Below are 282,158 nucleotides of genomic sequence, written 5' to 3'. Positions count from 1 at the left end.
AGTGCAAACTTGTGTTACAGTTTTGTTTTTTTTTTCTTTCTTCTTATGGTCAGGAAAATGAAGCACAGCTGAGTCTAAAGAACTGTCATAGCAAGCAGGGACCGATCAAGCTTTTTGATCGCGTGGATGCCATATCCTCCAACCATTTCAAGATCCGCCCCAGCATTTTGTCATATAGTATCTCGTCGAATCTTGATAGCAATCCTGTGAAGTACAAGAAAGCATCTTCTTTTCACAGTTGACGTTCGGAATGGAGTTTCTTGTGTAAGGAAATGTAGTTTTGTGAATTTATTTTGCTTAACTGAAGATAATATGAGCGTTGATTTAGCACTGATGCTAATCTTTTCAGCAAAGATTTTAGTGACTACAGTGATGAAAATGATACCAAGTGGGGTATCTACAGTAGAGTAAGACCCTATCCTTCTCTCCAAAGAAATATCAGTTCCTACCCTTTAAACCTTTTTTTTTTAAAGAAGATTTTATTTATTTATTTGGGAAAGAACAAGAGAGCAGGGCAACGGCAGAGGGAGAGGGAGAAGCAGGCTTCCCACTGGGCAGGGAGCCGTATGTGAGGCTGGATCCCACAAGTCTGGGATCATGACCTGAGCCGAAGGCAGATGCTTAATGATTGAAGCACTCAGGCGCCCCTGGCCTTTAAACCTTTTTATTTTTTATTTATTTTATTTAATTAAAAAAATTTTTTTTTTTTTTTTAAGATTTTATTTATTTATTTGAGAGAGAGACAGTGAGAAAGAACATGGGCGAGGAGAAGGTCAGAGGGAGAAGCAGACTCCCCATGGAGCTGGGAGCCTGATGCGGGACTCGATCCTGGGACTCCAGGATCATGACCTGAGCCGAAGGCAGTCGTCCAACCAACTGAGCCACCCAGGCGTCCCAATTTTATTTAATTTTTTAAAAGATTTTATTTATTTATTTGACAGAGACACCGTGAGAGAAGGAACACAAGCAGGGGGAGTGGGAGAGGGAGAAGCAGGCCTCCCGATGAGCAGGGAGCCTGATGTAGGGGTGGATCCCAGGACCCTGAGATCATGACCTGAACTGAAGGCAGACGCTTAAAGACTGAGCCACTCAGATGCCCCTAAACACTTTTTTTTTTAAGATTTTACTTACTTATTTGACAGAGAGACACAGTGAGAGAGGGAACACAGCAGAGGGAGTGGGAGAGGGAGATGCAGGCTTCCCACGGAGCAGGGAGCCTGATGCGGGACTTGATCCCAGGACTTTGGAATCATGGCCCAAGTCGAAGGCAGACACCCAACGACTGAGCAACCCAGGCCCCCCTACAACCTTTTTACTTTTTATTTTTTTAAGATTTTATTCATTTATTTGACAAGCAGAGATCATGAGTAGGCAGAGAGGCAGGCAGAGAGAGAGGGGGAAGCAGGCTCCCTGCTGAGCAGAGAGCCGGATGAGGGGCTGGATTCCAGGACTCTGGGATCATGACCTGAGCCGAAGGCAGAGGCTTCAACCCACTGAGCCACCCAGGCACCCCAACCCCAAACTTTTTTAAAGAGTACTTAGCTTTCCTTTTTTTTTTTTTTTTTAAAAGAGGTTGTTTTAGGATAAAGATACCAAAGGTAGCTGGGTTTATTGGACCAACCTTTCATTTTATGACATCTGTTTCTACATAAATGTGAATGGCCACCATGTAGATCCCAGCTTAAACATCACTTCCATAGCATATTGTGCTCTGAATTCCCAGGCTAGATCAGTTTTCCTTGTTACATGTTCTCATAGCATCCTGAACTTTGCCTTTCTAGCACTTTTCTGAATTTGTAATTCTCTGGGCGATAATCTCTCTTTTCTTTCTTTCTTTCTTTTTTTTTTTTTTTTAAAGATTTTATTTATTTATTTGACAGAGATCACTCGCAGGCAGAGGCAGGCAGAGAGGGAGGAGAAAGTGGCTCTCCACAGAGCAGAGAGCCTGATGTGGGGCTCAATCCCAGGACCCTGGGATCATGACGCGAGCTGGAGGCAGAGGCTTAACCCACCGAGCCACCCAGGCGCCGCAATCTCTCTTTTCTATAAACAAAGCTCCTTTAGAAGAGAAACCATATGGTTTCTGCTTTCATGGTTTTCCTAGTGCCCAGCACAGTGTCTGGCATAAGGTAGGCCCTTAGTATTTATTTGTTGGGTAAATGACTGAGTACAGCACTGGTGTCCATCTATGCCATACTTAGAGTTAATTAATTAACTAATTAATTAAAGTAGGTTCCATGCTGGCATGGAACCCAACAGAGGGCTTGAACTCACGACCCGGAGATCAAGACCTGAGCTGAGATTAAGACTGGATGTTTAAACAATTGAGCTATCCAGGCGTCCCATAAGTTGTACTTCTAAAAAGATCTTTACAAGCTAAAGAGCCTGTTCAATTTTGGGCTTCCAAATAATGGGTATTTTTAGTGGCTCACATCTTTGTAAAGACATTTTAAAATTATTGTTAGGAGGTAGCAAATTTAGCTTTCTTTCTTTCTTTCTTTCTTTTTTTTTAAAGATTTTATTTATTTATTTGAGGGAGAATGAGTGAGAGAGAGCATGAAAGAGAAGGTCAGAGGGAAAAGCAGACTCCCCAAGGAGCTGGGAGCCCGATGCGGGACTCGATCCTGGAAGTCCGGGATCATGGCCTGAGCCAAACGCAGTTGCTCAACCAACTGAGCCACCCAGGCGCCCCCAAATTTAGCTTTCTTACAACTGGGAAATTGTATAGCAAGAGACCACGAAGTAATGGAAAGTAACCAAATGACACAGATTACTTTTGATCTGTTTCTGTCAAACCACGTTACCTCCCAAATCTATGTAGTAACAAACAACTTTTTTTTTTTTAAAGATTTTATCTTAAAAAAAAAAAAAAAAGTTGTCTGTTATTTATTTGATAGAGAGAGACACAGCGAGAGAGAGAATACAAGCGGGGGAGGAGGGAGCGGAGAAGCAGACTTCCCACAGGGAAGCCCGATGTGGGGCTCCATCCCAAGACCCTGAGACCATGACCTGAGCCAAAGGCAGAGGCTTAACCCACTGAGCCACCCAGGCGCCCCAGTAACAGACAACTTTTAGAAAAATTATACTAAGAACTATTTAACATTTAAATCAAACAGACTTTTATTCCCCTCCTATCTTAAGATTCTGGGACAAAAATGTGTTGCCCAGAGATGTTATTGAAGCAATTCCTACCTTAGAGGGGAGAGGAGTAGAATTAGATGGCTTCCAAGGCCTTTTCAATTCTTAAGGTTGTAGGAATCTGTGGTCAGTAGTTTTGTAATGAAAATAAACATCTTTCTATTGGGAAGATGTCTTCACATCTTGGATTCATTGCCCTCTCAGGAATGGAGTTGAGGAGTGGGGTGTGTTGTGAAAGCCAAGTGGAACATGTTGTGATACTAGGTCTTTATGCTAGAAAAGGCTATGTACTCTTCGTGTTGCCATGAAACTGGGGCCAGAAGAAGAGTCCTATAATAACAGCTCAAATATTTTCAGAGCTGGAGTTATCCAGGAGTGCAGTGGGTTGACTTGGGAGAGAATGAGCATTCTGTGTGGGACATAATCTGTCTGTCTCTCAGAGACTGCGGGACCACCTGTTGGTGACTGAGGAATTCATGTTTTGTGTGGGAGGGTGAGCTAGAAGCCCTCCAAAGGTTTTTCCCATAGGCTGGTTTTAGATTCTGGCCTGCTGTAGAGAAGGTCATGTTCGTACCCTTCACTCCGTTTGTAATTATCACATCTCTCTGCTTTCCATTTCCAGTTTAGAAGAAGGCGTGGAAGATTAGAACTTTTTATATCAAATTTACTTTGAGAAATTTTATACTTAATTTAGTAGGACACATGTGGAGTTGAATGGAAACCTGTAGTTTTTTTCTCATTAAGGGCTGCTTAGTGTTTTCTGAAATACTGATAATTATTTTATTATTGGACTGTCACATTTTTTTTTCAAGTTTTATTTTTTTTATGGATTTTATTTATTTGACAGAGATCACAGGCAGGCAGAGAGAGAGGAGGAAGCAGGCTCCCCACTGAGCACAGAGCCCAATCCGGGGCTCGATCCCAGGACCCTGGGATCATGACCCTAGCCGAAGGCAGAGGCTTAACCCACTGAGCCACCCAGGCGACCTGGACTATCACATTTTATATACTAAAGGGAAAGCATCTTCATTTATCACTTAGAGCAGGCTAGAGAAGCTTTCATATGATACTTTGGTTCTCTTGACCTTGAGAGGATGATGATGATGAGATTTTGCAGGATAGAATGGGTGGATATGAGTAATGGTAAGAAGCTCTCAGAATATGTCTGTGAAATCCAGAAGATAGTCAGGAAATATCAGGGCATGCTTATCAGATGCAAGGTGCTTTTTCAGATGCTGGGTATAGACAAATACTCTGCCCTCAAGAAACTTGTCATTTGTGTTTGTTATTGTTGAGTTAATTTAGTGACTTCATTTATTTAAGTACTTATTGTGCTTTGGTAGAAGATTTGAGCAAGAATCAAAACAGTGTGGATTTTATCACTGACTAGTTTGGCTATATGCCTAAAGAACCTTGTTTTAAAAATAAATTTGAAGATTTTTGTAGTCTGGTGTTTCATGTCTTAGAGAACAATTTTATTTACATTTCAATGAGGTTAGTTTGTGTGGAAATATGAAATGTCCTGATTGGTTATTTAGGAGTAAACATCAAAAATAGAAATAACTAATTGGTGGGCATCCTTAATCTTCATTTTCAGGACATTTTAAATTATCTGGGAATATCAGCGATAAATTACCTTATTCTCCTAACAGTTGGCATATATTATTTATAATAGAGTACATGGTATGTCTTGTTTTAAAAAAAAATAATCCTCGGGGCGCCTGGGTGGCTCAGTTGGTTAAAGCCTCTGCCTTGGGCTCGGGTCATGATCCCAGGGTTCTGGATCGAGCCCCACATGGGGCTCTCTGTTCAGTAGGGAGCCTGCTCCCCTCCCCCCGCCTGCCTCTCTGCCTACTTGTGATCTCTGTCTGTCAAATAAATAAATAAAATCTTAAAAAAAAAAAAAAATCCTCTGGGGCACCTGGGTGGCTCAGCTAGGTGAGCGTCTCTGCCTTCAGCTCAGGCCCTGATCTCAGGGACCTGGGATCCAGTCCCAAGTCAGGCTCCTTGCTCAGCAGGGAGTCTGCCTCTTCTTTTGCCCCTGCCCCAGCTCGTGCGCTCGTGCGTGCTCTCTCTCTCTCTCAAATAAATAAATAAAATTAAAAAAAAATCCTCATTCATCAAGTGTTTATTGCAGAGCTGTTGTTTATAAGGTACTGCTGTCTGCTGTGGGTGATGTGAAGGTGAAGTAAGGTACTTCTGCCTGTAAGGGGCTTGTATTTCTGTGCCGATAATTGTACTATGAAGTAGAAAGCGTGTGCTGTGTGCGTGGTGTGCGCAGTGCCAGTATCGAGTGGAGTTAAGGAGTAAAGGTGAGGTGGAGAAGTAGTTCTCTGCCTGCAAGGAGAAGGCTCTTGGTTTGGATTTCACACAGATGATTTGCCCTGAAAGGTGGTGTACAGATCACATTTTGTATAAATTTCAAAACTCAAATCTTTGCATTTCTAATTTCAGAAATGGTTTACCTTTGTTTCTGATTGAGGTTGAGGTGGTGATTGCTCTGATTTTGTAGCATTTTTTTCAACTTTACAACTTCTCTGCCAGTTGGTAATTTGTAAATTGAGCCATGTTTTGCATTCTCGATTCTATTTTGTAATATGGATTTTTTTAAAAGTAGGGTATATTGTACTAAAAAATTCCGAATCAATCTTTGCTACACTTTTTTCTTTTAATTTTTTTTAAGATTTTATTTATTTATTTGACAGACAGAGATCACAAGTAGGCAGAGAGACGGGCAGAGAGGGAGGGAGAAGCAGGCTCCCCACTGAACAGAGAGCCCAATGCGGGGCTCGATCCCAGGACCCTGGAATCATGACCTGAGCCGAAGGCAGAGGCTTAACCCACTGAGCCACCCGGATGCCCCTTTGCTATACTTTTAACTAATTTTGTAGCACTTGGAAAATGTAGACTTTATAAGAAAGAAGAATCACTCATGAGGAACAAATTTATAAAGTTTTTACATTTTAAAAGCAAGAATAGGAATACCTTAGCATATCCTCAAGTAACCACATTACAGATGATTCCGTTGGTCGGTTCACATCCAGCCTCCCTCTGTACTGCTCTTGTCCTGCTACAGCAGAACGGGTACATGGGCTCATTCTCTTTACTTACTTTGATCTTCATTTCAGAGGCTCTATCCTGTCTTAATGTCTTATTTAATAAATATTTGAGTAGTTTTGTGTGAAAAGCAGTATACTAGACTATGGGAAATCAAAGATGTATGAGACATGATCCCTGACCTTGAGAGGATTATCATCCAACAAGGGAGAATAAGATACTCATTCAATCTATCAAGATGTATTGAGTGGCTGGTTTGTACTGTTGAGACAATCTCTGCCATCAAGGAGTTTGCAGTCCAGTGGTTAATAAATGACTTGTTCAGCTGACATTTATTGGACGTGTGGACCCAAAGACAACTAAGACAGAGTCCCTGGCCTAAAGTACCTATAATCTGATGGCGAGGACAAGTAAGTAGTGGCAAACGTGCAGATGGTGTCTGTTATTTTAGGCAGTATTTACTTATTAGTGCGTTTTTTAAAAAAAAGATTATTTATTTGACAGAAAGAGACAGCTAGAGAGGGGACACAGGCGGGGGAGTGGGAGAGGGAGAAGCAGGCCTTCTGCGGAGCAGGGAGCCTGACATGGGGCTCTATCCCAGGACTCTGGGATTGTGACTTGAGCCAAGGACAGACGCCCAGTGAGTAAGCCACCTAGGCACCCGTTATTAGTGCTTCTCAGTCTGAATAGAGTTTAGGGAATGTATCAGCCTAGATGGGAAAAAAACTCTTAACTGAATTTCAGTGTGTCCTTCTAATTATGGATCTAGGCAACACATCACAGTAGTAACCGACTTGGTGACTTTACCACCAGTGTAAGTCACAGGTGTTTGCATATCATATTGTGGTTGTTGTGGATATGTCAGATGTCACACACATCACTGCTTCCAAATTACATTAGTGGATTTGCACGAAGATCGTTATTCAGTGGGAAATAAACTTTAAAGATCCTAAATTTGGGGGTGCCTGGGTGGCTCAGTTGTTAAGGGTCTGCCTTTGGCTCACATCATGATCCTGGGATCCTGGGATCGAGCTTAGTGGGGAGTCTGCCTCTCCCTCTCCTGCTCCTCCCCCTGCTTGTGCTCTCTCTCTCTCAAATAAATAAATAAAATATTTAAAAAAAATGTTGGGAGCACCTGGGTGGCTCAGTGGGTTAAAGCCTCTGCCTTCGGCTCAGGTCGTGATCTCAGGGTCCTGGGATAGAGCCCTACATTGGGCTCTGCTCAGCAGGGAACCTGGTTCTTCCTCTCTCTCTGCCTGCCTCTCTGCTGCTTGTGATCTCTGTCAAATAAATAAATAAAATCTTAAAAAAAAAATGTTGACTATATCCTAACTTCCAAAACTCTTAGTGTGGTTTTTAAAATGTTTGTATTTTCTTTATGCATTTTCTTTCTTAATGTATTAAGATTAATGTATTTTCTTTCTTTGGGTACTACTTGTGAGGTAATGTGCTATGTTAGTATATTGTTGTCCTGCAGGACCCCTCCTAGCATGTTCTCCTCTTCCAGATTGTATCAGCACCATCTCTGTTGGACCCTCATTCCTTCCCGTCATTTCTCAGTGATTTTGGCTCCTGCGGTACTGCCACTCTCTCTAGGATACTCCTGTCTAAAATGCTGTGCTTAGTCCTTAGAACCCCTTGCACTCACTCTCAGTTCTAACCCTGGCTCAATCGAATCCTACAGCAAAAGGCAAGAAGTCCTTCTGGGCCCTCACCCACTTGGTACCTAGCCTTTGCCTCTGGCAGCTACTGCCCCAGTTTCTCAGCTGCTTAGAGCAAAGCTCCTCTAGGTGTCCCAAGTTTTCCGGACCCTCAAAGTATGGCACGCAGACTAGTGCCACCAGTGTCGCCCCCTGGGAATTTGTGGAAAGTACAGAATTAGGCCTCATTCCAGGTTTACTGACCCAAACTCTGTGTCCGGGTGCTCGCAGAAGTTGGAGAGGTGTGGTCCTTGCTGGCTTTGTTAGGTCCTTCACTGCCTCTTCGGACTGGTCCAGCAAAATCATTGTACCTTCCTGCCATCTATTTTAAGCACATAACTCAATGATTTTTAGCAAACTTACCAAGTTGCGCAACTGTTACCATAATCCAGTTTTAGAACATGAGGGATTGTTTTAAAATTTAATTTTGTTTAAGTTTCAGTTATGCTATGTGAATAAATTCTAGAGATCTGCTATACGCCATTAACTTTAGTTAATCACATGGTCCTTTGTGCTTCAGGATGTTACGACGGCAGACCTCATGTTGTGTTCTCTCAACAGAAACAAAAATGAAGGGACATAAGGAAACTTTGGGAGGTGTTGGGTGTGTCTGTTACCTTGGTTATGGTGATGGTATCATGGGTGTTTGCATAGGTCCAAACTTATCAAACGTACACATTTAATATGTGCAATTCCTTGTAGATCTATTAGTCCTCAGTAAATCTGTTAGGAAATACATTTGATGTTGTGTTTTGATTATATAAAACATCTATGTGGTTCCAACATCAAGATGATAAAACAAGGTTCTGTTCAGAGAGGTTTAGCTTGTCCTCCCTGCAAAGTTCCCTTCCTCTCCTTACAGTCATTTCATTTGTTTTTGACTCATCCTTCTGTTGCTGTAAGAGTGAGAGACATTTGAACAGAAAAGCTGAGTGAGCATACTGTGTATGGTAGTTTTCATCTTGTTTTTTTCTGCTTAATGATATATGTTGGAGATCTTACCATATTAATAAATTGAGAGTTTCCTCACTTTTTCTTTTTCTTTTTTTTTCCCCTCACTTTTTCTTATTATGGCTTTCTACTCCATGCTGTGGATATGTATCACATTTATTTAACCAAATGATTCTTTCTTTTTTTTTTTTTTAAGATTTTATTTATTTATGTGACAGAAGCAGTGAAGAGAGGGACCACAAACAGGGGGAGTGGGAGAGGGAGAAGCAAGCTTCCCGCTGAGCAGGAAGCCAGATGTGGGGCTGGATCCCAGGACCTTGGGATCATCACCTGAGCTGAAGGCAGATGCTTAATCACTGAGCTACCCAGGTGCCCTTAACCAGATGATTTATTTTTTTAAGATTTTATTTATTTATTGGGACACATAGATCACAAGTAGGCAGAGAGGCAGGCAGAGAGAGAGGGGTTCAGCAGGCTCCCTGCTAAACAGAGAGCCCGATGCGGGGCTTGATCCCAGGACTCTGAGATCATGACCTGAGCCGAAGGCAGAGGCTTAACCCACTAAGCCTCCAGGCGCCCCTAACCAGATGATTCTTTTTTTTTTTTTTAAAGATTTTATTTATTTATTTGAGAGAGAGACAGTGAGAAAGAGCATGAGCGAGGAGAAGGTCAGAGAGTGAAGCAGACTCCCCATGGAGCTGGGAGCCTGATGTGGGACTCGATCCTGGGACTCCAGGATCACGCCCTGAGCCGAAGGCAGTCGTCCAACCAACTGCGCCACCCAGGCGTCCCTAACCAGATGATTCTTAATTGTTAATCTCTTTTTATTACAAATAATGCTGCAGTAAATACCTTCATATGTATATTATTTTGCGTGGAGGCAAGTATATTTACAGAATGTATTTCCACAAGAGGTTACTGCTGGGTTAGAGGTTAATGCATATATATATGTACACATATATATTTAAATATATATAAATAAATACATATTAAAAAAATATATTTTTTTAAGATTTTTTTTTAAAGATGTTATTTATTTATCTGACAGACAGAGATCACAAGCAGGCAGAGAGAGAGGAGGAAGCAGGCTCCCTGCTGAGCAGAGAGCCGGATGCGGGGCTCGATCTCAGGACCCTGTGATCATGACCTGAGCTGAAGGCAGAGGCTTTAACCCACTGAGCCACCCAGGCACCCCCTATTTTTTAAGATTTTATTTATTTATTCGACAGAGATCACAAGTAGGGAGAGAGGCAGGCAGAGGCAGGGGCTGCAGGTGGGGGGGAAGCAGGCTCCCTGCGGAGCAGAGACCCTGATGAGGGACTCGATCCCAGGACCCCGAGATCGTGACTGGAGCCGAAGGCAGAGACTTTAACCCACTGAGCCACCCAGGTGCCCATGTATATAAATTATATATATATATACACACACACACATATACATATAATATACATATATACATATTATATATAAAATATATAATATAAAATATAAATATACATATGTGTATATATATATACACATATGTATATAAATATATATATATATTTTTTTTTGGTTAAGATTTTATTTGTTTATTTGAGCATGAGAGAGAGCGTGTGCCTGTGCAAGCCAGAGGACCTGTAGGCAGAGGGATAAGCAGGCTTCCCACCAAGTAGGGAGCGCAATGCAGGACTCTGTTCCAGGACCCCGGATCATGACCTGAGTCAAAGGCAGACGCTTAACCTACTGAGCCACTCGGGCGTCCTTGACATATATATTTTTGATAGATATCATCAACTTGTCCCCCAGAGGGAGGGGTTGTACTCTTCTTACCCACACATGAGAGTACCTGTTTCAGCACAGCCTCACCAACAGGGCGTGTTGTCAAACTTGCATTTGATCTGATAGGTGAGAAATCAGTGTTATTTTTGTTTGTTTTTCCCTTGTGAAGAGAACATCTTTGAGCATCTTTCTATATGTAAGAATAGAATGTATTTCTTTTTCTATGAACTGTTTCATATCCTTAGCCCATTTTTTGTGTTGGATTGTTAGATATTTTTGATTTTTTTTTTAAAGATTTTATTTATTTATTTGACAGAGAGAGATTACAAGTAGGCAGAGAGGCAGGCAGAGAGAGAGAGGAGGAAGCAGGCTCCCTGCTGAGCAGAGAGCCCGATGCGGGACTCGATCCCAGGACCCTGAGATCATGACCTGAGCCGAAGGCAGCGGCTTAACCCACTGAGCCACCCAGGCGCCCGATATTTTTGATTTTTTAAAAAAGGAGCTCTTTATGTTTTGGGGAGATTAGTTCTTTGCGATATGAATAAAGGATTTTTTTTTTCATTTGTCATCTGTCTTGTGACTTTGCTTAGGGGTGTTGTATGTGTTTTTGCCTGGGATAATTTTCAGTATTTTTTGTAGTTAAATTTATAAATTTTTATGGATAAATTAGAGCCATGATTTTATTATTTAGGTGTTAACTAGTTGTCATTATCCAAGAGTTAAAGAAGAGGGAAAGATTTACATTTTTAATATTTGAGAATTAGGCTTAACAAAGACTTCCTAGAAGCAAGAGGTGAACATTAAAATGTGCTGTAAAGGGAGCTGGTGGATGGTGATTGAATAGTGGTTTTACGATTTAGCGTACTTCAGATATATTATAATCTTAGGGATGTTTTGTTTTGCAAGTAACAGGAAACCGAACTCAAACTAGTTAAAACTTTAAAGGGGATGCATTGGCTTCTTGAATATTCCAGAGGTAAAGTGGGCTTCAGGCATGGTTTGATTGTGGCATCCCCTCAGTTTTGCTGATACTTGTTTGGTTCTGCTTTCCACTGAATGTCAGCCTGGCCTAAGTGGCAAAATGGAGGAGGAGGTCTAGATTCACATTTCTGTAACACATGGTCCAGAATAAGAGCCCGTATCCGGGATGCAAATGAACAGCACTTCTAGACATTTTCTCAGAAGAATAAGAAAGATTGTTTGAAGAAAGATTGTTGAAGCCCTCAGCAAACCTTTCTTTGACCTGTTGCCCCAGATTGGATTAGCAGCCCATTCCTGTGGCTTTTAGCAAGGGGAAATATATACTGATTGACCTTTAGCAAGGACATTGGATTATCTAATACCCTGATTGCGTTGGAGCCCGCTCTGGAGCTGCCGGTGAGTAGGTAGCAGACATAGCAGGCGGGAGAATAGATCTATATCAAGAGATGCAAACTACACAGAAGGTCTTGCGCTGGCTAAGGTATGAGGAATCCAGATGTAACCGTTCCCCCCCTTTTTTTTCTTAAAAAAAAAAAAAAAAGATTTTTTTTATTTATTTACCTGACCAAGAAGCGAGAGAGGGAACCAAGATCAGGGAGAGAAGGAGAGGGAAAAGCAGGCTTCCTGATGAGCAGGGAGCCTGATTTGGGGCTCAGTCCCAGGACCCCCAGGGTCGTGACCTTGAGCTGATGCTTAAGGACTGAGGCACCCAGGTGCCCTACAGTTTTTACCTTGAACTCAAGGGAAGATCACACGGTGTAGCTGGAGGAGCACTTGGTTGCGTTGTGCTCCTGCGTGGGTTAGAGACCCTCTTTCCTTTGATGTTGCTGTTTGACTACTGTTCACTTTTTCACACAGTTTGGAATTTTTTGTTTGGATCTTTCTGTCTCCCCCACTAGACTGAAATCTTGAGGGCAGAAACCATCTTATTCGTCCATATCCATCACAGTGCCTGTACATAATAAGCACATTGTGTCAATTTTAAATGAATGAATTGGTTGAGATTATAGTGCTCTGGATTTACTTGAGTAAATTAGATGATCTTTCAGAATCCCTGTCACAAGGCAGATATGGTCGTTCTTATTACCAAAGCTCACAGAGGCACGGTTGCCAACCTCTTGCTTTCGTTGAGAGACTGTTAGAAATTAGTCACAGCCTTGAATCTTATGCTGTTCTTCTGGGCTAACCTAGGAGGAGGCAGTGGCTTGGTGTCTTCATCATCTTGGTTTGGAAGCTACATCTTCCTTGTCCTATGTCCTGGACAAAATTGCTCACACTGTCCCTTCAAGTCCCTTTTACTTCTTCCTGCTTAATTATGGGAACGACACAACTCCTGACATTGCACTTTCCTTTCGTCTGGATTTTGGAATAGGTGTGCATGTGGCTAGCAAGACTGAGGGCAGTGTTAACTAAGCTAATTAAAGAATGGTGGGAATTATGCTCAGGGCTTTCTTCTACAGAGCCGCAGTGTGCGTTTCCCTGATTGCTCAGAAAGTGGGGTGCAGGTGGAGCTGGAAGGGCAGAGTCCCAACTGCTGTGCTCCAGGTGAGTACTCTGACTAGATGTAGGTCCGTTGGCCCCTCCCCCTGGGGTTCCTTTGGAGCTTCTGCCCTTTTAGACTTATCTGCTTTTCTCTCTTAATTATGGCCTTACCCTGACTTATGACCCCCTCTGGTCATTGAAGCCTTCAGTACCTGCCTCACAGCCTTCCTTCCCACTGTAGTTCTGCTGTCACCATGGGTGGTTTTATGTCCGCCGTAGGACCCTGGAGGGACCTGAGCTCCTTGGTGTCTTGGCTTCCATGTCCACCCCCAGTGACCTCCACCCCTGGCACTGACTCCCAGAGTGACGCTCTGGGTCTTAGCAGCCGTTGAATTGGCTTCAGCTCCAAAATGGCAAATTCAGATAGAAAAGTTTGTCCTTCTGCTCCAATGTGACCTAGGCTCCGACCCTTCTAATTTCTCCAGGATACTGGGTACACAGCTTCCTGCTGCCAAATCTGCAGACACCTTGCAGTCTGTGGTTTCCTTGCGCTCTGTTCAGCAGCCCTGACAGGCTGATCATTGTCTCTTCGAGGTGACTCTTTAATCCGGACTTCCGGCCTTTCTGGGCCACCCCTCTCTGTTCAGCGTTTGCTCCTCTTTGCCAGTTCCTCTCACCCCACCCCATCTGGAACCCGGCTCTGTTCCCTTTTCCTTTCTCACTCCTATTGTAAGTCACTCTGTTTTCTAAGACTGTTTGTTTATGCCTTTCCCCCTCCCCTCCCCCCATCCCCCAAGGAAAAGGTCTTTACCGCAGTAAATTAATCCAGCGGATAGTCCCTGAAAAGCGTGAGACCAGTTGGGAGGGCAGTTGAAACACACAGTGCAGGTGCTCCAGAAAGCTCCATCTCTGTCGCTGTCAGCCTCAGAACTTACTTCCTGACGGTGACTTTTGCTAGCGCCTTTTCCTGCTCCTGTTGCCTTTTGCTGTCCAGAGCATGTGTCTGTGATGGTGGACGTGGGCATCGTCAGGCTGGCGCTGCCCCCCCCCCCCCAGAGTTGTGGCCTGCTCGGGGCTTCTCGGCAGCCGCGGGGCTCCGTCACCCGCTGGGCTTCACCTTCTCATTCTTACTTTAAATGTTTCTTGAACAGACTTGCAAGAGTTGGTCAGTTAAAATGTTTCAAAGAATCAGCTACTGTTGGTTTTCTGCTTAATGTCTGTTGTAATCTTTATTTCCATTCTGGTTTTTTTTTTTTTTTAGGTTTACTGTTTTTCTAGCTTTGTGAATTGACAACATAAGTTTTCAGACCCCCCCCTCCTTTTAAAAGATTTTATTTATTTATTTGACAGAGACACAGCGAGAGAGAGAGGGAACACACGTAGGGGGAGAGGAAGAGGGAGAAGCAGTCTTCCCGCTGAGCAGGGACCCCCCCCCACACACACACAATGTGGGGCTCGATCCCAGGACTCTGGGATCATGACCTGAGCTGAAGGCAGAGGCTTAACCCATTGAGCCACCCAGGAGCCCCCAAGAGTGTGTTTTGTTTTGTTTTTTAAAGACTGCATATTTTCTGTGAGGCTCGTGATGACATATCTGTGTGTGTGTGTGTTCGGGGTTTTAATGCTGTTCACGTTGTCCATCTGCGTTATTTATCAGTTTCTGATAGGTGTGACAAGTATCTTGCTGTCATTCGGAACCTGGCAAGTGTCTATCACCTATTGCTCTGTGTTAAATTCAGAATTGTGAATCTTTGTAGATTGTTTTTTGTGTTGGCATATAAACTCTTTTTTTTTTAAAGATTTATTTATTTATTTGACAGACAGAGATCACAAGTAGGCAGAGAGGCAGGCAGAGAGGAGGAAGCAGGCTCCCTGCTGAGCAGAGAGCCCGATGTGGGGCTCAATCCCAGGACCCTGAGACCATGACCTGAGCTGAAGGCAGAGGCTTAACCCACTGAGCCACCCAGGCACCCTGTCTATTCCTTTTTTTTTTTTTTAAGATTTTACTCATTTATTTGACAGAGATCACAAGCAGCAGAGAGGCAGGCAGAGAGAGAGGAGGAAGCAGGCTCCCTGCTGAGCAGAGAGCCCGATGTGGGGCTCGATCCCAGGACCCTGAGACCATGACCTGAGCTGAAGGCAGAGGCTTAACCCACTGAGCCACCCAGGCGCCCCGCTATTCCTTATTTTCAACTTACATGTGTAGTTTTTGTTTTCAGGGTGTCTTTTTGGTTCTTTTAAGTGATTTCTTTTTATTTATTCTATTTATTTTATTGTGACGCTTCCTTTCACTCTGTCTCTCCCCTACCTGCTTTCCCTCTGTCAGGGATCTCGGTTGATTTTTTTTTTTTAAGTTTATTTTTTTTAGTAATCTCTACAATTCAACTTGGGGCTCAAACTCATGACCCCAGAGATCAAGAGTCCCATTCTCTTCCGGCTGAGCCAGTGGGGTCCCCCAGGAATCCCAGTTGATTTTATCTCTGAAGTAGATCTTCACTGCCCTCACGGGATCCCCTGGTAGCCGGCGGGTCTCTGACTGGCCCTCTGCTGTGCCCTGTAACTTACTCTCCGTGAACTTTAAAAAGTGAATCTGATGGTCCCCCCGGCCTCCACCCTTTCAGCGGTCTGAGTTGCTTTCAACGTGGAGAGCCTCGCACCCAGCCCTGCACGACCTGGCCGGGCTTACCTTCCCTCGCCGCTTTCCTTCACTGTGTCTTTCTGCCGGGCCGCCTTCATCGCACGCCTCTGACCAGACTTCCGCACCCTTCCTGCCGCCGAGTCTCGGTGCTGCTCCCTTGTCTGGAAGGTCCCGCCACTGCCCGCCCTTCACCCGTTGAATGCCTACTCCCGCACATCTTCGCCTCTCTGTCAGCTTTTGTCCGAGCCTCTTACCCCGACCCCCGGACTAGGTCAGGTCTTCTCTTCCCCTCTACTACCTCCTCTCTCTAGCACATATCCCAGTAAAAATCACGGAATTTGAATTTGAAATTTAATGTCCCTCCTCACCCCACCACCTGAACTAGATTGCCCGCTCAGGAGGGCTGAGTTTGCCCGGTTCATTGCTGAGCTCCCCGTCTGGCTCCTGGTTTTGGTGCCCTTACAGTCACTGTGAATACGCGAATGAATGGATAATACGGAAATGGCTTGTCGTTTATTGATAGTGGGCAGATTAGTATGGTGAGCATGTCATCTTGTGGTGGTTGGTATTTGGTTAAATATTTTTTTTTAAAGGTTTTATTTATTTATTATTTGAGAGAGAGACAGTGAGAGAGAACATTAGTGAGGAGAAGGTCAGAGGGAGAAGCAGACTCCCCGTGGAGCTGGGAGCCCGATGTGGGACTCGATCCCGGGACTCCAGGATCATGACCTGAGCCGAAGGCAGTCGTCCAACCAACTGAGCCACCCAGGAATCAGTTGCTGATCTTTCTCCTCTGTTTTGTGAGAGACGCATCTGCAGTAACAAGCTCCTGTGTGTACCCGGTCCCTCCCCGACTTTTTCCTCTTTCCCTCTTCTCCCACGTGTACCTTACCTTAGTGCTGGCAGCCAGTGGAGGCGTGGAAGAAAATCGACGTCTGTTCAGTCTTAAAAGTTTTCTTAGGGACATCTGGGTGGCACAGTTGGTTAAGTGGCTGGCTCTTGATTTCAGCTCAGGTTGGTATCTCAGGGTTGTGAGGGCAAGCCCCGCATAGAGCCCCAGGTCGTCGCTGTCTGTGGTCACCACCACCTGCTGGGCTCCTTACTCAGTGGGGGTCTGCTCCAGCACTCTCTGCCTCCCCTGGCTCACGTGGGTGTGTGTGCGCGTGAGTTCAAACCTCATGTTGGCTAAGGAGATTACTTAAATACATTTTATTTTATTTTATTTTTTTATTTGATAGAGAGGGATCACAAGTAGGCAGAGAGACAGAGAGAGAGAGAGGAAGAAGCGGACTCCCTGCCAAGCAGAGAGCCCGATGCGGGACTCGATCCCAGGATCCTGAGATCATGACCTGAGCCGAAGGCAGAGGCTTAACGCACTGAACCACCCAGGTGCTCTACTTAAATAAAATTTTAAAAATACATTAAAAAATAATACAACTTTTCTTTTATTACTAATAAGTTTTCCATGTAGGAATTTGTCTCATTGGTGGCATTGAAAAGGAAAGTTTTTTCCCTCTACAGTTCAAAGTAGGGTATGTTTGTGGTAGAATATTTAGAAAATTTAGAGAAGGAAAAAATCTCCTATCTGGCAGCTGTTAATATTTTGTTATTTTTTCTGCCAGCAATTTTTTGGTGCTCTGTTACATATTTTAAGCTTAATTTAGGTCTCTGCAGTGTAGATGCTCATTAAGTATTTAGAGAATGAACCCAGGTATGGATTCTTTTTCAACTTTAAAATCTCCTGTAGCTTCTTGATTTGGAATGCAGATAAGCATTGCTTTTTGTTGATGGTGTTTATAACCTATTTTACAGTATTTGAACTGTGTATGGAGGTGAGACTTTTTTTTTAAATGAACCTGTGAGGTCACTGTAGAAAGTGGCTTGGGCTAAATTGGAGTCACCAGTGACTTTTTTTCCCCCAGTGTACTTCCACACCTTCAGTAAGGCTTTTGGCTCTGTCTTAAAATATATCCGGAATCATCACTTCCCACTTCCACCAGTACCTCCCCAGTGTAAGGAAGCATCGTTCCTCACTTGGATTATTGCTAGAGTGGTTTCCAAGCGGGCTCCCTGCATCTGTCTTTTCCTCTTATAGTCTCTTCTGATGGCAGCCAGAATGCTGTTTAAAACAAGATAGGTCAGATCATGTTTTTCCATGTTTCTCATGCTTTCTCATGTCACTTAGAACAAGATCTAAATTTATTATTCGGCTATGGTGCCTTCCTTCTCCCAGCCCCCCAGTGTGATTTGCTGCCACACTCTCCCTTACTCCCTCCATTCTGTTTGGTGAAGAGGAGCCCAGTGACCCTCACGACCCTCACTGGTACTTTCCTTTGACTAGAATCCTTTCCCTGGCCAGCCGCAGAGCCAACTCCCTCACTTCTTCCCATCTCTGCCCAAAGATGACCCTGTCAAAGAGGCTTTCTGTTAGTGTACTCAGAAATGCACAAAGTCACCCTTCTGCCCTCAGTCTCTGACTCCCTTTCCTGACTGGATCATTCTTCCCAGTCCTTACCACTCTCTGATACTCGTTTAATTACTTGTTTACTCACTGTCTGCCGTCTGAAACCAAAAGAGGGGAGGGATTTACTATCTTCATTGCTGAAAGCCAGTACCTGAAACAGTGCTTGGCACATTTGGTAGAACTCAGTACATTTTGACCGAGTTGATAGTGAAAGATATTTGTTATTTCAAGTCACTCGGTTTGAAAATCTTTATTTAGGATGTAGATGTTATGACTTCTCATAGGCGTATTTATTATTATTATTTTTTATTATTTTATTTTTAAAGTAGGCTCCATGCCCATTTTGGGGCTTGAACTCACAACCCTGAAATCAAGAATCACATGTTCTACCCACCGAACCAGCCAGGTGCCCCCCAGGCATATTTTATTTTATTTTGGGGGGAGAGGTTTCCTTTTTTAATTTAAATTTGATTAACATATAATATATTATTAGTTTCAGAGGCATGTTCTATTTTTAGAATAAGTAATATATTTGCATGGTTCAAAATTCAAAGGGCCTGCAGTGAAGTCTCTTTTAGCCTGTTCCCTTAGCCACCCTCTTCCCCTCCTTAGAAGTAACCAGTGTGAAGTTCTTGTGTACATTTCCAGAGCTGGCCTATGGTTCTGTATAAAAAATCAGAGATATATTCCTCTCTCCTTTTTAAAAAAAATGCAGATTTTAGCACCTGCACGGTTTCTGCACCTTGTTTTGGTTTGAAGATTATTTTTTGTCAGTGTGTAAAGAGCATCTTTATTTTGTTAATAACTGCACAATGCTCCATTGTAAGAACGTACAATACTTCCCCCTTGGACGGATATGGAAGTTGTTTTCAGTCTTTAACTATTACAACCTGTACTGCAGTAAATGACCTTGTACATACATCGTTTTGCTGTGTTGCTGGTACATCTGGGGAGTAAATTTCTGAGTGGAATTGCTGGGTCAAAGGACATGTGCATTTATAATTTTGATAGACATAATCACATTGCTTCCACATGTTGTACGGATTAATACTTCTGGTACAACATACTATTGTTTGATCTTTACCAATCCGACGGATGAGAAAGTATGACACTGAGTTTTATGTTTCTTGTACTGGGAATTAACCATCATCTCATATACTTGAGACATTTGTATTTTTTTTCTGCTTGCCTAACATATCTTTTATTTTTTAATTTATTTTATTTTATTTATTTAGGGGCACCTGGGTGGCTCAGTGGGTTAAGCCTCTGCCTTCGGCTCAGGTCGTGATCCCAGGGTCCTGGGATTGAGCCCTGTGTTGGGCTCTCTGCTCAGTGGGGAGCCTGCTTCCTCCTCTCTCTCTCTGACTACCTCTCTGCCTACTTGTGATCTCTGTCAAATAAATAAAATCTTAAAAAAAAAAAAAGATTTTATTTGACAGAGCGGGGAGGAAAGAGAGAGAGAGAGAGAGACTGCACATATGAGCAGGGTCAGAGGAAGGGAGAGAAGCAGGCTCCCCGCTGAGCAGGGAGCCCGATGCGGGACTCCACCCCAGGACCCTGGGAACCCGACCCGAGCCAAAGGCAACCGCGTCACGGACTGAGCCACCCAGGCGCCCCTAACTTGTATCTTTGTTAATTGAAGTATAGTTTACATATGAGGCTACAATAGTTTCAGGTGTATGCATTTTCTTTTCTGTGAGTTGTCCATGACCTGTATCCATTTTTCAACTAGGATTTTGGTCCTTTTATGTAAATTAGCCCATAGTTAGTGATTGGAGTGGAAGCCTTTGGTTCCATTTGTCAGTTATGTTGTGATTTTGCTCATGGTGGTTTTTCTTAGGTAGAATTATTTTTGTTTTCATAGACAAATGTATTAGTCTGTTCTCTTACGGCTATGGGTTTGGGTCACGGTTAACCCCCCTAATTTTATTTTTAGAGATCCTCATTGTTTCCTCTTACACTTCTGAGGTTTCATTGTTGACATTTGATGTCTCTTTGATATTGCCGAAATTTATTCTGGTGTAAGATATGGAATGGGATTTCAATCACCTTTTTTTTTGTTTGTTTCTTTCCTGGAACAATCTTAGGATTTCCTGATCTCTTCTGTTCTTTATGGAAAATAATCTGTCCGTAGTTTTCTGCTGAACTTTGAATGATGTAGACCAGTGGGCCTTGATGCCCTGTATATCTTTTGTGTATTTTTCCATTATAAGTCATGGCTATCTGTATCTTAACACTGTTGGCCTAAAAGTAGTGACTGGGATATAGGCTATTCAGCGAGCATTGTTTTTGTAGACTTTTCAGCTGGTAAATAGAAATTGATCAGGTAGTAATAATATATGCAGTGATAATTAACGTGCACCGTGCTTAGGGAGCTCATTTAATAACTTTGCAATATAAGATTTTTTCTCTCATTAAGTGAATCATGTTTGAGATCTCTTTGCTCCCTTGCTGAATGCCTGGTGACACCAGAGTAATAAATAGTGGGCTCCGGTGGGCTTGATTCTTGCATCTGTTTCTTATACCTAGTAGACCCCTTCTGTGGGCCGCCTTCTTGTGGAGTGAGAGTTCTGAAGGGCTCAGTTCCCGTGAGAAAGCACGCTCTGGGGTCACCGGCTCTGCAGTCGGTGGTGGGCCTGCCCTTCTGTTCTCTTCTTCCCAGTTCCACGTCATCCAGCCTGGCCCCGCCTGCTGTCTCGTGTCCCTGCTTGCAGGTGCCGTTTTCACGTGGTTACCTTTGCCAAGAGTTGTGACGGCTCGCTTGACCCAAACCACTGACTCCAAACAGAGCCTAGTAAGAAAGTTAGCCCACGAATGCCTTCTTCAGAATCTGGCCGGTCAGGGCGCCTGGGTGGCTCAGTGGGTTAAAGCCTCTGCCTTTGGCTCGGGTCATGATCCCAGGGTCCTGGGGTGGAGCCCCGCATCGGGCTCTCTGCTCAGCGGGGAGCCTGCTTCCCTCTCTCTCTGCCTGCTTCTCTGCCTACTTGTGATCTCTCTTGTCTGTCAAATAAATAAATAAAAACCTAAGGAAAAAAAAAAAAAAAGAATCTGGCCGGTCTTGGAGTGCCTGGGTGGTACCGTCGGTTAAGTGTCCGGCTCTTGGTTTGGCTCGGGTCATGACCTCAGGGTCCTGAGAGGAGCCGTGTGTCGCACTCCGCGCTCAATGCAGAGGCTGCCTGTGATTCTCTCTCCTTCTCCCCCTCCCTCTTGTGCTCTCAGTGTCTCTCAAATAAATAAATCTTAAAAAAAAATCTGTCAGCTCTTGTGATGAGTTTCTCCCACACAGATACTCACTGGCCAAGCTGACACCTTGTCCCTGCACACTTCTTGTGTCTCTTTCTCTGGCTTGATTGTCTTTCAAGGACCATTTGCTACCTTTTTGCTTGACTATACCATGGCCTAGGCATGTCTCACAGGCACCAAAACCGCCAGGCTCCTCTGCCTTCTGTCTGCATGGTGAGCAGTGGTTCTCTTACCCGAGGCCTGCCACCAGCAGCGGCAGATCCTCTTCTCTGCTTGGGGGGATGCAGACTGGGTGGGGGGGGCGCCGGCTCAGGAATGCTGGGGCTGCAGTTTGAGAGCCACTGCTTTGTGGGATCTTTTTCAAGGCTCTCCTTGCAGTGAACACCCCGAGCACGTGCTGCCTGCTGTGTAGGGTACAGTCATAGTCACTGAGTACTGTGTCGTCACGGCTGCCGTTTATTGAGCATCTACTCTGTGGTGCACGTAACCAGGTGCTTTCGCACATGTCTCACCCTCACTCCTTTGTCAAATTGGTGGTGTTTCCCACTGAGAAGAGAGGGGAGGCTCTGAGGAGGGAGGGCCCTGCCAAGACTCCACAGCTGGGGAGTGCGCAGGGGAACTGAATGCTCCCAGCACACACGGCCTTTCATGGAAATCCTCCCAGAGTGCGTGTGACTGTGTGCTGGTTATCTGGTCGCAGAACGAATGATTGTAATACCCACATTTCTGGATATCCCTCGTTGTAGTCTTTTTTTTTTTTTTTTAAGATTTTTTTTTTTAAAGATTTTATTTATTTGACAGAGATCACAGGTAGGCAGGGAGGCAGGCAGAGAGAGAGAGGGTTAAAGCCTCTGCCTTCAGCTCAGGTCATGATCTCAGGGTCCTGGGATCGAGCCCGCGTGGCATCTCATCGGGCTCTCCGCTTAGCAGGGAGCCTGCTTCCTTCTCTCTCTCTGCCTGCCTCTTCCTACTTGTGACCTCTGTCTGTCAAATAAATAAATAAATAAAATCTTTAAAATAAAACTAAGATAAAATAAAATGCCTCTGAGGAATCCCATGCTTTTTTCCCTGTTAACTCCGTGTACCCTGGTTTGAATGCATTTAGCAAGTGTAAATTGATGTCATTTAACTTAAGCTGACAATATAATAGCTGACAATAGTGTGTGCTTACCTAAGTAGCTTGTGGCGGGCCCCTCTAACCGCTTAATCCTGTCACTCCTAGTGCTCAGACACTGCACCGGGGAGCACTACTGCATTGTCCTTACTTTCCCATTTTGTGGAAGCAGTAGTGTGGAAAGGCAAATTACTTGTCTAAGCTCACACGGCTGGGAATGTCTAAGACCCAGGGCTCCTTAGTCTGTGCTCTGAACGCCCCTCGAAGTGTAAAGTAGGTTTTCAACCAGACTTTCTCTGCAGTGTTTTACTTTACACTTTTGATAATGCTATCCTTCTCAATGTTTTTGCCGAAAACCAGCAACCTAACCTTGGGTTAGGACCTGTGTGGAGGATGGGATGGGCGTGTGAGTTCACACAGAGAAATAATTCGGGTCCTTTTAAAATGTTAAATAACTGAGCTCCTTGCCGGGGTCTCAGGGAGAAGTGTGTCCGGGCATTGGTTGGCCGCTGCCGGGCTTGGATACCAGGCCCCGGGGCCGGGCGTGGCTCTCTCTGAGCTTTGCGGGGCTCCTCCTCCTCTGCGTCCCTGAGTGTGCGGTGGGTTCTCGCTGCCCGACCTTCGCGTAGGTGGCTTGAGCTCGGAGGACTTCTGAGAACGGTGTAGTACTGGGACCTGCTGTAGACAGTCAGACGTTGGGAAGTGTTACGCTGTCGTGTGTCTCTTCAGATTTAAACACAAATTCAGTCAGTGTAGTCTGCGTGGAGGAGAGTCAGAGATCTTTCCATTCCACCCTGGAGACCGTCTTTGCTGCTCGTGGGACTGGCTGGTATTTGGAGGCTCAGCCTTTGTCAGGATCTCACGCATCAAGTTGAGCCGCTGGCGGGCATTTCTTAGCTTCCAGCATCTGGGCAGCCTCGCTTCAAACTGCTGCCCCTTCCTGCCATCCTTTTTGTATTCGCATGCATCTCTGCTAGCCAGCACTTTGTGAGTGGGCATTTGGCTCTGCCGCAGAGGGCAGACTTTCCGGAAAGCAGTCAGGAGGTTTGGAACGAGCTGTGGGTGTGGGTTTTGGCCTGAGCTTTCAGGACACAGCCAGCGTGAAAACTCGAATTAATCAAGAAGCGAGCTACTCCCTTCTCAGCCAAGAAAAGGCTGGCAGCCGTTCGAACTTACCTGTGAACTTTGTGCCAGCTTAATCAGCGTCGCTGGGTTTATGCTAAGCTGAATGAGTTTTGCAGAGTCTTTGCATTTCTCTATTATAAATACTAGATTTTCGGGTTCTGACAGCTACTTACAGGCATGAATGCCACAGGTAGAAGCATGGGAGACAGAGTGAGGGCTTTGGGCTAGGTTAGGTTACTCTGTGCTTTCCCGAGTTTCCTGGGGAATAGGACCAGAGCTCCAAGTTTAGCTCCTGTGTGAATTGGTTGTATGATTTTAGGCACCTTGCATCTTTGGTCTTAAGTTGCAGCATCTTGAGAGCAAATGTGTCTTTTTAAAAAGCTCCACTTTTAGCTCTGTCTTCCAATTCCAAGGGAATGAGACTTGGGTTATCTACCTTGTATGAGACGGTTGTACGTAGGGATGTTAGAAAATTATTCACACTAGGAAATGCTGCTGCTTCAATCCATTTCTTCGTGGATAGCTTTATATTTAACTTTTTAAGCTGCTAGTTGTACATTTTTAATTATGTACTTGATTACGTGAGGTAATGAATGATAAGTGGAGTGAAGCAGAAATGCAGTCCTTGCCAAGTGTTAACTTTTGGGTTAGGGTCGATTTCAGCGCTGGGTGTGGAGCTTCTTAATCAGTTCCAAGCTGGTTGGCCTGCTAACCTACATTTAAAATACAGCACTGTCCTCATTGACACTATGAATACAATACTGTCCCTATTGAGCCTAACAGTTTTAATTCAGGCCTCAGAGATTTTAACTTTTAAATGCTAAAGTATTTTACAGTGTTAAATATTAAATATTTTCCTTTTAAATGCTAAAAACATTTTTAAATGCTAAATATTCTGAATTCAGAAAAACAAATTTCACCGTGTTACTTTTTTAGCTCTTCTGGATTGAGGATAATTTAGGATTGAGTTTTCCTGGAATCTCTAGAAGAGCATGGGATTGATGGTGAATTGTGAATTCTCAAGTTCAATTCTTGTGAGAAAAAGATGGGGATTCAATTTGGAAATCTACATTAGAAGAAAAATTAGGTGATAAACTTGGAAGAGATTGGTTTTGCAAAGAGGACTGGGACAAATTATCTTTATTTGCCACTGTAGCAAATTAGGAACACACAGTGAGCCCTTGTAATGCTGTAGTGCTGTTTGAAGAGTGGAACAACAGAACCAGCCATGGCCTGCTTATTTGTCCTCTGAATGGTTGGCTCCTTTAAAGAATTTTCCTGTCCTTTCTCATCTCATTGAGTGACATCACTGGTGCCACAGAAACATTAATAACAGACTCCAGCGGTCCTAATTGGCGTGAAACTCATGATTTGGCTAGTTCAAATATATCCTGGTGATATATCATCCTGTTCATGCATTTACTTGATGTAACAGTAAGATTTCTTTTATGGTGAATTTTACTGTTTATAAGGCACAGATTTTTCTGTGACCTTATGCTAGGCCATGACATGCTTTTTAAGCTACTTAGAATAATTTCAAAACAGTTTTAGTGGTTTTTTGGCCTGTTTTTTTTTTTTTTTTTTTTCTTTTGAAGAAATTACACAAATAGGGGTGCCTGGGTGGCTCAGTGGGTTAAGCCTCTGCCTTCAGCTCAGGTCATGATCTCGGGGTCCTGAGATCAAACCCTGCATCAAGCCCCCACTCTCTACTCAGTGGGGAGCCTGCTTCCCCCCTCTCTCTGCCTGCCTCTCTGCCTATTTGTGATCTCTGTCAAATAAATAAGTAAATCTTTTTAAAAAAAGAGATTACACAAATAATATTTAATTATTGATGAAGAGTTAGAAATTAAGGTAGGCCAAAAAATGATCGCCTAAATACTGCCCCCAACTCTTTAATAACCACATTTAGTAGTCTGATGAATGTCTTTTCAAATTATTGTCTTTGCAAATATATACACATAATTAAATGTATATTCTAAAAGGAATCATACCTTTTAATTATGGAAAATTTCCAGCTTACAGAAGAGTTGAGAGGATGGCGTCCTGGAATTCTACACACCTGTCTCCCAGCCTTGCTGCGTACCGGCAAGTGGCCGGTCTCCTGCGGTCGATTCTGTCACCCTGACTGCATTATTTTTAAGGCAGATGCCAAACTGTATCGTCTCTATTTTTTCTATAATACATGGACTCTTCTGAGAAATAAAAACCACATTTTCACGCAAAAAATACTTACATTTGAACACTGTCTGTTCTTTGACAGATTCATAACTATTCTTTATAGTTTCTTAATTCATAGGATATTTTTATTACTTATTTTAATTTGAAATCATTATAGATTTATGGGAAGTTTCAAAATGCGCATGGATGTACCCTTTACCTGGTTTCCCTGTGGTACTGTTGTGCATGACCATAGTACAGTGTCAGAGCTGGTACCTTGGCTGTCCACAGAGCTCGTTCGAATTTTAGCAGTTTCAGATGTACTGTGTGTGTGTTCTGTACCGTTTGTCTGTACAGTCTGCAGTATGTAGATTCAACTAATCACGACCACAAATAAATGTTGTGTAGTTGGCTCACTCACATATATTTCCAAACAAGGACCACACACTGCTTTTAGTGTACATGCCTCTTAAGTCTCTCTTTTGTAAAAATTACTTTGCTGTAATTTCACACTTACAGAAAAGTGACAAGCATAGTACAAAGAACTCCTTTTATACCTGTCATCCAGACTAATTATTGCACATTTGCCCATTTGTTTTACTATTTGTATGCTCCCTTCCCCACCCCGTGTGTGCGTGTGTGCGCGCGCGTGTGTATAATATGTATCATTTGAGACTAGTTTGTAGATAGCATGCCCATTTATGCATATAAAATTCAATTCCTGTTTCCTGAGAAGAATTTTCACTTACGCAACCACAGTACATTTATCAAAATCAGAAATACAAATTGATGCATTCCACTCATCAACAGTCACCAGTTACCCTAATGCTGTCCTTTATAAGCCATTTTCCCTGGTTTGGGTCCTGTCCAAGTTCACGCATGGCAAGCTCTTCAGTCTTGTTCCGTGTAGAACTGTTCCTTGGCCTTTTCTTTGTTTCCATTATCTAGACATATTTCAGACTTCAGACCAGTTATTTTGTAGAATACCTTTCAAGTTGCGTTTGTCTGATTTTTTTTTTTTCATGATGGATTCATGGTCTGCCTTTTGGCGGAATACACGGAATTGATGTGTCCATCCCAGGGCAGCACGTCAAGAGGCGCTCAATGCTGATTTGCCTCATTATTAGTGGGCAAATTCATGTTAACCTTGATTAAAGTTGTATTTACTAAATTACTCTGTTGTAAGTTTCTATTTTTCTCTTCGTAATTGAGATGTAATTTGTGAGGGAGCACTTTGAGACTTCGTAAGTAGCCTGTTGCTTAAATCTTCAGTTTTAGCATTCATTGATGACTTTGGCTGAATCAGTTATTACTGTGTTATTGTGATGGTTGTAAATGGTGATTTAAAAACTCCACTACTCTTTCTTCCTACACTTACTTGGTGTTACTGTACTGTAAAGAAGAGCTTCCTTTTCTCCATTTCTTGATATCAGTATGAGCTCAGATTCTTTATTCCGAGAAACTTCTGTAATATTATTTTGATGTTTATTCTTTATTCCCCCAAGCAATCTCGCAGCATGGGGCTTGAACTTACAGCCCCGAGGTCAAGAGTTGCGTGCCCTACGGACTCAGCCATCCAGGCGCTCCTCATTTTCATATTATATCGTCCCATCTTTGCTGAATGGTAGCCCCTCTGCTTTGCCCCTTGAGTCTTTGATAGCTTTCTTCTCAGAGGTACAAAAAGATGTTCCAAATGTGTCTTGTTCACTTTTTGCCCCACACATGGTATCAAGTTCCAGGAGCCTGGGTGAGTTTCAAGTGGCAAATATCATTTGAGGCGTAGTGTAGATGTTAGGAGTTCCTATTGCTGTTTGGTCATTGCTTCTCTACCTTCTTACTGGACACTTAAATAAAACACAGGTGTTCATATTGGTCTTTTCTAATCAAATTGAAGATGAACAATTTTACATTTATTCCTTTTTTTGTTGTTGTTTTCATTTATTCCTCATGTGCAGAATCTCAGCTTCTAATGACTTTCATACTTCGCTTTTTTGCTTTCTTCTACAATATTCTACAGTATTCAAAACAATACACTAATATTACTAACAATATGATTACAGCGTGAATATGATTTTAAGGTTTCTTTGCAATTCTTTGTCTTCAGAATCCTGTTTTTTATTGTTTCATTTTTCCACTTAATATAGCATGTAACATCCTTCTTTGCTAGTTAGTATCTTCATTTTAGATGACTACATGATGTATTTACCTGTTTCCTTTTTGGAGCACACAAGATGTTAATAATGTTTCATTATAAACCAAGTTCAGTTGGCTGCCTTTGTACATGTGCTTGCTCATTAAAATTTCTTTTTAAGAATAGCATACAGACAGAAATGTGTTTAAGTGTAAAGCTCTATTAATTGTTGACAAAGTAGAATCAACCCCAGATTAAGGAAAGCATTCCTGGCTCCTAGAACTTCCCCATGGCCCTTTCCCCACACTCTTCAAGGGTATCCACAGTCCTCACTTCTGACATCATAGATAGTTTTCCTTATTTTTGAACTCGATAAAAATAGAATTATTTAGCGTATGCTTCTTTTATATTTGTCTTCTTTCAAGATTATTTTTCAAGGTTTGTCCATATTTGTCTCAGTGCAAATATGTCAGGAGTGGCGTTGCACGGAGAGGCTGCTGAGTTCCGTAGCTCGCTTCCTGTTCCTGATCATTTGTGTTGGGCCACTTTGGGGCTGTTAGAGATTACAACTTGAAAAGTAAGTTCTAAGGAGGTGTTCCTGGGAGCTGAATTGGTGGTTAAAGGAAGGAAGGCTTACTGTGCGTTGCGGGATTGCCTTGCGCAAGGCGGAACGGGCTTGTCCTCCTGCACTTGAGAGGTGGGGCTTGCTGCTCCACATTCCCGTGTGGCCAGTTTTACTGGTCCCCATTTTTAAACTGGCCACTGTTGCGTTCCTAGGCTTATAGCAGCTCCTGGTACATTTCAGGTGCCCAGAAAAGCTTTTTTTCTTTTTTTTTTTTTTAAACATCTGGTTGGGGGGAAAAAACCATCCTGGGTGGGTGGCTCAGTGGATTAAGCCTCTGCCTTCCGCTCAGGTCATGATATCAGGGTCTTGGGATCAAGCCCCGCATTGGGCTCTCTGCTCGGCAGGGAGCCTGCTTCCCCCTCCTTCCCTGCCTGCCTCTCTGTCTACTTGTGATCTCTGTCTGTCAAATAAGTAAATAAATCTTTTTTTTTTTAAGATTTTATTTATTTGACAGAGATCACAAGTAGGCAGAGAGGCAGCCAGAGAGGGGGTGGGGGAGGAAGCAGGCTCCCTGCTGAGCAGAGAACCCGATGTGGGGCTCGATCCTAGGATCCTGGGATCGTGACCTGAGCCGAAGGCAGAGGCTTTAACCCACTGAGCCACCCAGACGCCCCAATAAATAAAATCTTTAAAAAAAAAATCCAAAATGTTTGAGTGGCTGTTACTGAGGCGGCCTATAAAAGTTATTCCCTTAAAATTTGGAAGTAGTTGGGAGAGATGAGGTGCACAGGACAAGTGACCAATGGCTCCAGGGCCAAGCGAGTGGCTCCAGGGCCAAGCAAGTGGCTCCAGCGACGCTGGAACGGTGCGGAGGAAGAGGGCAGAGCATCTCCTGGGGTCGTATTCCGAACAGGTCAGCTCTCTGTTGCTCTTGTGCTGAGGCTGCTTTCTGCAGCTGAGCTCTGGTTGGATAAGAGATGAACTCTGAATTACCAGAGGCCAGCCAAATAGAATATTTTGGCCACGGGGTTCATCTCCCTTCTTTGCATAAGCTAAGTTTCCTGTTCTCTCATTCTTTCTTGCTTTCTGTGTGAAAACACAGTGATGTACTTGCTCCAGAATGCTGTCATTTGGTAAAGAATTACTGCTACACATCAGTGCCACTTAAGGAAATTCCTTATGTTAAAAGGATGTCCAGGTGGCTCAGTCGTTGAGCATCCAGCTCTTGCTTCCGGCTCCTGATCTCACAGTTGTGAGATCGACCCTGCATTGGGCTCCCCGCTCAGTGTGGGGTCTGCTCCCGATTCTTTTTCCCTGTGCCTCTCCCTGCTTCCGAGCACATGCGTGTGCTCTCTCGCAAATAAAGAGAATTTTTAAAAAAAGAAATTACTAAAAGGTTTCATGTGTTACGGATTCAGTAGTTCACTGTGCAGCCTGGGTTGAGTGCTTGGGAAGACTAGCCGCTCGATGTGGTTTAAAGCACAGTTCTAAGCTCAGTGAGACCTTGGGCAGGTCGCCAGCACTCCCTGGGCCTCAGGGACACGATTGCTGGGAAGTCACAGGGACTCTACCCATGAGGGGACTTAGGGTATTTCCTGCTGAGAATGGGAGCTGTTCTGCAGCCTGAATCGGAACATCTAAAACCATCTCTGTGCTGTGCCGGCAGCAGAAGCTCACGAATCCGTCCCCGCGTCGGGAGACAGTGGTCTGCGATCCTGCAGCGTGGAGGACTTGCTGCCTTGGCGCCGTCCTAGTTCACCAGTGTCAAAACACTCGTAGGTCCTAGAATTCTTCCCCGAGCCCCTTTAAGGGCGAACTTAAAAAAATTATTTTCTAAGAGTTCACAGTAAGCATTTTTTTGCAGAAATAGAAACATCTTGCCTTTTCTTCCATGTGAGATGTTAGTATGCCCTTAGGAATAGGAATGCATATTTAGTCATAGTTAACAGAGGGTTTAATAAAAAATAGGTCATTTGAATATGTCAGCATTTTGATGTGATGAGATTTGGTCTTAGAATGTGTGCAAACTGAATTTATCTAATGTTTATTCATGGCTTCTCCTTAATGAGGAAATCAGTGCTCCGTTCGCCTGCACGATGCATCGCCACAGCCCTCCGTAGTATTTCATGGGGCGGGGAGCGGCCTCGCCTGAACTTGGGGTGTTCCACTTAACAACGTGAAGAGTTGGTGAGGAGGTGGCAGCAGCTTATTAAGTTTGGCTTTTAAAAACAATCAGAGGGAAGAGGAATCAGTTTCCATAGCGAACAGTTTCTAAGTGACAGACTGTTGGGGGAGAAATGACTCGTGATTGCGGTAGAAGCCTGTTGGAGCAGGTCCGTACTGACCGTGCTGGGCCGGTCAGCTCAGCCCCCTTCCCCCACCTCAGCACCCCCCCCCCAACGCTCCAGAGAGCTCAGCTGCCCCGGCTCCCATGGAGAACAGTAAGCAGTTCCACAGGGTGTTGCTGGGAAAGTTCCCGAACATATCTTATGCCTTCTGTCACTGGGCACCTCTTCCCGTTCTGGAATGACCTGCAGGGGGGCCCCTCGCCTTCTATAGCTCGTTTGCCCGTGTTCTGTGTTCTGATGATGTCTGGCTCCGTGTGCTTCGCTGCTGCCTCCCTGCATGGAGTCCCGGCTGCTGCCGAGCACACACACACGGGAGGAGCTCTGAGCTGGCGTGGTGGGGGCTCGCTCCGGGGCCAGAGCCCCGCAGAAGCATGCTGGCGAGTGACATACCGTGATTTGTGTTCAGTGCCGGGACGGGGTCTGGCAGGCCAGTGCCAGGGCGGGCGTGTGCGAGGTGTCTGAGGAGGAGGAGGGAGTGGAAGCTACGGAAGGGAAGGCGCGATCTGGTTCTGGAAAATTATATTGAAAGGAAACCATGCCCTAAACTTGGCTTCTGCTATTGTCCATCTCCAGGGCATTTAGGGAAGAAAGAATTCTCTCTCTTTTCCTTATTTATGTCTCTTCGAAGGTGTTCATGAGTGATGAGAATTGTCAAAGCCTGTCTGTGATAAGCAGCAAATCCTTAGGTATGCACAGGGAGAAATCCCAGTTTCAAAGGGGAGAACTAACTTTCCTGAAGTGCCTTTGAAATGCCAGGCATTAATCTTGGGACTCTAGCCTGTTACTCCATTTTATTTTTATTTTTAATTTTTTAAAGATTTTATTTATTTGACAAAGAGAGGTCACAAGTAGGTATTGAGGCAGGCGGAGAGAGAGGGGGAAGCAGGCTCCCTGCTGAGCAGAGAGCCCGATGCGGGCCTCAATCCCAGGACCCTGAGAACATGACCTGAGCCGAAGGCAGCGGCTTACCCCACTGAGCCACCCAGGCACCCTAGCCTGTTACTCGCTTTTAATAAAACAGGCCTGTGAGGTAAATGCATGGGGAAGGTAGGACTGGAATCGGGGGCACACAGAGCAGGGCTGGGGTACTTGGTTCCCTCAGCAAGCGTCGGCAGCTGGAGTCACACAGTGATGGGATTTCGGCTCTGGGTGCTCCCGCGGATGTCACCTGGTCAGCTTCCTGTCATGGCAGCGTGGCGCACTGGGAGGAGCGCAGGGGCTGGCATCGAGACCCCCTGGCTCCACCACTGCTTCCTTTTGACCGCTGAGTCCGTTTTCGTGTTTATAAAATGCGAGCGGCAGACGTCCTCAGGCCCCGAGTTCACAGTGCGGCCAGAAGAACCGAGGCGCGAAGGGGCTTCGTGAGCTGTAGGGTGGCTTCGGGGACTGGCCGCAGGTGGTTTCCTTTCACAGGTGGCACCCAGGAAGGCTTCGGTTGTTCGTCAGGATTTTGGTCGGTGGAAGGATCGCATGTTTGCTTTCATGTGTGCGGGCTGTGGGGCGTCCCCGCCACGTCCAGAGTTGTTTCATGTCTGCGCCAGTATCAGTGAGGGCATTTCTACGCCAGGCCCTCTGTTAGGTGGGGATCGAGCAGTGAAGAAGGCAGAGGGTTTCTGCCCTGTTTGAAACACTGAAACTCGACAATTGATTGATGTTTTTTTCCCTACTGGGATAAGAGAATCCAAACTTGACTGATTCCTTACTACATATATATATATATATATATATATATATATTTTTTTTTTTTTTTAATTAAAGATTTTATTTATTTATTTGACAGACAGAGATCACAAGCGGGCAGAGAGGCAGGCAGAGAGAGAGCGGGAAGCAGGCTCCTTGTGGAGCAGAGAGCCCGGTGCGGGCCTCAGACCCACTGAGCCTCCCAGGTGCCCCCCTGACATATATTTTTAAAGCCGCGTCAGACTGTTTAGATACCATTCGTGCCAATTGTGCAGATACTTTGGGTGTCGCTGAAGAAGCCACGAGAGACGGCTTGTGCGGGTGCGCGGCGCAGTCAGCGCGGCCCCTTGCTGCCTGAGGGCAGGCGGGGTGGCCCGCCGAGTGGCGTCTGTGTCGGGCCTCACCGCTGCCGGACCTGAGCGCCGAGCTGCTCGCCCGCGTGTGTGCTGCGGGCGTGCGGTGTTTGGAAGTCGCTGTTCGGTGGTTCCGTCCCTCGAGCCGTTCTTTCCCCTGCGGTGGTGAGCGCTGTGGTTGACTAGCCCATGAAGGGCGCGGTCTCCGCTCTGAGCGGCGGCCTCGTTCTCGTTCGAGCCCGCGGCTCGGGAGGCCGCGGCTTCCCCCGACGCCGGCGAGCTGCGGTCCAGACCCAGACTGTGCACTCGGCCCCCGCACGCCCTGGGGACCCAAGGCCCGAGTCGGTGGAGAGTCTCCTCCCCGAAGAACCGCACCGGTCTCTGTACCGCGGCTCGGCTCCCGGTCGGACGCCAGCTGTGCCCCTTCTTGCCCAGTGCGTGGCCTCCGCGCCCTGGAAGTACTCGCCTGCGCACGTTTGGCTCCTGTTGTGGTCGTCTGAGATGGGGGCCAGAGGAATGCCGGCCGACGGAAGGGCGCCGCCCGCTCTCCGGTGGCCGCGGGTCCTGTGGCCGGGACCCGTGATGTCGCTGGCGCCGCTCCAGCCGCTTTTGACGGGTTCATTCAGGCGGTGACTCAGCGGCTCCTGATTTCTCGGTGGTTTTTAAAAGGAGCTGGACTGGCACGACATGTGGGTACAGTTGGCGCTGCAGCTGGTGAGTGTGGCGCCCCGTGACCGTCCGGGGCGAGCAGGACGGCGTGACCCCTGTGCTGCTGCGAGCAGGGTTCGTGCGGAGACGGCGCCCAGGGGCGGTATTCCAGGTGGAAGAAGGCGCGTGAGGAAAGGGAGGAGGGTGTAAGGCGCCCAGGCTGTGTGTGGACAAGCGCCTTTGGAGGGAACGTGTGAAGGCGAGGGGATGAGGAGGTCCACGTTGGGGAGCCCCGTGGGTGCGAGCTGAGGAGTTCAGCCAGTATGAGGGCCGGGCCCTGGAGGTTTTAGGTGGGACAGTGCCTAAGGCTTCATGAAGATGAGTGTGGCATCGTGTCTGGGAGGAGTTGAACGTGTGTAGAAATGGAACGCATTTTTCTGGCAAGTTCTGTGGAACTGGTTTTTGAAGTGATTTGGGGATGGGGAGGGAGAATATAAAATGTAGGGAAAATAAAGCCCACCTTTATTACTGACACTGCCCCCCCCCATCATCTCACATGCTTTTTTGCAAAAGAGGTCTCTGAGATAGTTTCCATGTCCCACCACGTGCTTCTGGGCGCTCGGGAGTGTCGGGTAGCAGGTTCCGCGAAGGGCGCCCGGCACGGGCCCCCAGGTCTCCTCTGAGTTCCGCTCAAGGCTGAGCCAGTCCGGAGGCCCGGCCGAGTGAGGAGGCCCGCCGAGCCTGGGGGCTCTCCGTGTGCTGGGTGAGGAGGAGAGCTGGAGTAAGGGGCTGCCTTTACAGACCTCTGAGCGCAGGAAAGGGAGGCGCGAAATTGTTTGTACTTGCTGATCTAGGATTTTGATAACCAGCTTGTGTCTGTGGTAGGAATTTTTTTTTAAAGATTTTTATTTATTTACTTGACAGATCACAAGTAGGCAGAGAGGCAGGCGGAGAGAGAGGGGGAAGCAGGCTCCCTGTCGAGCAGGGAGCCCGATGCAAGGCTCGATCCCAGGACCCTGAGATCATGACCCGAGCTGAAGGCAGAGGTTTAATCCACTGAGCCACCCAGGCGCCCCAAGTATGGTAGGAATTTTTAAACCATAATTTAAAATTTTTCTTCTGAGAATGAGACGCTGACAGATTATTTGTAATCAGTAACTCCTTATGCAGAAGCGAATGAGCATAATATACAATTGAATCTTACCCGAAAAAATTGGAATACTTGCAGTTTCATTTGTTCAACAGACAATACTTGTGACGGACGGGGCACTCTACTGGGGCCGAATAACCGGATGTGATCTAATTCTTAACATTGGTAAGATTTTTTAAAAATACGTTCTGCTGTAAATTCCTGCTTAAGAATTCAGTTAACTGGCAATAATTAGGGTGCAGATGCATTAAAAAAATCCCAAGTGTCTGTAACCCATCTATGCAGAATTCACCAGAAAGCTGAAACATAAAAGCTGATTTGGTGGGGTAATACAGGGGTAACTATTTTATAAAGAAGTTCTGCTCCTTAAAGGAGTTTTTATTGTAATTTTTTATTGTCATTGTAATTTTCTTATAATTGATGATAACAGACATAAAACAGTACTGTAATCATATAAGTGATTAAATACTAAATTTTGTGGAACGAATTAAGGACTCGAGAATTGAGATAAAGGAGCCAACCCAAAGGACGGTGGTTGGGAAAAGGCTTGTTGGAGGTGGGGCCTGAGCCACTGGGTAAAATTGCCCCAGCCCAACCAAGAGAGGGAGCCCGAGAGGGGGGCTGTGTGCCTGCAGCCCACTCAGGACTGCGGCGTGCAGGGCAAGCAGACGCCGGGGTGGCAGGAGCTGTAGCGTGCTGTTGCCAGGCCCTAGAGGCCGGAATCCTTTCCCGGTTCTCTTCTCCTCGGAGGATGGCTGGCAGGTGGGATCAGTGCCCCCTGCGGGGGGCTGTGAGGGGAGAGTTGGGAATGTGAAGCTGCTTGGGCGCAGCAAGAGTTCCACAGGCAGACGTCAGGCCCCGGTGTGACACAAGTCAGGAGGCTCCTGAAACATTTGACCAAAGAGATGGGATGTGACAGGGGCAGTCACAAAGGTTGTCGCCCTTCGAGCGCGTCTGCACACCCTGTGCTTTGTGGGTCCGTTCTCAGCGGGCCTCCCCACTGCCTGGCAGGAGCGCTGGGTGCGTTGTTCTCTGAGAGGAAAGGAGCATCTTGCCCAGGCCACCTGGCTACCCAGAGGAAAGGCGGGGTTTGGACCGAGGCCTGCCGGGCTCCAGAGGCTGGGTTCTTTCTCCTCCTCGCTGGGGAGCCCACGCAGAAGAGGCATGGCTGGCTCAGGCGGTCATTACTGCTACTAAAAGGTGTGTGAGCTCAGTGTCCATGTTGGCACCGCTCCACCCCAAAAGAAGAGAGGAAGAGGAGGAAGAACAAATAGGGCAGCAACACATCCATGGGAGAAGACTGAACTTGGTGATTGGCTGCAGAAGACAGAGGACAAGATGGGGCAGAGATGATGGCCCTGTTGGAAAAGAAGGCAGGCGCTGGTAACCTGGCTTTCTCGCCCTGGTCTGGGGCTCCAGAGAGCTCGGGCACAGCGGCGGAGTCCACGGGTTTCTCAGTTATGGGCACACCTCTAGCGGTCACCTTGGGCTTCACAGTAATTCCTGCTTGCTGTTGGTCGGGGCTGTGTGGCTTGGCAGCACTTGTGCCCCTACAGCGGGATTGGTGCCCCTGGGGGCTGGGCTGGGGAGTGACCTTAGCTAAGACATATTCTGAGTGTTTCCTGGGCCTTGGTTTACTCTGGTGCCTCCCGGGACACTGCTTCTCACCAGTGTTGAATGACCGGTTAAAATTTCCAGTCTGGGGGTGCCTGGATGGCTCAGTCAGTTAGGCGTCTGCCTTTGGCTCATGTCATGGTTCCTGGGTCCTGGGATCGAGTGCATCAGGGATGGAACATTCTTTGCTCAGCGGGGAGCCTGCTTCTCCCACAGCTGCTCCTGCTCTTGCGCACTTGCTCCCGTGCTCTCTGACAAATAAATAAATAAAATCTCAAAAAAAAAATGTCCAGTCTGTCTGGGCTGATACTTTTCTAAAATTGAAAAAAATATATTAATGGGAAATGAAACTGAAAAAGACATGTAGAATACAAATTCAAGTTTCTATTATTAGAGTCAATGCAAAGTTCTCCGTCTGATTGCCCTCAGAGTTTCCGAGTACCGCTCCTCCGTCTCTGTACGGACTCTTGCTGCCAACCAGCAGGCTGGCGTGGCCTGGTACAGTTTGAGAGCCCTGGTCTGGGAAGGAAGTTGTTAAGCAGATTAGTAAACAGGGTGTTTGGAGAGTATTTACACGATTTAAGAGTAAAAGTAGTCTTTCAGTTGGCATTAAAATACATGTGGTCTGTTTACAGATGACATCTTTTCCTATTAGGAGGCCAGGAGGTACAGTAACCACCCCAAGAGCTGAGCTAGTGTAGTTGCTGTAAAGGCTCTGTCAAGTTAGCTCTGCCCTAGAAGCAGTACCGGTAAAGCAGGCGCTTTGACTTCCTCCCTTGTTTCTGAGAACAACTGGATGTCCTTTGCTCACTTAATTTGTATTAGCATGTTTTCTCTGTAATTTTTGGCTTGCCTTTGAATAGATTTTTATAGTTTTATGCATAATTTTAGATCTGTTTCTCAAGGGGGAAGTTCCCTAAGCAAACTTAAAAAAAAATTCTCAAAGAGTTTTATATGCTATACAGAGATCATGTAATAATGTAATTGTTCGTATTTTAGATTGGTGTTTTGTCTCTAGTTGCCAGTGTCTTTTACTGTCTATTTTGAGCTCTTCCGACATTTGCTGATAACCTTCTTAGCTCTGAAATAATTTGCTGAGGTCCCTTAGCCTGGCTTCTTTTTCCCTGCCTCTAGGGCCCAGCCCAGAGCAGCTTCTGTCAGTGGGCCTGTCCCTGGGGGCCGGGGCGCGGTGAGGGGCAGAGGTGGCTTGCTTTGGCTCCGCAGCTCCCTCACACCTCTGCTGGCCACAGCCTTCAGCCTGCCTCAGCACTTAACTCCCTTCCCCGCTGGTCCCTTTTCGCCTTGCTGCAAAGTCAGGACTTCCCTGTGTTTTGTATCGTACTTTATATTATACTTTTCAAGCCTCTCTCACGTACATGCTCTCTTATTTCATCCTCCAGACAATCCCATGAGGTTGGTGGGACAGAGATACTCATGTCCGTTTTGACTGAGGTGAGGCTGGGGGTGTCCGCGTGGCACGCATCCCCATTCCTCTGCCCCAGGCTCTGAGTGCGAGTCCCACTCGGGTCCAGACTTCCAAATGTTCGGGTTTGGAGTTTGCTTAAAGATTCCTAGAATTTTGATGTCCCCTTTTCTACTCAGTATTTATGTTTGTCATGTGGAAAGTGAAACCGTCCTCAGCACAATATCATGGGCCTCTTTGAAAGAAAGACTCTTCAGAACCTACCTCCAGTTGGTCAGCAGAGAACAGTAGCCGCGGCTCCAGTGGTCGTGTCGCGGGACGCGCTCAGCAGCCCAGTTGTCTGCACCTGTGACTTTCTGCTAGGGCTGGAGGGCGGCGTCCTTAATTTCCGCGTCAGCCGGGCACATTAGATTGCATGGAACATTCCTCATGAAGAAGAAGAAAGTCTCGCTCTAGGGATTTATGGGGAGGCATACTGAAACACCACTTTTTGGCCCAAGTTGGAAGTCATTTGCTTCTGACGTTGGGGTGTGTGCGTGTATGTCCTTCCCTTCCCCTTTATGGTCAAACAGACCTGGGCTATACGTCCAGCCGCTTACTTAGGTAGGTATGGTGACCTTGGCTGAGTTATTTTACCTCCCTAAACTTGTTCTCTACTTGGAAGGATCGTTGTAGGGTTTAAAGGTGATGCACGCCATGCACTGAGTGTGGGCTCAGTAAGTGAAAGGGACCTCAGCACGGGTGCAGAAGAGACACTGGGCCCCAGTAAGAAGGCACCTGCTTATCATTGGCCACAGCAGTGGTTCTCAAATCTGAGTGCGCATCGGAATCACCTGGAAGGCTTGCTAGGCCCACCCCTATAGTTTCGGATTCTTTTGATCTGGGGTGGGGCTTGAGAATTTGCATTTCTGAGTTTCCAGGTGATGCTGCTGCCGCCACCGCTGGTGTGGGGACCACACTTTGAGAACCCCTGGGCTACAGGTAACTCACCAATGAGCATTTAGATGCTATGGATCAATACACAAGCCGAGTTTTTATGTGGTTAGAGGTACTCTGTTAGAAATTGCTTGGAATTGAATGTATTTTGCAAATACTGAATTTAGTATCTCAAGGATTTTTCCTCCTGAAGTCCAGGAGTTTTTGTTTAAGACATTTTAAGAACAAGTCGTGGAGGTAACAGTTATGAGCATATTACAGATAGTCTAACAGTATCAAATTGGCTGATGTATATACAAGTGCTTTTACAAGATGCTGAAAACTGGAAAAAATTTTTAAAAATACCTTTGTTTTTAAGATTGAACATCATAATGGAGTATAAAATAGAGTAACTATTAGATTTCTCATCTCAATGTGCTGTTTACCGTATGTATTTTTCTCTTTCTCCTCCAGGCTGCTGACTTGAGTAAACCAATAGATAAAAGGATTTACAAAGGAACACAGCCTACTTGTCATGACTTCAACCACCTAACAGCCACAGCAGAAAGTGTCTCTCTCCTAGTGGGCTTTTCCGCAGGCCAAGTCCAGCTTATAGATCCAATCAAAAAAGAAACTAGCAAACTATTTAATGAGGAAGTAAGTAGCACCCTGTCTTAGCTGTTAAGAATCCCTTTAAGAATTTATACGTTCTTGCCAAGGGCAGTGGGCCTTATTTTACATGTCAAGCTAAGCCCATTTTTCATTCTCTAACTGTCCTACCTAGTATTACCCGGTTAAATGTGGTGAACTAACTTGACTTATACCTGTTCTTCCTCGGGGTACCTGTTCTGGGCATTTTTTATGGAGCATGCTTAGGTGTCTGTAGCGGCTGCTTTAAAACTCTTTTATAATGGAGATGGGTGAAACTGTCACTTGATATTTATAATTTAAATAAGATACAGAATTCTAGACCTTGTTCACATCACCAGAAAATTTCATGCAGATCAAAGAACTTGATGATAATTCCGTAGGCCATCTAAGTGGTAGTTCGGGCTTTTGTGTCTATTTGACAGGTGTTTGGCTAAGGGATAGCTTTCTTTCTCTTGGAAACATTTGCTGTAAAATCACCTTTGACATATTTGAAATCCTGGCATTTAAAATTAGATAACATGATACAGTTTTTGCTAGTGACCTAGCATGTGCTCGTTTCCTGGCACCTCCAGTTCTGTTCTGGAAGGCGCCTGAGCTACGTGAGCCATGTGTGTTCAGGAACACATCAGAACTGTTCAGCGTAGCTGTTGAAGTTGCCACATAGATCATGTGGTAAAGCTGTCACGGGGGCTTGTCGGCCCCCAGAGTTGCCGCAGCACATGCGACATCCTCCCTCCTCTGTTTCAGTGCGACTTTCCCAGCAAACGGAAACGATGTGGTAGGGTTGCTGACTTAGAAGCCCTGGGTCCCGGTGTCATCTGGTGACCACGGCCCTGATGTGACAAGGGTCAGTCATGTGGGATCCCTCTCTCAGGAAGGGCAAGTGTTTTTGTGCTCTTGCCTGGTTTTGATGTCATGGACTTGGAACAGAAGAGCATTATATGTTCTGGTTCATCAGAAACAGTTTTGTTTAGGTGAGAATATTCAAGTGGACAGATTGTAGTTAAAATTGGGATTCTTCAACAGCGTTGCGGCCCGCGCCATCTCCACCGCTGGTCCCCGTCCATGGTGCTTCTGTCTGGCATTGCTGGTGGGATTTGGTGAGATCTCTTGAGCCGTCTCCTCTTCTGGTTGCATCAGGTTTGACCAGAAACAGAACTTGCCATGTGGATTGATGAAACTCTAGAAGAAAAGTATTGATCCCAGTTTCTTTTAAAAAAAGTCTGAAGCAGAAAACTTGTTTTATTTACCTAAGTCTTTTACTAATAACGTGTGGGGAAGTGATTTCCCAGTAGCCGAATGGCTTTTTTTCCTCCTGGTGGGAGCCGTGGGGGAGCAACCAGTGGTCTGAAGCTGAATGTGGAGTCATTCGGTAGGGGCATGTCATCGAGGGCGAAGCGCTGTCTGTAAACGACATCGGGAGGCTGCTCCGGCTGACGATGGCACAAGATGCCACTTGGAGAACAAGAAGGGCTTGTTCCCCCCATGACATCACAGGGGAGTCTCAGGGCCCCGAGAGCACCCGGACACGTCAGCCAGATCCGCGCCTCGCTCTGGACAGCAGCGGCATCGCGGGCCGGGAAGCAGCCTGTCACTGATTTCAGTGCGCGTTGTCTCGGGCTCATCTTCCGCTTTATTTGAGAATAAAACCGTGCGGGGTAAATGCCAGTTCGGCACTCAGCCGCTTGAGGCTGAAGTCGTTTGCCTTTCACAGTGAGGAGGGCCCTTGGCTCTGCGGACGGCGTTTGCATCAGGTTCTGGTCAGGGCGGCAGAGCAGGCGTCGCGGGGGTCCGGACTGAGAGCGCCGGGAGCGGCGCCCGGAGCCGCTGTCACTCACGCGGGCATCGCCGTGGCACGAGAGTTAGGGGCTTCGGCCGGGTCTAGATCTGCCCCAGTGTGACTGGGCAGGCGGCTGCTGCTGTCTTACAGATGAGGACATAGAGAAGGTGAGTGAATTGTCCAGGCAGGTAGTAAGTTGACGACAGAGATGGGCTCCCGGTCCCAGCCTGTGAGGCCCACCGTGAGCCGTTGCCGGGTGGCTGGGCCTGTAGTGCCGAGTGCGTTGTACGCCCTCCTCTGAAGACCACCAGAGACGCGAGTCAAAGCCAAACAGCCAGGGCCGTTTATTACGAGTTCGAACCCGGACCTCCGCGCACTCGTTGCCGGTGACGCCGAGGTGCCCGGCAGAGTAAGTGCAGGGTTTTTATGAGCAGGCACAAACAAGTTTTGGGTGGGGTACAAACCAATTTAAAAAATCATACCTGGCGTTGGTTGACTGGTGTTGGGAGCCCGCGCGCGCCATCAAGCAAGCATTCAAACGGAAGCTCAAGTCGCCAGTTAGCCCGCGCGCTGAGCAAGCACTTTTACGGAAGCAGAAGTAGCCGGTTGATAACACTTCCGGGCGCAAACAGCTGTCGGGTGGAGTCAAGTTTGTCCGGGCCTTTCAGGCCCTTGTGTTCCCAGGAGCTCCCAGCTCAGTGCCGCAGATGGAGGGGGTTCCGGGCCACGTTATCAGAGTGCTGGGACCAAGTGCCCGGGGATATGTGTTCACCGTATTCTTCAGCGTGTATCCAATATTGTAAATCTGAGATTTCCAGAAGGTGACACTTGATCGGGGTCTTGAAAGGTGCACAGGAGTTGGGGAAATGGGAGAGAGGCTCTCAGAGCTGGAGATGGGGCATGTGGAGGGGCGTTGGGTGGCCAGGCGCGACCAAGTCAGTGTGCAGGCCTCAAAGACACTGGGGTCAGAGCCGACGGAACCAGACTGTGAACGCCCTGACATACTGAGAAATTTGGATCTGATGCTGGAGGCTGTAAGGGTAGTTCTGGGCTTTTAATCAAGGGAACGAGTGTGTCAGCCATGTCCTTTAGAACGCTCGTTGGCAGTTGTGGAACGTGGATTGGAATGAAGAGAGAGTGGCAAAGGTAGCAAGGCCAGCGAGGAGGCTCGTACCTGTTCGGGAGAGCGGGCGGACGAGAGCAGTGGCCCTGTTCATCCTGGGGACAGACCGCGGGCCACCTACCTTGTGCCCACTCGGGCTGCTTCTGTCGCTACCCCTCGAGAGAGGGGCAGACGTGTCAGCAGTAGCTCCCCTCACACGCGCTTAGGGCAAATGCTGACACGTGATGCATGAGGAGGCAGAGGCCTGGGGAGGCAGGGAGAGGGACGGGGTGGTGGGGGACCTCTCTTGACACAGGTGCTGTGCTCTAGGCGGGGCTTCCAACGAGTAAGAGGCCGGCCAGGTCCAGCCTGAGATGGAGTGTTTCCCAGAAGGGAGAGCAGGTGAAGGCCAGGACTAGGAAGGAAGGGGCGATGGGAGGGTCAGGAGAGCGCAGGGAGGGCCGTGTCCCCAGGGAGGGTGGTGCAGAGGGCAGCCATGAGACGGAGCACTGTGCCCCTGAGGGGGGAGGGGGCAGGAGCACGAGGCGGTCAAGGTTGGTGTTTTTGCAAATTCCCGTGGCTGCTGCTTGGAGATGGGTAGGTTTCTGGCTGTCACTTAGCCGTTGGGGAAGACTGGGAAAGGGGCAGGTGTAGAGTGGACGGGAAGCTCGGAGTTCCAGCTGCACTCGACAAGCTTCAGAGGCCGACGAATGTTAGATTCGGGGACCCTGGAGCCCAGGGGTAAACATCCGGGAGTTTGCCGTGCAACTGGTCCTCCCATCCCGGAGATGAGACGTAAGGTCTGTTGCACTGACTGTGCTGCGGGCCTCTGCGCGGCTCGTCACGGGGCCTTTAGAGAGCCACTTTCAACTTTGCATTTATTTCCTGCCGCTTAGAGACTCAGCCCCGGGGCTCAGAACGCCCAGCCTTGAGCCTGAGGACCTCCCTGCTCTTTCCCCCCACCCCTCCTCACCTGGAAAGCGGGGGGCGGGCGGGGGAGAACGTCACCCACCCGGAAGAGAGGTGAGGAGACGTGTTGAGCCTTGGGCTGGGACAGCGAGCCCTTGGGGGCTGCTCAGCAGAGTCGGCGGCTACAGGGGAAGCAGAGGGCCCGGGGCGGGGGGGGGGGGCGGGGGGGGGGCGGTGGCGGGGAAGGGCTTCTTGGAGGGGGGAGGCAGTAAGTTTCCAGGACAACCCAGGGAGAGAATGAGTGTGTGCAGAGCAGAGGACGGGGAACACCTTATCACGTGGGTCACACGTGTGTCTTCCTCCGAGTGCTTCTCTCACGGTGTCCGTTGCACACATGTGTACACGTGCACACACTCCCCGGTACCGATTCTTCCACCGTTGTTGCCCCTCTCCGGGCTCCTGGCCCTCGAAGAGATAAACCGATGTTTGCATGGGGAGATGCTTGGATGGATGGAATTAGAGAGTCTAGAAATCCACATGATGTTAAAGATAGATGAAAATTTCTATCTGGGTGTCAAGTATATCTTTAAAAGTGATTTTTTCCCCCTCTCCATTAACTAAAAAATTTAAAAAAATTTTTTTAAATGATTGTTTATAGATATACAAAGAAGATGGGAAAAGTCCCAGTGCTCACTCCTAATTTTACCGTCTTTGTAGTTTTTATGTTTTTAATGAGGTGAGCCTGGTAGATTCACACACTCCACAGAGATCCCTCCTCCCCGGCTGGCCGGTAGACTTCGAGGGGAGCCGTGCTCCCTTCAGGCCCTGCTGCCGGGTGTCCCTGTCACACCCCAGGACTTGGCTGTTGAACCGGCTCAGTCCAGAAGGACCTTTCCAGCTTCCCCGGGAGAGTGACGCCCGTGGGTCCCCCGGTCTCTGCTCCCTCCAGTCTGTCTCAGTGGGTCCTCGGTGTGTCTGTAGCATCCTGTGTGTGCCCGTGGAGTGGCCCTTCATTCTGCAAGCTCCCCAGAAAGGAGCCTCCCCAGCCGGTCAGCATTCAGCCTCACGTGAAGGACCCCAAAGGCTGTGGAGCTTGCCCGTTGCTACTGGTGGTTATGATGCACTGAGCGGGGGAATTATAAAGGGATAGTTTCTAGATGATGAGGAACTCGGACTTGTTTTGGTAGAAATTCTCATTATTTCAGGGTTGTATCCAGAGAATATTAACTTTGGAGGATCTTCAAGTGTGTTTTGATTGCTGTAAGATCTAAGACGCACTCATCATCGGGGCTTCTTCCACTACTGACACCTCTGTCCTTGACTTTGTTTCCCGTCACGGGCTGGGAGGCCAGGGCCATCACCTGGGTGTGTCTGCATCTCCTGCTCTCTGAAGGGCCCACGGGAGCCAAGGCCGCCCTCGGCCAGCCCGAGGCTGCATCTTCTTGCTCCTTCCCGGCACCCAGTGCCCCCAGGGGCGGGGAGAGCCAGGCCCAGCTCTGCAGTCTTCTGTCCAGTTCTGGGACAAAAGAGTGCTTATGGGCGTTTTGTTAGTTTTGTTTTATTGTTGCTTTTTTTAATCAAAGGAAGGAAAGGAGCTCATAATGCTCTACTCCTTAGAGTTTTAGCCTTGATAAGACGGCATTTGATCCTCCTTTCTATGGCTTTGAAATAGTCTTTCCTCACACTTCCTGAGGGAAGCCGCTCTCTTTAAATGTGTTTACAGAAGCGGAGCCCTTAGTCCTGCGTTTTGCTTGTGGCTACATTATGGCTCCCCACCCTCCAGCGGCTGTGGTTTTTGATTTGTTTGCTTCAGTATTTTTGTTACAGATTAATATCTGCATTATAAAATGTATACCCACTGCCCCGGAAATAAATTTTTTCTGCTTGTCGCGATGTTAGTAGTAGAAAAGAATAAAAAGACAACTAAAGGGCACCTGGGTAGCTCAGTCGGTTAAGGGTCCCACTCTTGGTTTCAGCTCAGCCCATGATCTCAGGGTTGTGAGATCGAGCCCCGCGTTGGGCTCTGTGCTCAGGGTGGAGTCTGCCTGAGCTTCTCTCTCCCTGTCACTCTGCCCTTCTCCCCCCAAAAACAGAAAATAAAAAGACAACTAAGTGCTTTAGAAAATTTTGTTCTAGCAGTGACACTTTAACATGATTATAGATTTATTTTTGTTCTTGCTTCCTTTTTATTAGTTGATTGTAGCTAAATCTTGTCTCTTAATGCCGTTGGTGACGGTAGTTTTAGTGTTTGATTTGTCCTGGAGCTGTGTCAGCAAAGGGAAGGTTTCTTCGAAGTCAGGGTGGGGATCGTGCGGGGCCGCAGGTGAGGGCTGGCAGGGGGCTGGTGAGGAGTGTGTGTGGGAGCCGCTCTGTGACGTGCAGAGACGGCGAACCCCCCTCCAGGTTTGGGGTCTGGTTTTCACAAAGATGATTATAGAAATTGGCTCCAAGCATTTTGGAATTTGACTCTAATGGAAGCCCAGTGGCCAAGCCAGGGGACCTCCTAGAGCCCGTCTTAACTGCTGAACCACCTGGCCACCTCCCTACCGTCTTCCCCCTCCCTGAGCTCCTGCCCCGCTCCATCCCCCCTGCTGGTTTTCTGGAAGTGGGTTCACACTCTCCTCTGCTCCTTTCCCTCCTCCACCAGTCAGGGTCCCCTGGCTTCTCTGCATCCAGGGAGCCAGGGAGGCTCCTCCCGGAACCCCCTCCCCGGAACCCCACCGCCCCTCTCATTGGTCCCTCAGACTCACGCCCTGTGCTCTTCTAAGGAGGCCTCCCTGCTCCTGCTCTGCCTACCTCAGCCCTGCTGGGGTCACTGCCCCCTCTGACGTTCACTTCGGGGGTTAGACCGAGCCAATCTCAAAGAGTCCATCACAGGACACGGAGGGTCGTTGCCCTGCTGCAGAGCTCCTGGTCTGTGGTGGTCACTCAGCCTCAGCTCTTCCTCGCCTCGTGGGACTTTGGGGTCATGTCCTCGGATGTTCCTTCTGCCCACCTGATTTTTGTCCCGTTCCCTCTGAGTGGAGCGTCCCCCGTCCTCTTCGTCCACACTGCGCCTTCCTCGGGGATCTTAGGAGGTCACAGATCTGGCTCCCACTGTTCTCAGCCTGCTCCATGAGGACACTTGGGCATCTCCCCAGCATAATCCCACCCCCAGCCTTCCTGTGTGTGGCGGGCGCTGGAGCTGAGACTCGACTGGCCCCTTCCCCGCCGCCCCCCCCCCCCCGCAGCCTAAGCCTTCGTTAACAGCCCATCTTGCCATGCAACCAGGGTCACTTTTTGTCCACAACAATGTCACAGCCTCCTAACTGGTTCCTCCGCACCTGCCCCCCCGCCTCCCATCTTCCGTTCTGTACCTTCTCTACATTCCTCTTTCTTCTGCCGCTTCCCCTTTTAGAACTTCGCTCCCCGACCGCAGCCACGCCGCCAGTGGGAAGACAGTGTGAGCCACATGTGCAGCCTTACATTTCCTAATAGTACATTAAATAAGCAAAAAGTGGGTGAAATTAAGATTTTGTTTTCTCTATGTACCAAGGTGTTACCTCAACATATATGTAATATGAAACAATGAAGGGGATTGTTGCTGTAGTTTTTCACATCTTCAGAATCCAGTGTGTATCTTACACACGGCACATCTCACTTCGGGCACAAGTCAAGTGCTCAGAGCTGTGGGATTGGTGGCCCAGGGCTTCAGGGTCACAGCCCAGAGCTGCTTAGCCTGAGACTTGACTGTCCGGAGCCCCAGCTTGCCATCCGGGACCTCATTCCCTGCCGCCTCTTGGGTGCTCCAGCCAAACAGGTGCTGTGTGTCCCCGCATCCGCCCGGACAGCTCTGTCCCGGGCCACTCCCCGCACCCCGCACAGTCATTTCCCTGCACCCCCTTCCCTCAGAGGCCACGCTTCCACCGAGGCGGTTTTGTCACGGTGCGTCCGGATCACAGACCCACCCATACTGGAGAAGTCAAGCTTAACAGGGGCGTCCTGTTACTTAACATGAGGCTTTGAGATTCTCCACCTTTTTTACAAGATATTTTCAGTAACAGAAATACACCTTTACGGTATAGAGACTGGGCTTATGTTTACTGAATACAGTGTCCAGGTGTTTGTTTCTTAATTAGAAAGAAGGGAGTGAAATGCTTTCTTTCCTCCTCTTTTTTTTTGTTAAATCCAAACCAGATGATAACCAGAGCTGTTTAAATTCAGTGACTGTCAGCTAGCTGGCCCTAGAGTGGTGCCTCCTGCTCTGGCCTGGGGTCTGAGGCGGGCTCGTCCTGTTCCTGGGAACCAGTGTGAGTGGCCCCGGCCTTGGCTGACGTCCGTCAGGCTGTGGCGCAGAGTGGCAGCCCCGCCTCGCCCCGTCCGCCCTGCCTGCTCTGGCTCCCTTCTTTCTCTGGGATGCCCAGGGCTGGGTTTGCGCCTGCCTCAGCGCCTCGTGGCTGTGGTTCCCTCCGTGAGGTGCTCTTCCCCACGTGCCCTTGGCCTACCCGCTGCGGCTGTCCGCCCGCTCAGCTAGCCTGTGCCGCCCAACGAGGAGTCTGGCTAGGCTCTCCCGTCTGAGACCGAAGGCGCTCCGGCCTCCTCCCCGTCAGCACTGGGCCTTCTCCCCCTGGTCTGGTTTCTCCGCAGCTCTTGTCACCCTCGGATCTTACAGATCTCACCGTCTTCTCCTGCCACTTGGCCGCGAATGCCTGTCTGTCCTAATCAGTGCTGCAGCAGCGCCCGGCACGGATGCCTCTGAGAAGGGCGCGGGGAGGACGCTCGAGCAGGCAGGAGGGCGAGCCGGGAGCGCGTGGGGCTGCAGGCAGGCGTCCTGGCCTTTCCGAGCCTCCGTTTCCTGGTGGGCCACGCTCATCAGATCTGCCTTCCTGGGGGAAGCGGGTCCTCTTACCCTGGTGCGGGTATCGTGTTCTCCCCGTGGGAGGTGGTCTGGCTCTGTCTGTCCGGGTGAAAATGGAGCCGCCTGTTGCCCCAGCTGTGTGACTGGGAATCCGTCCCACGGCGCACTCGGACCCACGAGAACTGCCGTGTGTGCCCCGGAAATGGCACATTTCAAGACCGTGTTTGCCTCCGTGCGAGTGAATGCGGTGCCGCGTTAGAGAGGAACAGGGACGCGGTCTTGAGACGCGTGCGGAAGCCTTTCCGATGCAGGACGGACAGAGCGAGCAGCCGGGCGCCGCGTTGTCTGTAGCGAGAAGCAAGGAGGGCGGACGGATTCGTCCCCATGTTTGCCTTGTCCGGGGGCGAGACGTTCTGGTGACAGAAACCGGAAGCTTCATTCTGGTGACTCTGGGGACAGGTGAACTGGAATGGAGAAAAGGGATGCGAGTGAGCTCTGCACACTTCCATGTGAGTGAGAACAGATTGCCTGCTCAGAGCAGCAGCGGGCCTTGTGGGGTCCTTTCGAGATTGAAGAACACATGGGCAGGGCCGCTTGCCCGGGGCCCGGGATGCAGTCAGGCCTCCGATGGGAGGTCAGCCCTGCTGTCCCCGTGTGTGTGCCGCATGCCCCAGCCCCGTGGGAGCCCCGGGGAGCGCCCCTCGAGGTGCGGATGCTTTGCGCACGCCGGAGCGCGTGACCTGCGGGGGGCTGGGGCCTCCGCGGCTGAGCCGGCCCCGGCGCGTGGCCTGCCGGCGTCTGTGGCTGCCTGCCCTGCTGCCCCGGATTCCCAGGTGCTCGGCTCCGGGCTCAGGAGGGGGAGGCTTGGGCGTTTGGCCATAAGTTACATGCATGTATCTACTTAGGGTCGTCTCCATGCACCTGTTCAATAGGGAATGCAGTGTCTACGTCTGTGTTGTCCCAGTGATGTTTGTCGTGATGACGGTGTTGTCATTCTTTGTCTTCACGCCTCCCAGTTTTGGAACAATACCCTGTTTACTTGACGGGATTGCAGTTTTGGAGTCTAATGAAAGTATTTTTGTTGTATCTCTTTCAGTCAAAAATAAAATTTTCTCTTAAGCATTGCGCTGGAAGTTTCGATGTCCGTCCTTAAAAATTTCCACACAGGCTAGCGTGGCTGTGGTGTTCTGTTGGCAAGACCGCAGTCAGTCTGGCTGCGGACACATGTGAGGGGCAGGAACCGAGAGCCATGGTGTTGGCTGCCAGCGTGAGGTAGCTCTGGGGCCGACTGACCAGGCCACCCCCGACACGGGACAGCCATGGTGGCCTGGGTCCGGCGGGGACAGCACGGTCTGACGTGGGGGCAGCCCCCACAGGAGGAGAGCCCTGTTCTGACCTCTTAAGGAAGAAGCAGTGAAGGCCTCGGAAACCCTGCCGGAGTGGGTGCTGGGTTTTAGGTTCTTGGCATTGGCGTAGGTAGGAGGGCAAGGAGGCAGGGGATGAGGACATTGGCGTGCCCCCGTGGGGCACTTGGCTGTGTCACCTGCAGCCCGGTCCCTGTGTACTATAGGGGGCCGGCGTCTCTTCTCATCCATGCCAGGGGCCCTGCGTGCCGCACGGGGTGTCCCTTCTTCTCCCTGCCCGGGGCCTGCTATTCTGCACCTTGCGCAGTCCATCTTTGAAAAAAAACCAAGTGATTTCATGTTCTTTGCTTTTCTGTGAAGACGTAGTACGCTCAGCACAGCTGTGCAAAGCCAGGGGGTTTGGGGGTGGTGCAGGCGGGGAGGTTTACCTCGGTGCCCCAAGGCTCAGGCCCGGGGTCCCAGCCAGGAGGGGCAGTGGTCGTGTTTAACTGACCCTGAGGCACCCGGTTCCCAGGCAGCTGGCGGCAGAGAGGGTTTGGCAGGAGGCGTTTCCAGAAACTCGGGAGTGTTGGGAACTTCTGGTCGGCTTCCGGGGATGTGCTTTGGGACCCGGCCGCCTGGAGCGGGCCCCCCGGGGGGAGCCACTGTGCCAGGGAGCCCCACAGCAAGGTCTGCGAGTGGGGACGCACGCGTGTTGTGCCTTTGGGTGCTTTTTACTTTGGCCTTTTACTGTTTTGGTTTTAAAGACAAGACTCCGGTGCCTGTGAGAGGAACAGAAGTGAGCGTGGCGCGGCAGTGATTAGGCCCATCCTCCTGAGTTCACCGTCTTTTTATTTTGTTGAACACCACGAGGAAGCTTCGGAGGAACTGCTTTTCAGGATGCACGCAGGACAGCGAGTCTGAGCCGGGAAGTTTGAGGGAAGCCGGCGGGTGCGCTCCTGCCAGGGGCTGCGCGCTGGCACCCGCCCCCACCCCCGGAGCAGCCAGAGCAGCTGGAGTAGGGGGCAGGCGTAGGTGGCACGGGACTTAGGTGCTGATGAAACGCACAGAGGCCTCGGAGGGAGGGCGCTGGGGTAGGTGCCAGGAAGCACAGACTCCGGTGCTCCAGGCGTGAGAGATGGAGGTGGCCCAGCGCCTGGGGCACTGGGGCCTGCCGGGCAGGGGTAGGCTCTCAGCTGTGTGTGTTGAATGACTGACTCCCTCAGTGAAAGCCGGTGGCCTCGTACCCAAGTGCAGTTCTAGAAAGTAGCTCTTTAGGGGGCCCCAGTGCTCTTCGCTGGCTTAGCTGACCGCGGGATAGCGTGCAGTGCCTGGATGGACCCTTCCCTCCTCACCGAGAAGCAGATGAGTTTCTTGCTGGAAACGTAGACCTTTAAAGCTTCTCCATTGTGATAACTTGTTCTCCTTTGTCTTCACAGAGACTAATAGACAAGTCACGCGTAACCTGTGTCAAATGGGTTCCCGGTTCGGAAAGCCTTTTCCTAGTAGCCCACGCGAGTGGGAGCATGTACTTGTATAACGTGGAGCACACTTGTGGCACCACAGCCCCCCACTACCAGCTTCTGAAGCAGGGCGAGAGCTTCGCCGTGCACACTTGCAAGAGCAAATCCACGAGGAACCCTCTCCTTAAGTGGACCGTGGGCGAGGGGGCCCTCAACGAGTTTGCTTTCTCCCCAGATGGCAAGTTCTTGGCCTGCGTGAGCCAGGACGGGTTTCTGCGGGTGTTCAACTTTGACTCGGTGGAGTTGCACGGCACAATGCGGAGCTACTTCGGAGGCCTGCTGTGCGTGTGCTGGAGCCCGGACGGCAAGTACATCGTGACGGGCGGCGAGGACGACCTGGTGACCGTCTGGGCCTTCGGAGACTGCCGGGTGATCGCCCGAGGCCACGGGCACAAATCCTGGGTCAGTGTTGTGGCGTTCGACCCCTACACCACGAGTGTGGAAGAGAGCGACCCCATGGAGTTCAGCGGCAGTGACGAGGACTTCCAGGACCTCCTTCATTTCGGCCGCGACCGGGCCAACAGTACACAGTCGCGGCTGTCCAAACGGAACTCTGCCGAAAGCCGCCCTGTCAGCGTGACGTACCGGTTCGGCTCGGTGGGCCAGGACACGCAGCTCTGCCTCTGGGACCTCACGGAAGACATCCTTTTCCCTCACCAGCCCCTCTCGAGAGCAAGGACGCACACCAATGTCATGAACGCCACGAGCCCTCCTGCCGGCAGCACGGGGAACAGCGTCACGACGCCCGGCAGCTCCGCGCCCCCGCCCCTGCCCCGCTCCAACAGCCTCCCCCACTCCACCGTCTCCAGCGCCGGCAGCAAGAGCAGCGTGGCCGACGGCGCCGTCGCTTCCGGGGTCAGCAAATTCGCGACGCTCTCCCTGCACGACCGGAAGGACAGGCACCACGAGAAAGACCACAAGCGAAACCACAGCATGGGACACATTTCTAGCAAGAGCAGCGACAAACTGAACCTGGTTACTAAAACCAAAACGGACCCAGCTAAAACCCTGGGGACGCCCCTGTGTCCTCGGATGGAAGACGTCCCCTTGTTAGAGCCGCTCATCTGTAAAAAGATAGCGCATGAAAGACTGACTGTGTTAATTTTTCTTGAAGACTGTCTAGTCACTGCTTGTCAGGAGGGATTTATTTGCACATGGGGAAGGCCTGGTAAAGTGGTAAGTTTTAATCCTTAATGCTGCACCAGATCTAGAACTCGAATAGGTAGAGATTTTTTCCTTGCGGGAGGGGTGGGGTGTACAATGAATGTGAATGGCACTTCTTACTCTTAATGTAAATCTAAATGCATCAGAGCCATAATTTTGGATACTGCATGCCATGTAATTCTGAATCATTTGATAATTCAACTTAGAACGTTTAAAAAAAATATAATCAAACTAATTGCCAGCCAAGTCAGTCACCCTCCTGGGAGTATATAGAGTCCCAAGGTTAGCGCTCCTGTATTAGACTATTTCGACTTTAGGAAAATCATGACAGTGTGGGGAAACCATGACTTTAAAATGCTAAAATTAAAACTTCTGCTTTAACTGGAATATTTTTGCTTAACTACTCAATTAGAATGTTGTACACCTGATCAGAGTGTGTGGTCAGTATGGACGGCCATTAATTGTCATTTCTAGTCCAGTTTTTATCTTAATCATAAAATGTTTAGGAATCTATGAAATTTAACTTTAGGAACAAAGCATTCAGCAGGGTTGATTGATATTATTTTTACATTGTTCTGGCAATCCACAGAAAGAGAAGAGCCTTAATTTTTAAAACCCATTTTAGTCATTTTATGACAATTAAAATTGTTTAATAAACATCTTTTTTCAAAGAAGCAGTTTGTAGCACTTTGATTGAGGTTCGGTGCACTGACGAAAATCCCCTTGTCCCCGGAGCCTGGCCAGCTCCCGGGAGCCACGGGCTGAGGACGGGCGCCAGCAGCAGGTGTGGGGGAGGGGTGCCTCTTGCCACGTGAGCCAAGACCTTGGCCATTGGCCGCGCTTTGCTTATGTTTTTTTCCAACAAGGGAAAGGAGGTTTGGGTGCCTTCTACAATTTTCTGTGGGTTTTTTGTTGTTGCTGATGTTGTTTTTGGTCAAAAAGGCCCAACTATAGGCCCGGCACAGACTCTCTGGTCTTATTTTGTAAAGACTGACAGACACTGCCCCCCACCCCAGGTTCCAAGTGCTTCCCGAGGGGACCCCGCCCAGGGTTGGAGGCACAGGGGGCCAGTTGCCCCCTCGCATTACTGGGTGGCTGTCATGATCCCGCCCGCTCGGGCTCCGTCCTCACCGGCTTCCAGCTGGGCTGCCTCCCCCCGGCACTGTTGCGCGGCCGCCTGCGCCCCCTCTGACTGGACGCCGAGCCATGTCCACGGGGGCCAGCGGCTGCGCGGGGAGTTGCAGAGTCCAGTTTCACAGGGAAGGAGCTGGTTCTTTGGCCTATGTATTATATGTCAAGATGGTGATTATCTAATTTGTTAACTTACTTTGGTTATTCTGGTTTGTTTTCTGTTCTGCACACCTTTGTTGTTAAACGTAGAGACGCTGATCATTCACACCCGTTTGAGTAGTGGATGCGATTCAGCAAAGAGGACACGTGCTCTGGGCTTGGAGCCGGAGCTGTGTGTGCCGGAACACGGCCCGCAGCCCCCTGGGAGGCCGGACCCTACTTCCCTGGGCCTACTTAGCGCCCCGCAACCCTCAGCTCACTTTCCACCCGCCCCTTCCACGGGAGGCCTTCTGTTCCGATCGCGGGGTTCCGAGATTGCGGGGTTCCGAAGCGCGCCGGCCTTCCAGGTGTCCCCCGCTCCCCCGTTTATGCATGACGTCATGGGTGTATGTTCATGTTCTGTTTACTCTTAAGTTGTTGTGGTCCTTTGTTCCTAAATGTTAACCGGCAGCAAAGACAGCCGTGCTTGTGGACTGTTCAACTTTGGAGGCTAAACTGGGACGTCGGTTGGAAAGAATCAGAACCAGGCACCCCAGGTGCAATTTTATGTACCGACTTAGGTTTAGAAATTTCAGTTCAAATGCTTCTGAGGCCTTGAGTATGCAGTTTCAGAGTTCAGGACTGAGTGGCCCAGGCAGAGTGGCCCGTGCCAGGTAAGTAGCGTTTACGGGGAAGCTTCTTGGGACCGTTGGACTCTGAGCACAGCTCCCTGCGTTGCGGGCGGGGCAGCCGTGGTGCGCCCTGGGGCCGCGGGCTTTCTGGCCGCTTTCACCCTCTGGTGCCCTCCGCTGCCCGCTGCGACATGGGCGCTTGGGGGCACCGGCGGCCTTACCGAGGGGGAGCCAGTGGGGGCGGGAGAGGCAGGAGGAGATTATTGTTCCCTCCCAAGCAAGCTCTGAAATGTGCTGACGGAAGCCCGTGGGGTCACCACCCCCCACTCCCACCCCGGTTTTTGAAACCGTGGTCATGTCACAGTTTGGGGTTTGGGGCTTGGTCAGTGTTGTTCTTCCAGTTCCCGCTGGTGTTCGTATCCTGAACGTCTGTCCTCCTGCTCTGGGGCCCGTTGCTGGGGATGAGGTGCTGCCGAGGGCCGCGTGGACCTTCTGGCACCTCTGACAGCCGCCCCCTTTCTTCGCCAGCCTCTGAGCCGCTGTCCCGCTGTCAGGAGGACAGAAGGCAGGGTGTCCTCCGAGACCAAGCCGAAAGCAGCCTGGAGCTGCCCACAGCTTGAGGAGCAGGGGGCACTGGAGAGGCAGTCCGGGCCCCCCGGGACTGGCTTCCGACCGGGGGATGGGGGTTCCTGGTCTCAGGTACAGAAGGCCCAGGGCCAGGTGGCTTCCATGGTGACCTTGAGCACACCTGGGGAGCGCTTTTCTAGTTTTCTAGTTTCCTCACCGAACCTTGAGCTTCATGGAAACTGTTTAGTGTTCTCGCTTCAACATTATCTGAGCAAGAACAGCTTTACTCGCCTCACCCCTGGGATGAGTTAGCCGCTGGCGAGAGAGGCTGCTCCTCAGCTCCTCAGCTCCTCAGCTCCTCAGCTCCTCGGCCGCCACAGCCGTCTGCCTGCGCCCACGGAAGGCACAGCCCAGGGGGCTCTCGACCCCTGCTCCCTCCTGGCCTGCGTGCGGGACCCCAGCACTGCTCTGAGATTCTTCTCTTCCTCGGAGGCCAGGGGACTAAAGTCCCTGAGAGGGCCAGACAAGGAAGCCTTTGGAAAACTCTGCCTCCTCCTTCTTTTTTTTTTTTTTTGGTAAGATTTTATTTATTTATTAGGTGGAGATCACAAGCAGGCCTCCCGCTGAGCAGAAAGCCCAACGCAGGGCTCGATCCCAGAACCCTGGGATCATGACCTGAGCTGAAGGCAGAGGCTTTAACCCACTGAGCCACCCAGGCGCCCCGACCCTGCCTTCTTTTAAGAGCAAATGTGTGAGAGGGAGTAGACAGACTCTTGAAAAATACTCGATACCTTTGGGTTCTAAGTTCACTTAAATACTGGTAAAGAATCTTAATTTTGTCTTTTGTGCCGATTGAAACTTCTAGAGCATTTTGGGAGTGTTCTGTGAGCCATTGCCTTGGGACTGAGGATAGATACGCAGGACAGGACAGGACAGGGGAGGGGAGGAAAACAGGAGTAAGCTATTACCCGCGCTACTGCCCGAGCCGCTCCGAAGCCACTAGCAAGAGAACGTCAGGAAACTGGACCGTCTTATGGACGCGCGCATACGTCCCAGTGGGACTCTGGTGTTCCGCTGCACTGTTGCCTAACACCCAAGTCCTGGCTGGCGAGTTGCCCCAGGTCCCCCACCTGCCCCGCTTCCTGTGGTGCATCTTGCATTTCAAAGGCCCCGTCACGTGTTGAGTTGGAAATGGGGGAAGCTGCTTTGTCAGAGTCTGGACCTGCGTCGGGGCTTCCTCGCCTCCGGCCTTGGCGGGGAGGTGCTTGGTTTTTTGTTGGGGAAGGTCCAAGTTGAGGGGAAAGGCCGCAGGGCCAGGGAGGGCTGGAGAAGGAATCCTTTGGGAAACCCCGATGCGTTTGTGTGCCTGACAGTGCGAGAAAGACCTAGAAGCAGAGTCCCCCTGTCTTTTCCGGGAGAGAGACACGGAGCACAGCGTCCCTTCTGCGCCCGAGGGCTCGGCAGAGGCCAGCCAGCCGATGGCCCCGGTGGACTTCCTGGTGCTGCTGGGTGTGTCCACTGTGGGGCTTTTCTTCCTCCGCGGGGCCCCTGCACGGGGCTGTGGGCCTGATGAGTGACTGGGCGTCAGCCACCCCAGGAACACCGCAGGGACCGGGCGCCGAAGGCCGTCCTCGTCCGGCATGCCTGTCATGGTGGCTGCCGGGGACTGTCATCTGTTGAGGTCGTCAAGGGGCTCAGCTCCATGACCCCAGGCATGGCCCCTGAGTGCGGACAGCAGTCCAGAGAGCGGAGTCCCGGGCTCGTATTGAAAAGCACTTGTGTGCAGAGCCCAAGTTCAAAGCTGTGTGAGAATGCCCCCTGCCCCCCACAGTGGAGGGCAGAGTCTGCCACCCCCACCCCCAATATTAACTCTGAGTTGTTGCTGCTCCTGTTATGTGACTTGGTGTCCTCACACTGCTGCCACCCAGTTTGAGTGTAAAAGGAAGAATTTCCTGCATTTTTTACTTCTGTACGCCTGAGTTTACTAAAGACTGCTATGTTAGGTGACCTTGTATAAAATTGTACGATTATTTACCTTTAATGAAAGTCAAAGGTAAAATAATGTATTTCCTTTTTTACGTTTTCATCTAATTTCTTGATGAATAAATTCGATAAAGAGCCCTCCTAACATGAAATGTTGATAAATTAAGTTACGATATTTGTTAAAATGTTACAGTAGTTACTGAAGCTTTAATATCAGTACTGTTAATTTATCATTTTAAGAAAATCATGTTTCTGTTTCACTGTCTTGGTTTGTGGCTCTTCTCGTCACTGTCACAGCTCGAGACGCGCGCGCGCGTGTGTCTGGGAGGGAGGGCTACAGCCCTGTGTGCGCGGACGGGCACTAAGTGAGCGGGGGAAGTGTGCAAGGGCGCGGTTTGCGGCTGGCCATTCCCCAGCTGGGCTTCACACCGTCTCCATGAGCCAAAAAAGAAAACTTCTAAATGCTGTAAAATTACAGGCTTTGTTAGTGTTTATAGAGCACGTAGCCATGAATTTCTGCCTCCCGTTGCCAGCTCGGAGTTCCTTGTAATGAGACGCGCAGTTTGTGGGATCAGAGGCACTGACCGTTGCATGTGGCCCTCATCTCCCTGGCTCCTGGCCGGGCAGGGGCAGCTGGTAGCCCCGTGGCTGCACCCGGCGGAGGCCCTGTGAACCGCAGGGCTGACCCTCGGAAGGTGCCCTGGCTGCCAGCTGGCCCCGGGACCCTGCACACCCAGCGGCCACCCAGCCGGCAGGCTTCCGTGGGAGCTCTTTCCCTGGGCAGGCGGGCTGGGGCGAGAGGGTCCTTGCCCTCCTCCTGGTCTTGAACGGCGTGCGGGGCGAGCTGGCGGCTTGGTCAGTGCGGGCAGGTCCAGCGGTCTGGTCCCCTGCAGAAAGGGCTGGTGAGGCAAGGCCCATGGAGGGTGCCAAGAGTTGGCCACTCACACTGTCCTGCTCTGAAGGGTCCCTTCCCTCTCCGCAGTGCCCTGACGTCCGCGACCCTGAATGCCTCAAGGCCAGGAGCCCGGCCTAGATCTGCAAGTCCCCCGGAGGCCGTGAGAGGCCGACGTGGGGCCGAGCCCCTGGGCCGTGCTCCCACCTGACCGAGACAGCTGAGCCTGGGGCTCGGGGCTGCCAGGGCCTCAGGAAGCTCCTCCAGGGGTCGACCCCAGCATCTTCCTGACGGGGCCGGCCTCCCGAGCCTCTGCCGCCAGGCTGCCGATCGGAGGAGACGGCCTCGGCCTCCGCCCTCACACGGGCCGCCTCGGATCTCCCGGAGCAGGAGCCCTAGGGTTTTCCCGAGTGCGGAGTGGATTCTAAGCCCGTACGTGTTAGGTCAACAGCAAGTTTAAAAAGATACACACGACACTTCATCTTTTAAAAATATTTAGTTTGTGCCTTGCGAAAAGACTCTAGGCCCGTCTTCCGCGGGCGCCTGCCTGTCCAAACTCCCGAATCTGGACCAGGAGTCCCAAGAGGGTCGGAGCTCCCGGAGGTGCTCAGCCCGTCCCCCCGCTGTAGTGTCGGTGGCCTCCAGACCAGCCTCTCGTGTTGGGTAGGCCCCTCTGGAGAGGCGTTAGGGACACCCAGGAGGGTCCCCTCCCCCAGCCACTGGACGTGGGGCCCGAGGGGAAGAGCGTGGGCCTGGTCGCCAGGCCCCTTCTCAAGTGGCCCTCACACGCTTGTGCCCGAGAGCACCTTTTTCCCGGACGTCCAACAAGAGCGTCCCTTTCCCCCGGCCTTGGAGGCCGGGTTGAGGGGCCTCTGGGGAAATGTGTCACCTTTGGTGTAACCTGTCACTGGGCAGCTGGAGGCTGCCACAGGAACACGGTCCGCTGCCAGAGCGTGCAGGGGCTCTGGGGCGGGGTGGGGGCCGAGGCCCTGCTTGGCCCACGTCCCACGCCTGCTCGGGGGCTCTGGGGCCTCGGCCCCGCCGGGCACGTGGTCTGGGTCCTGTGAGCGGCGAGGCCCTGGCGGCGGGGGGCGCGCATCCACGGCTGGAAGCTCCCGGAGGAAGGCAGCCTGGTGACATCCCGCCGACTCCGGGCCATCTCTAAGGGGACATCGCTTGACGAATGATATTTGCCTCTTAGTCTCTGTGTGGCCAAGAGCTGGAGTATCTCATCCCTTACTTTTCAGGAGGTCTCTAGCGGGGATCAAACGGCCACTCTAGCGAGAACAGCAGATTAAATACCAGGTTCAGGAGTCCTCCCTCGACCTCTAACTGCTACCGGGGGGCCCGAGAGGATGGGCGCTCACGCAGTGCGCCGCCGATGCCCGCTGTCCGCTGTCCCGTGGGTCAGCGCCATGCACGCCAGCCGGGCCCGAGTCTCCTTCCTCCCGGGCCTGTTCTTTGCCCCTTCCTCCCACCAAAGTCACCAAGGAGGACGCCAACAGCAAGCCCTCCTCCGGAGCAGGCGGCCCCGGCCGCAGCTGGGCCCCGAACATCCGCGGGGCTTCCTCGCGATGGCCGTCTCAGGTCTTTGATGGGGGCCTGTGTTGCCCGTCTCTCTGTCCCCGAGTAACCTTTAAACGAAAGCACAGCTGATAGAAGCAAGGTGACCTTGACACTGAATTTTTGGTTGAACGGCAGGATTTCTCCGGGCCTCCACGGTCCATCCCGGTGAAGCCGGTTCCATCTCCAGGAAGGGAACAGGTGGGGTTGACATCCCGCTGGCCGTGCCAGGCCCGATGGGGACCGTGTCTGCTGGCTCCGGACAGCCTCTGGATGGCCCCCCTCCCCTAACGCTGACCTGCAAAGGCCTCAGGCTGCTTGTGTCCAATGATCCCTCGTGCCCTCCTTCTAGGAATGCTCCAGACCCTCACCTGCACCCTGGGGTTGTGTCCCCTCAGCAGGGCATGTTTGCTTGGTGCCAGGCTGCTGGGGGCCCACCATTCTGTCCCTTGTCCCTTTGTTCTGGCAGAGGCTCTCTCCACAGAGCTCTCGGGATCCTCCCTCCATGCCAGGCTGGCGTCCTGGGCCGTGTCCCAGTGCGGTGACCGAGGAGCGGCACCAGGGTGTGGATCCCAGTCCATACTGGTGTACAGTGTCCATAAGAAATTGTCCCCCACAGGTGACATCAGAAGGGCTAACCCCATGATCAAGACCCTTCGGTTCCCTGGGCAGGGGAGCATCTGGCAATTGATGTTTGTGGGCAGAAACCCAGGGGAAGGGCGGGTTTGAGAGGCTGCTTGTTCAGGTGACCTGGGTGATCTCTTGAACCTGGGCCTCAAGCGGACAGTAGGACAGCAGGGGGTGGCGGTTGTGGGGGGCGGAGAGGCTTCAGCCAACAGAAACTAGAGAGTGAATGAGTCTGTGTAGGAGAGTGGAACTCCCCCTAGATCCCCGAGGATGGGGTGGCATCTTGGAGTGCCCCTGCTGATGCTGTGGCCGTCGCACTCCAGATCGGAGAGGGTCGAAGGCATGGCTGGGTGGCGGGGGCCACCTGCAGCCTTGCGGCACAGGACTGGGGTGCCCCAAACCCAGATGTGCTCCACAGCGTTCCCAAGGCTTCATACGAGAAAATGACATAAAATGCTCCCTTAATAATTTGTACATTCATTACCTGTTGAAACGATAATATGGGCTATATTGGGTTAAATGTCTTAGAACTAATTTCACCTTTTCTCTTGTTAAATGTGCTCCTAGAATTTTAAAAAAATTCACATGTGGCTTTCCTTGTCCTCAAGTTGGACAAGGCTGGTCTGGGGGGTGGAACTGGGGGGCTGCTTTTCTCTGTGTGTCCCGAGTCTTTAAATAGCCGTGGGCGTCTCGGGCCATTGTCCTCTGGAGCGCTGCGCAGGGCTGGGGGTCTGTCCCCAGGCTGGGTCACCACTCCCCCTTTAGCGGGAGGAGCAGAGTCCTCCTCTCGTTTGGGGAGAAAAGGGTCCTCTTCATGTTGTAGACTTGGCACTGTTCCTGGACATCCCACAGCTCCTGGGAACCGCTGGCTGGCATCTGAGCCCCCGACACCTCTCGGAGGCAGAGCGTTCTTGGGATAAAGGCTTCTTCCCTCGGGACTGTCCCCCGGAGGTAGAGTCCGACCTTGCCGGCCTCCCTGCGGCTCCCTAGGGGCGGTGAGGAGGGACGGGTCCGCGGCTCCCCTCCCTTGGCGGCTACTGCTCCCCCTACCCCGGGGAGGCGGGGGGCCAGGGTGAGGTCCGCAGCCCCTCCAGCGGTGTAGCTGCCTGGAGGTCGTGCGTGGGAATCACAGGGGGCGCCTCACCATGAAGTCAGCCCAGGTAGTGCTCCTACTCGGGGGCAGCTCCTGGACCCGAGGGAAAGATCTGTGGATTCGGAGCAGGGGCCCCAGGGGGGACCCTCCCTTGGCTTCCTGACCGTGTCTAGATGAGCAGCCGTCAGTTGTGACAAACGAGGTGGAAGGCGTCCCGGTGGGACAGTTTCCCGGGCCCCTGCCCCCCTCCCCGCCCCCAGGGATGGGCAGAGCCAAAGGGCAGAGTCGCAGCCCCCCTCGCCTTCCGTGTCCACACAGGTCCAGGGTGTGCCAACGCAGCTGCCTTTCGTCCAAGTTCAAGGCTTGTCCCGTGTCAACAGCGAACAACGGAAGCACTTCCTAGGACAGCTTATTTGTGTTCAGAGAACTGAAAACCTGGCTTCGGGGTCATGCGCTCATAACCTTCAATTTCTTACTGAACGAACATGAGCTACACGGAGTCTCTGTCCCAGTGAGCGGGGGAAATGGAGATGCTCCTTGCTGTGTCGAGAGTTGGGGGGATCTCAGCTCAGGTCCCCACCTCTCAGTGGGGGTGACCTCCTGCACCCTGTCCCCAAACCCATCAGCCCAGGGCGAGATCCTCCTTTATCCTCGTGCTGAGCCCCATATGCCGGTGCTGAAGGCCGAGGGACACCCCCATCACCCCAACGAGAGAAAGTGAGACCACCCCCACCCCCGGCAGGAAGACACCTTTAGAAAGCTCTATACCCCACCTGTGGTGGCCTGCCTGCTGTGGGGACAAGTCGTGAGGTCAAAGGGCATCGCTGAGGTCTCCAGGAGCCCAGGCCCCGAGAGGTCGCCCGCTGCTCCCCAGGCCAGCCCTGCCCAGCGTTGGACGCCCAGCCTGGGGCCAGCTTCAGTGGCTGGGAAGGTCACACGGTGACACGGATAGGAAGAAGTAGATGAGAAACGGAGGGTTTGTTCACACACTGGCTAACAGTCCGACACATCTGTGGTCGTGGGAGCCTCTGGCGAAGGATGAGTGTGGCTTCCTTGGCTGCCCATGTTTTGCTGGATTAATGTAAACTGCTTTGTTTGCAGGGCTTACTGTCATCCCAAAACCAGGCCAGCTCTCCGGGTGGAACCGTAGTGTAGCGGCCCCCCCCGCTCGAGAACCCTCGCCCCGACGGGGCCTCACGGGAGCGACGGACGGACGGAGACGGGAGCACGGACACTCACGGAGGCGGCTGTCACCCGGAGTCACATGCGAGGACCCGCGGGCCCGTTCGGAAGGGCGCTCTCTGCCATTCACCCAAAGAAGCTGTTCCCATTTTAAAAAGGTTCTATTGGGGCTGCAGTAAAAAAATAAAGGGGATTTTCTTGCGTTTTACTCAACTGTAATTAAAATCTCATATATATATGTATCTATATAAAACTATACATATATACATAGTGTAAAATACAATAATTCTTGGACGAGAAGTCCCCTTAAATTCAATGGTTATAAATAGTACTTCACTCTGTTTTTGCACTGATGTTTCCATACGTAGGTGATCAGAGACAAGCCGGAAAGCGTTCCCGGAGAAGGCTGTTGCTTTCTGACTTAAATCTGTCATTCAGGAAGATGGATGCTGCAATCGTAGATTTTTACGAATTTTTGCACTTAAAATAGTTTAATGCTTTTAGGGAATTACTTTAAATACGGGTCTCACGGACTCACAGCCCTGCAGGGTGTGAAGATGCTCTTTTTAATCTTAACAGTGACTTAACACCGGGGCCCCCTCGCAGTCAGCTCTGTGTTCCGTGTGTAAATGCTGCGACTCTGCTGCTGGGGACATGGTTGCTTCACCAGTCATTTCCGTCATTTATGAGTGACCTTTCTAATTCACACAAAAAATTAATATTAAAAGTTTCTTGACTATACGGTTTATCTTCTGTTAAGTTGGCTCAATTTTTAATGTAACTTTCTGTTCGATTCAAGTTTGGTATGAAATGATTCATCCTCTTCCACCGCGTTCCTGGAAGCCCAAAGGAGGAGGACGAGGACTGGCTACCGGAGCGCGGCTCATCTGGAGAGTTCTGTGGCTCTTCCGCCGCCGTGAGGAGTGGGGGGCGGCCGCTGTGCAGGTGAGCCAGCGAACCCCTTTCTCCTCCCAGTCCTTGGGCGCGGTCTGTCATCGCCGCAAGCCCATGGCCACAAGACGTCATCGCGGCCTCTGGCGAGTCCAGGGTGTGCGGACCATCGGGGACGGGTGTCGGCTTGAGACTGGCTCCGGAGCAGCTCTGGGCGCGGGTCCTGCCCACACCCACCCACCAGCGGACGCCCCGGCCGCGGGAATCGCCAAGCAGAAGGCTGTCCCTTGGACCGGCTGCAGCTGCACCCGTGGAAGGCATTTTTATCCGGTGGGACTGAGCGAAACAGCTCTCGAAGTGAGCACGTTAGATCTGGGACCTATGCGCACGGCGGAGCCGGAAAACCGAGCACCCGCCTCCGAGAGCTGCCGTGTGTCCGAGGCGCTGGGAGAGGAGAGGCTGGGCCACCAACGCTTCTGCGGCTCGCGGAGCCCCTGGGTCCCCGGGACAGGCACTCTGGGGGAAGGGAACGCCGGGAAACAGACCCCCCATTATCTCAAGCGAGAGAGTCCGAATTTATCAATAACATACATTCAAAGTGACCTGCACATTCCGGATGGCCTGTGACGGTGACCAAAGTGCTGGCTTCTAGGCGTGGTCAAGGACACAGAAGACCCCACCTGCTGGGTCCAGGGACACCTGCGGGGGTCTACATACTGCTGCAGGTCAGCCAAGGCCAAGGCCAGCTGGAGTCCAGCATTCATCCTGGGATCCTCTGGGATGGGCTCCTATTACTAGAAGTGACTGGTGGAAATCTGGGCATGAGGACAATGGTCACGTGTGTTAAATTTCAGGCTCTGTTGGGTTGGACGCCCCAGCCGTGCCCCCCGCCCCCATCCCTCCTTTCACATCTCTGGAGGTGGGCGGTCCTGGCTCGGCCCCCTGCCCGGGCCCCTGGGCTCAGGCTATGGGGCGAAGCGTCAGATGGGCCCCGGTTTGCTGTCAATGTGTCTGTAGTGGGAACGAATTTATGGCTCTTGGACCACGTAGTCCAAGGTGGCTTCCAAATGCCTTGTAGCTACCCTCCCCCACCCCTCCACGCCTCCCCCCACTCCACTCCCGCTGTGGACACTGGCAGGTCCCGGGCAGGGGGGCCCCAGGCCAACCCCAAGTTCCGTCACCCTCGGAAGCCAGGGAAGGCTCAGCACAACTTGGGTTCGCTTTTACTTGCTGTCTTGAGCTTTCGTACACGTCTGGGGCCAGTGAAGGCGTGCTGCCCGCGAGGGGACGGGTCCAAGGGAATCTAAGAGGGGGCCAAGGCTGCGGGCCCCGGAGTCAGTGAGCCTGCCAGCAGCCAGAGGAAACGCGGCAGGCCCATGAGTGTCCCCGGTGCCGGGGGGTGGGGGGAGCAGGGAGCAGCCACGCCCAGGTCCCTTGGAAGGCGCTATCAGCGGGAGCTCTGGGACCAACACCCCAGGCCGCACCTGCACGCTGGGGCACCCGGGCAGTGTGTGCTCTTGCCTCAGGCAGGTGGACCCTTGCTCTTGCCTCAGGCAGGTGGACCCTGTCGGGGAGGAACGGAGGCTGGTGCACTGGGCTTTGTTGCTTGGGAAGAGTGTTGCCCGCAAAGGCTCACCTGGCCTTCAGGTCGCCTTCACCACCTTCCCAGCCTGGAGTGAGCGGAGACCCATCAGGGCCTTGACAGTGGGTGGAGGCGGCCCCCCGCACGGGCCCAGCACAGGGCCTGGAGGCCAGGCACAGCCAGAGCCATTCCGGCTGCCCGGGGACTGGCTCCCATGCTGAGGGCGGCTGGTTGGGTGCCGGAAGGGAGAGCGTGGCCCGCTCCTCCGTGGGTGCCAGTGCACAGGGGGCTGGACTGCCCGCTTTGGGGCCTGGTGTGGCTGCGCTCCGGGCTCCTGGCTCCAGGCTGCCTGCCTCCCAGCCTTGTCTTCCAGAGACCAACATGAAGCCAAAAGAGCTTCAGTGGGTGGACAGGTCGCACCCCCAAGGGCCTGGCCTGCCCCAGAGAGGCCCTCCGTGGAGACAAGTCTGCTTTCTCAGAAACGCATGCGGGAGAACTTTAAAGATTTTCCTCTTGAGTTTTATACACTTACAGGGGTAAGTTTTCCTAAATACACAAATTCTTGTCAGTCCTTAAATGGTCCTTAGGGCCAGTCCTCGAGGACAGGAGCATGCCCCGTGAACCACTGCCCATCGGGGCCGTGGTTCTCCGGCAGCCTCCTCGGCCTGGGTTCAGAGTGTGGGCACGCAGGCCCTGCAGGGCCCTCTGCAATCCCAGGAGTCTGCTCCTGTCTCCCTGGCCCTCCTGCTGCTCAGCCCCAGCGCCACCTGGCTCTGGCCTCCTCCTTGCCTCAGCTCCCAGGGGCCCTGGAACTCCCAGGTCTTCTGCAGAGGCAGAGCGGTGCCCCTCTTGACCCCCCGAGCTCCCCGCCACAACAGGGAATCTGGAAGCCTCTGCCAGGGTGTTAAATGGGCTCAAAGGAAGCTCTTTCCAGCCCCTCCTCATATGCCCCCAACACATGAGGTGTCGTTTCTGGTGCTGAATCTGCCCTTCGGCCAGGCCGGCCTGGGACCCCTGGCCTGCCCCCGACCTAGCAGGCAGGTCAGAGGCGGTGGCCACTGGAGAGCATGTGGAAGAGCATCACGGATTTGTCTTAAAAGAGGGAATAAGAAGACTAAAACTAACCTGGGAAATTTGCTTTTTCTTAATGGTGTACATTTGTGAAGGTAAGAAAACGAAGGCGTCACTACACTACATCCCAAGACAAAAATGGGCTCCGGAGGGGCCTGGCGTCTGCCCAGCAGGCGGGCCTGCGGCGAAGCCAAGCGGCAGCTCTACTGCGGAGCCAGCACCAGAGGCCGCGGGGAAGCCGGTGCGCTGACGTGCCCCACGCGTGGCGGCCTCGTCTGGCCACAGCTCCCCAGGGCACCAAGGCCACGTGCACCCAGGCAGAGCCTCTGGCTTCTCAAGTGCCACAAAACTAAGCTGTACCAAAGCCTTCCCAACAAAATAGATTCCCACATATGTTCCCAAGACCTAAAATAGAGAAATGCATGTTAGGACACATGTTTAACTCAGGAAATATTAAAATATCGCACTGGTAGCTTATTCTTTAATAAAACTCCGACAGCATGATGTAACTGCGACATGCCCGTGCGACGGGAGGCATCTAAAGAAGGCACGACGCGCAGAGCCCGTGCTGAAACCAAGCCTAAATAACACAGTGTATAAACTCCGACTTCTGTTTTGATTCAGATTAAAAAAATTACAAAGTATTCTCTGCCCCAAATTTCTCGGTTAGAAACATGAGAAGAAAGCCCGGACTGGGGTGGTTTTACGGACGCGTTGGCTGGAGCACAGGACAGCCGCTCTCAGGACACCCGGAGCCGCAGGCTGGGGGTCCAGGCCGAGGGGGCACCAGCTGGCCGGCGGGGCAGTGCCTCCGGGGACGCCAGGCTCTGCCAGGGGGACACGCCAGGCCTCGCCCGCAGCCCTCCCCTGGGGGCTCGGTGGCGACCCGCGGGCCAGCCCGGCCACACCCGGTCTCCGCTCCCAGGGGCGAGCCAGCGGGGGCGTCTCAGCGCCCCCCGCCCTTCCTCTGGATCGAGGGCAGGCGGTACTGCTTTACGTCGGGCTTCGTGTCCTTGTGCGCCTCCGTCTGTTGAAGGAAAGAGACACTCAGCGGGGCCGGCCCGAGAGCCGTGGGCCACGGGGAGCGAGCGCGATGGGCTACCTTCTGGCGGGCGCCGACGCACTCGAGGGGCCTCAGCCCCAGCACTTTCCTGCCGGGCCCCGGGCCGAACACGGGGTGCAGCGCGGGGCTCGGGTACGAGGATGGTTCGGTCACTCCCGAGAGCTTCAGTCTGGGCAGTTCCATGACGGAGGCCGGGCCTGGTCTCTTGGGATGGTCCTCCTCTGGCTTTAGGGACTGTTTCTTGAAACAAAACACAGGTCAGATGAACGTACAATGGTGTCCCCTTCATGGAAATTAGGAAAAACAAGAGAGGCTCTTTTGCACGACTTCGGCCTCGTGGAACTTGACCAAGAGGTGTGGCCATACGGTGACTGGACGGTATCCCCGCCACCCAGGCCCCCCGCTGCTGTTGGAGCGTCCCACGGTAGTTTCACAGGGAGTCCGCCCCGCGGGGCAGCTGACTGTAGCCTGGCCTGACGCGAGGGAGGACACGGAGACCGTCACAGCCGCGCTCACGGGCCACGGCTGTGCTGGTGGCCCTGCTCGAACTCCGGGTCGGCCAGATCTGCCCGCCGTCTTGCTCTAGTGTGGCTGATGAGCTAAGAATTTTTTTACTTTAAAAAAAAAAAAATTCTATTTATTCATTTATTTGAGGGGAGGGAGAAAATCCCTAGCAGATTCCCTGCCGAGCCCAGAGCCCGACGTGGGGCTCGATCCCAATCTGAGCCAAAACCAAGAGTTGGACACTCACTCAACTGAGCCACCCAGGCACTGCTACCTTTTTTAATAGTTGCAAATAATGTCATGGCGTATAACAGAGGGAATGCACATCGTAGTGTCCTAAGTCTTACTGGGAGAGAGCCCACGGTTCGTTGATGGACCACCCACGGCACCAGAGAAAAGAGGGCAGCTGTGATGGGACCTTATGGCCCACAACGTGGGGAAGGCCTCCCATGTGGCCCCTCTAGACACGGGGGGACTGTGGTGGGTGCTGGCTGGAGTGACAGACAAACGTCTCCCTGGCGGGAAGGGCTGAGCAGGGACAGCAGTTGGGAGGCAAAATAAGGGGGGCTCAGGTGGGCGGGGGGGGTGTCACCATTTGGGGCCCGAACCGCTGAAAGGGGGCCACCTCCACCCTTAAAGGGAAGGCACGGGTAGAAAAGCAGGTTGGGGAGAAGGGAGTGGGGGATTGGGTCTGAACCACTCGGCCTATTAGCCAAAGGGAACCTTCAGCAGGCGGCTGGATACAGCAGTCTGGAATTCCAGAAAGCAGCCTGGCAGCAGACATGTCAGTGACCTCGGCTCCTAGCACGAAGTGACACGCAGAGATGCTGGGACGAGTGACCAAAGGGCACAGTTCCCACACAGTGTGGTGCCGGCCCGAACATGGAGCTGGTGGGGCCAGTGGCGGGGGCCACGTGGGGCGCTCACGGATGGAAAGACTGCGGAGGGAACTTGTTGTTTCTAAAGCAAATGATCTGCGGGCGTGGGGACCGGTCACTGCTCGCGGGTCACCAGTGCTCGCCGGGTCACCAATTTACCTTCTCCGTGTCCCCTGCCAGGGTCAGTCAGAGGGCACAGGAAGGCATGGGGTCAGGCCTCGAGGACGGGCACCCTTCCAGGCGGGGGCGGGGGGCACGTCCTCCACAGAGATACAGGCCACCCGAGGGCATCCCGGCCCAGCCACAACGGCCGTTTGCAGCTCACCACCTTCACTCAGTACCTGCTTTCTGTCCTCCTTGGCAACGTGCCAGTGGTTACTGAGTAGTTCTGAAGCCACAGGGCGCTCTGGAAAGAAAGCTTTTCTGTGGCCAGCCAGAGCCTGCTTCTCAGCCGCCCTGCAGGGAAGGGGGAGGGAGGGCACGCGCCCCTGAGAAGGTGCCCAGCACAACGGCACATCCCTCTCCCTGTTCCCAAGCTGGTCACCTCCGCCCTTGCCACCATGCTTGCCCTGGCACAGGGCCCCGAGGTGCGGGATTAGACGCCCTCAGGCAGCTCCTCCTGTGCCAGGTACCAGCGTGCCCCCGACCCCACAGCCAGGTCCCCTGTTGTCACTGCTGTGCGCCAGGCCCCTCCTGGAGGTTTAATCGCCAAAGCCTCGGCATCAACCTCAAAGCAGCCGCCGAGCCCTCCTCATGCCCTGCCGCGGGCCACTGACCACCTCCTCCTGGAAGGCCACACCAGCGAAGAGAGAGGGGGCCACCTCGGGGGTACCCGGTTCAGAACAGAGCTGTTCCCAGACCTACCCACCCCTGCTCCAACGGCCCAGCTCCCGCCACGACCCGGAGCTGCGCGGGCGCCCACCTCTGCTCCTGGAAGTAGGGGTGTCGCAGGGCCTGGTGGGCAGTGATTCTCTCATCAGGATCATAGGCCACCATTGCGTGCAGGAGGGAGAGGCATTGTGGGGACAGACTGGCTGTCAGTAGAGGTATTCCTGATCCCTTTTTAAAAGGAAAATCAAAACTCATAGCTCTCGACCTGTATTAAAAGCCCAATGATAATAGACGATCATGCCATTATCTAAAGCACGTGGCCAGCGTCGTCATGATTCCACAGGGCCCTGTGCTGAGGACAGTTTTTGCACTAAGCAGGGGTGCAGCCACACTGTTGTCCAAACCCAGAGACGTGCAGCAGCAGAGGGACGCCCCCGCATGTGAGCCTCAGACTCGGGGTGACGATGTGCCAGCACAGGCTTCTGAGTGGGAGCCGACACGCCACCGTGGCGCAGACGGTCACGGTGGGGGAGCCTGTGTGGGCCCCAGCTGGGGAAGGTACAGAGATTCCCTGTAGGGGATTCCCCTACAGGGAATCTCTGTACCTTCTCCTAAGTTTTGCTCTGAACTTGAAACTGCTCTAAAAAATAGTCTAGTTTTAGAAAGGGGCTGGGGAGGAGGTTTGAGGAATCTGTTGTGCCGTCAATGCAAGAAAACAACTTTCCTCTGAGAAGACTAACAGCACGTTCTTAGCTGAGAAGAAAGAGATGAAACGTGGAGAAGGAGGAGCCCAGACCAGTCTTGTCTCCCTGCCTCCCCAGGGCCCAGGAGCCGCTGCACCCCCGACCAAACCAAACCCTAACCCGTCGTGGTCCGGCTGTCAGGGCTGCTGGCAGCGCTAGGTGACGGTCACACGGACGCCTCACCACGCACAGCCTGAGCGTGGGCACCTTCTCCACCCAAAGGTCTCTCAGTCCCGGGTAAATATTCGGAGGACAAGACCTGCCCGCCAGGCCTTCAGCGAGGCCGACTGAACTCCTCCGTGCTGCTGGAGGGCGAGTATTCCTGGCAGGACCCCTGCGGGATGACAGCCCGGAGCCGCCCCTTCGGCGGCTGCAGGGAGCCAAGCAGAGGGAGGGCCTACAAGGGCAGGAGAGGCACGGCCTGGTCCCCTCGGCTGGCCCACCACCAGCCCTGGCAAGTTCCACGGGCCTCTGGGGTGCAAGCCACACTTACTGTGTGAACTTGGCGAGGGTCTTCCCAGGAGGCGTGCCGATGACATCATGGATTTTTGAGATCTGGTCCAGCTCATCGGCTCCGGGGAAGAGGGGCTGCAGACTGGAGAGCGGGACGGGGCTGTGGTGAGGACAGGCCCCGGCCTCCTCTGCCCGCGTCCCCCTCTGCCGGGCGGCTCGCTCACACGGAAACCCGAGGACACGGTCCCACCCCCGTGCTCCTGCCTGCAGCCGTGGGGTTTCCGGTCCCCCTTCGGCTCAGGCCTGCTTCTCCTTTCCCGACAGGGGGGTGTCCTACTGAGAGGCAGCCACGTTCCTCTGCACACCCTGGGGTCTCCGCGGTGAGACGCATCAGCCCCACAAGTCTCCGGTCACAGGGGAGGTTTTCCCACAAAACTCCATGGTGGGCCGGGTCTGGTTCTGGGGACAAATGAAGTCCAAGAAACATTTTGGTTTCCGGAGTGTTTATGGATTTTGGAATCGTGGATGAAAGCTTTTCGGCTAATATAAATAAATTCAACTTGCAGGACATGCCACAAAGAGTTTGTGTGGAGCTCTGCGTGGGCAAGCCACCATGTCCGTGGCTCCAGGAGAGAGGAGGAAAGCGCAGGCAGGCGGGGAGCAGCTCTGAGACGGGGCGGGCGGCAGGGCTGTGTGTGGCGAGCCCCCTCCCCGCACCAGCCATGTTCCCAGCACCGCAGTCCACTCCCCGTACGGACCTCAGCGCAGCAGGGAGGCCTGTCTCTGCCGGTACTTAAGCGTCCATGAAAAGCGCCACTCAGCTTTCCAAAAATAACAAGTCGATTCTCAGTCGCTGTGTCCTGAAGGACACGCACGTCTGTATTGATGAAGCGGACAGCTGAGCTGGCGAGAGCAGATGACCCGCGTCCTCGCCTAGGCACGTCACCCAGATGTTGAATTCACCTGCTCGTCCGAAACAGTCCACTCCGAGCAAGCGAACACCAGCCCACCTGCTCCGTGGGGCTCTTCAACCCCTAGTAGCGGTGAGCCCTACTCACCCCTGCGTGGGACCAGCCCACCTCCCTTCTTCATGGGCCACAGTTCCACCCGCCGGCTAAGCACGGAGGCTGAGGGCATGGAGGCCGGGGAGGACGGTTAGGACCGGGCTTTCTAGAATCCAGCTGTGCCACAAGGTGACCCACCTTCACACCTGTGACCAGCACATCCTACACTGTCTCAGGGTAGGTCCCAGGAGCGGGGACACTGCTCACGCGCCCCCAAGGTGGATCCCACAGGGTGGCAATAAGCACGTTTGTACTCTGGTCCTGAACTCACGAGTCAACCGTCTCACTGGCGAAGCCGAGCAGGGAGCCCCGCCGGCCGCCGGCCAAGGTCGGGAGGAAGAAACCGATGCTGTTCTGCACTTAGTCACGTGCGAACAAGGACAAGTATGTGACGAGAAGGAAAATGAAAGCCGAGTGTGTTTTCTGCCCCGTGCAATAGCCCCGTCGGCAGGACGACGGTGCGGTCTGTCTGGTAAAGGAAGGGCCCGGCTCGAAGCCACCCGGTGGGTACGCCGAGCCTTGCCAGCCGGCCCGCTTCGGGACATCGGCCCGGAGGCCCGCGGGCACGGGGCAGGAGGTCTCAGACACGAGGCGGGCCTCAGCTCTACCTAGCAATCTCGTAGAACACGCAGCCAGCGCTCCACAGGTCCATTTTGTAGGTGTAGAAGCCGTCGGTGAGAAGACACTCGGGGGCGCGGTACCAGCGGGTGGAGATGTACTCCGTGTAGGGCTGCTTGGAGTAGACGCTCCGGCAGGATCCGAAGTCCCCCAACTTCAGGACATCCCGCTGCAGGGACAAATGACATCTTACCAAGCAGCTGTTACAGTAGAGACCACTTCAAATATTTATGTGCCGATGGGAAAATTACGAGCATCCAAAGCAGCTTATAAAATACAAATGACTTCATGAGCACGCACGAGGGCCTCTAACACGTACCAGAGTGGGGTTCCTATCCAGTAGGATGCGTTTACAAATATCCTGGCTCTGTTTTACAAATATTTCCAAATGTCTATAGGCCTTGGGAAATTTTAAGTCACAGCACGAGTCTACAAATGAATTAACACCATAGTGGTTCGTTTTCCCTATTGTGTCTCTAACTTCCATCTGTCCAGCTCTGCTGGCCCCTTTGTTCTGCTCCAGCTCTCTGGAGCCACGGGTTCTTTGGGTCAAGTCAGAAAGACCAGGGAGACATGTTTCAAGATATCTCTCCCATTTTGTTCACCCCTCACATTCGGGTAATAACATACACGATGTCAACAAATTTGGAGTCTCTGTGCCTACACCTATAGCAAACATTAAACGCAGCACATTTCCTAGCCAGGTTATCAAGGAACTTCATTCCAGGCTTTCACCTGATGCCATCACCCAGGGCGTCATGTCGGACCTCCAACAAGATTGTAAGTCTTGTTAAAAGGCAAGAAAAACAGTCTGGGGGACAAAGCAAGCATCAGAACCAGCTTCAGACATGGCACAGAGTTAAGAATTTTGGAATGACTTGTCAGGGAATTTAAAATTTCTACAAGTGAATAGTTAAGGGCTCTAGTGGAAAAAGTAGATGATGGCCAAGTTCAGGGAAAATTCACATGGGAAATGCAAGCACAGAGATGGAACCTCTAAGAATCAAAAGGAAGCACTAGAAATAAAACCACTGTGCCCGAAATAAAAATGACTTTGATAAGCTCATCCACAGGCTAAACAGCAGAGGAAAGAATCAGCAAGCTGGAAGACACGCCAACAGAAACTTCCAAACTGAAATGCAGAGACAACAAAGGGCGAAGACAGAGAACAGCCAACAACTGTGGGACAACTTCAAAAGCTGTGGCACTCCACACTACGATGTGGACAAATGTCAGAATGATGACGCTGAGGGACAAGTTCAGACCAAGAAAGAACACATACTACAAATGCCATTTAGAGAACATTCTAGAAAGTGCAAACTAATGCCTGGGGACAAGGGGACAGCAGACAGGAGGGATGACCAAGAGTATGAATAACCTTCCAGAGACAAAAGGTCTGTCTGTCTGGCTGTGATGATGGCTCCACATGTGTATACATATCACCAAACTCACCAGCCTTCACACTTGGACATATGTACAGTGGATGTGCTATTTTACAGCATGGGACAGACCTGAGTGCAAATCCTGCCTCTTCTGCTTTCACATGCACAGAGTTTGGAGTGATCATATGAATGGAGTTTATTTATCTATTATTTTTTAAGTCGTGTTTATACTCAACATGGAGCTTGAATTCATGACCCCGAAATCAAGAGTCACACGTTCTACCGACTGAGCCAGAACCACACCCCAGCGGTTGATTTTTGTCTAGAGTAAGAAGAGAATGCCCAAGATTATCTCCTTCCAGATGTAAAGTTGTGTTGATGGCACTTATTAAATAAACCACTTCTTCCAACGGGGAGGAAACAACAGTGGAACAAACGTGGTGTCCAGCTACCCGGGACTGGAAGCCTACCGAGAAAAAAGGCTTCCCATTCTACCTTTCTTCTGATATAATTTTTTTATATAGAAGTTCTTACCTTTATTAATATATTTTCTGGCTTTACATCTCTGTGAAATATTCCATTTCTGCATTCAATATAAAAGGGTAGAATTAATTTGTGCCTCATTCAAATTCTTTTACATTGAATTTTTAATGAATGTTAATACATTTTATCAATTTGGAGCTGCTAATACTCCAAGAGCATACCTGTGCATATGATCAAGGGATTTACATAACTGGTACATATAGTGCATAATCTTTTTTTCTGATAATGGATGTCTTCTCCCTGTGCAATCAAGGAAATTGCCCATATGGTTACCAATGATACATATCCCATTTTCTGAAAACAAAAATAGAATCCAACAATTTTATTTAATGATGTATGAAAATCTAAAAAACAACTTTTAGTAATTTCAGGAAATACAGAGTGCACACACTAAATCCACCATTTAAAATTCTACATATTGGGGTGCCTGGGTGGCTCAGTGGGTTAAGCCTCTGCCTTCGGCTCAGGTCATGATCTCAGGGTCCAGGGATCGAGCCCCGCATCGGGGTCTCTGCTCAGCGGGGATCCTGCTCCCCCCTGACCCCGCCTGCCTCTCTGCCCACTTGTGATCTCTGTCTGTCAAATAAATAAATAAAATCCTACATACTGGCATGATCTCATGTAAAATCCCCCCTGCATGCCTCCGGATCACAACAGCAATACTGAGTAATAAACACCTGCACAGTTTGGTCTGATAAACCCCACTCACTCTCCCCAGCCCCCACCGCTGGGGCAGGTCTTCCGGGACACGCCCTTCCAAACTGCTGAGATGTCAAGAATAACTTGAAAATCCAGGGTTTTCCTTGGCTTCCAGTCCGGAATTTTTAAGATTTTCTTTATTTGAAAGAGAGCTTACTTGAGCGCAAGTGGGGAGGAGCGACAGGGACAAGCGGACTCCATCTCACGACCCTGAGATCAGGATCTGAACTGCAACCAAGAGCCACCATTTAACCAACGGAGTCACCCAGGCGCCCCTGGGGATTTCCATCTTAAAGGGGAATGGATCACAGTTCCACAGAAGTGGGTTTTATTTTTTTTATTTTTTTATTTTTATTTATTTATTTATTTGACAGACAGAGATCACAAGTAGGCAGAGAGGCAGGCAGAGAGAGGAGGAAGCAGGCTCCCTGCTGAGCAGAGAGCTCGATGCGGGACTCGATCCCAGGACCCTGAGATCATGACCTGAGCCGAAGGCAGCGGCTCAACCCACTGAGCCACCCAGGCGCCCCAGAAGTGGGTTTTAAATGGAAGAAGACCCAGGATTGCTTTGAATTTCACAGCCCACTCTCCTCGTCACGCACACCTGCTCCCCGGCCGGCCTGTGGGTTTTGTGTCCTGTGACTCTCAACAACACACTCCAGCACCGCGGTTATCCTCGGTCCAGAAGATGGTACGTTCTACTCGATTCTAATTTCAAAGGTGTGCGTTTTTATTTTTGAATCAGAAAAACCACCATTCTTGCCTAACAACCCAGGAAACCACTTTCCCCTCTGTAAGTGCACATCCCCTTTGACATTTTTGCTCCTTTGTTTGCCATTTCTGTTGACAAATTTATTCTTTTTCTCTCCCTAGACAAGAATGTTTTCTGTTAATAGAGAGGAATTTAAATTGCAAAATGTCTAAGTATAATTAACTTTTGTTCATAATACTGTAATTTTTTTGTTGTTTCAAATAATTTATCACCCACTTTCTAGAATTTAAAAGAACTAAATGAAGACTTAGTCCTCTCTCCCTAGCTTGAGTCATTCTGTAACTTTATATTAAATTCTTATCTGTTTAAGAACCGAGAGGAAGCAAAATTTCTCTTCACCATCACATGTGCCATTAGATGAAAAGCTTCCTGAAATCTGGTTCTTGTCCTGAACTAGCCCGGCACTCAGGACCGCTTCCTCCCGACGAGGGGCTCTCAGGCTACAGGGGCAACTGAGTCTCCCGGGGGCTCACGAACACCTGTGATGCTCCTCCCACCTCTAGGCATTTTGGTTCAGGAGGTTCTGCTCGGGGCTCCAAAAGCTGCCTTAGGAACAAGTTCCCAGGTGCAGCTGCCTGGCCTGGACCCTCACTTGGAGGGTCCACGCCCTACCACATCCCTCTTGTCCATCAAATGTTCCAGGCACATTCCCCTGTAGATGCTTCCGCACATGCCTCCAAAGCTCTCCTGCTTCACCCCTGTGCTCAGGCTACTCTGTTCTAGAAGCACCTTCCGGCCACGCCTACACGCCCAGATCTCCCAGCACACACTTGTCAGGACCGTCATCGGAACTTGCACTCAGGAAGGTGGAGTCCTCTACAGAAAGTCTAACCCACCCAGTCTCCACCATCAACGAGGGATGCTTTAAAATGCCGACTCCCGTGGGGGCCTCTCGGTGGCTCAGTTGGTTAAGCCTCTGACTCTGGTTCAGGTCATGAGCTCAGGGTCGTCTACTTGTCCCCCTCCCTCTGCTCGTGCATGTGTGCTCTCACTGTCTCAAATAAATAAAATCTTTTAAAAAATACAATAAAATAAAATGGTGATTCCCAGCTCCAAACCCAGACCTAATGAATCACAAAACAAAACATACGGGCCAGGAATCTGCATTTCTCAGCTGCCCTCAGTTCCCCAGTGTAAGAGCCCTCCTCGGGTACTGACCCTTCCTTTCCTCTTTGTTCCCCCACCCACCCACTCATAGTCCCGCAGGTAAGGACGTGGTTCCCCCCACCCCCGTGCCCCTCTGTGAGAATCCCTGCCTACGTGAGGGGGCTCCTGAGGGAATGAGGGGCAGTGTGAACTGTCTGGAACCTTGGTCTGAACAATCTCGAATCCACACCCTTGACCAAGAGGGGGCTGACGATCCATTCCCTACAACGGTTTTTCAAAAACAAGATCCTAACTTTCCAGACCTGAGACTCTACCTGATCCCCAATAGATTCTTGTTCTCAAATCTTGCAACAAGTACGAGAATTAATCAACCACTCGTAAGCGCCTGAACCTGAGCGCCAGCAGACCGTGAATAGTGCTTCCCTGTCTGCTGTGCCTATCCCGACCAAGTTAATTTCGGCTAGCTGATTTTTTTAACCAAATATCCTCACTAAGAAGATTCTAAAGAATGTCATGTACAATATCCGTCATGTAAAAAGTATTTCCGGGAACACAATGATAAGCTGTGGCATTGGCTGCAGGACTAACTGAAGGAACGCGGCCACCAGTGTAGTCCACCCTGTAACACAGTATCTCGCACACACCCCCTCCCACGAGAGACCCCATCCGCAGGCCTGTGCCAGGCTCTCCTGCTCAGGCTCAGAGGGGTGTGCTGGCGTCCAACATGGCACTGGCATATAAATGGTCTACCAGCTACACCCTGGCCCAGAGGCTGCGCCCAGGGCACCAGGTATGCGCACCAGTCTGCATTATGGCACATGGATCTGGGGTTAGAGACGAGGACCTTCGGGGGTAGCAGGCGGGACATCAGCCTCAGCTGGAGCCGGAGCCATCCCCCACACCCCTGCCTTATCAACCACGGAAAAACTCAAGGACGGCTCCGCTGGTTCCACTCTAGGAAGCCAGCTCACCTTCAGCGAGCGCTGGACCTTCTCTGAAATCCCACTTCCTCACCTCTGCCCCGGGGGCGAGCACACAGGATGGGGAAGACCCGAGGCGGGCCCGTAGTGTACGCGCACTAACCAGCGTGAACGTGGTGGGGACGACGAGGAGGACAGCAGTCGCTTCACTGAAGACTGGCCAGGGGGCCACTGCTCTAACGGCGGCAGCGCTGCTGTACGGGACTCCCCACAGCCCCCCGAGGAGTTAGACGCTGGCATCATGCCCACTTCACAGACAAGGACCACGGCTCACAGGCCCGACCCAGACGCACCATCCTCAGACATGCAGGGCAGGGGAGCTCTGTGCCGCAGCCACACAGCCCACCTGGGGCCGCACTTCCAGAAACCACAGCATCACACTAACGGGCTGGTGGCACGGGCTTGGAAGAAGATCCCAGCAACAATCCGCATCGCTCTGAATGGCAGAGCCCTACCGCGTAAGGAAAATGAAGACATCGGTCACTGGGTCAAAATGTTCCAAGGAAGTGTTAGGAACGACGAAAGATTCATTTCACTGCCACTTTCCTTTTTATATAGCCATGAACATGATCTGGGCGGAAACTGCCTAAACAGACCCAAAGACCTCTTTTAGCAAGGACAGAAGTAAAATTACCAGGTAGGTAGAGAGCTACGTGCCGGAGACGACGGCCCGTGTTGCCGCTTCCGATCGTATGTGACAATGCTGCGTCTTACAGTCGGTCAGTCAGATTGACGTGACATAAAAATACCCGCGATCTGATGCGACAGGGTGACATCTGTCACAGGTGATAAGACACACTGCCTAAGCTCTTCACGGAAACGAACCGCGCCGTGTTCACCACCTTCAAGTCAAAGCACACTTCATTCCCCAATATCACGGACTTTCTTCAGGGTGCCTGCCCGACCCACAGCCACAGCCTCTGAAAGGTACAACCCTAAGGGGACAAGGCCCGGCCCACTGGACCTGCGACAGCCAGCACCCCAGCAGGGGGCCAATGGCCGGGACTTCTGGGCCTGGCCCATCTGCTGCCAGTGAAGGCTCCCAGGGTCTGAGTGGCCACGTCTGCCAAAAGAAGAGGGGAGGGACAAGCAGACGAGGAGGGGCAGGGGACCACGTGGCTCCATGGGGGCCAGTGGTGGCCTTGACAGCCAGACCTTTCCCGGTTCCACCTCCCAAGAGGCCCGACTGAGCTTCCGGCAGCAGATGCGAGGTTTGACCGTAAACTCCCTCTTTTGTATGGGAACCGGCTGAATGGCATGTGCTCCCTGTGGTGAAACCAACCTACAGCCCGTGATGTCTCTAGCCACCAACTGGTAGATGACACCGTGTCACACAGGCAACAGTGCTGGGCACTAGGAGGGCACCCGTGCTGGAGCCACCGAGGCCTCCCTGTCCGAGAGCGAATGGCTCAGTGGCCGGAGGGACACAGAGTAAAGCAGCAGAAACACGGGAACGAGCGAGATGCCGCGGAGCGGGGCAGGGAGGTGAGGGAGCCGGCACCGAAGCTCTGAACCAGCACCGCAGGGTGGGGCACAGTGACCTAGCCACTCAAAAAGCAGAGGAATTTAACTTGAAACAAACAAACAAACAAAAACAGGTACAAGTTAAAATAAGAGATGCCTCTGGGGGCGCCTGGCTGGCTCAGTGGGAAGAGGGCGCGGTCTTGATCTTGGAGTCGAGAGTCTGACCCCAGCTTGGGTGCCGAGATCACATAAACAAGGAAACAACAGACGCCGCTATAACCAGGTTACCGTCTTCACCAGCTTCTCCTAGCAAACTCCCGGACAGGCTTCCCAGCTGCAGGGGGCAGATGCCGGGCGCCGCAAGCACAAGTCCCCGAGTCCACCCACCAGGACGGCTCATGGCGCCCTGGCACGCCAGCTACTCGCCCCCGCCAGGGGTGCTGCCCAGTGCGCGGCGGGCAGAGAGGCTCCCCGTCTCCCGGCCGCTCTCCCCTCGCAGCTCACGGTGCAGACCCATCCCGACCCCGACCTCGCAGGCCGGGCATGAAAGCCCAGAGCAACGTTCCTCAGGTTGTTTGCAGCTGGGAGCTCCAGATAGGGCTGGGTCCCGCCTCCATCCGACCCCTCGAGAACGAGGCTTCAGGCCCACCTTGCGGGGCCAGCCGGGAGCAAGGGGGCATCCCGTGTGAGCGCAGACGGTGGTGGGTGGCTTCCTGGCTCCGGCAGAGGCGACCCGGTTCCGGAGCTGGTGGCGGCAACAGCAGCCTGTCTGTGCAGAGGCAGCAGCCCCTGCGACAGCCCAACCCTGCAGGATCAATTTCAGAAGCTGCTTCCCGGATGCCACATCCGGAGCATCTCCGCAGCCGGCCCGGTGACTCGGTGAAGCCGTCCAGATCACACACGTCCCTTGGGGTTAAACGGGCGAGAACAAATGCTGCTCATTGTCCGTGGTGGGAAGGGTCGACCGATATGTCCACCTATGGCCTGTTCGCTCTTTAAACAGAAACGTTCTCTGAAAAGCATAGTCTGTGAACTGATGCCAGTCCAGGAGCGCTTGTTACGGGTTTAAGAGATGACGAGACCAAGAGCAACCAGGACTTCGACGGTGATTCAGCTGCGACATGGAAGCCCATCACCATTTTTCCAGTACTTAATTTTTATGTATTTTATGAAAGTTCTGGTCCACAACAGATTAGGGGGGAAAATGAACACACTAAAAACTGATGTTCCACTATAGATAGTTTTAGAAACACTGGTCTGTACACCAATCAAAAGATGCTTCTCCCTGCTTTAAAACCCACTAATGCTTCCCATTGAACATAGAATAACCTGAATTCTTACTCTGGCCCTACCCACCCCACTGGCCCCTACCTACCTCGCTGCCTCTAACTCTCTTGCCTGTGCTCCAGCCACACTAGCCTCTTAACATCACAGTGGCCTCAGGATCTTTGCACTAACTGTCTCTGTCTAAAATACTCCATCCCCATCACTCTGTGATGTGACATGGTTTGTTCACTCAGAACACTTATCCCTGTCTTGAACTCTCTCTTGATCATTTCTGTACTTGTTCGGTGTCTCTCTCTTCCTCAGAGTGTGGGTCCACATGGGTGAGACCATGTCTATCCCCAATATGCCCACTTCCAGAGCAGCGCCTGGCACGTGGCATGGAGACCTCCTCTCCTGCCTCTCTTGCCTACCCCAGCCGCTCTTCCAGGCGAAGCCCAGTCATCTCCGCCTCATCTGACACCTACTGGACAAAGAGAAAATTACCCCAAGCAATTCATTTTCTCTAATGACCGTGACGTTCATACGGCTCCTTCTCTTCAACAGACTCTACACCCTCTATGAAAAAACGCATCTTCTACTCTTCTCCTCTACCTTCACCAGACCTTGGCCATCATGCGCATCAAGCAGACATCCCAGTAACCACTGTGGCCATCCTCGTGCCATTAGCCAGCTCTTGGAAATCTGACAGGGCTGCTGTGAGAAATGAACTGTCATTCTCGTAGGAAACGCTTTAGTGATGGATTCCGGTCTCAGTAAGTCGGTGCCGTTCTCAACAAGGACCGAGAACTAGCAGGTGCACGTTCACTGCAGGGCGCTGAGCGGGGGGCCAGCAGCCTGGACCCAGCATAGTGCTGGAGCGGGATGGTTAGCGTTTCAGTCAAACCGGAGTTTATGTTCTGACTCTACTATTTATTAATAACTTAACCTTGGGTTCTCACTTAATCCCTGAAGCCTCGATTTCCTCATCCACAAAACAGAGACGACGATGAGGGTAATGATGAAGATGGTGGTGATGCCAGGCACCTCGGGCTGTCAAGAGGCTGCACGCGTGATGGTTAAGAAACCCCCGCTGGGGGCACCTGGGTGGCTCAGTTGGTTGAGCAACTGCCTTCGGCTCAGGTCATAATCCAGGACTTTCAGGATCGAGTCCCGTATCGGGCTCCCAGCTCCTTGGGGAGTCCGCTTCTTCCTCTGACCTTCCCCTTGCTCATGCTCTCTCTCGCTCATTCTCCCTCAAATAAATAAAATCTTAAAAAAAAAAAAAAAGAACATCCCCGCTGGAAGAGGCTGTCCAAGTCCAAACCCCATGTGTCCACCACTTACTAAGTACATAACCTTGGACAAATTACTTATCTCTCTCCTTCCGTTTCTCCATCTTTAAAATGGGGATAGTAACAGCGTCTGCCTGAATGGCTGTCGTGAAGGTAGAATGAGTTAATTCCTATAAAGGGCTAAGAAGAGCACCTGCCCGGTGGTCAGCCTTGACGAACTGTTGGCTGTTACAGTGATCACTGTATTGCATTAATGCTCAGGCAGGTTTTCCCCCTCACATTTTGACATCTCTGAAATCCTGAGGCAATACTGCCATATTTAGTATCTTACGGTGACTGCATGCCGGTTTCCCCATCTTTCCGCATCTCTAAAACTGAGCATCTTAGACCCTGTGCACTGAGCACAGCACTGGTCTGTGGAAGACACTCAACATTTACATGATGAGTCAATGTCTATTGATTTAAAATATAACATTCTTTTTTTTTTTTTTTTTTTAAGTAGGCTGCATGCCCAGCATGGAGCCCAACAAGGGGCTCAAACTCACGACCCTGAGCTGAGATCAAGATCAAATGCTCAACCGACTGGGCCACCCGGGCACCCTGGAACATTCCACTTCCTACAATCTCTCTCTGTAGACAAATACTATAAGAAATGGATTCGATTTCTTCCATTGTATAATTCTTCTACTACTGGGAACAGTAGATATTTATTTGTAAACCAAGATTTCTCAGATATCTAACTACATAGAAACTTGCTGGGAATGATCCCCTCCCCTTGAATTTTGAAATTTCACACCCTCAGAAGCAACAATCAGAACTCTAACATAAGGCACATCTCACACCAAGAGGCCCACTACTAAATTACAGGAAGTGATTATGTAGGTTCATTAAGAAGCAAAATGTTGGTTCATTGGTAAGAAAAAAAATTATCAATGAAATATTAAGGTTTGGTGGTTGTTTTTCTTGATTGTATTAGGGGCTCTGTCCTGATGGACAGACGTACAGACAGGATCAAAAAGCACAATCTGTGTCAGACAGAATATATAAGAAAATGTAATCACAGAACACCTCATTTATCCAGACTGTTTGAAACAGATGCTTAAAATGTGAAAATTTCAGATCAATAAGGTCTACTCCTTGAACTTCACGTGACACTCTTCTCTATCGCCATCACTTTAAGTGCGGATCTTTTCAAAACATTTTCTTTTTTGGGGCGCCTGGGTGGCTCAGTCCTTAAGCGTCCGCCTCTGGCTCAGGTCGTGATCCCAGGGTCCCGGAATCAAGCCCCACATCAGGCTCTCTGCTCAGCGGGAAGCCTGTTTCCCCCCTCCCACTTCCTCTGCTTGTGTTACCTCTCAGTCTCTTTCTCTGTCAAATAAATAAAGTCTTAAAAAAGACAAACCATTTTCTTTCTTCCTCCGTCATGCTACTGGCGTGGCTTGCTGACCACCACCCGCCACGAGCTGGGCCCTCTCTTGCCCTCCCGGGGCCGCCTGCCCACGAGCTGGGCCCTCTCTGGCCCTGCCCAGTCTGCTCCTGCTTGTGCTGCTGCTGTTGCTGACGTTCTCACGTTTCGTATCTTCGGTTTCCTCGCCCACTGTGGGACTGTCACCTGTCACATTCTGTTACTGCTGATGGGCCACATTCTAGAAGCTCCTTCTAACCAATGGCTCTATTCTTAATAGGTTTTAAACCAAGCAACCTGATAACTAACTTTGTTAGAATTGGACTTAAAACACAGTTAAACAGATCCCTGAATGATGGGCTTACCTGTGAATAAAATGCACAAGGTCAGTCACATAAACAGCATTTAGTCCCAGATATACAGCCAACTCCTATTTTTTTTTCAAAAAGATCCTAAAGTTTTTATTTTTTTAAAGATTTTATTTATTTATTCAACAGAGAGAGATCACAAATAGTCAGAGAGGCAGGCAGAGAGAGAGAGGAGGAAGCAAGCTCCCCGCTGAGCAGAGAGCCCGATGCGGGACTCGATCCCAGGACCCTGAGATCATGACCTGAGCCGAAGGCAGCGGCTTAACCCACTGAGCCACCCAGGCGCCCGATCCTAAAGTTTTTAGATCCAAAAGCTTTTCATCAACGTCTACAGATGTATAAAAACTTGCCTGTCTATGCTATTTATTTTATTAGTAATTTACTAAAGCACACATTTCCAATCACATATAAAATATACTAGTTTGATAATAACGCTTTTTTCCACTTTCTCACGTGGTAACCATTTTATTTGAGCTCTTCGTGTGCAACTAGAACTCTGTTCCAAGCTTTAACTAGTCCCTCACGGAACACAGAGCAGCCGATTTGTTTCCATGTGTCCAAGCAGCACGAGGCGATGTGTACAAGACCACGCGTCCGGGGCGCTTCCCAGGGGCGTCTCCGAGGCTCATGTGTCCCGACACCTGACACACCTGTGCAGCCGCTCCCCCGGGGATACTTGCTACACGGGCTGACCATCTTCTTCTTCTATCCAGTTTCTTCCAGTGACCTCTCGAAGCCTCCAGGACCACCCCCAACTGAGGCCAGCTCAGGCGCACGTGCTCTCCTCAATGGTGCTTTAGTTCAGCAGAAGGTGAGGCGCGAGCACCCTGGGGCGCAGGAGGGACTGTGCGGGGATGCAGAGCGAAGGGGCTGCGTGTCTCGTCAGGGGGATTACGCTTGGGGTAAGCCCTGCCTTGTTCTGAGCCGCAGAAGGTCAGGGTGCTGACCGTGGCAGAGCCAGCAGAGCGGCCCCGGGGGGACCTGAGGTGAGGAAGGCCTGAGCGGTCTCTGCTGCCCCGGGAGCCAGCCGCAGCCAGCTCCTGGCCAGCCTGAAGGCACAGGGCTGCACCCGTCCCACCGGCAGTCTGGTGCCAGGTAGACAAGAAGGCCCGAAAAATACCTCCCAAGCGCAAAGGAGCTCAGTACCGTGTATGTATAGGAACGCCCGCACTCTGGCGACTAGCGATTTTGAGGAGGAAAACAAAGCATATGGGAACTACAAGCTTTAAAAGGAGATCTTAGATTAGCTCACAAATTATTCTACGTACCTCGTATTAGCTCATAAATATTCATGTCCATAAGTTCACATATGAGTGCAAGAGAGCCAGATTTTCTGTCACTGAGGAAGAAAGCAGGTTTGTAAGAATGTTTTGTCTTAATCAGGAAACAATCAAGTACTTAACTCATTGGCAAACATCTCCGGTAGACATAAAGCTCTCCCGGAGCAAAGGCTGAAGGGTCCTGACTGAAGCAGGCGCTGTGATTTTCAGTCAGTACTTCAGGTGAAATTAACTTAAAATAAGAGTAAAACCTTCACTTGGAGCAAAAATTCTAAACACTTTCCCCCTTTGTAATGAGCTGTGTCTTAAAAATATAAAATTAACTACCAGAAGACAGGAGAAAGGAGGCTAAAGAGTTGGCTGACCAAAACAGGAAAAAGAATTTAATTCGTCTCCATGACTGCAAATTTAGCTTTAATTTACCTAAACTCCTTCCATGTAATTGGGATAAATTATAATGGGGGAACAAAATCCACAAAGTAGTCAGGGGAAAAGGGAGAAAGATGGGTCACAGCAGACCTATGGGGTGTCTAGGCCTTGCCCGAGCTGGGGACAGAGACCTCGGGCCCAGTGGGTGAGCCCCGGGCAGAGAACATGTCACTGCAGCCCCCACTCAGGGCACGTCCAGTGGGGCGGTGTGTCAGGAGGCCCACACGAGGTCCCAGGCACAAGTGTCCGTGAAGCACGGGACACACGGGCAGCGTGGTGACCGCCACCCTGGCTGCTCCAAGCACTGCAGGCCCGGAGGCCACACAGCTGTGACAAGATACTTCACGCGGAGTCCTCTGATTAAAACCTGCCGCACTTGAACTGTCAGAGACCTGGCTGGTTTTAAAGCAGGGGGAGAGCCACCGAGGGGCTTCACCCGGCGTGCACCCCCTCAGGACCTACAAAAGGCCGGTCCCAGTATCCTGGGTCTGAGCTCCTGCAGAAGTGCTGGCCTCTGGGGACGAGCTGTGCTCCGCCTTCTCGACGGGCAGCTTAGCCTTAGGGAAGCTGTTCTAGAATTAGAACAGAAAAGTCCTCTGGATGACGTCAGCTGCAGGAAGGCAGCAGCTCCCACTGCCTGAGACGGTGCACACGTGGCCGCGGGCAGGGAGAAAGCGAGTGCAGCCCCAGGCACGCGACACCGGGGCTCTGCCACGAGGCCACCATCCACCCCTGAGGCCTCGCCCGCCCAGGCCGCTGTCTACGGAGAGGCCTCCCCGAGCTGCGGGAGAGGAGCCGTCTGAAGGCTGCATGCTCTGGTGACACGGAGTCACCCAGATGAAGGCACAGCAGCAAGAGGGATCAGACACGCGTTTGTCCCAGGGAATAAATACGGACTTAAAGTGAAATGAAAATGGTTACTCCCTGAGCCACAGAGCAAATATTTTAAACATCTACGCGGTTTTTCTTAAAAAGCGATGTAATCGTTGTTATCAAATTGAAATAATTGGTAAAGCCCCCAATATACTTACAAAACCACTTCGTGCAACGTAAGAATGTTTGGGTGCGGATTCAGACGCCTCAGAGCTTGTATCTCCCGCAGGTTGTTCACGTGCTCGATACTATTGTGCAGGGAAAAGAAGTAACTCGCTTTTAATTTAGGTCAGCTTTCATTAGGGTTATTCAGTCATTATCTGTTACCCGCGATCACAACCGAAAACCTCACAAACATTTCAAGCACGTTAATCGGCTTCCATTTTTCCCGTCAGCAGCTGAAGTTCAGCACGCCTCGTTCTGGTTATTATCTGATTAAAAACCAAGTGTCTTATAGCTTTGGACATACATTCAGATCTTCCCCACCTAAGCTCCTGAAAGAATACCTTGGTAGTTTCTTTTATGATTAATAAACATACATTGGACGCCTGGGTGGCTCAGTCAGTGAAGCGTTTGCCTTCGGCTCAGGTCCTGATCCCAGGGTCTCGGGATCGAGCCCCGCATCTGGGCTCCCTGCTCACTGGGGAGCCTGCTTCCCCCCTCTCCCTGCCTGCCTCTCTGCCTACTTGTGATCTCTCTCTGTCAAATAAATAAATAAGATCTTAAAAAAAAAAAAGAAAAAAGAAAACCAGCTATCATACCCCAAAATACACTCTGCTTATTGTGACATAATTCTTTCCTGCCTCTATAGACACTTCACTCAGAAATAATGAACTAATAGATTTAAAAGGCAATTTCCTCTGAGCATCACTACCCTTTGTTCAAATAAAAAAATTATTTTCAGAAAATATAAATCAACTCTGTTCTCTTTTAAAAATCATGAAAAAAATCTAAAAAACTGGAGTTAACTATTTTTTTTTAAAGATTTCATTTATTTATTTAACAGAGATAGAAAGCACGTGAGCAGGGCAGGTGGCAGGAAGAGAGAGGGAGAGGGAGAAGCAGACCTCCCACCAAGCAGGGAGCCCGATGCGGGGCTCGATCCCAGGACCCTGGGACCGTGACCCAAGCTGAAGGCAGATGCCAAACGACTGAGCCACCCAGGGGCCCCTGGAGTTAACTATTTTTCTCTGCCTTGGAGTTGCTTTGAATCTTGCAGTCAGGTGACATTCAGGGGTTTTTTTTTGTTTTGTTTTCACTGTCCTACTGGACACAGAAACAATCTGGGATTGAACACAGAGGAGTACAGGCAGCCTCTGTTCCAAAAAGAACCAATGATATCTGACACAAATGGATTTTTTTTTCTGCAACTGGAAAAAATTCTAATTACCAGATCGAAGTCTAAAAAATAAAAAAGTATTAATTATGCAATTTCAACATTTCATTTTATTGGAATTTTTTTTAGATTTATTTTAGAGAGAAAGAGAGAGAGTATACATGAGGGGTGGAGACGTGAGGGAGAGGGAAGCAGAATCCCCCCTGAGCAGAGGGTCTGACACTATGGGGCTCAGTCTCTGGACTCAGAGCATGACCTGAGCCAAAACCAAGAGTGGGACACTTAACAGACTGAGCCATCCGGGCACCCCGGTTTATCTAACCAATCCAATGTGTAAGAAGAAAGTCCTTAAGCTGAAGGGAAAGAAGAAGCAGTTATATTAATATTAGACCAAACAGATTTCAAAATAAAGCTTATTCCTAGCTATAACAACTTCATGATGATGGGGCAGTACACCGAAAAGATAGGACGATGTGCTGAATGGGACGGCTTCAGTACACAAGCAGTAAAGACTGACGGTGGAAAGCAGAAGGAGCTGGAATCTTTGGGACCCCTCTACATCACTGAGAAGGTCGGCAAAGATGCTCAAGATCCTAACGGCACAGCTGACCACCTTGACCTAACCAACCTTACACTGAACTCACATTTAACACCTAAGTACAACGGGCTCTTTACTCCGACGAATACGCTAGACCCAAAGATAAGTCTCAGTAAACTTCCAAACACAAAGACTTACAGAACACGTTTTCTGACCACAATAGCTTATGACAGTAAGCGAGCTAGAAGAGCCCCAAACATCTGCAAATTAAACAACACTCTTATAAATAAACATGGGGAAAGAAGAACTCACAAGGAGAATTAGAACACATTTTATTTATTTATTTTTTAAATTTTTAAATTTATTTATTTGACAGACACAGATCACAAGTAGGTAGAGAGGCAGGCAGAGAGAGGAGGAGGAGGCAAGCTCCCTGCTGAGCCGAGAGCCCAATGTAGGGCTCCATCCCAGGATCCTGGGATCACGACCTGAGCTGAGGCAGAGGCTTTAACCCACCGAGCCACCAAGGCACCCCTAGAAAACATTTTAAACCAAGCAATAAGAAAACACAACATACCAAGATGCACAGAATGCAGGAAAACAGGGCTTAGATGTGTATTTGTGGCTTTAAATGCTTATGTTAGGAAGAAATGGTTAAAAATAAATTATCTGTTTTCACCTTAAGGTAGACTAAGAAGAGCAAATTAAAGCAACGTAGAAGAAAAGCAACACTAAAGAAGAGAAATTGATGGCACAGAAACAGACAAAGAAGGACGCCTGGTGGCTCAGCCGGTTGCCGACCGACCCCTGCTTTTCGCTCAGGTCGTGATCTCAGGGTCATGAGAGCAAGCCTTGCGTTGGACTCTGCACTTAGCAGGAAGACTGCTTTGGACTCTCTCTCCCCCTCTTCTACCCCACCCCCACCCCACTCTTTCTCTCTAAAAATAAATAAATAAATATTAAAAAGAAGAAGAAGACGACGACGAAGAAGAAGAAAATAGACAAATAATAGAGAAAATGAACAAATACGAAGCTGGTTCTTTGAAAAGATTAATAAAACTGATAAACCTCTACCAAGATCAATGGAGGAAAAAATATTATATAAAACACTACCACCACCAAACGATATCAGGAATGACAGGGACCATCACTAGAGTTAGATATTAAAAAGATAAGAGAGGGGGGCACTGGAGTGGCTCAGTTCGTTAAGCATCTGCCTTCAGTTTGGGTCATTATCCCAGAGTTCCGAGACTGCGCCCTGCATTGGGCTCCCTGCTCAGCAGGGAATCTGCTTCTCCCTCTTCCTCTCTATCAAATAAATACATAAAATCTTTTTTAAAAAAAGGTTTTATGTATTTATTTGATAGACAGAGATCACAAGTAAGCAGAGAAGCAGACAGAGAGGGAGGAGGAAGCAGGCTCCCTGCTGAGCAGAGAGCCTGATGTGGGGCTCGATCCCAGTATCTTGGGAGCTGAGCCACACAGGGGCCCCACTGAGCCACACAGGGGCCCCAAACCTTTTTTTAAAAAAGGACAAAAGGGAGTATTATGAACTGTATGCCAATACATTTGACAATTTAAAAAGACAAACCCCTTGAAAGACATAATTACAAAATCTGACACAAACCTGAAAATCAAAGTAGCCCTATGTTTACCAAAGAAACAGAATTTGTTATCAAAAGCCTCCTCACCTGATGGAAGTGTTCCAAAATGGTATTACGGTGATAGCTGTACACCTGTATAGCTTTCCTTACAGCGGTGGACTTTCAGGGTATGTAAATTATATCTTATGAAGCTTTGAAAACCTTATAAAAATCCAGAATCATTTGGTTCTACTTGGCTCTTCAACATTCCATGGCCCCGATACACCGCGGAGCCATGGCCCTCTATGCTGTGTGGGGGCGGTGAACCTTCCCCACAAAGGAAACTTCTAGGCCCAGGTAATTTCACAGGGGAATTACTTCAAACATTTAAGAAATGCTCACACACGTTTCACAAAAGGTTTGTGAGTGGCTGGTAAGCACACGAGTGAGTATCCATCATCACCAGTCACCAGGGCAGTGGAAACTAAACTAAATAAGGTACCACTCGCCAGGGTGGCTAACACCTAAGACTAACACCGCCAAATGCTGGGGACGTGCAGATCAGTTATGACTTTCTTTCATTGTTGGTGGGGATGGAAACAGGAAAAGTGCATTGGAAAAGGGCTCCGTCATTTCTTCCACAAAACATCTACTCTTGGCTCCGGCGGTTCTATTCTAGGGAGCTGCATGAGAAAAATGAAAATCTAGATCCCAACGAGGCTTGAGCATGAGTTTTAACAGCAGCTTTATTCACAGCAGCCTCCAACCCAAACCAGTAAAAGTCCATCGCCAGGAGAACAGATAAACAGCTGGTGTGTTACTAGGTAGTAAACAGGTATAAACTACGGGCGCAGCAGGGCAGAGGAATCTCCAAGACCTCCCGCTGTGCCAGGAGAGCGGGTCACCGGAGCATGGTGGTGCTTTTGCTTTCGGTGGTTCCATTTAGTACTTCTAGGTACTTCTAGGAGAGGATGAAGGGAAAAACCCAGAGCAGTGACTGCCTGTGATGGGGGTGGAGAACTGCCATGAAGGAGTCTTTTAGGTGACAGAAATGTTCTAGCTCTTAATTACATGAAAGCAGCCGTTTGCCAAAATTACAACAAAATGTGCATTTTAACGTATGCAAATTCTGCCTTAAAAAAAAAAAATGGTGCACGGACAAGCAAGTGGGAAAGGAGCCCGTTGGAGATGCACAAGAAATGAATATGACAGCTGTGTTATTCCGGTGGCCGGATACCTGGGGTCCGTTATACTGCTCTGTTTACTTTGTATACGTTTGAAATTTTCCATAATTATATTCTTTTTAAGTAAAAGAGCTTTTAAAGTGACTCATTAACTTCTTATCTTTGTTTTTACTTATAACCTTCCAAAGCAGAATTTATTTCTGCAAAAGTGATTTGAGGACCATGCAGTGATGGGACGTGAGGAAAACCGTGTGCCAAGTCAAGACCAGAGCAGACCGTCTGCAGCAGTTAAGAGGGCCGCGAAGAGTGCTGGTCCTTCCCTGGGTCCCAGGCTGGGCTCCACTGCTTGCCGGCTCGCGAGGAAACTCAGCTCTCCGACCAGGCTTCCCTAAGGCAATGACACCATCCATTTTTCCTCTCGGGCTTCAGTGAGGACTCAGGGCTCTACACACATAACTCGCCGGCAGTGGGCCCGGCGCCAGACACGTGGCCAACAACCATTGTCCTCTTTGTCACGATTCCTGCTATCGCCCGCTTCACTTTTCTAAAGTCTTGAAACCCCACTCACCTGCACTGCCCCACGGCAGGTTGATCTATGGCTGTGGATCTCAGGGCAAGCGCTGCGCTGAGTGCCCACTGGCCAGACCCCTCACCAGGGTCCTGCGAGAGACAGCCTCTGGGTCTTCGCATGGCACACACAGAGCAGCTGACACAGAGACTGAGGAGCTGTCCAAGGTCCCATAACTTCAGAGCCCGAGCTCGTCCTTGTGCCGACCAGGAGTAGCCCGTACATGTGTCTTACTGCTTCAGGACACCAGAGAGATCTTACAACTATCAGGACTACGGATTTTTTTTTTTTTTAAAGAAACCCATTCTGCTTCTTTACAGTATTTCTATAGGAAGAATACAAAATACAATCATAGCAAAAAAGAAAAAGGGGAGACCTGTAATGAACTGTTGTTCTTGTGGTAAGGACAGGTGGAAACCAGGGTATCCAAAGGACTGGGTCACACCGCAGGCCTCCAGCAAGTAAGTCATTATCCCCAAACTGAGCCTCTGCACCACTCTGCAGGAGAACAAGCCTCAGAAGCTCAAAGTGCCTTGCTGACCCAGTACTAATGAACGGGCTTCTCTGACCTCACCCGGACGTCACATTAGCAACTATTACTGCAAACGCAGTCAATTTCTATTTTTGTAAAAGTGAAAGGAAGGGACTGGAAGTAAGACTTGGAGGAGGTGGGAGTCAGAAGCTCCAAATACCAACCTCATTCTGCCCGTGTGACTCAGCGTGATCTTCCTGTTACTGCTCCTCATTTCTCATGCCACCCACACAACTGTGCAAGGTGACTTTGAGCATTTACTTAGGCAAGGATAAATCAGCAGAAATGCATTTTTAAAGAACCCAAAATTATTCTTCAAGTGAATAAGATTATACTGTTCAATAATGATAGACACTCCAGGAATCCAGAAGCTAGAAATATTATTTTCATGGTTAAAAAAAAAATGTTTAAAAACCCCCATTAAACCTGTGGATCAAGTATCAGTGACACTAGAGCTTCTAACAAATTATTGGCAATCTCTTTCTTCAAATGACCACCAAGGCAGTTGTCTTTCTTTTAGAACTTTCTTCTAAAAACTATAAGGTCATTTCTTCCTATAAGTCAGAAATAACAGTAATACCTTTACTAGTGAAGGGAGCTTAGGAGCAATAGGGGTCAGTCCAGATCACCAATGGTTAATTTTATTTATTTTGCTTTTTTTTTTTTTTTTACTTTGAAATCATTTTAGACTAATAGAAGAGTTAATAAGATGGTACAGAAAATCCCCATAACCCAGCTGCTCCTAATGTTAACACCTTATGCAACATTTATCGAAACTAAAAAATTAATATTGGTACAGTTCTATTAACTAGACACTTTATTTGGCTATCCCTAGTTTTCCTATGAAGGTCTTTTTCTCTTCCAGGACCAATTAAGACCTCCGGTCTACGACACTTCCTGTCTTTGTTTTTTACTACTTCCACAGTTGTAAGGGGTGCCAGGCAAATATTCTATAGAATGCCCCTTAGTTTGGTCTGGTCTGATGTATTCTCATAATTAAATATTAAATATTAAATAACTAACAGTGATGGATCTTCAGGAAAGAGCACCATGGAGGTAATATGCTTGCTCTTTCAAACCCATTATATCAGAAAGTACGTGGTATCAATATGTCTTACGACTGACGATGTTAACCATTTAGTTAAGGTGGTATCTTCCAGGTTTTTCACTCTAAAGTTACTATCCTTCCCTCCCTACTTTCTATCCCTTAGAAGCAAGTGCAGTCCATATTCAAGGGCCAGGAAATTAAGCCCCATCTCCTGAAGGAAGGAATACCAAACCATGTGTGGACATATGTTAAAACCACCATAGTAATTAATGAACAGTTAGGGGGGGAACTCATTTGAGGCTCTGCAGAAATCCTGTTCTTTTTTTTTTTTTTTTTTAAAGATTTTATTTATTTATTTGACAGAGAGAGATCACAAGTAGGCAGAGAGGCAGGCAGAGAGAGAGGAGGAAGCAGGCTCCCCGCTGAGCAGAGAGCCCGATGCAGGACTCGATCCCAGGACCCTGGGATCATGACCTGAGCCGAAGGCAGCGGCTTAACCCACTGAGCCACCCAGGCGCCCAGAAATCCTGTTCTTATTAAGTTTCATCTACTTATTTTATTTAAGATTTTATTTATTTATTTGTCAGAGAGAGAGAGCACAAGCAGGGGGAGCAGCAGGCAGAGGGAGAAGCAGACTTCCCACTGTGCAGGGAGCCTGATGCAGGACTTGATCCCAGGACCCTGGAATCATGACCTGAGCCGAAGGCATTTGCTTAACCCACTGAGCCACCCAGGCATCCTATCACCTACTAATTTTAGTATCCATCAGCTTATCCTCCCTGAAGAAATTATTACTGTTATTCTAATGATGATTTTCTATTTCCATCATTCTTTCTATATTTATTAATTGGAATTTTTTCTGAAAGGAAGAATTGTCCCCTCATCCCAATTTATTTATTCACTCATTTATTTGTCAGTATGGACTCATGGTTATTTGAAAAGATAGAAGGGAGGGTAGAGAGAGAAAGAGAGAGAGAGAGATGTGTGTACATACAGACTAGTGTACAGATTAGTTCTGTCTGCTGAGTCTAGGGGGATCGACATTCCAAGAGCAATGAGCACATCTGGTGCCAAGATCTTGTTTTCTAAATACCTTTCTCCAGTAAAAGGAACCAGGGCTCCTTAGAGAAATGGATGGTTCTAGGGGCAGGAAAAATACAAGATGAGCCTAGAGAATTTTGTGGTGCCAAAAATTAAAGCGTTAAAGAAGGAAAGGAAAAGAAAAAGGATGGAGCATATCAACAGAACACAGGAGCCAACCTGAAAGAGCCTCCAAAGCCACAGCTGGGATAATCTAAGCGGAACAATGATTAAATTATGACAGTACTGGGTCGTAATCTCCACTAGTTGTGAACATATGTATCAAGAGCAAATTAGGACTCACAAGAATAAACGCAAAACCCAGTTGCTGTCAGGTTTGGATTATGTGGCTGGCAGATACCTGTCAAAACCAGCTCAAGACTCTATCGCTGACTCCATACATCAAACAGCGACAAAATTCCACCAGCCCAGAGTAAGTGTACTTCCTTTCAAGTAAAGCCAATACCTGAAATTATGATTTATACAACAGAAGCTAAAGCCTTGATAATCCCCTAAACGTACACAAACTTTAAAAAAAAAAGCAACACTGGGGGGCGCCTGGGTGGCTCAGTGGGTTAAAGCCTCTGCCTTCAGCTCAGGTCATGATCCCAGGGTCCTGGAATCGAGTCCCACCTCGGGCTCTCTGCTCAGCAGGGAGCCTGCTTCCTCCTCTCTCTCTGCCTTCCTCTCTGCCTACTTGTGATCTCTGTCAAATAAATAAATAAAATCTTAAAAAAAAAAAAAAAAAGGCAACACTGGGATGCCTGGCTGGCTCTGTCCATGGAGCATCAGACTCTTGATCTTGGGGTCCTGAGTTCAAGCCCCACGTTGGGTGTAGCGATCACTAACTAAGAAAATGAACAAAATAAAAAGTAACTCTGATTCAGCGGTATTTTATTAAAAACCTTTACTTATTCTGAGTTTTTAAAAGAAAAACAGGTGTTCTAATCAACCACATTTTTAGATTTTTTTTTACTTTATTTTTTTTTAAAGATTTTATTTATTTATTTTACAGACAGAGATCACAAGTAGGCAGAGAGGCAGGCAGAGAGAGAGGGAGAAGCAGGCTCCCTACTGAGCAGAGAGCCCGATGCGGGACTCGATCCCCGGACTCTGGGATCATGACCTGAGCCGAAGGCAGAGGCTTTAACCCACTGAGCCACCCAGGCGCCCCTAGATTTTATTTATTTATTTATGTCAGAGATAGAGAGAGAGAGAGCACAAGCAGGCAGAGCCGCAGACAGAGGCAGAGAGAGGGGGAAGCAGGCTCCCCACTGAGCAGAGAGCCGGGTGTGGGGCTCGATCCCAGGACCCTGAGATCATGACACGAGCCCAAGGCAGCTGCCTAACCGACTGAGCCACCCAGGCGCCCCTAATCAACCACCTTGTCAGTGAGGACAAAGAGCACTAACTGTTTCTGAACTCGCTCGGGAGGACGGCGGGAGCCGCTGCCCGCCTGCCCGCGCCCGCCAGGCCCGCCTCTCTGTTCGTTCCCCGCGTGACGCTCGGGCACCTCGCGGTAAGGAGACCCGCGGCCTGTGGGGCCGGCAGAGGCGACCCCGTCGCGCACCGTGGAAAGCACGTCGCGTAGGAGACCAGCTTGTCCCGCGGAGCCGCCGTCACAAGACGGTAGTTCTCCGGCTAAAACTGGGCGTCCCGGCCCCTCAGAGGGCTGCTTCTCTGACGCAAACCTTTCTGTGTCCGGGCGCCTCCACCTCCCTGAGGCGCGCCGCGGGCCAGCACGACCGCAACAAGCCCCTCGGACGGCCGGTCCAGCCCGGAGGCGCGTCGCGTCTGCCGGCGTCTGTCCCGGCCACTCTTCACGTCACGACAGCAAGCCCTGCCGTCTGTCGGTGCGTCCGCCCCTGGCCGCGACGGTGGAAGCTGACGGGGGAGGCCGGGCCCCTCCCGGGGTGCCCGTCCCGTCCCGCCGCTCCAAGTCCCTTCCCGGCCAGCCTGGGCCGGCGGCGGTCCCGGCGGGCGCGCTCTTCGGCCCGCGGCTCGGGAGGCCCCCGGCGAACGGCCGCCGCAGGCCGGTAGAGCTGCCGCGGCCGGAGGGGCGCAGGGAGAAACGGGCCCAGCGAGCGCGGACGGAGAAGCGGGGCCCAGAGGCGAGGCCGAAGACGCCGCGGCGGAGGGCGGTCCCGGCCCTGTGAGATCCGGATCCCAATTGGGCTGTGCCGGCCTCGGGAGCTGCGGCCACGACTGTCGCGCCGCTTCGGATCTCTAAGCGCCTCTGCTCGTGTGCAAGCCAGCAGGGGGGCCGCAGACACCCCGTGGGGGGTCAGGAGGGGACACGTCTGTCGTCCGTGCTCTCTGACGTGACCGAGGGCCCCGCGCCCCCTTCCGATCTGACGAACGCTGTGTGGCGCGAAGAGGCTGACGTCAAGGTGTTGACGAGCGCGGCGCGGGCTGTGGGCCACGTGGCGGGCGCCTGTGGTGTCTTACAAGCAGCGGCCACCGCTGAGAGACTCCGATTCCTGGGTCGTCACAGGCCGAGCGTCACGCCTGCCTGCTGAGAGCTTCCCGCTGCCGCGAGGCCAGCATCCGCCTCCTTATCCTGACAGAGCTTCCTCGCCACGCGGCGCCCAACTCTTGCCGCCCGGGGAAGCAGCTGCGAGGCCGAGGGCATGAGGAGACGCTCTGAGGGCCAGAGCCTCCGCACGCTCCGCGGAGCGCCCTCTCCACGGCGGCGCCTGCCCCCCGCCCCGCCCCCCGGGACGAAGTGCCCCGCCCCGCCCCGAAGCCGCTTCCGCATAGTAACAGCCGCACAGTTAGGGAGCTCAAAAGCGCCTCCCCCACGCTGACTGCGGGTGCGGGACGAAGGGCCCCACGTGCACGTTCCAGGAGCACAGCGGCTGCGTGAAGGGAGGCCCGCGGGGACAATGACATGTTCTGTGGCCGCTGACCGCGGACACTGCAGTAAGCCCGGACGTAACCGTCATCATGACCGTCACCGTCCTCATGACTATCACTGTTTCCGGAAGCGAGTGAAATCCCACACACGAGCGGTTCCAGAACCTGGTCAGCCCCACTCCTCTGCCCGGAGGTCGCGGACTGCGTGTCACGCGTTGTCACATGAATACGTGTTTCCTGCCACGACGAGAGGCCCTTCCTGCTGTAACCCTGCCGCGACCAGGCGGCGCACGCGGCCCGCCCGCCTACCTTTCGAAGCGCTGCTTCATCTGTTTGCAGGCGTAGTAGCCTCCGTCCCTCAGGCTCTGCATCTTCGTCACCTCGGAAAACGTCCCCTCTCCGATTTTGCCAACTGCTTTATAGCCTAGAACAAAACAGCCACAGGGATAACCGCTGTGTGTGCGGGGACTGTGCTCGGGTCCAGACCGTGGCTCTTTCACCCAGACGGTAACCCCACGCCGGCACCCCGAGGACTGTTACTCCATGTTTCTTATTTTAAAAATAATTTTTATTTATTTATTCGAGAGAGAGAGAGCAAGTAAGAGAGAGCATGAGAGGGGAGAAGGTCAGAGGGAGAAGCAGACTCCCCAGGAGCTGGGAGCCCGATGCGGGACTCGATCTGGGGGCTCTGGGGTCGTGACCTGAGCCGCCCAGGCGCCCCTACGCCTACTTGCCTACTTTCTAAGATTCGGGGCTCCCCTCGGCTCAAGGGAAGCTGCCAGCAGGGGGAACTGCAGAAGAGGGTCAATGGGGCCAAACTTCCAGTTCCGAGAGAAGGAAGTACCGGGGATGGAACATGCCACAAGGTGACCGACCACAGCTAACACCCGCCGCATGACATATAGGACAGTTTAGTTCAGAGAAGAGTCCCAAGAGTGCCCATCATGAGAAAATTTTGTTTCCTTTTTCCTTTTGATTGTATTTGCCCGAGAGGATGGGCGGTAGCTGAACGCGTCGTGGTCATCATTTCTCCATCTGCGTGAACCAAACCGTCCTGCTGCCGTCTTACCCTCACACAGCGACGCGTGCCCACTGTCTCTCGGTACAACTGGGGAAAAAGTGAACAGGACTTTCACACATTGGGGAAAAAATAGGCAGCTAGGTTGTGTATGGGCAGTGAGCAGCGTCTCCTCCCGCGCTGTGCTCCCCCACGAACAGCGGGGGAAGCTCCCCGCCCGGACCCCGCCCGCCGGCAAAGGCTCCGCGCGCCCGTCGGAGCGGAAAGCAGATGACCTGAGTGGCGAGGCGGGCTGGAACTCTCTAGCAGGAGCACTCGAGCTCGGGCTCTGTGGAGGCGTGGTCTCCACCAGCAGCCTCTGAACCTTCCCCAACCTTCCCCTGAATGTCAACCTCGGGGTCCTGAGGAAGGCCCAGCTGATCTGTGGCCGGCTCCTGGCGTTTTGCATTTCCTGACTTTGGGAAAGCAGCCAGCTGCTTCGCTGGCTTTGCTGCCACCGCCACCATTGCCACTCCGGCTCAGATGACAGCTTCATAGCCGCCGATTCACTACATTAAATGCCATGCTGTCTGAAGTCCCTAGGGCAGTGGCTGTTTCTCAGACCAAACCCTGACAGGTGTAGGAACGAGGATCTTGAGCCAAGATGCCGGGAACAAAAAATGTAAGAAATATAGTCAGGTGGCAGACAGCAGGCTAGGGTGCTGGGGAGTCTGGCGTGCCATGCCGAGGACCCAAGTCCCTCCTGCGGTGACTGCTGCCTGGCATGGAGCAGTGTCTCCCCAGCCTGCAGGCCTCTGGAAAGCAGTGGGAAGGGCCAGGGAGGTGGGGCATGTTGACTACTGACTGCCTGGGCAAAAGGGTTCCAGACAACGAGCTCAGCGCACAAATGCTACTTTTCAAGCAGAGATGGAAGGAACGAGAAAAACCCAAAAGGAAAAAGTCTTACTGGGTTGAAAAATTTTCTTCAGTCCAAGTAAGAGAAGAGTAAGATAGTAAAATATGTTGACAGAAGCAGTATGTGAGACTTCCCAGTTGCACAAAGGGTTCAGCGTGGCACCAAGATCACAGAAAGGCAGCTACTCCCCACCCCGGCCAGGCACTGATTTGGGGGAGCTTGAAGGGAGGGCCCGGAGATCGGGACGAGACACAGAATGCAAGGCCCAAAAGAAACAGGGCAGCCTTTCGAACTGTGTCTAGGAAAGAACCAGGAGTGTGGAGCTGACCAGAAGCAAACAGATCACAAACCTGTTAAACAGACCTGGACCACAAAAAGCCCCGCCACCTCTGGGTCCCAGACCTACACGAGCACAGAGCAGACTTGTACAACAGCACAGCCCCAAAGGAGGCCGCCCCCTCCAACACCTATCTTGGATAGGACACATCTGTAATGCCCACATGAGCTCTGATTTGAACAAACCAGTGATAAAAGATACTATTTTTTTTTAGAAGTAATAATGTTTCTTAGAAATATGTATAAAAATGAAAAAATTTCTCTATTAGCAAGACATACTGAAGTACTGCCAGGTAAAATGATAAGGTGTGTGAGATTTGCTTTAAAATGCTCCTGTGGGGGTGCCTGGGTGGCTCAGTGGGTTAAAGCCTCTGCCTTCTGCTCAGGTCATGATCCCAGGGTCCTGGGATCGAGCCCGGCATCGGGCTCTCTGTGAGGCGGGGAGCCTGCTTTCTCCTCTCTTTCTGCCTGCCTCTTTGCCTACTTGTGATCTCTGTCTGTCAAATAAATAAATAAATAAACAATCTTTTAAAATAAATAAATAGATAAAATGAATAAAAAATAAAATGCTCCTGTACGTTCCCACTGGCCACTGCTGAACATGTACATGGGGACAGTCACTTGGAGGGCAGTCTGACATACCCGTTCCATCTGTAAGACATTCATACCCTCTGACACAGCAATTCCAAGTGGAGAAAAACACTTGCTCAAGTAGGTATGACACGAGGATGTCAGTTCAACATTATATTAATAGGGAAAAACTGTTGCCCCCCCATGTGGAACTAGATAAATTACATACAGTTTATCCATATAATGGAATATATTGAATATATTTAAAAGAATGACCCAGATTAGGGGTGCCTGGGCGGCTCAGTCCATCAAATGTCAGACTCTTGGTTTTGGCTTGGGTCGTGATCTCAGGGTGGTGGAATGGAGCCCCATGTCAAGCTACTTGAGAATTTCTTTCCCTCTGCCCTCCCCTGCCCTCTCCCTCTCTATCTTTCTCTTTCTCTCAAAAAAAAAAAAAAAAAAAAAAAACCAGACACAGAATATTATTCCCTTTAAGACAATACATTTAGTGCTCTCTCTGAGGGGTAAGGTTACCAGTGTCTCCTCACCTAAGTTAGATATTTTCCATAATGACAGCACCATTTTATTAAAAAGCAACAATAAAAACTATAGACTCCAGGCAGGGATAAGAACGGCAAAATGTCATCACTGTAGAAACTAGGTAATGGTACACAGGAGGGCTCACTGTATTATTTTCTCTACCTCTGGCATGCTTGAAGCTGTCCATAATAAAAAGTCAGAATAACAAAATAAAAGCAGAGGAAATGGCAGTTGCTGCGGCAGCCACAGCGCACAGCAAGACAGCAGGCAGAAAAAAGGAAAAACCAAACCTCCCCCATGCGACCCCCCGCCCCACACAAGCTCACACCCCTCTGAGCAGCCAGGAGAGAAATGAGCCCCCGGGAAACCTTAGCAGATAGAGATGATGGAAAGGCTACCAGGAAAGACTCCCGAGGGGGAGCACCCACATAGGACTTGACGTGAGCGTGAAAAACACCTCTCTTGTGAAAGCACTGGAAACTCGGGGTTTTATGTATCTGTTATAGCACCTCGGGAGCATTACCCTAATATACCTGATATATAAATATCATGTCATAAAACAGAAGCAATGAGAGACTTTTGAGAATTTGTATTTATAAGATTTCACAGAAAAGTCATCTTTTGGGGGCGCCTGGCTGGCTCGGTCAGTGGAGCCTATAACCCTTGATCCCAGCTCAGGTCTTGATATCAGAGTCGTGAGTTCAAGCCCCACACTGGGCTCCATGCTGGGCATGGAGTTCACTTCAAAAAAAAAAAAAAATCATCTTGTCATTCAATATTCAGTGACTTTAGTTACAAAAATTCAGCCTGTGCCTAATTTTTCAGAACAAACTTCTCCCTGAGATTTTACTTACTTATAAGTTACCAAATTAGCCGGCTCCTGTTTCACGAGAACTGGCGGAAGACACAGCGTCTTGCATCAGAGACGAAGGACCTCATGACTCACAGTAGAGCCAAAGTCTCATGGTGGTGACACGATGGGCCCAGATGACATGTGTACATGCAAGCGCCTGCTTTACCGGAGAGAAACCCAGGGCCAGTGGCCCAGCCCTTCTTGGGCGAGCAGCTCAGAGACGGATAAACTCTGCCATGTGGCATACGAGAACTTGCAGGGAAGCTCAGGGCACAGAGCAAAGTGCTTCCCCAACAGCTCATTACAGGGCTAATACTCATGGCAGCCACTTTTACTGAGACCGTACATGGTATGGTATTGTTCTTGCCTGTAAGTTCCTATCTATGTCATACTGACTTCACTGCTACCTTTCAATCTTCCTCAAAATAACAATTTCAGTGCACATTTTCAAATATCTTAGCTTCAGGCCACATGAGATGAGAAAATCCTATTTGTAATTACGTATTTGTAGAAATTGGAAAAAATGCTTCTCCCAAGAACAGCATCTCCCCATGTTATTACCATTCAAAATGCCACACACCGCCACCATGCCATAATGGCTACCGCGGGAGGAAATAAGGACCTGTGACTGCTGTGCATTTGGGAGACGTTCAGCAACTCGTGCAGGGGAAGACTGAAGAAACAATTGTTTAAGCTGCTCACAAAAATTTATTTTCAAAAGAGGACTTCTAAGGAGGGAGCTAGAAAGCACTGAGAATACCCTAAATAGATAGGCCTTCTTCCTAACCCCTGGCGCCTGTGACTGTTACCTTATTTGGAAGGTCTCTGCAGGTATAATTAAGTGAAGGATGTTGAAATGAGAACATTCTGGATTACCCAAGTGATCCAATGGCAAGTCCTTATAAAAGACACAGAGAGAGAGCAGAACAGTGGTTGCCAGGGCCTGAGGAATTGTGATTCAGCAGGTATGGAGTTTTAGTCATGCTGGGTAAAAAAAGTTCTAGAGGTTTGTTGTACAATAACATGCACATTTAGCAATACTATACACTTAAGGGTTTATTAAGAGGGTAGAGCTCATGTCATTGTTTTTCACAACAATAAAAAAAGGGAGAGAGACACACACATAGAAGAGGAGGCCATGTGAAGACAGACGCAGAGCGCCAGAAGCCTCTGGAAGCTGGAACGGGGGAGGAAGGATCTGAGAGAGCACAGTCCTGCTGACACCTTGATTTCAGACTTCTGGCCTCCAGAACTGGGAGAGAATACATGTCTGTTGTATTAAGTCCCCAAACTTGTGGCAATTTGTTGCAGCAGCCCCAAGATACAAACAGAACATAACCAGTATTTTTTTAATCTAAGGAAAACTTTTTTTTCCATTAAAGGTAAATATTTTCTAAGTTTAACAACAGTAGCACTCGCTCTGAAAAGACTGATCTGGGGCGCCTGGGTGGCTCAGTGGGTTAAAGCCTCTGCCTTCGGCTCAGGTCATGATCTCGGGGTCCTGGGATCGAGGCCCACGTCGGGCTCTCTGCTCAGCAGGGAGCCTGCTTCCTCCTCTCTCTGCCTGCCTCTCTGCCTACTTGTGATCTCTGTCTGTCAAATAGATAAATAAAAATCTTAAAAAAAAAAGTTTTGAAAAGACTGATCTGCTTGACTACATAAACACATAAAACTCTAGCACCTGAAAAAACACTATAAAAAAATGGCTAAGTCAACTATGAAAATGCCGTACAAAGGACTGTTTATAGCAGATATAAGGAATATGGTAGCTCTGTAACTTCTGACACAGAAGAACCTTTTCAGATATATTATTAAAAAAGACAAATTAAGGAATAGCATGTCAACTATGTTAACTTTTGTTAAAAAAAAAAAAAAAAGGAAAGACAGAAAAGTATACCCACAGTATCCAGCAGAACGGCCTCCCAACAGTTTCCAGGTCCCTGGAAATTATGAATGTTAGGCTGCATGACAAGAGGGAATTAAGACAGCAGAAGGAAATGTTAAGGGTGCCAATGAGCTGACCTTAAAATAAGAAAATGATCCTAAACTTAGCAGGTAGGCCTTGTAGTGACAAGGTCCTTACAAGCAGCAGGAGACGGCAGAGAGGACAGAGTCAGACTAGAAGATGTGGAAGGGCTAGAAGTGTAGGAACACATGTGGCCTCTAGAAGCTGGAACACAGCCCTGCCAACAACTTGATTTTAGCCCAGTGAGATGCCTTTCAGACTTCTGACCTCTAGAACTCTAATATAATAAATTTGTGTTTTTTTAAGCCATTGACTTTGAGACAATTTATTACAGCAGCAATAAAAAACTAAAACCCACAGACACACGTATGCTCATCTACACACAGAAGGAACTGGAAGGAACATAAGAAAGCGCCAACCGTGGTCACCTCAGGGGAGGAAATCTAGATGGCTGGGGACAGGAGCAGAAAGGAGCCCCACTTTTCCCCATATGACCATCCGTGCTCTTTTAAAGTTATACTTCGTACTGGTATTGCTTTTTCAAAGAAATAATCAATTAAGAACAATTTAAGGGATAATGTGATGTTTTTCTCATGGTTCCTTTAAGGAAAATGGATTATGAAATTAGAAACTAAGCATTTTGTTTAATACCATCTTAAAGCAAATGGCAATCCATGAAATAAAAATAATTTATGAGAAAATTTAAAATAACAAAACGTAAGATACCACTTCACACCCACTAGAACAGCCAGAATCAAAATGTAAGCTAACACGTGTTGGCGAGGATGTGCAGAAGGGGGGCCCATGGCTGGCGGGAGCGGAAAATGGTGTGGCCACTGTGCAAAACTGTTCAGCAATTCTTCACGATGTTAAACAGAGTTACTCTGTGACCCACCAATTCTACTTCTAAGTATATACTCAAGAGAAATGGTCATTTACATCCAAACAATAACCCGTTCACAAATGCTCACAGAAGCATTATTCCTAGCAGCCGAAGGAGAAGCAACCCAAATGTCCACCAGCTAATGAACCGATCGACAAAGCACGGTCTATCCACAAAGGGAAGTATTATGCAGCCGTAGGAGGGATGACATCCTGACACAAGCTACATCAAGCTACACAAGCTGCACAAGCTACATCATGCACGAACCTTAAAAACAGTATGAGAGAAGCCAGACACAAAAAGCTATTTATATGCGCCTGGGTGGCTCAGTGGGTTAAAGCCGCTGCCTTCGGCTCAGGTCATGATCTCAGAGTCCTGGGATCGAGATCGGGCTCTCTGCTCAGCGGGGAGCCTGCTTCCCCCTCTCTCTCTGTCTGCCTCTCTGTCTACTTGTGATCTCTGTCTGTCAAATAAATAAATAAATAAATAATCTCAAAAAAAAAAAAAAAAGCTATTTATATGGAATGGTCTGAAGAGGCAAATCCATATGCACAAGGAGTAGATTAGGGGTTCCTGGGTTGAAGGGTGGTGAGGAATGGGGAGTGACTGCTAATGGGGACAGATGCCTCCTGGGGACAATGAAAACACTATCACAGAATCGCACGATGGCTGTTGCACAACTCAGTAAAAATACCTAAAATCACTGCACTGTACATTTCAAATGGGTGAACTTTATAGTATGTAAATTATATCTCAATAAAGATATTCAAACAGACAAATTTCTGGCACGGAAAGTGAGAACACTGGTTACCCTTGGGAGGTAGTGTCACTGGAACGGACCCAAGGGGACTCCCAGGATGCTGGTAGTGCAGTAGTTACTGGTAGTAACACGGGTGTGTTCACTTTATATATAAGCGGACCCACAGTTAAACCTGTGTTGTTCAAAGGTCACCTTGGCCCTGCCATTAGATTACACCAAGACAGAAACAAACGACCAGAAAAACAAGGCACGTTTCGGGCAACAGGGTATTATTATTTTAAGACTATTCCCTTAGGGGTCGTGAACCCATGATCGCCACATGTCCTGGGGTTGAGCCCCAAGGCGGGCTCCCTAACTCATGAGGAGTCTGCTTCTCCCCACCCCTCCCCGCTCATGTTCTCTCTCTGTCTCTATCTCTGTCCTCTGGACTTTGCTACACGAACCTTTTTCCTTCTTCATCTTGCTGTATGTCCTCTCACTATAGTAAATCATAGCTCTGAGTAAAACCAGATCCTGAGTCCTGTGAGTCATCCTAGCAAATCACAGAAACTAGGCGTGGTCTTGGGAACCCTCTTCCCCAACGCTATTTATTCACACTTCAGCCTAAATGAGTCAAACATCCTGGAGGTACGACCACCTCCTGTGGATGTGGATTTATTTGGCATCTGCTACGCACCAGGCACGGTGCCACGCGCTGCGGACACAGAGAGCAGTAAGACATAACCCTCACCTGGAAGACTTACAGTATGTTCCTCATGTCCCTAACGTTGGGTCCTTTTCTTCAATAAAAGAGAGGGAGGGCCACACACTTGTGTGTAGGTAATATTAAGGTCAGGTTAGGGACGCCTGGTGGTGCAGTCAAGCATCCGACTCTTGGTTTTGGCTCAGCTTGTGATCTCAGGTTTGTGGGATCGAGCCCCACGTCGGGCTCTGCACTTAGCGTGGAGTTTGCTTCAGATTCTCTCTCCCTGTCCCCCTCCTGCTTGTGTGCTATCTAAAATAAATAAAATCTTTAAACAATAAAAAATAAAGGTCAAACTAGTAAGTGCCCGTGTATATTATTGAGCACATGGTGCTTTAGATTCTAATCTGCTGGGACCCACCTAGTGGGCCTTAAAACAGATGTTTTTCCCTCATTCTGTAGGCACCTGCTCCTCTGTTACAGAAGGGCTCACGTTCCACTTCGCAATTCTCCCAGGAAGGCCCGAAACCCCTTAAAGGGGAAGGTCTACAATCTGTTCTCTTTGTGCCCTGTGCACTCAACAAATGAATCCGAGAAAATGCCTGGTCATGTGCCTTACTATAATATCCCTATAGTCCCTATAGAATATCCCTATAGTCCCCCGGACACATAGGGTGGGAGGAACACCACTGACAAGGGAATCACAAATTTTGACTATTGACAAGCGGGCAACCAATCCTTTTCTATTCATCTCCATCTTTATGCTGAGTATCCCCAGGGCGCCCAGGTGACACACTTGCTTAAGCATCAGATTCGTGGTTTCGGCTCAGGTCCTGATTTCAGGGTTGTGGGATCCAGCCTCAGGCAAGGCTCTGCACTCAGCAGAGTCCACTAAAGTTTCTCTCTTCCTCTCCCTCTGCCTCTCACATCTCCCCACCCCACCCGTGCATGTGTGCGTCCTCACATTCAAAACAAATGAATCTTTAAATATTGGGTATCTCCAATCCCATTGAGAGGGACCTCTTGTCTCTTAGATACTTCCTTTCCCAAGTCAGACCATCCATATAAATGCAACAGTGAGATGAAAAGGATGAGGAGGATAAAGTGACCAGAAGACTGCTTAAATTATCTTCTAGAAGTTTTATAGTCCTTCAATAAGCTGTATTTTAGGATATGTTTTCCCCAATCACATGCCAAGAAAGGATGCATAAGGTAAATTCAGCCTTACCCACAGGCAGATCCCCGGAAACACAAAAAACAAACAAAACCAAGTTAGGTGATCACAGCTACCACTGCTGTGCTGTTACCATATGTCACACACCATTCTTTTTTCATTCTCACAATCCCTGTTTTTTTTTTTTTTAATTTCTTTTCAGTGTTCCAGAATTCACTGTTTATGCACCACACTCAGTGCTCCATGCAATACGTGTCCTCCACAATACCCACCACCAGGCTCACCCAACCCCTAAGCCCCCTGCCCTCCAAAACCCTTAGTTTGTTTCTCAGAGTCCGCAGTCTCTCATGGCTCACCTCCCCCTCCGATTTCCCCTAACTCCCCCCTCCTCTCCATCTCCCGATGTCCTCCATGTTACTCCTTATGCTCCACAAGTAAGTGAAACCATATGATGATTGACTCTCTCTGCTTGACTCATTTCACTCAGCATAATCTCTTCCAGTCCCGTCCATGTTGCTACAAAAGTTGGGTATTCATCCTTTCTGATGGAGGCTTCATACTCCATTGTATATATGGACCACATCTTCCTTATCCATTTGTCCGCTGAAGGGCATCTCGGTTCTTTCCAGAGTTTGGCTATTGTGGCCATTGCTGCTATGAACATTCAGGTACAGATGGACCTTCTTTTCACTACATCTATATCTTTGGGGAAAAGACCCAGTAGTGTAATTACAGGGTCACAGGGAAGCTCTATTGAGTCTCCACACTGTTTTCCAAAGTGGCTGCACCAACTTGCATTCCCACCAACAGTGTAAGAGGGTTCCCCTTTCTCCACATCCTCTCCAACACAAGCACCATTTTTAAAAATAAACTTTTAACCTTAGAATAGTCTTAGATTTACAGAAAAATCCACAGATAATATAGAAATCCCCATATATCTCATATCCAGTTTCACCTACTGTTTTTTTAAAGACTTTATTTATTTATTTGACAGAGAGAGAGAGAGAGAGAGATCACAAGTGGACAGAGAGGCAGGCGGGGGGCGGGGGGCAGCAGGCTCCCTGCCGAGCAGAGAGCCTGATTCAGGGCTTGATCCCAGGACCCTGGGATCATGACCTGAGCCGAAGGCAGAGGCTTAACCCACTGAGCCCCCCCAGGTGCCCCTCACCTACTATTAACAGCTTATATTTGTCATAATTAATGAGCCCATACTGATACATTATTTCTTTTAAAGATTTTATTTTTTAAGCAATCTCTACACCCAACGTGGAACTCAAACTTCCAACCCCGAGATCAAGAGTCGCACCCTTTATCGACTGAGACAGCCAGGGGTCCTCAACACATTCTTATTAACTAAAGTTCATGCTTTATGCAGATTACTCAGTTTTTATCCAATATCCTCTTCTGTCCCAGGATCCCATCTAGGACACTGCTTTACAGCTAGTCATCCTACATCCTTAGTCCCCTCATGGCTGCAACAGTTCCTCAGACCTTCCTTGGGTTTGTGACATGGACAGTTTTGAAGTCAATGGTCGGGTATTTTCTAAGATGTCCTTGTACTGGAATCTGTCATCATCTTCATCATTAGACTCAGGTTATGGGTTTGGGGAAGAAGACCAGAGTACTGTTGTGCCATATTGGCACATCATATCGAGGCCCATGTCATCAGCGTGGCTTGTCACCATTGACGTTGACCTCAATCAACAGGCTGAGGTCTTGTAAGGTTTCTCCCCTGTAAAGTGACTTTTTCCCTCCCCCCTTCTATACTGTACTCTTTGGGAAAATTTACCACACATATTCTGCACTTTGAGTGGGAAATAATATTCCTGTGAGGAGAGAGCATCCATTTAAATTATTTGGAATTCCTTTTTTTTTTAAACATTTTATTTATTCATTTGACACAGAGAGAGAGAGATCACAAGTAGGCAGAGAGAGAGGGGAAAGCAGGCTCCCCGCTGAGCAGAGAACCCGATCAGGGGCTCGATCCCAGGACCCTGAGACCATGACCTGAGCCGAAGGCAGAGGCTTAACCCACGAGCCACCCAGGCGCCCCTTTGGAATTCTTCTATATATATAAACTTCTCTATATGAGAAGTTTGTCTATTCTAATTAATCATTTATATTATATGAACCCATTGATATTTATTTTATACTTTGGGATTATCCAATACTATTTTATTTTGTTGCTTAAATTGTTCCAGGTTTGGCCACTGGGAGCTCATTCACAATTGTTCCTGTGTCCCTCTGACATGCCCCATCAATAAAGGGTTTGTTTTTTTGTATTTTCTTACTTCCTGGTACTACAGAATCCTGTGTATTTCCTGTCTCAGTCTGAGGATCAGCCATTTCTCCAAGATCCCTTTTACAAGAGAATGGTGTTTATTAAACACCAAGCTCTGAGTACTAGGAGTCAGGCACCATTTTACACTTAATCATTTCAACAATCCCACGCAACAGGGTACCCCATCAGCCCTATCTTACAAATGAGGTTAAGCAGCCTGCTCAAGGTCACATCAATAAACAGCAGGGCAGGGCTTTAAAAGCAGGCAGTTGGACTCCAGAAGCCATTTCCCGACTACACTACCACTGCTATCCCCCAGGAGCAGAACACTGCCAAGAGGATGCGGATGAAGTCACATTGATGCACTTACCAGAGCACTGACCTTGGCAACAGATCCTTTTCAAAAGCTAACAAGGTCCCGAAAGGCAGAATTTGGGAACCCTGCTGCCAACGATATAGGGACACATTCTTTGGGGTGAGGAACAGTGAAAACACAAACTCCAGTTGCTGGTGGCTTACCCCTCATAATCAATGACCAGAGTACTGCTTGGTCTCTCCTGATCTGATAACTTTCAGACTTCTGGTACTGCCAGTCCATCTGGCGAGCTGGTCACTCAATATTCCCTGATGTCGCCTACGCTGAGCTGTAACTTCGTGCCTTTTACAACATGAGAGGGTGGTTTAACCAAGTGGGAACAACCAGCTCTTAAAACTTGTTAAAGCACCTCCACTAGAATGGCTAAAATTGAAACACTGAAAATGCCAAGAGCTAGTGAAGATGTAGACTCAGCAGATCTCTCATACATGGATAATGGGGACAGAAAATGGTATAGGCGCTTTAGAAACCAGTCTGGAGGTTTCTTATAAAGCAAACTATCCACTTACTGTACAAACCAGCTTAAATACCTAACATCAAGGAATGATCTAATAATAGTTTCAACCACAAGCTGAAATATTATGTAGCCATTAAAATTATTCTTTCAGGGTGCCTGGCTCAGTGGGTTAAGCCTTTGCCTTCAGCTCGTGTCATGATCCCAGGGTCCTGGGATCACGCCCTGCATTGGGCTCTCTGCTCAGCAGGGAGCCTGCTTCCCCCCCCTCTCTCTCTCTGCCTGCCTCTCTGCCTGCCTCTCTGCCTGCTTGTGATCTCTGTCTGTCAAATAAATAAATAAAATCTTTTAAAAAAAATCATTCTTTCAAATAATATGTAATGATATAGGAAAATGTTCACCTATAATTTAAGTGGGAAAAAGATGGTTAACAATCACACAAATACACATACATGCAAGAAAAGGAATGGGGGGGCGCCTGGGTGGCTCAGTGGGTTAAGCCTCTGCCTTCGGCTCAGGTCATGATCCCAGGGTCCTGGGATCGAGCCCCGCATTGGGCTCTCTGTTCTGCAGGGGGCCTGCTTCCTCCTCTCTCTCTGCCTGCCTCTCTGCCTACTTGTGATCTCTGTCAGATAAAAAAAAAAAAAAAAAAAGTCTAAATAAATAAATAAATAAAAAGAAAGGGAATGGGTATAAATACATAAAATACTTTCTTTTTTAAAAGATTTATTGACTTATTTTAAAGCAAGAGCACAAGTGGGAGGGGCAGAGGGAGAGGGAGAGAGAAACAAGCGGACCCCACGCTAAGTGCAGAGCCTGACATAGGGCTCAGTCCCAGGACCCTGAGATCATGACCTGAGCTGAAACCAAGAGTCGAACACTTAACTGACTGAGCTACCCAGGTGCCCCCATAAAATATTTTTTAAAGATTTATTTATTTATTTGAGAGGGAGAGAGAATGAGCACACGGGGGTGAGGGAGGGACAGAAGGAGAGAGAGAATCTCAAGCAGGCTCCTCACTAAGCCCGGAGCCTGATGCAGGGGCCAATCTCATGATCCTGAGATCATGACAAGCAGAAATCAAGAGTTAGACGCTTAATGAACTGAGTCACCCAGGAGCTCAAAATATGTAAAATACCTTAAAGTATCTATGTCTGGGTAGGATTAGCAATGACTTTAGTCCTCCTCATTATTCTTTTCTATATTTTTCAATGTCCACAATGAATAAACATTACCTTAAATGTGTGTGGGTATGGACGCTATCAGGAGCTTTAAGAAATCAGTTAACACATGGGCTAATCACCAACAGAAACATGAGCTCAAAATGAACTGTCTAGATACTATAACAGCAGTTTTAAGGGAGACAGACATAAGTTCATGGGAGGGATGAAAGGCAGTTACTGAAAGCTGGGCTATGGACTGAGGAATTCAGTTTGAGAAGAGAAGAGAAATTTTATTTTATTTTTTTAAAGAATTTTTATTTACTTATTTGATACACAGAGAGAGAGAGCACAAGTAGATAGAGTAGTAGGGAGAGGGAGAAGCAGGCTCCCCGCTGAGCCAGGAGCCAAATGTGGGACTCGATCCCAGGACCCCAGGAACATGACCTAAGCCAAAGGCAGATGCTTAATCAACTGAGCCACCCAGGCACCTGGAGAAGAGAAATTTTACACAATACATCCTAATTTGTGTTTCATCACAGACAGGCAGACTTACTTAAAAAACAACCAAAACCACACCAGTCAAACCATACACTTCGAAGTGGTTTAAGCAGAAACTCCCCATGTGTGCCAGCATCCCTGGCTGGCTCCACACCATCATAACCAGCAAGTGATTAACCCAGCTGGGGCTCTGGAAATGGCCATGGTGGATAAAGGAGCACTTATTTCCCTAACGACTCTTTCAATAGGCAGAAGGGCTGGGTATAAAACAAGAATGAAAGTTAGGGGAGAGAAAAAGAGAAACACCCTTATGAAAAAACACCTAGGAAAATAACTTCCTATTCTCTCCAACGGGATCTGGCATATTTTCACATGCCTTTAAAGTCAGATGAGGAACGTTAAGAATTACACTAAGCACACACACAGCTAAGAAGGGTACAGAACTGTGCTAGTGAAAAACAAATCAAAACAAAAATCCTGCACCACATTACGGGGAATAGACAAAATAAAGAGTCACCCCCCCCCAAAAAAACCCCAAACCCACCCAGACTCAAGGACAAACAGGAGTTAAATAATATAGCTGTATGAAAGGGTAGAAAGAGGAAGGTAAACAAGACTCTTTGCATTACTTAATAGTCTATTCATTTTTAATAAACCAAGTCTTCTTCAAGTGGAATTTAAGCCCTATTTAATGCATGAAAATGGAGGCCAAATTCACTTTTTGTGAAAAGGAACACTTGTAATGCCCAAATCCAAACATTTGTATTTGAGGACTGCTTCTAAAGATCTTAACCAAAGGTGTCGTGCCTCTGCTCAGGTCATGGATGGAGCCCCAGCTCAGCAGGGAGCCTGCCTCTCCCTCTGCCCCCGCCCCTGCTTGTGCTTTCTCTCTCTTTCTCTCTCTCTCCCTCTCTCCCTGGCCCCCCCAAATAAATAAAATTTTTTTAAAAGATCTTAATCTAGGCAGGTGATAGGCATAAACTATGGGACTTCACCAGTGGAGGGATGAAAAGTATTGGGGGAGGTTAATTACGGAGGACACTCTCAACCAGAGTTAGGAGGAAGAGGATTCAGGCTCTAATCTTAATTCTCTTTGAGAAACTAAATAATTCAAACCAAATTACTAAAACAAGGCACCTGGGTGGCTCGGTTGGTTAAGTGTCTGCCTTGGGTTCAGGTCATGTTCCCTGGGGTCCTGGGGTCGAGTCCCACACCTGGCTCCTTGCTCAGTGGGGAGCCTGCTTCTCTCTCTCTCCCTCAGCCTGGTACTGCACCTGCTTGTGCTCTCTCTCTCATTATCTCCCTCTCTATCGAAGAAATAAAATCTTAAATAAATAAAATAAATAAAACAAGGTCAAGAACCTTCGATGAAGATGGCTGTACCCAATTAATTACTTGGTGTAGGGAGGAAAATTGTGACCCAAATTACCAAACATCATGAAACACAAAAGGACATAGAGTTATTAATAACTGACAAAAATTTTTCATTTAAATTACATGCTTTGGGATGCCTGGGTGGCTCAGTTGGTTAAGCCGCTGCCTTCGGCTCAGGTCATGATCCCAGGGTCCTGGGATCGAGTCCCACATTGGGCTCCTTGCTCAGCGGGGAGCTTGCTTCTTTCTCTGCCTCTGCTTGCAGCTCTGCCTGCTTGTGTTCTCTTTCTCTCTCTCTGACAAATAAATAAATAAATAAAATCTTTTTTAAAAAATTACATGCTTTAATGAAGTAAATCCACTGCTAGGAATGTTAACTCCTGACAAACGTGAAGAATAACTAAAAAAAAAAAAAATCTATGTTTGAACACCTTTATTGAAGAATTCAGCAAGTTACAGTGCAACATATTTAATAGAATCCCATACAGTTTGGGGAATCTGTTTACGGGACAAATACATATTCATGCATAGACACACACACACACACACCCCACACCTATGTATATATATATGTACACACACAGAATGTGCTCAGAAAATTTATGGGAGTACACATAAGAAAATGTATCTATTTAAAAAGATTTTATTTGAGAGAGAGCCAGAGCACACAGGGATCAGGGGGAGAAGCAGAGGGAAAGGGAGAGAGAGGATCTCAAGCATTCCCCACGGACTGCAGAGTCTGATCTGGGCCTCAGTCCCACAACCCAGCGATGGTGACCCTAGCCAAAACTGAGAGTCAGACGCTTAACTGACTGAGCCACCCAGGCACCCCACATCTGGGAAAATGTTAACCAGGATTGGCCCTGTCACTGTTTCAATTTATCACAAAGCCAGTATTACTTTTACTTAATTTTGTTTTAATATAAAGAGAAAAAGTTGCTAGTTGATGCATATATTTATAAAAACCAAAGGTGAGATGCACACTAGGGAGAAAGAATAAAACAAGATTATTTGCAGTACCTTGCGACTCTGAGTCTATAAAAATGCATTTATGAGACACACAAAGTTTAAACCTCTGCAGTGACAACACATAATTTAAAAAATTCTCTGTGATATAATTGGAAACTGTGATGCCTTCAGAATGTGTAGGATTTTTTCTCTTTTTATAGGTATGTTTTGAGTAATCCATTAAAAAGTTCAGACAGTAAAAAAGTTGGCACTCCCACTGGGTTAGATAAGGGTAGATTTTTTTCAAAGCAGGGATCTGTCATTCTTTCTCCTTCTATACCCCCACCTTCCATCCACTGGGATAGAAAATAATAATTCACTTATAATTTACCACTAAACCAGACGCTAGGCTATGAGCTTTACACAGTTGCTCATTTAATCTTTGACACACTCCTATAAAATAGGTATTATTATGCCTGTTCCTTTTTTTTCTTTTTTTTTTTTGAGAGGGAGAGAGGGAGTCTTAATCAGGCTCCATCACTCACAGTGCGGAGTCTGAGACGGGGCTCCATCCCACGACTCTGAGACCGTGACCTGAGCCAAAATCAAGAGTTGGACACTTAACCGACTAAGCCACCCAAGTGCCCTGGAAGATTTTACTTTCACAAGAGGGCAGCTGCTAGATATCCCAGCCCTCACACTCATCTTAGAATGGTCTTTGCCACTCCCCCATCAAGAGGTGGGACCCGCGTTATCTATCCTCCAATCTGGGGGATGCGGGAAACACACTGACACTTCTGACACGAGATCAGAGAAGGTAATGCTGCTTCCATCTCCCACCTTGGAATGCTGATCCTCAGAACCCAACTGCCACCCTGGGAGGAAGGCCGAGCCATGAGAAACAGTAGTGTTCTGGCTGCCAGGCCAGGCCACGGTCCCAGTGGGCAGCCAGCATCAATCGCCAGGCATGTGAGTGAGAAAGTTTTTGGGTTTTTTTTATTGACAGGGAGACAGTGAGAGAGGGAACAGAGGAAGGGGGAGTGGGAGAGGGAGAAGCAGGCTTCCTGCTGAGCAGGGAGCCCGATGCGCAGCTCGATCCCAGGACCCTGAATTCATGACCTGAGCTAAAGGCAGACACTTAACCAACGGAGCGACCCAGGTGCCCAAGAAACTTTTGGGAGGACTCCAGCCCAGCCAGAATCTGACTGCGAGTGTATGAGAGACTCTAAGTGAAGCCTGCCTAGTTGAATCCAGGCTACCCACAGAATCTTGAGAGAGATTAAGATGTTATGTTAAGCCACTACGTTGGGGGTGATTTGTTGGGAAACAATAATAACCAGAAAACCAGTTTAAGAAAGGTCAGTATCCTACAGGAGGTCGCCATGTCTGCCTGGCTTTAAAGCCCATGCTCTCAACAGCTTCACTGAGTTTCTCCCTCCTCCCGACAACTGCCTATGATGCAAAACAAAAGGGAGGAGGGGATCAATGATTAATATGTCCCTGAACACGTGGGCAATGTCTGGAAAATAAAGTAGAATATACACCTAGAAAACCGTAAGATAAAGACCAGCATGATAAGCTGATATTTCTGCCCCCACTCTTTGACCCCAAGCTAGGAGTCCATTTTCCCCCTTACTCGCTTTTTCTATTCATTCTATTTCCACAGCTCTGTCTCTGTGACCTCCTGTTCCGGAATATTTTCTCCACTGTTAAATATTTGCTAAACATTTAACTGATCAGGACTCACACCTGGGTGACAATAGCCCCCCTCCCCGCCAATTCTCAGACTGGATTTTAGGGTAGAAGGCAGAATAAAGATGTATCACTAAACCAACTAATTGAAAACTACCAAAAGGGCCCATCTAAAAGAACATATTGAATAATACCTACTAGATATATATATATATACATATATATATATATACATATAAAACAATATTTGTTTATAATATGTATTGTATTTTGTTACAATATACAACATGCAGTGCTAACATTAGGGGGGATGGGGCCCCTGGCTGGCTCGGTCAGCCCAGCACGGGGCTCTTAATCTCAGGATTGTGAACGGGACTCTTAATCTCAGGATTGTGAACGGGACTCTTAATCCAGGATTGTGAGTTTGAGCCCCTCGTTGGGTGTGGAGATTACTTAAAAAGAAAAATCTTTAAAAAATAAACACATAGGGGCGCCTGGGTGGCTCAGTGGATTAGGCCACTGCCTTCGGCTCAGGTCATGATCTCAGTGTCCTGGGATCGAGCCCCGCATCGGGCTCTTTGCTTGGCGGGAGCCTGCTTCTCTCTCTCTCTCTCTGCCTGACTCTCCGCCTGCTTGTGATCTCTCTCTCTCTGTCAAATAAATAAATAAAATCTTTAAAAAAAAAAAAATAAATAAACACATAGGGGCACCTGGGTGGCTCAGTCATTAAGCGTTTGCCTTCGGCTCAGGTCATGGTCCCAGGGTCCTGGGACTGAATCAAGTCCTACATGGGGCTCCCTACTCAGGGGAGAGTTTGCTTCTCCCTCTCCATTCCCCCTGCTTGTATTCCCTCTCTCGCTGTCTCTCTGTCAAGTAAATAAATAAATTCTTTAAAAAAATAAAAATAAAAGGGGGGGTTAAATACACATTTACATATGCTTCTATGTAAATATATAGATACACATTTATATATACAAACATACAAATGTAAAAGAAATCGTAAGAGTGGTTGCCTCTAGGAAAGGAGCAGGAAAGGTTTTGAGGCAAAGGTGAATAAATGGAATGATCAAACCTAACTTAAACAAAACTGAGACATGCTGACATCAGGCTGACATCAGACTCTAGATCGGACACACTGATAGGCACCCAACACCCCCTCTGACATAGTCTTGACCAAAATATTTAAGCTACTCATAAGGAAACAATCAGACAAATCCAAATCGAAAGATACACAGCCTGAATTCTTTAAAAAAGTCAAGAAAGACACATAAGGCAGGACACTGTGCCAGATTAAAGGAGACCAAAGAGATAGGACAACCAAATGCAATTTGTGATTTCTGATTGGATTCTGGAAAAATAAAAACACCTATAATGGATATTACTGGGATAACTAAGAAAATTTGAAACATAGGCTGCATTTTGGACAACCATGCTATCCCAACACATTATTCGTACTGTGATTATGTAGGAGAACGTCTCTGTTCTTAGCAGATACTTGCTGAAAGCGGTGAAAGGCACTGGTGTCCACTACTAACTCTCAAAAATTAGGCGGAAGTAAATACTGTACGTGATTTAGAGCGCGCAAATGAGTAAGCACACAAACAAAAGCCAAAACGTGCATCTAAGTGAAAGGTTTATAAATATTCAGTGAATCCTTCTTGCAACTTTCATGTAGATTCAAAATTTTTCAAAATAAAGAGCTGGAAAGGAAAAAAGGAACAGAGTAAAAAATATATGTGTATACAAGTCCACACTACAAGTAAAAGTGTAAAGCCTTTTGTAGGCCTGTATTCTAACTACAGCTTTGGGTGCATTAGTGAAAAAGATAAACATGTAAACAATATCTACCACAAGAAAAGAAAAAGAGAATGTCTTGTAAAGGGCGAATGAGATGAATTAATTATTTTAAATATCTTTGTTCCACAATTTGTGCCACAACCAATCACTAACTGATACTCCGCATTCAAGGCAAATTTTACATTGTAACTGTATCTAATAAAATTTAATCTTTCCACAGGGGGGGAAAAGTTCTAGCCCATTCCAGTTGGATGCATTTGAACTGCCCAATAGTCCACAAATCCAAGTACAGGTAAATTTTGTACCCGTCACACATTTCCTAGGACGACCATCTCCTTTCCCAACTTCCCAGCAACACTCACTTCACCAAAAGGTTGTCTCAAAATCCCTGTAAAAATAGTTCCCATAAAAACAGTGTTTTACTGGTTCCCATAAGAACGGCTTGATCCAAAAAACAAAACAGCCCAGCTTTCCTCCCAGCTGCTCCCCGAACCGATGTCAGGAAAAAGCCGGAAGCCGCACAGTAACCGCTCACTACCTCACTGCCGAATGTCGAAGAATCTCGGTTTCAATCCAGCATTTTAAAACAACAACAACAACAACAAAACCCTCAAACTTGTAACATAACCTTGTACTAAACTATGCGGGGGTGGGGGGCGAGGAGAGGGACTCGGGAGGACGCTGGAAACCCCAGCGCCCCCACATCCACCCCGAACCCCGTGGGCACCATCTTCGACCGCCCAGGGAGGCTGGGGGTCCCCACCCGCGGCGGCCCCCCCACCCCGACCCTCCGAGTGGCCGCACAGGCGTGACGGGGCCCGGCCCCTCCAGCCCCTCCTGGCCCCGCTCACTCTTCATCCTGGATACGGAAGCCGACGACAAGCCGTTGCCGACACCGGACGGAGAAGAAAGGGCCGGAAAGGACGGCCGCCTGCTTCCACTCCTCTGAAGCAGGGTCCGGAACTAGGACCTCCGCGCCGGCCCCCGACAGAAAGCGTTAGGCTGCGGCCGCCATGTTGTATCCCTGTCGCCCTAGCAACCGTCAGGTGCCGGACGCCTCGAGGCTGCCGCCCGCGCGTGCGCGAGACGCCACGGCCGCATCCCTCGGCCCTACGCGTACGCGTGCGCACTGCGACCCGCCTCCTCGGTCTGGTGGCTGAGCAACCGCCCCTGCCGCTTTTCCGAACCGCTCCCGGCCTTTGAGGAGTGCAGGCCTCCCTCCGGAATCGCTATCCCCATCCTGCGTGCGAATTCAGCCATTTGAGACCGCATGCCAGAACGACCGTGGAGCTTTAACTAGGCTGGGGACGCACTAGGTAACTGTCAGTCGATACCCGCTCGCGTGTATCGAAACACGCGTGGCTGTTTCTGTTGGAACCGATGAGTGTAAGACACCCGCAATTTAACTATGGGCTTACGTGGACTCATTCTCCAGAAACTCTGTGCCAACACACAGAGCATCCACTCAGGAATTTCCTTGCCCCTAACACTTGCCTGGACACAGGATATCTGCTAAGATCCGGGGAAAGATCAAAACATGACAACGTGCAATTTTTAATTCCTTCATGCTTCTCAGTCCCTCTCTCTTGTCCATCCTTGAGGACATATTCTTCTCTGGAAAGCCGAAGCTTTCTCCTCTGTAAGCCACTGCAAGCGAAACCTGAATGCTTCCAATGGGGGCTCAGCCGTTCTTACTTGTCCCCTACTGTCCAGATCGCATCTTGGCCAGGGACAAAACACCTGCTCAGATGCGCTCTACCCTCAACACTTCCTTCCTCCCTGTCCCCACGAGACACCTCGTGCACACCCTGCACACCCCTCCACCTTTTTCTACCCACCTCACCTCTTGCTGTTCCCAGCCTCTTCCTTCCAGCCCCAGGGTGACCAAGTCTACACAGTCGCCTGTCATTTACAGGACAAGTCCCCATTTCTCATCCCATATACAATCTCCATCCACCCGAAATCTTCTGGCCCAACCCTTTGCCCATCCCATCCTCCTCTGACGTCTTCCTGCCCAAAATCATTTTGGTTTAGAAAGTTATTTTTCCTTCCTCAAATAATGTTTTTAATATATTTAATGTACATTTGATTATTTTAATAACTACAAATTATAATTTTATAAATATATTGCTTACTTAAATTATTGTATAAAATAGATATTTAATGTTTTGACTATTATGTTTAATATATAATGATATGTAAAATACAATATGATGTATTCTATTATTTTATAAATTTGGTGGCTATTCTGTGTCATGGTTGCACCATTTCCTATTTAATTGCTCCCCTACTGATGGATATCCAGGTTGTTTCTAATAGTTTGGTCTTTCAAACATTGCTGCAGCGATCAACCCTGTACATACATTATTTCCCGTATGTCCAAGTGTACCTAGAAGAGAAATTCCTAAAGTGGAGTTTCCAAGTCAGAAGTATCTACTTTGACATTTTGGCTTCTTTTTGAAAATGGAGTCAAACTCATATAACATAGAATTAACCATTTTAAAGAGTGACATTTAGTACATTCACAGTGTTGTGCAACCATGACCTCTGTCTAGTTCCAAAATAGCTCCGTCACCCCCGAAGGAAGCCCTGTAAACATTAAGCAGTCTCAAAACATGATGCTAAGGGAAAGAAGCCAGACACTAAAAGTCACATATGTTTAAAATGATTCCATTTATTGGAAAAGTCGAGAATGGGCAGATCTGTAGAGTCAGCGAGTGGATTAGTGGCTTCCAGGGGCTAAGGGGTGGGGAGAAGGAGGAGTGATGGTTCCTGAGGACAGGTTTTTTGGTATTTTGGTGTTTTTTTCTGGTGATGACATTGTTCTGGAATTAGATTACCCTGGTGGTTACACAACTTTGTAAGTCTACCAATACTTCCCGAATTGCACATATTAAATGGTTAAGTATAATTTGTGAATTTTATCTCAAAATAAATTGAAAAAGGAAAAAAAAAACATTGCTGGTATTTTGTTGACGGTGCTATCTTTTTGGCTCTGAAGAGCCACATGTAATCCCTGAAGACCGCTGGGATTTGATCTCTCCCTCCTTACCCCGTGTGGCCTTTCCTCTTACTTTGGGACTCTGTTACATTTCTCTTTCTCTTGGGTCTTTCACCTGTTTCTTCCCCCCACTTGGGCTCTGAGCTCCCTGGGCGGCCCACCCGTCTCTCCCCCCGCGGCCGGCAGAGGGCGCGGCGGGGCGGTCTCCGAGCACCTGCTAAACCCGGGAGCCGGCGAATGCCTCGGGCGGGTGAGCCCCAGCCCCGTGTTCCCGACGGCCCTGGGCCGAGGAATTTCCTGCTCGTTTTCACTGCGGCAAGTTCACTGCGGCTCTTGGGAGTGGAATTGTAAAAACCAGGTTGGCCACCACCCTGCAGAGGAGCTCGAGCCCGCCGCGGGTAGTCGGGCAAGCGGGGGCTGCCGGGCGTCCGCGCCCGCGGGGTGGCCCAGCCCGTCCCCCGGTGCGCAGCCTGCACCTCCGTACCCGGAGGAAGAGGGTCTCCAGAAAGGAAGAGCAAAGGAGACCTACGGGGGACCGTAGCAGGGGGTCTGCGAAGGCGGAATCAGCACCGATCTGGCCGACAGCGATGGTTCTTAAGCCTTCCGAGGACCCAGATCGCCAGACTTCGGGTCGTTGTGATTTGTGGACCCTCGAGTGCCACTCCCGACCCCCAGTGTTTCCGCGTCTGTAATTCTGGGGCGGGGCTCGAGAATTTGCGCCTCTAAGAGGATCGGAAGTGAAGCTGCGGCCGTACCAGGGACCCTATTCTGAGAACCGCTGGTCTAGATCATTCCTTCCTCTTTATTTAATTCTAAACAGACTAGGAAACTTCAAAGAGAAAAGGGACTCTCGCCCTCTCCTCTGCCCCTCCTCCCTGCTTGCCTGCGCTCGCTCTTTCTCTCCCAGATAAATCTTCAAAAAAAAAAAGAAGAAGAAGAAGAAGCTTGTGAATTGGAACCTCCAGCACCTTAGAGCTCCGCTCCTGAAACTGCTCCAATACTACCTAACTACAGCCGCTCAGGCTTTCTGATTGATTTTAAACTGTTCCTCGGACAGTCCATCCGGATCCTCGCGTTAACTTTTCTCTCTTTTCCAATATCAAGAGGTTCAGCCACAAGGCCATTGTTAACAGATATGTGCCCTGCTGCTGAGCCTCTGGAAATAGGAAGAAGTTAGGAAGAAAAATTAGAGATGACGAATTTCAAGCGGGTTAAGAGTGGGAAGGTGAGCACAGGCCAACCAACCTAAAGATTGCTTCTACTATCTCCTAAAGATAGTAGAAATTGCGTTCATTTTAGAAGATAATAAACATGTCTTGAAGGACAGACACTAAGCTCACAAGGGTATGAGATAACGAGGAGGGAGCAGAACATTAGCCATTCAAATTAACATGAAGCACCGTGGGTAACAAGCTCCGTAAATGCGATCATGGTGTACTGTGTAATGTGGGTGCAAAAATAGGTCAACTTAAAGGCGTTCAGAACGACAGATGTAAAGTTTAAGAAAAGGTTTGTTAAAGGAGGATAGAAAGAATTAAAATTCAGCTGTTAAAGTGATAGACTCACACTAGATGACCCCAGGCAAATCCCGGGAGCACTGTCTTCTCACTTCTGTGAAATGGGGCTAACAATACCCCCTCCAAACGGTGTTCATGCAGATGAAATCAGATGTCTGTGACACGCTATACAATACCGCTTGATTTTTGCCCAGATGCTCAGTAAATGTTGTTGACTGATCAAGCGGCATCACCCATTGACACCGGCTGTTAGTTACCTGCCAGGTGATTCGGGCCCATCCTCTCAAGAAACAAACCTTGAGTTCTGACAAGGGCGAGCCTGATTTTCAATGATTATTGAGCATGCAGGACAAACTTTAACCATTGATAGGGAAAAATTAAGCAGGCAGACTGACAGGTTGTAGAGGCCATGTGGCCTGTTGTGGGAGACCCAGAGAGGCCTTTGCCAAGATCACCCACTTGCTACAGGCTGTCCTGCGCCCAGACCCAAATTGGCAACTTCCAACTCCCTATGCTTCTGCGGCTCTCTTACATCTAAAAGAGACCTTTGTAAAAGTTTTACAATTAATGTACATACCTTAAGGAAGAACACTTTTAATTTTTTTTAAAGATTTAATTTTTGAGGGGCGCCTGGGTGGCTCAGTGGGTTAAAGCCTCTGCTTTCGGCTCAGGTCATGATCCCAAGGTCCTGGGATCGAGCCCCACATCTGGCTCTCTGCTCAGCAGGGAGCCTGCTTCCTCCTCTCTCTCTGCCTGCCTCTCTGCCTACTTGTGATCTCTGTCTGTCAAATAAATAAATAAAATCTTAAAAAAAAAAGATTTAATTTTTGAGTATCGCCATACCCCACATGGGCTTCAAACTCACAACCTTGAGATTAAGAGTCACGTGCTCCACTAACCAAGCTATCCAGGTGCCCCTGGAAGGACACTTCTTAAAAGTCTCTGGAACCAACCAATTTGTTATAGCAAATCAGAAGCAACATCTGAAAATCCTTCTGTTTGTCTATTTTTCTTTTGTGTTGTCTAACAGCTTTGACATTGTACATATTGTACAATGAAGCATTTTATTTCTGTGCCATCCCCTCACATTTCTTTCCTTTTCTTTCCAGAATCAATTGGCAAGAATTCAGCATCAACATTCAAAGTGTTTTGCTCTCTCCTTGTCTGTGGGCTCCAGGGCGCCAAGTCAAAACACAAAACGTAAAAAGAAGGTTGCAGGGTAGTTCAAGGAAATTGTTCAGAAAATAGACAGTAGACATAGGCCTGGACTGAAGAAAATGAGAGATTCACCCTCAAAGTTTGGATCTCGGAAGAATGGTGTTCCAGAAAAAGATAAAGAGGAGATTATCAAATCTCCCTCAGAAATATTCTTCCTCTGAAATGTTGCCAGAATGGAAGGGCATGTTTCTGAGTTGGAAAGTCCAACAGTACAAATTTAATACACAATGGATTTAACATTCATTCAACAAGTACGTATCGAACACTTGCTCTGTGCCAGACACTGTTCCAGGAACTTGGGATCTGTGAATGTGGGGAAGGAGGCCACAATCGGAGTGCAGCATCCATGGGCAAGGGAATGCCAACACGGCCAGCCGGCCACCAGAAGCTGGGAGGGAGGCATGGAGCTGATTCTTCTTCCGAGAAGAAGGAACCAACCCTGAGGACACCTCCGTCTTGAACGTCTGGCTTCCAGAGCGGTGAGAGAATAAATTTCTCTTAAATCCTCCAGTTTCTCTTAAATCCTCCTGCTTAAGGCAGCCCTAGGAAACGAATACAGTGTATCTTGATTTTCCTACTGAAGTTTCCAATTTATAAGCAGAATAACAAGTTTCACAAGCCAAGTTTAAAGCAAATGGACCATCTAAAAAAGCCCCCCTCTGAGACATTTAGAAACCTGAACAATAACTTTGTACCACTGAATGCTGATCGTGTATGAGTCTGCGTTTTCCTAAGTCAGAGAAAGGAAAGGTGGACTCGTCTGTCTTGCAAGAACTGTAGGATGGAGCGAGACCGGGCAGGAGGAGGCCGGCGGAGTTAGGACCGCGCGGCTGCTGGAGGAGCCCGACCCCAGGCTCACAGCCGACGCGGCGGTCTCGGGTGCCCCCTAGCGTCTGCGTTCCGTCACTGCGCCACCCCGCGGGCCCGCCTCCGCGCGGCCGAGGCCGGCAGCGCCGTGCGGACCTGCCAGGTGATTCGGGCCGCGCCCTCAGGAACCGAGCCTGGAGTTCCGCCGGGTCTGTGTCGGGGCGAGACCGCTAAGCGCTGCTCTGAGCTTCGTTCGACAACCCTGGATCGACCCTCTGCTCGGTGCCGGTCACTCCCATTAGCTGCGCGTGCAAACTACAGGTTGCTGCCCTCCTGCAGTTAGGAAGTGAGCAAGCCCCGGGCGAAATACAGAGGAAAAGAAAGGATTCTGAGTGCTGGCGGCGGGGGCCGGGGGAGGTGGTGGTCAGGGAGGCCTCACCGACGTGCGACGTTTAGGCAGCGACATAAGGACATGAGGGAGGGCGCCTTGGCAGTGTCCGGTGGAAGAAGGTCCAGGAAAGGGGAGAGGAAGTGCAGCGGCCCCAAGGCAGGAGCAGGGCGCGGTGAGCAAGGTCCAGGACGGAGGGTGGTGGGCTGTGGCAGGGGGCAGCGGGGAAGGATGGGGGGGGGTCTTTCAAATGGGTGTTCCTGTGGGTGTACCCTTGCCCCATGGGTACAGGGTGCCCAGTTTGAGATGAATTTCAGATAAACAGCGAATACTGGTTTTGTTCCAGATATCTCATGGGACAAGAAATTATTTGCTAAATGTGGTAGCCTTACCCGGGCTGGGCCAGAAGGGGAGGGCTCGAACAGAGAAATGACTGCGTCTGACTTGTTCTAAAATGTGATTTTGCAATTAGCTCATTCATCCATCTATTTTTTATTTTTTCTTTCAAGTACAATACCCCCCCCCCCCACGTGGAGCTCAAACTCATGACCTCAAGATCAACAGTCAGGTGTCCCAGGCTTCAAACACCTGCCGGACCTGTCACCCCCGGGACAGCTTACAACAGGGTGTCTCCGCTCACATGAACAAGCGGGTTTGCTCAGCTGCGGGCTCCAGGAGGCCAGGCGCAGGGCTGTTCTACTCACAGCTGCTTCCCTGAAGCGAGGGCACTGCTAACTGAGGGTGGACTAAATCGGGCTCAGCAGCCCTCCCGGTGGCAGGGTGAGCTACCTAACGTCTTTCCAGTAATATCTGTTCTGTTAAGGTCCGCCTGACTGGGCTCTGCTGTTTGCAGCAAGGGACACTGAGGACACCTGCACTGTTTTGGGCGGTCAGACCGCAGGGATGGAGAGTGTGAAAGCTGCATGAGGCTCCCTCCTCTTGGGGCATTTGCCACCGCAGCACGGGACATCAGAGCCTCGGGGACCAAGGGGCCTCTGGGACATGTAGTTGAGGGAATAGAGTTTTGTCTTCCCGGTTATTTTTAGCTCCTCCTTAACCCCTCCCTTTTTTTTTAAACTCCCAGTGTATTTGTAACTCCTTATATTTTTAACTCTTTTTTTTTTTTCAGACCCCATCCCTTTGGAGCGGGTACTGTCCGTGGCCCACCCAGCCGCTGCTTTCGGATTTACTCCAGTGCTAGTTAACGAGAGGGCAACGTGAAGACATTTTCCAGACGTTAAAAAAGAGAGGGGTGAGGGGGCAATGCTCCCGCAGTAAAGGAAACACGGAGGAGCAATTTAAAACGACATCTGCAGTCGCTTAGGGAGGGTAACGATGGGACATTAAGTACAGCAAGAGAGAGGAGAAGTTCTATCCCTGGGAGCGAGGTTGACCCGAACGCCGGTCACCCGCGCAGGGAGGCGAGCTCGTCGGAAGGACGCCAGGACCCCAGCGCGCCGCTGTCTCGGGGCGGCGGCAGGTCGGTGGCTCTCCTCGTCCCCAGCGGGCTTTCTGCCTTTTCTAAGCGTTACCGAGCCGCACCGGAAGCTCTTGACCCACGAGGTTTCCACGCTGGAAAGATGCTCGGGGACACAGAGTCGCAGCGTTCGAAACGCTGTTCCCGAGCCGAGCCCCGAGGGTGTCAGGTGTCATTTGCATCCCCCGCGAGAGCCCGATTCGTCGGGAGAAGCCCCCTCCCCCCTCCCTAAAGAGCCCCGGTGTTTTCTTCTGGCCAATGGGGATGACGGCGGCCCTGGCAGGACCGGAAGTCCTTAGCCGGTGCCGGACCCGCGCAGGCGTACAGACCTCATAGGCGGAGCGGCTGCCAACCGACTCCAAGTGGCCGGTTAGCTCAGTTGGTTAGAGCGTGGTGCTAATAACGCCAAGGTCGCGGGTTCGATCCCCGTACGGGCCATGGGAGTTGCTCTTTTCCACCTTTTCTTTTTTTGTTTTAACCCGTGCTCCCATTTCTCAATTCATTTACTTTTTTTTTTCCCCCTTTAAATACGCTTTTCGAGGGCTGTGAGCCGTAGACGGGAGAGAGTCGCGGAATCGTTCCGGACCCAGCCGCGAAGTTGGCGCCGGCAGCCCGCAGGGAGAAAGGGCAGGATCCCGCGCGTGTCCATCCCTCCAACTCCCCGCAGGCTGTGCACACCTGCCGCTGCGTTGCACTTTGTTGTTGTTGCTGTTGTTGTTTTTAGGATGCTCTCGGATGGCCCCCCGCGCCCCAGTTGCTTCCTCACGCAGAGCTTCTGCGGGCCCTCGGTGCAGGCTCCAGCGCTCCCGGTGTTCTTGGACTTGAAAGTCCAGGCCTGGGATCAATTGGACAAATGCTTAGGGCGCGGCTTCTTACTGTCTGCCCTTCCTGACTCCAGGTGGGAAGCAGAACAGTGAAAGAGAGACACAGATCCCCACCACCCCGGAGCAGTGACCCACCAGTGACTGCCATGTTTTTAGGGAGGTCTTCTGCTTGTGGAAGCATCTGGAAACCTTCTCTTGCTGCTTTCTTGCTTTTCAGAGAGGTCTTAGGCTTCACATTTATTCCTCTTGGTTCTGCAGTTTGCAACCAGAAGGCGGCGGATGAATTTCTCTCTGGCGATTCAAGTCTCCAGGTGTGGTCAGGCATGCTTAGTTTAACACAAAAGCCAGTTATTTTAGGGTTAATGCCATTTTATATCAGAGTCTGACAGGAGTTCTAGCCATGTTTGAAAAATATCCAGGGAGGACGTCTACCAAATCTTTCATTCTTTTCTCAAATTTGTGTGAAGCTCTGATGGAATTCAGTAATAGCTCAGGGCCACAGACCCTTGGCAAGTGCTCAGAGCGCGTCAAAAGTGAGCATTGAATGCCAGTGATGGGACCCTTGTTCCTACCAAAGGTTAGTTAGAAGGAGAACTAGGGGCTGCTGACCAGTGCTGACACTTTGGATGTCACGCTCCAGAAATATGTGCCAGGCTGTCCTGAACAAGACCTGAAGGGGTCCGGAATAAAAATTATTTTGAGCAGAGGCCATCTGAATTTCTGAAAAGTCTTATCTGTCTTAAAGTAGATCCTTCCCAAAGAATTCAAAAGAATTCAATTGTCATGAAGTCCTCTTTCCTGGGAGCAATCAGGAAGGATGGACTCTTGTCACTGGAGAGATGTTGCCATCACACCTACACAGGCATTGTCATAAAACTCATATCTCCTATCCGCTCTGGTAAGGGTCCATTTCTCTTTCCTAAAAGGTACCTGTTTTCCCATAAATGCCCTTCCCTGCTTCTCTTTCCCTATTAAGATAGTCTATAGGTCCCGTGTTCTACCTGCTGCTTTGAGTTACATTTTTCTGTGAATTTCATAGGTATATGAATAAAAATGCACGATTAAATTTTGTCTTTTCTCTTGTTAATCTGCCTTTTTGTCACTTTAATTTATAGGCCCCTAAAGACTGACCCAAAGAACATAGAGGAAAAGTCCCTCTCCCTCCCTGGACAGGCTCAAAAACATGGTGAAATGGGGTACTCTGTTCCCAACAAGGAGGGCAGTTCTTGGCTTAGGGGCCAGAGGGAACCTTTCTGATACCTGAGGATGAGAAAATGAGAAAGTCTTTCTTTCAAAGTTGGAGGAAAGAATGAATGAATGAATTGAGGAATTGAAACAAATTCCACAAATCGAATCTCACCTCTGGCCACCTTAATGAAGCCATTAATGAATTAAATTAGAACACTGCACGGAGCTTAGTGAATGCAACATGATTATTGATTATGATGATGACGATGGCCACGTGGAGAGAAAAATGATCAGGTCTACCAGAAGCTTCTCAGACATCAGCCTGGGTTCCCAGTCTCCCCCTTTTTTGGGCATCAGGAAACTCGTAATATTCTACTGTACATGCCAGTTTCCTCCTCCTCTTCCTGCCTAGACTATATACAAAAGGCAGGACACCCTGAAGGCAGGGAACCTGAGTCACCCAGCAAGTGCTTACTGCTTATCAGCCAGAGACCCTACTGCCCTTCCTGGGGAGGGAGCCGAGAAAGGAGCACACACCGGCAGCTGCAAGGCTTGGTGGGAAGAACACACAGAGCCAGGAGAGTAAAGAGGAGGGGGAGACTGGGAAAGGCTGGCTGAAGAGGAAATGATGGAGCAGGGATGGAGGGGGCTGATATGTGGAGAGGGGTGGGGACCTCCCTTTCCTTCCCTCCCTCCCTCCCTCCTTCCCTTCCTTCCTATTTATCCATGCATCATTTATTCCCTAATCTTGGGCTCTGGGTTGGGGTCTGTGTTGAGCACTGAGTAAAATATCATCTTGGCCCTTAAGGTGCGTCCAGTCTGGATGAGTAGGTGGACCTGGGAATAATTTGGAGTTGGGTGCACTGGTTAAAAATGCACAATTTGCGGAGGCAGGGGGAGAATCTGGGTGGCTCAGCCTCTTGGGCATCAGATTTGATTTCTGCTCAGGCCCTGATCTGGGTGGTGGGATTGAGCCCACTTAGGATTCTCTCTCTCCCTCTCCATATGCCCCTACCCCCCTTAAAAGATGCACACTTTGGGGGCACCTGACCAATTGGTGGAGTGTGTGACTCTTGATCTCAGAGTCCTGAGTTCAAGTGCCACATTGGACAAGGAGCCTACTTAAAAACAAAAACAAAAACAAAAAACCCTCATTATTTAAAAAAAAAAAAGAAAGAAAGAAAGAAAAGAAAAGAAAGAAAGAAACAAAACACACTTAGGGTCCCTGCCAGATCTGTTAATCAGAAGGTCTTAAGGTGGGACCAGACCGGGTCTTCCGGTGGCTCTAAGGCACATGACCTTGAGAACTTTTGGCTAGTGTGATGCTAGGCTAAAGGCCTCTGCAACTCCAAGGACCTAATCCTGGGAGACCCTGGGCAGCTCCTGGAAGAGCCATATCTGAAATTTAAATACATTTGGGACTAAGGAGAGGAAAAGTCTTCGGCATAGAGGCGATGGGGCGGGGCCAACTCAGGTCCCCGCCCACCGACGTTCTCTCCCAGGTGCGGTCGCCTTCCGAGGTGTCTTGGCCTGCGGGGCACTCGTAGTCCCCACCCACCCTTTCCCAGGTGACGCACATTTGAGCCGCCGTCGCTGGGCGGCGCGGGTTCGAGTCCCAGTGTCAGCTGCCATGGCGGACGCGGAGCCCGAGGCTGAGGACGGCAGCGAGGATGGCGGCGGCGGCGGCGGCCGGGCTCCCCCCGGCCAGGGCGGCACCGCCGCTCGCGTGGCCCCGCTGGGCCCCGAGCAGCTGCGGCAGGTCCTGGAGCAGGTGACGAAGGCGCAGCCGCCCGCCGAGCCTCCGCCGCCGCCCTTCGTGCTGCAGGACGCGGCGCGGCGGCTGCGGGACGCGGCGCAGCAGGCCGCCTTGCAGCGGGTCCCCGGCGCCGAGCCCCCCCGCCCGCCGCGCCTGCTGCCGCCCCAGGTGAGGCGCCGGGAGGGACATGGGGAAACTGAGGCCCGGAGGGGGCCGAGGCCTCGGGGCGGACCCGGGCCCGCGTCCCCTCTTCGGCCCTCAGCTGGCCGGCAGGAGAGGCAGCGTCCGCCCCGACCTGTCACCAACTCCTCCCGCGCGCCCCTGCCTGGGACCCCTCCCGCTTCGCAGCGCTGCTCGGGGCGCCTCGGTGCTCCCGGGCTCCTCTCTCGGGCCTTTGTCATTCATCCCGCGTTTGCTGAGCACTCGCTGTGTTCCCGGCACTGCCCTAGGTGCAGCAGGTGCAGCCTTGAACACGGCCCTTGAAGGACATAAGCAACGTTCTGGGAGTGACCAGGGGGCTGCTTTAGAGTGAGGAGTCCTTAGGCCCGACACGGCAGCTGAGACCTGAATGCCCTGAAACGAACCAGCCTGCGGAGCTTTTCCGGTGGAAGGTGTGGCCCGCGCCAACGCAGGGGCCTGGGACAGAGTTAATCACACTCTCTTAGTTCTAAGTCCTCTGGTGCAGGACTTACCAGCCTGAGTGGCCCTGCCCAGCACAGTGCCGACATAGACTTAATGAACGAAACACATTGAAAGCACTCCTTATACTACAAAACATTTCTCAGTGTTAATTATTTCGTGGGTCACACAGCTCTTGGCTACTAGGGAAGTTGGAACTAGGGTATGGTCTTCCAAGCCCAGAGGGTCCCGTGTAGCTCCTGAAGCCAGAGGTCCTTCACATCCTCTGTAAAGCCACATCCCCTTTCAGAGCTGGGGTTGCAAATGACACTGGCAAGTCTCACCCCAAAGTTGCTGGAGAGAAGCTGCTTCCACTGGAAGAAAAAGATGGAGAATAGAATCGACAGTGTTCCTTGTTGTCATTGTTGTTATGAACAGTCTTCATTGTTTTTTTATTGTTTTTTCCACGGAGTGATTTTGGCTGCTTAGAGTTGTACCCACCTGGTGATCAAGACTGGGACCGCTGTCTTGCTAAAGTTGGAGAAGACAGCTATGATTCTGTCTGAACCATTTCCTAGTGGTGTGACCTTGAGTAACCCAACCTCTCTGGGCTTTGCTTCCTTTATTTGCAGGAGGGACGGGTTATTGGACAAGCCTCATAGCTCATACTCTGCTGAAGAAACAAAGGTCTCATGCATAGGGGGCGCACAGCAAGTCTGGAGTCAGGAGGGTGACAGCGGCTGCTGTTTGCAGAGCCTCTGCTCCATGCGTGGCACTGTGCCAGTCCGCGTCTCAGCAGGCTCATGAACGTGTTTGTATCAGCGTTTTACAGGGGGGTTGAGTGACTTTGCCCAGGTCTCCTAAGGTGTGGCTGCCCTCCACCTGTTGAATGTGACCCCGGCTTTTTGGGTTTGGTCCACAAAACCTAAGCAGAATGCAGCAGCATGCTGGTATTCCGTAGCTGATCTCATTGGGATGGCGTAAATTCTCCCTGGCTTCGCAACAGCGTAATTTTGCTGTCTGGTCACCTGAGATACCCTTTGAGCCCCCGCTCTTCCTTGGGAAGCCAGGAAAGCAAAGCAGGTGTGTACCGTGCACCTAAGGAGGTTTTGATCTGACCATCAAGGTAAAACATGACTCAGGTAACTAGAGATGAAGGACTGGTCTAAAGAGATGGCCTGAAGAGAGAGAGAAGTCATTTCTGGCTGAGGGGATCGGAAATGACTTTGTCCAGAAGGGTGAGTCCCAGCTGAAAATACAGAAGAGGACAGGCAGTGGTGGGATGGGGCGGAACATGCATTTCGAAAACCCAGGCCTTGTGGTTCTGTGTGTGTGTGTGTTGGGGGTGGGGTGGGTGTGGATCCGAAGGCGCAGACCAAATGCCTGCACTCCCATGGGCCAGATTTTGTCTCCCGTCCCTCCGCGTCCTCCCTGTTCCTGTGCCACAGAAACATTTCCAGCTCCTTCCAACATGCCCCGCCCTTTTTCATGTGCCTGTGCATTCACACATTTTCCTTAGAAAGGTAGAAAGTCTACCTGGCTGAAATTCTCTTCAGCCTTCTTAGGTGCCCTCCCCGGGGAAGCCAGGCCCTCCCCCACCCCACCCCCAGGTGCGTGAGTCGCTCGGTGATGTCATTGTGTCCTCAGGGAGCCTAGTCAGGCCTTCTGAACCATCAGAGGAGCTTTAGAAAAGCACAGATTTCGGGGTAGGAGGTCCTGATTCAGCAGGTCTAAGGGTGACAGGCCTGGTGGGGGAAGCTGCCCACGTCCTCAAGAATGAGGCTAGGACTTAGCTTCTGTTTTTTGTTGTTGTTGTTTTTTTAATTGAACTCTAGTTGACATACAGTGTTAAACTAGTTTCAAGTGGACAACGTGGCCATTCCACTAGTTTGTCGGTTATTCAGGCCCGACCACAGCAAGTGGGGTCACTGTCTGTCACTGTACAGCGTGTCACAGTGTTACTGACTGTATTCCCTATGCTGTACTTTGTACACTCGTGACTTTTTTTTTTTAATATTTTTATTTATTTGACAGAGACACAGCAAGAGACGGAACAGAAGCAGGGGGGTGGGAGAGAGAGAAGCAGGCTTCCTGCCAAGCAGGGAGCCTGATGTGGGGCTTGATCCCGGGACCCCAGGATCAGGACCTGAGCCGAAGGCAGACACTTAATGCCTGAGCCCCCAGGTGCCCGGACTTACTTATTTTATAACTGCCAGTGTATACCTCTTAATCCCCTTCACCTGAGTCTCCCTGCGCCTCACCCACATTGGCTTATGACACTTAGTAGAGGTTTGCTAAGTGACATACATATGTAACAAAGTATCGAGTATAATACCCATCAGGTAAACTAGTCTGAAACAAATTTTAAAATTAGACCAGTCTTGCCTGTTTTTTGTTGTTGTTGTTGTTGTTGTTTTGAAGATTTTATTTATTTATTTGACAGACAGAGATCATACATAGGCAGAGAGAGAGGAGGAAGCAGGCTCCCCGCTGAGCAGAGAGTTCGATGCGGGGCTCCATCCCAGGACCCTGAGATCATGACCTGAGCCAAAGGCAAAGGCTTATCCCCAAATAGTAGGATTTGGGGAGTGTGTGTGTGTGTATTGATATTATCTGGTGATATCTCCAGAGGTTAGACATTCTAAGTGCTAGTCATGTGAAACAAGTATGATCGTTAAAAGATCATTGTCATTTGATCCACAGGTTCCTCAGGGTTGGTCCTCATGGGCCCCTGGCACCAGCCCTGTACACGGCCTCATAAACTGGTACACTGAGTCATCTCTGCTGTTTGTGGTCGATGTAGCACATAGAGACAGACAGAGGGACTCCAGCTTGATTTCAGTGGGAGGTATCATTTTCATTGCCCCTCCACGTGGTGTAGGGGTGATCCAGACAGAGCCTCTTGGTGGCCCCAAATCAGGGATTCTCTACCAGGGGGCGATTTCGCCCTATGGAGGTGTTTGGCAGTGCCTGGAGACATCTTTGTCTCAAGCTGGGGGCTGCTGCTGGCGTCTGGTGGGTAGAGACGGATGCTGTCAGCTTTCTGCCATGCCCAGGATGGCCACCACAGCACAGAATGAATGGTCTGGAGTGGCCATTGTGCCAGGGTTGGGGAGGCCAGCTCTGGATCATGAGGTCGGACAGAGATGCTGATTATTTCTGCACTGTGAGGCCCTGAGCCTTGTCCATTTTGCTGCCTCTCCACTGAGTCCATGACCCTTAATCTCTAGCACCTGTACGATTGTCCCCGGCACATGGTCATCGCTCAGGGATGATTCGTGGGACATCATTGATGGCAGCCCTCCCCTTTGGTGGGTGCTTTGCTACTGCAGACCGTGCTGTCTTGAACCCACAAGACCTATTTGCACCTATGCTTTGTACCTGTTTTCTTGATGGCATCCCAGAAGTGGATGGAGTTGCTACATCAAAAAAGCATGTGCATTAAAAAAATATTATTTTAAGGTTTATTTATTCATTTTATTTTTTTAATTTTTTTAAAGATTTTATTTATTTATTTGACAGACAGAGATCACAAGTAGGCAAAGAGGCAGGCAGAGAGAGAGGAGGGGAAGCAGGCTCCCTGCCAAGTAGGGAGCCCAATGCGGGGCTTGATCCCAGGACCCTGGAATCATGACCTGAGCCGAAGGCAGAGGCTTTAACCCACTGAGCCACCCAGGTGCCCGTATGTATTCATTTTAGAGAGAGGGAGCACACAAGTGGGAAGAGGGGCAGAGGGACAGGGAGAGAGACTGAAACAGACTCTGCTGAGCGTGGAACCCAGTGTGGGGCTCAATCCCACAACCCTGAGATCACAGCCAGCGCTGAAATCAAGTGTCAGATGCTCAACCAACTGAGCCACCCAGGCGCCCCCTAAGATTTTGTTAGATGTTAAGAAGTTGTTGAAGGTAAGCACCCCACTCCTAGGTGTGCGTCCTGGAGAAACTCAGCGCGTACGCACACACATCCATGCAGGCCTGAGCACACTGCAAGAGCACAGGTCGGAGGCGCTTGTCCGTCAGCAGGAGAGCCACACTCCTCGATGTGGCTGAATTTCATGCACCGGGTCAGGGAGTAAAAAACCTGAAAAAGCCCCATCAATTTGCAGGAGAGGATGCTCACTTACATGAAGTTTAACAACATGTCAAAACGGAACTGCATACTTTTAGGGATATCTATATATATAATATTAAAAAATGCATGAGAGGGGGACCTGGGTGGATCAGTCAGTCGAGTCTGACTCTTGGTTTCAGCTCAGGTCATGATCTCAGGGTCCTGGGACCGAGCTCCGTGCTCAGCCGGGAGCATGCCTGAGATTTTCCCTCTGCCCCTCCCTGCTGCGCATGCTCATTCTCTCCCTCTCTTTCTCAAATAGATAAATCTTTAAAAAGAATCCATGAGAACGATCAGTAAACTTTCAGGCTAAGGTGAAAAAGGAAGAGGCCATGCAGATTAGGAGGAAAGCAGAGAGCTTCCCCTGTAGGGATGATGCCTCATGCCTTGAGGCAGGTAGTAGGAACCTGTGTTGCATTGCTTTTTATGGCTTTTTTTGTTTCTAGAATTTCATTAACTTTTCAAGAAAGTGAGCCTATGTATTGAATTGAGTTCAGTTTAGAGTACTAGGAATTCCAAGTCAACACCAATGTGATAAAACCATAAAGAAGGATATTTCTTATTGGGTCATGAAGTCAATTTAGTGGATTATGATTAGTATTTTTTCAAAAATGATATGGAATAGATACTATCAGAAGGCATTTATGTACAAATGGTAAGTAGTTTTGTGAATTTTAATTTATGTTTGCGTATGTTTCCGTGTGCACATGTGTAAAGCTTATCACTGGCCTGGCCAGAAAGCTTGAGAAAAACTGGGGTAAATGGTATGGGTACATTAAAAAGACATTTATAGGTACGATGGATTTTATAACAATATAAGTATAACAATATAAATATAAAAATTTATAATTTTTAGAAACAATTTCAATAATACATTTAAGATGAGAGCAGAATTGTAGAAATGTTGATAAGCATAATGCTTTTTTCTCCTTCTGTATTTAAGCAACTGGAAGCCATTTGTGTCAAGGTCACATCTGCAGAAATGAAAGATCAGGAAAGGCCAGTGCCCCCACTGGCCACCATCCAGCCCAAGCCAGCCCTGAGCCAGCTGCCCGCCAGGACTTCCAGGGTGCTGGGGCTCCGGCCGCAGCCCCTCCTGAGCACCGGGCCCCGGCCGCGCTTCTTGAGCAGCTCGCTTCCCGTTCAGCTGTTGGCGCAGGGGCCCCTGCCGGCCCTCCAGCCCCCGGCTGCCAGTGGACGGGGTGCCACGCCGTCCCCTTCGCCGGCCCCTGACCCTCCGGCGCTCGCGTCTGTGTCACCCAGCCCAGCGAATTTCTTTCTTTCCGGCTTGCCCACAGAACACACCGAGAAACTCAAGAAGTCCTTAAAAGTGAAAACACGTTCTGGGCGGATATCTCGACCTCCCAAGTATAAAGCTAAAGATTATAAATTCATAAAAACGGAGGATTTGGCCGACGGGCACCTGTCCGATTCTGACGACTATTCCGAACTGAGTGTGGAAGACGATGACGAGCAGAGGGAAAAGCAGGTGCTCTTCGACCTGTCCGGCTGCTCCCTGAGGCCCAAGGCTTTCAAGTGTCAGACGTGTGAGAAGTCCTACATCGGAAAGGGGGGCCTGGCCCGGCATCTGAAACTGAACCCAAGCCACGGCCGGTTGGAGCCTGAGGTGATGCTGTCTGAGAAAGCCAATGGGAGCGTGACTCGAGGCAGGACCGCTGGCCTGATGTCACCGGAGCCGTCCACACCAGCCCTTCGAAGCGAGGAAGGGGCCCAGTCTCCAGGGGCTGGCCCGCAGGTGATGTCTGTCTGCTGACAGTGGCCTTCCTGCCCATCCCGAAGTTAACCTCTGTGGTATCTGATGGGGTTTCGGGGGAAGGCTCAGGTAGAACCAAGATCCCCAGAGCAGGGCATCTGACAGTCCCCTGCCCTTGTCCCACTGCCACCGACAAGCCAGGAGATGGGTGTCCTGTGTGCGGCGTGTGGCGCAGAGTTTGCTGAGCGTGTTCCGTGGGAACGGAGCGGCTAGTTCCGTAGATCTGGGGGTAGAACTAATCACCGAGCCCTCTGGGCTGATGCGGACCCAACAGCAGGCCTTGGGAAGGGTCTGAGCTGGGGGGCAACGGCCCACAGGGGCGCTTCCTGCAGGGTCAGCAGGAACACGCTGCTTTCGCAGGGGTCCCTTCGGACACTCACGGTCAGACAAAGCAGACCGCAGTCACCCTGAGTGTGTGTCACCGCGTCACAATTTACTGACAGCTGTTTCACATTCCTAAACGTGTGGTGTGCGTTCCTCTGCCGGGCGCAAGAGGTCACTCATTTACGAAACGCAGACAACACGGAGCCCTTGAACAAACAGCAGGCCCCTGTGGTCACCCTCCCCCCTGTTGCTAGAACCTTCCTTCCTTTCTGTTTGACTGCAGTGGCTGTCGTTTCTGGCTGTGCTTGCGGCTGGGTGATTGTATTTGGAGATCCTGAAATGTTCGAGAAACCACTGGGCGCCTCAGTCCCTGCTGTGGGACAGGGTCCCTGAGGGAGGGGTGAGGCTGGCAGGGGCTCTGGCTCACAGATCAGCAACTTGGGGCCGGAGCAGGTGTTGTGCGGGCCCAGCACATCCTTCCTGGGTTCTAGCGCTGGAACCACGGGACGGCCCTGTGCTAGGATTCAAAAGTCCTACCTCCCCCGTCGCATTTGCTTCAGTCGCAGTAGTCTTGGCTGCACGTCCCCTTGGGCAGGAGTGTTTTCAATCTTCCAGGACCCTGCCAGGTGGGAATTAGACTTACAGGCTCTGCACGCAGCAGGGAGTCTGCTTGTCCCTCTCTCTGCTCCTCCCCCGCCTGCACTCTCTCTCTCTCCAATAAATACATAAAAATCTTTTTAAAAAGATAATGAAATCCTACACCACAGCAGAAGGAACCTGTAGTTGCTTGACTTCCTGAATACCGGCACTTGGCCTTGGGCGGGCGGCTGGCCAGATGGCCTGTGAGGAGTGCCTGGAGCTGCTGGAGTGGGGAGGGGTGTGCAGGCCTGTGTCTGTCCTGTCCTCTCCCGGGAGCAGACTCTGGCAACTGAAAGCACAGACAGACCTGGCATCCATCCCGGAGCGCCACTGTGAGGAAGATTTAGAGGGAAAATTCTGTAACAGTTAAGAGGACACGCTTGATGCTAGCTGCCCCATGAAGTGTGTTCCTGGTATTGATTTATCGTCCCATCAGTCCTGGGAGGGATTACTCCTGTGTTCAGAGGGGAGTGGGCGCAGAGTGAGGAAGTAGCTAGACAGTGTCAGGCCTGGGGACTCTTGAAAAGCCACGAAGACAGTAGCTTCATGGCTCTTGGGGCCTGGGGACAGGGAAGAATGAATGATGCCAGGGGGTACAGGGGTTTTGTGGAGCGGAGGCTGGGGGAGACATACATGTTTTGGTGACGCCTACACGTCCTTCTCGGTGTACAAAAGGCTGAGCTGTATATTTTTAAGGTATGAAATTTATGGTGTTTGAAAAATATCCAATAAGAGGTGACTTTTTAAAGTCATGGGTGGGGTGCCCGAGTGGCTAAGTTGGTTAAACCTCTGCCTTCAGCTCAGGTCATGATCCTGGGGTCCTGGGATCGAGCCCCGCATCGGGTTCTCTGCTCAGTGGGGAGCCTGCTCCCCACCCCCCCCGCCTGCCTCTCTGCCTACTTGTGACCTCCGTCTATCAAATAAATAAATTTTTTTAAAAAATTTAAAAAAATAATAAAGTCATGGGTAATTATGAATGACCAAATTTCAGTTTAATTTGTAAGATGACAGTGCTGTCAGAGAAGTTCCTTATTTCATTTTGGGGAACACCCAGGGTTATGGTTTGTCAGCTCACTCAAACTCACTGGGTGTCTTAAAGGGGGACTTTGTGGGGAAAGTTTAAGATGTGTTGATTATAGTTAACACATCTTGATGATGCAAAGAAGACCTAATTCAGCAAGCTCCTTGCTTTTGACTTGACTTTTTTTTGCCCTAAGGTCATCACTGTGGTGTATAAAACTTTATTTTGTTTTTGTTTTGGGTGCACAATGCTATCTAGAATAGCCAGTCTCTAGAAGTTGAAGAGGCCTTGGTGTCTGAACCAGAAAACGGAAGTTACTCAGCCCTTCTGGGATCCGAGACACACCCAGACCCCAGAAGTGACTTGTCCGTGGCCCTGACGGAGGCCAGCACAGCCATCGTCGGGCGAAGCAGAGCGGCTCACCCAGCCAGGGGTGCCCGTGCAGCGGGGGTACAGAGCGCTTCAAGAGCCCGAGCTGGGCTCAAGGAGGTGCGTGGCTCCCAGACCCGATTCTTGAAACCCGTGTCTTTGGCCTAGTGTATGACAATTCACTGGTAGGGTTCTGAATTAGAAGTGAAATACCCAGATCAACTAATCAGTCACCTGAAATGTAGTTGGATGGAGGTGCATGAACTGAGGGATAGTATTACCTGAAGCAATTCCGAGCTTTCCCCGTCTGAAGTGACCAGAGGGCTTTAGGGATAGCAAGAGCTGCTCGCCTTTGTAAGTTTTGGAATGATCATAACCTTTTCATAACGTTTTCATAGAAGCATTTAGAAAACAACAGAAATGGTTTCTGTTTTACTGTGAAGAGTTTTAAGGCATAAATATGTTTCAGGTTCTCAACCCTGGAATCTCTATCCCAGCCCCTTGAGAGTAGACTTAGTGAATGTAATGGGGTTGATTTAGAAAAGTGGAACCCTAAATTGAGCCAGATTGCCTTTGGCTAGGATGTGTTTAGCTGCCGGTAATGGCCAGGTGAGTATCTTAAGGAAAAGAAGTGACACACAGCCGATCTTCAGGTTTTAAAAATGTCTGTTGATAAGTGAATTTAAATGTGTGAATTAACTGAATTTAAATTGAAAAAAGAAGTAAAGGGTAGCAGACAGTGCGAGGTAGCGAGTTAGTGAGACGCGGGGTCAGGATGCCCGTCAGGGAACCGGGGCCTCCAAACTCACCCACAAGGGGAAGCGAGAGGTTTTCAGAGAGGAAGCGGGTTTCTTAGAAATCATCATGAGCTTGCATGCTCTAGCGGGAAACTTAAGCCCTGGTGAATTTGCTTTTCTCTCATTGGGCTGGTGAATTAATCCTGGGCGACTAATATTTGGGAGTAGGAGTAAGGTAGTCCTTGACTTGATTCATCCCTTAACATCCAAAATCCCATCTGCTGAGCGCCCTGTGCGGTCCAGTGCAGCCGCCGCACCCCGGCCCAGCTCCTGGTTTCCCGCATTCACTCTCTCTGCTTAACAGATGAGGAAGCCGACGGGTTCGAGAGCTCCCGAGCCCCTTCACGCCTCCGCTCTCTGCGATTGCTCCCTTCTCTCCCATGCCACTGTTCCCCTGGGTGCCCTCGTTCACCTCCTGGTTGCCCAGGCCGTCGGCCCTCTGCGGACACCCACGTACTGCCGCTTCACCCCGTTCGCGTCTCCTGAGCCCCCGAGCTCTGATTTCAGATGTCGCCACCGGGGTGTCTGTCAACTGCTCCACCTTCCACTTCTCACCGCCAGCTTGTTCAGGGTCTGCCTGGCTCCAGCTGGGAACCCGGACTCATTCCCGACTCCCCCTCCCCCTCCCCCGGCTCCTCCCCTATCTTGAGGACCTTGCCCTTCCCGCCTCCCCCCTCCCCGCCACCCCTGCGTTCAGCTGGGTCCTCCTCTTCCCCCGTGGCCTGTCCCTTGGCGGTGGTCTCCAGACCGCAGGCTGCCCGGGACTTGCTTGCTCTGGAGTGTCCCGGGAGAGTAGGGAGCACCCTTCCTGCCGCAGGGCCTGGCACTCCCTATGTGCCCAGGGGAGTCACGGGGCGTTGGACGTGCACCGCAGAGGGGGCCATAGCCTTGTTTGGGGGCAAACAAGTGAGATCCTCAACACACAGAACACTTATGGTTAAGAGTTGCTTCATCGCTGAGATTTGGGGAAACGTTACGTCTCTCATGTTCTTTGTTGCACCGGCTTGTCGGTCACTGGGACATTCAGAGCTGTCAAATGCTTCCTTCCGGTAGTTTCTGCACCAGTGTGACCGGGACGCGCTGGTAGAGTTGGCGCTGCCGCAGCTGGCCCAGGCCGTGAGCGTGTACGAGTTTCTGCTGATGAAGGTGAGTCGCTCGGCAATTCCAAACGATGGAGGGTGATTTGAAGTTCTTTAGAAAGACATCCGTCACATTTATTTTAGAAAAAGCCAGACCATTTGGAATCCTTTCCGTCCCCCAGGACAGAGCCGGAGCAACTGCCCGCTGCTGCCCGCTGCCCCCCACTTCCGCCAGACACCTGCCGTGGGGCCCTGCCTCCCCCGCCTGTTTTAACTTGGTGTGCGAGGCCAGAAAGCAGTGACGGCAAACTGTGTCCAGCCCAGGGCCCTTGTCACCTTTCTCCCTTGCCCTCACCGGCCTGGTCCATGAGGCTCTCCTCCCCGGGGGGCCTGTTGTGACAATGCAGGAGGCCCAGCAGAGCTGCCCGAGGACTGAGGACCTGGTGCTCCTCCCGCCTGTCCCCAGGACCTTTCTAGTCCCTTCGTGCTCCCTGGCCACGCCTCCTCTGGAGCTCTGGCCCACCGTCCTCTAGGGCCATCACCCAGGCGGTGCTTTGCTCTCTGGCCCATCCTGGAGTCCCCACTGAGCACAGTGCTGGGCACACAGGGGCTCTCACTGGGAAGTGGAGAAGACAGGCCAGTGACAGCCTGAGGAGCTTGTCTCCTTCCCTCCTTGAAGCGGCTTTCTGTTCTGGCCATTTTGTCGCCTCTGGTTTAAACCTTTCTTATCATCTTTATCTTCACAAAGGTTGAAACAGGTCATCTAGCAAAACCTTTGTTCCCAGCTGTGTATAAGGAATTTGAAGAGTTGCATAAAATGGTTAAGAAGATGTGTCAAGACTACCTCAGTGGTGCTGGTCTGTGTTCCCGGGAGCCTCTGGAAATAAGCAACAGTAAGGTAACAGGCTCACAGAGGAGGAAGTTTTGCTTTTACATTTGCCAAAAGAGGGATCTCCATTTGAAGAATAGAATGGTTTTATTTTTAGTTATTATTTAAAGGAATCTCGACACCCAACATGGGGCTCGAACTCCCGACCTTGAGATCAGGCACCGCACGTTCCACTGACAGAGCCGGCCAGGCGCCCCAGAGGAGCATGTTTTTAGTAGGGACAGAACCAACTTCTTTTCAGCTCTCTCGCTCCCGTCATGTAACACTTTTTAACTATAAAAGCAAATGGCGCTTGTCTGGGGAAACTCAGGAATGCGGAGAAGCTGACGGCAACTGGACAGCCCCATTGTCTTCCCTCCCACTGCTGATGTCGGGGACAGTGTGGTCAGTGGGCGTGTGGCTTCCGCTCACCGTGGGCTGGGGAGGTGACCGGGTCACACACACGGACTGTGGTGGTTCTGACAGAAGCCTCCTTTTCACTGTCCTTGTCGTCATGCAGCGCAGCCTCTGGCTCTGTCGGGTTCTGGATAAAAATACGTTTAGAACGGCTGTGGTTTTACTTGTTTTGGATGAAACCTTTGCTGGGCACCACATGCCCTGTGTGGTCTGGTCATTTGGGGGTCCCCGCCGGGCGGACCCCCTCGCCCCCACCTTGAGGCCGAGCTCTGAGCAATGCCGTGGCTGTTTACTCAGAAACTTGCTCACACAGCTGTAGCCGGCACGCGGGGTCCCAGCCCACCGGGCTCGGCCGCTCGCCGCGGACAAAATCCACAGGCAGAGAGGCGAGTGGTGGGCACACAAGAAAGGACTTCGTGTCAGTGAGTGACAACGGGAGGACCGCGGACTAGTGTCTCAGAGTCTCCCAAGCCCTGAAGATCCTCCCAGGTCTGTCTAAGGAGAATGGGGGACGAAGAGGGTGGTACGTGCAGGGGGCAGCGAAGGTCTGGTGTCGCTGTCGTGGGCCGGTCAGGAGGGGTCTTGCTGGCTCCGGCCGTCCTTGTCGCTTGAGGGGGTAGTTTCGGTTCCCTTCACAGGATGCTTTGTCCTCAGGGTCTTGTGTCTGAGCCAAGAGGCAGCTGGAAAGAAGAGGCCAGCTAGCAAGTTTGAGGTCCAGGGGGAGCAGCCGCTGTCCTCGTTCACAGCCATAAGGAATACTTGGGCTGTGTTGCCCTTAGCTCTGTTGGAGGGTCCATTGGCCTGGTGACCGGTCTGCCCACCTGCTCCTGGAGTTAGAGTCCCAGAGAGTATGTTACTTCCAGAGCGAGCGGTCTTGAAGCGTGCTGAACACGGCCCATGGTTTTTTGGGGTTTTGGTTTTGGGGGGCTGTTTTGGTTATTAGTTTCATACAAATTCAATATTTAACATTACCTAATAATTTTTTGTATTTTGTCTTCTTGAACTACTTATTATAGAAATATAATGGTTTTTTTCTTTTTTTAGAAGATTTATTTAGGGGCGCCTGGGTGGCTCAGTGGGTTAAGCCGCTGCCTTCAGCTCAGGTCATGATCTCAGGGTCCTGGGATCGAGTCCCACATCGGGCTCTCTGCTCAGCGGGGAGCCTGCTTCCCTCTCTCTCTCTGCCTGCCTCTCCATCTACTTGTGATTTCTCTCTGTCAAATAAATAAATAAAATCTTTAAAAAAAAAAAAAAAAGAAGATTTATTTATTTGAGGAAGGAGGGAGAAGCAGATTCCCCACTGAGCAAGGAGTCCAACTTGGGGCTCAGTCCCCAAGGACTCAGTCCCAGGACCCCGAGATCATGACCTGAACTGAAGGCAGACGCTTCACCGACTGAGCCATCCAGGCACCCGTAATGGGTTTTTTCTAAGTCTCATACAGATGCCTTGATGGGCAGGAATCACATATGTGGGCTTTTGGTTTTTGTTTTTAAAAATTTTAGAGAGAATGTTTAGGGTAGGGGATGGGGAAGGGGAAAGGAGAGAGAATCCCAAGCAGACTCTGTGTAGTCCAGCTCGGGGCTCGATCCCGTGACCCAGAGATCATGACCTGAGCCAAAATCAAGCATTGGACGCTCAGCTCCCTGAACCACCCAGGCGCCCCTCAACTTACATGCTTTTTAAACTATGAGCTCAACAGGTGTGTCATCCTGCCACAGGGGGGACTGGACATGCACCACTGTGCACGCCCCTGGGGACCCAGCTTTGCAGGCAGCTCAGGCTGAGCCACAGCCTCCTGGGAGCACAGACAGTGGCAGGTTGGGACATAGACTGGTTGGGAGGCACTGAACTTGAGGGGCTGTTTTCTACCCAAATTCTGATCTGCTGTCCCTCCTTCCCTGCCCCTTCCCCCCTGCTCCACGGTGTTTCCGTCCTACGTCCCTGCATCAGTGACAGTTGTCACTTGTCTCCTTTATCTGATCTTCACAGACTCCCCCGGACAGCTGCAGTCCCCCTGACAGGATCAGGAAGGTCCCCTTGGCTCGGAGCAGGGAAGCCGGGGCCCAGCTCGGCCCTCAGGGCCCCCACACCCTCATCCTTGGCACTGCCTGGAAGAGGAGACCTTGTTCTGGAATGGGTAGGAAGGTAGCCGTGAGCGTTCGGAACAGGAGAGGAGTCAGGGGCGAGAACTCATGTCTGACTGATGCTGAAGAGAGCAGAGTGAATTTTTAAAAAAATTTCTCAGTGTATGCTTCTGCGCTGGGCGAGCACAGAACCTTCCAGTTCTGGTAAGAAACCACCTTCTCCCCAGCTGTTCCGTCGAACCCCACATGCACCTTCGTGTCTGTCAGTGTTTGGGGGCTCGCCGCCTGGCGGGGCCTCCCTGGCCCACTCCGTCCCGTACCTCGGGTTGACGTGTGTCCTTCCCCCTCAGGTGGCCGAGTCTTTGGGACTCACTGAGTTCCTGAGGAAACAGGAGGCACACGTGCGGTGCGGGGAGCCGGGCCTGGCCGAAGCGGAGGACGGCCACCAGCAGAAGCGGGGACATGAGGTGGGCGTGCGTGGCGGGGTGCCAGGTGACCCGCCGAGCCCCCTGTGCTTTGACTTCCGCCGCCGGCGCTGGGCTCCAGAAAGGAGAAGCGCGGGCTTGCCTGCTTCTCCCTCGTCTGAGCTGGTTGCCTCTCCCCTTCCCAGACTGCAGAGGAGGGACTGGCCTGGGCGAAGAGGACCAGAAGAGAAGCCCCGGCCCCGGCCCCGGCCAGCCCAGAGCCTCCCGCCGACCGCGGAGGCCCGCAGAAGCCCCCCGCCTGCGCCCCGGCCACCAGCAAGGGTAAAGCGTTCGTGGCCCTGGGGCCGGGCCTAAGACAACCTGGTTTCTCAAGTTTCATCCCAGCCTGCCCGTGTTCTGTCGCCCCCTCGGGTTCCCCGTGGGTCCTGAGGTCTGGGAGGCTTCCTCGGATCTCTTACCTAAATGAAGAGTCCCGAGTGCTGGTGAGCGGATCGCTCTCGGAGGGTCCCGGGGACACAGCTCGCCTGTGGCGTGGCTCTCTGAGGCTGGGCTCCAAGGGCAGTTGGGATTTAACGTGGGAAACAAGACCCACTCTGGTTTTTATCCTGCTCCAGCCAACCTGTCAACTAGACATTGGACACACGGCCCCGAGAGTAACTGTGCCATTTTCCAAGTCGCCTGATACCTTGCTTGATGCTAAGGTCTCCAGCGCCAAGAGGCATCCTCCGTTTTAGAACTCACTACTGAATTCTGCGGAAGGGGAGGGCAGATGGGTTCCGGGGAGCAGGGACACCCCTGGCCCCTGTTTGGTACCCGGCCCCCCTCACCTAACGAATCCGTGTCGCCTCTTGCAGCCTCCTCCATACTTGGAAGCTACCAGTCCCGAGGGCAAGGAGAGTCTAGGTTTCTATTTGTTTTGCCAGAAATTCGTTTGGATTAGCCTGTTTGGGACAGAGAGTGCGGTGAACAGGCCGTGCCACAGTACACGTATGCTTACCTGTTTTTCCGAACTGTCTAGGTTGTGCCCCTCACGTAAGTGGGAGCGGCTCTTACGACTCAGCGGAAAGCCACACGACGCTGGTTTCCAAGAGTGACAGAAGCGTGTTGCCTGCAGACGAGCAGCTCAAAGCCCTTGCTGACTTAGAGGCCAAGAGTGGGTCCGCAGCTCCTGTTCTCTCGCATCAGCACGTCCGCGGGCCGAGTCTTTGTCCTCCGTTAGAAGAGCCCAGGACTCAGACGCAGGGACAGGTGGCAGCATTCCCTGAAGAGAATATTCCGGAACACTCTGTAGCCTGGAAGGTGGGGGACAGCCTCAGGCCCCGGGCTCTCTGCGGCACCTTGACGCCCACTGGAGGAGCAGACTCCCTGCCGCCTTCTGGGTCTGGAAGCCTCGAGATGCAGGACTCCCCCCAGAGAGGCCAGCGGTCCAGCCCTAGCCACGTCCTGCTTATGGAGGACACAGGCCCTCCACCGGCGAGGGTTCTGTCTGTGGACACGGTGCCAGCTGACTGTGCCCACAGGACTGTGCGGGAGCGGGGGCTGGGCCAGGCGGGGTCACCGTCCTCTGACGGGGGTCAGGGAAGTCAGGCAGGGGATTCGCACCCCTTCCCCTGTGGGCCCGAGGCCTCTGCTGACCAGGGAGGACTGGAGAGTATTATTGCTGTGGGTGAAGCTGTGGCTTTTGAAATTACCCACAGGTGCCACGAGTTGTCTCAGGGACAAGAACCGCTATTTATTCAGAGCTCCGATGGGCTGATCTTGTCCCATCTGGGTTCCCTAGTGTCTGGGCAGGAGGACCTCGTCCTGGTGGCTGGTGCGGATGGGCCCGCCCTGCACACGGGCCCCCGGGAAGGGGCTTCCCCAGAAGGCCCAGAGGCAGAGGCCGCCCAGTGAAGTCGGACCGCGGTCCGGACGTGCGGGTATTTTAGCTGGAGAAGGTCTACTTGAAGTAATGTATATTTTTCTATGGTGAATACGGATGCAAATGAAAGTCTTATTTATAAAGATAATGTCTTTCTACTTGACTGCCTCCCTTCTTCTTCTGTGTCTACCGGCCTGGGTTCCTCTGAGGAGCGAGTCCCTGGAGGCCTCTGACGACTGCCACTGGTAAAGCCACCGCCTCCTTCCTCGCCAGCCCTGCTCCCCCCAAAATGGCGTCCCCTTCCCTCCTGGGCGATCTGCTGCTTTTCTACCATGTCTGGGTTTAGGAACTACATAACCAAGGGGCCATTCTGGGCAGCAGGGGGAGGTGGGAAAGAAAGTCGTTTCTGCTCGCGTGTCATGGGTGCAGGAAGCGGGACCCGTGGCGTCCGCAGCGAGGTGCTGCCGAGCTCAGCCCCGGTCCTCGCATGTCTCCCCTGCTGCCACCTGGCCTCGGCTCTTTGTTGACCGTCCCCCTTGGCTTTGTCATGGGGAAGGAAGGACAGGGAAGGCCCTCTGTCCCTCTTGAAGACAGCACAGGCGTCCTCTGCCCGCACTTGCAGGGGCAGTGCTGGGATCACAGCGGCACCCCCTCATGCCGCGCTCCTTCTGGGGCCTGCTGTGGAGGCGCAGACTCTCGTCTCGGGCATTTTCCTGTCCTCTCGCTTGGTCTCTAAGCTGGATCCACAGAACAGAAGGGCGGTGTCCTAGGTCCTAGTGGCTACAGCAGAGAGCCAGCCGCAGTGCCCCACGAGGGTTGGGCTCCCAGGGGAGGTGGTGGTGCCCGCTGTGGACTCAGGGACACTTCTCAGGAGCCTAGAGTGAGTCGCCTCCTGGCATCCTGGAGTGAGGACAGAGCGTCCTGCCTGGGGATCGTTCACGACCCTCATCAGGCGAGTCACGCAACAAACCAAGTCAGGTCTGGACCCCCGCTCTGGGGTCTGGACCCAGGCCCTGTCAAATACAAGTTTGTTTTCTATTTACAGGACATTCCCGAACCCCCCAATACAGCTTAATTTCACCACGGTGGGTGTGCCGTTACAAACAGATGGTGGAGTAAAACCTCCTTGTCCCACGAAGCAGGAGGTGCTGGCTGTGTGCCCGTGAATGTGACCTGTGTCCGTGGAGGGACAGCAGCTGCCCGGACTGACGGAGATGCCTCCGTGCTGGATACCTGTGCTGTACTGGCCAGGGCAGCATTTACAGGGACCCTAGACAGATTTATAACACAGCTTCTACCCTGCAGTGCTGCGCGAGCAGACACACCTTATTCCATACCTAGCAAATGAAGAAAACTTCTTTTTTTTTTTTTTTAAAGATTTTATTTATTTATTTATTTGACAGAGAGAGATCACAAGCAGGCAGAGAGGCAGGCAGAGAGAGAGGGAAGCAGGCTCCCCACTGAGCAGAGAGCCCGATGCGGGGCTCGATCCCAGAACCCCAAGACCATGACCCGAGCCGAAGGCAGCGGCTTAACCCACTGAGCCACCCAGGCGCCCCTTCCTTTTTTTTTTTTTTTAATAAAGATTTTATTTATTTGACAGACAAAGATCACAAGTAGGCAGAGAGGTAGTCAGAGAGAGAGGAGAAAGCAGGCTCCCCCCTGAGCAGAGAACCCGATGTGGGACTTGATCCCAGAACCCTGAGATCATGACCTGAGCCAAAGGCAGAGGCTTTAATCCACTGAGCCACCCACGTGCCCCGAAAACTTTTGTTGTGAAGAATTTTCCTTTGTATACAGTCCATATATATACACACACACACACACACATTATATATATTTTTTAAGATTTTATTTATTTGACAGAGATCACAAGCAGCAGAGAGGCAGGCAGAGAGAGGGGGGGAAGCAGGCTCCCCGCTGAGCAGAGAGCCCGATGTGGGGCTCGATCCCAGGACCCTCAGATCATGACCTGAGCCGAAGGCACAGGCTTTAACCCACTGAGCCACCCAGGTACCAAATATATATATATATATATATATATATATATATATATATATATATATATACTTTTTTTTTAAGGTTCTATTTCTCTACTTGTCATAGGGAGAGAGAGTCAAGCAGTGGGAGAGGCAGAGGCAGAAACAGGCTTCCTGCTGAGCAGGGAGCCCGATGAGGGACTCAATCCTGGGACTGTGGGATCATGACCTGAGCTGAAAGCAAACGTTTAACCGACAGCCACCCGGGCGCCCCATATATAGTTCTTATAATTTGAGATACTCAAATTAGGGGCAGGAGTGAAGAGGCATCAGGTCACAGACCCGGGGACACATACCACCCAAGCGACTCCCACGGGGTGACTGGTGTGGACTCCAGTTTCCAGCATTTGTCATCTGTCCTGGCACCAGGTCCCTGTTCAACTACTGTCATTCCTAAGTGCAATGAAAGAAAGCCCTCTATTTCTGTGTTCTCTGGAAAGTGCTGGGCCCTGCTGCTGCCCCGCCAGGCTCATCCACGTTGGCCTCCCCAGGGGTCACGGGAGTGGGGAGAGCTGAACCAGAAGAGAGCCTGCGGGGAGCCGGTCTTTAATGTCCTCTGAGGCCTACATGTTAAAGAATAATGTCTGTTTCCAGCTAGAGGATAATAACTACTTCTTGTGAAATGCCCAAAGCTACCAGAAGTGCTGCCAAGCACGACCGGCCCGACCTCAGCCCTCCGCCCCTAGGCCAAGGTGAGCACTTTTTCCTTTTGGTGATTTACCTCCATGTGTCCAAGTTATGTCTCTCTCAAAGCTGTCTTGATTTATTCATGTTCGATGGCTTCGTGGGACACGGGACATGGCTCGCACACCTCCCCGCTGCACCTGCGGGTGTCCCTGTATCACAGGGGGCATTAGGTCAGGATTTAATGCTCACGTGAACTGTAAATACGGCTCATTGCTGAGTCTGTTGGTGTGCTGGGATGACTCTGCCTTCCGGAAGCTTTGGTTTTTCCTAGAGAGAACTGCCTTGGGTTTTTTCACTTGCTTCATATCTTGCTTGCTTTTCTGCCATTTGTTGTTGTTTAAATTCTATTTATTTATCCGTGAGAGACAGACATAGAGAGGGGTAAGTGGGACATGGGACTCAATCCCAGGACCTCAGGATCATGACCCAAGCCGAAAGCAGATCCCCAACCGACTGAGTCACCCAGCACCCCTCTGCCATTTGTTTTTTAACATAATTATATGTGCGTATAGTTTAATGGGCCAGTTCTCTGAGACTTGTGTTTTAAAAGAGAAAGCAGCCCCTCCCCTTCCTCTTCTCTTGATTTGATGCTTGTACCCATGACACCAGGATCTCCACCGATGCGACAGCGAACGCTTCCATCTCACCACGTGACTATTATGTCATTCCCTCCCTCCAACCTCTTCACCACGTGACTATTACGTCCTTCCCTCCAACCTCTTCCACGTAACTATTACGTCCTTCCCTCCAACCTCTTCGCGTGGTAGCCGCCTCCAGCCCTTGTAGCTGTGTCTTTGGCGGTCCAGCCCGCGTCACTGCGGAACAGGCTGATACTGACACTCGGTGCTCCACTGGCTCCCGGAGGCCGAGTGCCGCCATGCTTCCCCCAACACCGTCACCGCCACCCACGCGCACACTTGCCAGCCTTCCCCTTGGCAGGGGATCCGCCGGCTGCTTCTACGGAGGTAGTGGGGGTAAGTGACTTGAAGGAGCTGGCATTTTACTTCTCCCTCATCTTCGTCCGTTCAGGTGGCTCTAAGGGAGTCACAGACTGAGACTCCCAGAATCAGCAGGGGCTCGCTGCTCAGTCACGGAGGCTGGAGATACGAGGCACCGGCATGGCTGGGGGAGGGCTGTGTCCCAGCCGGCGCCTTCTCGCCGTGTCTTCACACACTGGAGGGGACCCGGGGAACCCTCTGGAGCCTCTTTCATAAGAGCGCGGATCCCACGCATGGGGCTACCCCACCCTGTTGTTAACCATCTCCGCCGGGGGTTAGGATTTTGACATAGGAGTCGGGCGGGGACATGTGGAGACGACGGCACCTCCCAGTGAACACGTGAAGGCACTCCGGAACTTGAGCGGCTTTGCTGCAGAGGTGGCCCAGGCCCAGGGCCCAGGGGGCTTCCTCACTCCTTGGAGGGATGAGGGGGCTCATCACCCTCATGTCTACCCCCAAGATGTGAGGGGCAGGAGGGGCACACACAACTTTTGAGAACCAAATGCACATCTCACTCATGTGGCCACAGCTGGTGACAAAGAAGGTTCTGGAACCTATTAAGCTGGTAGCCGTGTGCTAGCTAAAACCCAGATGAAGCAAAGAATATGGAAGGACTACCCATGGTCTCTGCCAAACCCCTTCTCCCAGGACGGTTAGAACATTTGTGGGTCGGTCTGGAGAGGCGGGAGTAACAGCTCTGGAACCTCGCCAGCTTCAAACAATGGAGGTATGTGTCTCCTTGTGCAACGTGTCCCTCATAGGCCGGGGGACAGCACTGCCTCAGCACAACCGGGTCAGGAACCCAGCGGGGCAGCCACATCGCAAACTCTGCCAGTGGCCAACTCCGAGGAAACCAAAGGGAGGGCTGCCCTCCTGTGGCCAGAACCTGCCCTGTGGTCACCCCCAGTGGCAAGGGAACCATAAGGACCAGTTCTCGTGGGCCACAAAGGCAGGACTCCAGGAATACTTGGTGACCAGCGCAGACGGCTGACCCACTGTCAGGTCATGTTATTTAGGACGAGAAAGTGTGGTATGTTGTGACCACTTCGATGCTTTCATATAAGATTTTGGGTTTCCTAGAAGCTGGTTTTTTTTCCTTTTTTTCCTTTTAATGAAATGTACTTACCATGAACTGCCCCCAGAACCCTTCCCCAGGCCTGTTTCTGTGGACAAGGAGCCCTTTGCAGGCTCCTTGGCTGTCTACTTTGGCAAGATACCTGGAGGCACAGAACCATGTCAACAGCCTCCATGGTTTAAAATTTTTTTTAAGACTTTTAAAAATTTATTTGACAGAGATCACAAGTAGGCAGAGAGGCAGGCAGAGAGAGAGAGAGGAAGGGAAGCAGGCTCCCCGCTGAGCGAGAGCCTGATGTGGGGCTCGATCCCAGAACCCTGGGATCATGACCTGAGCCGAATGCAGAATAGCCTCCATGGTTTAGAAGCCTGTCAGCTCTCTGGAGACTTCACTGTTGTGTAGTGAGTGCAGAACTCAGCAAATTCAACCACCAGAGGGGTCTTCCTTTAATTTGATGCCTCTTCCATTTCGTGAGGCATCTCTGGACCAATGCCACTGGATAATTTGTCCCTTAGCTCTTCCGTGTCTGCTTGTCCTTTGCAATGTCAACCCTTTTCATGGCCTCCCCTGGACCACTTGGGGGTCTGGGGATAAAGTATCAAGAACCCATGGAATGTTCTAGAAAGGCCTGCTCACAGTATCAAGTCCTTCACTGCCTTTTTTTTTTTAAAGTAAGCTGTACTCCCATCATGGGGCCCGAACTCACAACCCCAAGATCAAGAGTCGCACACTCCACAGACTGAGCCAGCCAGGTGGCCTGAAGAGCATTTATTTTTTTAAGTATGCCCGAAGCATAAAACTGCCAATGGATCTGGGGGCCCAGTCCTGCCTACCTGCCTCTGGGGCTCCTGACAACAGCCTGCCAGGCAGGGCAGCCTGGAGCAGAGCCCCCTTCCCGCCACGTGCTAACCGCGGCTTCCTGGCTGTGAGATGTGTGAAGGCGGCCTTTACGGTAGTGAGCCATCAGCGAGTGCCCGCGGGGCAGAGGAAGGAGATGCTAGGAAGTGTTGCCTTTCAGTACTTTCTGACGTATCACTTTGCACAGCGAGGTAGGCTCACTTTCTCCCAAACGAAATCCCTGTCGTGTACGGTCTTCACTGGAATATTTCGCTTTCCCTGTTGCTGGGACGCTGCAGCCTCCATGAGAGGAGGGCCTCATCCTGGGTCCCGTACCCCATCTGCGCTGTAGCACCAAGTTCCTCACGGTTCTGCGGGAAGCCAATGGTAGACTCGAGCCCCCAGGGTTGGGCTGCGGACGTTGTCAGACCCTAGCGCTTGTGCCTGGAAGAATCCCGTGGCCTGCGCCATCCTCAGTCTGCAAACACAGGCGACAGCTGGAGGGAGTTTTCCCGAGCCGGTCTCTCTCACTCGGTTGGCTCTACACGTAGAATCTACACGGGATTCTACTCGTCAGCTGTAATTACAAAACCTACATTGTGTCAGAGAAATTTAAATAACGGATAGATACAGAGTAAAAAATACCGAACCAGGGGTTTTCTATATAAATACGGCTAATTGACAAAAACGAGGTGACACAGTCATCCTGGTAGGGAACTCCTTTATTTCACGTGAGGTCCTCTTGGGTGACAGGTTCGCAACAGGCGCGGGAGGACGGCTCCCAGCAGTCTAGTGTCGGGACAGGCCACGGGGAGCACTAAAGTGATCCTGTCCGGAAGACACTAAGGCCGGAGGGCGGCCGCGCCACAGCACTGGGTCTTATGTGAAAGACCGTCCATCACGGGAGCCACAGAAGCATCCGGGGGTCCGGAGCCTGGGGGCTCAGGCCTGGCCATGCCGGGACGTCACAGGGCCCGGTGTCCCGTTTCGAGCAGCATGCTTTCCAGAAGCAGCGTGCTGTTGGTCTCCACATAGGGCTGGTGCAGCCACATTGACAGGTAGCTCAGGGTGAGGTCGTGGTCCACGGCGTGTGCAAGCTCTTCCGTGACCGTGCGCTTCAGGAGAAGCTCCTTCTGGTACATGTCGCATAGCTTGCGGGAGACCTCGTCTGAAACCAATGTCTCTCTTTAGAGGCAACAAAGTCACAGAACCGTTCCTGCCTGGGGGCGGTGCCACTCTGGAAAGCTTGTTGAAAACTAGACTCGGCGACAGCGCAGAGATGAAGGAGGACCGGGCGGGTCCGGGTCACTCGGGCTCGTGCCCATCAGCAGGGTTAGTGGGCATGATAAGGGCCATGAAGTTAATGAGTAAGTCTAGCCTGTGCTCAGGCAGAGGTGATGATTATAAAGAGTAGGTTCACCTCAGACAGACAGTATTCCAATAACACATTACATCAAATAGTTTTACCCTTTTCTTCCTTACCTAAAAGTGAGGTCTCAGGGCACCTGGGTGGCTCAGTGGGTTAAAGCCTCTGCCTTCAGCTCGGATCATGATCCCAGGGTTCTGGGGTAGAGCCCTACGTCAGGCTCTCTGCTCCGCAGGGGAGCCTGCTGCCTCCTCTCTCTGCCTGTGTCTCTGCCTACTTGTGATCTCTGTCTGTCAAATAAATAAATAAAATCTTAAAAAAAAAAAAAGTGAGGTCTCAGACTGGTAACAAATAACTAGGCCCTCCTTTTGAACAGAGACAGAGAGAGCACTAGTAAGCAGAGCAGCAGGCAGAGGGAGAGAGAGAAGCAGGCTCTCTACTGAGCAGGGAGCCTGATGCGGAGCTTGATCCCAGGACCCTGGAATCAAGACCTGAGCCAAAGGCAGAGGCTTAACCAGCTGAGCCACCCAGGCGCCCCCCTTCTTTTGAACTAACAAAGCTAATGGTAACTCTGAGGGGCGCCTGGGTGGCTCAGTTGGTTGAGTGTCCAACTCTTGCTTTTGACTCAGGTCACAATCTCAGGGTCGTGGGATCAAGCCCCATGTCAGGCTCTGGACTCAGCAGGGAGTCTGCTTCTCTCTCTCTCCCTCAGCCCCTTCCTCTGCTTTTACTTGCACACTCACTTTCTCTCTAAAATAAATAAACCTTAAAAAAAAAAAAAAAAAGTAATCCTGATCTTGTAGAACTTAAGAAATGATTTCCATGTTCTTTTTCTGGGGGGTTGAACTGACCTCAGTTTATCTTTTTTTTTTTTTTTTCCCCCAGTGCTGGGCTTGAACTCATGATCCTGAGATTAAGACCTGGGCTGAAATCAAGATTTGGAGGCTTAAGTGAATGAACCACCCAGGTGCCCCAAAACACCTTTCTTTTTTTTTTTTTTTTAAAGATTTTGTTTATTTATTTGACAGACAGAGATCACAAGTAGGCAGAGAGGCAGGCAGAGAGAGAGGAGGAAGCAGGCTCCCTGCTGAGCAGAGAGCCCGATGTGGGGCTCGATCCCAGGACCCTGGGATCATGACCTGAGCTGAAGGCAGAGGCTTTAATCCACTGAGCCACCCAGGTGCCCCAACACCTATCTTTCTAAAAAATAAAAAGAAAATCCGTCTCTGCAGATGCAGTGGAATTTGTTCTACCCTTTTTTTTTTTTTTTTTAAGTAATCTCTGTGTGCAACATGGGGCTTGAACTCATGACCCCAAGATCGAAAGTCATAGGCTCTGTGGACTGAGCCAGCTGGGTGCCTTGACCACTGTTTTAAAGGGCTAATAAGGGGGCACCTGGGTGGCTCAGTAGGTTAAGCCTCTGCCTTTGGCTCAGGTCATGGTCCTAATGTCCCAGGGTCCGAGGGTCCTGGGATCGAGCCCCGCATTGGGCTCTCTGCTCAGCAGGGAGCCTGCTTCCCTCCCCCAGCTCTCTGCTTGCATCTCTGCCTACTTATGATCCCTGTCTATCAAATAAATAAATAAAATCTTTTTTAAAAAATAATAAAGGGCTAATAAGGGCACCTTGCTTCATGTGTCTCTAATTATATTTAATATTCTTTGCTGATTATTAGAGGCAAGAAGAAAGGCCCATTTTAAGATGCCCCCAATCTCCTTTCCTTTCAACGGATCCTCTCGAATTGAATTTCAGACTGTTAGGTTCTTCAAGTACCACGTCTCAAGAACACAAATGATCTCATAATTTCTACTCCTGAGAATCAGTGCAGAGAGAACTACTTACAGAAATGGGCTGTGGGCCATGTGTGAAATAGGGGGGGGCGAGGCCTCCCATCCCGGTAATGGTAGTTCTCTAGCTCACAAACCCCCTTGGTGGTCGAGGACAGCTTTTCCATTTTCATCTGTATTTTGGCCTGAAAAGATATGAATTGGGAATATGAGAACCTTATTTGCAATCTACTGCAGTCTCAGATTCAGTAACTGTGAGCTTTCGAAGCTCAGAGGCACAAGTCCGTTGAGACCCAAAGTCCAATAACTCAACACTGTTCACTGCACACGCCGCACATTTCCAGGCAGCTGGAGGCAGACGGTGGCTAGGATTTCTCTACCTCAGATTGCTTCAGAGAAAAGCCCCGGCTTTCCGGGCTGGAGAGAGAAAGCTTGCTGAGTCCCACGTCCCGAAGACTTCTGAAGGCGCTAATGTTTTAGCCCCAAGACCTGGAGGAATCAAAAGGCAGGCTCTGCCTTGATGGGATGACAGGAGGAAGGGTGTTAGATGAGTTCATTTCTGACTTTTACGAACTGCCTCTGAGTTTACTGAAACCTCAAGGCTCGGTTTCCCTATCTGTAAAACGGCGGTCACGCAAGGCAGCCCCACAGCCTTGCCGCAGGAAGTGGGGAGAGGGGACAGTGACGACGCCTCGGGGTGGGGCGGCCTCTGCAGGAAGCCCGGCCACTGCAGGGGACATGGACACCATCCCCGCTGCACAGACCGGCCAGCACAGTCCGCTCTGACAAACTGCCTACACAGCGGCGACAAGGACGAAGTACTTCCGAAGTACCCGTTGGCGCTATGGAAGGATTTGTTACGTACAGGGACCACGTAACTAAGATTTCAGACGTCAGCAGCACAGACCCACCAAAACCACATTTCTGACCCCTGTGTATACTTCACCCCATGTGCACAGGCGTGAATGCACAGACATCTAGAAACTGTCAAAATCTGAATTCCTTACACTTGGCCCTTCGGCCACTCTCCCATTACGCCGGATGTGGTGTGCGCTAAGTTCAGCTAACATTGATTTTTTTTCATTTTTTAAATTTTTCTGACATGGACTGTCAGCTCAAGCTGTAGGCCCCAGGAGAACACAGAGTCTTCCTGGGGAGGGACGTGCGCTTGGTCCTGTACCCTCAGGCAATGCCGGGGCCTTCACAGCAAAAGACCCAGGAGTAGGGCTGAGGGAGCCGCTAACATTGATTTTTAAGGCACTATGCTCCTTTCCCCAATCTTTTTAGGTTTGATCTTTCATGTGGCCCCACCCCAAAAGAGAGGACTCAGCATTTCTGCATTATAGCTGAGATAATTCTCAGGGCTGCTGAGCTAGGGAAGGTCAAAGCCAGCACCCCTGCACCACGCTTCCTGACCCATGTCTCTTGGCATGCCAACCCACGTTCTCTGCATCCTGCCACCTAATTCAAAAAGCTTGTAAATGATCGGGAGAGCAAGGAAAATCCTGGAGGCCTGACACGGGCCAGCAGTGCCGTGCAGAGCTTGGTCATCAACAGAGAAAAAGACCACACGAGGTGGGCAGCCCTGAGCTGGCAAGGCACACACGGAGGTGCCCACTCCCAGTGCAACCTCAGAACGCCTCCTCCCACAGAACAAACTGCAAAACGTTCGTCCACGTTAGGGAAATGGTGCCTCAAAGCCCCCTGCCACAGTCAAATTCATTAAAGACCTTAAAGCCAAGTCTGGGAAATCATTATCTCCAAAAGCTAGAGAACAGGACAAATAATATGAAAAGCCTTATTCCATTAACTTCTGGTTTTGAACACAGAACGAGAACTTCTTTCCAAGCCACTTCAAAATAGAATAAATTCCCTAGAGCAGAGCATTTCAGGGCCTGACAGCTGGCACCCAGACCTTGGTTTCTAAAACCATCCTCCAATCAAGAGAAACAAGGGCTCCTTGGGGAAATGGCTGATCAGAGGCAGGGAATACACAAGATGCGCCTAGAATGTCTTGAAATGCTAGGAAGTAAGGAAGTGTTCAAAAAAACCCAAACCAAAAACTCACAATGATGGAAGCATGTTAAGGGGACACAGGAGCCAACGGAACTCCTATGGGCCAAAGCAGGGACAGTCTGAGGACAAAATAAAGCAGTATTCTCTGACAGCCCAAGGTGGAGAACAAGTAACCACGAGTCCCCACTGCTAGAAATGTATGGTCCAGTAACTCACAAGCAGGGGACAAGAGACACGATTTACGTACATGTTCTGCCCTCGAGGAGGAGGGGCAGAACTTCCCACTCGCCCAGTGTGGGCTGTGTGGACAGTGGGAAAGGAGCTCCTTTTACAGAGAAACCTGACAGCCACGTGGTCAAGGTCAACACCCAGAGTGATGGGTGTGGTCACACGCCATGTCCTCGATGACACCTTGTCTCTGCAGTCTCCCTCAAAAAACCCACGACCCTGGCCAAATCATGAGAAGGTCATCAGACAGACCCCAAGCGAAGGGCAGCTGCGAAATGCCTGACCTGTTGTCCTCAAAACTGTCACTGCTAGAAAAAACAAGGGAAGTCCATGAGACTGGGGCCGCCACAAGGAGCCGGAGCCGACGTGGTGACTACATTCACTGTGGCATCTGGGGTGAAGAGAGGGCAGTAGGGAAAAAGGAAGGAAACGTGACTAGACGGCAGCTTCATTCAGGAACAGCGTGTCAGTACTGCCTCATGAATTACGACCGACGTGCCGTTCAAATTTGTGATTCATAGGATGGGCACGTCTGGAAAGAGGTGCAGGCTGGGGGTAATTTACGTAAACTCTCTGTCCTAAAAAATCAGGTGTCCACAAAAAACATAGAGAATAAATCCACGGAAGCAGGACACTGTGGCCTGGAAGACTGTAGAGACCAGGGTATCTGCCTCTTCCCAAAGCCACCGGGCCTTAGCATCAGCAACCCCGCAGCACGCAGTACAGCCCGTCTTCCCACTGGGCTACTAGCCTCGGGCCTGTGTGCGTCTCCCTCCCGCTCCAGAGGTCCTTTGAAAGAAAGAAAAGTTCCCTTCTTAGGAAAAAGGGAGTCAGCCCCAGGCTCAAAGACTTCGGCAGGGAAGCAATACCCAGGTAACAGTGTGTATAATGTGATTTTACACTTGATCTTAGCCAAAAGACCGAGAGGTGATTATATAATGTGATTTTTAACTGTATTATAGAAAAATGTTAATGAACAGGATGGGATTAATACGAATGGTGAAGCAGGCCCAAGAGTGAGGCATGCGTGTGCCGGTGCGGTTCTGCCCGGGAGCAAGCATCGTCCAGCCCTCTGGGCGCACATTTCCCACCTTGGGCCATACCAGCTCCACGGGAGCCCCTTCCAGCTCCGGACAGGACTTGCCACATTGTTCCCTGGTGGGAGCCAAAGCTTCTGCCAGTACCAGGGTCTCCCTTGTCCCCTGAGAGGACTCAGAAAACCAGTGGACCCTTTTCGGTTCTTGGATAGCCTTTTGGCTGTGATGGCAGCTGTTTTGTCTGCTGGTTCCCCCTTTCCAGGGCTACAACTCCAGCCCCTCCAATAGCTTCTCCCTGATAATGTCTGCCCCCCCACACCCCGCTCCAAACACGCACCATGCTGTCTCTGTCTGCACTGATGGCTGGGCCCATCATTCTGTTGGCTGTCAGGGACACAGCCCGGCCTTTAACTGAAGGTCCTGGGAACTCGGCTGACCACAAGCAGGTGGCCACCTACAACCCAGCGGCTACTTTCCCCTGGCCTGCCTCACCCTGGGCCTGTGCTGCAGGTCAGAGGGACCAAGGGCACGTGCCCCGCCTTTCCTCTGCTGCTGCTCAGTTCACCAAGCCTGCTGGCTGGGTTTTCTGGACCTTGACTCTCCCCACTAACGTCTTACCACGCTGTCCCTCCTCAATGCAGGTCAGTGGGGCAGAGGACAGAGTCCCAGGGCACTAGCCCACCACGGGAGGGCGGGTGAGCCTAGGACAGACAAAGCCAATCCCTCCCGACGTGCCTGAAATGAAAGGCACCCCCACCCTTCCCCACCGGCCGCCCCTCTGAAACTTCTTCCTGCGGGGCCTACGTCTAAGTGACAGATGAGAGTGTGTGCTCTAACCAGAGCCAAGTGGCACTTGAAAACAAAATCCTTTCAGAATGTTTTACATTTTGTAAAAGTCACATCAGTCTGTGTTGAAAATGTTTCTCGTTCTAACACAGCTTTGAGCTTCTGTGACAGGCTTTCTCCTGGAAGGGGCCGAGGGACGGAGAGGCTCTGGCGGGAGGCAGCGAGGCGGTCGGGGCCGGAGGGCAGCGGACTGAGCAGCACATGTGCTCGGCTTTTGGGCTCTTCACATTATTTTAAGACTGCAACTCAGCTACCTAGTTTCTTTTAGGAATAATACATGCACCTGCTTTTTGTTCAAACAAAAGTATGTATTTTTTTTTAAGATTTTATTTATTTGACAGAGATCACAAGCAGGTAGAGAAGCAGGCAGAAAGAGAGAGAGAGGAGGAAGCAGGCTCCCTGCTGAGCAGAGAGCCCGATGTGAGGCTTGATCCCAGGACCCTGGGATCATGACCTGAGCTGAAGGCAGAGGCTTTAACCCACTGAGCCACCCAGGGGCCCCCCAAAGTATGTATTTTTAAAAGATCTATTTATTATAGAGGGCACAGCTTGCATGGAGCACTGGGTATGGTGAAAAAATAATGAATAATGTTTTTCTGAAAATAAATAAATTGAAAAAAAAAAAGATCTATTATTAGAGAGAAAGGGAGAGGCAGAGAGAGAAGGGGAGAGCGTGCACGGGGGGAGGGGGATAGAGAGAGCGCGCGCGAGAATCTCAAGCAGACCCTGCACTGAGTGAGAAGCGTGACATGGGCTCCATCCCACAACCCTCAGATCACGACCTGAGCTGAAACCAAGAATCGGAGGCTTAACGCAGTGTGCCACCCAGGCGGCCCAAACACAAATACTTGCCATGATCAAACGGGTTCATTTGGGAAAAAGAAAACAAGTGGGCAGTTTTCCCTAACTTAGAACTTTGTCCCTTTCAATTGCTTATTTGGCCTGTGTCCGCTCCCCACTGGCCAGAAGCTCCATGTCCGGACCTCACTCGCCAGGGACACAGCTGCAAACATGGGGACAAACAAAGAGAGCGGACCTCACGTAGCCCACACCCTTAATTCTCTTGCCTTCCTGAGTGGGGGCCTAGATACGGAGTCACTGACGCCTGTCTCGTTACCTGCTCAGGCAGCCTGTGAGGGCAAGTGCTTGTCATCCCAGCACAAGCCCGGGGCGAGGGAAGGCAGAACAGGACGATTACAGAAACCTGATCATCTACTTGGAGGAAACTGTTTGCTATTTAGCCCCATAAGCATCTTAAATATCCCAAAGACACTACTGATTTCGATCATAAAAGGCCAAATTACCAAAATGTCCTCAAACATTTACTTTCTCATTTTAGTGTTCCTGAAACCATAATGCATCTTACAGTTGATGTGTCTAAAAGGGTAGTGTTGGGGCGCCTGGGCGGCTCAGTTGGTTAAGTGTCTGACTTTTGATCTCAAGTCAGATCTTGATCTTGGGGTTGAGAGTTCAGGCCCCGCATTGGACTCCATGCTCATGTGGAGCCTACTTTAAAAAAAAGAAAAAAGGTAGTCTTTCTTTCCTAAAAAGTCTTCTAGTTATTTATTTTTAAGGATTTTATTTATTTATTTGACAGAGAGCGCAAGCAGGGGAAGCAGAAGGCAGAGGGAGACGCGGAAACAGACTACCCGCCGAGCAGGGAGAATGTCCCGAGACTCGATCCCGGGACCCTGGGATCATGACCTGAGCCAAAGGCAGACACTTAACTGACTGAGCCACCCAGGTGCACCTCCTGAAAAACTCCTTTAAACCGACAGCTTTGGAACAGTTGGAATCCTAAATCTGAACAAGTAGTATCTTTAAGAAATCCAATCACACTTCACATAATTACATTCCACATATTCTGTTTCACAGGCAAGAAGTCATGTCAAAGATCAGAAACATTTCCATCAAAGATTAAAAGATAAAGATTTTTCCATGTTCATCGGTAAGTTCTAGTTACCCAAGTTCAAGTCTGTGCCCAGCGAGGAGATGCGGAGCTAAGTCTACGTTTGGTGGCAGGTGCAGTGGGTACCGGTAATGGAACCAGTCATTAGTTCGTTACACACTGAGAACATCTCTCGTGGGCCAGACCAGGGCCCACAGACCGAAGCCAGCCCACACACTACTTGAGTATGGCCCAAGAGCTCAGAATGGGTTTTATATTCTGAAATGCTTCAGAGAACCGTGTAAAAAGAATATTCTACAACACATCAAAATTATGTGATATTAAAATTTCAGTGTCCATGAATAAAGTTTTATTGGAACACAGCCACACGGACAGAAACCTGAACTATGTCCATTTGGACATCCTGTGACAGGAACCAAAACTACCCCCTCATGCAACAACTGCCCAGCCAGCAAGATCCCGTGCGACGCTGCCCCCCAACCCGGCAATCACGATCAGTGCACGCCCACCTGCACGCACCTACCAACCTTTGTCCCACGTCTCCTTACATAAACCTGCAAGTCTTTCCAGCACTTTCCAGAGGGTCATTGAGACGCTAGTCTGCTGCCCTCCTGGTGTCCGCCTCACCGAAACAAAGTCCTTTCTTGTGCCCCCACCACTCGTTTCTCTGCCTGTGAGTTTTGTCAGTGGGGAGTGGCCGAGCCTGGTCTATTTGGGACCCTGGAGGCTGGTGCTCACGCGCCCCTGCGCGCCAGCTAGGCCGCCATTCACTTCTGTACCACCTGTGGGCGCTACACGGGGAGCCCAGTGATGATGAGACACGGTAGGGCCCACAAATCCCGAAATATTTACCACGCGGAGCCTTCAGAAGTGGGTGAGATGGACCCAGACAGCACACGGGGCAGAAAGAACAAAGGTCTAGGACAGCATCCTGGGGGGCACTGAGATTTAGGAGGCAAGTGCAGGAGGCTGAGGAGGGAAAGGCAAGTGTCTGGGGGACAGCGTCTCCCACCATGTGCATACCTGCCGGGCGCCGAGAAAGTCCCAAGTCCACCCCCGCAGCCCCCCACCGAGGTTCGGCGGCTGCGAGCCCAGGTGCCAGGGGCTCTGGATCTCACCAAAGCCTCCAAGGTGGTCTGCAGCTCCTCACACAGCGTCTCGAGCTCCTTGCTATATTCTGGAAGCGTCTTGTCCGCATCTTCCCCGGAAGCCGGGCTGCTGCCCTGTAACTCTGTCTTATCTTCACTCCTGGACAAAAGGGAAAAGAGTGGAAACAAAGTACACCCTGAAAGGCACCTCGCTTCCTTATAGCAGAGCCCAGAAAGTGCGACCTCCACGTAAGGGTGTCAGGCATTTGGTCCAGGTGTACTTCATGCGGATGCGATACAGGATTCCTTATTATTATTCTTTATTCTTCCTTATTACTTCTGAGCCCAAGGAACACGCCCACCCGCTCTGCGCTGGAGGGAGTCGGCTGAAGGCCGCCCCGTGGTGCCCTTGGCCTAGGGCTCCGTGCTGGGTGTATGAACATGAACGCGACGTGACCGCTTCCCCAGAGTTCACCGTCTGGGAACTGTTTGGTAAACCGAAGGCTGTGGCCTGTGGGGCATGAAATGAACCTAGTGTGGTCACAACACTTAGGAAAACGAAGCACGAACAGAACAGCCTCAGCTCCGAGTCAGGAGGGCGAGTGGGCCTCGGCGGGAAGAGACGGAGGGGGCCGACCGCGTGAGACCTGCGGCGGGAACGGGCCAGAGCCAGGGGACAGTAGCCCCCTTATAGACAATGACACAGGAACACAGAATTATAACTTTGAGATAAGAAATTACACGTGCAGGAAGCGCAAAGAATAACGAGGCCAACCTTCCCATCGGAATTGGAAACTGCCAACAGTTTCCTCAGGACTCCTTTGTCTTTTTATGTTTTTATTTTCAATTTTATTTTATTTTTTCAGTGTTCCGAGAGTCACTGTTTATGTACCACACCCAGTGCTCCATGAAGTACATACATTTTGGCAGGGGGAGGGGGCGGCGGCTGGGGGGCTTAGTGGGTTGAGCGTCTGTCTTTGACTCAGGTCACAGTCCTGGGGTCCTGGGATCGAGCCCTGCGTAGGGCTCTCTGCTCAGCAGGGAGTCTGCTTGTCCCTCTCCCTCTGTCCCTCCCCCTGTTCATTTTCTCTCTCTCAAATAAACAAATAAATAAAACATCTAAAAAATAAGCAATTATGGGGCTCCTGGGTGGCTCAGTTGCTAAGCGTCTGCCCTCGGCTCAGGTCATGATCCGGGGGTCCTGCGATCAAGCCCCGAGTCCGGTTTCCTCCTCAGCAGGAAGCCTGCTTCTCCCTCTCCCACTCCCCCTGCTTGTGTTCCCTCTCCGGCTACCTCTCTGTGTCAAATAAACAAATAAAAAATCATACTTTAAAAAAGACCACTTGGTCTTAAGTGAAGAATGATTTAATAAAAAAACACACAGAAGGAAAGAAATTACTCAGGAAGAGGACACTCCCAGCTCTCCTCCACTCTCCCTCCCCCGACTGCTGACACCCACCCGCCCACCAAAGGCAGGGAGTGAGCTTCTGCACACCAGGGCCCTCACAGCCCGCAGCCATTCTCGCAGTGTCCGCGCAGAAACTCCCTACCGGAGACACTGTCCGATCCCACACGTCAGTGCTCGGCCCCGCGAGACTGGCCCCGCTCAACTCCAGACACCAACGGCAAGTCCAAGGTGTTAGCTGTGTTTCTGACTATAATGGGCCGTGCGTAAGAGGTTCCCCCAAGCCGCCCCCTTGGATCTGAAGGATTTGCTGGAGCGGCTCACAGAACTCCGGAAAATAGTTTCCTTACTGGACCGCTGCTTGGTGACAAAGGATATTAAGGGATACGAAAGAACAGCCCGATGAAGAGGAACACAGAGGAACGTCTGGGAGGGTCCTGAGCACAGGGGTTTGTTCCCTGTGGAGTCTGGGGGCCACCCTTCCAGCAGGGAGAGGTATTAACCGTTCCCCAGAGCAGAAGCTCTCCTGACCCTATCTTTTTGGGGTCTTACGGAGGCTTTGTTAGGTAGGCACAATTGACTAAATCACTGGCCCCTGGGGACTCCTCTCCCCTCCCTGGGAGGTGGGGTGAAGGGGTGGGGCTGAAAATTCTCGCTCTCTAATCCCCTGCTCGGTTCCCACGGGGCTGGCCGGAAGTCACCTCCCTAGCCTGAACTCAGGGGTGGCTGGAAGGGACATGTTATGAAGAACAGGACACTCCTTTCACGTGGGTCATTCTGGAGGACAAAAGACCAGATATTAGAACAGAGGATGCTCCTAGTGCCCTTATCCATGGGGAAGTCGGAGGGGTTTTCGGACCTGTATGCCAGGAACGGGGAGGGAGACCAAAGAGAAGGAGCGCCCTTCCTGTCCATCACAACGTCACAGAAACAAAGTACAAGGCTGTGAAGTCCAACCCTGCTGACCTCCCACCCAGCACCCACCCGTTCGGAAGGGGCCGAGTTTCTCGATCGGGCCCGTCCTTCCAATCCATTTCTATAATTTCATATACAGACATAACCACGAACAGTAGGTAGCACCATTCTGTGTTTAAAACGGACATGCACAGTTGATAGGTGCGCACATCGTTTTACCCCTTGCTCCTCTTCTCAGCGTGAGGTCATCCGCTCATGCTGACGCGGACTGCCACTCCCGCCCTAAGAGACGCCCGGCAGCCTCGGGCCCGATGAGAAAGGGCGCGGAGCTCAGAGCACGAGGACCTCCACACACACTCACCGCAACCGGGTCTTCAGGTTGGCAATGCTGTTTGCAGTAGCAAAGCCCGCGTCGTTGAGGGTTTCCCATTTCAGGATTAAATTATGCCAATCAGCTGCATTGTCCTTAATTTTTCTTGCGCTGACAGACAAGACAGGTTTTCTGGGTGTTGCACTTCCAGGAGTGTTTGCTGACAGGGAGTAAGAGAAACATTATGATTACAAATTTGTGAAATAAGTAAAAGGAACCTCATTTCGGATGGAGGCAGGGAGCCGGGAAAGGGCGGCTCTCACACACACGTGACTTGCTGTGGCCTGCACAACCCGCGGAAAGGAGGGAGAGAGGAGTTATCCCGACAAGGCAGGCCACTCTTCACGTAGGAACTTCATTTCCTGCTTTGAAAGAAAAGAAGATGCCTTCCCCCACCCCAGCTCCAGCAAGGGCTCACCCACCAACCACCCCTTGCAGCCGATGAGAAACCACTACAAACACTACAAACCTCGAACTCTTGTTCTCCACGGAACTTGGGTTCAACCCTTCCCCATTTCCCCCTAAAACCTAATTAAAGCTGACCTTCCCCTTGTCTCTTCCCACTTGCCTACGATTCGTCACAGAGAATTGTCCTGAACTGCAATTTCTTTGCAATTCCTGAATAAACTCTTTTTTTTTTTTTTTCACTTCGAGATGTTCTTTGCTCTGTTTAAAGTTTATATTACTTGGCAGTCAGAGTGGGATCCGAAGGAGAGGACCCCACGGGACCAGGCGTCTGCGTGGAGGCCTCGTGCTCACCCCTTTGGAGAAGGGGTGTCTCAGATTCTGTGCCCAACTTTATTCAGGATCTGTTTGAAGCACTCACTCACTTTAGCACCCCATATTTTGATTCTCCACACTCTCTCAGGAGGGTCATCTTTTTGGGACCCCATCAGGTTTTAGGTTTAAAAGCTATGGTCCTAGGGCCCCTGGGTGGCTCAGTTGTTAAGCGTCTGCCTTCAGCTTAGGTCATGATCCCAGCGTCCTGGGATCGAGCCCCACGTGGGGCTCCCTGCTCAGCGGGAAGCCTGCTCTTCCCTCTCCCGCTCCCCCTGCTTGTTCCCTCCCTTGCTGTGTCTCTCTCTGTCAAACAAATAAATAAAATCTTAAAAAAAAAAAAGCTACAGTCCCTCCTTGTCTGCATTACTATGATTTATGTACTCATTTATTTGCATTTGAGTATACTAGCACAGTGCTGTACTGGTTTCGTGTGTTCCATCTAGTGACTCAACACCTCCATACATGACCTAGGACTCAGCACAAGTGTGCTCCCTAATCCCCATCTCCTGTTCCCCCCATCTCCCCACCCCCTCCCCCTCCCCCTGGTACCCATCAATGTGTTCTCTGTTGTTACAAGACTTTTTTTGTTCCTTTTTTCTGTTTGCTTTGTTTCTTAAATTCCACACATGCATGAAATCATATGGTATTTATTTTTCTCTGATGGATTTATAAAGAACTGACATAATCCAACACCAAAAAAACAATAATCCAATTTAAAAATGGTCAGAGGACATGAATACACATTTTTCCAAAGAAGACATATGGATGGCCAATAGACACATGAAGAGATGCTCAACATCACTCATCATCAGGGAACTGTAAATCAGAATGGATGTGGGAAACAAAGGCCAAAGAAAAATTATTAAATTTCCTTACTACTTACAGCCCATTGGTAAGTCCTTAAAACAGGCAGAGTGACATTCCTCTAGGAAACCAGCTGCCTTGAAGCTAATCCCTTGCTAAGGACATAAGGCAGTCTTCCCCTGACTCCCCTCTCCCCCCAGGATCCTGTAAGTCTTAAATAAAAATTCCTTTAGAAATTTCCTTTTTCTCTAACCCCGAGATACATGTTGGCAATCACCCCTCCAACCATATGGCCCACTGTTATACATCTGAAGGGTCTCATGGATAAGGTGTTTTGAGACAATAATAAATGACCTTTTCCCAACAACAGCTACCCCCCTCAAGGTCCTGGAAACCTTGCTTCCAAAATTCCTTAAAGACTTACACTGTCCCTGACCTCTGCTCAACTTGGGAGTATATAATGGGCCACTCCTCATGACCCCAGTGTGGCTCTTTCTGCCCATGGGTCCTGTCCCTGTGCTTTAATAAAACCACCTTTTTGGACCAAGAATGCTCCAAAGACCAAGATGTCTCAAGAACTCTTTCTTGGCCATTGCCTTTGAACCCTAACGTCTTTCCTACATCAAAACCCACGATGAGCTATCACCTCACACCTGTCAGAATGGCTGTTATGGAAATGACAAGAGGGGCCCTGAGTTGGCTCTGTCATTTAAGTGTCTGCCTTGGCTCAGGTCACCATCCTGGGGTCCTGGGATTGAATCCCACATCGGGCTCTCTGCCCAGCAGGGAGTCTGCTTCTCCCTCTCCCTCTGCCCCTCCCCTTGCTCATGCTTGCTCTCTTTTTCTCTCAAATAAATAAAAATTTTAAAAAAGAAAAGACAAGAAATAGCAGGTGTTGATGAGGATGTGGAGAAAAAGGAGCCCTCGGGAAGTGTTGGTGGGAAAGCATTTTGACTAAATGTACCAACTTACCCAAAGATGAGTTCAGACTTCAACGGCCATTATGGGGAACTCTTGACCTCACCCCCGCAACTATTCTCAGAACCTAATTAGAAAGCTCTGACTCTACAATTAAACTGACTCCATGGGATGCCCAATTTAATGGGTACCTGAAGGCTTCTAACAGAATTTCAGGACTCCCAAGTCGCCTCTTTACAAAATACGATTCCAAATTAACCAAGCAACAAACAATTAAAGGAAGACAAAAGTCATCTGAGGTCCCTTGCTCCCCTCCTGTCCTCTTGGTCTCAGGGCACACAACTCATCTTCGCAGGGCTCACAGCCACCTTCCCCGTCCCTCCTGCACGGCTCCCCCTCCTTTATGCCCTTGCACTTCCTCATTCCTCTCTCTGGACATCTCCCAAACCTATGAAAACCTGCCCCATTAAATTCAGACCCTCTGAGGATCCACAAGCAACCCCCCCGATTTCTCATGTGACCTGGGCTGGAGGCGAATTAGGAGCTACAGTCAAAGACTTCCCCAAAGTGAGATTTGGGACGCTCCGAGTTGCTGACGGTCCCCACAGATCCTCCCAGATTTGCTGAGACGGTGACACATCAGCTGGGTTTCTCAGATTCAAATCGCGATTCCACAAGCCTGCTGTCCAGGACCCGTCCCATCACTCGATGAACTCGCCACGCTGGTAATCCTGGGGAGGGGAGGATGTCCCTTCCGACCTCGGTCAGTACTTCCTACATGACTAAGTTCTTCTTTTCAGCTTATCTCTTAACTCTGGAAAAGAGCCAGCTGGCAGAGCAGCCCGTGAGGGGAACCGAAACTACCCCCTCAAGCGACAAGGACGGCCGGAGCCAGCAAGACCCCTCCTGACCGGCCCACGACAGCGACACCAGACCTTCGCTGCCCCCTTGCACGTGCCACCCTCTTCGTCCCCCATTCTCCTTAGACAGACCTGGGAGGATCTTCAGGGCTTGGGAGACTCTGAGACACTAGTCCGCGGTCCTCCCGGTGTCACTCACTGACACGAAGTCCTTTCTTGTGTGCCCACCACTCGCCTCTCTGCCTGTGGATTTTGTCCGCGGTGAGTGGCCAAGCCCGATGTGTTGGGATGCCGGGCCAGCTGCTCCACGGAGGGATCTGTAGAACCACAGATGGGGTCCTACCCACGCTTTGCTATATGATTGAGCTCCTGCAGGCACTAAATGCCTTTAGCAGCAATTCCTAGGGCTTTCCCAACCCCTGCTGAACACACTTGCTTCAGGCTTGTACTCAGAAACCCAATGAACCCACGCACGATGATCATAGTTGGCTCCGAGTTACTGTGGGGAATTTTTGTTTTTTTGTTTAGAGAGAAAATCTTAGGCAGGCTCCACGCTCAGCATGAACCTGATGCAGGGCTTGATCTCATGACCCTGAGATCATGACCAGAGCCAAAATCAAGAGTTGGATGCTCGCCAAATTAAGCCACCCACGTGCCCCTCCAAATGGTTTTTAAAGAAAATTCTGATCTTCCTTTAAACACCAAATCGACTTGGGTAGCCCTGCTCTGTGTTCATTACTGGGCAGGTCTTCCAGTTCATTACTGGGGTGACCTTCTAGTTAGGAGGACCAGGATGAAGGATGCCTGGGCGGCTCAGTGGGGTAAGCCTCTGCCTTTGGCTCAGGTCATGATCTCAGGGTCCTGGGATTAAGCCCCACAGCGGGCTCCCTGTTCAGTAGGGGGGCTGCTTCTCCCCCTCTCTCTACCTCTCCTCCTGATGGTCCTCAAGCGTGCATTCTCTCTCTCTCTCTCTCATGCTCACTCTCCCTCTCTCAAATAAATAAATAAAATCTTAAAAAAAAAGAAAACTTAATAAATTCCCCTGCCCTTGGCCATACCAGTGATCAACTTCCTTTTTATATATGAATAGGAAGGGAATTCCTTGGGGTTACTCTCCCCAAACACAGGGATCCCCATCGACCCCACAGGGCATTACGGCCAACAGCACGCCATGTGGCACCAGTCACCTTGCCTCAGAGCCATTCCTGCCAACACCTTTTTGGCTAAGGGCAGCCAGGAGACAGTCCCGGGACCCCCACAGCCATCCCCATGCCCCACGCAGTAGAGGCCCCCCTGTCTGCCACCACCCCCCAGCCAGTAGTCCCCCTCCTGTGAAATCCTCTTCCTAACCACTCCTCCCAGAACTCCTCGCTGCGGTCACCTCCCTGCTCGTGCCTGACTGACGGATCACCTCCTGACTCCCTCCCGTGACAACTGACGTCCTTTGGAGGACACTGACTTCTCATGGTTCCCTGATGGTTTTCATTTGAGGCAGAAATGGCGAATGTTGTGCTGGCTATGCACTTGCAAACCCCTCTGAAGGAACTGAGTGACACCATTACCTTTGGCCACTTCACCGCAACAAGCCGAGCCGTACACCCTCCCATGGCGGGCGTGCTTGCCAAGGGCACAGCTGCCCACATTTACACTGACAACAGATACGCTTTAGGAGTGGCTCACAATTTTGTAATGTCATGGAAACAGGCTGGCTTCCTATTTTTAGCAGGAAAAAATTTTAAATGGGTCTTACGTCCAAAATATATTAGGTGCTATATTCCTCACAGCTGCTCTGGCCATAATAATAATAATTATTATTATTATCATCATCACCATCATCATTAGAGAAAGGGCATGAAGGGGCCCGCATTGGGTTCCATGCTGGATGTGGAGCCTGCTTGAGATTCTCTCCTCCCTCCCCTGCTGCTTGTATGCAGGTGCACATTCTCTCTCTAAAAAAGACGAAGGAGGAGGAGGAAGAAGAAGAAGAAAAAGAAAGAGGGGGCGGAATTAGAGTTTCTGGCATGACAGGACTCCTGCAGGGCTCAATCTCACAACCCTGAGATCATGACCAGAGCCAAAACCAAGAGGTGGATGCCCAACCGACTGAGCCACCCAGATGCCCCTCGCCCTCTCTTGAAAGACAGTGCCCTAATCACATTTCCCAATCCCCCACAAAAGGAGGAAAGCTTTCTGACTACTGCACGTGTCACCAGAAGCTCCGACCTGTTCACAATGTCAGACACCTATAACCTATATCCAATTTCTTTGTAGTCCCAAATGCCATGGTAGATGCCACCTGCAAGCCAACAGATGTCAGATGTCACCTACCAGGCAGGCTACTATGACTGGCCCTCCCGTACCTGTTTCAGCCTTTCCCCAGTCATGACTGTACTAACTCAGTTAAATCCCTGCATTTTTGCCATCGGTCGAACCCACATTCTTTTCCTTACGTAAATGTGATCTCTCTCCCTGCACCCAAGGGAAATACAAATAAGTTTATGCCTCTTTGCAAAGTTCCTATAAAAGACCCCTTCATGAAGGGATGGCCTCTCGCGGAATATCATCTCAACTCCTCTGATCCCTGGCTTGAAAAGGCTAATCAGGAAATTCCAGCTAATAAATCATACTCTAGACCTTAGCTGGAGTCCCCACACACCACATGGTTTCATTTTTGTTTACAGGAACAGCATTTCCCAAGTCATATGAATGCTTAGACAGTTGGCAACTTGGAAGTCAATGTTTATCGTTTATTGTTAACTTTCATAACAAACCAGAGGCCTCCGCTGCCCTGCCCCATTAGGTTCCATGGCGCTCTTAACCAGGAACTTCTGGGGGCATATATCACTCCTGGTTTGGCTCTGTAGGGAGGCTTTTCCCTTTGGGTCAGAGTAGTGCCAATGAACACATGATCCGAAATCTCTCTCTACATTAGGAGAGGTAGCTGATTCCACAGCCAAAGCAAGAGTAGCCCAACGATGATCGTGGGACTTGTTGGCTCAAAGAGTTCGGGACAAGGTGCCCAGGTGGCTCAGTCGGTTAAGCCTCTGCCTTTGGCTCAGGTCATGATCCCAGGATCCTGGGATTGAGCTCTGCATTGGGCTCCCTCAGTCTGCTTCTCTCTCTCTCTACCCACCCTCCTGCTCTGCTCTCTCTCTCAAATGAATAAATAAAATCTAGAAAAAAAAATTTTTTTTAAAGGGGACGCCTGTGTGGTTCAGTGCATTAAGCCTCTGCCTTGGGCTCAGGTCATGGTGTCAGGGTCCTGGGATCGAGCCCCACATCAGGCTCTCTGCTTAGTGGGGAGCCTGCTTCCCCCTCTCTCTCTGCCTGCTGCTCTGTCCTACTTGTGATCTCTCTCTCTCTGTCAAATAAATAAATAAAATCTTTAAAAAATAAATAAAAATAAAGGCATTTTGGACAATCTACTTGCTGAATAAGGAGGCATTTGTGCAGAAACACCACCAGCTGTATCTAGGCAAACACCTCTGGAGAAACAGAAACCCACTTATACAAGATCAGGGAACAAGAGCACTGATTATAACAAATTACCCCAATGACCCCCGGTCTTCTGATCTATTTAGCTGGTTACCTTCAGGTTTGAGCTCCTGGTTTAGAACTATCAAGCTGGATTTGTTATATTATTTTTAATTCTTCCCTTTTTAAAAAAGATCTTATTTATTTATTTACTTACACACAGAGAGAGAGAGTGCACAAGCAGGGGGAGTGGCAGAGGGAGAGGGAGAAAAGCAGACTCCCATGCTGAGCAGGGAGCCTGATGTGGGACTTGATTCCAAGACCTCAGGATCATGACCTGAGCTGAAGGCAGATGCTTAACTCACTGAGGCACCCAGGTGCCCCAAGGTAGAGATTTTAGATGGGAAGTACTGAGGTCTCCCTCCTACCCTTTTTTGTCACTCACATGTGGCCTCAATGGCTTCTAGTCATTATGCACTTTCCCTCTGACACAGGATGGGACAACCAGGAAAGTGGACGAAACCACTAAATGCAGGCAGGAAACCTGACTCTTGATAAAGTGATTTTTTTTTCAGCAAATTGCTTAAAAGAGGGAAATGTGAAAATAAAGGAAACCTCATTTAAAATGGAGTCAGAAGCCCTGGAGAGGCACATGTTCACGCACACACTACTTGCTGTAGCCTCCACAACCAGCAGGAGGAAGGAAGGTAAGAATGATTTCAACAAGTGAGGACATACTTCACATAGGAATTTTATCTCCTGCTTTTAAGAAAAGGAAGGAAGAGCCCCCGCCACTCGCCCCAGCAATAAATGCACTAACCACCATCTCTCACTGTCTCACTGCAGCCAGTTCAGAAACCACACTGCGGAAACCATGACGACCTTGAACTCTTGTTCTTCTCTAATACATTTTTATTTATGACAACTCTCCAGTTTCTCCCTAAAAACTTAAGGAAAGCTGACCTTCCCTTTGTCTCTTCCAACTTGCCAGAACTCATCATAGTTTGCCTGTCCCATATTTGCTCTGTTTAAAGTCAGCAAATTTATGGTCTTAGTTGCAGAACACACACACACACACACATATATATGTGTTATATATGTGTGTGTGTGTGTGTTCTGCAACTAAGTATACATATACGTATATATGTGTATGTATATATGTACAGAGCCAGATAGAAGAGATGTACAGAGCAAGGTTTGTGGAAAGGGTATGGAGTCTCTGGGCACACCACTCTCCTCAGATCTCCATGTGTTCACCAACCTGGCACTCCCCAAATCCCATCTTTGTGGGCTTTTACAGAGGCTTCATTGCACAGGCATGGTTGATTAAATCTCCGGGCATTGCTCATTGATTCAACCTGAACCCCTCTCCCCTAGGGCCATGGGGGAAGTAGGTGGGACTGAAAGATCCAAACCTTTATTGATTTATTTATTTTTAAAGATTTTATTTATTTATTCGACAGAGAGAGAGAGACAGTGAGAGATGGAATACAAGCAGGGGGAGTGGGAGAAGGAGAAGCAGGTTTCCTGCCAAGCAGGAAGCCCAACTCGGGCTCAATCACAGGACCCTGGGATCATAACCCGAGCCAAAGGCAGACGCTTAATGACTGAGCCACCCAGTTGCCCCAGTTCCAACCCTTTAATCATGTGACTGGGGGGTGTGTATATGTGTGTTTGTGCGTGGGAACCAGCGCCCATCCAAAGGCTTCCCAAAAATTACTTCATCAGTGTAACAAAAGACAACTTGCTCATTCTCACACTTAGGAAATACCAAGGGTTTTACCTCTCTGCCAAAAACAGGACAAAGACCAAATATTTACTTGTTAGTATAAACCGCAATCACACCTGTTATGGAAGTCCTGCCAACCAGGCAGGACTTCTCCAGCTTCTCCCGGCTTGCTCTCTATGCCTTAGGGCTAGCCCTGTGCAAGCTCTGACTTTGACCTAGAATGTACTTGCTGGCCGTGTATGTCCCCACTCACTTGGCTAACTCCTAGAGTCCTTTAAGGCTCTGCTTATTTAAACATCCCTTCAGTCTTTATACGACTCATCAACAACATGCCAGACATAGTGGATGAAGGGACTGACTGAGGTGTACCAGGGCCATGTTCATGGAACTTACTTTGCAAAGAGGAGGTGGATAATAGACAACCAGATAACCACGATTGATTCAGATTGTGGTAAGTGCTACACAGAAAAGAAAAAGGGGTCTTGTGTTACAGTGAACCCCGGAAGTGATGTCATTTAGGCTGGAACCTGAATGATGAGAGGTCAGCAGTAGGTCCTAATGTGAGAATGAGCACGGTGAGTCTGAAAAATTAAGCAAGACCAGCGTGTTTATGACGAGGGATAGAAAGCAGAAAAATGTAAAACCTTTAGCCTGGAAGGCTGACCTTTAGCCTACATAGTTCCAACAAAGATCAGATATATGCTGGTTGCTGCACTCATTTTTTTTTCCCTAAGATTTTATTTTTTCATTTGAGTAAGAGAGGGAAAGAAAAGCACAAGCAGAGGGAGGGGCACAGGGTGAGGGACAAGCAGTCTCCCTGCTGAGCAGGGAGCCACACAAGTGCCCGGTCCCAGGACCCTGGGATCATGACCTGTGCCAAAGGCAGCAGCTTAACCCACTGAGTCACCCAGGTGCCCCAATTGCTGCATTCTTAAAAGGTCTCATGACTGCTTATAAATCTCACCAACAGTTAATATTGAACTGAATGATAAGCACCAGAGAAATCTTGCTAAAGTAGTTTTATCAGTAGAAATTCAAAGAAAAATTTATAATACTCCCAGCATGTCCCCTCCCTCTTGACCACTAAGCAAAAACGCAGCCTTTCTGCCCATGGGTCCTGCCCCATGCTACTTAAATAAATTACTAAGTTGCACCATGCAACATCCCAATAATTCTTTCTTTGCGTTTGTACTCGATGATCCCGCATTATCTAGAATAGAACGGTGCTGGGAGGGGGGATGGTGGAGGGGACAGTCAAGCAACTGGAACCTTAAAGATCAAGACAAAGAGTTTAGATTTATTCCAAGTCAGTGGAAAGGAAGCAATAAGCTCTGAGTAGGAAAGTGACATGATCTGATTTAGGTTTTCAGAAATCACTCCTTCCACAAGGACATCTTCCTGGACCTCCCAGGTTGGGTTAGGACTCATTGCCCTGGATATCTGAAACAACCTCTTCAGCTATCACTGACACTCACCAGCGTGGTATATTTGCTGGTGTAATGTTTATATTCCCCGCTGACCGTAAGCCCACCTGAGCAGTGACTATGTCTTGCTCCCTCTCCTAACCTCAGCACACAATAAGTGGTGAATAAAATGTGTTAAATGTTGAAATAGTCCTTATCACCTGCCCTATAATATTCTAAGGGTTTCTCTTCTCCAGGAGAGGCTCCTTGAGGGTGAAGACCCCGTCCAATTCATCGTCTGTTTGCTCCATTCCCAGCACGTATTTAGGAACCCAAAACACAGTTCTGAGTTCAAGATACTGGGGCCAGTCGGGAAAGAGACCAGAAATGGGAGTCACAGAACAGAGCAGAGTGAGGTTAGCGGCCCTTCCGAGCCGCGGCTCCCAATCCCTTCACATTGCACATGGGATCCCTGCGGGGCTCTATCGCGCTGACCCACGTAAAGCACTTGGGACACAACTTGGTGCTCGCTGAACGACAGCTTGTGTTACAAGACAGCTCTGTGGCAGGTAATGCTGAGGGGCATTCAGGGGAAGGTTTGGGAGGAGCTGGGCATGCAAGGCTTGGCACGCAGTGTCCTCCGCTAATGCTGGCTGACAATGACAGTCACGCTCTGAGCGCAGGGATGGGCAGACCCTCCTGTCCATACAAGTAGTTTCTACACGAGAAAGGAACCGAGGCTGAGCCAGACTGACTGGCTCCCGGGCGGACCGCCGAGCCTGCGCGAGGCCGGCGGGATGGGCTGGGCCAAGGCAGGGACCCCCGCACACTCCCTCGGGCCCCCGGCCCCCGGCCCACGTCGCAGGCCCAGCGGGGACGCGCACACCCTCCCGGTCCCCCGGACCTGGCCCGTTGCACGAACCTGCCATGCGTCCGCAGATATCCCGGGAAGGAGCCCGGAGCCCCGCCCACGGCCGCCGGAAGCGCGCTGACGTCCTTCCGGCGCGCTCCGCTGGCTCGCCGCCACTTGTGGCTCGGCTGCTCTAGCCTCCGGCCGTCGCTGAGCGCAGCCGGCCCCGTTGCCCGGGGAACGGGCTCCCGGCAGCCCCCGCGGCCCGGAGTCCGTCCCCGCCTCCTCCGGCCCGGCCGGGCCAGCGAGTCCTGAGGGGCCGCCGCGGGAGGTGAGTCCGGCGACGCGGCTGTTGGTCCCGCTGCTCCCGCCGTCCCCCCTTCCTCCGTCTCCCCGCCGCCGCTCACGCCTCCCCCCGGCCGCGCTTCCCTGGCCTCGGCGCCTCAGGGTCGCACGACCCGTCTCGCCCCCGTTCCCAGCCCCTGCGTCGCCCGCGCCGGGTGGCCGAGCCCGAATGCCATAGCACTGGAGGCGCCCGGCAAAAGCCCGCGGTCCGCGGAGGACGGCGGCGGTCGTCCACGCGTCGTCGGCCCCGCTGGCCCGCCGACACCATCCCCGGGCCCTCGCTCCTCCCACTCGACGCCTGCCCTCGCGTCTGCCGCACCCTGGTCCCTCATCCCTCCGCCGTCATCCCTCATCCCTCTGCTCTCGTCCCCCGAGCCCCGTTCCCCTGCCTGCCGGCCCGCGGCTCCAGCCGCCGGCGTCTCATGACTGACTTTGCGTTCAGTCCCCCGACCCTGCCAGTCCGGTCCCCTCCGCCGCGCACCGCCGCTGCCGGCACAGACCTTGGCACGTACCCAGTAGGTGCTCAGGAGGTGGTCGTTAAATGGGTAAACGAAGGACCCCTCGTCAGTGCTACGTTGGGGCGTGGGAGGCAGAATAGGTGCTGAGGCTTCAAGAATGGGGTACCTTGGAGTCAGACCCGCATTCGGGTCACAGCACTTGCCCCTTCCTAGCTGTGCGCTCGGGCCAAGTGGTACCACCTCGCTGCGCTGCTGTTTCATCGTCGGTAGGAGATGGTAACGGTTTCTACCCCTGTGTTGGTGGGAGGATCAAATGGGTCAGTGCCTGTAAATGCTGAGGAGCACAGCGCCTGGCACCTGATACACTTCAGTAAGGCGCGGCCCCCGCTGCAGTTACCCACATGCCCTACTTCCCCTTCTCTTCCCCGCTCTTTGTCCTCCCTCACTTTCTTGCTGAGACTCAGGAATCTTACTCTGTTCTGTCCCTTCTGTTCCATCTGTTGGCAGAATGGGGGGGGAGGGGGTCCCAGCCTGGGCCCAGGCTTGCTTTATCCGCTGGGGTGATGAGTTGCACTTCGGGTTGCCTCCCTTTTGGTAAACCCAGCATGAGCAGAATCTGGGAGTAAAGCCCCTCTATCTTGTGTGGTCACCATTGTCTCCTGGTCTCCTAAGCTTTTTGCACTCTTCCACACCCAGCAAAGTGCACCTTGATAAGCTTCTGACCTTGTGGGTTTTTTGATAGCCCAGCTTACATCCCATGTTTGTTCATTCACCAGGTATTGTTTGGGGGTCCGTTGTATGTCAGCAACGTTCGGGGTTCTAGGGATGCTGTAGTCCCAGTCCCTGCCCTCAGGGAGCTTTCTAACCTGAGAACCAGCCTGTGCAGGTATAGGGGTTGCTTTACCTCAGTTTTCAGGACTGGCTTTGAGACTGGTGGAGAAGATGGAATAAGGATAGTCTTCCTGAAGGGGGACCCCTAAGTAGCTTTCTTAGGTTTAAGTTATTTTGTAGCAGTCTTGTCTTTTTCAATAGAATATGGGCCTCTACTGGATTTGTTTTCCAGTCCTCTCCTAGAAAGGTAACACTTCTGAGGCTGAGGAAGTAAATTTTATATTAGCTTCTGTATAGTTTGGACAGGAAGGCTATTGGAACTGGGGGGGAAAAAAGGAAGGAAACGGCATCAGGACGAGCACTGTTGATTGAGCTTGGAAACATGAAGGAAAGATCAGGTAACAGTTATGCATATAATGAAAACAAGCTTTGGTTCAAGCATGGAGAGATTTCTAGATATTGCAAAGCACAAGGAGCTTGGTAGAATCGGGAGGGAGTAGTTAACAGTTCCCGCGAACTGCTGAGGTAGAAGTGAGCAATTGTTCAAAGTGTGTGTTCAGTTAAAACGGATGGGCCTGGGCTTAAGAGACCAGTGAACTTTTGCAAAATGGTGGCTGCAACTGAGGAAGCGTGGTCTTGTATTTTGAATTGTCATCCTTGGGGAATCCTGGCATAGTGTTTTGAGAGCTCAGTTGAACAAACAGTGATTGAGGGCGGATTGTACCAGACACTGGTGGTCTTTGGAAGCTCCGCAAAGCATACAGACGAGAAGGCCATGGGTGAAGACTACTAAGAGTCCATTAGAGAAGCTGGAAAACAAACGATGGGCTGCTGTGGGATAATGAGGTGCGGAATGTTCTCTGAGAGCTGAGAAAGACCAACTAAGTGTCAGAGGCAGTCTGTGAAGGTCTCCTAGGGGAGAACTAGCTCTTATGGTGTGTGTGTTGGAGGGAGCAGGAAAGGAGGACGGGGGTCTTTGCAAAGGCCTGCAGGTCTTGGTGTGTTCGGGGACTGTGGCAGGAAGCCCTTTGCAGCTGCAGTGTGGAGTGTGTGGAAGAAGAGTGGCCTGGCATCGAGCTAGACACAGACCATTCGTTTTTCTAAAGTTTTATTTATTTGAGAAGAGAGAGAGTGGGGGGAGGGGCAGAGGAGAGAGTCGCAGGTAGACACCACACTGAGCCCAGACCCTAGACCATGACCTGAGCTGCAGTCAAGAGTCGGATACTTAACTGACCACCCCCCAGGTGCCCCCAGACCAGTTTTTAAAAAATGTTCTCCTCTCATGCTTTCGTCTGGCTAGCCAGTGACCGATGTGGCAGCAGGGAAATAACAAAATTTAATCTGGATGGTAAATGACTGCTTCAGTCTCATTACGCTCAGCCGTGAAATTTTAACACTTGAAAGAATGATAGATGTTGTGGCCAGACTTTAGGAATAGACTATACAACAGGGACATTATTGTCTTCCTAGAGACTTGGGAGACAGTCCTTAAACCATTTGAGTTGTAGAGTGCTCGGGAAACTCATGGTTCCTGTAGCACTAAGTGAATGATTTAGACTATGTACTGATAGCCTTGCCCCAGTTTTGAAAATCTGCCCACCAAGGTGGCATTAGGGTGCTGTCAGTCAGCATGAAGATCTGCTGACCCCCTTGCAGGTATAGGGGGTTGATGGTAGGTACCCCTGGGAGAGGAAAGCATCCTGACTAGAAGAAGAATGTTGCAGAGTGGTGTCTTGTCATTTTAATGGAAATATTTGTGACCAAGGAAGCACTATTGATTTTAAAGATTGGATGGGGAATATTCTTTTGCTGTAAGACCTGAAGTTAACATTGTATTATTCATTCAGCAAGTCTTTATTGAATATCTACTCTGTGCCAAAGATATTGTTAGGTTATCAGGGTTTACATTTGTTGCTTATATTTTCAGGAGTGATGATCATTAACCTGCTTAGCAAATAAAGGGAGTAAAGCTTGTGATGAGAGTATGAAGGATGTACACACGGTGACATGACAGAGAGGAGGGGCCGAAGGACTGCACGCTGTGCTCGGGGAGGCCCTTTGTGAAGGCAGGTTTGGGAGTGAGAGGAAAGATCACTGGAGTAAAGGGACTAGAGGCCTGAGTAGGGAGAGAGTGGGTCAGTGCCGCAGGAGCTTGGCAGACAGGTTGGGAGGGACAGGTGTGTGAGGGACCGAGCCAGGAAGGCTGGCCACGCAGAGCCTTATGTAGGCCACTGAAAGGCATTGGGTTTTTCTGGGAGCACTGGGGAACCCCTGAGGAATTTTGAATCAGATGGTAGTATGAGACCTACCTCTTTCTCTTTGGAAGAACTCTTATTTAAAAAAAAAAAAAAAGGACTTTCTTCAAAGCCACAGGAAAGTTGAAGAGAAGGTGAGGATTTCTCATATATCCCTGCACGTGCTTGGTCTCCCCCAGTATCAACATTAGAACACCTTTTACAATTGACGAACCTACACTGACACATCATAATCAACCAGAGTCCGTCATTTACTTATGGGCTAACTTTTGGTGGCGCACATCCTGTGGGTTTGGATGAATGTGTAATGATATGTGTCTGTCATTATGGTATCAGTATTTTCGCTGTCCTAAAAGTCTGTGCTTTATTTATTTATTTATTCATCCCTTCCCCTCCCCGCACAGCCCCTGACAGCCATTGATCTACTGCCTCCATAGTTTTGCCTTCTCCAGAGCACTGCATAGTTGTAATAATACAGGATGTAGCCTTTTCAGATTGGCTTCTTTCGCTTAGTAATATGCATTTAAGGTTCCTCTCTCTCTTTTCATGGCTTATAGTCCATGTCTTTTTAATACTGAGTGATAGTCCATCATCTGAATATACCGTCGTTTATTTATACATTCACCTACCAAAGGGTATCTTAGTTGCTTTCAAGTTCTAACAATTATGAATAAAGCTGGTATAAATATCTGGGTGAAGGTTTGTATATGAACATAAGTTTGCAACTCTTTTGAATAAATACCAAGGAATGTAATTGCTGAATGATATAATAAGATTATGTTTAGATTAGTTTTTTTTTTTTAAGTAGGTTCAGTGCCCAGTATGGGGCTCAGACTCACGACCCCAAGATCAAGAGTTGCATGCTCTACAGACTGTGTCAACTAGATACCCCAGATTGTTTAGTTTTGTAAAAACAAAACAAAACAAAACAAAAACATTGTCTTCCAAAGTGACTGTACCATTTCACATACCCACCAGCAACGAATGAGAATCCCTGTTGCACCACATCCTCACCAGCATTTGGTGTTTTCAGTGTTGGAGATTTTGGCTGTTCTAATAGGCATATAACTCATTTTAATTTTCATTTCCCTGATGGCATATGGTGTAGAACACCTTTTCATATGCTTGTTTGCCATCTGTATATCTTTTCTGGTGAGGTGTCTATTAGGTCTTTGGCCCATTTTTAAATTGGGTTGTTTCTTATTGTTGAGTTTTAAGAGTTCTTTGTATATTGTGGGTAGCAGGCCTTTGTCAGATAAGTCTTTTGCAAATATTTTCTCCCAGTCTGTCTTGTCTTCTCATTCCCTTGAGATTGTCTTTTGCAGAGCTTTTTAGTTTTAATGAAGTCTAGCTTATCAATTATTTCTTTCATGGATCATGCCTTTGGTGTTGCATCTAAAATGTCATCACCATACTCAAAGTCATCCATGTTTTCTCTTGTGTATTTTTTAAAGATTTCATTTATTTATTTGAGAGAGAGAACAAGCAAGAGAGCACAAACAGGGGCAGCAGCAGAGGGAAAGGGAGAAGCAGGCTGTCCGTTGAGCAGGGAGCCGGACATGGGACTCAATCCCAGGACCCCAAGATCACTAGTCAAGTCAGACATTTAACCAACTGAGCCACCTAGATACCCCTCTCCTATGTTTTCTTGTAGGAGTTTTATAGTTTTGTGCTTTACATTTAAGCCTGTGATCCATTTTTTTTTTTTTTAAAGATTTTATTTATTTATTTGACAGAGAGAGATCACAAGCAGGCAGAGAGGCAGGCAGAGAGAGAGGAGGAAGCAGGCTCCCTGCTGAGCAGAGAGCCCGATGCGGGCCTCGATCCCAGGACCCTGAGATCATGACCTGAGCCGAAGGCAGCGGCTTAACCCACTGAGCCACCCAGGCGCCCCTGTGATCCATTTTGAGTTAATTTTTGTGAAGGGTATAAGTTCTGTGTCTAGAATCTTTTCTTTTTTTTTTTTGGTATGTGGATGTCCGTTGTTTCAGTATCATTTGCTGAAAAGACTGTCTCTACTCCATTTATTGCCTTTGCTGCTTTGTCAAGAATCAGTTAACTATATTTGTGCCAGTCTATTTCTGGGCTCTCTCTTTTGTTCTGTTGGTGTATTTGTTCTTTTGCCAATACCACACTATCTTGATTACTATAGCTTTATAGTATGTTTGGTAGTCGGGTAGTATCAGTCTTCTAGCTTTGTTCTTCTCCTTCTACTGTGTTGGCTATTTTGGTTCTTTGCCTCTCTATGTAAACTTCAGAATAGTTTTGTTGATATCCACAAAATAATTTTCCTGAGATTTTGATTGGAATTGCATCAGATCTGTAGAGCAAATTGGGAAGATTTCACATCTGGACAATATTGAATCTTCCTGTCCATGAGCATGGGATATCTTTCCATTTATTTAGTTCTCTGATTTTGTTAATGGGAGTTTTGTAGTTTTCCTTATATTGATCTTATAGATATTATGTTAGATTTATATTTAAGTATCTCAATTTGGGCAGTGCTAATGTAAATAGAATTGTTTTTAATTTCAAATTTCATTTGTCATAGGTGGTATATAGGAAAGCAGTTGGCTTTTCTATGTTAAGTTGTAGTATAACCTTGATACAATTGCTTATTAGTATCAGGAGTTTTTTGTTGATTCTTCAAGACTTTCTACATAGATGCTCATGTCATCTGCAAGCAAAGAGAGTTTTATTTCTTCCTTCCTAAACTGTATACTTTTTATTTCTTTTTCTTGTCTTATTGCATTAGCTGGAACTCCAGTATAATGTTGGAAAGGAGTGGTGACATGAGGTCTTTCCCTTGTACCTGATCTTTATGGGGAAGCTTTGAGTGTCTTATTAAGAATGATGTTAACTGTTGCTTTTTGTAAATATTCCTTGACAGCTTGAGGAAATTCCTCTCCATTCTCCAGAAGTTTTTAGGATGAATGGGTGTTGGACAGCTGTTTCTTCTCCTTCTCCTCCCTTTTTTTTTAAAGAGATATAGTTTACATACCATAAAATTTACCCATTTAAAGTGTACAATTCAGTGGTTTTTAGTATATCACAGAGATATGAAACCATCACTACAATCAATTTTTTTAATTTTAAATTTTTTTTATAATTTTTATTTTCTAATGAACATATATGTATTATTAGCCCAGGAGTACAGGTCTGTGAATCGCCAAGTTTATGCACTTCACAGCACTCACCATAGCACATAACTTTCCCAGTGTCCATAAAGAACTTTGTCAGTACTCTCAAAAGAAACCCCATACCATTTAGCAGTCACCCCCACTCCCATCCTAGGCAGTCACTGATTTACTTTTTGTTTGTATAGGTTTGCTTATTCTGAGCATTTCATATAAATGGAATCAATATGTGGTTTTGTGTGTCTGTCTTTCACTTAGTGCCATGTTTTCAAAGTTCATCATGTTGTAGCATATATCAGAACTTCACTCCTCTGATTCATATTCCATTGTATGGATATACTGTTATTTTGATGGACAATTGGTATTTTTAAACATTTTTACTTTTTTTTTTTTAAAGATTTTATTTATTTGACAGAGATCACAAGTAGGCAGAGAGGCGGCAGAGAGAGAGGGGGAACCAGGCTCCCTGTTGAGCAGAGAGCCCGATGCAGGGCTCGATCCCAGGACCCTGAGACCATTACCTGAGCTGAAGGCAGAGGCTTAACCCACTGAGCCACCCAGGCACCCCTAAACATTTCTACTTTTAATATTATTACCTTCATAATATTTTTGTGTAGATGTATATCTGTATGTGTTACTGTGTTTGTATTGCTGGGTTATGTGGTAACTCTGCTTTAACTGCTAGGCTTTTTCATAGTGGCTGCCTTATCATTTTATTTTCTACTGGCAGTGTATGAGGATTTCAGTTTCTTTACATTCTTGCTAATATATATTATGTCTTTATTATTATTATTATTATAACTATCTTAGTATTTAAAGTGATAGATAGCTCATTGTCCTTTTGTTTTGCATCTCCCTGATGATTAATGATGGTGAGCATCTTTACTGTGCTTATTGGCCATTTTTATGTCTTCTTTGGAGAAATGTGTACTCAGATCCTTTGCCCATTTAAGAATTGTTTCTTTATTATTGAGGTTTAAGAGGTTTTTTTTTAATATATATTCTGGGTACAAATGCATTATCAGATACGTGATTAATAAATATTTATCCCAGTTCTGTGAGTTGTCTTTTCAGTGTGTTGGTAGGGTGGGTTTTTTTTAGGAGCACAGAAGGTTTTGATTTTGATGAAGTCACAGAGTTCATTCTGACTGCTTTGTAAGAGCACAGGTCCTAGAGATCAGGTGTGGAAGCAGGAGAGCCGTCAGAAGAATGCTATAGAGGTTCAGGTGCGATGTGTGATCGCTTCATCTTGGGTGTGGCCACAGAGATGGTGAGAAAGGGACAGGTGTGACATAGGTTAGGAAATAGAGTGAATGGAATGAGGTGAGGAGTTGTTGTAGGGGTGAAGGAGAGGGAGAAGGAGAAGTCAGGGCTGAGCACTAGGATTTCAACTCGAAAAACTGATTCAGAATTTGATTATACAGCCCATTATCTGCCACAGATTTGTGACCATTTTTTTAAAAAAGATTTTATTTATTTACTTGAGAGAGAATGAGTGAGAGAGAGCATGAGAGAGGAGAAGGTCAGAGGGAGAAGCAGACTCCCCAAGGAGCTGGGAGCCCGATGTGGGACTCGATCCTGGAAGTCCGGGATCATGACCTGAGCCGAAGGCAGTTGCTCAACCAACTGAGCCACCCAGGCGCCCTGTGATCATTTTTAATCTCTGCTGAGACCTGGTAAGTGAGGGAGGGATATTTATACATTTTTGAAGCTGATAGAATTATTATTGATTGTGCCAAAGAGATGATTCCAGGGACTCTGACCTTCTGTATTATCCATTAGTACCTACTAAGCCACCACAAATAAACATGCAATCCAAGTTAGAACAGTGTGCCTGCTCTGCAGCTGAGTTTCAGGATGAATCCTCTGGTTCTCTTCGAACCAGACCGCAGTCTGAAATCCCCTCTGCAGAGATTATGGAGCTGTCAGTTAATAGTATCACATCAAGTGAATTAATTTTTAAAATATAAATGTCATATTTTGACAAAGCTACTTTGTGGAAAATGCCTTTTAAAGGAGGAAAATTGTACCAGCTGACATTTGTGAACTGCTTAGTATTTCCACTTGCTTCCTAGGAGGCCTTGCCTGCTAAAGTAGAAAGTAAAATATTTTGGTTGGGAAATTTTTGGTTTATGTATACAGTGTGTCCTCTGCAGTTTTTCTATAGAGTCTTGAAAAATCACGTCCTAGGGGAGCATTTAATGACAGGGCAAGTGCTTGTGATTTATTGAGTGTGTGCCTGCGTGTCTGTAGCCGTCTGTATACATAGCGCATCTCTGTGGGGGGGGTTATGAGTGGCATTTATTTAGTTCCTTGTAATTTTCCATATTCCAATTTTTTTAACAGTAAACATTTATGACTGTTATAAAAGATGATTTCATTTTAAAAACATTATGTAAATTATGCAAACTTATCAGTGTGTTTGCATGCACAGACTCATTGAGGTAACAAAGCCTTTTCTGCTCCTATTCTTCTCTGATACTTGAAGATGGAAAGAAGATTGTTGAAATGGGAGCCGTTTCCTCATCTCAGAAATGGAGGTAACAGTGGTCCTGAGCTCCTAGGATATTTTGTGAGGATGTCATGAGTTAGTGTGCTAAGGATCGTTTCTGTGATATAACATCAGTAGCTATTACCATTATTGCTGCTGCTGTTGGTGTTTTGGAGTTAGTGTCCCATGTCCTTGAATGACCTACCTCCTTTCCCACAGTATCTGTCAGCAACTGTTCTCACTTGAGTTTGCCTGAGAGCCATTTCATTTCCATTTGATTTCTGCATCATGTGAACCTTGCCCACCTTTCTGGAATACTTGCATAAACCAAAGATTGGTCTTGCTCTTAAAAAGTTTTAAGTTTATGAGCTGTGCTGCCGTATGAGCAGAACCAACATTCTCATCCAGATGTCTGTTGCACTAGGCGTTTAAAGCTATGGGAGCTTGGGCACATTTCTGAACCTCCCAGAGCTTCAGTCTCTGCTACAAAAGGGTATATTAAGTAAGTTTTCTTAAACATCACAGAGGGATATGATTCTTTTTGTTACCTTTAGGAGGGTTCTCATAAATTACCCTGCTTGCTTCACTGTATTGACTGTTGTGATTATCAAACAGAATAGGAGTCTGAGAAGGTTTGCAACACTGGTTATGCCATACACATCCAGGGGTTATTATTCCAGCATTGAAGTGGGGCCGTAGTGGCAAAAAGATATTTTGCTGATCTTCCATTCTTGTCACTCATTCCTTCCTTGCAAATTTTCCTTTTATATAACTCATTCAGCTATTCAGTAAAATACTTACTGAGTGCCTCTGTTATGCCTGATCCTTTTCTGGGTGCTGGGGACTATAGGGTGAGTGAAGCAGATGTGGTCCTATTCCTGTGGGCCTTATGGACCAGTGATGGTAGGGGGGTCAGGCAGAGATGGCCAGTCAACAGCAAATAAAGGATATGTGAGAAGGCAGAAAGCAAGAAGAGGCGAATAGATAGTACTCGGTGGTGGTAGGAAGCCCACTTTAGGGGGTGGGCAGGTGGGGTCTTGGGGAAAAGGGGACATTTTAGCAGAGACCTACATGCCGAGAAGAAGCAAAATCTGAGTCACATCTGGAGAAAGAGCATTCCAGTAGAAGGAACAGCCAATGCAAGGGCTCCTGGGTGAAAATGAATTGGGTGGGAGTTTCATTATAAGAGAACTTGGAAGTTGGTTGGTCAACTCTATAGGAATAGAAAACCCACAGTTCCAAATCCAGCATCCCAACAAGCTTTTACTAGAGGGGCTTAGTCTCCATGGAACTGAAGGAGTGAAATACGCTTCCAGCTTGAATCAGGGACAAGACACCCATCTGTAAGCTGCTACTTGTCTGTTAGAACGGTGACTCTGGGATTGGAAGGGCCCAGGACTTGGAGGGAGAAGACCTAGATTCAGGTCTTGGCTGTGTGGTCTTGGGCAAGTCTTGTGACCTTTGTGTCCTTAATACCTTCCTCTCAAAGTTGGGGCTGACACCACTGATCTTACAGGTAGGTAAGGATGCAACGAGTGATTAAGCACATCATAAATTACACTGCACTATGTGAGGACTGAGTATCCTTATTGAGGGAAGTTTGAATGTAGAGCGCCAAGAGTGGTCTCACAGTGGAACCGTTGTATAACTGAGTCTCTGGGTGTCAAGGAGGCTGCAGATATCCAGCTGGGACACACGTTTCTCTGCTGTCTCAGCAGTGAGTGTGTTTCTCCATCAGGACTGGTTCATTGTTCTCCTAGTACAGTGTCTTTCCTGTTGCTCTTTTCCATGTTCCGTTCCTCTTGGTGGGCTTCATAGTTCAGGATGTTTCCAGTGAAGCCTTTTCCACATTGCTCCGTCCCTCTTCTCATCAAGATCCACAGATTAGCACTAACCACATGAGGTTTTGTGTATCTTCACTGTTTCTTTTGCCCGCCTGGCTATATCATAAACTGCTTGAGAATAAGAACTGTTTTTAATGTTCTTCCCATTCCTCCACAGTACTTAGCACAATGTGAATTACAGGGGCCCATATGCATTGAGGTGCCTGTTGAATTAAAATGCTCAAAAGTGATCTTAATGAAACCAGGTACTTTGTCCATTCAGTTGAGCTCCATGTACAATTTTACCTACCCTCAAGTTCCTTCCTCCCACTGCTATACATGACTTCTTTTTGGCATGACTAGAGGTTGAAAGAATTATAATGCCTTGTTCTTTAGCCCCCAGGTTTCCCCAGATGCCAAGTAAACATTCCTTTTCCTGCCTGAAGATCATCTGTGACAACCTTGGCCATGGCATCAGTATCAGAGCCCATTACATTCAGAGAGTTCTGCCCCTTGTACTATCTCCTCAATGCCATTCCCACCAAGGTCCAGAAGGGCTTCCGCTCTATTGTGGTCTACCTCACAGCTCTCGATACCAATGGGGACTACATCGCTGTGGGCAGCAGCATCGGCATGCTCTACCTGTACTGCAGACACTTCAACCAGATGAGAAAGTACAACTTTGAGGTGAGTCTTGCTTTTCTTTACTCCTTAGCATGCAGTCACCATGGCTAACATTTAACATGCTCATGTGTTCTAGCATGGGATAATTTACTTCTAATTTGGCCTTAGTGTCTCACCCAAACAATACTTTAAAACCATCTTTGATTGAAGTGGACTATAACTAAAAACACTTTTTTAACCTGCCTCCAAAAATCTAGCATCACTTTAAAAGAGAACATTTTAGTGTTCAACATGTAATAGAAAACTTTGGAAGTAGGTATTTTCTTTTTGAAGTACCTTGATTGACTCAGTTAAATAATCTCTAGTTTTTCTGCTGAAATTATTATAAAAAAGGGATTAGTGGGGCGCCTGGGTGGCTCAGTGGGTTAAAGCCTCTGCCTTAGGCTCAGGTCATGATCTCAGGGTCCTGGGATCAAGCCCCACGTCGGGCTCTCTGCTCAGCGGGGAGCCTGCTTCCTCCTCTCTCTCTGCCTGCCTCTCTGTGTACTTGTGATCTCTCTCTCTCTGTCAAATAAATAAATAAGTAATCTTTTAAAAAATAATAAAAAAAATAAAAAAGGGATCGGTATCAATATTGGCCAGCTCCTAGAACAGATGCATCTTAAATAAGATCACTTCTGTAGAACACTGCCGTTGGGATCTCAACTGACCTCTGTTCTTAATTGGCTGACTTCAGGCATGGCGTGTCCGTGCATTGTAGGTGCTAGTAGGCAACACCTGTTGACAGATCAGCGTTGAGTTCACCCACTGAGCCAGTAGCTGGCGTTTATTGAGTATGTGGCTTTTGTGAGAAACTCAAAGGTGACCGACTTGTGGCTCCTTTCTCATGGCCTTGTGGGGCTCTATTCTGTGGTTAGTAGGCTTTTCTGGACTAAGACAAGGCTTTTGTGTTTAAGTGAAATGCTTACAAACATTTGTCTTTTAATATTCAACTTATTAAAGTTTTATCTCAAAAAGTTAGTTTTTCTTGGGACACCTGGCTGGCTTAGTTGGTTAAGTGTCTGACTCCCGACTTCAGCTCAGGTCATGATCCTAGGGTCGTGAGATCAAGCCCCCACATAGGGCTCCATGCCAGGTGTGGGACTGCTTAAGATTCCCTCTCCTGCCCCTCTGTCCTACTCGTACATTTGCACATTCTCTCTCTCTTTCTTACAAAGAGTTTTTCTTCAGCCTTTATACTCCATTTGAAATAACAAAAATTGCTGGCAAGCGTATAACACTTACTATATGCCAGGGATTCTCCTAAACCTTTGTGTATATTAACTTATTCATTCTTGTAAAAACTGTATGAGCCAGATACTGTTTCATCATCCTCACTTTACCAGGGCGACAACTCAAGCATAGAGAATTAAGTAATTTTTTTTTTTTAATTTGACAGACAGAGATCACAAGTAGGCAGAGAGGTGGAAGGGGGTGGGGAAGCACACTCCCTACTGAGCAGAGAGCCCAATGCAGGGCTCAATCCCAGGACCCTGTGATCATGATTAAGCTGAAGGCATAGGCTTTAACCCACTGAGCCAACCAGGTGCCCCGAGAATTAAGTAATTTACCCAAGTCAGGCATTCAGTAAGTGATAGCACCATTGTCTGAACTTGGGCAGATTGGCTCTAGAGTTTATATTAATGTTCTTGTATAAAAACTGTTGCTCTTGCTTTTGTTTAGTTTGGTTAATAGTGCATGACTGATTAAATTCCCCAAACATTTAAGACCTTTTCATAGTTAATCTTTGAAAATATAGTTATGCATTAATATATCTAAAATTTCTCCAGTACTTCAAACAGTTAAGAAGGAAGACTTATGAATCTGTCAGCAAACTTGTAACAGCATAAACCAAAGAAAACCCTACCCAGATACCTCATAAATTGTTAAAAACAAAGAGAAATATTGAAAGTAGCTATGGAAAAATGATATATTACTTATAGAGAACAGTGATTTGAATGACTGCAGATTTCTCCTCAGAAAGCATGGAGGCTAAAAGACAGTGGTATAACATTTTTAAAGTTCTGAAAGAAAAGACTTGTCAATTTAGAATTCTTTACCTTGTGAAAATATCTATCAGGAAAGGAGGTGAAATAAAAGTATTTTCAGCTGGAGGAAAACTAATGGGGTTTACCCTTTTATCAGGGGTCTGGTCTGAAGTAATTCCTTGTGTCAGGAAGTCTTTTAGCCAAAAGAGAAATGATACCGGAAGGAGACTTGGAGGTTAGTAATGAAGGAAGAGGAAGAGTAACTCTCTAAGTAAATAGAACAGGCTCTTTCTCTTCTCTTGCATTCTCTAAAATAATTTGACAGCAAAAATTATAAAATTGTCTGTACTGTAAGGGAACTCTATGGTGATAAGTTTTCTACATTCTACCTGAAGAGGTGAAATGTTGAGTCTAAATAAATTTTGGAAAGTTAAATACATAAAATTGTAATCCCACCACTAGAAAACATGGTATAGTAAAAATTACTATAAACCAAAATGGAATTTTTAAAAATGTTCATGGAAAATTTTTCATGGAAAATGATAGACCTAATTAAAACACATCAATAGTTATATTAAATGGAAATGATCTGTAAATATCAGTTAAAAGAAATGACTTGATGGGACAACTGGGTGGCTCAGTTGGTTAAGCAGCTGCCTTCGGCTCAGGTCATGATCCCAGCGTCCTGGGATCGATCAAGTCCCACATCAGGCTCCTTGCTCTGCAGGGAGCCTGCTTCTCCCTCTGCCTCTGCCTGTCACTCTGTCTGCTTGTGCTCACTCGCTCTCTCTCTCTCTCTCTCTCTGACAAATAAATACAAAAAAAAAAAAAAAGAAATGACAGGAATAGAGAAAAAAAATAATAAACAAACTATATGTTTTCCATAAGAAACTCAATTCAAACTTAACAATATAGGTAGGTAAAAATTAAAAGGATGAAAAGATATCATGTAAATTCTAATTAAAAGGTCAGAATGATTATATTAATGTCAAAGTATTTTTTAAAAAGATCTTATTTATCTGACAGAGAGATCACAAGTAGGCAGAAAGGTAGGCAGAGAGAGGGAGAAGCAGGCTCCCTGCTGAGCAGGAGTCCAATTCGGGGCTTGATCCTAGGACCCTGGGACGATGACCTGAGCTGAAGGCAGACACTTAACCAGCTGAGCCACTCAGGCACCCCACTGTCAAAATATTTTGAGCAAAGACAGGGCGCCTGGGTGGCTCAGTGGGTTAGGCCACTGCCTTCGGCTCAGGTCATGATCTCAGGGTCCTGGGATCGAGTCCCGCATCAGGCTCTCTGCTCGGCAGGGAGCCTGCTTCCTCCTCTCTCTCTCTGCCTGCCTCTCTGCCTACTTGTGATCTGTCTCTGTCAAATAAATAAATAAAATCTTTTAAAAAAAATATTTTGAGCAAAGAAATAACCAAGGATAAAGAGAGCTGTTACGTAATGGTAAAAGGCCCAGTTGACCAAGAAGCACAGCAGTCTTAAATGTGTATGTACCTTAACAACAGGGCTCCATGATATACAAAGCAAAAGCTATCATAACTGAAAGGAAAAACAGAGGAATCCACGAGTCTAGTTGGAGACTTTAACACTCCTCTTTCAGTGGTAGAAGGATTTGACAGAAAACCAACAAGAATATAGAACTGAGCAGTGTCATCAACGAACATTGTCTAGTTGACATTTAGAGAATGTTCCACTCAGCAGCAGCTGAGGATGCATTCCTCGTCGGTGAACCTGGAACATTCACTGAGACCATATTCTGGGGCATAAAACACATCTCAACAAATTCAAATTAGAGCAGACCTCTCAGGTTTTCTCTGTTTTACTTTGTTTTCTCAACTTTTTAATTGAAGTGCAATTTACATAAATACACAAATCTCAAATATAACAGCTTGATGAATCAGTGTATGTATTCATCTGTGTAATCACCTAGATCAGGATATAGAACATTTCAACAGTCCAGAAGACTCCATGGTTTGGCTCCCAATCAGTGCTCTTCTAACCACTAACACTATAGAGTAGTTTTGCTAGCCCCTTAGGGTTTTTTTTTTTTTTCCTCCCCAAGATTTTATTTATTTATTGGAGCGAAAGAGAGAGAGAGCGCACACAAGCAGGGGGAGGGGCAAAGGGAGAAGCAGACTCCCCGCTGAGTGTGGAGTGTGGAGCCTGATATGGGGCTCACGTCCAAGACCCCAGGATCATGACCTGAGCTGAAGGTAGATGCTTAACTGACTGAGCCACCCAGGCATCCCAGCCCCTTAGGTTTTAATTCACTATTAGGTAATCTTTGGCATTAAGGTTCAGTGTTGGAGTGAGTGTGTGTGTGTGTGTGTGTGTGTGTTCCAGAAAGTATTTTTGATGGAACTGGAATACAGAGCAGGACACGGAGTGGTGTGAGTTAAGGCCAGACAGGCAGACAGGGTCTCCCACATGACACTGTAGGCTGGAGTCTGCTCCTTGGGCAGGGTCAGCTCCAGGACCCTTGTGGGCTTCCACCACGTGGAAGGTACTAGGGTCCCTTGCTCAGGTTGCGTTACAACCCAGTTCTCTTGGGTCTCATTGATCACCAGCTGATTGTCGTTTTTTAAAAATATAACTATATAACTATTTTTTAAATTTCAGCCTCCACACTCAAAAAAACTTAAGGGAACAAGTTTAGTGTTCCCTAGAATGAAACTACAATTACACCTAATTGTCTATTTTATAGTTTTACCTAGAATTAGCATCCTGTTTATCATATGATGAGCCCTATGAGCTTTGAAGGAAAATGATGTACTAGATAACCTTTGCAGGGATGACCAGAATTTGAGAGAATCTAGTACAAATTCTTGGAACCGGCAGACAAAGAGGGCACTCCAGGAAAAATCATATATATATATATATATATATACATACACACACACACACATGTATATATGTTTAAAAACATATGTATATAAATATATGTGTGTGTGTGTGTGTATATATATATATATATATATATATATATATATATTTTTTTTTTTTTTTTTTTTAAAGCTCTTTTTCTGTTACTGAGGAATCAGGAAAAAAATGTACTTTACTGGGGCCAAAATCCATTCTTGAGCAGCCCTGACTATCAAAAGTGTTTTTCAAGCATCCATTTGGTATAGAATACAAACCTAGAATTGTGGAAGATCACAAAAGGAAGTACAAAATAAAAATTGTTTTGGAAAGAACACAGAATTTGGAGTTTAGATTATTAGGGTATGAAAAGAAAGCTAAGTATCTGTATATAGAACACCAGGGAAAGATCCGGAAGAGTACCCCTGAGTATCCATTGATGTGATACTCTCAATCTCTGCGGGAAATGAGAATGGGATAAGCTAAGGGAGGGAATATGAAGAGGTATCTTTTTGTTTTCTTTAAATACTGTGGAATTATTGGAATTTTTTGTTAATGTTTTCATTTATTACTTGTGCAAACACAACACAAAGATCTGTTCTGAGCTTTGGCTATCAGTCATTAGCTACGTGATCTAGAGATGGATTAACTAAGTTGTTGTTCTTGTCATTTTGTCTTCAGAGCTGGCTGGGTCTTTTTTTTTTTTTTTAAGATTTTATTTATTTATTTGAGAGACAGAGATCACAAGTAGGCAGAGAGGCAGGCAGAGAGAGGGGAAAGCAGGCTCCTTGCTGAGCAGAGAGCCTGATGCGGGGCTCGATCCCAGGATGCTGGGATCACGACCTGAGCCGAAGGCCCAGAGGCTTTAACCCACTGAGCCTCCCAGGCACCTCCAGAGCTGGCTGGGTCTTAAAATAATGTGGTACAATTGCCATGTTTTTCAGATAAAGAAATGGTAAGATTCCTGCTCTAGGCCACATAGCTGCTTGCCTACCATTAGGCTCACTTCCTGTGAGAAAAGGCAGGGCTTCCACAGAAGTCTGGATTCAGAAGACAATAGAAACCAGAATCAGGGTCTCTGGAATTTCCAAGTAAAAACTGAGAGAGGTATCAACTAGTTTTGTTTAGTGGAAATCTAAGATTTTATGGGAAGGTAAGTAAAAATAAGTCAGTTTACCCTATAATAAACCCGAGGATGGCATGGATGAAAGATCATGTTTTTAACTGAAGTTATGTTTCTGAAGAAGAAAGCAGACCTTATATATGCTAAATATAGCCTGTCATGTGTTTTCAAGAATAATGCTTTTAGAAACCTTTTTTTCTAACAGTTAGTGGGAGAGGGCAGATGGAGACATAAAAAGTTCTTCTAGCTTGTGCCAAAAGCACTAAGGAAATGTGAGGAGCTAATAGCAAGTACAAAAATGTTATAAACTTGTTAAATATATGATGTGACATACATAAGAATAGACCAGAAAGATAACTTGACCTGAGCTTCTCATTTTCTGTTTTGAAAGTAATTGCATGATCTTTATTCTTAGCATTCAACAAGTTGTGGAAATTTCATGGATTTGCCCTCAGAACCTTTGCACTAACTACAGCCATGCTAGCTCTCATTTCTGCATCTTATCCACACTTGCTGTGTCTGTGAATTCATTCAGTTTTTCTCCGGTGCTTACTATGTACTAGCGCCATTTTAGTTCCTGGAGAGGCAATACAGACTATGGCAGGCAAGGTCCCTGCCTTCAGGGACCTTAGAGTCTAATGATGAGGAGGAGACATCAACACACAGACAGACAAGAAGGGAGAAGCCTGCGGGGGTGGGGGGTGAGGAGTGCCAGCAGGAGTGGTTGCATTTTAAATAGGACGTTCAGGGAAGGGCTCACTGAGCAGGTGACAGCTGAGCAGAGACTTGAAGACAGTGCGCAGCTGTGCTGATAGCATCTGGGGTAAAGTACTCCAGGGGGAAGGAGGGAGCGGCCTGAGCATGGGAAATTGTCTGCAGTGTTTTCCAGTTGGAAAATTCATGCTTCAGATTGGTATGAATGTTTCATTGACTTTTACCTGGTGTATTTTTTAAAGTGATGCAGAAATGAGAGTTTTGGTCTTACCACATCAGCCAAAAGTGCATTTGACTCATGGCTTCCCTTGTCATTCCCTATGGAACCCATGATGTAAATTCTGGCATGTTCGTGGCATTACAGTATAGGGCCTCACGGGTCTACTTCTTAGGACAGATTGCATCAGTTGATTGGCTAAAGTAATTTATTAAAATTGTATTTGCAACTGTAATGAGTCAAGAAGAGTGAAGATACTAGTGGAAAAAGAGCAAGATGGGAGACGTTGCTCTACCAGGTTAACAAGACTTACAGACCTTCTGTAATTAAGCCAAATGTGGTTATTAGCACAGGAATAGATAAGGAGGTCAGTGGGACAGAATAGAGAAGTCAGAAAATCCACATATATATAACTCATAAAAACTTGAGTTTTTGCAAAGGTGATATTGGAGTTTTTTAGTAAATGGTATGGGACATTTAGATGTGAGCATTTGGGGAGAAATGAAACTTGATCCCTACCTCACTTCGTATGCTTCTTTCATCTTGGCACTTTAACTGTATTGTACCATCTCTCAGCTGCTGAGGCTTCTGCTGGCTAATTGTTTCCTTTATAGGTAATTCCCCCCGTTTTAGATCTTCTCTAGTGGTAGAGTCCCAGGCCCTAGGGACCTCCTGCAAGTCCAGTGGATGTTCCCTACTCCAGTTTGTCCTATGGAGTAAAGGAAATTATTCTAGAAAAGCAGTGTTTTTGTTTAACTTGTAGATCATTCAACAGTTACCTAATTATTTAAACTTTAAACCATGGTTCTTTGTTAGTAAAAGAGGGATAAAAGTGAAACAATTCTTAGAAATTTAATGAATTTGTATCTTATTTGAGTCTTTTTGAATATTTCTAAGTATTTCACATCTGTTAGTTATTTGATATGCTAGCGGCTTCAACTGGAGGTTAAGCTGTGGCATATCAAAAGAAGCTCATGATGAAGCCTTGTCAGACTCCACAGTTGCCAGGAGCTTACTCTCAAGGAGCACTTCCCCTCCGTGCGGTTGTGTCTCATGTCTAGGAAGGGGAAACAGCCTGCCAAGGAGCCCGAGGAGCTTGGCTGGATGCTGTCCTAATGGTGATGTGTTTGTCCAGAAAATCGTTACTGGCGTCTTTCAAATCAGTCTTTTTTTTTTCCTTAAATTTTTAAATCAGATTTCCATTTGAGGAGATTAAGTCACTACAGGGCAACAAGAAGTGCTCCCTAGCAGCTTGGGAATGAGGAAAATGTTAGCACTAAACACACACTAGCTGAGATCTGAGATAGACAGAGTCTCCTTAAAGAGACAGAGGAGGCGCGCCTGGGTGGCTCAGTGGGTTAAGCCTCTGCCTTTGGCTCAGGTCATGGTCCCAGGGTCCTGGGATCGAGCCCCGCATCGGGCTCTCTGCTCAGTGGGGAGCCGGCTTCCTCCTCTTTCTCTCTCTGCCTACCTGTGATCTCTATCTGTCAAATAAATAAATAAAATCTTTAAAAAAAAAAAAAAAGAAAGAGAGACAGAGGAGTGGCCCCCAGGCCAGAATGATCCTGAATTGTCCCCATATCAAAAGGAAAGAGGAAGACACCTGGGTGGCTCAGTGGGTTAAGCCTCTGCCTTTGGCTCAGGTCATGTTCTCAGGGTCCTGGGATTGAGCCCCACATTGGGCTCTCTGCTCAGAGCAGAGCCTGCTCCCCCCCCACCCCCGCCTGCTGGTGATCTCTCTCTCTGTCAAATAAATAAAAATCTTTTTAAAAAAGGAAAGAGGATGTGACTGAAGGAAGAGAGTGTATGGTCTGCTGTGCAATGTGGGAAAAATCAGGCTGAGCTACCTATGCGGTAGGGCAGCGGGGGGTCCCTTTGAGAGCTGTGATCTCTTTGGAATGGCTGGCCCTCATGCTTGGAGCGGCTTGATCAGAAACAGCTCCGTGCTATCCGGACACCTTCTCACTGAAACTTACTGCACACCCATGTACGTCAGCCAGTGGGGGAAGAATGTATAGGTCATACCGACGTGACTGGTTTGTATGACTGTTAATTCATTATAAAATGATGAATTGACTTTTTGGCTTCAACTCTAACTTCTTGTGCATCAGGTGATCACAAGACACCCTCCCTGGGCACTAGACATGGGACCAGGACACTGAAGAAATCTGGGTCAGGGAGGTCAAGGGCCATTCACATGATGTTTCTCCAGTTTGAATCTCTATAGGTTGGGCACATCTGCGCACTGTGGTGCATGAGGACACGTGCACCTGCAGTACAGGGGTGAAAGGCAAGGGCATAATTAACCCCAATGTCAGTGTAGTGGTTCTGATGACAGGAGGGCCTACAGTCAGGGAGAAGGGCCCAGTGGCTTCGAAGGTGTGCTTTTTTTTTTTTTTTTTTTTTTAAGATTTTATTTATTTGACAGAGAGAGGTCACAAGTAAGCAGAGAGGCAGGCAGAGAGAGAGGAGGAAACAGGCTCCCTGCTGAGCAGTGAGCCCGATGCGGGACTCGATCCCAGGACCCTGAGATCATGACCTGAGCCGAAGGCAGCGGCTCAACCCACTGAGCCACCCAGGCGCCCCTTTTTTTTTTTTTTTTAAGATTTTATTTATTGGGGCCCCTGGTGGCTCAGTGGGTTAAAGCCTCTGCCTTAGGCTCAGGTCATGATCCCAGGTTCCTGGGATCGAGCTGCGCATCAGGCTCCCCGCTCAGAAGGGAGACTGCTTCCCCCTCTCTCTGCCTGCCTCTCTGCTTACTTGTGGTCTCTGTCTGCCAAATAAATACATAATCTTTAAAAAAATAAATAAATAAAATAAAAAGATTTTATTTATTAATTTGACAGACACCTGTCCGAGCTGACCGCGTTCTGCCTATGAGCTGCCTGCACGTGTGTGCTTGGCTCATGGATTTGGTGATGAGTCTTTTCCGTGTCCTGGACCATGAGAGCCCCTGGAGGTAGCCCATCATTTGTGTCCTTCACAACAAGCACCATGAGGCCATAAGTAGACCCTAGATTGCTCAGTCTCTGTGCAGGTCATTTTAAACTAGCAGTGCTTAAGTAGGGTACTCGATGTTATTAAGGCCTCCCTCTGTTTGCAGACTTAAGAGAAAAACAGTGCTAGATCAGTATTTTAATGAAGCCAGTGTGGTAAGAAGAAAATTCCATTTTTTAAATAATGTCTCACATGAAGGATTGACTTTATGCAATATAAATACTCCTAAAGAAGATCACTGGTGGCTTTGTGTGTTGAGTGTTCTACAAGAGGTTTTGTGTATCCTGATGCAGTCATAAAAAATAAATCTCAAATATTTCATCACCTTATAGAGAATAGAATTGTGGTCTGTGTCTTTTTATTCTTTTTTTTTTTTAAGATTTTTATTTATTTATTTGACAGACAGAGATCACAAGTAGGCAAAGAGGTAGGCAGAGAGAGAGGACGAAGCAGGCTCCCCTCGGAGGAGAGAGCCCGATGTGGGGCTCGATCCCAGGAGCCCGGGATCATGACCTGAGCCAAAGGCCGAGGCTTTAACCCACTGACCCCCCCAGGCACCCCTATGTCTTTTTATTCTATGTGGTGCTTGGCAATATCCTAATCTCAAGGATTCTCTCTTCCTGGAGGGGGTGCGGCGTGTAACTGATAAATACATTCAGGTTGTTGTGTTGTGAGCACCGACCCCACCAGCCTTCCCACTCGCTACTCCGAGCCAATGACTGGGCGCAGCTGGGTCACAAGGCACACTTATTCTTGTGAAAACTGGGAATCCTCTGACAAGTGACTTTGGCTTGGGGTGTTCCTGTTGGTGTGGCTGCAACTTTCTGAAACAGCACTGCGGTTGGAGATTAGCCTTTGCAGCGACCCTTCCTTCCCTCTCTCCATCTCGGGTTGCAGACGTGCCTTGGGAGCTCACAGTTCTTCAGCCTCTTCCAGCTGTTTCCCCCATCCCCTCACAGGTGTTTCTCCAAACAAATGCCTTGCATGTCTACTTCCACCATCACGTCCTGCTCTTTGGTGGACCCAGACTCCTGCAGCAGTGACCAGCCCCCAGCCTGCGTCTATTGGTCACTGGAGGGGGTTGAAGTCTCCGACGGAAATTGTGCATTTGTTTTTATCACTTCAGTTCTGTTCACTTCTGCTTCACGTATTTTTTTTAAAGATTTTATTTATTTATTTGAGAGAGAGCATGAGCGAGGAGAAGGTCAGAGGGAGAAGCAGACTCCCCATGGAGCTGGGAGCCCGATGCAGGACTCGATCCCAGGACTCCGGGATCATGACCCAAGCTGAAGGTGTATTTTTTTAAAAATTGTGGTAAATTATACAGAATGTAAAATTTACCATTTTTCCTTTTAGTGTATAGTTCAGTGGTATTAAATACCTTCAGGTTGTTGTGTTGTGTCATGAATGTTACTCTTTTTTTTTTAATTTTTATTTTGTTTTGAGAGAGGTAGAGGGTGTGAGAGAGTCCCAAGCAGGCTCTGTACCCAGCATGGAGTCTGATGCAGGGCTTGATCTCATGATTCTGAGATCATGACCTGAGCCAAAATCAAGAGTCAGATGCTTAACTGACTGTACCACCAGGTGCTTCCCAACTTTTAGAGATTGGTGGGGGGGGAGAGAGTATTTCATGAATTTCAAAGCTCTATTATTAGGTACCTATACATTTAGAATTGTTCTGTCTTACTGAATAGATCCTTTTATCACTATAATATGTCTCTTTTTATCTCTGGTAATATTCCTTCTCTGCTCTGGTGTTAATATAGCCTCTCCTGTTTTCTTACAATCAGAGTTTGCATGATAGATCTTTTTCCATTCTTACCTTTGGTTTATCTGTGCTTTTTTTTTTTTTTTTTTTATATCTTTTTTTTTTTTTATCTGTGCTTTTATATCCAAAGTGCATTTCTTTCTTTCTTTCTTTCTTTTTTTTTTTTAAGATTTATTTGACAAAGAGAAAGAGGGTACACAAGCAGGGGGAGTGGGAGAGGGAGAAACAGGCTCCCTATTGAGCAGGGAGCCTGATGTGGGGCTTGATCCCAGAACCCTGGGATCATGACCTGAGCCGAAGGCAGACACTTAACCAATTGAGCCACCCAGGTGCCCCCAAAGTGCATTTCTTGAAAATAACATAAGGTCAGGTCTTACTTTTCTATTCAGTTTGACAATCTACCTTTTTTTTTTTTTTAAAGTAAGCTGTACACCCAGTGGGGGCTTGAACTCATGACCCCAAGATCAAGAGTTGCATGTTCCACCAACTGAGCCAGCAAGACACCCCAACAATCTCTACCTTCTGTTATACCAAATTTAGGCCATTTATGTTGAATGTGATTATTAGTATGGTTGGGTTTAAGTTCCAGTTCCTCAGCCTGACACCACTGACTTTGTGGTCTGGTGGTGCTGCCCTGTGTATTGTAGGATGTCAAGCAGCACCCCTGCTCTCTCCCTACTAGATGGCAATAGTATCAGCCAAGTTGCAGCAGCCTCCAGACATTATCAAATGTCCCATGGCAGGGTGGAAAACATGATTATGCCCAGTTAAAGAAGCATTAGTTAAGTCTACCATCTTGATAATTGTTTTCTGCATATCCTACCTATTCTTTTTTTTTTAAAGATTTTATTTATTTATTTGATAGAGATCACAAGTAGATGGAGAGGCAGGCAGAGAGAGAGAGAGAGAGATGGAAGCAGGCTCCCCGCTGAGCAGAGAGCCCGATGCGGGACTCGATCCCAGGACCCTGAGATCATGACCTGAGTTAAAGGCAGTGGCTTAACCCACTGAGCCACCCAGGCGCCCTATCCTACCTATTCTTAAATCTTACCATTTTTTCTTTTCCTATCATCTTCTAGACTAATTATTTTTCATGGTTCTATTCTATGTCCCTTATGGCTTATTAGGTCCTATCTGTTTGATTTCTTAGTTATTTTTCTAGGATTTACAACATTTGTCTATCCTCAAATATTATTATACCACTTTACAAATGATATAAGAACAGTACAACAATTTGTTTTCCTTTCAGATTTTTTTGTTGCTGGCCTATAGAAATACAACTGATTTATGTACATTTATAGATTTCTTTATACATTTATAGATTTCTTGGGGTTTTCTACATAGGTAGTCATTGCTGCCTGTGAAGAAAATGTTTTACTTCATCATTTCTGATGTGTATGCCTTTCAGTTTTTTACTTGATTTACTCTATTTGCTAGGACCTCCAGGGTAATGTCCACAGAACAGATGTCTTTGCCTCAGTGTGTACACTCATTAGGGTTAGAGTCCTCATAGATCTTTTTTATTTCTACTTATTTCTATTCCTAATTTTCTGAGTGTTATGGTCACGAATGAGTATTGAAGTTTGTCAGATCTTCTTTCTGAATCTGTTAAGATAACATGATTTTCTTCTTCTGTTAATATGGCATATTATATGTATTGAGTTTGATTATTAATTCAGCTGTGCATTACTTATATAAACCCCACTCTGTCGTGATGTAGTATCTTTTTTAAAATCGTGCTGTAGTCCTCTCAGTAATAGTTTATTATAGTCATTTGGTATCTGTATTTATGAAGGATATTGGTCTATAGTTTTCTATGATGTCTGTCTGGTCTTTCTCGTCATACATATTAAGTGTCTTGTACGGTTGACTTTTTGCCTAAATGTCTCTATGTCTATGAGTTTAGACAGGCATACATTCAAAGCTAATGGTTTTTCTCTGTCAGCATTTTGAAGATGATCTTCCATTGTCTCCTGGACTCCATCGTTTCTGTTGCGAAGTTTTGTTCTGTTTTGTGAAAGACTTTATCTTTAATCTCTGCACCCAGGGTGGGGCTCAAACTCACAACCCTGAGATCAAGAGTTACGTGCTTTACCAACTGAGCCAGCCAGGTGCCCTGAGAAGTTTGTTTTTAATACTTGTTTGTATCTGGTCATTTGCCTTTCGTCTGACACGGTACAGTCATCTCCTGGTCTTCAAGGTGTTGCTGTGTCACCACACAGTGTGTTCATTGTATTTCTTTCCTTTAATCTTTGTCAGGGCTTATGCTCCTGAGGACACAGGCCTTTCATCAGTTCTGGGCAACTAATGGTCCTTGTCTCTGAACATGTTGCCTCCTGTTTATCCCCTTTCCCTCTGGCGTCCCAATTAGATATAGGTTGGACCTTTATATCTGTCCTCTAGGACTGTGCTCTTATTTTTTATCTTTTCCTCTGTCTTTCTTACATAGGTCTGTCATTTAGTTCAATAATTTTCTTTGAGCTCTGCTATTTAATCACCACTAAGGTTTTAAATTCTTTTGATTCTTTTTCTTTTTTTTTTTAAGATTTTATTTATTTGACAGATCACAAGTAGGCAGAGAGGCAGGCAGAGAGAGAGAGGGGAAAGCAGGCTCCCCGCCAAGCAGAGAGTCCGATGTGAGGCTCGATCCCAGGACCCCGGGATCATGACCCGAGCCAAAGGCAGAGACCCCAACCCACCGAGCCACCCAGGCGCCCCAATTTTTTTTCATTTCTTATAGTAACTTACTATTCTGTTCTGAATTCCCTTTTATGTTTCTTTAAAATTTTAAGCATATTTCTTTTATGTTCTGGGTCTCTTCAATCTAAATGCAGTACTTGGGTGGAGGCAAAGGGTTGTCCAATTCTATTACTGCTTTTTTTTTTTTTTTTAAAGATTTTATTCATTTATTTGACTCGCAGAGAGCAGGCAGAGAGGCAGGCAGAGAGAGAGGAGGAAGCAGGCTCCCCGCTGAGCAGAGAGCCCAACGCGGGGCTCGATCCAGGGCCCCGAGATGACCTGAGCCGAAGGCAGAGGCTTTACCCACTGAGCCCCCCAGGTGCCCCTATTACTGCTCTTTTTAGTTGATTCTTCTTCATGGGGCCTTTTTCCCTGCGGTGGTTTCTAATTAGGAGCTCTGTGGCTGGTCCCAATACTCATGAAGGCTGAGGAACAGGGGTCAGGACTGTGTCCCACAAATGGGGTTTGTACTTACTGTGCCAGGCCCCTTGGACTGCTGCTCACATCCAAGCCCTTCAGATTGACTGCCTGTGGGAAGGAAAAATACATTCAAACTCGAATGCTGAACATGGCAGGCTTGGGATGACAGATTCTTGAGGAACATTCTTCTTTTTTATTTATTGCAGTCAACGTCTGAGAGAAGACAGAGTTCCTTGTCAGCTCTGTCTGCCAGCAAATGGATTTTTCACTGTTTACACTTTGACTGAGGGTTAGAGTTTCAGGGAGTCTTCCCGGGCTTTTGCAGGGGACATCAGTTCCAGCTCCCCACTCGTCTGGCCTGAAGCCTCATCCTCATTAGCCCCGCTCAGCTCAGGACACCGAAGCTCTGGGTGTTGGCTAGGTAGTCCTGGGGTGGCCCGTAGCTTCAGGGTTTGACAGTATTTTGACAATATTCTTTTTGGGTTTGGACCTCTAGAATTACTTTCTAGAGGTATGCAGTTAAAAGGATATTTTATGGGGGATCCTGGGTGGCTCTCTTGGTTTTGGCTCAGGTCATGATCTTGGGATTCTGGAGTCGAGTCCCACGGGCTCTGTGCTCAGTGCGGCGTCTGCTTGGGATTCTCTCTCTCCCTCTTCCCCTTCCTCCTGCTCATACACATGTGTGCACACGCATACATTCTCCCTCAAATAAATAAATAAAATGTCTTTTTTAAAAAAACGTTATTTTATGTATCTTACTCAGCACTTTGAGGTGTTTGGAGGGGAATGTTCTCCAGAATATCTAGACTTATACTGTAGGCAGTTGAGGCCTAATTTTTTTGCTTCTATAAGCTAAGTACTGGTAATCTGATTCTTGGGATGTTTTGGTTCTTAAGTCAACCGTAACGTTTATTAATGATCATATTAAATAACATTAACTCAAAATGTTGACATATTAAAAAGCGTGTGTACAAGCGCCACACACAGATTTTCAGGCTTTTGGCCCATGCGAGTGGTGGTTTTTATTTTGAAGCCTTTAATTCAGAAAACGTACACAGCCGTTTGGAATTTGTCTCACAACCTGGCTCAATGTCCGGTAAGGGATTTTAATTCCTGTTGTGGCGGCAGTTCCTGTAAATACACATTCCCAGGATGCTGTTCTCCAGCCGGCCTCCCTGCCAGGACTACCTGCGTGTGAAGTGGGTTCTGTCCCGGTCGTCCCTCGGAGTGGCACCAGTGGGTCCCGCTCACGGACCTGCCACTCATGTTGGCCGCAGTGCGGATGGTGATGTCCTTCCTTCCCCTTCCTGTGCTCGCGCCTCCCAGCTGTCCCTCTGCGGGGCAGCCAGGCAGGGCCAGGATCCCCTTGAGTCCTCCAGCCGTGTGTCCTTAGGCAAACGGGGCGACCCCAGCCCACCCCGTGCCGCTGCATGAGGAGTCGGGGACATGCCACATGAGAGGGCGGACCAGCGTGGCTGGCGCCCGGGACGTCCCGGGAAGGGGTGGCTGTGCCGTTCTCCTGCTGTCCTCGTGCCGACCAGGTCCTGACAGTCTCTTTCCTCATCAGCCTTTGTGCTCGCTCATTGGCCGCTTCTCCAGACGAGGCCCGTGGTGCCTCTGGCCTGAGCCGCCACAGGAGGTTCCCACCGGGCTTCGCACCTGCACGCTCTGCTCGTCGTCCTCGTGCTGGGCCGCGCCTGGTCGAGCTTACCAGAAAGCCGTGGGATGGACACAGGGCAAAGGAGGACTCTTCCAGGGCTCCCCTTTGCCTTCCTCTAGCTTAAGATCCAAGTCCCTTACCTCCGTCAGGCTCTCACCAGGCCTCTTTATAGCCCGGGAGAGCGCCCTGAGAGCTGCGGGGCTGGACGGAAGCGCGTGCGGCCATCGTCGTCATCGCCGCCCCCGCGGGCTGTCCACGCTCACCGCCACCAGCGGCGCGAGCTTGCGACCTCCTTTACTTTCTGTCACCGCAGCAGCTGACTCAGTCTCCTCTGAGTGTGGAGGGCGTGCTTCTGCCCTTGACAGACCGCTTACCGTCTAAGTTACGGCAGCAGAATGTGGTGATCACGGTAGTTCAGTGCAGCTCGCCGTCCGTCTCAGCAAGGCCAAGTGGTGGTGTGATTTTTCTGAATGAACGGTTTCACTCAATGGTCTGGAAGCCTGAGTTTCTGTGTGCCATGCTTGTGCATGTGCTTTTTCTCTTCTTTGCTTTCTTTCTTTTTTTTTTTTTTTTTTAAGATTTTATTTATTAGAGAGAGAGAGCGCGCGCATGAGCAGGGGGCAGGGAGAGGGAGAAGCAAGCCCCTTGCTGAGCAGGGAGCCTGACTCGGAGCTGATCGCAGGACCCTGAGACCATGACCCGAGCCAAAGGCAGACACCCGACTGACTAAGTCCCCCAGGCACTGCAGTACATGTGCTTTTTATTTTTTAATAGGCCAGTGGGGCTCCTGGGTGGCTCAGTGGGTTAAGCCTCTGCCTTCAGCTCAGGTCATGATCCCAGGGTCCTGGGATCGAGCCCCGCATCGGGCTCTCTGCTCAGCGGGGAGCCTGCTTCCCCCCTCTCTGCCTGCCTCTCTGCCTACTTGTGATCTCTGTCTGTCAAATAAATAAATACAATCTTTTAAAAAATAATAATCTTTATTTTTTAATAGGCCAATGTATGAAGCTTGGGTTAGTGTTATTTGATTACTGATCTAAGAACAAACCCATTTACAGAGTGCTTTCAGATGCATCGTCTCCTTGTCCTCATGGCACGCGTGGGTGGCACATAGACCGCGGACTATGGTGCTGGAGTGGCATGTCTGAGTTGAGAGAGAAGAAAGAGAGTTGGGGTCAGGGGGAGCTCTTCTTACTCCAGACTCCCGTTCTGGGCGAGCTCTCCAAGCGTCTTAGCATGCTCGCCTTGATAGCTCAGAATATTCTCACTTGATTGATGAGCATTTCCTTTATTAGAAATGGTTTTTTATTTCATCATTTTAAGATGAGAGACCTAGAAAGAAAAAAGAGGGTCTAACAGATGTAATTATTTTCCTGGATTGCATGCGTTTTCAGTCAGGGCTTTGCAGAGGCCGCAGTCTGATGCCGGGCTCCCGCCTCCAGGGGTAATGTTTCCACTCTGGAAGCTGGCCTTGTCTTGAATGTTTGCTCTTTTAGGGGAAAACGGAACCCATCACGGTGGTGAAGCTGCTGAGCTGCTTTGATGACCTCGTGGCTGCGGGCACCGCCTCTGGGAGGGTTGCTGTCTTTCAGCTTGTGTCCTCGCTGCCAGGGAGAAACAAACAAGTAAGTGGTAGTCTCCCCGGCATTTCTTACCTTCTTGGCACATTCCTTGCGGATTTTCACAGGAGGAAGCCTCCCCCGCTCGGAAGATATGTGCTCAGAAAAGTTTCACCCTATGCTTTTTTATTATTTTTTTTTATAATTTTTTAAAATGATTTTATTTATTTATTTGAGAGAGAGAGAGAGAGAGCAAGCATGAGAGGAGAGAGATCAGCAGGAGAAGCAGACTCCCTGCTGAGAAGGGAGTCCGATATGGGACTCGATCCCAGGACTCCAGGATCATGACCTGAGCCGAAGGCAGTCGCTTAACCCACTGAGCCACCCAGGCGCCCCACCCTATGCTCTTAATACTCAATAATATTTTGGTTCTCGGGAGGACACTTGGCAGAAAGCACGTTTGGGTAATTTATTTATTTGTTTATTTAAGATTTTATTTATTTATTTATTTATTTGACAGAGAGAGATCACAAGTAGGCAGAGAGGCAGGCAGAGAGAGAGAGAGGGAAGCAGGCTCCCTGCTGAGCAGAGAGCCCGATATGGGACTCGATCCCAGGACTCTGAGATCATGACCTGAGCCGAAGGCAGTGGCTTAACCCACTGAGCCACCCAGGCGCACCAACACATTTGGGTAATTTAGACTGTGCCTAACGTTCTCTGGCTGCCCTCTGTCCGCTTTCAAGTTAACTAACCAGAGGGTTCCTTGTGCAGGGTTTTGCCTGGAAAACCAGGTTGGGGAGACCAGCCCCTCCAGGAGCAGGAGGGACTCTGTACCCCTGTGCCCACAGAGCGTGTCTCACAGTACCCACCCCTTTCTCTCCCTGTGCGCGTGTCTTGTTGTTCATTCCCAGCTTCGGAGATTTGATGTCACCGGTATTCACAGAAATAGCATAACCGCGCTGGCTTGGAGCCCCAATGGAATGAAATTGTTCTCTGGTGATGACAAAGGGAAAATTGTCTATTCTTCTCTGGATCTAGACCAGGTATGATTATTTCCAGAAATACTTTTGGCCTTCTTCTATTTGGGGAAATTATATCCATAATCATCTTGTAGCCAGTCCGTTTGTATTCCCAATCATTTGTCCCTTTATAATCTCATTATTGTTTGTAACAGTTTCCCTCAAGGACTTCTCTAACGTTTTCTAAGCTGCTTCTGCTGTGACTAAAGGGTTGGCCTTTGTTTTGCACTGGCCCCTTCCCTCATGGTGTCCATTCTCCTGTTGTCTTCTGCTGCTCCTTCGAACGGAAGTCACTGTCACTCTTCTCTCCTTGAAGGGTTGGTAGGAGCCATGCAAAGCCTTCCATAGTCATAACTGTGGACAGAGGTCAGTGCTTTCAGCGGGCGGAGAGCTGGCCCCAACCAAGCCTTCTCTCGTGTGGGAGGGAGTGGGCTGAGGACAAGGAGGCTTGGTGGCAGTCCAGTGCCCAGCCACCATCCTCATGTTTGTTGTTTTGTTTAATCCTCACAACGCTGCCCTGAGCTGCGTGTGCACTTCCCTGTCAGTAGATGAAGAGCCCAAGGTTCGGTGACCCCGTCACTAGCCCGGGGTCACAGGCCAACACCTCGTAGAGCTCAGCTTCAAACAGGTTCTGCTCCGAAGCCCGCATCTTTTCCACCGCTCGTGCGCCTCTGTGCAGGCCTGTGCTTCGCTGGGTCACATGTCTGCCCAGCTGCACTGAACACCTTGGTCCGAGCCTTTCCTTTCCTGACGCGTAGCCTTCATTCCTCATGCATAGCGGGAATTCAGCAATTACTAGCCAAGTTGCTTTTTTTTTTTTTAGATTTTATTTATTTATTTGACAGAGAGAGACAACAAGAGAGGGAACACAAGCAGGGGGTGTGGGAGAGGGAGAAGCAGGCTTCCTGCTGAGCAGGGAGCCCAATGTGGGGCTCGATCCCAGGACCCTGGAATCATGACCTGAGCCCAAGGCAAATGCTTAACAACTAAGCCACCCAGGCGCCCCAGCTGAGTAGCTTTTAGTCCCTCCGATCCATGACTGTCCTATTACAAGTTATGTCTAGCGGAAGTTCTCAAAGTGTTTGGTCTCAGGACGCCTCTACACTCTTGTTTTTGTTTTTTGGTTTTTTTTTTTAAGATTTTATTCATTTATTTGACAGAGATCACAAGTAGGCAGAGAGGCAGGCAGAGAGAGAGGAAGGGAAGTAGGCCTCCCAATGAGCAGAGAGGCCGACACGGGGCAGATCCCGGGGCCCTGAGGTCATGACTTGAGCCGAAGGCAGAGGCTTTAACCCACTGAGCCACCCAGGCACCCTTATTAATTTTATTTTGAAAAAATAAACCTATCACTAGAAATAACTTTTATGAAAATAACTATTTCAAAACAAGTGATAAGAAAGACAGTACTTTACATTTTTGCAAATCTCTCTAACGGCCGGCTTGACGGAGGACAGCTGCATTTGCAATACATTGTTTTGGTTGGAGCGTATGAAGAAGATCTGGCCTCTCACAGACCTGTAGTCAGAAACAGGACAGTATTGTACGAGCCTTTTTAGAGAATTGTGGATATTCTTCGTGAATCTTATCCCCAACTGATGGATGGTGGTTTCCCTAAGGTCAGTTGTAACTGGGAAGCTGAAACTGTGTGGATGGATTTTTTGTCCTCTTACAGCGAAATCCAGCAACCTGCCTGGCACTTTGAGTGGCTCTTTGATCCCTGCGTGATTTTGTAATATCATGTGTTGGTCACTTGGAAAATATTGATCTTACTGAATGATGCAGATCTTTCCAAATGTTGAAATTTAATTATATAATATCAAAGAACGTGTTTTTGTCAATAATACCATCATTCAGATCAGAAAAGGCTATAGAACTGCCCAAGTTCACGAGGGTCGTTACAAGCTTTCAATTCTAAGCCTCATTTGAGAACTTGAAATTTATTATCAGCAACAAACACAATTGTTTTTACTGAAGTGACAAGGCCACTTTGTTCCATCTGAGAAGATGTCTGCCAAATACCCATGTTTGAGTAATTATAGTACGTCAAGAAAAATGGCATTCTGGGGCGGGGGTTGGGGGGGGGCAGGCAGCTGGTTGCGCTCCCAGCTCTAACAGTCAAGTGCTTTTCCTTGAGAACCAGAGTACCTCAGTGTGCGGCAGCAGGACTGGGCGTGCCTGCCCCATTTTATCACACAAAATTCTAAACTGTGTCTACCCAAGAGCCAGGATTTAATGAAATTATAAATGTTCTGCGTCAAAGACCATCTTCAGTGAAATGCACATTTTTTCCCTTGAGTGGTGGCAGAGGACACAGTGACGATTAGTGGCATTCAGTGCCCTGCTCTCCCCTCCATGGCTTTTGTGTCATTGCCAATGTCAGCTCAGTGAAAAAGGCAGATGCAATCTAGTATTATAACGAAAATAGTCTGGGCCTTGCAGACCCTGTGGAAAGGACTGCGGAGCCCACTTGGAGAACCGCTGTTGTGCAGGAAAGCATTGAGGTTATTAGGAGCCCCTGCGTTGTTCCTTCCTTCTGCTCGGGCCTGCAGGCAGCGCCAGGCCCGCACCGCTCCCGAGCCTGCATTTCACAAAACAGAGAGAAAGCCACATGTAGAAAACAATGTCCTTAGCGTGCTGGGAACTTACTTCCCACCATTATTGAGGTTCTGGTAGTTGTTGTTGTTTTAAATACAAGTATAAAGAGATTTGCAAAAAAAAGATATGGGAGGTTGAGTGTTTTTGCAAAATTCATAGAATAAATTTAGTTCATTATAAGCTAAGTCTAAAACTGAAAAGCTACAGTTTACATAACTACAAACGTGGGAGGAAAATCTGCTTTAAAAGTACTTGATGTTTAGGAGTAAAGAGAATTTCTCTATCTTCACTGTGTTGGTGGTTGTATAACTGTATGCATTTTTCAAAATCCATACAACCGTGTATCTAAAAAGGGTCAGTTTTATTGTATGTAAATTTTACCAGTAAATTTGATTGCTGCTCTTCCTCCTACCCCCAGGAGGTTTGTGACAGAGCATCAGGATTTCTTAAACTGAAGAAACAGGTTTAGGAGAAGAGTAACTTGTAGAAGCAGATTTTTGACACCAAGAAATAGAGTTTGTGCCAGCAGTAAAATGCCTTCTGGAGTTTACCTTTGTTCTTCAATATATTTAAACCTGTTTGAATTTCTTTCTTGTTTTTTTCTGACCCTTTCAGTTGGCATGGATATAATGTCCCCAAAATTGCCTTGAACTCTTTGTGGGGGAAGGGTGTAATGTGACCTTAGGTGATAGTTGCCACAATAATTTTATAGAAAGTCCCATTGTGTTTGATTAGAATAAATAATAGTGATGGTATAACATATTTCCACTTAAATCCCTATGGACTCTTCTTTGAACTGCCTACCGAGAATGTTTTAAAAGAAATTATATAGCATTTTTCATGTTTCCTGCCAAACTTGATATAGGCTGAGATAGGTTGTTAATGTTGTTTTCTCACTAGTAAGTAAGAACTTTTCCAGACAATTTTATCACAGTGGGTTGACACTGAATCTATTGAGAATTAGCAACATGTGTTTTAAGGTATAAACTGACCCGAATACAAACAACAGAAGGATGTTTCCCGTCACAGAGGAAGTCGGGTTGCTTGAACTCTGCACTGAGTTGGGTTTAACCGGACTCTCTCGCAGGGCGTGTGTAACTCGCATCTGGTGTTGGAGGAGCCGTCTTCCATCGTGCAGCTGGATTATAGCCAGAAGGTGCTGCTCGTGTCTACACTACAAAGAAGCCTGCTTTTTCACATGGAAGAAAAGTCTGTCAAGCAGATTGGAACACAACCAAGGAAAAGGTGGGCGTCGCAAGTGCCCCAGCCTGGTGGTCACAGAGGGGCTTTAAGTTTTCCTAGGTTTCCTGTTTGCCATCTGCAAGCCCACAGCTGCTCTAAGCCTGGGGTGCCCAGTGGGTCCCTAACCTGCCTAGGGCACCTTGTCCCAGCATCAAACAGGAACAGCACATCCCTCTTGTTCTTCTGGGAGAACGTACAGGCGTGGCCTTCCCGCCTTGAGTGCCAGGATCTGGGGGAGTCTCCAGTGTGGTCTGCTTTGGGTCCACTCCTGTGCAGGTACCCCCCTCCCACAGTCCCGGTCAAGGGTCAAGGCCCCGCTGCACCATGTGGGCTGGGCCAGGCTTGGGGATAAGAGGCAGACAAGGCAGATAGGAGCCCACCATCATGCAAACTTAATAAACTCAGCAGGAAAGTTAGTTGTTGTGTTACCTGCCGTGGAGCAGTGTGTGGTGCTGTGAAACTTCTTCCCAGCCTGGATCTGCAGGCGGACTCCCTCAAGGAGTGGGCAAGGGAGCAGTGGAACTGGCTAAGAAGAGTGGGAGGCTTCCAGGCTGAGAGATTGTCCCCCCATTGACCTGCCACCCAGAAGGACAGCAAGAGAAGGGGTAGGCCACGTCCAGTCACCTATCCGCCACGTGGGAAGAGGCAGCAGGAGTGCGTGGGGGTCTCCCTGCCAGAAACACATGTGTAGAGCCCTGGGGCCCAGTTTACCTAGGGGTAGGGCCAGTGAGGAGGGGCTGGGTAGAGTGGTGAGGCCACCCCCTCATCCTGAGAGAGAGGGGCAAGAGCCAAGTGGGGGCAGGAAGAGAGGATGGGCGCCGGCAGCTTGTGGATTGGCAGCGGGATTTGGAGAAGTTCCTGGTAAAAGGGCACTGTTGCCTGGAGAGGATCAGAGGGGCTGGTGCAGGTGGGCCGGGGACTGGAGTGAACAGGCTGACAGTGGGATGCGCGTTGGCTGCGCGAGGGAGGGAGGGCCCACAGAAGCTGGTGGTGACAGCCAGGCGGGTGATGGATGGCCGGGAGAAGGGGAGGTCACACGGGCGGAGTGTGGCAGCCCTTAGCTATTAAAAGACCTGGTCAAGCTTCCCTTTGGCTTCTGTTTTCCATGCTGAATACCCCCTCACTCCATCAACAATTTAGCCTTTTTATAGCAGTAGTCTCCCGGTTGGCCCTGGAAAACACAGTGGAATTTGTAGTTCCGGCTTAGGGGTTCTGCACATCTTCATCTTGTCTTTCCCTCTGCCACTGTCCCCCTCTTCTGCCTGATGCTTTGTTCTGACTTGGTGTCAGTGTCTCACTACACTCTTTTTGGAAGGGTAGTGCAGGATAGAGAGGTAGGAAAACCAGTTCCTTTTCACGGGGAGCAGCCAATAGTCCTTCTCTTAAAACCTAGTCTTCCAACCTCCAGTGTGGAAACCTAAGCAAGTTTCCAGGAGCCCCTCCTGGTGCACATGTATGGTCGAGTCTTTTGGCCTATGCTGGGCAGCGTTCCAGGCTGCGGATGCAAACAAATGTCTCCCCTTTCTTCCTGGGAGGTCTGTTTCACTGAGCCCTAGAGGAGTGGGGATAACACAGAATAAATGGAAAAGTTGGTCATCCCTGTGTCTTAAAGATTGTTTTTCTGTTGCATGTATGTGAGCTTGTGGTTCAGAAGGGGCATCTGGCGAGTCTGCCCCCTGGAAGCCGTGTGTCATCCAGCACGTGTGGGGCAGTAGCATGCGGTGGGCAGATGGGCAAGGGACAGGTCTCTGCCCCCAAGCAGAATAGCTGTGTAGGCGGCAGTGTGTGCTGCAGAGAAGGCAGTTGGGGTGAAGCCGGGGGGTGGGGTGGGGCACGCTCTCTTAGAATAGTCTGGGAAGACTTCTGTGGGGAAGTGACATTTGAGCAGAAGCCTCAGGCATGGGAAGAGCTGCTGGAGGAGAATTCTGGTCTCAGGAAACAGCGAATGCCAAGGCCATGGTGGATTCAACCAGGGCTTCAGCATTCGAGAAGCCAGAGGGGGCCGGGTGACCAGGGAGCAGTGGGTTGGGTGCACTGGTAGAAAATGAGATTGGAGGGGTGCCTGGGTGCCTCAGTTGGTTAAGCCTTCAGCTCAGGTCATGATCCCAGGGTCCTGAGATCGAGTCCCACATCAGGCTCCCTACTCAGTGGGAAGTCTGCTCCTCCCTCTGTCCCTGCCCCTGCTCGTGTTCTCTTTCTCACTGTGTCTCTCTCTGTCAAATAAATAAATAAAATCTTTAAAAAAAAAATGAAGAGAGAAAGAAAATGAGATTGGAAAGGAGGGCCTGAGCCAGCTCAGGGGCAGGGCTAGAGCACCACGCTGCCTGGCTGTTGCCCAGGTTATCCTAGGTATAACCAAAGGCTCTTAAGTGCTGTAGGCAGGAGAATGGCCACATGAGCGACATTTCAGAGCTCACCTAGTTCTGCGTGGAGACTCAACTGGAGATGGGCAGGAGCGGGAGAGTGAGGAGGGTGCTGTGGGAGTCCTGGGAGCAGGCGTGGGGGCTGGCCCTTGGCGGTGGCCGTCAGGAGACGGGGAGATGCAGGGAGCTGCAGTTAGGAGATGGAAAGCAGGATAATGCTTTCCCTGGGGCAGGATAATGGATTGGATGTGGGGCGAGGGGAAGAAAGGAAGAGAAGGTTTCGTGCCAGTGGCTGCAGCAGCTAGGAGGCTGTGGTGGAAACACAGGGCGAGCCCGGGTTTGAGGTCTAGACAACCATTCTGCTGGGGCATTATTGAGCTGGAGGTGCCTGTTAGGTAGTAGTCAAGCAGGAGTCATCGTGAGGAGTGACATCTCCAGGCCCGCAGGTCGTTAGATGCAGGCGACATTGAGACCCTGACATCGGGGAACAGTGTTTTTCACGTGACATTGAAAAAGCCTCATCGAGTCTCTGCTGTGTTCTGGGCACCCTTCTCCATCTGAGGTGACAGCTGTGACCTGGGAAACCTCTCATCTCTGGAGGCTCATATTCCTGGAGGGGGAAACCAACATTAAATAAATATGTTCTAGAATGTTTGGGAGTAATCAGGATATGGACTACAGAGGAGGGAGCAGGGGACATGGGTGCATGCTCTCGATAGGCAGGGAGGGACAGCTCTTCCGCAGGAGGGACCAGAGCAGATTCCTGAAGGAAGGGCAGAAAGAGCCAGGACTTTGAAGAGAAGCTCTTGAGGCAGAAGCAGTGTGTGTGCCAAGCGTTTGAGTGTTTGTGGAGCAGCAAGGCCACGTGGGCCTTGGTAGGGTAGGGCCAGGGTAGGACCCCGTCGTGTAGGCTTTTTGAGCCTTACGCGGGGCTGCTTTATTCTAGCATGCCAGCAGTCGTGAGAGGCTTTGACCAGGGCAGGTCACCCTTGCTGCTCTTGGGAGGGGACAAGAGTGGCAGCTCAGGGGGCCAGCCAGGGGCTCAGGCCAGTAGGAATGCTTGGAGGGCAGAGCTGCAGGTTTGCTCCGGCAGGTGAGGGAGGGAGAGGAGTCAGAGGCCGTGGCTGAGCACTTGGGTTGGGGCGTGGCGGCGCTCTGGCCTCGAGAAGCCTGGCGGAGAGGACAGAGGGGCTCTTGCGGACGGGTGGCATAGTCTTCCTCCCGGGGGCAGCCGAAGGGGCAGGGGCAGCAGGTGTGCATCTCAGGAAGCAGGTGCGGCCAGAGCCTGTAGCGCATGGGCGGTCTGGACAAGCTCTGGGAGGATGAGCTCGCCGCGGGTGGAGCATGGTTTGGGGGCGCGGTTGTCTCTGTTCTGGGCATCGGCAGAGACTGGGACGTGAGGAGGGGTCAGAGGAGTGAGAAGTCGGAGGCCACATGGAGGAAGTGTCCCAGGGCCAGCCACTGTGACAGAGCTGCTGACTACCCGGAGAGATGGCCTGAGATTTGGATACAGTGACCTGGTGGCTACACACGGTCCTGCTCAAGGAGAGGGGCGGGGGGTGAAAGGGCTGGAGGGGACAGGATCACCGTGCTTGGGGATAGCTTTGCAGGAGGCTGGTTTTGTAGAAGGGAACAGAGGAGGGGGCGCTTTGCAGGGAGCGCGTCTGCTGAGAGCTTTGTGAGATGGGCTGGGGGGGCTGGCGCGGGCTGGCACGGAGCACGAGATGGCGGTGCCTGTCGTGACCTCCCTGGAGCCTGCTCGTGGGTGACAGAGTGGCCTGAATAGGGCGGGAGCGTTCTCAGCGGGCAGCAGAGCGCGGGCACCCCGAGCCTGCATCTGCAGGCAGGAGACCGCAGTGTGGGGGATGGGGTCGTCCTTTTCGGATGGAGTTTGTGAGCCTCCTCAGACCGGACCAGATAATGCATGTTACTCCCAGAAGACCTCAGAGCCCCCAGCTGTCCCCAAATGTGTTGTATCTTTGCTCTCCTCGGGCTCTGTGTTGCACTATCTCATGTGGGAACCCTCTCCCTACCTATTAGGTGTCCTGCGGCCCTGTCCTCAGGGCCCCCGTGCGAGGCCATCCGTGCGTGTGGACGTGGGGAGTCTACCCCCGAGCAGAGCCAGCACCAGGTTCTGGAACAGGGTCACTGCTGTCGTGCCTGTGTGGTAGTCTGTGGGCAGTTGGCTGCTGAGCCTTTTGTCACCCATCATAGACTTTCATTCTCTTGCCTCAGGCTCTCTGTCCGTGCTCAGCATTTCAGGTCTGTGGCATCAGCGGATGATGCAGCTCGTTAGAAAACACTCCTTCCAGTGCTCCCAGCTGGCTCAGCCGGTACAGCATGAGACTCTGGATCTTAGGGTTGTGAGTTTGAGCCCCACACTGGGGGAAGAGAGTGCTTAAAAATAAAATCGTTTTGGGGCACCTGGGTAGCTCAGTGGCTTAAGCGTCTGCCTTCGGCTCAGGTCATGATCTCAGGGTCCTGGGGTTGAGCACCGCATTGGGCTCTGTGCTCAGCAGGGAGCCTGCTTCCCCCTCTCTTCCCTCTGCCTGCTTCTCTGCCTGCTTGTGATCTCTCTCTCTCTCTCTCTCTCTCTGTCAAATAAATAAATAAAATCTTTAAAAAGAAATAAAATCGTTTTAAAGTCCCAAAACAAATAAAAAACTACAACTTTCATGTTAATGTGGCTTATAAAGGGAATTAACGTATTTTTTAAAGTCATCAGTGATTTTTCTGCAAGTCACCTCCACCAAAGTTAAGAAAGTGGGATGATGAAGTTATGGTTTTAGAGCCCTGCAGTGCCTGGGCCTTGAAAGTTGGGGTCTGAGGGTCCACTTCAGAGCGGCTGCAGCAGGTGCTGCACCATCGTGCTGCCGGTGGGTGGCGCTAAGCCTGGGGCGAAGGACAGTTTGCACCTGCCCTAGCTAGTTATCCCCAGCTTAGCCGCTTACACACCACGTGTTCCAGCAGTTCCAGAGAGCCAGCTGCCCGCCAGGACCCTCTCACATGCTCCTTCCCCCACAGTGCCCGTTCCATCCTCAGCCGGGAATAGTCCTGGGTCTAGCCCTCTCCTGCCCCAGTCAGATGCCTCCCGTCTGGACCACTCGTGGGGCCCTTTGAGCCTCAGATGGGCTTGCACTGGTTCTTACCCACGCACACATCTGCCTGCGCCTGTTCTCAGCCAGGGCCAGGCTCTCGTGTCGTTTCTCTTTCACGTTGCCCATGGCACCGGGTCTCGCACGGGGCAGGACTCCCTCGGTGTTTGTTTAAGTGAGTGCTGCAGTTATCCAAGGTGAGCAGATCCAAGTGGAAGTGACAGGAGGTTTTTAAGAGGACCTATAAATAGAAGGAAAACATTTAACAAGTGGGTCACCAAACAGAAATCGATTGGACAGGAAGGGCAAGAGGAAGAGGTTACGGACTGCCCTGTGATAATTCCTTTGGGTCTATTTAGAGAATCTTTCCAGAAAAAATGCACCAAAGGCAGTAATCAAACCCGAGGCCGATTATAGAGTTGTCCGGGAATGATCGACAGTCTTAGAATGGTCTTGGTTCATCTAACAATCTTCGTTTCAAAGCTGAATCTGATATTCAGTACCCTCCTTGGGCCCCATCCAGAGGGATTTAGTTACTCTGCACCCGGAGGGACCTAGAGAGAGACTGGCAGAGAACGTCCAGATAACTCTGTGTCACCATGTGGGATGGGCTCTGGAGACAGCCCTTCAGGAGGACCCGTGTGCTGCTGTGTGCAGGGAGGGTGAGGAGAGAGGCACAGGGCTGTGTGTGGATCGAGGGGCCCATCCCAGCTGGGAGCACCTGGAACCCCGTCCGGGGGGTTACCACGTCAGCAGCAGCCCTTCTGTGCCCCCCCAGACCGGCTCACTTAAGCTTCACTTTAACCTTTGAGATGGGAAGGATTACCCCATAAGGAAACTGAGCTCCAGAAAGTTCACACAGTAAATATTTCTATTTACTATTTCTACTGCTTCAAGTCCGAGAAGCATTTTTGGGGAGAGGGTGGCCTGAAACTCTTGAACTCTGAGCTCTGGTAGGAGCCCGAGATTGGACAAAGGTATGGGACCATGAGAACTCAGGAGACCCCCCCCCCCCGCCAGCTCAGCTGGGGGAGCATGCAACTCTCGATCGTGGGGTGTGGGTTCAAGCCCCACATTGGGTGTAGAGATCGCTTAAAAATCCCTTTGGGGGAATAAAAGAATTCAGATTGCTGGTGGGAGCAAAGGTTGGATTAATCATATTGAAAAAAGTTTGAAATGATCTTTCAAACCTGAAAGTAGTCAACTCAGCAACCCAGCAGCTGCCCGACAGCACAGCACTTCCTTCTCCAGGAGACCTGGGCAGACTCGGACACACCCGTGTGCTAGGAGGAAATGCTCGTGGTATTGTTTAAAATAGCGAAGTAGAAATAATTCAAATACCCATCAACAAGGGAGTGAGTGAAAAAAAATGTGGCATGCTATATAGCAGTGAAAATGAATGAGCTATAGCTGTTTTATCAGTAAAGGTAAATCTTTAGTCAATATTAAAAGCAAGTGGCAAAAGTGTACAAATAGCATCATTACTTTTTTATGCAAATGGAAGATGATACCAAGATATGTAGCGTTTAGGGATACATAGGTATGTGGCTAAGCTATCAGTAGTAGAAGCAAGGGAATAGCAAACGCAAAATTCAGTCTGGTGATCACACCTGGGGAACGGAGGGACAGGGACATTAGGAGTGTGGGAGAACACCACCTGCGTCACTGATGATTTATTTCCAAAGTTGAGGGATGGGCTCCTGGGTGTGCATTTCATTTGTTAGGCTTCATAATTTTATATGCCTCTAAGTGTGTGTGTGTGTGCACCTGTGTGTATATATGGTATAAAATGATACGTATTATTTATGTAAAACATACATTTTGTGTTAGGTATTTCATAATTTTAAAAATAGAAAAAAATGACATCCCTGTGGACCAGCCAGGAAGCTGGTCCCTGTGACGGGTTTAGACTCGGTCATAGGTGTGACGCTCGTTCAGTGGGATGCTGGCATGAGTACAGCAGTCAGGGTTAGGATGAACAGAACTTCCGAGCAGGGAGAGGATGGTCGGACCTGGATTGTCCGCTTCTGCCTCCGTTTCCTCTTCTCTGACCCAGGAGCTGTACTGTTTGCCTCGTGGCACTGCTGTGAGGATTGAGCCAGAGGACGAAGCCCAGGGCATAGCACCATGACGGTCGCCAGGAGCCGGGCTGCCTTGCCTGCTCAGCGGCACATGCTTCCGAGGGGCTACAGGGAGGAAGAGACACAGAGATGACCGTGTCGTTCTAGTAACAACAGAGCAAACCATAGAAGAGGGTTTGAAAAAACATCAGTCTTATTTAGGCTTATCCAAAAAATTCCTGTTAGAGTTGATGTCAAGGGTTGACAGCTATCACTTTAAATCAGTTTGTCTCTGTTTCTTCTTCTTCTTCTTCTTCTTCTTCTTCTTCTTCTTTTTTTGTAATTTCAGCACTGGGAAATTTGGAGCTTGTTTTATACCAGGACTTTGTAAGCAGAGTGATCTGACCTTGTACGCGTCACGGCCTGGGCTCCGACTGTGGAAGGCGGACATCCATGGGACTGTTCAAGCCACGTTTATCTTAAAAGATGTCTTTGCTGGAGGAGTCAAGCCTTTTGAACTGTACCCACGTCTGGAATCCTCCAACAGGGGAAGTTGCAGCTTACCTGAGAAACACCTGGGGCTTGTTTCATGTTTCTTTCAAGAAGGCTGGGTGTTGAGTTGGAATGAATATAGTATTTACCTTCTAGACACTATCAACCAGGTAAGTGGCGTGATCACACCACGCCTTTGGTGTCTTTATATGTTTATCTACGGACGGTCTCTCATAATGGTAGAAGAAACAGCATTAATTCTAATGCTTTACTTTTTCCTTTGCAAGAAAATCAGGTAAGGGTCTAATTATTTTATAGATTTGGTTTTGGTAGAACCTTCTAGCTGTTCTGCCTCTAAGCGGAAGTGTCGTCTGCCTGGCATGGCTTCCTCACCTGGAACCTGAGGGTAGGGCAAGAGGGACTGGGGCCACCAAGCTGCCCTTTAACCCTGAATTGGTTTCTCTTTTGAAGGAACACTTCGAAAGGCATCTCTGTATTCTTCACTTGTAGACAACTTAAGTTTTCTTCTTTCTCTGGGTACTCTTTGAACTTGATGCACACTTAGTAGTGAGTGGGGTTGAGAGGTTTGGTGACTTTGTATCAGTTCCTTTCTTCCAAGCCCTTACCCCAGTGCTTTCTGCGACAGGTGGCATTAACTTCACGAGACAAAGGGGCTGTCCACATGCAGATGTTGTGGCTTCCATCAGAGTGTACACGGCACCATGATGGGCAGCTTTCAGACTAATGGCGTGCTTCTAGATGTTCATCAGGATTATTTGCTTCTCTCTCTGCCTACTTGTGATCTTTGTCTGTCAAATAACTAAATAAGATCTTTAAAAAAAATAAATTTTTTAAAAAGATTTTATTCATTTATTTGATAGAGATCACAAGCAGGCAGAGAGGGGGAAGCAGGCTCCCTGCTGAGCAGAGAGCCCGATGCGGGGCTCGATCGCAGGACCCTGAGATCATAACCTGAGCCGAAGGCAGAGACTTAAACCCACTGAGCCACCCCGGCGCCCCTCGCATTTGTCACTTCTAAGCTGGTTCAGAAAGAGCCTGGCAGAGCACAGGTGTCATCGGACTCCTCCGGGCTCCTGCACCTTTGTGTCCGCTTTCAGCCGTTAATATTGCCTGGTTGTGTGATTTTCTTTTTCTTTTCTTTTCTTTTTTTTTTTTTTTTGGACAGGCCACAATTGCTGGTTTGGAAGGATCAGGTGACATCGTGTCTGTTTCCTGCACAGAAAATGAAATATTTTTCTTAAAGGGAGATAGAAACATTATAAGAATTTCAAGCAGACCTGAAGGATTAGCATCAATAGGTTTGTATTTGTTATAAAATGTGCTGTGTATATGTAATTGTAGTTTATAAATGATAAAGCTTATTAGCATTACTTTGTTAAACAACTGTAGCTTTATCTGAACAAGGAAGTATTTGGAGGGTTTCCTATGTTTTTTTTTTTTAAGATTTTTTTGTTTTGTTTTGTTTTAGAGAGAGAGTGTGTAAGATCAGGGGGAGGGGCAGAGGGAGAGGGCGAGAATCTCAAGCAGACCACGCACTGAGTGCGGAGCATCACTCCGGGCCTCGATCTCACGACCCTGAGCTCATGACCTGAGCTGAAACCAAGAGTCAGATGCTTAACCCACTGAGCTGCCCAGGCCTCCCTCCTGTGATTCTTAAAATATGGTTTACAGTGCTTTTCTTGAAGCTTATCTACTTTAAGGCTCACATCAGACAGCCTCGCATTTGGTGAAGTGGTTCCATGGGCCTGGAAGGTGGGGGGCTGGACGAGTAGTGAGGAGAACTCAGCACCCACGTGACTGGCCACTGGCACCCTGAGACTGCCTGTGGGGTTGATACTTCAAAGGACAGATTTGCCAAGTTTAGGACATTGAAACCTGTTCTCTGGAACATGTCCTTTACCCTCCACGCAGCTCTTCCGTATGACCCTGATCATTCTCCCGTATGACACTGATCATTCCCCGCGCTTCTATCTTCTTGTTCTAAGTCCCACAGCCCCGGTTCTGGTGAGCGTGTTCCCGTGCACACATCATGGTACTTGGTGTATTTGGGGCTTGTCAGTGAACTTGTCCCCATGGTGACAGCAGCCATGTGGGGAGCCCCTCCTCCTCTCTGTCCCTCACTTTGTTCTCACTGTGTTCCAGACACTCCAAAGCACTTAACAATCATGACCTCATAAAATCCTGAACACAGCCCTGCATGGAAGGTGCTGGTTCTCCAGACGAGACTGGGCTGTGAAAATTGTAGCGAGGTCCCGAAGACACCACTGCTGGGGGGATATGAGCCGCACATGGGGGACATCTGTGTGGCCCCCGAGGCCCCGCACATGTGTAGCCTTGAGTTCACGGAGCAATTTCACAGGCACCTTGTTGGATGCTCAGGACAAGCCTGCAGGAAACATGAGGCAGGTGGCCCTGCCACGGCCTTTCCCCAGCCAGTCCCCCTTCCCCCCGGAGCTGGGAATGGCCTTGTGCCTTCCTCTCTCACTGCTCCGGTTGCCACCATGTCCCAGGTGGTGTGCAGGGCGCCCCCACCCCAGCTGAGCTCTCCAGGTGCCTGCCGCCACCCCCGTCCCCAGCACCCCAGGCGGGTCTGAGTGCTGGCTGTGTGCCCTCCCTGGCGTGGCCTGCTTTAGCCGGGGCTGCCCTCTGCTCTCAGTTCAGGTCTTCCTGTATCTTTGACACTTTCCCTGAGTGCTTTAGTTAAGTCGGCCCTCCCAGTCTTCGCTGGAGTTCCCAGGGGCCTTTCCTCCTACCGCTGTTGCCGCTGGGGAGCCGTTTCCTTACCATGTCCTTCCCTCACAAAATAGTAAACCTTTTGGTTGCAAGGGTCTTGTAGCTCAGCTTTGTGGCCCCAGTTAGCATATGGCACACAGAAGCCCCAAGTGAGTGTTTCTTAATCCACGGTGTCTCGTTTCAGACTAGAAAACCAAGGACGGTGGGGGGGGGGTGTTGCGTAAATGACAAGCCCCAAATCCACCAGCCCCGTCTTCCGATTGCTGCTTCAGCCAATGCTTCTCCTGCTTCTCCTGCCTGGCTACATTGGTCAGAAGTGTGGACCTTTTGTCATAGCTGCGGGCTTAGGGTATCTTGGCCCTGGAGGCATCTTTGCTCTGCCTTCTGCTCACACCAGCACTAGCTGGTGTCTGAGTCACTGCAGGAGAGGAAGTAGAAGGCCTGGACCCAAGTGGGTGGGCCAGTTGCAAGCCCAGGGCCTTCTAGAGCCGGAAGCAAGGCAGGAGCAAGGCAAGGGAAGGGCCTCCAGGTGGCAAGCCCCTGAGCCTCCAGGCATTACTAAGGCCTTTGTCCTTTTGTAATGTTAGAATACAAAGTGTGGTTAGTAGGAAAATACCCCAAACAGCCTCTCAGAGCCAGATATTTAGGACTTGAAAAGATGAAAATGTCCTAAGGGCTACCTTGGCCCCCACTTTACTGCCTCTTACAAGATGGCTGGGCGTGGGGTGGGAGTGAGATATGTCTTGGGTCAGAGGGTCAGTCAGGGTAGCTGTCACCCCAGGCCGCAATCTCTGTGGAACAGGACTAAGCTCTGAATCTTAAGTTTTCGGAGCTGGTATCTGCACGGTGTGGTCAAGGGCGGGCGGCTCGCGGGAGGGAAGTCTGGGGGGCTGCTCTGCGGGGACGGAAGCGCTCTGTGTCCGCGCCGTCCCCAGTGGCTGCCGAGCGCTTGCAGTGTGGGAGCGCAGCTGCCTTTACATTGTGCTCGACTTTGAGCTTAAATAGCTGCACATGGCAGTGACTGCTGTATTGCACAGGACAGCTCTAGACCGAGACCTGCCATCGGCTCTTGTGGTCTTTAACAAGTCGCTTCCCTGGCCAGGCTTCGCTCCGAGCAGAGCCCTGCGTGTCCGTCCCCAGCTTGCACAGAGCAGCCCCTAGTTTGCCCCGGGGCCACTGTCATGAGAGGACAGGAGTTCCCGTCTGACTGGTGGTCCCTGAACAGTGCGGGGCCCGTAGTGGATACGTGCTATCGGGATGGCTGAGTGGGGGAAGTCGTCCATAGTCCTGTGTACGGGGTCCTGTGGCTGGAGCCTTGGTGGCCATGGCGACTTGTGCTGTTTTGTTGAGAAGGACGAGTCTGTGAAGGTGAGAAACTCACTGGCTCTTGGTCGTGGGTGCAGAGCAGGGTGCCTTGAGCCTCTGCTGCCTCATCCTCACGCCACACTTCTCTGTCCTGGGTTTGTTCTCATGGACAATGCCCTTTCTCTTCTCAAATTTCAAGAAATATAGGTACGCATATATTTTTCAAGTGCCTTTTGAGTTCTTTTATGTTTAAGGTGTGGTCTAAGTAGGGGCCATCACTAAGCCCTCTTCTTAGAAACAGGTCATTTGTCTTCTTTAGGAATTATTTTTGAATTGGTGTAGAAATGCTGTATGCTTAGTAGCGTCCCATTCCTATTGAGCTATTTATAGAAAATCGCTGTGAGGAGTCGTTTTCCTGATTGTGGTGTGTGAGCTCCCAACGCACAGAGCCGTTGCAGACTGTTACGTGCGACCTTCCCGCTTCAGCAGTCTCTCTGAGCCTAGCGGGCAGGGATTTAGGGTTAGCAGACTGAATGAGAGCTTGTCCACTTCCTTAGACAGCCAGCAGTGACCCCCAACTCTCTTTCTCAGTGCGAGATGGTCTGGAGACACCGGGCTGCGCAGAGCAGGCCCCTGGGCAACGTGGCGAGAAGCCGTCGGGGGCCCCGGTTTCGGAGACAAGGCTCAGGGGCTCCTCCGTGGCCAGCTCTGTGGCCAGTGAGCCCAGGAGCAGGAGCAGCTCACTCAACTCCACCGACAGTGGCTCTGGGCTCCAGGCAGCTCCAGAGCTGGGGAGGGGAGGCCAGCCCGCCTCGCAGAGATTCAGCGTGATCAGCTCCGAAGACTTCGACCAGGAGCTTGTCGTGAAGCCTCTGAAAGTGAAAAAGAGGAGGAAGAAGCGATCAGGTACCGTCCTTCGCAAAACGCACACTGACTCCTTACGCAGGGTCGTTCTCGCACACTTTTGGGGAGTGCTCCTTTCCCTGCGTGAGCATTTGCCCATTTGGTGAGAAGCAGAGAAGGCTTCAGAAGACACGGGTGCTCTTTCCTCGGAGGAGTTTTACCGTGAAGTATTTCATATGTTAAGAAAGAGTACCACACACACCGAAAGCACCCTCGTGGGGTGTGAGTAATACAGTAACACACACCTGTGTACTTACCACCCTGCTTGATGGGTCTGGGGCTATAGTTAAGTAAAATTTTAGATGTATCCATGTAAAGCACGTATTAGACAAGAGACACTATGAGCCTGGATGGAAAGGCTCGGAAACAGAAGATTATGCTGGTGTCTAGATTTACGTTTGGTGTTGGATAGGTTACCGACCATGGGATTTAACATAGAAATGGTTTAACTTTTTACTCCTTCATTCCTGTTAGGCCTCTCGAGCTACACATACGTACCAGATATTATTAATATTAACATGCTAATCTTGTTAATAATTTTAAACAACTGGTCTACTGTCCATCCTTTCCTTTGTTTTCCTCCATTAACATTTCTTGAGCGAGGCCTAGAGCCCATCACTGTCTCTGATGTTTGCATCCATTTAAGACATCTCTGCATGGGGATAATTCGTACGTGAGAGATGCATTCCTCACCACTTAAATATCCTTCATTTGAAATGTACTTTTTTCCTTGAGCCAAAATTGTGATTTTTAGTCTCTTACTATTTATATGGAGTCATACCCCATTTTAAACATTCTTATTTTAAATTTTAAATTAGAAGGTGCAAGCAGGAACACCTGCCACAGTTCCCTTGAATCAACTCCCTGCTGTGAGTTTCCGGGTGACAGTCCCCAGTCCTTGAACACGGACCTGCTGTCTATGACCTCCAGTTTGGGCAGCATCGTGGATCGGTTGAGCACAGAGTCTCCTGACCAGGAGAGTAACCTCAGCGGTGAGGTGAACGGTGTCCTGCAGGAAAATATTGACCCCGAAGCGTTCAGTGTCCTGGAGGTGCCTGAGCCTGCCACTGCCCTCCTGCATGAAGGGAATAGCGACAGACCTGGACTCCCACGATGTGACTGTGCAGAAGACACAGGGCCGCACGGTGGAGTGTGGACTTCACTCCTGGAGCTGAGGGAAGCTGTGGAAGGGAGTGACGTTACAGAACTCAGAGAGGAACCTTGTCCCACAGATGATGGAGCGAATAGCAGACAGTCGCCCTGTCGAGAAAAGGACAGCTCTGCAGAGGCCCGGGAAGCAGGGGATGTGGAGCTTGATGACCCCCAAAGCACTTTCTCTGAAGCCCCTTTTCTGGACTCACCCCCGGTGCCTTCCAGCCTCAGCTGGGCCCCCTGTGCCGAGCCGCAGCTGCCAGGGACCAGAGCTGACGAAGGCTGTGCCGAGGAGCCCAGCAAGGAGCCGGGCTTCCTCACATGCATGGGGGGCCCCAGCCACCTCGGCTCACATCCCTGGCACACTGTCACCGACAGTGACATGGGCCTGAAGGAAATGGTTGCCTCGGGATGTGACTCGGGGAGTGTGAGAGGACGGCTGACACCCCCAGTCTCTGCCTCGGCGGCTCGCACCCATGAGCCTTGGCTCGAGCAGCCTTCACGGGACCCAGTGTTGACATCCAGTGACGAGGAGGACATCTATGCCCAGGGGTTGCCTTCCTCTTCCTCGGAGACGAGTGTGACAGAGCTCGGTGGTAGTCGCTCCCTGCAGGACCTGAGCCAGCCTGGCGCGGAGGACACCGGGCTCCTAAAGTCAGATCAGGTATGTGGGTTTGGGGTGGGGGGTGTCCTGCGGTCCACCCAACCCACGTAGTCAAGGGTGATGATTCCTGATCATTTACATAACAGAGATTGTTTTCAAAATGCTTACTTTTCTTAGCAGGTCATTATTTTTCAGTGTATTTGGTTTCGAGACTAATCAGGTCTTATAACTTGTCCTGCTAAGTCATTGTGGGGTGTGGATTAGGAGTGTGAACATGCATGTGCTTCCCCTAAACGGACCACTAGATTCTCCCAGCGCTAACGACACGCGTTGTTCGGGAAGCTCTTGCCGCTTGCCAGGCACCACGCTAAGCACTTTGTAAGTTCAACTCATTTCCTTCTCCAAGAACAAAACAAAAGTAGGTAAAGAAGTAGGTGCTGCCATAGTCCCCATTTTACAGCGGAGGGAAGGAGTCGTAGGGAAATGGCTTACACAGGTCACATAGTGAGTGAAGGGCAAGGCTGGCCCAGGACCCCACTCTCAGCCTCTGTGCTGTCCTGCATCGGCAGAGACATGTCCTGCTTACTTGTTCTGAGACCAATGCCGGAAGGTGAGACCTTCCACTCGGTCTCGCCTGCGCTCAGCATTTCTTGAGTGCCTTCGGCTGCCAGGCTCTGTGTTTGGTGTTGGCTGCTGCAGGCGCAGAGCCAGTCCGGATCCCAGAATCTCCAGGGAGACCCAGACGTGCCTGCCGATCGTCTCAGCTGAGCATGACTCTTGGCCGATGCTGCCAGCCAGGTCAGGGCTGGGAGGCCTGATGGGCGGCTGACGACATCTCGTGCAGGCTGTTGAGATTGGGAGCGAAACTTTAGAAAAGCCCTCCCCTAGGTGAGAGGGGACCTGGCTTGGAGGACTGCTTCCTCCCTCCATGGTCCTCCCTCCTGCCCATCCAGTAGCTGGAAAACCAAGAGATTTTGTGGCATTTGCCAGAGGCGTGGGGCACTCGTCATGGGGAGCAGGGCTGGATTGAGAAGGGCCGGGTGCCATTCTCTGTGAAGCAGCGAACTTCCGTATTTGGGTGATGGTGCAAGCACTTTGATTCCTTCTGCAGTTTAGAAAACTGTTAAGCTGCAAAGACTTCATTTAGCTCTTTCTTAAAGAATCATGGCAACAGAACATCAGTCTATAGAATTCAGCCAGACTCAGTATCTTGGCCAGATTTCCATTAGCCGCACGATGGGACCATGCTTAAAAGCCAAGGGCGAGGGCACAGAGCCGGTGGAAGGGCCGCTCATCTGCGCGCCTCGGCAAGGATCCGATGCACAGAACGTGGGTTTGCATGCACGCTGTGTGTTGTGCAAGAACTAGGTTGTTTTAACGTCAGGACCGCATTAGGAAGGGTGTTCTGACTTGACGGGGAGCTACCCAGGCGGGCTCTCCCGGGGGACAGTAGCCCCCATTGCAGAACGCTTCTCTCAGTACAGTCCAAAGACAGCAGGTCCCCGCTTGGCTTCTCAGAGACCCTCCGCCCTGTGACTTATTGACAACTGCCCGACAGCGTGGCTCAGCGCTCTGCTACGGAACTCACCAGCTCTGTCCTTGTTAGTTTGCAGAAAGCTGGATGGGATACTCCGGTCCCGGCTACGGCATACTCAGCTTGGCGGTCTCCGAGAAGTACATTTGGTGCCTGGACTACAAAGGCGGCCTGTTCTGCAGCGCACTGCCGGGCGCGGGGCTCCGCTGGCAGAAGTTTGAGGACGCCGTCCAGCAGGTGGCGGTCTCCCCCTCAGGTTGGCCTCCCCGGCTCCCACCTCCCTGCTCCTGCCGGTGTAGTGGCCCAGCGCATGGCGGGCACACAGCAGGCACAGGGCGGGCACAGGGCGGGCACACGGGGGGCCCTGCCGCAACGCCGTCCCTGCAGCATGTGACCAGTGCATGCACGTCTGAGGGTTTTCTCCAAAGAACAGGGGTCGCTTCATTTGACATTAATTAATAAACATCCAGTAAATGGATGTTCATCTTGAATCTTGGTTCGGTTTTTTTTATTAATTACAATGTTAACACATTAACATGTTTTTATAAGCTATGCAAACTGCTTGAATTTTGAGGGATTTTTTTGGAGAGAGATTAACATATGAACACCTTATAAAGATGTGTCCCTATTTCTTTTATGGAAGGGGAGGGGCAGAGGGAGAAGGAGAGGATCTTTTTTGTTTTTTTTAAAGATTTTATTTATTTATATGGCAGACAGAGATCACAAGCAGGCAGAGAGGCAGGCAGAGAGAGAGGGGGAAACAGACTCCCCACGGAGCGAAGAGCCTGACGCGGGGCTCAATCCCAGGACCCCGGGATTATGACCTGGGCTGAAGGCAGAGGCTTTAACCCACTGAGCCACCCAGGCGCCCGAGAGAGAGGATCTTAAGCAGGCCCTACACCCAGCACGAAGCCTAACACGGGCCTCAGTGTCACAACCCTGACATCATGACCTGAGCCAAAATCAAAAGCTGGACGCTTCACTGACCAAGCCACACAGGCGCCTGTGTTCCTGTTTTCTTGTGTTGTTTTAAAGCAACTGAACCAATGGAGATGGACTTACGTGGATATAGATTATTGGGGTTCCTTTCTAGAAATTTTTTCTTTAATGAACGATGTGCATGCTTTGGCCAAATCATCTCTTCCCTGAATGTAAAAGAAAAATGCGTTCATTCGTGCAAGCCATGGTCTGGCTAACCTTTTTTATTGAACCGGAGCGGACATTTCCTAAATGATGCTCTACTAGGCTTTGAGCCTGTACCTCCCTTCCCTGTCCAGAATCATTTGCGCATCTGTTTGTCATAATGTTGGCCACTTCACCTGCTGGGGGGGGGTGGGTAGGTAGAATAGAAGTATTCCTGTGTATTTGCCTCATAGTAACTCCCCCCACTTTTTTAGAGATTTTATTTTTATTTGACAGAGGGAGACACAGTGAGACAGGGAACAGAGCAGGGCGAGTGGGAGAGGGGAAGCAGGCTTTCCTGCTGAGCAGGGAGCCCGATGTGGGGCTCGATCCCAGGACCCTGAGACCGTGACCTGAGACGAAGACAGACACTCAACCACTGAGCCATCCAGGCACCCGCATAGTATCTTCTTATTGTTAAGACACGAGCAGAGGTCAGACAAAATGTACTCTGTGACTTTAGACTTATCCCGTAATTTTACTGTGTTTCTGATGGATTTCCTTGAATTCTTCCTGGTCTTTGTCACTATTTAAAATAGCAGTTTGTTCAAGGTTGTTTTATCTCTTTGCTTATTTGAAAAATAATTTTCCTTTAGAGAGTGGCTGAGATCATAGTCTAGTCTTTAACTCTCGTTATGTAATTGTGCGCTTTAATTCTTTCTCTGCCATTTACTTCTGTTCACCCTCCCAGCCGCTTTGAAGCCTTGGTTCTATCCTGATTCCGTTGATGACTTTGTGTTTCCAAAACCTTCTGGCCCTCGCAATCTCATAGGAATTCTGTCCTCACCAGATCAGTGTTCTTGACTGAGTCGCCCTGCAGTGTCTGCGTCTTCAGGGGCACCAGCGCCCCACCGTGTTCAGGGTGTGCTTCGGGCTTAGCCGTCTGGCTTTTCTCCTCTTAACCTCGGCTCTCCCCATCAGACCCTCTAGTCCAGCCTGTGGTCTTGGTGATTCTCTGGTGGCTTCTTACATGTGGCCGCCTGGCCAGAGTCACACCCCCCATATACACAGAACGTCGTCCTCCTTCCCCCCGCTTCTTCATCTCTGTTGATCAGAGTCCCTTTCTGAAAAAAGGACAGCCCTGCTCAAGTGCCTCCTTTCTGTGCATCTTAACCCTCAGTTGGTCCAGAAGTGACCCGTCTGAATCCCTCTAGGACTTTTCAACCTCTCATGGGGGACGAGTTGTGCCTCCTGACGTTACCGCGTCAGCACTGCCACTGTGCATCAGGAGTGCCTGAGGTCTGTCCAGCTCGGTGTGCCATGTCACCGGTCTGTTCTCGCCTCCAGTTTCCCGAGCAGCCCTGTAGGTAAAGAGGAGGAAGTCCGGCATGGAGAGACAGTAGGTGACTTGACACCTGAAGCCACACAGCTGGTGGGTGGTGACCTAGGAACCAAACCTTGGCTCTGTGGGCTCTTTCCCCAGTTGGGGTGGAAGCAAAAGGGGGAGAGAGGTTGTAGAAATCTCTCTCCCCCACAGCAACCGGGATGAAGTGTTTTGTGTAAGTAATTCTCTGCGGTTATTGGATGGGGAACAGAATTTTTATTTCTACAGGAGCCCTTCTCTGGAAGATTGAGCAGAAATCAAACCGAGCTTTTGCTTGTGGAAAAGTGACCATCAAGGGGAAGCGGCACTGGTACGAAGCCCTGCCCCAGGCGGTGTTTGTGGCCCTGAGCGATGACACGGCCTGGATCATCAGGACAAATGGAGATCTGTACCTGCAGACAGGTAACGGGGGCGGTCCTCCAGCTCCTGTTGGGGGAGGGGGTAATTGCTTCCTACTGTCCCTCACTTTGTTAGGGACACACTTAGAACCATCACAATGACGAAGGGGCTAAAAATCAATTGAAGACAGTCTTCCTTTGGAATATATTAGCAGTTTCCTGCTACTGACTCACATCCAACCCAGACAAGTTTAGGGCAAGACTTAATAGAGTTATTCAGTGAGATACAGAAACAGACTCTTACTCTCCTTATGGCTAACCATTGCCTGTCACTTGTGCTGCAATATCAGATCTTAAGGGGAAAGAATAACGGGGAAGTGACATTAGAATCATTTTTTCCTTTAGGTTATGGCTGGACTTTTTTCAGCCAGGTCACAGTCCTGTCCCCGTATACTTACTTACATGTGGTTCAGGAAGAAACAACGAGAAAAATCATTTGATCTAAGTAGCAGTTCATTTCGTCCTAATAAACTGCCCTGAGGGGAACCTTCAGCTGCCAGAGGAGACTCAGTGGGATTTGTTTATTAAAAATAAACTGTAATGAGCGTGAGTGTTTATGTCAGCAAAATAGGATATGACTTTCCAAAGGCGACGTGATTTCTCGGCATATGGAAAGGGGGTGGGGTGGGAGCTCTTTTCTGGCTGTCAAGAGGTTGTATTGGATTTACATAAAGCTCAGTCTTCTAACCATCTAATATTGCTGATTTGTGGAGACTGTTTTAATCTCTGTTACGAGCTGTCAGCCAGGGGTGATGCTCTGAGACCAAAAGTCTCCGCACCTCTGGCTCTTCCTCACACGTGGGAGGGCCAGCATCTTCTAGAAGCCGCTGCTTGAGCCCTGGTGGTCAGCCTCGCCAGCTCCTGGCCACGTGCGAGTTCTGGTCTCTCCCTTCAAGTGGTAAGAGCTCTGGAAAGGCAGATGCATATCCCGTTTCCAGGAGCACTTGAGTTTTGTTCCTGGAGAGGAGACAGAGCACCTCTGGCCTGGGGTTGAGGAACGGGCGCCCTCTTAACCAGTAGTACCAGACCAGCCGTGTTCGGCTCCAGGGCTGGCCTGACGGTGTGTAGTGTAAGCAGCCCAGCAGGTGACTCCCCCTGGTTGAAGGTGAGGGAGACAGCTGAGAACGTGGGACCACGGGGCATCTGCGAGGAGTCGGGGAGCACGCTGGGCACTGAGAACTGAGTGCACGCTGATGCCGCAGAGTATGGGGTTTGAGTTAGCAGCTGTCCCGGCAGCTCCGGGCTGCAGACAGGCTCCAAAGAGGTGGGGGGCAGGAGTCCTGGATGGGGTGTCAGCGACTATGAGCTCTGGACCTGCCATAACCTTGCTGGGTGAGGGATATCGCCTTTCATGTGGGGAACCAACCCCCCAACCAGGTCCAGAGCAGGAGAGGGTGGCTGCTTTGTCGGAGTTGCTCTGCAGAGGACGGGGGCTCCGATCCTTGCCGTGCACGGCTGCCCCAGCTCTGCTCGCCCGAGGCTCTGAGGGCACAGCCACAGAGCACGTGCTGCTCTCGGCCTGGCTGCTCTTGGCTCAGGGTCTGGCTGCTCTGCCCTGGGCTTTCTTGTTCTTCGGGAACATCTTAAGTGACTTTGGGATACCCGCAGATTCTGAGTTGTCGTTCCTTCAGTTTTCAGAGAGCATTTGAAAACACTTCAAATACATGCCCTATTTAAGCACGACCTAACTATTTTTTGTTGACTAGACCTTAAAAAGACAGAGTGCTTGCTACACAAGAATATAGAATACCAAAAAAAGAAGCAGCAGCAGCAGCAAACAGCACAATACAAATGAGGTGCGAAGTCCTGACTGTGTGTCTTGGGGGCTTCCTGTCTGTCTCCCCGGCAGGTCTCAGTGTGGATCGTCCTTGTGCCAGAGCTGTAAAGGTCGACTGTCCATACCCACTGTCCCAGGTCACAGCCCGAAACAGCGTGGTGTGGGCGCTGACAGAGCAGAGAGCCCTCCTGTACCGGGAGGGCGTAAGCAGCTTCTGCCCCGAAGGGGAGCAGTGGAAATGTGACATCGTCAGGTACCGGCGGGAGCAGGCGCGTCCTCCCCATCTCGCTTGTCCCACCCTTGGTTCTTTGTCACCCTGACTCCCCTTAACGCGCCCCTGGGAGGCTGCTTCTCTAAAGCTCTCCATGGGGATAGTATTGTCTGGAGTCGGCAGAGCCGATGGCCGCGGCCTGACCGCGGGTCGCCCTGTGCCTGCCTCTGACCGGCAGACTGGGCGCTGGGTCAGGGCAAAGCTTTTTTAAATGCCTCCGCCCTCTCGTGTGACCTCAGGCATCACATGGTCACGGGTCTTACGACAGTTTCCATTCAGTACTGCCCGGCCCTGTCGGGTGGTTTCTGTGTAGAATCTCAGTGGTTTCAGGCCAGACGTTTTTCCTTCATTATCATCAGTGGTAATTGATCTCTAGTAATTTATTTGGTGACTTATACCACTCAAAATTTTAATTATAGAATTACCATCAAATCATTTTGCTAATTAGAAAAATTAGACTAGGATCTTTTTGGTTTGAACCCGGCACCCAGTCAGCATGAGCGAGTAGCTACCGTGAGCCACAGCGGGGCTGGGCTGGGTGTGCGACCAGGCTGGGCCCAGCGCTGCCCTCCCCAGTGCCGGTCAGCGAGGACCGTCCCGTGCCAGAGCAGAGCTGAGCAGGGGCTTTACCCGAGGGGAGGCGGGGGAAGGGCACTGCGCGCGGAGAGGCAGCGTCCGCCCAGCTGCTGCTGCCCGCCACAGCCTGGCACACGGGGCACCTCCGCTGGCTCAGTTGTGTGGGAGGAGCAGGGAGGCCGAGGCGCCCTGGTTGCCCACGCGCTCTCTCGTAGGCGCTTTCCTCCCGGGGGTTTCCCGCCATGCCGGCTTTTCAGTATGTCTTTCAGAAGCTGCCACACATTTAAACAAAATGAAACACATTAAACGAAACTCAAGCTTCTTTCCATGGAACTTGGGGGTGGGGTCTAAACCCACCCGGGAGACACTTGAAGCCCACGTTCCCAGTCAGGCTGGGCACTTGGAGGGTGGGCGCTGACTCTCCCTTCTCTTCCCTGTTTCCAGTGAAAGGCAGGCTTTGGAACCCGTCTGTATAACTCTCGGGGACCAGCAGACTCTGTGGGCCCTGGACATCCGAGGGAACCTGTGGTTCCGAACTGGTGTCGTTTCCAAGAAGCCCCAGGGAGATGACGACCACTGGTGGCAAGTAGGTGCTCGGCTCCGGGGGTGCTGGCCAGGACACCTCTGCTCTGCTCCTCTTTTACAGCCCTTCTTCTCCTTGAAGAGATCGAGGAGGTTGGATTAAATGAACATTTACTTTCACTCTTCGATGAGTTAGTCTTCGCTCTGTTGAGCATGTTAGAAGTATCTGGGGTTTTCAATGTAGGAAGTAACTTGTAGAACTCCCTTTGCTTAAATGTCCAGGCTCTGTTTATTACTTCTTTTTCCATTTCGGTATTATTTAGAAATTTATCCTTACGTGCTAAATAAGCCCAGTGATATCCTTTTGAAGACCTGGGTAGTAATGATGTTGAATTCTGGACTCATGGGCTGAGAAGAGGTAGACCGCAGGTTTGGAAACCCGGCCTATAATTAAAATTCATCTCTGCCCGCTGGTTCCAAAGTCCTCTAAGCAAGTGGCATTTCAACAAAGAAAGGAGAATGTTCCCACACACTCCCAGAAAAGGAAACACTCTGTGTAATAGGAGGGTGTAAGCAAGCTCACTTCTCATGACTTGGTCCCAGCTGGGGTGGCCTAGAATGTGTTTTTCAAGGAGTTGCTCCTGCCCCTCTTTGGTACGGTTCAGTGTAGCTGTCACTCCCCCAGCTTCCCGCAGCGGCCGGCGAGGTGGTTCTGGCCCTCAGCGTCTCTGCAGTGGTTGTCTCCAGTGGCTCAGGCCCCGTCGCTGCCTCAGACTTGCCACGCGAGGGCAGGTTGGTCATTAGCTGCCCTTGGTCTGTCAGATGAGAATGTGCAAAAGAGGTTGTATTTGTCCTTTGATGAGTAAGTATATGTGTACAAAGGTCTCTGATATGTCTGATGCTCTGAAAAGTTGTACAAGTGATTTTCAAATACCTTCTCCATGCTGGTAAGCATACTTGGGTTTACACACGCATGCGTGTACTCACACACACGTGTACATGTACCACATTCCATTTTTAAGTAGCCTAAAGAAAGTTGGATACCATTTTATCATCATATTCAGAACGTTATCTTCAGAGAAATTTGACAGAATCATCTTGGAGGTATTTGGAAGCAGAGCTATTTTAATTACTCCTAAGACTGATTTCTCTGTAGCGCCAGAGCCAGCTTTATGTTTGGCTGCTAAACCTTTTTTTTTTTTAAATTTGCATCCTGCTTATCTGCAAGTGTTGGGCACTGAGACAGCCTGTCACAGGCTTTCTGTGTGGCCTTGGCGTGTGCACCCTCCAAGGAGGCCCAGCAGCACATGTGGTAAGCCCTAGGGCTCCATGCCAGGCGTTCTGTGGGCTGTGACGAGACCACGCAGCCAGGCTGTTGGATAGCAGGAAAGGGGGCCACAGGGTCTGGACATGGTAAAGCAATTCACTGCATTCTCAGTTAGGACAGTGCAGGTCCTTTCGTGGGTGAAAAAGTACAGATTTGTACATTTAAGCACTGATTTTTATAGTAATTTACTTTTTGTTTTTGCTTATTAGTTCCCTGTAGTAAGTGATGTCCCTTCACTCAGCATTTCATTGTGCGGGACCTGGGAACACAGCCTGTGAAAGGGTGTCCTAGGAGTTAGGGAGCAACATTCTCTGTGACCAAACCCAGCAGGGCACAGGTATACATGAAAGTCATGTAGAGGCAGATTTTGACCAACTTAGAACTTTCTGACAACCAGAGCTGCCAACAAGAGAGAGAATCTTGGGCCCCAGAGGGGCTCAGCGTTAAGTGTCTGCCTTTGGCTCAGGTCATGACCCTGGGGTCCTGGGATTGAGCCCCGTTTCAGGCTCCCTGCTCGGCGGGAAGCCTGCTTCTCCCTCTCCCTCTCTCTCTCCCCCTGCTTGTGTTCCCTCTCTCACTGTGTCTCTGTCAAATGAGTAAACAAAATCTTTAAAAGAGAGAGAGAAAAAGAGAGGTTTTCCTCAGAGTTACCCCAAAGAAATGTCTTTCAGGAATGTTGGAGGAGCGGTTTGCACACCGGAGCCAGGCTGTGCGCATCGTGTCCAGGGCGATCGGGGCCCGGTTTGCGCTGTTGAACTGACATATTTATCGACAGTCCTGGTCTAGATCATCAAGTACCTCCACCACCCTACTTATAGTACCTTTTTTAACGCATATTACGATTCTAAGGATTGCATGCTGTTGTCCATTGGAAATATCTAAATTTAAAAGCAAAATGACCCTTTCTTATTGATGAGAATAAAAGGCTTCATGGGTCTAAGGAGGGATCATAGATAATCAAAAAATAATACCTGCCATTGTGACAGACCCACAGTGGATAAAAATGTATAAAACAGAAGGTGAACAATTTCTTCTGTCCCTCTAAATCTGACCCTCAGAATTACAATTAGTGGTTTGATAGTGTCTTGCTGGACTTTTTTTGGTCTTACACAAATGCCTGCGTGCCCACGAGTGCTAGGTATTTGCCAGTTACGGGCCCAGTCTTAACTCCAGGTGGCATGCATACAGTAGGCACTCATAGGGGCGCCTGGGTGGGTTAAGCCTCTGCCTTCCGCTCAGGTCATGATCTCAGGGTTCTGGGATCGAGCCCTGTATCAGGCTCTCTGCTCAGCGGGGAGCCTGCTTCCTCCTCTTTCTCTGCCTGCCTCTCTGCCTACTTGTGATCTCTGTCTGTCAAATAAATAAAAAGAAAAGTCTTTAAAAAAAAAAAAAGAAAAAGAAAAAGAAGGCACTCATCGCTGCAGTGAGAGAAGGGTATCTTTCCGTGCCCCCCTCTAGGTGAGCATCACCGACTACGTGGTGTTCGACCAGTGCAGCTTATTCCAGACCATAATCCATGCCACGCACTCCGTGGCCACGGCAGCCCAAGTGCCCGTGGAGAAGGTGGCGGATAAGCTGCGCATGGCGTTTTGGTCTCAGCAGCTGCAGTGCCAGCCAAGCCTCCTCGGGGTCCACAACAGCGGCGTCTGGATCTCCTCGGGCAAGAACGAGTTCCATGTCGCTAAAGGAAATCTCATCGGTGGGTGAATCAATTTTCTTTTCGCATTGACTCAATCCGCAGCTTCATTTTAAAGCCAGCACTGAAAGAAGAGCTTTAAGACTCGACTGCAGAAGAGAATTTGGTGCCAGTGTGTCAAGTGTTTGTGACGGAGACATTCTGCACACTTTGTGTCAGTTTCCTTTTTTCACTCTGTCATTCCTACAACTTGGGTACCAGCGTTTGGATGGCGTGTGATCAGTTTCTCCTGGGAATCTGTGACCATGCAGGAAGGGCAGATGGAGCTCTTTTGTTTGTTCATAATTTCACCTTTAAGTGAAAAGACCCACCTAAACGTAGAGGATGTCGTAAGAGGGAATAGTCCATTTCCTGGAGGAAAAGTTCATGCTCTGTGGAGAATGCCAGTTTCTGGCAAGATCTGTGACGGGTGGTATAATCCGCATGTTCCCATGCGGGCTTCATTTCTGTGAGGGAGGCCCTGCTTTGTGAATTTCTCCAGCTCTCCTCCCTCTGCATGACCGCCCCCCCCACCTCGGCCACAGCCCTGACTGGCATGGACCTCTTAATTTAAGGACATTCTAGAATTAGCTGTAAGAGGTTTTGAAGACCAGTTGTAGTCTAGAACTAAAGCTCTGGAGTGTGTCTGTATCTCTTCTTCTTCCTTCTTTAACACACTTCCTTTGGTTCCTTCTAGGCACTTACTGGAATAATGTTGTTCCCCGTGGGACAGCTTCTGCAACGAAGTGGGCCTTTGTGCTGGCTTCCACTGCTCCCTCAAAGGAAGGTTGGTTGAGAAGTATAGTGCGTGGGTTGGCAGTTGAAAAGTGAAAACCATGGTCTGACCATGACCTAGTTGAGGTGGGGCATGGCCGTGTGGATCTCAGAGACAATGCAGTGGCTGCCCAGATAAGCAGCCCTTGCTGGCTGAGCCAAGGCCCCCGAAGCTGGGTAGGCCTGAGCAGGAGAGAAGGCTCTGGTGTGGGGACGTTGAATGAATCTAAAAGCAGGGCATCATTCCGAAGGAGAGGAACATTCAGTGTCCCACGAGGGCCAGCCCCCAGAGACTTCCGGTGACATGTCACAGGGCCACAGCACTGCAGCCAGAGGACACCAGCCTTCATGAGGGGCCTTCCCATTTCCCTTTGTGAGGTCTTCTGTCACCTCCCTGCAGCCTCTTTCAGTCTGGTTTACAGCTTCTGGCTAGTCTAAGTCCCACAGTTGTGCCCTGTTAGTACAGGGGCAGACCTCCTGCTGACCAGTCGGAGCTTCTCTCCCCTTCCGGAACATGGGGATTGGAGCCAGGAGAGGCAGTGCTGCAGCCAGCGAGCCGGGAGCCTGGGCAGTCAGGTGACCCCTCTGCAAAGTGACCAAAGGCCCCTCCTAGGATCGCCCTGAAGGTTGACGCCATGAAGCCTTTGGTTCAGAGGAGGCAGCTGGTTAATTTGAGCAATTAGTCCCAGCAAATTTGGCCCACTTGTCAGTACAGGAAAAGGTTTTCTGACCAGAATTCTGAAAACTGTAGGTTATATCCGGAGATTGGCACACAATCCTTTGGCGGCAAAACCTGGCTTGAACTGCTGTGGGGCCACTTGCTGACCCATCGATCACGAACACACACATTTTGTGGCTGGAACGTTACTGCATTTCATTGCTGCTGGGCTTCCCGAGGGTTAGATATGTGGCGTACCTGTGACCTTATGTGTTCAAAATCCTCCGAAGTTGTGAATTCTAAAACTATCTGCCACAAGTTTTAGATGATCTATATTATGATGGAAACTTGAAGTTTCCCAGAGACTGTCTGCATTTTAAACTCGTTCTGTTAAGTCTAAGGGACTGTATAAAAACAGTGGAGAGGAGGCGAGGGTGGGTTTTGAGAAGAAGTTGGGGAGAGCGTGCTTTTCAGCTCTCCGAGCCTCCCCAGCAGCCTCCCGATCTGCCCACCCACACCGCCCCCACCAAGACCAGAACAGGGGAACTGTGGATCCATCCTTCCGAGGAATTGCTGACCCCACTCCCTCCAGAGCCCCAGTCACACTGAGTTAGACTCCCCAGCCCTTATGAAACATCCACGGTGAGAGCTACTGAGCTGATGTAGTAGCCTTCACCAAATCTCCTGAGCCCTGCCTTCTTTCCTCCCTTTAGAACAGCTCAGGCTTCTGTGTTAACTGGCTGGCCATGGGGTGTGCCTCCAGCTTCTGACTTCAGGTCCGTCGAGCACGTGCACAGTGGCGGCCTGGGAGCCAGGAGCAGTGGCATCAGCCGCCCAAAGGCCAGGGCTCCCTGCTGCATCTTGTCAGTGACGAACCCGAACCTTTTCCGCAGGAAGCTCCTTGTGGCTGTGCCAGAGCAGCAAGGATCTGTGCAGCGTCAGCGCCCAGGATGCGCAGTCCCGCCCCTCCACGGTGCAGCTGCCTCCCGACGCCGAGATGAGGGCGTACGCCGCCTGCCAGGACGCTCTGTGGGCCCTGGACAGCCTCGGGCAGGTGTTCATCAGGACGCTGTCCAAGAGCTGCCCCACGGGCATGCACTGGACGCGGCTGGACCTCTCCCAGCTAGGTACGGCCCCCGCGTTCGGCTCGTGTGGGTTCTCACGGGACGCTGTGTGGGTTGCTGGATTTCAGGACATGGATGGGCCACTCTTGCAGGTTAAGCGGGCTTCTTCTTTGTGTCGGGAGCCGTGCTTCCCCACCGTGTCAGCTTGGAGGGCGTGCAGAACCCCGGAGGAGTGCAGGCTCAGAGGAAGCTGCCACTAGAACGGCCTGAGGCGCTGCCTCTGCCCGTCCAACTCAGCGTGGCGTATCGCTCTGTGCCCTCTGAGCCTGGACAGACAGGCGTGTCCTGCATCAGCCTCCGCAGCCCTTCTCCTGGCCCTCTGCAGCTAGAACCCTGCCCAGCGAGCGTCCATTCTCACTCGAGCGGCCCAAGGAGCTGCTGTGCGTCTCTGGGTGGCAGCTCTTCCCGGAGCCTCCCCTCAAAGGCTACTTAGCCACCCGAGGGGCGCGACCCGTGCACAGTCATCCATTGGTAGTGCGGGAAGCCGGATAGTAGAGGCAGCCCACGGCGTGAGGTTATGCTACAGGCGGGCTCTTGATCGAGGGCAGCTTATGTGTGGCTTGTCTGATAGCAGAGACTTGTCTGAAGGCAGAGGCTGCTCCTGGTAGCTCCAGAAGGTCCACATTAGCCGTAGGAACACTCCCCTGCCACACAGTGTCCCATTTTGGTAAATGGACAACCCGTGTTTTTTGTGTGGTTGGTGGTAGAGTTGAATTGTATGAGCATTTAGTGTTTGAGAATTCAGCCCCGTGTACTCGTTAGAAGGGGGAGAGGCACCTGGCTGGCTCAGTCGGTAGTGCATGTGACTCTTAATCTCTGACTCGTAAGTTTGAGCCCCACATTGGGCTTAGGGTTTACTTCAAATGTGTACATACATAGGGGCGTCTTAAGTGTCTGCCTTCGGCTCAGGTCCTGATCTCACGGTTCTGGGGTCAGCCCTGTATCGGGCTCCCTGTTCAGTGGGGAGTTAGCTGCTCCCTCTGCCTCTGTCCCTCCCGCCCCCATTTAAAAAAAAAAAAAATATATATATATATATATATATTTTAAAGATTTTATTTATTTATCGGGGGGGGGAGAGAGCGAGCACAGGCAGACAGAATGGCAGGCAGAGGCAGAGGGAGAAGCAGGCTCCCTGCCGAGCAAGGAGCCTGATGTGGGACTCGATCCCAGGACACCGGCATCATGACCTGAGCCGAAGGCAGCTGCTTAACCAACTGAGCCACCCAGGCATCCCTCCCGCCCCCATTTGTACTCTTTCTCACACACATGCTCTCTCTGTTTCAAATAAATAAGTAAACTTAAAAAAAAATACACACACACACACGTGTGCGCGTGCCTCTCCAACAGCCCCTGGCTGCGTCTCCGGCTGCCAGGGGCCTTTCCCCATCCCATGAAGCAGGCCGGGCTCTGCTGCTGTCAGCTTGTGTGGCCCCTGTAAGGCACCGTATAGGAGGATCGTCGTTCTTTTGTCTGGCAAGGCCCCGGATAGAATCCAGCTTAAATGGGGGGAGTTTGGCACTCAGCTGCAGAAGCAAACTGTCCCGAGCTAGGGATAGTCTAGGGTCGTGCCCAGTTCAGCAGCACAAATACTAAAAATAGGAGTTTCCCGGGGACATTTGGATGACCTCATCCCTTGTCCTTTGAGGCTAATCCCAGCCCTGGGGCCATCACTTTCCAGCTTTTGAGGATTTACCAGCCACCATTACTGACAGTGACGGACCAGACAAAGCTGTGGCTGCTCATGGCCCTGGGTGCAGTGATGGGGGACCCTCCTGCCTGTCCCGGAAGCCTTGCCACCATCCAGAGATCTACTGGCCAGGGCCTTTATCTCACAGCCCCAACCAGACCCGTTTGGAAGATGTTGCCGGTTCCTTCTGTAGGTCCGAAGGCCGGGGCACATGTGCTCTCCCACCACAGAATCTTGAGGCATGTGGGAGGCCCTGCTCTTCTGCACAGTCTGGATGAGAGGTACAGCTGTTTCCCTGCAGCGTCCCCTCCCCGTGTGTCCGAGGACATCATGTGCTACAGTGGGCACAGAGTGGACGGCATCCTGACAGGCCACACGGAGCAGGAACCAGCTCTGCCTGGGCCTGCAGGCAGTGGGCCCACAGCTCACGGCTCCTTTCTGGATCAGTCTGGTCCTCCCAGCACGAGCTAGTTGCCTCGATTCCTGCAGGTCTCTGAGGTGCCCATTTGGGCTTCACTGGGCTGGTGGCCATTCTTTCCAGGGGAGAAACAGCTTTGGTGGGACGAAGCCTCAGTATAAGAGACCCGATCCTGAGCAGGCTCCAGGATCCTGGGCAAGCTGCTAGCTTCCCTTATTTAAACCTCAACTTCTCCCCTTCTGATGGGAGGAACAGTCCCCGCCACAGAGAGACGATGCAAAGAAGCATCCGGGGTCAACATGAGCTTCTTGGGCAGGTATCCCATGCGGGGTCCCTGTCGAGCCCACACGAGCTGCATCGCTCCCCAAGCCGGCGGGGGCCAACTAACCAACCACGTGCCTGGTGGGGTGATGGTGGGAAGCACAGTCGTAAATGGTTCATTTATCTGGGTCGCTCGCAGACACTGAAATGATAGAGAAAGAATCCTTTCACCATTTTCTAAACATAGGAAGATGCAGCATGTCCTGAGTTGGTGGGGTTCTCGTCGGGCAGAGGAGGTGGACGGGGTGAGGTGGGAAAGTGCCAGCCTCCCGCTGTGCTGGGGGGGCGGGCAGGAAAAGGCAGGCGAGGACCTCTGGGTGTTGCGTTACTGAGCGCTCTCCAAGGATGGTCTTTGTGGCCCGTGGGGCAAACCAGTGAATCTGGTGCTTTAGTAAATTATTATTTAAATGAGGGGATGAAGATTTTAAGTTCAGCTGTGTGCTCGCTGCCCGGACCCCCACGTGGGAGCGCCCTTGGGGGGCTGGCATAAGGCAGCAGGCATCGAACAGTGAGTGGAGAGGGTAGTGACGGAGGTCTCGTTCATGCTGCCATGCGTTCCTCATCTGGGGTTAACTGAGATGCTTCGTTGTTCTTTAGAAATTGGCCGTGGGGGTGCTCACGGCACCGAAAGGAAGCGTGGCCTTTCAGGGCTATGACTGCTGGTGAGCGTTTGTTCAGTAAGAGACTTCTCTTTCCCAGATGTCCTCGTCCTGACATCACCCTTCTCCCACCAAACTCTTCCGGAAAGGGCAGAATCCCCGGTGGCTGTTTGAGGCCGGCGCCTCGGTGGTGTGTCTTCCATCTGCCCCAGGGGTCTCCGAGGCTCTTATCCTTGCTGCCCTCTCGCCACGGCCGTCGTGTGCCCCCCTCCCTGCCACGGTTGCCAGAGCTGTCTTCCTAAGACCGCTGGGGGGGTGCAAACCCTCATCACAAGAGAGCGCCATGGTGCGCCCGCTTTGGGGAGGCCCCCGAGGCCATCACAGCCTGGCCCAGTCGTCTTTGCCGGGCCCTGAGCTATGGGCCGCCAGCCCCCAGCCTTGGCTCTTCCCTGAGCGCCAGGCCCCCTTGTGCCTGGTGCACGCTGGTTTTGCCACGGCCTAGAGTGGGTTCACCGCTCTCTGTCCTTCCCCCGGCTCTTCTTCCTTCAGGCCTCTGCCAAGACTGTCCCCACCCCACCCCGGCTTCCTTCAGTCCGAGTCAACTCAGGGCCCTTGCCCCCCACATGCCAAGAGCCCTGCGCCTACTCTGTCACAGCCTTTTCAGGCTGACCCCATGCAATGCCTGCACACAGGGGGAGGTCCACGTCCATGCCCAGAGGGAAAGTAGACCATCAGGGAAAGTGGTTATTACTGGTAGCTCCTATTTCTAAGTAATTCCAGGACATGAGGGTTTTTGGTTTTGGTTTGGTTTTGGTTTGTTTGTTTTAAGGATTTTATTTGTCAGAGAGAGAGAGGAAAAAAAAGAGAGAAAGCTCAAGCAGGGGGCGCAGCAGGCAGAAGGAGAAGCAGGTTCCCCCCAACCAAGGAGCCCGACACGGGATTTAATCCCAGGACCCTGGGATCATGACCTGAGCCAAAGTCAGCCACGTAACCAACTGAGCCATACAGGCCCCCTGGGATATGAGTTTTGATCCTGTCTTTGGCCTTGATACTGATAATCACTAATAAAATTGCCTAACAGGCAGGTACAGGAGCCATAATTGGTTAGTCCACCTCCAAGTTGCCACCATCTTGTTCAGGGATGTGATTTCTCTGTGCTGTTCTCTGCAGTCCTGGCCTCCTCTTCACAAGGATCCCGACCCCCACCGACATGAAACATGAAAGCCTGTCTTCCTGGTGCTGACAGTGGGGTGGGGAGTGTGGCCCACCTCATGCCGGACATGCCAGGTTCTTGTAACGTCTGGAATGTCACCAGCTTTTACATTGCAAGCAGAAATTTCAGTTTTAGGGCATCTGGGTGGCCCAGTCAGTTAAGCTCAGGTTGTGATCTCCAGGTCCTGGGATCCAGCCGCGAATCGGGCTTCCTGCAGGGAGCCTGCTTCTCCCTCTCCCTCTGCCCCTCCCCACCACTCATTCTCTCTCTCTCGAAAATAAATAAATAAATAAAAATTTTTAAAAAGAAAGAAAAGAAATTTCAGTTTCAGGGATGACTTTTGCAAAGTATCAAATTATGAATGTGATTTCCACCTTTCATTTCCTGCTTAATACCTAACATCGCTCTTTTCTGCCCCTATTCAAATAAGCAAGTCAGTTGCTGCTTTGAGATTAATTTAAGAGAATTCTTAAATGTCTGGCTACTAAACCCAGCTTTAGAGATTGAATATAGAATTTTGTGATCTATTGCAGTCCTAGTTTTTGGAAGAAAATTTGCATCATTTAGCAGGTATTTAAGATGCTGATAACATTTTATTTCCCAGTATACATAAATATGCATTCTGTCAGATGTTGGAATGCTTAGCAAACTAGTGCAATTTGTAATTTAATTTATCTGGTCACAGCATTTAATGAGGAAATATTTAGCATCAGTTTTTGCCTTCAGGTAACAAATAGAATTATATTAGGCAGTAATTTATGCAGAAAAGTGTTTTATAAATAGTAAAACACCAAATAAATGTTATTTGTTGTCCTAAAATATATGTTGAAAAGTAATCCAAAAGGGAAAATGTCTCCTCTGTTGTATAAAGTAATTAAAACTTTTTTTTTTAAATAGAAAAAACATCAGGGAAAGGCAAGAAAATTGTAGTGTGTCCGTGTTCATCAGGCTGGTAGCATAGTAACAGTCCGGAAATATAATGTTGCTTCTCTGCTGCCATGAACTTAGTTCTGACCTTTGGCTGCAGTCTCCTAGGACTGTGTCCCTTGGGTGGCAGCTTGCTGGTCCTGTGGCGGAGCTCCGTGGCTTCCCTGTGCTGGTCACCACAGCGGGGACAGCTGACAGGCCCCTTGCCAGCTCCCTTATGCCTCAGTTCACGAGTGGCAGGCAGATCGCTTCTGCCCACAGCCATCATCCAGACTGGAGACGGGGCCCACCTAACTCGCAGGGACCGCAGGACGGCGTGGAGCGTTTGGGGAGGGCAGGAGTCTCTGGTTCTGTCCTGACCATCGCAGCAGAGCAGTGTCTGGAGAGCTCTGTGTTCAGGCGGCCCCGGGGGCCCTCTGTGAGCTGGAAACCGCCGCCTGCAGTTACCCGTGTTCTTTGATCTGTCTCTTCAGTTCAGAATAAGCTGTTGTCTGTCCTGACATGTATGTTCCAGTCATCTTGACTTTTGTCCTGAAAGGGAATTTCTGTAATACGAACGCGTGTTCTGGTGGCGGTGGTGTTAGTCACTGCTGACCGGGCTGCGGGCCCCGTGTGTCTTTGTCACCACGTAGCTGTTCTCACCGTCCGCTCTAGTAGGGCAGATTGAAGACTCCAGCATAAAATTAATTTTCATTAAACATTTTAAAATCAGTATTTGTTTCTCAGCTATTTCTGTAATTTGCTGCTGAAGGTACTGTATTTTGATCGGTACTCGTCTTCCACTGTGGAATGTCCGAGCTCTGGGAAGTCTGCTCGAACTCCCTGCTAAGATATTCTGTAATAGAGTAAGGAAGGAAAAACCACAGTCAACTTCAGTGTGTGCACAAAGGAATACCGAGAATGGTTTGTGTCGTGGTCAGTTAATGCTTTCCAGCTGGTGTCCTAACTGAAGGCACCTGGCGAGATCGTCACGTAGCAGGATCCGTGCCTGGGCTTCAGGGCAGATCCGTGGGCTGCTGTCCGCTCCCAGTGACAACTGGCCGACAGGAGCGCGGCCATGGGACGTAGCTGTGCCAACCTCTCCCCCGCTTTAAAGTCAGAATGGCCCATCCCAATTACAGACTCAGCAAAAAACAGTCAAGAAAATGAAAAGGCAAGCCACGGACTGAGAGAAAAGAGGCACAAAGTGAATCTCACTAAAGACTTGTATCCAGAATACGCAAAGAAAGCCTCAAACCCAGTCACCAAAAGATAGACCATTCGATTTGAAAAATGGGCAAAAGACTTGATTAAGCACTTCACAAAAGAAGATAAGATAAGCACGTTATGCCCCATAAGCACATTACAAGATTCTCAGCATCATTAGTTACCAGGGAAAGGCAAGTTAAGACCATGACACGATACCTCCTCGCACTGGCTGGAATGGGCGGCGTGCCAAAGACGGCAAGACCAGGAGCTGGTGAGGGTGTGGGCCGCGCGGGCGCGCACAGCCAGTGGGCGAGCAGAATGGCACGTGTGCACCCCTCCCTGCCCCACGGCCCTGCACATCCACTCCTAGATACCACTCCGGCAAAACAACACACACTCACAAGTCTGTACAGGAACGACTGTCGCAGGGAGCAGACGCGGCGCCGATGTCGCTCGCCGAGGGCTGGTAGGGTGCCGCGCTGGCGGGCCGTGGGGGGTGCTCACAACACAAAGAAGCGGCACTGGGGACGGATCCTGCACGCCGTCCACGACTGACCGAAGCCACGAGAGCGCACCCGTGGTGGTCTCTGCGGACCCCTAGACCAGACTGAACTAACCCCTGGCGGTAGAAATCAGAAGGGTGGCGGGTGCCTCAGAACCGAGGGGATTGACTAGAGGCTCCAAGGGAACTTCCCGGGGCGATGAAAGTGTTCTGTAACTTGACAGGACGTGTGTTCCCTGGGTCTGTTCACATGTCAAAACTGACTGGGCTGAACATCCGATCCGCGCACGCGCTGGCGTCCCAGAGGCCACATGGCCGGTGTGGGGGAGTCGGGCTGGCCTGACTTCAGACCTTTGCCTCCTGGCTCAGCTGCGTCCTCACCCTGGGACCTTGGGCAGGTCTCTTCGTGTCTGAGTCCCGATGATGACCTTGTGTGTGACCTGAGATAATAGTCCCCGTGTGTCACTGTGGCGGGCCTCCAGGTGAGGCTGAGGCCGCGCCCCCCCCCCCACAGCAGTCGCTGGGTCACCACCTGCTGTGCCTCTTGCCAGGCAGACTGTTAACCAGGTGTAATTTCCCTTTAAAGCCTCCGCCCATTTCCTTTTCTCTTAAAACTGGTTTCAGGGGCGCCTGGGTAGCTAGCTCAGTGGGTTAAGCCTTGGCCTTCAGCTTGGGTCATGATCTCAGGGAGCCCCGCATTGGGTTTTCCGCTCAGTTGCTCAGTGGGGAGCCTGCTTCCTCCTCTCTCTCTGCCTGCCTCTCTGCCTACTTGTGATCTCTCTCTGTCAAATAAATAAAGTCTTAAAAAAAAAAAAATGGTTTCAGCTCCCAGGAGATGTGTGAACAGAAACATGGAGGTTCTAAGAGACTTAGCGACTATGAGTGAAATCTCCCCAGGATGAGGGTTTCCAATAAAGAGGAGTGCCCTTCCCGCAGATGCAGAATTTGCTGGTGGTCTGCGCGGACGTGTGGAAGCCACGGACGAGGCCCCCACACCTGCTAAGCCCGCACTCCTTGGCTCGGGGCCCAGTGCCCACAACATCCTGACGGCTTCACCCGTGGGGCAGGCGAGCCACCGCATGGTGCCGCATGTGGCGGGACAGCCGGAGGCCTCGCTGACCCTAGACAGCAGGAGCCACGGCAGAGGCAGCCTCACCCTCTTTCTTTGAAGGATAAAATCAAAGTCCATAGATTAAGTGAAGGATTCGTCATTTTACAAAAGTAGTTAGTGTGTGGCCTTTTCCTTTACTTGCCTACAGGAGCTGTAAAACTGACGAGCTTGGCGTGTGGCAATCAGCACATCTGGGCGTGTGACTCTAGGGGTGGCGTGTACTTCCGAGTGGGGACCCAGCCTCTCAACCCCAGTCTGATGCTTCCGGCCTGGATAATGATTGAGCCGCCAGTCCAGGTAAGCAAAACCGCGCAGACCACAGGCTGCTCCTCCGGAGACCGAGGCGGCCTCAGCGCAGTTCCTGGAAGCGGGGCCACACCCACTTGCGTAAGCAGGAGGGGGCAGAGGCAGGAGTCCCTGGAAGGGCAGCCCCCTGCGGGGGCTCACTCGTTGACATCCCAGTTGTGGAACTGCGAGCTGAACACCTCCTTAAAGGTGATCTGAGTCAGCACTTAAGAGACTTTTCCTCTCAAAAATAGTTTAACTTCTTACAAAACCAAAATCGTGTTTTAAAGAAATAAAATTGGGGGTACCTGGCTGGTTCAGTCGGTGGAGCGTATGACTCTTGATCTTGGGGTCGTGAGTTTAAGCCCCATGCTGGGCATAGAGCTTACTTAAAAATAAATAACTAAGTAAATAAAATTAAAATCAAACAGTACCCAAAAGTATAGCAAAGAAATTAAGAGTCACTTAAAATCTTGTTATGGAGACTGTCTATTATTAGCATTTTGTGAGTGCCTTTCCTGGTTGGTTGAAATTCTGTTTCCCAACCCCTCTACCCTGTCCCCTCCACAACCCCTGCCGTATTTCAGCTTACCATGTATCCTACATGTTTTTCTTCTTCTCTTGACTGTTCTACCACTCATATTAGAAGCACAAGCCTGATTTTAGGGCACTATTTAATTACTGTTTAGATCCTTTAAAGATCTAACGGGACTGGTCGCTATACTAGGTATATTTCTGTTAAAATTTATAATCAGGACCTTGTGATTTCATAAGAATTATCTGCTCCAACTCCTGCTAGTCCCTACTTTGTGACTTGGAAAAAACGAAGTTGCAGAGGTGCCTGGGTGGTTCAGTCCCTTAAGCATCTGCCTTCAGCTCAGGTGATCCCAGCATCCTGGGATCAAGTCCCTCATTGGGTTCCTTGCTTAGCAGGGAGCCTGCAAAAAAAAAAAAAAAAACAGAAAAAGAGTTCTAATTCACCTTTTTCATATTGTATAAATCAGGGGGCTTTATTCACAGAGTTGAGCAACAGTCAGTGTCCAGTTCCAGAACTTTCTCATCACCCCAAAATGAAAATCCATACTCATAAGTAGTTAACTCCTTTTCTCCTGGAACCTCCCCATTCCCTCAGCCATAAATCGCCCCTCTGTGGCTATGCCTTTGCCTGTTCCTGGATTTGTCTATTTTCTCTACATAGAATCATACCATATGTGGCTACCTTTGCTGTCTTTCATTTAGCGTCATGGTGAGAAGTGCTGTGGCATGTGGTAGCGTGTGTGAGTACTTTGTTCCTTTTATAACAGAGGAATGCTCCATCCGTGGAGGGACATCGTGCTTACCCGTTCGTCAGGCGATGGACATTTGGGTTGTGCCCACGTGTGGGCCGCTGTGAATGTTCGCAGATGAGTATTTGTGTGGAGTTGTGTGTTCAGTTCTGTTGGGTAGAGACCTTTAAAGGGGATTGCAGGGTCAGATGGTGAATGTGTGTTTTAAATGTTTAAGGACCTGGGCGGCTGTCCGGCTCAGCTGATGGGGCATGTGACTCTGGATCTCCGGGTTGTGGATTTGAGCCCCAAGTTGAGTGTAGAGATTACTTAAAAATAAAATCAAACAAATAAATGAATGGTTTTCTGCACAGGCAGTGGCTGCATCATTTTATATCCCACCAGTAAAGTATGAGGGTTCTAGTTTCTCCACATCCTCACCAAAAACTTTACTTGCCCAATGTTTTTATTCTAGCCATGCTAATAGTTTTAAAAATGGTATCTTATGCATTTCCCGAATGATTAATGATGTTGAAGATCTTTCCGTGTGCTTTTGGTCATCCGTGTATCTTCTTGGGAGAACAATACATTCAGATCCTTTGCTTATTTTTCAACTGGATTATTTGTCTTTTAATTATTGAATTTTAAGAGTTCTTGGGTGCCTGGGTGGCTCAGTGGGTTAATAAGCTTCTGCCTTTGGCTCCGGTCATGATCTCAGAGTCCTGGGATCAAGCCCCACATGGGGTTCTCTGCTCAGCGGGGAGCCTGCTTCCCCCTTTTCTCTGCCTGCCTCCTCTCTGCCTACTTGTGATCTCTCTCTCTGTCAAATAAATAAATAAAATCTTTTTTTAAAAAAGTTTAAAAAACAAACAAAAAAAGGGTTCTTTAGGTATTCTAGATACTAGACCCTTATCAGATATGCACTTTACGTAAGACTTTGATGATGTATGTACAACTGTTGCCTACTCCAGGGTCATGAAGATTTGCACCTGTATTTTCTTATAGACATCTTATATCTCTGGGGGCACTGGGTGGCTCAGTCATTAAGGGTCTGCTTTTCAGCTCAGGTCAGGATCTCAGGGTCCTGGAATCGAGCCCCACATTGGTCTCCCTGCTCAGCAGAAAGCCTGCTTCTCCCTCTCCCACTCCCCCTGCTTGTGTTCCCTCTCTCACTGTTATCTCTCTGTCAAATAAATAAGTAAAATCTTTAAAAAAAAAAAGAAAAGAAAAGAAAAAAGTAGTCTTATATTTCCAGGCCTTATATTTATTTTTTTAAGATACTATTTATTTGAAAAAGAGGACGCAAGCAGGGGGGCAGGGAGAGTGGGAGAGGGAGAAACTGGGACTTGAACCCAGAACCCTGGGATCACGACCTGGGCTGAAGGCAGATGCTTAACTGACTGAGCCACCCAGGCGCCCTCTAGCCCTAATATTTAGGTATTTGATTTATTTTCGGTTAATTTTTGTATGTGGTATGAGATAGATGTCTAAATTCACTCTTTTACACATGGATATCCAATTATACCAGCACCATTTATTGAAAAGACTTACTTTTACCCATTACATTCTCTTGGAGGTCTGTCAAAATTAATGCATCATAAATTTTTTTAAAGCACCAAAAATTAAGGTTTTTCACTTTTGTTCCATTTCAGTGACCTGTGTATCTATCATTATGCCAGTACCCACATTGTCCTGATTATTTAGCTTTGTTGTAAATTTCAAAACCAGGAAGTGGTTTTCCTTTTTCAAGATTTTTTGGTTACTCTGGATCCTTTCCATATCCATATGAATTGTAGGATCAGTTTGTCAATTTCTTTTTTTTTTTATCTATTTATTTATTTGACAGACAGAGATCACAAATAGGCAGAGAGGCAGGCAGAGAGAGAGAGGCAGGCTTCCCACCGAGCAGAGAGCCCAATGCGGGGCTCGATCCCAGGACCCCGAGATCATGACCTGAGCCGAAGGCAGAGGCTCAACCCACTGAGCCACCCAGGTGCCCCCAGTTTGTCAATTTCTGCAAAAAGAAGTGCCCGCTGGGATTTTTATAGGAATTGTGTGAATCTGTAGATCACTTGGGGGAAATTTTGCCATTGTCATAGAATTAAATCCTCCAATCCATGAACATGAGCTTCTTTGCACTTACTCAGATCTTCTTTAATTTCCTCTAGCAGTTGTGTGGTTTTCAGAGTATGTGTCTTTTTTCTACCTTTGTTAAATGTACTTCTGGGTCATTTATTCTTTTTGATGCTATTGTGAATGGAATTGTCTTCTCAGTTCCATTTCGGTTTGTTCATTGCTAGGATAAGTTTCTATATATTGATCATGTATCTGGAAAACTGGGTAGACATTTCTTCTAATAACTTTCTTGTGGATTGCTTAGGATTTCTTCTGTACAAAATCATGTCATTTACAAATAGGGATAATTTTACTTCTTCCTTTCCTATCTGGATGCCTTTTAATTCTTTTTCTTGTTTACTTACCCTGGCTGGAGCCTCCTGTACGATGTTGAGAAGTGTCGAGAGCTCGTTTTGTTCCTGATCTTAGGAGGAAAACATCCTTTCTTTCACCATTAAATAATGATATTAGCTGCGCATTGTTGAGAGCTCATTTTGTTCCTGATCTTAGGAGGAAAACATCCTTTCTTTCACCATTAAATAATGATATTAGCTGCGCCTTTTTTATAGATGCCCTTTTCAGACTGAAGAAGCCCCCTTCTATTCCTAGTTTGTTGAATTTTTTTTTTCCACGAAAATACTTTGGATTATGTCAAGTGCTTTTTCTGCATCTACTGAGATGATCATGTGGGTTTTTTTCCTTTATTAATATGAAGTTTTGTAGGGATTGACTTTTGTATATTGAACCACCTTTGGTGTTTGGGGTAAATCCTGCTTGGCTATGCCGTGTAATCTTTTATATATACGTTGCTGGATTTGGTCTGCTGGTATTTTGTCACGGATTTCTGTGTCCACAAGGGAGATTGGTCTTTGATTTTCTTTTCTTGTCATGTGTTTGTCTGGTTTTGCTCTCAAGGTGATGCTGACCTCTTAGGATGAGTCGAGAAGTGTTTCTTCCTCCTGTTTTTTGGAAGAGTTTCTGAAAGATGGGTGTTAATTTTTCTTTAAGCATTTTTACAGCTCCTCAGTGTAAGCCTGGACTTTTCTTAGTGAGATGGGTATTGATTCCTGAATCAGTCTCTTCGCTTGTTCGGGTCCATTTAGAGTTTTCTGTTTCTTCTTGATTCGGTTTGAGTAGTTTGTCTTTCCAGTGATTTGTTCACTTCGTCGCCTTTACATAACTTATCAGTACCCACGTGTTCGTAGTATCCCCTTGTACTCCTTTTTTTTCTGTGAGGTTGATAGTTACGCTCCCTCTCTCATTTCTGATTTTAGTGGTTTGAGGCTTCTCTCTTTTTTCCTTAGTCAGTAGAGCTAAAAGTTGTCAATTTTATTGATCTTTTCAAAGAATGTCTTTTGGTTTTGTTGACTTTTCTCTGTTGTGTTTTCTATTCCTGAGTTCATCTGTTTTCACTGTAATCCTTGTTCTTCTACAGCTTGTTGTGCAGAGTTCTGCTTGCTAGTGGTGTTCCTCTGAGAGTTCCCAGCAGTGTTTGTCACATGATCACATGCTATAGAAGACGTAGAGTGACCAGAAAGGTGTGCAGAATCCCAGCACGGGGCCATGCGAAGATCGTGGGGGGCTGCTGAGGGCGAGAGCGAGGTCTGCAGGGCACGTGGTGGGAGACGCGGCCGGTGGTTGCCGGGGGGCGAGGGGTGGTCAGACAGCGAATGCTACCAGTGGTGGGCTCCAGCCAGCCTTACCTCTCCTGGGGCCCTCTCTGCGGCCATGGGCCGCTCGGGTTACATCAGAGACTCTGTGGACCTGCAAACTGCTCTTGTTTTCTCTGTTTAGATTCTAGAATAGCCTCTAGGAAGTGGAGCTCAAATTGGGGAGAGAAAGCCTTACTTGGAGAGCTCCATGGACTGTAGCAATCAACAGCTTTGCCCAGGACAATGGCCAGGAGAGCACATTCATATGAAAGGGCCTCAGCTGTGCTCCGGATCTAGTGACGATTGCTAGATGGGCCGTGAAACACGATCTGTTCCAGGAGTCCCCTGACTGGAGCCACGTTTTATGACTCAGTTAGCTTTTAGTGCACTGGAGAAGACATTCACTTTCTGTGGACTTTGAAGATTCAAAATGCTTTTCAAATTGGTTCCTGTGGGGAAAAAAAACAGGCTCTGCATTTGCCCAGGCTTTTATACCGTGCTTTTTCCGCCCTGAGCTGCCGTAGTCCTGAATTTACCGCAGGACATAGGAATCAGGAGTGGCTCTCCCCACTTGGCAGAGGAAGCACGTGACTTGGGACAAACGAGTGACCGGGCGGAAGCACCACTCTCGTGAGTGACCAAGCTGAGACCCGGCGCCGGGCCTGCTGTGCTCTGCCAGTCGGCGAGGCCTGCGTCTCCGCAGCGGCTGGCACCCACCGCACAGCTGCAGAGGGCCTGACGAGAGGAGTGTGGCAGTGGGGAACTGCCGCTTCCCCTGGACGGTGTAGAAGGTCAGGGCCATGTGGTTGGATCCGAGCATTAGAGTTTAATGCAGTCATGATCGACCTTGCCCCACTTCATCTTACTCGTTCTTCCGTGTGGGCTCTTGGCCAGCGTGTGGAATGCGTTCGCCGTGGACTCGGAGGGAGGCGGGTCGCAGGTGCCGACAGGCACAGTGGGTGAAGCGCCAGAAACCCGTCTTAGCTAGCAGTGCCGACTCGATTTCTGTTTCTTTTCTCATCACCGGGGAAAACCTCCCCCCGGAGTAGTTTTGGGGTGAAGTTTTCACGAAGTACTCAAAACAAATGACTCAGTTTTCAGACTTCCTAACATATGGAAGGATTTGGAGAAAATATTTATAGTGTGTTTAGGATTTTTTTTTCTTTATTGGCATTTTTGCTTTAGTGAGAGAATGTTCTGTCCACATTAGAGGGTAGTGCAAGAGCAAAGTCAGTTGGCGATGTGACATCTCGCCTGACTGTGGGTACCGAGGGCCCCAGGACAAGATGAGGAGCGTCCGGCTTTGGCCTACCTCTTCTTTCGCCGTCCACTCGCTGCCCTCCACCTCCTGGTCCCCTCTCGGGACTCCTGAGCAGACTCTGCTCTTTGCTGAACCTGGCGCGGCACCTCACTTAGAGGGAGGCTGCAGCCCACCCTTCCTGCGTGGGCCACTTATCCATTCTCTGAGGCTCATCTACTCTGCCTGCGCTATGGCTATGTCTGGCAAATGGTCCAACTAATATTTAAAAGATCATTTAAATTCAGTTGCTTTAGGTATTTTTAGTTATATGAACAACAAAACAAGGAAATAACCTCCGTGGGAGTGCCGTGCTCCAGACCTGCCGGTAGGGATCTGTCGCGTGATGTGACTTTACGCATGAGATCTTTGGAAGAGTTCACACCTAACCACAGGAGAACTGTTGCCCGACAAGGGCTCACATTAAGAGGAGACCCCCCCCCACCTGAACTGGGCCGCCCATCGATTCCTCAAGATGAACGTCACGTCACTGCAGGACAGCAGAGCAGAGAGCAGGCCGAGGAGGTTTCCCTCTCCTTACCCCCAGTCGGAGGCACGGCTGAGCACCCCCGATGACTCATACCCTCTGGTGGCACCCACGAACCTGGCATAGGTCACTCTCAACAGGGGACAGAAGGTGGAAGGAGGGGGCACTCACAACCCAAAGCCAAGTTCTGTGGGTACAGCTAAGAATTTGGGGGGTATTCTGATGGATGACTAGTGGTCTGTCCTGAAATACAAATGCTTGTAGGCCCTCGGCTGAGGAAACCAGGTCCCTACTGCCTCACTGGGGAGGCCATGCGTTAGATCCCTCTCTTGCAAAGGCATGACGCTGTACAGCAAGTCAGCCTCGTGCCTCACTGGACTTTCCCCAGCACAGCTCGTCCTCCTGGGGTGGCGGGAGGGGTTGTTCTCTGGGACGGGGACCCTGAGCTTCACACGCCAGAGCAGCAGACGGAATCCCATTTGACAGTCCTGGCTTTGAAGAAGAGAAAGAAAAAGACTTTGCTAGTTAAATGTTTAGCGGCTAGGAGGTCTCTGCCCTGGAGGAGGGATGTTACAGGGATTTGCCCGGAAGGAGCCGAGTTAAGCTGTGAAGTGTTCATTCAGGGAAATCCCCAAAACTCGTCCGTATGACTCCACAGAGGACTTTCTGTTCCCCTGGAGAAACAGCACATTGTGGAGTAAAAACATCAGTTACAAAACATGTTCAGTGATTCTGTTTTCATTGAAAAAAATGATGTATACACTGAAAACTCCGTATCCACAGCAGGTGATAATGGGTGTGTCCAGGTGGTGCTGTTGTGGCTGATTTTTTTCTTCCTTTTGTTTACTGCTGTTTTCCAAAAATCTGGCAGTGAACTTACATTGCTTATGGAATAAGTAGTTCGTGACTCTGAATGATCTGAATAAGACTCAGTCTTAGGGAATAATCAAATATGTTCTCAAAGCTGTTTGTTGCCAGGCTGTTGGTAGCAGGGTGAACTTGACTCTTCTGCTGGTGCCATGAGGCTGTGTGTGGTGAGGGAAGCAGGGGCAGCACCCGCCCTGGCGGGAGGGGGGTTCTGCTTAGCACATCAGTGCGGTGGCCGTGGTTATAAATAATTAAGGATGTACTCTGAAAAGCCATTTAAAATTGTGTCCTGGCCAGGGGTGCCTGGTTGCTGCAATTGGTTGAGCACCTGACTCTTGATTTCGGCTCAGGTCATAATCGCAGGGTTGTGCGATCGAACCCTGCATCCAGCTCTGCATTCAGTGGGGTGTCTGCTTGGGATTTTCTCCCTCTCTCCCTCCTGCTCTGTCTCCCTCCCTCTCTCTCTCACTCTCTCTCTCTTTCAAATAGTAAATAAATAAAATCCTTTCTTAAAAAAGAAAGGATTTTATTTATTTATTTATTTATTTATTTTTATTTTTTATTTTATTTATTTATTTGCCAGAGAGAGAGAGAGCAAGCAGGCAGAGTGGCATGGCAGGCAGAGGCAGAGGGAGAAGCAGGCTCCCTGCCGAGCAAGGAATCCAATGTGGGACTCGATCCCAGGATCCCAGGATCACGACCTAAACTGAAGGCAGTGCCTTAACCAACTGAGCCACCCAGGCGCCCCAGTAAATAAATAAATCTTTTTTTAAAAAATCATGTCCTACTGAGTATTGGTAAAGAGAATTGTTCCCAGTGGAGTGGTGGCCCTAGCGGCTTTGGAGCTGGCCTTTGCCACCTAGCAGAGGTGACAGCAGGCCCACAACTACTACAGTTTGTGAGGCTTCCGTATCGTTCCAGTTATAGGAAATTCTAGAGCAGGTCAAACTGAACGGATCTTGGTGGCGGAAATCAGAACCATGGTTGCCTGGGGGGACACGGGCGGGGAGGGGGGTGATTGGCAGGGGCTTGAGGCTGCTTACCCGGGGGATGACCATTGCCGACACTCAGGGACTGGTGTGCCTGGTGTCCGTACACTTACTGCGTGTAGCCTCCATCTCAAGAGAGAACTGTGAACTGATATTTACTGTAGTTGATGATTTGCATGTTGAAGGTTTTGGGAGAAACTCTGCTGATGTCTGCAACTCTCCTTGAGGCCCCTTCAAGAAGCAGGTCGGACTCAGTGGACAGACGGACGGGCGGGTCCATGAGTAGGCATGCGTGGGGGGGGCATGGTTGGTAGTGAGTGTACGGGTGTTTCCATAGAATTCTCTCAGGTCTTTTGTATGTTCCAAATTGTCATAATGAAGCTTGGGTGAGGGCAGGTGGGTATTCCGTAATGTGTGTAAAGTCACAGGCGGAAATGTTAATTCACCTCCTTAACTTTCCAGCAGAGTCAGGAGAACAAAAAAGCCTAAAATATTCCCTCAAAAATACTTTCCGTCTGTGTGGAGGAAATACTTGCCTCTAAGAGTGGGGACACAGGGGACCCAATTGATCTGGGCACAGTGATGAGTAATGCTGCCTCCCTCTGCCATCCCCCTTTTGTCCCAGGCTCTCTCGGTGTCCTCCCACATGTGTGCTCACGTTGCCTAGCACGTGCTCTGAGGTCTGTGAACGCTGCGTGAGCTCTAGAACGTTGTCTTCCAAATGCCCTTCTTCTAGGGAGCTTCTTCATAGGTAGCCCTCTCTTAAGTTAAAATACATGACGCACAGACAAAATACCTTGCACAATCCATGTACACAGGAGGTATCGTCGCTCGAACATGAAATCTGAAGCTTTCGGCCAGTCAGATAAACTTATGCTTCCAGCCAGTACAGAGTAACAGGAACCAGATTTACCCTCCTGCCTGAAGTAGCTAAAATCCGGACAGATTGCGTGAAACCGTGGTTTTCAAGACTTTGGATGTCCAACAACGACCCCCTGGGAAATAGAAAACAAATGAGGTGAACCCTATGGTTGTCAGACTGTTGCAGTGGGAGGGGGACCCTAGGTAGGGGCTGGCCGAGCCCAGCCTACTCCTTGAGTTGAGGACATAGCACTGGGACCGTGGGAAGTGCAGGCCGCAGGACCTTGGGCGGAGACTGCAGAGCTGCAGAGGCCCCCAGGGCTTCAGCCCAGGAACTGACCAGGGCCAGAGAACCACCTGGCAGCGGTAGAAGGAGCATGCCTGGGAGCCCAGGCAGAGCCAGGGGTGGTTGCTGATCTCACCGTCCAGAGGAGGAAGCCTACGTCCTAACCATCCGGGATTGGGTCACTCAGGAGCATTTGGCTTCGGTGATGAGGCAAAAATCAGCCCCACGGTCAGTGCACCTCTAATACTGGTGACCAGAGCTTGAAATAAGCAAGAGCTGGAAGGATCAAACTATTTCTGAGTAACTTAGTGGCATCCTAGAACAAAACTCAAGAATATTTATAAATTCTGAAAATACCCAGTACCGACAAGATAAAATTCACATTGTCTTTTTTTCTTTTTTTAAAGATTGTGTTTATTTAAGAGAGAGAGAGAGAGAGAATGAGAGGAGAGAGATCAGCGGGAGAAGCAGATGAGCAGGGAGCCCGATGTGGGACTCGATCCCGGGACTCCAGGATCATGACCTGAGCCTCAGGCAGTTGCTTAACCAACTGAGCCACCCAGGCACCCAAATTCACATTGTCTTACATCTCATCAGGACTCTTCAGGCAAACAGAGAAACAGAAAAATATCCCCTACAGCGAGAGGAGGGAAATCCATCAACAGAAAATGACCCAGAAATGACCCAAATGATAAAACCCATAGGGTATTAAAACAGTTGTTATAACTTTACCTTTTCGTTCTAGATACTGGGGGAAAGACTGCATACATTAATAGGAAACCGGGGTATATAAAAAAGACCTAGATCACACTTCCAGGGATAAAAATTAAAATGTCTGAAATGGAAAATCCTCTACGAGACTGATGACTATGTAGACATTTCAGGAGTAAAGGTCAGGGAACTCAAAGATGCAGCAGTGAAGCCATTCAGACTAGAACAGAAAACAAAAAAAAAAGGCTGGAAGAAGCGGAGAGCAGCAGTTGGCAGGGGTAACCTCACAAGGCCTAGTTCACATGCAGCCCTCCCGAGGAGGGGGAGGAGCGGGGTGACTTGCAGAAATACTGCCAAAAGGTTTCCAAATTTGATGCAATAATTATGTTGAGTGAAGAAGCGAGACAGAAAGGCATACGTACTGTGTGATCAAGTTATAGAAAGTGTGAGAATGCTCGCTGGTGTGTGTTACAGAGAGCAGTGGTTGCCGACGGATCGGTGGGCGGGTGGGTTTATAGCGAGCGGCACAGGGATGATGTCTTGAGTCCGTATGTATGTCAAAACCTAACGAGTCGCACACGTCGGATGTGTACATCTTGTGTATGTCAGCTGCACCTCTGTGAGCTGGTGAGAACCCGGATCAAGCAGTGAACAGATGTCAGGGAGGAGGACCGCCCGCACTACGTCGTGCTGGGGGGTGCAGAGGGAACAGAAATGCACGAAGCTGCCTCCAGACGGGAGATAAGGGATCACTGACTCGAAGAAGAGGGTACGGTACGTTATGATGACAACCACGAAAAACACACTGATCGCCCCCAGTGGCCAGCCCTGGCTTCTGTGGGCCGCATAATATCTGAACTGGACCCTGTAGACACGGGCATTTCCAGTGACCAGCAAGCCACGGGTTTGGCCTGGTGTTTCTGAGTAGGGAAAAGTGCTGCCCCTTTGGACAGGACAGTCGGTGGCTGGGGACCATCCTGAGCACTGGCAGGCCTCAGTCGCCTGTGCCTTTCGGCACTAAATAGTATAGCCCCCAAATGAGAACTGGGACTGTAGGGTGCGGAGAACGTATTGCATGAAGGAAAGACTCGAGGTGTCCTTTGACCCACATCGGCGCAGAAGCTGAATGAGGAAGGTTTGCAGGGAGCCTGGAAATTCTCTGGCCTGGTTCCATGGGTCGTTTGCACATCTGAGAGACAAAGCTGAGTTGGAATGGAAGTGGGAACCCTGAGGTAGAACGCTTTTGCATGAAGAAAGCCGACCCTTGCTGGAATCCAGCCTTCTCTCGGGTACTGGACCAGCCCCCCTGTGTGAGCCTGCTGACCCTGTGGGTGTCCCCGCTCAGGTCCTGTGGAGCCAGCGGGGCCCGAGTCCATGGTGTTGCAGGAGGCTGCCCTCCCAGCTGGTCTGCACACACATGCGTGCACAGACCCGGCGGGACGCGGGTGCGCAGTCTCCTGCCCGGCCACCTGCAGTGGCCTTCGCTCTTGGCGCTAGGGTGCGTTGCTCTGGGAAGCTGTGGCCTCCAGCCGGGAATGTCTCCACCAGAGGCAGAGCCTATTACTTGGCATCAGAAGAACCTGAACTAATACTTCTCTTTTTCCATGAGACCAAGAGACCTTGGGAAAGTTGCCCAAACTCTCTGGCCCTTCATTTCCTGACCAGTAGAGTGGAGAATCAGAGCCACGTGAGGCCCACCCGAGGCATGTTTTCAGAGGTCCTGGCATAGGTCCCTCTCCTGGAGATAAGCTTAGCAGGCTGCAGCGGGCTCCACGGTGCCTCTGTTGGCTAGTTTTAGTCCAGGTCACCCTCATCAGGATGGAGGTTAACATATCACCTAGAAGAAGCTCCAGGAAACAGGCCTCCCCACCTGTTTCCCCCTCCCTGGAAAGCTCCTTCCCTTTAACTTTCTATCCGTGAATGACCGCTTAGGGAGCAATATCTCATTCCTTCTAGCTCTAAGTGTTTTCATTTGAGGTCCTCTCTATCCTGGATCCCAGTCTTCCTCTTCCTTTCTTTTGGTGAGCTCTGTCCTCCAGTTGGTCCCTGAGAATGGCTCATGGTAAGTAACTTGAAAGTCTTCTGCCCACATTCTCCCTTGGCCTTGGCTGGGTAGAGTAATCTGGCTTGGAAATCGTTTTCCTTCATAATTTTGCAGGGTTTCCTCTGTCATCTGATGTCCAGCATTGCTGTTGAGAAGTCTGAGCCATTCTGTTCCTTGATCCTCGCTATCCAACCTGCTTCTGTCTCTGGTAGTTTGTAAGGTCTCTCTGTTCCCACTGTTTCCAGAAGAGACAGTGACACGCCCCGAGGAGGGCCCGTTTTAGCCTCTGTGCTGACAGGTCTCCCAGCCTGGAGTCCGTGTCCTGCTACCCCACTGGCAGTCTGCTTCCCGCCTCTGCCCTCCTGTTTTCTCCGTTTGCCCTGCTTCTGTCCTGAGGACTTCCTAACCGGCAGCCTCCACTGTTCTTCCCTCTCCCGTTTTCCCCTCTTCGGCTCTTGTCCTGCTTCCTAAAAGACACTCTCAGCCTCTTCCTGCGCTCCATCGTTGGATGACTTTGTGGGCCTCTTTTAGTTCCCGGAAGCCCCTGTTGCTCTCCCACTGTCCAGCCCCCTTGTGTCCCCACCCTCCAGGGTGTGTCTGAAGTTTCTTCTCCCGTGTGGTCTCCATGCTTGTTCTCTGCGTCTGTCTCATCTTCTCCGTGGCAGATGCTGGCCTCGGGCATTGGCAGTCTTGGTTCTGAGAGCGGGGCACACCGCTGGGAGGAGCTTCGCCCGGGGCTCCCTGCGTGGTGGCTGGCTGGGCTGTGTTGCTGGGCTCCCTGCATACGGTCGGTGGCTTTCAGCCTTCTGGCCCCACTAGGGCCTTCCTGCTCCCCACCGCCTTGCCACTTCCTCAGGTGGCCGCCTGCTCCTCTCCCTCTCCCAGCGCAGAGGAGGTTGGAGCCCGTGTGAGCTCCTGTTCACTCTGTGTGTCTTCTCACTAGAAGGGAGGTGTAAGAAGGGAGCTGTTCACACTGCGTGTCTTCTCACTGGAAGGGAGGTGTGAGCTCCTGTTCTCACTGTGCGTCGCGGAGGGAGTGAGAAGGGAGGTGTGCGTTCACTCTGCTGTCCTGGCCCAGGAGGCTGTGGGGCTTCAGGCTCCGCCGCTGATTCTGAGCCCCTCGTGCTGAGAACCTGGGTGGAGGCCACCTTGTTTCAACTTCACACTCCGCGGTCAGGCGCTCGGGGGATGCCCACAGCCCCTTGCCAGGCTCCTTCAGCCCTCAGACATCGGGGTGGTGGTTAGGGTGGGCAGAGCAGCCGGCCAGCGGGACCGCAGGGCCAGGCCTGCCTGTGAGCGGCTGCCGGGAGGTCAGCTGTCAGACGCCCAGGGGCCGGTGCCGCCGGGTAGTGCCTGCGGGCTCCCGGCATCCTTGCAGCTCGGAGCCCCAGTGCGGACCCCGGCCCAGGTGTCGGGCTGGCGTCAGGGGCAGGGTCTCCGGCAGTGGACAGAGGAGTGGCCGCAGTCGGCTTCGCCAGCCCCGCCTGAGGAGGACGAGAACACAACAGCTGCCTAGGAAAGCTGCCTCTGCACGTGCTGTTCGACACTTCCTCTGCTCTCGGCAGATCAACTCGCCGGCTTCCCCGTCACACCTGAGACCAGATGCGGAGCTGTCCGAGATCGCCGGAGCCAGTGCGGGAGTGGCGGGGACAGGGTGTCCGGCTTTGCCGTCGGCTGACCAGGGAACAGAAGCGGGGAGCCTTTCTCCCGTGCAAAACCGCAGACCCGGGCTCGGGTAGCTCTGTCCGCTGGGCCGGCGGTTTGCAAACATCCTTCGCAGCGGAGCTCGCTCTTCAGGTAACCGCTCACCTGCGGCCTGATGCGTTCGTGTCCCGGCAGAGCTGTCTGGGCGGCGCTGGCCAGGAGGCCGTCACCGCAGCCATGGGGCGGCTCACAGGGCCAGCACTCCATGGGCCTCCCGTGGAAGACCTGCCCTTGGTCTCCGGCAGCGAGGCCAGAGGACACGGCCTGGCGGTCAGAGTCGGCTGCAACCCGGCATCAGAACACGAAAACCCAGAGTCAGGGGCCTGGCGGGTCATCTGACTCACGCTCGGAACGGGGACATGGAGCCCGAGGGAGAGGACATCTATCCGGGGACACATGCTGAGTGGGAAGAAAAGACAGCAGGGTCCGTGCGTTGGAGCCTCGGCGCTCACTCCCCCTGACAGTCTGCTGGCGCCTTAAATGCAGGCCTGTTAATACCCATGTCTGATTCTCAAGCTTCAGAGATTCGAAGGAAGAGACCAGAAGCAGGAAGGGGATCTGCAACAGGGGAGACATAGAAAACCTAAAGGGACCACACAGAAGTCCGAGCATACGAGAACCGTGGGGCCACGGACAGAGGGCCAGCAAACCGCACGCCGGAGGACCTCACGGCGGCCGCTTCCGGCAGTCACTGCACACCGAGGAAGAGTGATGTCACACAGTGGGTCACAAGTGCGAGGTGGATTGACGAGTCAGTAAATGAGAGATACCAGGAGGGAGACTCCTGGGAGCGATGGGGAAGAGTCCGGAAGGTGGTGGTCGTAGGGCTGGTCCCTGGCCCTGCCCGGTGTCTCCCGTGGTGACGTGGGTGCATGTGCCACCACTTTGCTGGCTCTGTGTGTTCCTGAAATAGTCCCGCTGAATTTTGTCGAGGTTCACATGAGACCTGTACCTAAACGATCTGTCCAGACAAACACTTCCTTTGGTCATAAAATTTTCAATATTTTTTTTCTTTTGCCCTGGGTGTATTCGCATTCTGGCTAACGGGTGTGTGCTCACGCGTGTGTGAGTGTGTGTGTACATGTGTGCACGCACTTCTTAGGGTAAAAACTTCACCTGCTGGAAGTTGGGAGAACTCTGAGCTGAGCCCCCAGAGCCCTGAGCTCCAGGCTTAGCTCTGCTGCGGGCCTTCCCCGTCAGCACCAGATTCATCACTTTCCTCACCCGGAATTTGAGGGAGTCGGTTTAGCTGATCTGCTGGGTTCCTTCCAGCCCAAAATCGTTTGAACAATCCTTTAAAACAGAAAAGTCAGAGATTTTGTTAGTAAGAAGTGCTGTTTCCATGGAACCTGGAGTCAGCTGTACTGCCCTCCCTCTCACTGGGGGCAACCATCTAGTTCCAGAGCATGTTCGTCGGGTTTCAAGAAATCGCTCTGCCTATAGCGGCCACCCCCCAGCCCCCTTCCCCAGGCCCCTAGCAACCACGAATCTGCTTTCTCTCTGTACCCATCGGCCTCTTGCGGACATTTCCTATAAAGGGACTGCTATGCTAGGTGGCCTTTTGTGATGGGCTCCTTTCAGAGCATTGGGTGTTCAAGGTGTGTTTGTGTTTTTCTGTATCCGTTCTTCCGCTGAATGGTACCCCCTGTGGACAGACCACGTGTCACCCAGCCACTCGACAGCTGATGGGCCACTTGGGCCGCTTCGACCTTCTGACTGTTGTGAAGACCGTTGCTGTGAACACTCGTGTGGGTGCTGTTTGAACATCCGACCCAGCTCTTCAGGCGTTATCTAGGAGTGGGATTTCGGGGTCATGCGGTCATTCTGTGTCTAATCTTTTGAGGTTAAACTGCCTGTTTCCCACGGTGGCCGCAGCACGTCAAGTAGGAGGGTTCCCATGTCTCCACATCCTCTCCACTTGTTACTTCCCATTTTCCTTTTTCTAGTCCTCCTAGTCGGTACAAAACGGTACTGCGTGGTTTTGACTCACATCTCCCTAATGACTAACGATGTCGACCATCTTTTCATGGTGGTGTTGGCCGTTCGTATGTCTTCTTTAGATAAATGTCTGTTCAAGTCCTTTGCCTGTTTTTTAAATGGTTCGTTTATGTTTTTGTTGGTTCTACGAGTTCTTTATTTATTTTGGACACTAGACCCTTACTAGATATGTGGCTGGCAGATGCTTTCTCACATCGTGTGGGCCGTCTTTACAGTGTTCTGCGATACACAGGAGTTCTTCATTTTGGTGAAGTCTAGTTTATCTCTCCTCTTTATCGCTCATGCCTTTCGTATCATATCTAAGACACCTTTGCCAGATTTAGCTCTCATTTATTTTTGATTCATTTCCAGATGATTTTGTATATGGTGTGAGGTAAGGGTCTGCCCTCCCTCTCTCACACGTGTGCTCTCCGACTGTGCCGGCACCGCTTGTCGAAGACTCTGCTCTTTTCCCACTGAATGATCTTGGCAGTCACTTGACTGTGTGGATTTTTTCCTTAACTCTCAGCTCCATTCCATTGACTTCTGTGTCTGTCCGTGGGCCAGTACCACACTGTTTGAACACTGTAGCTTCATAATAGTGTTGAAATCAGGAAGCGTGAGTCTTCCAAATTTTTCTTTTTTAAGATTGTTTTGGCTACTCAGGGTCCCTTGCAATTCCACATGAATTTTAGGATTTACCTTTCCATTTCTGTTGAACTGAGCTGGGATTTTGATAGAGCTTGCTGTAGACTGCTTTAGAAGTATCACCTTGCCTACTTCTTGACAGAAGGGCAGGGCAGTTTCTCAAAAGGTAACCCACAGAGGAGCGCCTGGGTGGCTCAGGTGGTTGACCAACTCACTGTTGATTTTGGCTCAGCTCATGATCCTCAAGGTCGTGAGATTGAGCCCTACATCTGGCTCCTTCTCCCTCTCCCTATGCTCTTCCCCCTCCATGCTTTTCTCTCAAATAAATAAAATCTTTACCAAAAAAAGGAGGGGAGGTAACCCACAGGTAATCAGAACAGAATTGCCTGAGCTCTTTGTTTTATGAACAGGTCATGTCTGGGCCCTAGCCCCGGAGTCTGATGCAGAAAGGCTGACTCAAGCCCAGGAATGTGCCATTTGTTCATTCATTCATTCATTCCTTAATATAGTTCTACTTAAGTTCCGGTCTGTTACCATACAGTGTTCTCTTAGTCTGAGGTGTGCACTGGGCCGATTCGGCCCTCGCACACGTGTCCCGGCGCTGCTCCCACGTGTGCTCCTTAAGCCCCATTCCCCGCCTCCCCTAGGTCTGTTCTGTTGTAGTTACGGGTCTGTTTCTGGGTTCCTCTCTCTTTTTTTCCATGTGCTCATTTGTCTTGTTCCTTAAATTCCACACATGAGTGAAGTCATACGACATTTGTCTTTCTCTGACAGACTGATTTCACTTAGCATAGTGCCCTCTGGCTCCCTCCTCAAATGGCAAGATTTCATTCTTTTTTTTTTTTTAATGGCTAAATAATAAGGAATGTGCCATTTTAATAAGTTCCCCACACAGATCCTGGGGACTTAAGGTTTAGGAACCACGGGACCCGCTCTCACTCACCTTCCCTCTGGAGGGGCTTGGGTTCAGCAAAAACAAGCTTCCTCGTTTGAAAACGGCCCATGTGATGCGTTGTCTTCACAGCTGGCTCCCTGTTCACCCCCACCTCGGCGTTCGCTTTTCCACGTGTCAGGACTTCTCCCGTCGCCATTTGGGAAACCCTGTGTCTTGGACCATGTTCAAGAGCCCTCAGAGTGGTGGCAGAGGGCGAGTGACATTGATGGAACCTTTGCTGCCTTGTCTCCCCAAGGAGGTGCCTTTCTTTTCCATATGGCCTCCAACTTGACCCTTTTCTCACAGAGACCAAGGCGCCATGCCCTCAAGTCAGCCGAGAAGGCTTTTGTACGTGGCATCTTGTTTCTTACCATCTGCCCTCAGGGACCTCCTCCAAGCTCTCCCTCTCCGAACACCTTCAGCCTCAGAGCCCTGGGCCCCAGCGAAGCTTCCCGCACTGTATGAGGAGGCAGGCCTTGTGCAGTGCCGCCCTGCCCTTCCCACTCCAGCCGCCTGGCCTGGCGTCTGGCCCCAGGGCCCTTGCCGGCTCCTTCCCGGTGCCCTCACACCCCCTGACGCGCTCGTCCTGCCGTCCCGGCCCCGGTCTGACGCACGCCGTATGTCCTCAGAGCACCTCACACTGGCCTTCCCTGTTGGAGTCTTCTCTTTCTTTGTGGGACTCCGCGATGAACGATGTATCTCTCCCCAGACTTTATGCCAGCGGTCAGGAAGATTGATTCCTAGCCCCTCGCACGGGGCCTGGCCCATGGCAGGTGCTCAGGTGAAGCTCTGTTGGCTGGGTTGGTGACCTGGTAGCTGGTAGGAGCGTGGTGGAGGCACAAGGGGTAGGCAGGTATGTGCTGACGGGGAGGTAGGTAGCTGGGTGGGCAGGCGGCAGAGGGCCCGGCTGAGAGGCTGGCAAGCGCCAGTCAGTGAGTTTCCAGAACCTCCATTCTCTCCGCTTCAACAAACATTCCTCAGGGCCTACTGTTTGATTGTCTTTTGGGAAACAAAGGTCACTAAGACACAGTGTGTTGTTGGGACCACGACCCTGGTGTCCCAGAGACTGGTGGGAGCTTGTGGGGCCGGTAGCACTTGGCACCTGATGGCTCTTCTGCGAGGTCTCCTCCCTCCGTGCGACAAGGCCCCCCTCCAGGGAAGAAGTCCTCCGCTCCTCCAGGGTAGGACTGCGCGCAGGCCCTAAGCCTGCCCCCCACCCGGGCTTTGCCACCCTTTCCCCCGCCTTCCCCTCCCGGTTTGCTGTCTTCTCGCTCTTAACCCTTCTCAGTTGGGTCCCAAGGCCCCAGGCCACTCCCGGTCTGCCCAGGTCTCCAGGGACGGCTAGGGACCTCATTTTGTATTCCTCCTGACCTCTGAGTCACACCCAACACCCATGTCCAGCCCTTCCTGCTTGCCACTGCTGTGTTACTATCCCATCGGTCACAGAGGTTTCCATGACTCTGCCTGAGAATGACGGCATCGCAAATGCCAGGGACTGGCCCTCCGAGAGCACCTGATGCGGGGCCCAGGTCTGTCTTTCAGAAAGCCCTGAGTGACTGGGGAGAGCCCCTGTTGGAATCACAGCTGTGGCGGCCTGGGGAAGGGCTTTGGATATGGCGAACTGAGCCAAAAGCAGAGCACAAAATGACATAAGCCAGATTTTTTTTTTTAATAAAGAGCTTGCCATAGGAAAAAAGCTAAAAATTAATCAAAGTATTAACAGTCAATGTCCTCAAAATCACTTTTTACAATTCCTTCTGATTTTGTTGTTGATGTTCTCTAACGAGCCTGTGGGAGTGTAGGGCCCGGGGGCTGGGATTTTGTGGTGTTCACTAGCAGGCGGCTGGGACCCTGAGTCATGCCCACTCTTTCCAGAAGCCTCTGGTATGCTCGGTTTGACCTGCTCAGGCTCACTTGGCCCCAGACTGTGGCGTTCCTCTCTTGCAGCCACGCAGCCGGTAGACCTGAGGGCCCCGTGCTCAGCAGGAGCTCTCGGGTGCCCTCCAGGAGGCCCAGGGAGAGAGACAGCCTTAGGGGTGGGTGACGTAGGTGAGGGCGAGTGAGAGGCACAGACTTCCATTAGTGAAATAAGGAAGTCACGGATGTGGGAAGTACAGCACGGCGGACAATCAGCGGCGCCGTCAGGACACTGCTTGGTGACGCGTGGCGACGCACTTCCTGCGGGAGCCCTGGGGACGTGCGGAATGCTGAGCCGCTGTGTCGTGCGCCTGAGATGGAGGCGGCGCCGTAGGGTGATTCTCCTGCAGTTTAAAAAGTTGAAACAGTAGTCTACGAACGAAAGAACAAATCCAAAGTGACCGTTACCAAAGAAAATCTAAGTTCACCAAATAAATCCTGCAAAGGTCCAGGGAGGCGGCTGCCGAACTCGGGGACAAGCCCTTGCTGTGAGTGAGCGCGGGGCCCACTGTGGCTCATGGTGCGCAGGCTCCGGCCGGGAGTCACCCGGACACCTCTTAGCACCGTCTGCTCCAGGGAAGCAGGAAGTCAGTTGCTTTTAGCTGTGGCGGTTTTCCCGGTTCCTGGCCCTAGGACGTGTCCAGCCCCACCGGTCTGGCGGGCCCTCAGGTGCTCACTCACGACTCTGCGGGGTGCCCGAGCCCCGCCGGCTGACTGGCCGTGTCCGCTGCCCACCTCCCAGCTGCCGACTTTGTGGCCATTCCTTTCCTTCTTCTGGGAAGGGCATGAGTGGATCTCGCTAGAGGCCTCTCTCTGTCTTCGCACTCTGACTCAGCAGCCACTGTGCTCACGTGTCTGTTTATCAACCCGCCTGTGCAGGGGAAGGATCCAGATAAGCAGCAGCCCTGCCCGGAGTGACGTGGCTGGCACCTTGCATGCCTGCCCAGAGACGGTCCACTGCCACCCCTGGGCTGGGCCATCTCTTGTCTCGCCAGGATTCAGAGCGGGCCTCTCCGAGGTGTGTCCTCCCAACGTCCAGGATTATATCGCGTTAGCCTGTTTGCACAACCGTCTAGTGGCTTCTCACCTCACTCAGCACGAAATCCACTTCCTCCCTCCGCCGGTGGCCCGCCCTCATGCCCTCTCACCTCTCTCCACTCTGTCTCTGGTCACGGGGCTCTAGCCACCCTGTGTCCTTCCTGCTTCCAAACCTGCACCTGTCTGTGGGTTCTGCCATCACTGGGCCTGTCCAGCGTACCTTCCCGGGGTGGCCGGGTCAGGCGACCCCCCGCCCGGCCAGCCACCCCTCCTGCACCAAGGCTCTCCGAGCGCCCCCTCACCCAGCCCTCCGAGTAGACTGAAAGCCCCCGGGGGCCGGGGTGTGTGGTTTGTTTGCACTGAGGTCTGTCTCCCCAGTGCCTGGCACAGGGCCCAGTGCACTGCAGGTGCTCCTCGTCCAGCAGGCAGTTGCAGGACCCCCGATGGACGTGTTCAGGAGGCAGTGGGTCCGAGAGCTCCGGCAGCATGAGCCCCCCACCGTGGGGCTGGCATGGTGTTCCGTGCGACCCAGTCTGGGAGTTGCTGCAAGACGATCTTCTTCATAAGGACGTTCTGCTCTTCCTCTTCCAGTGCACAGTTACTGGCCTCCCTGTGCGCTTTCATTTGGACCATCTTTGCTCCTCTGTCCTCTGAGACTGGGCCTGCGGCCCTCCCTCTCCCCGTGGTCTCCCCTGGGCTGTCCCGGGGCAGGCCTCCAGCTGCTGGGGAGGGCCGTTACCCGTTTCAAAGGCCTCTGTGCCGCCGCCTCTGTCGGAGTGAGGTTCGCGTCCCGTGTGGGGTGTGGAGAGCAGGCAGGGTGGTAAGTGGGTGCACATCCAGGCTCGTGTTCAGGTTCCAGATCTGTGCTCAAGAGTGTGAAAACCCAGCAAACTATACGCTTAGGATTTGTGTGCATTTTTGGATGCGTGTGAACCTTCGATAAAAAGTGAGTGGGGTGGGGCTCCTGGGTGGTTCAGTGGGTTGAAGCCTCTGCCTTCGGCTCAGGTCATGGTCCTGGGGTCCTGGGATCGAGCCCCGCGTCGGGCTCTCTGCTCAGCGGGGAGCCTGCTTCCTCTCTCTGCCTCTTTCTCTGCCTGCTTGTGATCTCTGTCTGTCAAATAAATGAAAAAAATCTTTGAAAAAAAAAAAAAAAGAGTGGGGTAAGCAGGTGTCCAGACGCCTTGGATTCTGGTACCCCGAGCAGCCCTCAGAGTTGGAGCAGGGCCAGGTGCTCTGTAGCTTTGTGTGTGGTCCCGCGGGATCCAGCCCCAGGCCCACAGTCCTGGCTGCCCGGCGGACAGGGGAGATGGCGGGTGCCCCCTCGGAGCTCACCTGTGCATCTGCAGCCTGGTGCTGGGGAGTGACTCGGGGTTTTACGTGCTACTCGGGTTTTATATTGGTGGCCGTTGTCCGGGGTGGTGCCAAGCCTCAGCGACGTCTCAGCGGCCTGGTCCTCCACAGGGACTGGTTCGGTAGCACGGTCACGAAAAGCTTGTAGAACCAATCGCACAACCCCTCCCCCCATACACGTGCTCCCCACTGAGCCTCCCTTGCTGGCCCTTTACCCCCCAGCTGCTGTGTGTCCCTCGGGCTGCCTTCTCTCTGGATGGCTGTCACAGGGCTGTCCCCCGTCACGGCGCTCCTTTTATTTCTTGATGGCACCTGTCCTCCCCTGAAACCAGCCTTCAGAAACCTTATGATTCTTGCCTGACCGATCCCGTCCCCCGCACAGGCAGCCCAGTCTGCCCAACTCGCCCAGGCTCCCCGGGCCTCGTGTCTGCAGGCCTGATGCGCTGAGCCAGGGTGCCCTCGCCTGTGGCCGTAGGACTCGGGACGGATGCCGGTTCTCTCTCGAAGCGCCACAGATGGACAGATGGCCCCTGCTGCGAGGCTGGGAGCGCGTGGCCGCTCGTGTGCCCGTGAGCTCCATATACGGGAGAAATTTGGAGCAGCCAGAGGCAGGCCCAGGTCGGGAGGGGAGGTGGGAAGCTCGCGGCGCCCGGAAGCAGCTGGCAGCAGCTTCAGGGTTCCCCCGCTCCGGAAGCACAGGAGGCTATTCTGAGGGCCGTGCAGCAGGCAAGGCAGAGATGCCGGGCGGTGGGTGACACGCCGGGAGATGTCCCAGTGGTGGGTGACAACGCAGTGTGAGGAACCTCCGTCCGGACGGCGGCCGCTGTCCTCCGTGTGCCCCGGTCTCCCATCGGCTGAGCCGCTGGGCACCTGCTGGCCCCCTGCTCAGAGGCTGGCTCATCCGTTCGTGAATCAAGCGGGTGGGAAGCCCCTGCCCCGAGTGGCCCGTAGTGAGACCCGGAGCCCCTGGCCCCCTTAGTGGGGCGGAGGGAGCATGAAGAGCCCCTCTGCCCACACGTGCCTTGAGGGGGTCTGGTGGCTGGCCTGGAGGTTGTGTGATGTCAGCGTGACAACAGGAAGCCCCTCGTGCAGCTGTGTCTTGAGCGTGAGGCATGGAGAGGGACCGCGTCCACCACAGCCCGGGGGAAGAAGCGCGGCGCCGCGTGTCAGTGCTGAGCGCCCGCCGGGGGCTGCTTTGGGTCCAGTTGAGGCAGCTCGGGAAGGCAGGGCCCACCAAGGTCCGGGAAAATGCACAGTGTCGGTTGGTAGCGGGGGGACAGCCAGACCCTGGGCTCGGTGCTCACCAGCACTGCCGGTGACAGGGCCGGGACTGTACAGATGGCTCTGTCCTCACGGGCAGGGAAGCGCCGGCTAAGGGGCGGGCAGCCCTGGATGAACCAGAACAGGTCAGTAGGTGGCAAACACAACACTGAAGGGGCTTCCCCTTGTCCTGTGAAAAGTGGACAAGGGACCAGGAGCTATGGAACATGGGAACGTGGACCCAGGCTGAGTGGGGAGTAGGGCAGGGCAGCTGGCATTGTGCCCACTTGGGGACGGGAAGCCAACCCAGTAGGGAATGTCACTGCCCAAGGGGACATGCTGGAGGGCAGCTCAAGCCCAGAGGTGTCCTCCCGTTGGGTGGCAGGACCCAGGCCAGGTGGGTGGCTCCAGATGGGCCCTTTACAAGCATGGTGCCTAAAGAAGAGACGGTGGGAGTTAAATGATGCCCTTGTTCTTAGCTGACATTGGTCATGAGGCCACCAAGGGCCAGGCCTGTGCCTGGTGGGCAGAGTCATTGGCCTTCTGGCCTGCCAGTCCCCACTTCCTGCTGTGCACACAGAGGCTCTCTCGTGGTCAGCCTGGCCCTCGTCCTGTCCCACCTGAGTGAAAAGGAGAGTGGAAGCTAGGGCTCCGAGTGCGTGGGGCGGCCCGCCGCGACACCAACCTCGCCCCTCCCCAGGCCCCCCCGCCCCCTGATGGAGTTCCTGGGGGGCGGACAGCAGCCTCCTTCCTGCACCTCTGTCACAGTCCCACGACAGCAATAGCATATCTTGGATTTTATTTGTATAGTTTTTTTAAACATTTACTTACTTATTTTAGAGAGAGAGGGAGAAAGGGAGCACACAGGGAGTAGGGGAAGCAGAGGGAGAGGCAGTCCTAAGCAGACTGCACTGAGCACAGAGCCTGACGCGGGGCTCGGTCTCACAACCCTGAGGTTATGACCTGACCCAGAATCAAGAGTCAGGTGTTTAAGCAACTGCACCACCCAGGCACCCCATTTCTATACTTTTTTAAACTAAACTTTTTATCTTGAAAAAACTTCAGGCCAACAGAAATCCTGCAGGTATATTTCAACAAAGTCCCGTAGACCCTTCGTCCAGATTCAGGCACTGCTAATGCCCTGCTGGGTTTGCTTTCTCTCCGCACAGAGCTCTGGGCCTGGGGCCGTGTGCTTACGCGTGCAGGGACCTCCGAGGCCCGGGTTTCCCCAGAGCCCGCCTTCCCTCGTGTGGCCTCACCTGCCGTCAGGCAGAGGCATGGACAGTGGCCACAGCAGCCTCTTCTGTTGCTGCCCATGGCCACCACCTGCCCGTCCCAGTGCAGGACCCTGTGTGCACCTCTGGCGTCCTCCTGCTCTCTGGCCCGTCCCTGCCTCTCTGTCCCTCAGGACACGCTGCCGCGGACGCGCTGGGTGGTCCCTCCATCTGGGTTCGCCTGACGCAGCAGGGATGGCGTCTGTCCGTGTGAGGTCCTCTCCGCCTCCCGCGGCACCTCCTGCCTCCCCTCCAAACCCCTCTGTCCCTGCTGCCTCCAAAAACGACATGCCCCGCCACCTCCTTTCTTAAGGGAAGTCTCTTCCCGCTCGCAGCCCGCGGGGGTCACGTTGGTCAGCGTCCACTGCAGTCCCAACGACCAGATGTTGTGGGCGCTCGACAGCAGGTGGAACGTGCACGTCCGGGCCGGCATCACCGAAGAGATGCCCGTGGGGACCGACTGGGAGCACGTGCCAGGTGGGAACTCAAGCTGCCCCCTCCCGCGGGCACCTGCTCTGTCCAGCGGCGCGGCCTCCACGGCAGGCCCAGCCTTTGCACTCGGGGTTTCATTTCCTTTCTGCTGTCCCACTGAGGCAGGTGACAGCAAGGACCTAACCGAACACCCTTTGTGGGAGGGCGTAGCCCTGTTCCCTTGCAGTGTTGTGTGGGCTGATTGCTTCCAGACCTCCTGGGCCCTGGTGTGCCCTGGCCTTGGGCTCCTGGCAGCTTTGCTAGCTCTGCCCGGTGGGTGGGGCACCCTTTCCCTCGACCGCCACTCCGAACCCCATAGTGCAGGGCACTGTCCGCACAGAGCCCCCTGGTCAGCAGGACCCAGTGGTGGGAGGGAGCAAACTCATGGAAGGGGGCGGTCTGGCCTGTCCTAGCTGGGGGCTCAGGACAGACGGACACCTTGTTGGCGTGCAGGGCTGCAGGCCTGCCAGCTGGCACTAAGCACCAGGACCGTGTGGGCCCGCTGCCCCAACGGTGACCTTGCCCGACGGTACGGCATCACCGACAAGAACCCCGCGGGAGACTACTGGAAGAAAATTCCTGGCAACGTGACATGTTTCACAGGCAAGTGCTCGGCTCCGTGGGTTTGGGGCTCCCGTGGACGAGGTCAGTGGGGGCTCCTCAAGAGGCTGCTCCCACGGGGCTCGCTCTCCCAAGAGCCGAGCTCACACCTGAGGGAGGGCACCCAGCACCCTGCTGGCCAGAGCTGGCCGGAACTGGGCCATCCACTTTAGAGCTGAGGGAACCGAGGCACAGATTGGGGGTGGCGTGTCTGGGGCCGCCAGCTAGAAAGTGCCACGGCAGGACCGGGAGCCGGCCGACTGCACCTGTGCCCACCGCCCCGGCGGGTGACTCACGAGCGTGCGTCTGCCTCTCGTCCCTGCAGTGACCTCGTCAGATGAGCTGTGGGCCGTGGGCCCCCCCGGCTACCTCCTGCAGCGGCTGACGAGGACTTTCAGCCACTCGCCTGGTGCCGCGAGCGGCCATGCCACCACCCCCCACCCCGAGGACCTGGAGGACGAGTGGGAGGTCATCTGACGGAGCCTCGGGCCAGGCGCTCAGGAGGGAGGAGGCCGAGACGGGGGTGGACACGGTGGTTTTGGAGTCGCGGGCTCTTGGCCACACCTCGTCGGCTCCTGTCCAGACACGTCGGGCCGACTTGGACCGCCCACACTTGCTTTCATCCATGTTTGTTTCCGTCTTGTTCCAGAACCCACAGCCTCAGCCAAGTGATCCGGAGCCCTTGCCGGCGCGGCCGTGCCTCTGAGCTCCTGCCGAGGCCGCCTCCGAGCGCGGCAGCACTGGCCTCCGCCCGGCCTTGCCAAGCCCCCCCCGCAGGTATGAGCCAGGGAGCCGGAGGTCAGCGCGCTCCCACCGCTGAGAGGGTCCTGCTCAGCTTCACGGTCGCCACAGGGACTTGAGTTCTAGCACATTCCACGCTGGACACCCTGGCTGGGAAACCCAGCCCACATCAGAGAGGTGGGGCACTGGTTGGTCTGTGCCAGCACACAGTGCGCATGTGCGCGCACACACACACACACACACACACACACACACACAACCCCCCCCCCCCCCGACCCGTGCCCTCCCGGCCCGCTCACAGGGCACGGCACGCTCACTTCCTGGAGAACACACTTTAGCCAAAACAATACCGGCCGGTGGAGGACACGGAATAGAAATGGTACACGTGTTTCCAAGGCAGCCGTGGCCCCGGGAGGCGCAGCGGGCCGTGGGGGAGCCCAGCCGGGGTTGCTCACTGAGCATGCTCGTCACAGTGCTGTGCAGTGCTGCTGGCGGCCGTCCTGGAGCCCAGAAGCGTTCTCCCAGGATGCGTCTACTAATTATTGCCTTTTTTGTTTGTTGTATTACAAACCTGCATAAAATACCTCACTCGAAATCAGCTCTTATAAATTTAGAGGAGAAATCTATTCCCTGAAACCGGCGGAAGGCCTTTCGTTCCTCCGCGTGGTTTGCCCTGGGCCTGCCCAGTCCTCCGCCGCAGCTTCCCCGAGCTCGGGCACCCCTTCTGGGACCGTCGTGGGACCTGCCGGCTGGCTCCGAGCGGGAGCAGCACCGTCGCCGGGCTCGCGTGGACGCCTTCCGGGAGTTCCCGATGGGGCCTGCAGTGGCCTCACTAGACCTCAGTCCTTGGGGTCCTGCGGGCATCTGGGCCATGGGCTCAGCAGCAGCACCACGGGTCCACCCCGGGGTCAGCGCCCCCATCCCGCAGGCGGCTCCCAAGCAGGACTCCAGCCTCGCTGCTTTCTTTAGTCTGCCTTTGGCCCAGGGCCCAGTTACTCGATGCCTGTTTTCTCCTAAGCAAGTGTGTCCGGGAGCCCCCAGGCCACAGCTAAAGAGCGATCAGATGTATTCTCTGATGGGACCCGGCCAGCCGCAAAGATGGGGGTGTTCCCGGTCTAAACGAGGACAAGAGTCTGAAATCCCAGATCCTACTTCACACTCCACTTTTGTAGAATCCTTGTTTTCGGAGTTCGGTGACGGCAGAGGCCAGCCCAGGCTGGCTGCGGCCCCTCTCTTGTATGTTGTGCCTTGCCCGGCCCCCCTCAGACAGCAGAGTTCCCCTAAACCCACGGGACTTTAGTGCAATTAAACCTAAGTCTAGTTGGATACTTTTAAACTACTTTTAGCTTCAGTGCTTTGTATGGTTTTTCCTTCTGGTTTTAATTTTTAGTTGTGCTTTGAGACAGTGCAATAAACTAGACTTTTTCCAAACCTGGTCAAGTCTGGTGTTTGGGCTGTGAGAAAGGGCCCCCGGCAGGCACTCATGAGGCTGGCCTGCCCACCTGTGCTGGAAGAATTTGCCAATGGCGTCGGCCAGCCCAGCCCCACAGCCGGGAGAGCATGGCCGACGTGATGTTTAAATATGCACCAGCGTCCCCAGGGCGGCCATCCAGAGGTAGATGTGCTCCCGCTTGCCCCTGGGAAGGACGCTGTCAGGGGAGGCGGAGCACAGAGCTGTCTCCACTTAGAGGCCCGCCGAGGCCGGGCTGCCATGGGCAGGCTTCGGAAGGGTTCGAGCCCCTGGGCCTAAGACTCCATCCAAGAAACAAACCCAAGTGTCGGCCACGCTCTGCTGGAAACCAGCATGTGGGAGAGGATCCCATTCATAGCAGCAGGACATGCTGATGCCACAGAAGACCTGAACGAGGCGTGTCCGGCTCCTGTCAGGGACTGTCACACTCCACAGAAGACGGCGGAGAAAGTTTGAATTCAGAAGACATGTCCGATGTCCCTGATGAAAGACAAAGGAAACTAGCCATCCACCCTCCCCAAAGCGTTTAACTCAGTTTGTCAGAACGCTTGGTAGAATGGGGCGCCTGGGTGGCTCGGTGGGTTAAGCCTCTGCCTTCGGCTCAGGTCATGATCCCAGTGTCCTGGGATCGAGCCCCACATCGGGCTCTCTGCTCAGCAGGGAGCCTGCTTCCTCCTCTCTCTCTGCCTGACTCTCTGCCTACTTGTGATCTCTCTCTGTCAAATAAATAAAATCTTTAAAAAAAAAAAACCTCTCGGCGGCTGGGGGCCGGGTGGCTCGGTCGGTGAGGCGTCTGCTTTCGGCTCGGGTTGTGATCTCAGGGTCCTGGGATGGAGCTCTGCGTCGGGCTGTCTGCTTCTCTGTCCCCCTACTCTTGTGCTCTCGCTTGCTCTTGTCTCTTTTTCTCCCTCCCTCTCAAATAAATAAATCTTAAAGAAAGAAAAGAACCCTCTCTGGGACGTTTTGTCAGGGGAGGCAGGGAAGAAGTCCCTGAATAATGTTCGTGCCCACAAGTGCCCCGAATGCCAGACATGTGCCTGGGGCTCCTGCACAGCTCCGTGTCCCCCTAGAGCCCGCTGAGGGAAATCTTGTCAGCCTTGGTGACAGGGAGGTTCAGTAACTTGCTGGAGGTCACACAGGGGCCACTGGGAGTGGAGCCCAGCTCTGTGGAACTCCAGACCTGGGAAGACACAGGTGGGAATTCCCATGAGTGCTGACAGCCGCCGGCGACGCAAGCATGGCGTGGGCGGGCGGGCTGGGGACGGCAGGCGGCCTGACCTGCCGGGCAGGGAACTAGCGTGATGAAGGCACATCTAGGGGAGGGGACAGGCAGGGGAGGTCACAATTGATGTGCCCCACCCCTTCATTATGTGGACAAAATAACTATTAAACGGATTAAAGAATCTTTAAATCAGGGGCGCCTGGATGGCTCAGCCAGTGAAGCCTCCGACTCTTGATCTCAGCTTAGATCTTGATCTCAGGGTTGAGTTCAAGCCCCACATTGGGCTCCATGCTGGGTGTGGAACCCACTTTAAAACTAGGGGGAGTAGTATCTGATTTCTGGAGGACAAGGGCTTTCCCACAGAGGAAATTAAGTATATAGGTTTGATTTCCTCAAAATAGTAAAATACTACAAATTTAAAACCCCACTTAAAGGGGGAAGTTGCAACATCACCGATGGCGAATATATACCTTAAGAACGTGTCCACACCAGTCAGAGGAACACCTAAGGCCCTTGTATGGACACGGATGAAAGGGTGTTGCTCAGCAAACGCCTGGCACGCAGGCGGGGTGCGGACGGAGCAAGGGGAGCGGACTTAAAACCTGCAACCCACCAAGTCTGCCTCTGGGACCCTGTCCTCAAGAACAGATCCTAAGTCAGGGGCAGACGTATGATGCAGGCCGTCCTGTGACCCCAGCGCCTAGGAGTGGCCTGACGAGTTCGGGCACTGCCGTCACAGGGCAGGTGTCCTGGGGAAACAGGCCATGGCGTGGCTACATCCACGCTGTTGGCCGTGCGTAGGGACGTGGCTGGGCCAAAAACCGTGCAGAGGGTGAGAGAGAGAGATTGAGACCCGTTTAACTGCCGGTGGGTTCACTACACAGCTGGTCACAGTGGTTGCCTGTGGTCTAGACCTTTTTGTATCTTTTGAATTTCAAGCCATGTAAATGTATTATTTATTTCAAAAGAAATAAAATTCACATTTTAGAAACAGTCCTAACATTGACTCTAGTGAGTCAAATGTCACAAAGCAAACACCAAAGACCTCTGAGAAATCCCACTTACACGAAGCATTTTACAATATAGGAAAATGCTTATAGTAAGTTTGAAGTTGGCCCCTTTATTTGGCGGCCACGTGGGGGGCGGGGAGAGCAGGACGCCCCTGCCCTGCGAAGCCCAGCCACGCCCTGCCCCGGTTTCTCCCTGCAGTTCCGGTGTTCCACCTGGAGCGTGAATTCTAGAAGCAGAAATTCATTTTACAAATCACTGAAGACAGAAATCTCTGTCTTGACTGGGGTAGTTACATGTGTGTAGACATTTGTCAGAACTCCTCATGACACAGGTGAGGTCTGTGATTCTCAGGGCACCCAGCTGGCTCGGTGGGGGCAGCATATGGTTTTTGATCTTGGGGTCTTGAGTTCAAGCCCCATGCTGGATGTAAAGCCTATTTTAAAAAGTCTTAAAAAGGCCTCTTCCCATCTTTTATTCTATATATTCCATCTATATATATTCCAAAATATATAAAATGTGCCTCTGTCATAGGTCAATCATGCCTCCATTTAAAAATGCAGCCGGACTGAACCACAGGGGAGCCACGGCAGCAGCCTCTCGCTTCTGGAACAGGGGCAGACCCTGCACAGCTTCCCCTGACCGCGCTGGCTTCCTTCCTTCCCGGCGCCCAGGAAGCATCCTTGTTCTGAACAGGACGGGCCGTCATTTAGGAAATTGCTCTCAGCCCAGTAGTTGAAGCTGGTGAAACAGAAGGGAAATCACAGTAATTTGCATCGAGGTGATACAGTCTGAAGTCCGAGCAGGCCCTCACTCCCCTGCCCTTACGGCCACCTCCCCCAGGCCACCCCAATAGCTTGGGCCATCCCGTGATGGCCATTCCCTGCCTGAGATCACGACCGCTCTGTGGAGGAGTGGCCTCGCCTTCCCTGTCCTCTTGTGGGGGAACGCGATTCTGGCCCCCGAGCTCTAGCAGGCTGGGGTTCCTGGGCCGCCAGGTGGGCACGGGGATGGCAGTCTTGGGCGCTGTCAGGTTTTCCATAGAAAGACTGGAGTTGGTGAACCCAAGGTGCAAAACAAGGTGCCTCACTCTGGAGAAAAGAAGGCCTCGCCATGGGCAGAGAGACCGGTCGCCTCTGAGAAGCCACCAAGGCCACCTGCCAATGACTGAGAGCTGAGTCGCTGGCTGCCCTTTCTGGGACTGCAGGGCCCCAGGTTCTGATAAGCCCAATGCTAGGTACTTCCTGCCCAGCCTCCTGCCCTCCCTCTGGCCAGGAGTGGCCACCAGATAACCCTGACGTTCCACTTATCACCCTGCACCATTTCCCTAGGTCCTCTGCACTCACAGACGCCTGCAGTGCCCTGAGCCAGGCGGCCCCCCGTGAGTCTCCGCGGGAGCTGTGGCAGGAATCAGGCCCCACTCTGCAGCCATCGGGCAGTGACGCCGGCCAGGCCTTGGTTTCTGTGGCCCTCGGTGCAACTCCAAGCAAAGTGAACGCCACTACCCTCCCAGACCCCGTCCCACTCGCTCACAGTGAGGACATCAGGGGCCAGTGCCTCCTCCTGCCCTCTCAGCCCTCCAAGGCCTAGAGGCCCCAAAGTCACCCAGCAAATGATGGAGCAGTCCCCACAGCTTCTGCTTCCCGGTCACCCTCCAACCAAACCACCCCGTTTGGGCCCCTGAACTTTCCCTGAACATGTGCTCAGGCTAGGTCCCCAGGCTGCAGTGCCCAGAACAATCCCGCCCAGGTCCTGCCTCCTGTTTGCCTGACAATGGGTTCTGTGGGGCCCCCTTCCACAGCTTCCTGGGGAGGCCCGAGGCCGGGCAGCTCCCCCAACTCTGCATCACCCCAATCCCAGCCTGGGGCCCTCAGAGGAGCAGCTGTAGGTGTAGAGTGGACGGGAAGAGGGGCCCAGGAGGGTGGACCCACTGAGGACAGAGCTGGGCCTGGGAGACAGGACAGGAAGTCTGCAGGCCCAGGCTCCCTGTCGGTCTTCCCAGGCAGAGGCTGCTGGTGGCTCCAGGCACCAAGGCCCTCCACAGGCCCACGGCCCAGGAGCCCCCCATTACTCTGAGCCACTCTGTCTCCATCTCCATCCACCCCAAAGGCAACAAGCCCTCCCCCCAACAACAGCATTGCTGATCTGAAGACCCGGGACTGCCTCGATGAGCCGGGGCTCCTGATGCCCCAAGTTGTGAGCTGGGAGAGAGGTTAGCATCCATTTGACCCCAGTGTCAGTGTTCAGAGAAGCTCCTGAATTGACCCACAGGACACACAGCAGGAGGGAGGAGCCCTTACTCCCACCTGCAATCTCAGTCCCTCAGCCTCGTACTCCTCCATTCTCCCTTCCTCCCCACCACTGGGCCGACCTTCAGGCTGCGGCTCCCGGCAGGACATGGCGGCCCTCCAGCCTGGGATGGCACAGGTTGAATTTCATGGCCCGGTGGAATTCCCCGGGCAGGGCCGCCTGGCCGTCCTCCCTGGGCTCCAGGCTCCTCGGGGCACAGAGCATGCTCCTGAGGAGCAGTGGCACATCTGTTAACAGGTCATCTGCAGAACCTTCTGGCAGAAGGTACAGGGGCTGGGCTAAGAGCCCTTGGCCACCAGGAGCTACAGCTGCCCCGTCAGCCACAAGCACTGCCGAACACCCACTGGGGGCTGAGCCAGGGGACACAGGGGAGCCCATACCCAGGGCTGGAGGGTGGTCAGGCCTGGAGAAGGAGCATCCAACCCACCTGAAGACGGGCTGGAGCCAGGGGCCAGGGGCTCCACAGTGGAGGTAAGAGAAGCAGGGGCCCCAGGACTAGATGACTGCTACGTGCCAGGAAAGAGCAGAAGGGACAGGGACAAGTCCAGTCGCTGTTACAAGGATACCCAAGGCCCGGCAGGGGGCCAGTGTGGGAGGGGGGAGAAGCCTTCTGCCCTCCTCTCCCCCACAGGGGAGTTTACAAGGCTGAACGTGCCTAATGCAGAGGAATTCCTAGGATTTCACAAGACCTGCTCTCAGCTTCCGCACAAGCCGTCCCCGCCTGTCCACACCGCGTGCCACTGTCCAACTCCTTTGCTCAGCTGTTGTTGCTCCCTCTAGGACACCTAGTCCTAGAAGCTCTAGATCAAGACGGGCCACTGGTCCTCACCGCCCTTGGTGGCTAGCCAGCAAGTGGAGGGTTGGGCCTGGCTCTAGAGAGTCGCATGACCTCTGAACCCTTGCAAAAAGTTGGGGAGCGGAGAGCAGTGGGGAGGTGAGCTCAGCCAGCCCCAGGAAACCTGCAGCTGGGGGCCCACCTGCCCGGCCCGGCCCAGCCCACAACGCACACAACATACGAAGCAGAGATTCTCCTGTACAGAGACCAATATATGTAAAGTGCTGGGTACATCGCTCTGAAAAATAGATTTTCCGAAAATCCAGCGCTCAGGGGGTGTCCCCCCCAACCCCCGGCAAGGTCTACCCCTTGCCCGTGAGGTCCAGCGGCTGCAGGAAGGGCGGCAGGGGCAGCTCGTCCAGGGCCTCGGGGAAGCGTCCGGGCGAGATGGCGGTGACCAGCACCTGCATGGCGCGCACGAAGAGCGAGGGCGGCGCCAGGCCCGCCAGCCACTGGAACTTGTCCTCGCCCAGCAGCCGCTGCCAGCGCGGCCGGTCGCCCAGCAGCTCCCGGCAGGCAGGCGCGGCGGCGCCGGCGGGTGCATACAGCGCCAGCAGGTCGAGCAGCAGCAGGCGGCGCTGGCGCGCCTCCCCGGGTGCGGTGGGCACCCCGGAGGCGGCGGCGGCGGCGGCATTGGTGGCCCCGGCGTCGCCGCCCAGCTGGCGCAGCAGCAGCTCCAGCGGCGTCAGGCCGCCGCCGTCCCGCAGGCCGGGCGACGCGCCGTGGCCGAGCAGCAGGAAGAGACACTCGGGGCGCGCCAGCTCGCAGGCCACGTGCAGCGCCGTGCCGCCGCCCTCCACGCGGCCGCAGCCCCGCCGGTCCAGCAGGCGCGCGCGCTCCTCGGGCGGGAAGTCGCGCACGGCGCGCAGGATGCGGCGCAGGATGCCCACGCGGTTGTAGCGCACCGCCAGCGCCACGTGCGGCCCGGGCGCGGCGCAGCAGCGGAAGCCGGCGCTGGGCGGCGCGAGCGCGCGGCGCGGGAACGTGGCCAGCAGGTAGTGCGCGTACGCCTGGTGGTCGTGCACGAGCGCGTAGAGCAGCGCCTCGGAGGGCGAGTAGGCGGCGGCGCGGCCGCGCTCGTCCCAGTGGAAAGCCTCGCTGGCCCGCATGTCCTCGAGCAGCCACACCGGCAGCAGGTCGCGGACGGCCTGGTAGAAGGCGAAGGACGACTTGCGACACTGCTTCTGCGCCCGGGAGCGCGCCGCGCCTGCGCCCTCCGGCCCACCGTCCGCACCGCCCCCGGGCCGTGCGTCCCAAGGCATGCTGGTGGCGGCCTCACGGCATGGGCCCGGCGACTGACCACCTGCGGGGAAGACATGGCGGTAAGACTCCCACACCCCACCCGCCCCGGAAGCTCCAGCTACTTTTCACAGCTCCCCTCTCTCCTGGACCCATAATCACCTCCCTACGTCCTTGATCAAGCTGCACCTGATCTCCCAATCTTTTTGTGTCTCGTTCTCTGGCACTTCCTCTAGAGATGCCCTTCCCTTCCCCCTACCCTCACAACCCCACCCATAGTCAAGGCCACCCTGAAAACCCACCAATACCCCTCCTCCAGCCCAGGGACCCCCTGACCTGGTTGACCAGGTACATTCAACCCCAAACAGAAAAGACCAGGTAGGGGAGTAAATATTGTAATCCACAACTCCACCTGGGCCGAGCCCCACCTAACCATCACCCTATCTCTCTGAACCCTGACCACAGATGGGGGCTCCTAGAGCCTCCCCCCATGGGGCCAGGTAGGGTCAGAGCTCTAGACCCAGACCTACCTGGTTCCTGGACTGGGATCACAGGACGTGAGTGTATCACTTTCCTTCTCTGAGCCTCAACTTCCTCATCTGTAAGAAAAGGGTGGGAGGAATAAACACTGAGCCCCAGCAGGACGAGGTGGGGTGGAGCCTTCCACCCCAACCTGGTGTTTGCTGGATATCAGCAAGCCTAGCTGCTGGCAGGAGGGGGGAGGACAAAATCAACCTAGAGCCGGGAGCACAACTCTTCACAGCAGATCGCCTCCAGATCTGCTACTTCTCTTGAGCTTCCCAACTACTAGATGAACCGGGTACTGTCATCCCATTTTCCAGCAAGGGGCAAGCTTGTCCAAGGTCAGGCAGCAATCATGGTACAGCCAGGCCTAGAACACAGATTCTGTCCCTCCCGATTTGGGCTCGTTCCAGAAGTGGGGGGACGCCCAACCCACAGGGTGCCCAGCTTGATCCCTGCCTGGCCTTGCCCTCTGAGCCCCCAGCCCCAACCTGAGACCTAGCCTCTGACCCTGGTCCAAGCTCCCCACTGCCTTCCCTCAAGGATAAGTCCTTGGTTGCAAGGGGGCTGGGTCTGCGGACAGGCCGCGTCCACACACACTGGGTAACTAAGTTACAGAGACGGGCGCGGTCGGGGTGGGCTGCAGCCAGAGTGCTCTTCCGGGGGGCCCCATGACCGGAGCAACCCCCCAAGCCCGGGACTCTGCGCCCCAGGTGTATGTACCCGGTGTGGATACCCGTGGGGCGCCAGGCGGGTTACGTAAAGTTGGGCAGCCCCACGTCACTGGGCAGCGAGTCACCGCCGCGGCTCCGTGAATGGGGGGTTGGGCCACCGAGGGCTGGGCAGTGCGCCCGGGGCAGCCCGCCAGCTCCTCCCCGTCCCCTCCCGGCGGCCGCGGGTCGCGGGGGGCGAGGCCAGGGTGTTTGCCAGCGCAGTGAGGGCTGCACCTGCGTGTGCATGTGCCCAGCGAACACGAGGGGGCGGCGGCCGGGGGAGAGCGCCCGGGGCGGGGGCTGCGCGCCGAGCGGGCCGGGGGAAGGGGGGACTCACCGTGGGGGGGCGGCGGGGCCGGGGGCCTGACGTCCCGGTCCCGGCGTAGGGCCGGAGCGCGCACCGATCCCCCGCGGGTAGGCGCGCAGGCGAAGGTCCCAGGACGGGCGGGCCGCCGCCGCCCGCGCCCGCCGCAGCCGCGGTCTGAGCCACCGCGGCCCGATAGCTGGGCGGCGGCGCCGGCGGCGGGCGGGCGAGCGGGCGGCGGGCGGCGCAGTGCGGCCCCGGCCCGGCAGGACCGCGGGACCGTCCGCCGCCGCCATTGGCCCGCTCTGCTGGGCCCCGTCGCCGCTCATTGGTCGCTACGCTGCACCATTGTTGCGTCACCAGCTGGTGGGCGGGGCGCCCGGCAGGACCCGCGGAAAAGTTGGGAGAAACTTGAGGGCGCGCGGGGGGCGGGGTTGGCTCGGCCGACACGGGGCGGGGCTCCGGGAAACCCGAGCGGCCGGCGAGGAGAGGATCCCCGTGGGCTCCCCAGCCGGCGGCCGGGGCCCTGCAGGATCGCGGGCCCCATGCTTACTGCGAGTCTCCGCGGACAGTGCCTGCCTCGTCACGCCAGGAGTCGTATTCCACCTCCCCTCTGCACTGGCCCTTTGTGACCTTGAGGGAGACCTCCGGGACTGTTTTCCCGACTGGCCGTGGAGGGGATCAAGAGGCAGAGCTGTGACCCCTAAGGGCCCCCCACTGCGTTCTACCCGGCCAGGAT

The 282,158-nt window shown here is 50.5% G+C and overlaps 6 protein-coding genes and 2 non-coding genes across 22 annotated transcripts in view; 4 read left to right on the top strand and 4 right to left on the bottom strand.

Moving 5' to 3' along the window:
- The window catches only part of WDR20 (WD repeat domain 20), a 66,001-nt gene extending 3,142 nt beyond the window's left edge, over positions 1 to 62,859 (top strand). Inside the window, exons 1-4 of one of the 6 annotated variants that reach the window (XM_044229549.1) lie at positions 38,672 to 38,704; positions 39,113 to 39,295; positions 50,700 to 51,959; positions 61,675 to 62,859. In XM_044229549.1, coding sequence (XP_044085484.1) covers positions 50,787 to 51,959; positions 61,675 to 61,728 — 1,227 coding nt within the window. In that variant the 5' untranslated portion in view covers positions 38,672 to 38,704; positions 39,113 to 39,295; positions 50,700 to 50,786 and the 3' untranslated portion in view covers positions 61,729 to 62,859. Of the gene's footprint in view, positions 1 to 53; positions 265 to 38,671; positions 38,705 to 39,112; positions 39,296 to 50,699; positions 51,960 to 61,674 lie in introns of those variants that run through there. The other 5 variants (XM_044229547.1, XM_044229548.1, XM_044229550.1 and 2 more) reach the window with 5 other exon arrangements.
- A 2,753-nt stretch (positions 62,860 to 65,612) lies between these two features.
- Positions 65,613 to 117,319, bottom strand: MOK (MOK protein kinase). 5 transcript variants are annotated; one of them, XM_044230353.1, is made up of 12 exons: positions 117,150 to 117,319; positions 96,348 to 96,462; positions 85,472 to 85,561; positions 84,000 to 84,070; positions 73,540 to 73,618; positions 73,370 to 73,418; positions 71,444 to 71,622; positions 69,812 to 69,913; positions 68,667 to 68,840; positions 68,086 to 68,200; positions 66,402 to 66,602; positions 65,613 to 66,326 (listed from the first exon to the last, which is right to left on the bottom strand). In XM_044230353.1, the coding sequence occupies exons 1-12, from the start codon at positions 117,154 to 117,156 to the stop codon at positions 66,246 to 66,248; spliced, it is 1,263 nt and encodes a 420-aa protein (XP_044086288.1). In that variant the 5' UTR covers positions 117,157 to 117,319; the 3' UTR covers positions 65,613 to 66,245. The 5 variants fall into 5 exon arrangements, with proteins under 5 accessions (XP_044086288.1, XP_044086287.1, XP_044086289.1 ...); XM_044230352.1 differs by having other exon boundaries at positions 65,613 to 66,602; XM_044230354.1 differs by lacking the exons at positions 84,000 to 84,070; positions 85,472 to 85,561; positions 117,150 to 117,319 and having other exon boundaries at positions 96,348 to 96,423.
- A 7,751-nt stretch (positions 117,320 to 125,070) lies between these two features.
- TRNAI-AAU lies at positions 125,071 to 125,144 on the top strand. Its single transcript has one exon. It is a non-coding gene; the product is annotated as a tRNA-Ile (tRNA).
- A 3,204-nt stretch (positions 125,145 to 128,348) lies between these two features.
- On the top strand, positions 128,349 to 145,019 carry ZNF839 (zinc finger protein 839). 4 transcript variants are annotated; one of them, XM_044230002.1, is made up of 8 exons: positions 128,349 to 128,642; positions 134,146 to 134,958; positions 137,219 to 137,449; positions 139,180 to 139,272; positions 139,954 to 140,103; positions 142,926 to 143,042; positions 143,186 to 143,321; positions 144,019 to 145,019. In XM_044230002.1, the coding sequence occupies exons 1-8, from the start codon at positions 128,349 to 128,351 to the stop codon at positions 144,891 to 144,893; spliced, it is 2,709 nt and encodes a 902-aa protein (XP_044085937.1). In that variant the 3' UTR covers positions 144,894 to 145,019. The 4 variants fall into 4 exon arrangements, with proteins under 4 accessions (XP_044085937.1, XP_044085938.1, XP_044085940.1 ...); XM_044230005.1 differs by lacking the exon at positions 128,349 to 128,642 and adding an exon at positions 128,803 to 130,175; XM_044230004.1 differs by lacking the exon at positions 128,349 to 128,642 and adding an exon at positions 130,191 to 130,330.
- A 6,182-nt stretch (positions 145,020 to 151,201) lies between these two features.
- Positions 151,202 to 174,412, bottom strand: LOC122893475 (cyclin dependent kinase 2 interacting protein). The gene is made up of 5 exons (XM_044230484.1): positions 174,353 to 174,412; positions 163,454 to 163,622; positions 160,803 to 160,932; positions 153,704 to 153,833; positions 151,202 to 151,665 (listed from the first exon to the last, which is right to left on the bottom strand). Exons 1-5 carry the CDS (start codon positions 174,357 to 174,359, stop codon positions 151,463 to 151,465), a joined length of 639 nt encoding a protein of 212 aa, XP_044086419.1. The 5' UTR covers positions 174,360 to 174,412; the 3' UTR covers positions 151,202 to 151,462.
- On the bottom strand, positions 154,755 to 154,884 carry LOC122894742. Its single transcript, XR_006381814.1, has one exon. It is a non-coding gene; the product is annotated as a small nucleolar RNA SNORA49 (small nucleolar RNA).
- A 117-nt stretch (positions 174,413 to 174,529) lies between the features above and the next one.
- On the top strand, positions 174,530 to 273,230 carry TECPR2 (tectonin beta-propeller repeat containing 2). Of its 3 annotated transcripts, none has more exons than XM_044231441.1 (20): positions 174,530 to 174,611; positions 186,017 to 186,307; positions 204,268 to 204,396; positions 205,242 to 205,373; positions 209,032 to 209,189; positions 217,054 to 217,366; positions 218,383 to 218,515; positions 221,847 to 222,161; positions 222,977 to 223,974; positions 225,521 to 225,704; positions 228,183 to 228,356; positions 230,202 to 230,382; positions 231,421 to 231,562; positions 234,284 to 234,524; positions 235,198 to 235,287; positions 236,826 to 237,059; positions 245,171 to 245,319; positions 270,319 to 270,460; positions 270,908 to 271,057; positions 271,380 to 273,230. In XM_044231441.1, exons 2-20 carry the CDS (start codon positions 186,089 to 186,091, stop codon positions 271,529 to 271,531), a joined length of 4,236 nt encoding a protein of 1,411 aa, XP_044087376.1. In that variant the 5' UTR covers positions 174,530 to 174,611; positions 186,017 to 186,088; the 3' UTR covers positions 271,532 to 273,230. The 3 variants fall into 3 exon arrangements, with proteins under 3 accessions (XP_044087376.1, XP_044087379.1, XP_044087378.1); XM_044231443.1 differs by lacking the exon at positions 174,530 to 174,611 and adding an exon at positions 183,804 to 183,846; XM_044231444.1 differs by lacking the exons at positions 270,319 to 270,460; positions 270,908 to 271,057; positions 271,380 to 273,230 and adding an exon at positions 250,123 to 250,310.
- A 2,725-nt stretch (positions 273,231 to 275,955) lies between these two features.
- Positions 275,956 to 281,605, bottom strand: ANKRD9 (ankyrin repeat domain 9). The gene is made up of 3 exons (XM_044230911.1): positions 281,453 to 281,605; positions 280,411 to 280,479; positions 275,956 to 279,944 (listed from the first exon to the last, which is right to left on the bottom strand). Exon 3 carries the CDS (start codon positions 279,901 to 279,903, stop codon positions 278,944 to 278,946), a length of 960 nt encoding a protein of 319 aa, XP_044086846.1. The 5' UTR covers positions 279,904 to 279,944; positions 280,411 to 280,479; positions 281,453 to 281,605; the 3' UTR covers positions 275,956 to 278,943.
- Positions 281,606 to 282,158: the final 553 nt, after the last annotated feature.

The sequence above is a fragment of the Neovison vison genome, chromosome 13 (assembly GCF_020171115.1).
Source record: "Neovison vison isolate M4711 chromosome 13, ASM_NN_V1, whole genome shotgun sequence".
Classification (NCBI taxonomy): Eukaryota; Metazoa; Chordata; class Mammalia; order Carnivora; family Mustelidae; genus Neogale; species Neogale vison.
The sequence above is the reverse complement of the archived record's forward strand: the minus strand, read 5'-3'. Positions and strand labels throughout refer to the sequence as shown.

Coding starts and splice junctions, on each gene's coding strand:
- ANKRD9 (XM_044230911.1), bottom strand. CDS start 279,903: ATGCCTTGGGACGCACGGCCCGGGGGCGGTGCGGACGGTGGGCCGGAG.
- ZNF839 (XM_044230002.1), top strand. CDS start 128,349: ATGGCGGACGCGGAGCCCGAGGCTGAGGACGGCAGCGAGGATGGCGGC. Junction 128,643..134,145: donor CGCGCCTGCTGCCGCCCCAG/GTGAGGCGCCGG, acceptor TCTGTATTTAAG/CAACTGGAAGCCATTTGTGT. Junction 143,322..144,018: donor CGCCCCGGCCACCAGCAAGG/GTAAAGCGTTCG, acceptor CGAACTGTCTAG/GTTGTGCCCCTCACGTAAGT.
- LOC122893475 (XM_044230484.1), bottom strand. Junction 160,933..163,453: donor AACCTGAAGACCCGGTTGCG/GTGAGTGTGTGT, acceptor CCTTTTGTCCAG/GAGTGAAGATAAGACAGAGT. Junction 153,834..160,802: donor AGACCACCTTGGAGGCTTTG/GTGAGATCCAGA, acceptor ATATCTTTTCAG/GCCAAAATACAGATGAAAAT.
- TECPR2 (XM_044231441.1), top strand. CDS start 186,089: ATGGCATCAGTATCAGAGCCCATTACATTCAGAGAGTTCTGCCCCTTG. Junction 231,563..234,283: donor ATGACGACCACTGGTGGCAA/GTAGGTGCTCGG, acceptor GCCCCCCTCTAG/GTGAGCATCACCGACTACGT. Junction 245,320..270,318: donor TGATTGAGCCGCCAGTCCAG/GTAAGCAAAACC, acceptor TCCCGCTCGCAG/CCCGCGGGGGTCACGTTGGT.
- MOK (XM_044230352.1), bottom strand. Junction 85,562..96,347: donor ATGAAGCAGCGCTTCGAAAG/GTAGGCGGGCGG, acceptor CCTGCACAATAG/TATCGAGCACGTGAACAACC. Junction 68,201..68,666: donor CCCTACTTCCAGGAGCAGAG/GTGGGCGCCCGC, acceptor CCTTCCCTGCAG/GGCGGCTGAGAAGCAGGCTC.